Raw genomic sequence first — 288,358 nt, 5'->3', positions numbered from 1 at the left:
AAATGATCCAACAACTTTATTTAGAATCAAAAACCCACTAGTTGGATCAGAAACTTGGAATTTCATGGTAAGATATCAATCAATGCTTAGTAAATTTGTCACTTGGGATATTGGAAGAGGAGATGATGCTCTATTTTGGGAAGACTCCTAGGATGGTCAACCACCTTTGACTAACACCAATATAAATGATGAGGTAAAAAATGTGCTTATCAATCTATGGGGCACAAAGGTTTCAAACTATAAATATCTAAAAAAGGTCAATGGGGTTGACACTTGAGCCAAGAAAACCTTGGAGAATGTAGATATGTCCCTTATAGACAAATAGAATGTGGAAAGCATTCTCAAAGATTGGTAGGTGAATCATAAAAATAGGGAAGATAAACTTACATGGGGAGCTTCTAAAGATGGATTATACAAAGTTAAGCTAGGATACAATCTAATTATTAATCATAGAGATGGGAAAACATCAACTTACCTTTGAACTTATGCTGGGATGCAACATGTCTACCTAAGTCAGGCATCTTTCTATGGGTTGTAATGCAAAAAATAATCCTAATAGCAAATAGATTTACAAAAATGGGCTTTGAAGGACCATCTAGACGTTGTCTCTGTAAAGAAAATTGTGAGACATCTATGCATCTCCTCTTTAATTGCCAATTCACTCAAGAATGTTGGCATTGACTTTGACATAAAATTTCATGCTCTTCCCCTCTTCTTGAAGATTTATCAAGCCACCTAACTACTATGAACAATACTATTGTATATGAAAAGCTTTGGAATATATCCCCTACAATACTAGTGTGGGAAATTTGGAAAGAAAGAAATATGTGTATCTTTAGTACTACATAACTTAGGTTGCAACCCCTTTTAAATAGGATTGAATCAAGTATTATTGAAGTTATCAATAGCTATCTAAGGAAATCAGTTAAAATTGAAGGGGCATTCTCCCAATGGGATGGGAAAATGAAAAAGAATTGGGCTTATCTTATAAAACCCCTATTAATACATGAGAAAAAATATCAAATACATAGGAAAATTGTAAATAGGAGGCTCCACCAATAGGATGGATGAAACTTAATTTTGATATGGCATCTAAAGGTAATATAGGAAAAGCAAGAATATTATGCATTATAAGATCATAAACAAGAGAGTGGATTACCAAAAGATCTAAACCTTTGGGGATTGCCTCAAACAATAAAGAAAAAATAGAAGCCCTTCAAGAAGGAATCAAATTAAGTCTAAACAATAAGATTACTAAACTAATTATAGAAGGAGTCTCTTATATTATTATTAATGCTATTTGGAAAATGTCAAACACCAAATTGGGTGATGAATTCTAAACTCGAAGACACTCTCAGTTTAATTGACCTATTTGAAGAAATCATATTTCAACATATACCATGAAGGCAATATAGAGGTAGATAAGTTATCAAATAAAGGAGTTAAAGGTGAGGATTTTATCCTAAGATCTTCATGATTAGTTTCTAGTTTAATTGAATGACATTATCCCTTTTTATCATCTAACTCTCTATATCATAATGTAATTGCAGCCATGAGTGCTCTTTATTTATTATAGTATTATCATGTATAGGTAATCCCTAACTTCAAAGTACTTTAACCTTTAATAATCTATGATGCAATAATTATGAGTAGTTAAGCTTGTGTTTCACCAGGTTGTGATCTCATAGGAAATGTATTTTAGCCCTTTCCTTGAATGCATTTCTAGACTCTTCTTCTAACCTAGTGTTTATTTAAAAGGGCTTCTTCAGCTCTAAAGATCGTTGTATTTTTTCTTGTCTCTGCCCCCCTTTTAATTTAGATGGAGTCAACCATTTCACTATTTCATTTGCTAGAGGTCAAAATTATGTTTTTTATGGGTCCAGTGAAGTCAGAATGCTAGAATAAGATCCTTAACCTTCTTGATGATTTGTTGAGGTTTGCAATCAACTGGGCCATAGGTGCAAAGGCTTTCAACTATGATTACACTCGGCGCACCAACAGTTCTATAATCCATACCTTTATTGGTTACCTAGCTAGGGAAAACATAGGTAGTGGAGAGATCATTCAGCATTTTCATGATGTTTTTGATTCAACTTGTTTAGTAGGCCTAGAGGAAGTTGTGCTCAGTATAGACCATAAACTCAAAATCTTGCTTCTTGAAGTGTAAATGATTCATCCTCTGGATAGCCTCAGGCTTGTCATTGTGGCTAGGAGACCTTCTTTGTATATTCGGGATAACATCCAATTTTTCTCTACTTGGCCAAAAATGGAATCTAGCATTTAGTTCATGCTTTGCTGGAGGGAAATTGTAGTAGACCAAAAAAAAGAGGGGCTAACCCATTTTCTCTAGATATTTGAGGCCTACATTGAGCCTAGAGTTTCTTTTGATGATCTTGACAATCTAGAATTTATATTTCCCAATATGATAAAATCTAGCAAAGAGCAATTGGCATACGTATTTCCTCCAGGGTCTAAGGCAAATTATTTGGACAAAGTCATAGACATCATCATGGTTTGTTGGAAGAAAGAGGGGGCATAGTTCGGTTGGAGCTTACCTATTTTTTGGAATTTGTCAAATTGTCTTATTATAGCTTTAGGGTTTTATCTATATACTATAATGTTGTTTTTTTGCCTCTTCTAGGCATCTTGGTGTATCGTCCTCTTTTGTTTCCATTTATAGATAGTGGTCATCTTCCCTATCGTATAGATTCTTATGTACTAAAATTATCAGTAATATAAATAGATAATGCTTTTTTTTTTGTTCATCTATCCTTCCCTTGGGTTTTTCATTTTCTTGGAATAATGTGCTCTTAAATTTTAATTTTTAGTTCAGTTTGCAAAAACTAGAAATCTAAAATGCTTTTATCTTTAATAAAGTATCTAATACTAGCAAAATTATGATAATTGTAGCTCTAAAGATTTTATGTTGGGTAAGAATTCCGGTATGGATTCTCACTCTGTTTTAGTTTAGATCTGGTTTTGTGCTCCTTTTTCTTTTAAATCTTAGGTTAATTTAATTATGATCTTAAGGTATGATAGGCTCCATTCTTGTTCATCTTTTTTCTTTTGTTTTTCTTCTTTCATTCTTTCATCTTCCTATTTAAAGGGGTGGAAGCTCTAAGAATCATCAATGGGGGTTTTTTCTTTCTAGCTAGGTTTGGCTATTGTCCTTTTTCTTTTTTTCTTTTTCTTTTTTGCCCTTATTTTGGAGTGTCATGAGTTTTTATGTCTGTTTCTATAGGCGAGTAGATCTATATTAAAGTAAATTATCAAGTTGCATTTAGATGTCATGGGTAACCAACTTCTAGACCAGTTTTATTTATTCCAAGTAGTACACAATTTTAAATCAAACATAGTTAGAATAATATCAAACACTCTTGCCTATTAGGCATTTCTTAAGAAAAATGTACTCAAAACTAATACAACTTATACATTAAACTTCAAATAGAAGTGATTTCAATTAATATCCAAACTTATTTTAGCTTTTAAGATCTCTCTCTACACTTTTAAGATTAAGCAAGAATTGAATATTTCAGCATATGTTTCTAATTTATATATATAAGATGTTCTCTAGTTAAATTTAATAACTACTAACAGAATATTGGCCTTAAATTAATATAGTGTATAAATTTCTATACAAAAAGTAATAACTCTCAAAACAAGTATGTAATGGTTGTGATTGCAGAACTTTTGTATTTGGTATTTGATTGGAATGCCTAGATTTTCTGAAAGAAGAATGGAGGAACTATTCTTCGAAATAAGATCCCCTAAACATTAAGGACAAATGGTTCCCTAAAAACAAATGTATCAAGCTCTAAAGTATAAAAATAGTTAAAGCAGCTAAAAGCAATATAATATTTTGAAGAACTGGGATATGCCCCTTTTTATATTTGTAATATGTATAGGACAATGGTCACAGGCTAGACTAGAAGTTTTTTTTCTTTGTTCTTTCCTACTAGTACATGTTTGAACGGAGGTACTCAACTATGTAATTTATCTATTTCATTAATATTATTCTAAGGCTTTGGTTGTTTACTTATATATATATATATATATAAACATCTAAAAACTTAACTTATGACATATAAATATATTAAATATTAATAAATCACATTATTAAAAAGGTAACTCTTAAAAAGTATCATGTCTTACAATCCATGAAATCGGACCCATATAAGAGTTAAAATGATATACATAACATTATTTAACTCTTTAAAAGTATCATGTTTTACAATCCATGAAATCCAGCCCATCTCCCATCTAACTATGTGCAATGTATTGATTTTATTATTAAATTTAAAAATAAAAAATTAGAACTTTTAGAAACGAATAGGTTTTAATCACAAGTTAACACATGAAATGCAAAAATCATCACAATAGTAATTAGCCTATGGCAAGTACTAATAATAGTAATCTAAGTATAATTCTTTTTTAAATAAAGTTACTTATTTATTTATTATTTGGAAAATGAAGTTACTTATTAGTGTTCAAGTAATTATAATGAAGGATAGTTTCTTATTAATTGTCATTCATGTTTTCTATTTATTTTTTACATTGATCAATTTTAGATAGATAGATAGATTCATTATTAAAATAATAATAATTAAAATATTATTTATATTTAAGATTGTTAGATTAAAGGATTGAGGTCTTATCATCTACATATAGATAAAGAATTTCATTTTTTAAATACAATTAAAAAATAACAAGTGTCAAAACATAAAGTATCAAAGGTGTACTATAGTGATGTGACTGACTAAAAGGCATATCCCCCAAAAAAAATTATAGTAAATAACATTTATCTCTTATTTATCATAATTCACAAGTGATAAAATATTTATTGGTAGGTCATTTTTATTTTTTCTAAATTGATACAAAAGTTATATTGTGACACCATCCTTCATTTATTATATGCATTAAGTAGTATGATGTTAACTTCTAGATTCGCATGTGTTATTTTTTTGTCAAAGAATAAACCAAGTTGAATGGAGAGCCTAAAAATGTATATTAATAACTATTATCTAATATCTAAATATTTCATAATTCTTATAATATTATTTTAGTTAATGTGGATAGCCACATTCCTTGTACTATAATAATAACAAAATCATGGATGTGTAGCTTTGTTTGAAATTAAGATAATCCAAGATATAATAAGGCTCTTCTTAGCTATAAAAGACACTACCCACAAACTAGTTAACTCTTAATTTTTTTTGATCTAAGAATCTTGAAAAAAGGATCTTATTCATATATATCAAAAAAATGAAAAATGATCTTATTCTTTGTGGAGTCTTTATTCTAATTCTTCACTTATATCTATCTTGATTAAAGGAGAAAGTTTCAAATTGGAAGTAGAATCAAGATCTAGTTCTTTAGGGATCTTAAAACCTTCCCAACACATCCTTTGAAGCTAGAAACTCAACATCTCTTACCATCTAACATCCTATACTATTGATATAACTCCTAACACTTGACTTTTCTAAAAATTTCTCTTCAATCAAGATGACCTTGAGGTTCTAAAGCCGAATCAATAGCATCAACAACATTTTTCTTTATGGAGATATTTTGACCATCATTTGAAGTGAAATGTTTAGAATAATCAATCAATTACATGTAGTACCCACCCATCAATTGGCTTATGTGGGATTGGCTAAAACTTTGACTACACTATTAAAAAACAATCATCTTGGAATCCATTTTGAGGACTAGAAGGCTACGTGCTTGAAAGAGGTTTAATTTTTATTTCCTCATAATCTACCAATTATTTGTTTGTATATTCAATTGTTAAAACCCTTAGTAATATCCATCTCAATATACATGTTGAAATAATTGGAGTAGGAGTATATATAAGTAGCATTAGACATAAAACCATTTTTTTGAGGTTGTTTCAATTTAAAAATAAGAAATCAAGGTTAACGTAGATTTCCTTAGGTTTAATCTAGGTGATCCACACAATACATTAAAATTTTACCATTAGATTTCCTTTTACAATGCTCATATATAGGTCCATGCAATTTTCAGCCACATAGTTTTATCTCTTCATTTTACTTTGACACATTTGTTTTATCATACTACCCTACAATCAAATTCATTAGCAAAATTTTATTTTTCAAGATCTTTCTTAATATTATATTAATTTTTAAAAAAAATCTATAGGGGGGTGTTCAATAGTAATATATCAAATTAAATTAGTTAAAATCAACTCATCTTAAGTTTCTCTACTTGAACCAACCTTAACAATCTAAAATGTTAACATATACTCTCTGTTTTGTTGAAAGCATGTGAATATTAAGTATTGGCTTGAAACTTAAGATAGTTAGTTTTCTAATGTGCAAATTCAACCATTGGTAAGAAATGACAAGAAATCAATATTTCTATATCAACACAAGGTAACATTTTCTACCAAGAGAGATAGAAATAATCTTAAGTAGTTATTTGTTATGGATTTTGGAGAAGATGTATGCAAGGTAGGTTCAAGTAAGGGTATAAGATGAACCTAGGTTATCTTGACCAAGAAGGTGAACTTGATTACAACTCCTATGCAAGTGTAAAGATAATATTACAAAGTTTTTTTCATTAAAATTAGAAACCTAACAAGGGGGTTGAATCTTACACAACCACAAGCTGAAGGCATAAAATAGAACAAAATCACAAAAATAAGAGCGATGATATTTACAAGTGGAGGCCATCAATGTCTTATTAACAATATAGGAGCAAAAGAATTGTAGAAAAAAATATAACAAACAAACAACACACTAGCATCAAGGCTAGTATCCCTTCGCAGGTGTGAAAGAGTAGTATATCCATTACTTGTGGATAATAATATAGTTCTAGAGATATTTGTTTGGTGCCTTTGGATAACTATCCAGGCAATTTTGTCCTTAGGCTCTCTAATATAAGGGGGAATGACTTGTGAAACTCCATTTGGACAACTATCAACACAATGATCAAGGTACTAATCAAGTCATGCATTGTTAGTTGAAGATTGGAGTATATTTCAAATGAAGGTTGAGAAGGTTCACATGGACAGATGGGTCACACCAACATGCATATGAGTGGTATCAAGGGGGCATGTCACATGAATTTACAATAGGATAATCACCCATATGTGTAGCAAGAGCTCCATCCCCATTTTCATCCTATTAGTAGTCCTTAGAGGTATAATTAGAATCTTAGATCATTGATTGGTCATCATTTATATCCTCTCAACATGTAGTAGCACTTTTTTTATGCAAATGATAATAGCTTGTAGCCACATGACTAGTAGAAAATAATGGATGGCTGGAAAAGGGGAGGCCCTCATAATCTAGTGATTGAGTCCAAGACATATCCCTAATCATGAGCACCACATCACCCAATAATGGTGTGGATATATCCATGTCAACCAAAATATGAGTGAAATTATAGTGATCCAGTGAAGTCGTAGCCTCCTACACCTTCAAGAAGTAGATATTGTGTTGGAATTAGGTGCATGAATTAATGAATTTATGTGAGTCTTATTCCATATTTTGTCAATAGTATCCATTTCAAATAATTTTTTAGCCAATACATCACTGCCAAGGTGATCTCCATATACACCAAAATGTGCTTCCTACTAAATAATTATGGTTCATTCCAACTAGTTTAGAAACTATAAGGAAGACAATTGTAACTATATCAATATGGGATATTGGAGAGGAGGGGTGTACCAAGAAGCATTTTACTAAAATGAAAATGTGAATATTTTTAGAGTTAAGGTGGAGAATACCATCACAAAGATAGAAAAAGATATTTGAGTACCAATATCTCATGTATTTTGTACTTTAATTGGATATTAAAGTACATCATAAATCAAACCATCATAATAGTATATTATTAAACCATTCATTAGAAGAATTGTCACTATGTTCCTCACTAAAAATATCATCAATATATAAGAAGAAAAAATATAAAGGAGTAAAAATATCACATGATAATTTTTATTGGCAAAAGCCGATAGGATTAGTTAGTATCTAAAAGGTTGTGTGACGATTGAGTCACCCCTCCAGGATATACATGTATATCATCTGATTGAACTATGGATCAACATTATAAATGTACTCATGATTATATATTCTGCTTATATGAATAAAATACTTTCTTGTTTTGTGTCTTATTCTGATCTCTAAATGCATTAAATATTCGTTAACCCTATATAGTAAACATTTTTTGTTTTTGCCTATTGAACCTAGTATCAAAGATGTGTTTAAAGATTGATGCCAAATTTACTTAATAACGATTGAAATAAAAGATAATAAAATTATGATGTACACACAACACATGAAGCATTAATTCACACACACAATAAGAAAAACTAAGGTATAGACTTCAACAGCTCACCAACAGGTACTGAGGGATTGTCACTGAAGGTCACCATGGTGCCACATGTGCAATAACCGATGGAGTGAATTTTCCTAATCATCCACAAGAAGACCTCATAGAAGAGACAAGGGAAGAATTCCAAAGATTGAGGTTGATTAGAGAGTCAAGGGAGCAATTCCCAAAGTTATATACGCCAAGGGTGAAGAATTTGGATGGAAGCGAAGGAACTAGAATGACTTGAGGTGTCAAAGGAGCACAAATGTGGGGTGAACTCTTCATCCTTGATGCACCAAAAAAATAGATACAATTCAATAATTGAATAACTCAGTTGTTAGAACAACTCATCACACAAGCACAAACCAACATGGTTGTACATAGTAACACAGTTGTGTAAAAAAATGCAGGTACAAAAAACAACACAAGTTTGCAACAAGCATAGAAGTCAAGAACAAAGAAAAAGCTAATAATTGTAGGACCAAAAGAAACTACCTAAATTTATTAGTGACGGGATGGTTGACCTAGTTTGATACTGTAAAACATGTGAAACAATATGGACTATGAATGGTGTAACAAATGAAGATGATTGAATCTGTTAGTTCTCAACTACCCTAAGAGGCTTAGTAATCAATTGGTTTTTAGATATTGACCAAAAGAAGGTGGCCACACGGGTGAAACTCAAGAAAGAATATATAGCATAATTCTAAGTACTAAGGGATGACAATGAGATCATATCACAAATCTATAGTACAGAGAAAGGTAAGAATGAGATAGTTTGTAGATACACAAGGAGACTAAAGGAGCTGGTGGGAAAGATGGAAAGCCCACCAGCTGACAAGTTGAAGAAATGATGGTTTGTCGAAGGGCTACAACCAACACGTTAGAAAAAAGATGAAAATAGCACCTCTAACATTGTACATTAATTTATATAATTAGGTAATGGATTTAGAAAGTGAACACAAAATAGGGAAAAAGAAGAAGGGAATATCTTCTAACTCGGAAGACTCATCCTCTGAAAGAAAAAATGAAGAATCAAATAGAAAGATTCGAGCATTACAAAAAGATATGTTGCATATGATCAAAGAATTTAAAAGTAGGAAGAAAAACATAGAAGGGCAACTATTTTGTATGGACTACAAGGAAGAAGGCCATACAAGGGATGCTTGCCCCAAGAACTAGTTTCACAATAACTGCCAAATTGTCAAACATTCCACCAAAGAATGTTTGTTCAATATTAAAAAAAAAGGTCACCACTAAGTGCTACTAATGCAAGAAGTGTCCATCTTGGGAGCTATGAGAAAAAATAAAAACAATGATGTGGAAACTTTAGGAGGGCATTGAAACAACAACTGGTGTGGAAGAGGAGGAGGCAACAATAAGAGCAACAACAATAAGAGGGGCCACAACCAGATATAATATGATCCAACTGGATGACCAATGATACAATGTCGCACATGCAATCTATGGGGCCACTTCATAAGAGATTGTACCATGAAGGAAACATTGCAGCTATTGTGTAGATGGTTTTGTCCTAGGGACCACGAAGACTCAAAATACCCTAAGCCCGGGGTGAATCTATTGATGATATAAAAAAGTGAGGAAGAAGTACTAACAATAACCCGCGCACAAGTAAAAAGGGAAACATATCCATATCCTAAAGAGGATAAAAGAAGGATGCACTAGTAAAAAGTAGAAATAGAAAAGGAGATGATGGTTGCAAGAGTGCAAATGAATGAGACTATGGGTATCTCAACGAGGAACCAGGTAGAAGAGAACATTATATAGTAGGTAATGCACAATAAGGTTCCTATGAAATTAAACAAACTTCTTGCAATGACATAGTTAAGAAAAACAATCCTAAACATGACACCATCCATAAAGATAGATGAGTTAAAGAAGAACACCCGTAGTAGAAGTGAATCCCCCACAACAAACCCAATGTTACTTGCGCTAAACACAAGGAGACACTTGGTTGTAGTAGAGATGAGTATTCTTGAAACCATCATGATGAACACCATTGTGGATAAAGGATCTGATGTAAATATACTACCTAAAGAAATGTGAAAGAAGTTAGGAAAACCAACCCTATGGTATCCTACGTTCCAACTACTTAGTGTTGAACAACATGGAACCAAACCCCTCAAGACTTTAATGGCGTAGACCATAACAATTGGGACAAAACCCTTCCTACTTGACTTTGTGGTCATTCAATTAAAAAGGAAGGGTTAGGATGCCATCCTCGAAAAGGGTTGGCTAGTACAATAAAGGTGAAAAATGACTAGAAAAGGAACACTCTTTTGATGGAACGAGGGGGTCGCAGGTTTATAATTGACCTACACACCCAAATCAAGGATAACTTTAGTGGCTAATATTCACCAGTTGGCTAATCAGACTCATCAAGGACCCCAAATTTGGCTAATTATTTTTTACTTTTGGAGTGGCCATTATGCCTACACTTTACAAAATTTGGATCTCATGCTTAAGCTAATCGCCAATAATAATACATAAGTATTTGTCTTTTAGTGATGACTTCGCCAGTGCAATCTATTTTTTCCATGTAGTAAGTTATATATATTAACCTAAAATTTCCAATTGTTATCTTAATCGATGTCACATTAGCCAATATTTAGTAAAAATTGAAGTTAGGTTACACATTGAGTATGTAGATACAACATGCATCTCTATTCCAGAGATGTTCCATGAAACTTATTATCCTTTCTCACTTTGGCCCAAAATCGATTTGATTGGGAACATGTGCCTTTACTTTTGGGACTTTCTTTAAAACTTGGTATCCTTTTAAAAGTTTGGCTTGAAATATAATTTAAGCCATTGGTTTAGGATCCTCCAATGATCATAAATAATATGGATTTTGCCTGCATACCACCATTTAATAATTTGGAGGCAAACTTAATGATAAATGTGGAATAAATTTAACCTCTAAGTTTGATACTCAATTAAGATCCATATAATGATAATAGTAAAATCATGGTTTCTGTATATGTACTCTTGTCCATGATTTTAATCAATAATGAATGATTCACCGAGATTTTATAGAATTTTCATACATTTGAAAAAATTGCCAATAAAATTAATTTTTTCCTACTCAAAAAAATTAATTTGCTAATAGAAATTAATTGTTTTCCCCTAAAATATTGTTCAATTCGCTAAAATTTTACACATTTTTCCAAAGGGGAATTTCTTAATTTTATCCCTAGCCTAGATGGTGGGAGACAACATGGCATCCTCATCAAACTCTAAACGCAAAGAAGGAGACAACAAAGGAAAGAAAAGGATGGAACCCGATGAAGAAGGGATTCTGAAACTAGGAGGATTCGACGATGATGTCTTGGACTCATTGAATGAGATACTCTATTGGAAAATGGAGGATTGTGAAATCTTCCCAAGTTGTCACATGTCAGGTTTGGAAGAAGGAAATAAGGAAGATGAAAAAAATGAATTCCCAAAAAAATATAGAGAATTCAAGGAAGGACACACACCAATAGATGAAACACCTATTCACAAATTCAACAAAGAGAAACCCATTAAATATGAAGAACCTATGTTGAAGACTATAAATTTAGGGGGCAATGCTAGCCTGAAAAACATTTTTGTGGGTGATGACTGGAATCCTCTATTGAAAATGGTAGCATTAAAATATTCATGAGTACAAGGATATTTTTGCACTGACGTACAAAGACCTAAAGGGAGTGCCGCAAGAATTATGTGTCCACCAGATCCCACTGATACAAGGAGTGGTACCCATACATAAGCAATTGTACTAGATGAATGAAAACTATGGTGCACAGGTCAAGGATGAGATTAATTGAATTCTTAATGCAGGCATTATCTTTCGAGTACATACAAGTGAGTGGGTGTCTCCAATTGTAATCTCACTAAAAAAGGATACTACTCAAATAAGAATATGTGTGGATTTCTGATGTTTGAATGTACTAAAAATTAAGGATCCATTCCCAATACCATTAACTAATAGCATTTTGGAGGAAGTTTTGGGCATAAAACTTTCTCGTTCATGGATGAATTTTTTGGCTACAATCAAATATGCATCGCATAGGAAGATAAAGATGAAAAAAAAAAATTTAGTGGAAGATGGAGTTTACACCTATCACTGGATGTTCTTCGGTAACTTCAAGGCTTTCTTGGATGATTGGTCAATTTTTAGCACAGAGGACAAGCACTTGACCGCACTCAAGGAGTGTATGGAGAGATGCAAATGCACATGACTAACACTAAATCCTAAGAAGTGCAAATTCATGGTTCCCTAAGGAAAACTCTTGGGAAACATCATGTGCAAGGCAGGCTTGAAGATAGACCTAGATAAGGTTCGATTGATACTGGAAATTCCACCTTTGACACACATGGCTATAGTGAAATCATTCCTAGGACATATTGGGTACTACAGGAGGTTCATTAAAAAAAATTCAAAGTGTCTTACCCACTCGAGAGACAGACTTGCAAGGGGGAACCCTACAAGTGGGAAATAGAATAGGATGAAGATTTGTAGGAGTTGAAAATAAACTTGGTTGCAACATCTATTTTTTCTTACCCAAATTGGGACAAGGAATTCCACATACATGTTGATTCATCAAATTTTGCAATCAGAGCAGCACTTGCATAGACAAGTGATCATGGATTAGACCACCTAGTGTACTTTGCAAGAAGACTCTTGTCGAAAGTTGAAAAGAACTATAGCATGATCGAAAGGGAAACTCTCAAAATGTTGTATGTTATGCAGAAGTCTAGGCACTTCTTACTAGAAACCTTGTTCATGTTCTACATAGACCAACAGTCTTTTCTATACTTGGTGAATTCAGGGACAGATAAGTAGATGGTTACTTCTCTTATAGGAATTCACTTTTAAGATTGTAGTATATCCTAGAAAAGCTACCTGAGCGTAAATAACCTCTCTAGAATCAAGTCAGGGGATTCACCTAAGGAATTCAATGATGATTTTTCGGATGCACAATTATTCTAGATTGTTGTACTTTTATCTTGATATGCAAGTATCAGAGAGTATCTTTCAATGGGACAGTTCCATAGAGAAATGAAACCAAACGAGAGAAGGAAACTTATACTAAGAAGTCAAACATTTTAGTTGATTAGAAGGCTACTATACAAGATGGGACCTAAACCAAATCCTATGGCGATGCATTCTCAAAGAAAAAATAACTAGAGTAGTAAAAGAGGCACATGAAGGGCCAACAAGTGTACATATGGGGCCAGACATGACTATGCACAAGATACCTCTCCTAGGGCTATGGTGGCCTATTGTGCACAACGACACCAGAGAGTGGGTGGTTGGATGTGATACATGTTAGAGATTCAGGAAGCCACTAAAGAGAGATTTTATGCCCTTGAACCCTTCACAAGCATAGGAACTTTTTGAATAGTGAGATCTAGATTTTATCAAACCACTAAAGCTAAGTAGAATCTACAGATGTCAATACATCATCATAGCAACAAAGTACCTCACAAAGAGGCATGGTCCTTACCCAAAAACTTTGCACTAAGTATAGTGAAATTCATCTATGAACAATTTATTACAAGGTATGACATACCAATTTAGCTAACAAACAACTATAGAGGGCACTTTATCAACCAAGTCATCAGACTACTTACAATAGAATTTAAAATTTACCATTCCCTTTTGGGCCTATACTACTCGAGAGTGAATAGATAGGTAGAGCCAAAAAAATTGTTGATCTCATTTTAGTTTTGACAAGGCAGTGACAATACATGTAACTCATTACTTAACAAAACTCTGTATGTGACGAGTAAGTAGTGTATGATGAGAAATATACGCAGTTAGTGCTGAGCACCAGTATGTGTTGAGTAGATGTATGTGTCAAATCACTCAAGTGCCAAGAAATTCATATATGCCAAGTGATTCATATGTTGAGTAAAATAGTGGATGTCGAGTCATTCAAGAGACAAGTTACAATATTAAGGATATAGTGAATACCAAGCATCAGAGCTTTCAAGTATCAAGTAAATAGTTTTAGGCATAGTTTTTTGTAATGGCACAAACTCCTATGGAAACCATTTTTGGGCCAACTTAAGGATTTTTTTATGATTCTAAAAGATATATACAAAGGTATTTTTGAGAATCCCTATGCAATGCATGCAACCAATCATAATAAGAGATTTTCTAAGAAACAAAATGGGTGAATCACAATTGTTGATTCCTACCTAACCATAGCTCACCTAAGTATTCTTAAGGACGGAAACCCTGATGGGGTAGACTAGGATAGACTAGCTAGTCTATGCTTCTCATCCAACAATAGGATCTTGGTTTTTTCTCTACACCTATGTGGTCTATAGGATTTCTTGCAACTTAGAACATCCGCTGTCCTTCCCTTACCTTCCCTATCCTTCCCACCCGGTGAAAATGATCAAATCTTGCTCCACGAGTCACTTATCCTCCTAAGAGTGCAATTCTTCCAAAATGCATATGTAGGTCTACTAGGTTTCCACAATAATACCCAATCCAACCAAGGTTTTGATGAGTTTTAAGGTGCTATTGGAATACTTTTAGTATGCTTGAATGGATGGTAACAATGGCTTCATACCCACTTTCTTGGTTTCTTCACAAAAAGGCTACTAAAAGAGCCCCAAATTAGGCCTCCACCCAGATTTATAGGGATAATATCTTATTACCCTTAAGGATTTATCAGACCTAGCCTTAATAACATTTGTTTCATACATTACATACTCAAATATTTTTGAGGTTTTAGGCCACAAAAAAGCCGTACAACAATAATGGTAAAAATGAGGGTTTTGAAGGGTTTTGAGGGCTTCCTGTTGTCCTCAACTTTCAAACACCTTATTCAACTCATAGAAAAATATCCTCTACAAAAAAGAACCTTCTTATATCCCTCTTAAATCCCTTTGAAGGGAAAGTCTTGAATCTTTATGCTTTGCTCTTGAGAACAAATTCGTTGATGCTTGCTCCTAGTCGGGCATTGCCTAGCTCACCTAGGGGTTTGTCAAACAAATTCTTTCATGCATTTTCTAGGCCCTTGCTTGAAATATGTTACACATTAGGGTCTTTAGTATTGGAATCCAAGTGGCCATGGAAATCCCATGGTGGAAACAAGAGCTACAACCCGTTCATTGTTGACAACTCAAAACTGGACAGCAAACTCTTACTTTTAAAAAAACTTACTAAAACCTTCTCAAACGTGTTTACAAATCTAATCTAATGTATGGATAATGGATAATATACAAGATAAAAACTGGAAAATGCAAAAAAATGATAGTGAAAATGTGATTTTCTGCCAAACAACACTAAAAACCAATAAAAATGTATTAAAAACTAGTCACAGTTTGTTGTAGCAACACAATGCAATGCAAAAACATGACTTCCAACCCTTGGTTCAGGTTCTTCGAACCTTAAATCGGTTATCCCATCATGTAAAGGTTGAGTTAGGGAAATTTTAGCCACTTAAAAAAGTTAACTTTCTTTCTAATACAAGTTGCTCAACACTTTTACATAAGTGACCAGCAACTTAGCAATTTTTATTTCTTTTTTTTCTCTTTTTGCAATTCCGTCACCAAGACCATTGTTGGGTCTTCTCAAGGAACTCCTAGGCTTCAAAATTCCCCCAAAACACAATTCCAATAATTTAGGAACACCCTATGCACCTAGAAAGCAAAAAAAATCACAACATGACAAAACATTGCCAATCACCTAGACCAAGAGCCTAAACTAGAGCAAAACACACCAAATGAGTTAGAAACTCTTATTCTATCTACATACTTCTTAGAAGAAGTTCATCACGCCAAAATTTGACAAGGTGGGAGTTGTCAAAGGGTGCTCCTACACCAAACTCTAAAGAGTTTTCATGTGTAGATGAGAAGAGAAGAGTGAATGCTAAGTACAGAGAGAGCATTCATGATGGCTAAGGAGGTTGTAAGAGAGGAATGAATTACAGAATCAGTTAGAGAGAATAGAGTAGCATAGCTAAAGAAAAAAAGAGATACATTTGATGAGAAGGATCAAGTACACATTAGGAAATATGAGATCTGATGTCTAGTAGAGGGGTGCTAACTGAAGGATCAAGGCTAAAACATTCTAACAGGTGAATCAATGAAAATCTCTTAACTGAGTAGTCCTAGCAAGCTTTTACAGATCCTTTAATAGGGTGCTTACTTTATTGTAAGTTAAAATCTTTTACTAGGGTAAGAGTTAACAGTCTTTGTAAGTCTTTAATAGGGTAGACCCTTCATAGGGTAGATCATAGATTATGATCAAACAATTGTAACTTTCATTGGATACACTTTACAACTGTAGTAGTGAGGATTTGTGGGACCCATCCCCACTCTAGTTTTACCTTCTCATTGGAGGGTTTCTAGGTAACAAATGTATTGTGTTATGTGTTATTTGTTTCATGTTATGGATGAACATGTTTAGTTTTCTATTTCAACTTACATGCAAATTATGAGATGGATGTGTGGTCAATGTTTTATGGTTAAAGTTTTGAAGTATTGATTCACCCCACCCCCCCTCTCAAAGTTTAGTTTCCAATTGTTAATTCCAATAATTGGTATCAAAGCCTTATTCTCTAAAAAGGAAAGCTTTGCAACTTTGAGGAAAGATCTTGAAGATGGAAGACTACAAGTTAGGAAAGACTATTGAGAACTAGAAGATTGAAATTCAGCTTGCCCTACACCAACTCAATGAAGCAACAAATGAGTTGAAGTGCTCATTAAAGAGAAGGAAAGAGATAGCTATTGAGGAAAATGACACACATTACCAAGAGGAAGACACTACTAAATTTTTTACAGATGGAAACTCAAGCGAGTTTGATGTAGTAGTTGTAGATATGATGGAAAAGAATGGTGCCCTAAGTGAAGAAGTCAGAAATCTTAAGATAGAACAAGAAGTCCAATCAATATTTTTATGTGAGGTGACCCAATAGAAAAGGAAAGTTGAGGAAGAAAAAGTCTTGATTGAAGATGACAAAAGAACACTGACCAACATAGGAAGAGAAGACATCAGAGGTACTAAGGATTGTTAACATGAAACTAGATACAATGAATAAAGTGATGATTTCCAATCATGAATTGAATGGAAAGGACATTGAGGTCACAACCCTAAAGTTACTGAATGAACAAATGAGAAACGAACTAAGAAGAGAAAAGGAATTTTCTAAAAGTTTCAACAAACCCAGTGAAGCCATCAAATACTTGAGAAACATATGAGATCTCCTAGATCTAACAATGATACTACTAGATTAGGATATACTAGTACTAAGGAAGGAGAATCATCTAAAAGTGGTGAACAAAGAAACAACAAAGGTAAGAACTACAAACCCACTTATCATAATTGTGAAAAGTTGGGTCATACAACACATGTTTGCAGGAGAAACAATGCAAATTAGAATGATAAGAAAAAATTTAAGGGTTACTATCATAAGTCCAACAAGGAAGGACATCAGGCACACAAATGTAGGACCAAGACCTTAAGCACATACAGATTGGAAGGATATTTCCACAATTGTCAGAAGTATGGACATAAAGTATATGTGATGAAGGTATGCTCTGATACCACTTGATGAGGGCACAATTCAAGACCAAAATGTACACCATAAGAAAAGGGGAATATTATTATCTCAAGTGATATGCTATTACATTTAGTAAAATGAACACAAACTTGATGACATGCCCTAGGGGCTTATAATGTTGTCTGATTTTGGAAAAAAAACCTCCTCACAGTACCTTCTCCCAAACTCCACAAAAATTGCATTTACAATGCCAAAAGTGACCTTAAGTAACCCCAATTAGGTTTAGGGTTACGAATACATTTTATAATATGTAATTTTTCATCCACCACCAAAATAGAAGGTTCTAGAAAAGATGTTAGAAGTTGGTGTAAAATTAGAAGAATCCAGAAATGGTAGTCCAACTTTCGGGAGGCATAACTTTTGATTTGGGACTTTGATTGATAAAGTGTTTAGATTTCCAAAAAGCTCTCTAAGTGTTCTATAGCCCCATGGACCACCTTTTCTTTTCCCCCATTTCTAGGCCCGTACGAGACTTTTTATTGCCTCAAATCTGACTTTGAAGTGCTCTTAGGGGGTCTCTAAGCAACTTAAAACTACAATAACTTTCAAACCATAAATCCTTTTGACCTGATTCTTTTTCTGGAGTACTTTAAATTAAAATTATAATCATCCCTCCAACTTACACCCTCTAAATCATCATAATTATAGCTCAATTACAAAATAGCCTATTTTCTACATTGACATGTATCCCAAGGTGCTCAAAAACTCTAACCTAGAAAACCAATAGTGGAACTATGAGAGTTGGAATCTCTATTTGACCCAAAAGGGTATCTAAAAATAAAAACACATTATATAGAAACTAAAATTAAGCATATTTTTGGGTGATACAGGATAGCCCTTACACCACTGGATTGTCTTGCATCGGACACCTAGGGTAGATAGAAAAGTGACCCTGTCACTTTATAGCTAGAACCTTTGCTATGGATATACAAGTTGAATCTTCTATTGGTCATCATTGTTGGAGTTGATGAAATCCAACTCCGAAGATGCCCAAGATCACCTGCATGTGAAAACCTGTCAAAAGGAAGCCAAGGAAAGAAGAGCGTGGAGCAAGGGAAAAACCCTAAACTGACATGAGGGAGAAAATATTGCAAACACAAGAAAATATGTATTTACAATATGCAAGAAGTGATATTGGTTATGAAAATACAATGAGGGAGCCCGAATATAAAGAGCTCCAGGAATCTCCTAGAAGAAGCTAGAAGATGCTAGGAGATAAGTGTGACAACTAAGCATACATCCACATGAGGTGGAAAGTCCTCGAACAAGGTGAGAGGATAAGTATGACGTAGGAGAGAACAAACTCCCGTATTGTCAACAACTTATAACAAACTCCTAGACTACAACTAATAAATAAATGCATTTACCTAAGTAATATTAAGTAAATAGAATAAATAATTAGTAAATTAATTATTTATTCTAACAATCATTTCCACTTCACCAAGTATTCTTCATGCCACCTATTTCTGGTACTCTGGCCCACACGACTATCAAGAATTTCTTTAATCTCTTCCTTCTTAGAAGTATGAATTGGACATGACTCTAGCATCAACACCTCATTGGCACCATCATCATGATATTTTGCTAAGTTTGCAAAATTGAAAATAGGAGAAATGTGAATCTCATTTGGCAACTCCACCTCATATGCATTTCCTGAGTCATGTTTCTTCAAAATTTTGCACAGGCCAAATTTCTTCATCTTCAACTTGTTGCAAGTATGCACTAGAAATCATTCCTTCCTCAAGTATACCATAACCAAATCCCCAACTTGGAACTCCTTATGTCTCCTCTTTTGATCTTATCTAACCTTATACTATAGGTTCATCTTGGTAATATGTGTATGTACCTCATCATATAGGTTCTTGACATGTTCAAAAAAGTCTTTTACCTCAGCACTTGTCCTCTCCTCTCACTCCATCTTCTTCAGCTCTGGTGTAGTCCTTAGACTACTCCCATACACAAATTGGAAGGGTGATCTACCAGTACTTCTATTCACAGAATTATTGTAAGAAAATTTTGCTTGTGGTAGAATCAAATCCCATCCCTTGGGCTTATCTCCTACTAAACACCTCCAAAAATTGGCCAAACTTCTATTTACTACTTCTATTTGTCCATCAGTTTACAGATGATTGTTGTCTAGTGTGGAGTATGATCATTCCCCAAGTGCGAGATTGTTAGTTTGTGGTGACTAATAAGGGAAGTACTATAAATACTTCATAAATTCTTTAGGGTTTAGGGCACTGCCCCAAAATAAAATTTGGTACTATTCATCGCTTCGCCACTAAATTTTGGGCTAATATTTACCAATTTATGGACGATATGTTGTAACCCTAAAGTAGCAAAAATACTTGTATAAAAGGGCTTAGGGTTAGGGATTGTTTTATAGTGAGTGATGTGAAAATTGGTTCTTGTGGCAGTATTAAGTTGTAAGGGATTGCGGATTGTAATCAGGTTGTAATCATTAGATTGTAATAATATTGGACTTGCTATTTGATGGATGTAGCCCAGGGATTGGGTGAACCATGTTAAATCTTGATTTCTTGTATTTTTTTTCTATGTGATCTATTATTTTCTTATATTGTTTATATTTGCATGTAATTTTTATTTCTATCTGAGGTTTAATCCTACCAATGATGTGCAAAACTGAACTTCAATTTTGTCTTCAACTTCTTCCACAAAGTCCTTCAGAAATACCCAACAAATTTAGTATCTTTGTTAGAAACAATACTTTTTGGGAGACCATGTAGCCTCACCACCTTTCTGATAAACAAATCTGCAATATGTACTGCATCATGAGTCTTGTGGCATGGAATGAAATGTTCCATCTTGGAGAACCTATCAACCACCACAAATACTGAGTCATTACCCCTTTGTGTCCTTGAAAATCTAAGAACAAAATCCATACTTATGTCCTCCCAAGGCTTCGATGGAACAAGCAATGGCTGATAGAGTCTACTATTGTGACTAAATCCTTTGGCTATTTGACATAATTGACAACTCTATACAAACTTCTTCACATTTTGTGAAAATTGAGGCCAAAAATAATGTTCTCTAATATGGCAATGGTCTTATATCGACCAAAGTTTCCTACCATCCATCCATTGTGCTTCTCCTTAATCAAGTTCTCCCTCATGGAACTACATTGGAATACACAATTGACTTCCCTTGAACAACATACCATCCTGAATCATGTAATCTAGCCACTTGGTCCTATCTAGAGTAACAGGTTCTTTACAAGTCTTCCATGCCTCTGCAAAGCCAAGATACTTAGGGTATAGATTCTTGAGTTCATCAAACCCAACCACTTTAAACTGCATTATTGTCAGCAACAATTGTCTCCTACTTAATGCATTTGCAACCCTATTAGACCTGTTGCTTCTATGTTTCAATACAGATGTATACTTTTGCATGAACTGTACCCATTTCAAATTTCTCTAATTCAATTACCTTAGCTATTTAGGTATTGCAATGCCTGGTGATTAGTATACAAAACAAATTATTTTGGTAACAAATAATGCCTCCATTTCTTTAAGGCCTAATCTATTACATAGAACTCCTGATCATAAACAAAGTACTTTAGTTGCATCAATCAATTTTTCACTAAAATAGGCAATAGGCTTACCTTCTTGGCTCAACACAGCCCTAATAGCACTATCACTAGCATCACAATCCACCTGGAACACTTTGTTGAAATCAGGAAGTACCAACATAGGTTTCTCTGTCACCTTCTTCTTCAGCAATTCAAAACTCCTTGTAGCTCTTGTAGTCCACTTGAACTCTTTTCTATCTCCCCTCATTGTTTTAGTTAGGGGTGCACATACACTACTGAAATCTCTAATGAATTCCTATAAAAACTAGCCAGACCATGGATCATCTCAATGTTAGACCTTGGAATAGGCCATTCCAAGATGACCTTCACCTTCTCTAGGTCCATTTTAAGACCTTTAGCTGATAAAAAAAACCCCAAATAGAATAGCTCCCTTTTGACAAAGCTACACTTCTTCAAATTAATCAACAATTTCTCTGCCCTCAACCTTTCAAGGATACTATGAATGTGCAATAAATGTTCATCCAAAGAATTACTAAAAATCAAAATTTTATCAAAATAGATAATAACTAATTTTCTCAAAAATTTCTTTAGTACCTCATTCATAAGTCGCATGAAGGTGCTTGGCACATTGGTCAGTCCAAAGGGCATGAATAACCACTCATATAGACCCTTCTTGGTCTAGAATGTAGTCTTTCACTCATCTCCCTATTGTATCTGTATCTGGTGATAGCCACTCTTGAGATCTATCTTTGCAAAGTACTGAGCTCCACTCAAGCAGTCCATAAGATCATGTAAGAAATCAAGTAAAATAATAACTAATAAAACAATGCAAGAGAGCTTAATGTGAAGAATATTACCATAAACCAAATGAGTTTTCCAAGGGATTGACAAGAATGGAGACGAGATTTTGAAAGGGGAAAGCAAAGAAAACCTCTTGTGTAATATTAAGAATGTGGCAAAGAAGCCTAAGGAAAGATAGAGGAGGAAGAAGTATTGTGGAGCAAATTAGCTCATTACATTAACATCAAGAAGATGTGTAGAAGAAGTAGTTGTTGAAGAAATAGAGAGGCATCTCTTTTATAGAGATGAGAAAGGAGTTGCATGTGTAACTCTCATTTCTATGAATGCCACCATTCATAATAAGTGTGTGCAAAGTGTCAATATCCTCTTAAGGAGGAATAAACTATTTTCCTTAATAAAGGAATTACAAAAAAGAGTTATCCTCACATGTAGACTAGAGGATAAGAAAATAATAATATGTCCTTCACATGTGTACTAAAGGATAAAATACATAAGGGATACCTTGGTTTATCCCATTTAATAAATAAATACAACCAAAGAAAGATTACTACTTCTAACATCCCCCTTTAATCTTTACTTGGGGAGATTTTATCAAAAGGTGTCAAACCCAATTTACAATTACAACTTGATTTTTTTTTAAATATCTTTATTGTGCAAGAGGTCTCTTATTATTGTAGGTACATCGTTGCAGAGTCAAGAGAAGTGGTTTGTTACATCTTCACGTGGATTCATGTGGCATAGGATCTGTACAAAAAATAATGATGTCTTGTAATTGAATCTTGCGTGATTCAGATGGTCTGTCATATGTTTGCTTCAAAATATCCCAAGCTTCATGGGCAGCAGTGCAATGAGCAATTAGAACATATAAATCTGGGTTAAGAGATATACCAATGAGGCCAAGGGCTTCCTCATTTTTAGTATTCCATGCATTTTTTTCATCTTATGTAGCTAAGGTACTGGAAACTACAGAAGGGTCAGTAGCAACATCTAAAATATGCTTAAATCAAAAAATAAAAGAGAGATGTGTTTTCCAAGCATGATAGTTAGAGTTATTTAACTTAATTTCAAGAATGAGAGTTGACATGATTATTATAGGGGAAAAAAAACCTTCTTTACTAAATAAATTTGAAGAAAAAAAATTAAATTAAAAAAAAAATTGAGAGAGAAAAATAATAATAATAATTAAACACCTTTTTTATTTTATTTTTAAAATATTTTAATAATTCTAATTTTATATTTTAAAATTAAATCTAGATTCTATTTTCTTAAAAAAAATAACTATAATATATATTTAAAGTATTTGTTTTGTTTCTTTTTTTAAAAAACTTCCTAAAAAAAATCACGTACTTTACTTCTTTTTTTTTTTAAATCTCAAGTTTGAATTAAGATTTAATTAAAAACTTTATGAATAATAATAGTAAATAATTTTTTTTAAAAAAACACGTGAGAGGGAGAGAAAAAATATGATTGAAAATTTTTGTATATTTCGATGCAAGTTTTTTTTTATGAGAGCAATCCTTTTTTAAAAATTAATAATTGATTGAAATGGTGGAGAAAAAATTCAAGTAATTTGAAAAAAAAAAGAATCTCATAAATGATTAGACAAAAGGAACAAACCAGATGGCTAAAGTTAGAAGGAGAGAATAAGACACATAGTTATGATTGTAAAACTCACAATAAGCTAATAATAGGAAATAACTGTCATAAATAGAAAAGAAGAATACTCATAATAATAATAATCACAATAATCATAATTTTAATAATAATAATCCAAACACACATCATAATAATACTCATCCTAATCAATCTAATAAAAAATCCCACTGTACTTATTGTGGGAAAGATGGTCATGTAACTAATAATTGTTTTTAAAAAAAAGATAAGCAACCTATCAATAACAATAATCAAAATTCTCATCCATCTCGTCATGCTTTTACTGTTAGTTACAATGTTCCTAAAAATTTAGAATGGATTATTGATACTAGTGCATCTCAACATGTTACTTTTCATAAAGAAGTGTTTGATTCTTTAAAACCCGATCCTTCTAATATTCCAATTGAATTAGTTGATAATCATAGTTGCAAAGTTGAAGGATTTGGTAATGTTAGTATTCCAAATAGAAAATTACATGATGTCTTTTATGATCCTGAGTTAAAATACAATCTTCTTTCTGTTATAAAATTATGTCAAAATTACAAAGTTGAGTTTTATAGGGACATGTGCTCTATTATTGATCCTAACACTAATGAAGTTGTTGCTAATGCTAAGTTAGGCCATGATAACTTATTTAAATTTTATGGGTTCACCTCTTCCAGACATTCTTTGCACAAAGATATTGCTTTTAATATGGAGCATGAAAGGCTTGCTCATTTGAAAAATGAGCATATCTCATCTACTACAGTTGAAAATCTACCTCCTATTGCTTCATCTAAGATTGCATGTACAGGGTGCATGAGTGAAAACATGCAAAATACCAAATGTTATCAAGCTTATAATCCTATTACTAACAAAGTGCACATAGCACGAAATGTTTGTCTTGCAAGAAATGGTGTGCATGATTCTTCTAATGCTCAAAATAAATAATTTAGTGGAAGTAGAATTGTGTTAGTGGAGAACCATCCTCCTTCTCTAAACCTTACTCCTCATATATCTACCTTTATTTCTCTTATTCTTTCTTATAGTGGTAATGATAATGATGCATTTATAGATCATGGTAATAATGCTAATATTGATAATGGTAATAATCAATAACAATAATCAAAAGTTTCCTTACTCTATGAGAGTTTACTTATACATAAAAAGTTTCTAACTTGAATATAAGATGAAATTATCCTTGTGGATAGTTGCCTTTTTTATTATTTCTATGTTTCTTGTTTCTATGAATGTACCATTTGTATCAACATTAGCATTATTACCATTATCAATATTAGCATTATTACCATAATCTATAAATGCATCATTATCATTACCACTGTAAGAAAGAATAGGAGAATTAAAGGTAGATATATAAGGAGTAGGGTATAGAGAAGGAGGTTAGTCCTCCACTAACACAATTTTACTTCCACTAAATTGTTCATTTTGAGCATTAGAAGAATCATGCACACCATTTCCTACAAGACAAACATTTTGTGCTATGTGCACTTTGTTAGTAATAGGATTATAAGCTTGATAGCATTTGGTATTTTGCATGTTTTCACTCATGCACCCTATACATGCAATCTTAGATGAAGTAATAGGAGGTAAATTTTCAACTGTATTAGATAAGATATGCTCATTTTTCAAATGAGCAAGTCTTTCATGCTCCATATTAAAAGCAATATCTTTGTGCAAAGAGTGTCTAGAAGAGGTGAACCCAAAAAATTTAAATAAGTTATCATGGCCTAACTTAGCATTAGCAACAACTTCATTAGTGTTAGGATCAATAACAGAGCACATGTCCCCATGAAACTCAACTTTGTAATTTTGACATAATTTTATAACAGAAAGAAGATTGTATTTCAACTCAGGAACATAAACGACATCATGTAATTTTTCATTTGGAATATTAACATTACCAAATCCTTCAACTTTGCAACTATGATTATCAACTAATTGAATTGGAATATTAGAAGGATCGGATTTCAAAGAATTAAACACTTCTTTATGAAAAGTAACATGTTGAGACGTACTAATATCAATAATCCATTCTAAATTTTTAAGAACATTGTAACTAATAGTAAAAGCATGATGAAATGGATGAGAATTTTGATTATTGTTATTGATAGGTTGCTTATCTTTTTATTTTTTAAAATAATTATTAGTTACATGACCATCTTTTCCACAATAAGTACAGTGAGGTTTTTTATTAAATTGATTAGGATGAGTATTATTATGATATGTGTTTGGATTATTATTATTAAAATTATGATTATTGTGATTATTATTATTATGAGTATTCTTCTTTTCTATTTATAACACTTATTTCCTATTATTAGCTTATTGTGAGTTTTACAATCATAACTATGTGTCTTATTCTCTCCTTCTAACTTTAGCCATGTGGTTTGTTCCTTTTGTCTAATCATTTATGAGATTCTTTTTTTTTTCAAATTACTTGAATTTCTTCTCCACTGTTTCAATCAATTATTAATTTTTTTTAAAAGATTGCTCTCATAAAAAAAAATTGCATTGAAATATACAAAAAATTTCAATCATTTTTTTTTTTCCCCTCTCACATGTTTTTTTTTTTAAAATTATTTACTATTATTATTCATAAAGTTTTTAATTAAATCTTAATTCAAATTTGAGATTTTTTTTTAAAAATAAAGTACGTGATTTTTTTTAGGAAGGAAGTTTTTAAAAAAAAAGAAACAAAAAATATATACTTTAAATATATATTATAGTTTTTTTTTTAAAGAAAATAGAATCTAGATTTAATTTTAAAATATAAAATTAGAATTATTAAAATATATTTTTAAAAAAATAAAAAGGGGTTTAATTATTATTATTATGTTTCTCTCTCAAATATTTTTTTTTAATTTAATTTTTTTTCTTCAAATTTATTTAGTAAAGAAGGTTTTTTTTTTTTTCCCTCTAATAATCATGTCGACTCTCATTCCTGAAATTAAGTTGAATAACTTTAACTATCATGCTTGGAAAACACATATCTCCTTTATTTTTTGATTTAAGCATATTTTAGATGTTGCTACTGACCCTTCTGTAGTTCTCGGTACCTCAACTACACAAGATGAAAAAAATGCATGGAATACTAAAAATGAGGAAGCCCTTGGCCTCATTGGTATATCTCTTAACCCATATTTATATGTTCTAATTGGTCATTGCGATGCTGCCCATGAAGCTTGGGATATTTTGAAGCAAACATATGATAGACCATCTGAATCACGCAAGATTCAATTACAGGACATCATTATTTGTTGTACAAATCCTATGCCACATGAATCCACTTGAAGATGTAACGCACTTGAAGGACTATCCACTTCTCTTGGCTCTCCAACAATGTACCCACGATAATAAGAGACCTCTTGCACAATGAAAATATTTTTTAAAAAATCAAGTTGTAATATTGTAAATTGGGTTTGACACCCTTTGATAAAATCTCCCCAAGTAAAGATTAAAGGGGGATGTTAGAAGTAGTAATCTTTCCTTGGTTGTATTTATTTATTAAATGGGATAAACCAAGGTATCCCTTATATATTTTATCCTTTAGTACACATGTGAAGGACATATTATTATTTTCTTGTCCTCTAATCCACATGTGAGGATAACTCTTTTTTGTAATTCCTTTATTAAGGAAAGTAGTTTATTCCTCCTTAAGAAGATATTGACACTTTGCACACACTTATTATGAATGGTGGCATTCATAGAAATGGGAGTTACACATGCAACTCCTTTCTCATCTCTATAAAAGAGATGCCTCTCTCATTCTTCAACAACTACTTCTTCTACACATCTTCTTGATGTTAATGTAATGAGCTAATTTGCTCCACAATACTTCTTCCTCCTCTCTCTTTCCTTAGTCTTCTTTGCCACATTCTTAATATTACACAAGGGGTTTCTTTTGCTTTTCACTTTCAAAATCTATTGTCTCCATTCTTGTTGATCCATTGGGAAACTCATTTGGTTTATGGTAATATTCTTCACAATAAGCTCTCTTGGATTGTTTTATTAGTTATTATTTTACTCAATTTCTTACAGATCATCCATCCTTGGCAAAGGAAATCGGTACTTGATGATTATTTTATTTATAGCCTAAGAGTCTATACACATGCTCCACTCTTCATCCTTCTTTGGTGCCAGGACTATAGGTATGACACATGGACTCAAGCTCTCTCAAATTAAACCTTTCCTCAATAGCTCCTGAACTTGTTTGTTTAGCTCCTCAATCTCAGTAGGAGTCATCCTATGAGTAGCCTTGTTAGGAAAACTAGCTCGAGGGAATAAATCTATTTGATGACTAATTTGCCTTATTGGCGGCAACCCTTCTAGAAAATTATCTGAGACAACATCTCCATACTCACTTAATAGACCTAAAACTATAAGTGGAACTTCACTACTACCTTCCTTATCCTTTCTAGGAATTAAAGCATAACATATTTTGATGCTTCATGCCATCTAGAAATTTTCATCCATCAACAAGACATACCCTAGCACTACTACATACCTTTTCACACTCCTTTATCAAGGGCTTCAATTTGTGGAAAACTCCATCCTTTTTCAAAGAGTATGTATTTGCATGACCATCATGTATAGCATGCCTATCAAACTACCATAGCCTTCCCAATAATAAATGATAGACATCCATTGGGATGATGTCACAGAGAGCCTCATCATGGTAAGTCCCAATCCCTAACTTTACCAAACATTTCTCACTAACTAAGACCTTATGATCATCCTACACCCAAGCAATCTGATAAGGATGGGGGTATTTCTCCCTCTTGAGATTTAGCTTTGAGACCATCTCCTCTGGCACCAAGTTGTTAGTGCTTCCACCATCAACAATCACATCACAACATTTACTCTCCCACTTGCACTTGGTATAAAACAAACTCCCCCTTTGTCCAAGTTCAGTCTCACCACTCAATAATACCATTTCATTAACTAGAACCTCTGATGTAGGAGCATCTAGTGGTGTAAGGGAAATCTTGTATCACCCAAAAATATGCTTAGAAATAGTTTATGTTTAATGTGTTTTCATTTTTCGATACCCATTTGGGTCAAATAAAGGTTCCAACTCTCATAGTTCCACTGTTAGTTTTTTGGGTTAGAGTTTTATTAGTTTTTAAGCACCTTGGGATATGTGTAAATGCCAAAAAAGTAGGACTATGTAATTGAGCCATAATTATGGTGAGTTAGAGGGTGTAAATTGGAGGGAAGGTTATATTTTTAATTTAAAGCACTCCAAAAAAAAACTAGGTCAAAAGGCTTCACGGTTAGAAACTTATTGCAATTTTACAATTTTTGGAGACCTCCTAAGAGTGCTTCAAAATGAGATATGGGGCACTAAATGGCCTCATATGGAGCCAAAAAATGGGGGATAAGTGAAGCTTTTTCATAGGTTATAGAGCACTTTGAGAGGTTTTCAAAAATGTAAACAGTTTGTCAATCGGAGCTATGGTTCAAAAGTTATGCCTCCCGAAAGTTGGACTACCATTTCTAGATTCTTTTAATTTTACACCAACTTCTAATGTGATTTCTAGAGCCTTCTATTTTGGCGGTGGATTCCAACTAGCATTTTCTAGAATGTATTCCTAACCCTAAACCATTTAGCGCTTATTTAAGTGCATTTATGGCATTGTAAAAGTAGCTCTTAGTGGAGATAGAGAGAAGGTACTATGTGGAGGATTTCTTTCTCCAGAATCATACTGTTGTAAGCCCATAGGGCATTTTGCATTGATAATAATATTTCCTTTTTCCTGTGTGTTCATTATGGTCTTTGGATGTGTCTCCATCAACCTCTCATTTTTCTACATCCTCTAAATGTGATGACTATGCATCATCATCCACATGAGCAACCCTTGCTTGACTATCAGCTCTCCTGTTTGTCCTTCCTTAGCATTGAGGGCATTTGTAGGCATGATGACCTTCTTCATTGCAATGAAAATAGGTACCATAGAAGCCTCCTCTTCTTAAACCTTGTCCATGTCCTCTACCTCTTCCTCTTTGATCTCCAAAGTTTGATCACAATAGTGATTGAAACCCTCATTCCTCTAGTTTCAGCTAGTGCCCACATCTTCATTTTTCTTCTAGTTTTCATTTCGGCCTCCAAATGACGTACCACCATCCCTTCCTCCTTGACTGTGCCCTCTTTTCCTTCCATCAAACTTTTTGTTTTGCTTCTCCTCAACTCACTAGGCAAACTGGTATGCCTCTTCAATGCTAGTCATTCTAACCAAACTTAACTCCTCCTGAATGCTAGGTCTTAACCCATTAAGGTAACGGGCAACCTTCTCCTTGTTTTCTTCTGCATACCCTACCCTAATAAGGACTTGATGAAATTCCTCTATGTATTTCTGGACAAATTTTCTTACTTGCCTTATCCCTTGCATCTTCTTGAACAAATCAAGCTCATAATCAACTGGAATGAACTATTTCTTTAGTTTGTCCACCATGTGATCCCATCTTGTGATTTTCTCCTTTCCTCTTCTATTTCTTTCCAACTGAATCTCTTGCCAGCAAATTTTGGCATGGCCTTTCATTTTGGCCTTCACAAACTTAACCTATAAAGGTCTCAATATCCTCATACTCAAAATATTCCTCTAGCTCATTGATCATGTTGGTCAACTCATCCAGGCTTAGGTTTCTCGAAAACGTGTTAACGTCAATTTTAGGTCTTTTTCCAAGCTTGGCAATGGCCCTAAAAAGCTTCTCCTCTACCTAGTTTAGGACTTCTCTATCTCCTTCCCCTTACTATCTAATATTTCCTTTTTTCTCATTTTCCTCCTCACTTTCGTCACCTATAGTAACATTCATCCCTTTATAGATCTCCTCTTGCAACGCTGAACTTGTCTCTAAAGGGCTCTAACCTCAGGAGGAACAACTCTAGCCCTTCCACCATGCTCCCTTTGTGGAGGCATCTTCTCACTATATCAAAACCCATAACCACACAGTACTAGTGCAAACTACCTTATAGTCAGCACTCTATCCACACACTTAGGAAAACACGCGTTGATACCCCTGATGAAGGTACACTTTGATACCACTTGATGAGGGCACAATCCAAGACCAAAATAAACACCACAAGAAAAGGGAAATATTATTATCTGAAGTGATATGCTATTACACTTAGTACAATGAACACAGACATGATGACATGCCCTAGGGGCTTACAATGTTGTCTAATTCTGGAGAAAAACCCTCCTCACAGTACCTTCTCCCAAACTCCACAAAAACTACATTTACAATGCCAGAAGTGACCTTAAGTAACCTAAATTAAGTTTAGGGTTAGGAATACATTTTATAATATCCCATTTTAAATTCACCAAAAAAATAGAAGGTTCTAGAAAACACGTCAGAAATCAGTGTAAAATTAGAAGAATCCAAAAATGGTAGTCCAACTTCTGGGAGGCATAACTTTTGATCTGGGACTTCGATTGATGAACTGTTTACATTTCTAGAAAGCTCTCCAAGTGATCTATAGCCCTATGGACTAGATTTTCTTGTCCCCCATTTTTTGGGCTAGTACAAGGCTGTTTAGTGCCTCAAATCTGACTTTGAAGCACTCTTAGGGGGTCTCTAGGCAACTTAAAATTGCAATAACTTTTAAACTGTAAAGCCTTCTAACCTGATTCTTTTTTTGGAATGCTTTAAATTCAAAGAATAATCATCCCTCTAAATCATCATAATTAAGGCTCAATTACAAAAAAAAAATCCTATTTTCTACATTGGCACGTATCCCAAGGTTCTCAAAAACTCTAACCCAAAAAACCAATAGTGGAACTATGAGAGTTGGAATCTCTATTTGACCCACATGGATATGCACAAGTGAAAAGATATTAAACAGAAACTAATGTTAAGCATATTTTTGGGTGATGCAGGATTGTTTTTAAACCACTAGATGCTCCTGCATCAATATGAATGCGGATCTAGTGATAAGTGGACATCAAACAAGTAGACAAAGGTAAAACATAATGGAAAATATTACAACTGGAATTACAACACAAGGTACAATTATCACTATTGTCAAGAGTATGGACATATTCCTTAGAATTACATTAGAACACATTTCAGAAGTGATTAAAGTAGATGGTTGAGTCAAACTATGTGCTTTAGTTGTTTGGAGACTACTCATATCAGCAAAAACTACCCAACAAGGTCAAAGGCACCAAGCATTGAATTCAATAAAGGCAAAAAGAAGGTTGATGTTGAGAAAGTCAAAGTGCAGATTAATAAGACATGGAAGAAAAAGGAAGATTGCAACACATCAAGTTTAGATGAGGTCACTTCATCTAATGGATGAGATGATCACATCACCCCCAACTAAGAAATCAAAAGATATGTGTGGGACTAATATCTCAATGATATATTTTACATCACTTCCATGAATCCAAGTTCTAAAAATATTATATATGCATGAATTAAGATGCAATGGAATAGTTAGAACCTAGAAGAAATCTTTAGTTTTGTTAGTATTCATGTTCTTTTCAAGCATGAAAGATTTCATAGTTACTATCGAGCATGAAATTTTAGTTGATACTAAGCTATGAAGGTATGGTAGTATTGACCAAGCATGCTATGTAAACTAAGCAAAGTGGAAGTCATGTGTAAGCCGAGTGAGTTGGAAACCCTATATTGACCAAGCTTACAATTGTGTAAGCATTAAGCATTTATTGCAAAATTTTAAGAGTTATATAGTCATTTCTTGACTCATTTGCATTCATTCGAGATTGAAGAGAGAAAGAAGAGCATGAAGGCAAATTGCAACAAGAGATTCTTGCATTTTTGAAATGGATTCAACTGCAACTCGACATAATCATCAGATTGGAAAGGTGTTTTACTGGTGCCAAGTTTTGTTGTTTGAGTTTACATAAACCCTAGGTATCAAATATGGTAGAAAGCTCTTTTGCAAGTGTTAGGAAAGAGGGAAAGGAAGTGTTGAATGTGAAACTAATTAGTAATGAGGTTAGACAACCACCTTTCTAGGCAATACCTAAAAATTGCATATAAAGGAGACCCGTCTGGTGTGCCATCAATGATAACACCAAAAGTATTAATGATTTAGGATGTTAGGTTGTGTTATACATGAAAATTTTTAAGTATATGTGACATGGAGATTAGGGAATTATATAGCCAACTTTGTGATGATGGAGTTTTAAGGGAAGAGAATAAAATCATCGAAAGGAAAGGGTTGACGTGTGCCCTAGATTTCCCTAATGTATTCAAGACTGAATGGATCAAGATTGTGCTTAGTAGAATAAATGACAACTTCATTTGCCTAGAAAATGGACCCATTAAGATCACTAAAAGGATCATTAGTTGAGTGTCATGGTATCCTACCCTAGACCGACCCAAGAGTATGTGAAGTGATTCAAAAGAGATAATTAGGAAGAACATAGGTCCAGTATGGAATAAGAGGGGAATGTCTATAGATTCTATCTCAGACCCCCTAATCTCTTTTGTTGTTAGAGTGATAGCTCATAAGTTCTTTAAATCTAGTAGATTGAACAATATGTCCTACATGGCTATAGATTTTGGATACAAATTAGTAAAGAGAGACCACGCTTATGACCTTGTTGAGTTGCAACTTCAAAAACTATCTAAAAACTTGTAGACGATAAGGAAAACTAACAGTGCATCTTGCAAATCTAGCTCTTTATTAGTTTGTATATTCTTTTATGTGAAGAACATATTTCCTTCATTTGGTGAAGTTTCTTGGAAGACCAATAGGTCTATCATAGTTCAAATTGCAAAATACATAGAGAAACTTGGAGATAAATTTGAGTCAGTAATGAAAAGTAAATTTGAAGACTTTAAGAAGTCTATAAAATGAAGACTAATGATTTCAGTATCACTAGTTGAGAAACATTATGATGATGTTTTCTTTCTAGTTGACATTGATTATACATATGTGCAAGTAGTCCTACCCAAGGTTAGATGGCTTAAGCCCTTGCCATGTGAGATAAATATTGATGAGGCATTTCTAGCTATCATAGATTTATTGGAAAAGGAAACAGATAAAATTGCCACCTCATTTGGAAACTATGAGGTAGCCAAGTCTAGGATCACAATGGATTTGAAAAAAACTATTTTTATTTGGAAGAAGAAAAAAAAAGTCAAGAAATTGAAAGAAAGATTTGGCAAAGGGAAAGATGAAGATGAAGAAGAGGAAGAACAAGTCCAAGCCCTTTTCGTAATTACTCAAGGTCATGGAAAAGATGAGGGAGCTCATGAAGAAGGTGTCAAGGAAGAAGAAGTTGAGGAAGAACTTATGCCTACTAAAAAGAAAAGAAAGGCTAAGGAACCTGAAGTGGAGAAACCCAAGAAGAAGATTGTGAAATTGTCACAATAGAAGACAACAACTCTTGTTACCAGGGCTAGCACAAGGGCAGCCACTAAGAAATTCAAGGTTGTTGAGAAACCTAAAGGAAAGAAGACTATTGCTTCAACAGAGTTGAGCCAACTAGTCAAGAAGACATATGAAAGGATAAAATATGTAGCTCTAGCTAAGTCAGATGAGGAGAAGACAAAATCTGATGACATCAACCAATTCAAGGTGGTAAGCCATAATCCCTCCTCTAATTTAGATACTGTGTATGACAATATAAAATCAAATGTAGATTTTTCTAGTTTTACACATGGATTTTGATAAGATAGGAAAAGTTTAACAAAACACTATAGAGGAAGCCATATATGTGATGATGGCTATATTCCAATCAACTCCTTTAGATATTGCCAAATCATTACCTAAGAGACTTTATGACTAAGTTGGGAAGAAATGGCAATACATCCTACAAACAGAAAGACAAATCAGGGAATCAACTTTAGCCCAATTAATGCTAGAATTGGACAAAAGATAGACTATCAAGGCTATGGAAAAGCACAAAACAAAATTTTCCCCCAAATATAGAGCTTTTCATATATTGAATAAGAAAATTGAGGATGTGGTAACTAAAAGCATAGCTATTTGGAGATCCAATTTGTGGGTTACCTAATCCTGCAATAACAGAGAAAGTGAGAAAACATTACAAGACCCTAAGAAAGTAGAGTAAGAGACAAAAAAAGAAGAAGTCAAGACTACAAAAGATGAGTCAATCAAAGATGGTAGTATGGGAGGCACTGAGGAAGTAGCAGCAACATGAGAGGCCACAGCAAGAGAAAAGAAACACGATGAACATAGTGTATAAGATGTACAAGTGTAGAATGCCAATCCTCCACATGTAGACCAAGTGAGTCAATAGGACTCAATAGTTTCTTACAATTCTTCTTAGAACATCAATCCTTTGACTAAGGATGATGTAAAGAAGATATTGAAGAGTTCCACCATGGCAACATAGTTATGTAAAAATCTTGTATTGGTGAAAACTAATGAAATTTAAAACATAGATATGGCAGCAACATAGGAGAAGCAAATTGACACATCTAGTGTGTCCCCAGAGGTTAAAAAAATGTAGAAAAATAGAGTGCAAGCCCTGGAGAACAAGGTGTTATTACAACACTAGTTGCATTACCTCTATTGCCATTCATTTCTCACAAGCAAGCCTTACTAACAATTGAGAAGGATGGAATAGAAATCATATTAGGTGAGGAAGCAAGTCCTACACCTACACCATAGACACAAGGTGAAGAGAAGAAAGAGGATAGTTAGATGGACAAGCCTAAAGAATTGAAGGTGACTACTACTCTGGAGGAACAAATTTCTATCTAGACTTTGGTTATCTTACTGGTTTATGTAACTCTTACCAGTAGTCAAGTTCTTCAAAGGCTAAGCACTCAAGCCACAACATTGCAAATATCTACGCCAAGTGTAGAAACATCAAGGATCTCAAAAGGCATATCTTATGGACATGTGAGTTGTGATGAGGTGATTGAACTTCCAAAGTTTGATCTTACAACAATTACCATTGAGTAAATGAGTATTCTACATGAAGCCTTGAATAGGAAGAAACACCAAGAGTTGCTAAGAAGGGAGCATAAGCATAAGCAAGTGCTTCATGACATCAAAGGCATATTTCGTGATGCTTTCAATCTCCCAGTCCCTAATGAAGAGAAACCTATTCTTGAGAAACTAGTAAATATTGTTGAGAAGATCAGTGATGAAGACCTAGATACAAACATCAAACTATCAAAATGGTCTAAAAGAAAGTTTTACTCTAAAGTTCTTGAACAAATTTATAGTGTTATTACACTAAGACAAGTTGACTTAACAACCAAAATGGAGGATGTAAAAAAGGTGTTGGAGAATATCTTTTCTCTATACACAAAGCTTTGTGATGTGAATTTAATCATACAAGAAGTATAGAGAGTTATTGATTGGTTGCAAGACAATCTACAATTCACAAGTACAACATTGAAACTATCTCCTGGTCAAAGCTAGACTCTTTTTCAGATATTACTCTCTACTCAAGGTCACAAGATGCAAATATGAGGGCTAATTTGATTAGTATCCATTCCATGATGACCCTACATAATGAAGTATTGCACAAGAAACTAACCTTTGCTAAAACCTTGATGAAGAAATATTCTCATTTTTCCACTCATGATGGCTTAATTAACCTTTTTGATGAGCTAGATATACAACATCAGTCTCTAGAGGTAGCGTGCAACAACTTGGATGTAGCATTAAATAATTATGGAGGTCCACAAATCATTTCTAGACAAACACACTATAAGTGTACCACCCATTACATAAGTGACAAAATAAGGGGGATGGTATAGTAGCTATGAGGATGATAGTGAATAAATGGGGAACATAGTTTTGAGAGAAATAGGATACAACAACAATACAACACATTTACTCAACAGGAGTTATACATAATTTAGCAACAACAAGGAACACTCAACTTAGGGGGAGATATAAAATTTTGGAGAGGTATGACAATTAAGTCACTAGATGTACATAGTTTTGAAATTTTGTATGAGATATAGATTATCTAATTTATGCACATAAGTTAGGCTGTACATGCATGAAAAAGTGTTTTCTCCACTAATGTAAAAGGGGGAGATTGTTGATCTCGTTTTGGTTTTGACAATGCAGTGACAAAACACTTAAGTCATTACTTAACAAAACGTTTTATGTGTCAAGTAAGTAGTGTATGCTGAGAAATATATGTAGTTTGTGCTAAGCACCAACATGTGTCGAGCAGATGGTATGTGCCGAGTCACTCAAGTACCAAGCAATTAATTTATGCCAAGTGATTCATATGCTGAGTAAGATAGTAGATGTCAAGTCATTCAGGAGATGAGTTACAACATTAAGGATATAGTGAATGCTGAGTATTAGAGCTTTCAAGTGTCGAGTAAATCATTTTGGGCATAGTTGTTTGTCATGGCACAAACTACTATGTAAATCATTTTTGGGCCGATTTAAGGTTTTCTTATGATTCTAGAAGATATTTACGTAGGTATATTGAGAATCCCTATGTAGTGTATCCAACCAATTAGATTAAGGGATGTTCCAAGAAGAAAAATGGGTGAATCACAATCATTTATTCCTACCTAACTCTAGCTCACCTAAGTCTTCTTAAGGAGGGAAAACTCTAAAGAGTTTGCATGTACATATGAGAAGAGAAGGGTGAATGCTAAGTACAAAGAGAGAATTTTTGGTGACTAAGGAGGTTGTAAGGGAGGAATGAATTATAGAATCAGTTAGAGAGAACAAAGACGAGAAGGTAAAGGATAGAAGAGATGCATCTGATCAAAAGGATCAAGTACACATCAAGAAAGAGGAGATCTACTATCTAGCAGAGAGGTGCTAACTGAAGGATCAATGCTGAAACATTCTAATAAGTGAATCAGTGAAAATATCTTAACCGAGTAGTCCTAGAAGGCTTTTATAAATCCTTTACAGGGTGCTTACTTTATTGTAAGTTGAAGTCCTCTAACAAGGCACTCTTTTAGCAAGGTGTTGAAATCCTTTAATAGGGTAAGATTTAGCAGTCTTTGTAAGACTTTAATAGGGCAGACCTTTCACAAGGTAGATCATAGTTTATGATTAAACAATTGTAATCTTCATTGGATACACTTTACAACTATAGTAGTGAATATTTTTGGGTGTCATCCCCACTCTAGTTTTACCTTCTCATTGGAGAGTTTCTAGTTAACAAATTTATTGTGTTATGTGTTTTTTTTTTCATAAACAATTGTGAGATGGATGTGTGGTGAATTTTTTATGGTTAAATTTTTGAAGTACTGATTCAACCCCCTCCCCCCCCCAGAGTTTACTTTCCCATTGTTAATTCCAACAACAAAATCTTAGTTTCAGTGATTTATAAATCTTGTAGTGTTGAAGGCAAAGATTGGGAAGAGAAGTTGTCATTAGAATTATGGGCATATCTTACCTCCTACAAGGTCACCATGAGACATGTCGTTCTATTTAATGTATGGTTAGGAGGTCATGGTGCCAATAGAGTTCATCGTACCAAGCTTAGGAATAGAAATTAAGAACAAGTTGGGAGACATGGATAGTCTTGGGGAGAGCTCATACAACCTGAATAAGCTTGATGAATGGAGACTACAAGCACAATGGTTTACAAAGATTTCATAGATTGGCACAAGTTTTGGTATGACAACCATTTGAAACTAAAAAAATTCAGGCTAGGCCAACTAGTATTGAAATATAATAGCCATAATGAGATCAAACTAGGTTAATTTAAGGTGAAGTGGGCCAAACCATATAAGATCTATGAAGTTGGCAATAACGAAGTGGTTGACCTAATAAATGGTTCAAAGTTAAATATTTACAATCAAAGAAATGAAGCCCAAGAAGATGATGATACCCAGATGAATGATTCAAATAGAATGTGAATATTTAATAATAATAATAAAATATATTTAAAAAATAAGAAAGATAGACTTATAGGTAGTTAGCATATGAAGAGAAGAGAATGAGGAAAAGATGGACTGACAAAGGAGAGTAAGAAATATTTAAATTATTTTAAGGGTGAGATTACTTCATGAATAAAATTAAGTAGGCATCATACAACCCATACTAAAGAACAAACCATATGGCTTTCAAGCTACATACCATATGACCATGAAGACACCTCATATTCAAATTAAGGGACATATCTCATCTTAAGTATTTCAAACCATACAATCACCTATAAAGCATTTTTGCAAGCACCAAAGAGACATCGTATGGACATGTGATAGTCACAAGGTGAGGGGTCAAAATGTACTGCCAAAACTAGAGGGTGCATTATGCAATAGCAAGAGATAACATCATACTAAGGAATGGTAGAAGGTGGCACCATACAGACTTGGGGGAAGTTACTACATGGTTGCAACGTATAAACACTCAGAGAAGAAAACTTCCATACAACTCTGAACAACCACTACTGTTCAGCCCTGAGAAACCAACAAAGGGAGCACATATTGTATGGTCATAATGACACATGCAGATAAGGTTTCTATCCACCATATGACATAGCATTATAGGGAAAATAGTTATACGATCAATAAGGGGATGCAAATTGTACAATGGAAGGCTAAAGACTATCATAAGGTCATCCAAGGGGATAAGTAGTGGCTGATAGAATCACCATACAATATTATCCAAATTTGTAAGGAATGAAAATTAAGGATAGTGTATAGTAGCATTAGAAAATTCCAAGCGCACATGTACTACATTTGCATACATTGTACAGTCACATAGTCACTACACACAATAGCCAACAAGCACATTGTACAACCTTTATATGAAAAGCTAAGGAGAATCATTCAAGGTAGAAATCATGCAGACGTTATTATAAGCTCTTCCTGAGCATAATAGTCATACCATATCAACCATAAAGAGTTGTATAGCGGTGTGAGGAGCTATTCCGAGGTTGAAACAAAAAACCTGACCATTTTCTTGCAAACAAAAAGACAAAAGAGGAGATAGTTATGGAGTCAGTTGGGAAGAGAGCCTAGAAGAGGAAGTTGGTGTTAAAGTTGTAGCTTCAGTCAGATAAATTTGATCTGAGATACATTGTTTTTATTGGTAAATCATCATTTTCTATATATATGTATTCATGTAATAATAATATATATATATATATATATATATATATATATATATATTATTATTATTATTATTATGTATTATACATAATACATATGCATATATGCATATATATATTATTAAAAAAATTATTATTAAATATATAAATTAAATGATGATTAAACCTTATAGACATGTCTATCCTCCTTTCATATTTATATGAGATTCAAATCTGCATTTGGAACACACCTATATAAATGGCAGTGTTATTACATTTGCAAAAAGTGATCCTACAAATCTAACATGGTATCGGAGCTTAGGTTGTAGATTTAAATCAAATAGAAAATAAGGAATCATAGTAGACATTAAAAGACATGTAAAATTCTACAAATTTCATCGTTAATCAATACAAGGCAAATGGTTGATAAATTGTAAATAGTGAACCCTCACGTTTGATGTACAATTTGATTTAATACTAGGATATAACCATAGTAGGAGTAAAGAAATTATCCCATATGGGAGAAGACATATTGAGAGAATTGAGACATAAATTCTACAACGAGTGATAGTTACATCAACATCATATTTCCTCTTGAAATTGTTTTTTGTACTTCTCATTTCTATAGTAGATATCGTCATTTCAAGTTTCCATTAGGTACCCACTAGTCTTAAATTGTTTTTACTATAGTTGTAGCAGCCATTGTTTTCATGGATGACAATGGGGTACTTATATTTGGGGGCTTTGATAGCGATAGTGCATGTGTTATTGATGGGTTGTTGTAGTGAGCTTGTCGATCTGAACAATGATGTGCTAGGACTGATAGTGTTCAAAGGGGATTTACATGATCCAAAATTCATTTCTTAGGTTGTGGAATGAAGAGGAAGATAGTCCTTACAGTTGGGCAAGGATAAAATGAAATTCGAGAGTGGGGAGAGTAACAAAGTTGGTGCTGGACAATCTTTCACTCTTTGAAAAGATTGGGAGGGGTCTCACCAAGCTACAACTTTTTCACACATTGTCCCTCACAAGAAATAATTTCTCCAGTGATATCAGTCTAGATTTGGTGTAGATTGAAAACATCGGTATTCTAAGTTTAAACCACAATGCTCTCTCTAGAACAATTCCCGCCAGCCTCTTTCAACAATGTACTACATCGCTTAGAGTTCTCTCCCTCGCCTACAATGCATTACAAGAAAGAAAAATCTCACCGAAAGCATTCCTCGGGATTTATTTGAATTGGGCTTACAAAACATATGACTCTTAGGGAATAGTCTCAACAGTATTGTACCTCATGTTGCTTCTTCAAACTTGTATAAGTTTCTGGAGGTGTTGGATTTAGCACATAATCTTTTGAGTGGAGAAATTCCACTGGTGATCGATCAACAAGGATAACTTTAATGGCTAATATTCACCAATTGGCTAATCTCACTCATTAGGGAACCCAAATTTGGCTCTTTTTTTGTACTTTTAGGGTGGCCATGTTGCTTGCACTTTATGGAAATTGGGTTTCATGCTTAGGCCAATCACCAATAGTAATACAAAGTATTTATATTTTAGTGATGAATTCACCAATGGAATCTAATTTTTCCATGTGGTAAATTAAATATTTCTGCCTACAATTTCCAAGGCTTATATTGATCAATGGTCATATTTGCCAAAATTTTGTAAATTTTTTTATTAGGCTATAAATTAAATATGTAGATTTGATATGCATCTCTATTCCAGAGGCTTTCCATAAAATTTTTATCTTGTCTCACTTTGGCCCAAAATAGATTTGATTGGAAGCATGTGTCTTTATTTTTGGGACTTTCTGTAAAACTTGGTATTATTTTAAAAGTTTGGCCGGAAATAGGATTTGGTCCTTCTATTTAGGATCATCCAACAGTTATAAATAATAGGGATGTTGCCTCAAAACCACCAATCAATCATTTGGAGAGAAACAATAATGATAAAAGTGGGCTGAATTTAACCTTCAAGATTGATAATTAATTAGGATCCATATAATAATAATAAAATCATGGTTTTTAGGTATGTTTCCTTTTGTCTATTATTTTCATCAATAATGAAAGATTTTCCAAGTTTTTATAGAATTTTTATACTATTGGAAAAAATTGTGAATAAAATTAAATATCGTCCTACTCAAAAAAAAAAAAATTGTTAATAGAAATTAATTTTATTCTCATGAAATAATGTACGATTCAACAAAACATTATACTTTTTCCTAAAGGGTAGTTTCTTAAAGTTAACCATGTTAGTCAATGCACAAATTTGTAGTTGAACTTTTTGAAGAACCTTTTTTCTTCCAACATTCATTCAAAGTTTTGTAATCTTCATTCCTTGAAGATTTTCGATTTAAGTTTTAATCATCTAGATGGGGGCATTCCTAGCACACTTGGGAGTGCAACTTCCATATCTATGTTGCAACTTGATGGTAATTATTAATTAGGGCACATCCTTAGAGAGATCAAGAAGTGTTAATCTCTGCTATTGTTGTTTCTTTGGTAGCAAGACAAAAAATGAGAAGTGGAAGTGTGAGGAGAAGGACGTAGATGTCAAGCACTATAATCCCAAATGTTGGAAAAGACTTGGAATTGAAATCATCATCTCCACTAAAATCCATGTTCGAATACAATGGTAGAATCACTTGATGAGATGAAGAGGTGAAAATAAGCTTTGCTCGACAAGTTGTTGATACAACTAGGTTGGGCACCAGCGTCCGACAAGCTTTCACATGGTGGGCATGGACCAAAAAATATTATTATGGCTTGGTACATCACATCGATGAGTTCTATAAATTTGGAAGAGACTATATTATTGTCGACTTCATTTTAAAATTATAGTGTTACAAATCATCATCAAGTCCTCTAGAGAATGGTTGTAACCTCAAAATTGAAATCTTATATATAAATTCAAAGCCTGAGAAGATAGCCAATGACATGTTCCCAAGTTTTTGTTTCTTTCTTTATATATATAATAAATGGATGAAATATTATCCATCCTTTGGGGCTTGGTTATAATGTGTAGAAGAAAATTTATATTCAAGGTTGAGTTTTAAAATAGTTTGTTTATAACTCTTTACCACAAATTCAAAAACGGGGAAATTATAGTTTTCTCTACTATGCTCTATAGAGGATCTAGAAAAATCATGTAGTAGTAGAGAGGGCTCAAGAAGAGACAAATTCTTGATTAGTGGCTATAGAAGCAAGGTTAGCTACAAAGCAATTAGCTTTGGAATCAGAGTTGGCAGCACTCATTACCATGTTAGAGGTAGTTAAACAAGAAAGGGAATCAAAGAAGGCAAGATTCTTATCTCAGCTAGATGAAGCAAAGAAAGAAAATAGTCAGCTATAGATGGAGTCAAAAGAAAAAGAGGTGGAGCTCAAGAATATAGCGGAGATGATGAAGAAATATTTAGAGATTCAAATGCAGGCTGAGGCAGATCTAAACACTCAGACCCAACAGGTGCACGAGTTATGAGCACAATTGAAGGCCACTACACCCACACCACCAAGGATGCACCCTTCTTCTTAGTCTTTTTTTTATGTACTTAGTTATGTCTATGTTTTCGTTTGGAGATGACTTTTCTTTTGGGGGGGGAGGATGATGTTATTGGTAAAAGCTGACGAGATTAGTTAGTATCTGAAAGGTTGCATGATGATTGAGTCACCCCTTCAAAAAAAAAAAAATATATATATATATATATATAAGACAACGGGATTAGTTAGTATCTGAAAGGTTGCATGATGGTTGAGTCACCCCTTCAATATATGTATGTATGTATGTATGTATGTATGTATATCGTCTTATTGAACTATGGATCAACATTAGAGTTGTACTCATGATTGTATACTCTACTCATATAAATAAAATACTATATTTTTCTATGTCTTATTCTGATCTTTGAATGCAATAAATATATGTTTACCCTGTATGGTAAACAACAATGAAGCATACGTATTTGCATCACTACAATCCTCATAAGATACTCTATCGAAGAAAAATGAAGCTAACAAAATATAAATGGGTCTTTCATGAATGTACAAAGAATAGTGCTAAACCATAATGAAGAGAGAAATATGTAAACTCATCCTCTATAATAAAGGAAAAGTGTTCAAAAATAAAAGTATTACAATCATATGAGAAGCATCATTATTATTTTTGTAAAACATAAAATCAAGATGTAGTTCATGAAAAATGTGTGAATGGATCCAAATGGAAGGAAAAGAAACAACCAAAACTTTAAAGGGGTAGTTGGATAGAATCACATGCATGATGGAATGATGCTTCCATAAATAATAACTCCCCATCCATTTGGTATAAATAATGAGAGCACTCAAGATAAATGGATCAAGTAACAATAAGTATAGAAATACATCAAAATTAGTAAGAAGTGCATAAATAGAAGGTAAAAAAATGGGCATGAGAGCTCATGGAAAATTATACAAAATAATTTTTCACAATCTAGGAGTAGGTGGATAAGAATAAAATAGGTGGGAGATTTGTAAAATCAAGATGTACCTATTGTCACAAAATTTTACACCTCTATCCAAAGTTTTTACCTAAGGACAACCTTGTCAAACATGGAAACAACTTCCAAGCTGTGGGACTTGAACTATCAGGTTGAGTCTCTGGAGAAGGTCGGCTTCCTCTACTATCAAGGTGCGCCTAACTACACTTGGAAAGGAAAAGGGAGAAGGAATGCATAGAAAGAAAATCTACCTACTCTAACCTAAGGGGGTGATGCACCAAAATAGAGTGTTTAAACTAATCTCTGACCATACATGCACTTTTGAACAATCATGACACCAAAAGATATACACCTTTAGACCTTTTTTTATCTAACAATCACATACAGATCAGAAAACCCAAATAAATGACACAAGGGAGAAGATAATTCACTTATATGTCATTTATAGGCCAAAGAGAGATACAGTCATGCAAGATTGCAGATATGCACAATACACTAATGAGAGGCAAATAGGTCTTTTCACAATACATCAATGTCTAAAGAGATAAAGAAGAATGTCATATAGGTTCAGAGGCAAAGGGAATTTATAGTGAATTTGTAGAGCAATATCAAGAAAATAAAGAAAAGTCAATCTCAACAAAATTTACAAAAATTATCTTTATAGCTCAGGCATAACTAAGATATTTTCTATCCTCAGCCACTACCATTTAAGAGTGAAGAGAACAATCATGTAGATCTAGAGAAAATTTGATCTTGGCATGGATTCAAATATAAGGAAATCAAACCCTTTCCCAAAATAGAGCCTTGAGAAGATAGAACAATATCATTAAATCACTTTGACCAAGTAGATGGATAAAACCAAAGATGATGGAGTGTTTTTGTTTGTTCACTCGACATGGTATTCATTAGGAAGTGGTTGGAAATGATCATGAAGATCAGATTGTGCAAGAAAACATTTCTTCTTCATAGTTGGCTCGATCAATCAACAAAGTTAATAGGTCAATTTAATTTTGCAACCAAGATGGGCCATGTAGGCGAATAATCTTATTTCATTTTGCCACCCCAGCAAAGTCTCCACATGATTGACTACATAAGCTACTAACCGTGCCAACTTTCCAAATTAATCGTGATGTCACATAACTATCAGCCTTAACTATGACTACTTTTCCTTCAAACTAGGTCCATGAGGACATGTGTCCTTTGGGTGCTTCCCCACAATGTTTAAAGCTCTCATAATTCCATGATGCAAGGAAGTTTTGATCGTCAATCTACGAAAGATCGATAGTTGATGAAAATGTGTACTATTACTGCACTTGCCTTATTCAATATCTTAGGTCCAGGGACTACTCAACACGACTTGGCATCCAACTAGCACCACTTTTAAACCCTAGTGGCTCCACTTGTCGACATAGCAAGCAGTCATATTACCACATTCCTTAACTTTTAGACACTTTCATAATATGGTGAAGCACCATCCGTTGATCCACAGAAGATCAACGGTAAGATCTGGCACCCTTCAGAATAGCCAACCCCACATGTTTCTCAAGTGTAAGATCAAAATGAAGCAAAATTATCTTTACGACCTTATGAGATCCGACAACTTTGTAAGATCTTACATCTTTATTTTTTGGCCTTACGATCCTACAATTCTCCAATCTTACGATATCCTCTGACTTTCATAGCATCATATGACTAACATTTTCCCCTCTCAATGCTATGGTTCCCTGATCTTATGACTCCTCGATCTTATGAGTCTAGCGTAACATTGTAAACCTTATGTTTCACATCCCCAACTCTTCACCATATCATAATATCGAAGGACCTTACCATTTATTTTATAATATTATGATGATCTTTGATATCATTTCGATATTACAATCTTACGATGGATCCCTTGTCGTAGCATCTTACCTTTATATGTTGGGCTCCCTGATCTTATGACCACCATAACATTGCAACACTTCACCTTTCCTCATGCAATCTTACAAACTTTTGTAGCATCATAGGCCCTTGACTTCAGCTCCCAACCTTACGATATCTTATATCCATGGCATTGAATATAAAATACAGAGTGGTCGTTTCTCCTTTAATTTCAAATGTGGTGATTTTGACGGGAGGGAAAATTTGGCCAACAATTCTGGTGACGCGGAGGGAATGCTAGCTAGTTATGAATAGACTAGTGGCTTGAAGCATCCATTGGCCTATAGAGTCATAAAAATGTGAGAATCTATCCAAAAAAACCCTAAAAATTGCTAAAAAATATACCCAAGAAACTTCAATATTGCCTCTTTGCAACTGGAACCAAGAACCCAAAAAACCTTCTGCAACCTTTGCAAAACACATGTGCTTGTGGACTTCTTGGAAAACAAGAAATAGGAAAGGAAATTATCCTAAATTATATACATGAAGTGCTCATCCTTTGTCAGAAGTAGGACTTCAGATATATTCCATTAACTAGAATAGGTAGAATTTCACCATCGAGCCTACTTAATTGAAAAGCATTGGCCTGTTTACAACTAATAACCACATAGGGACCACTCCATAATGTATCAAATTTTGAGTGTCTCCCCTATTTTTTCCTATCTACATCCCATCTTAATACCACATCATCTTTTCTGAAGATTTTGACCCTAGCCATCCTATCAAAACTCTTTTTCACCTATTGCCAATGTGTTTCTAGGGTCTACATAGCCTATTTCCTTTTCTTCTAATTCCATCAATTTTGCTATTCTTACTTTCATGGCCTCATTTTCTATTAACTCTAGCTAATGAGCTTGTTCTAGGGATGGAAACTTTAATGAAATTGGAAGCCTTGCTTCCCTGCCATATACCAACATAAAGGGTGAATTTCCTATGGCCCTCTTAGGTGTTATTCTATCGGCCCATAGTGTTGTCCTCGACTTTTTATGCCAACATCTCTTATTGTCCTCTATAGTCCTTTTCATAATCCTAATTAGGTTTTTGTTGGATGACTTAGCCAATCCATTGCCTTGAGGGTAGTAGTTTGAGGATGTTCTCAAGTAGATATTATGATCAACAACCCATGCACAAATCTAAGCTCCTACAAAAGATTTTGCATTATCTAAAATAATGGTTGAAGGGGCACCAAACTTGGTTATGATTCCATCAAGGAATTCAATAATAGAATATTTTGTGGCATCCTTTAATTCTATTGCTTCTATCCATCTAGTAAAGTAATCTGTAGCAACTAAAATCCACTTGTGACCAGAGCTAGAAGAAGGATTGATAGGGCCTATGAAATTCAATCCCCATTGAGCAAAAGGCTAGTCCACCTGGATGGGATGAAGAGGAAGAGATGCAAGCTTTTTCTTACCAAAGAAGAAGGCACATTTTTCACACTTCCTTACATACTTATGACAATCATGGAACAAGGATGACCAGTAGTAACCAGCCCTCATGATCTTCATTGCAGTTGTCCTTGCCGAGAAGTGGCCACCATCAAGACCATCATGAAGCTCTTTGATCATTTTTTCAGCTTGGTCTATGTGAATGCATCTTAATAAGACTCCATTAAAATCCTTCCTGAATAGTATTCCATCCACCAAGACATAAGGGATAGACTGTAATCTAAATTGTCTTCCCTTAGCTCTATTCAAGCCATGTGGATGTCTTCCCTCTACCAAGAAGGTAGTCATATCATGCAACCAATCATTCTAATTTTCATTCCCTATTGGTTTCTTATTTTGTATTAAGAGGGCAGCTTCCTTGGGTGTCTCAAAAGAAGAGACCATTTTCTCACACAATCCCCTGCCTATCACAAGTTTGGTGATCCTGATATCAATGTCATATTCCATGACTTTTGTGATGCATCCAGCTCTTTTTTCATTGATATATTTGTTTAGTAGGAAATCCTCTACACTTGCATGCGGAACCAAGAGCTGAACCTTGTTATGAGACAAAAGATGTCTGAATTCTTTGAGAGCTCTTACAATAGTAAGGACTTGTTTCTCTACATAGTTATATCTTCCTTCATAATCCTTGCTCTGAATTCTCGTCATTCAGCTATGTTAGAAAAATTGATATACTTGATTCTCCTCCAAGGGAGTAAAGGACAAAGTCTTTATCAAACTTGAGATTGACAAGAATGGGAGTTGATGCAGTTGATTTCTTGATCTCTTGAAAACTAGCTTTCCCTTCCTTGGTCCAAGTAAACACCATATTCTTTTTCAAAATAGTTGTAAGAGGCTTCACCATGTAGGCAAGGTTAGGGATGAACCTTCTTACGAATTTGATCTTACCAAGAAAGCTCTGTAATCCTTTCTTATGACTGGGAAGTGGGAGAGAGAGAATTACTTCTACTCTCTCTGGATCTATTGTTAGCCCATCTCTTGATACAATATGTCCTAGGAGCTTTCCTTGGTCATTGGCAAACACACACTTCTTGGGATTCAAGGACACACCATACTCTTTGCATCTTTCAAATATTTGTCTCAAATGATCAAAATGATCTGCCACATGTTTTGAGAAAATAATTATATCATCAAGATAGACTAATACAAAATTTTCCAGCACACCCTTGAGGACCATCTCCATTGCCTTTTGAAATGTGGCACTTTCATTGGTTAGTCCAAATGGCATCTTACAATAAGCATAGGTACCCCATTTGGTAGTGAATTTTATTTTATAGCTATCTGACTCTTGGACTAGCACCTGATTATAGTCTGAAAAGTCATCTAAGAAAGAAAACCTTTCTGAGCCACTAACTTTGGATAGAATTTGTTCCATAGAAGGAAGGGGATGGTGATCTTTAAGAGAAGCCTTATTAAGATCCCTAAAATATACACACAATTCGATTTCTCCATTCTTCTTTCAAATAGGAACAAGATTGGCTACCCATGAAGAGTGCTTAATAGGAAAAATGATATTGGCTTCTAAAAGTTTGGATAGTTCCTTTTTCATTAAAGGTTTAATATTTGAGTTGACTGGCCTTTTCTTTTATCTAATAGGCTTAGCGTCATGGTTTAAATCTATGGTATGCTGAAATAAATCTGGGTCAAAACCCCTTAAGTCTTCATATGTTCAAGCAATAACATCCTTGAATTCTTGATATAAATTAATGAATACTTTTTGTTCAGCATCAGTGCATACATTTCCCAAGTTAAGAGTCTTCCCGTCAATAACAATGATAGGTGTGTAGTCATCCCTCTTTGTGGTCAAGTTTGGACCTCTACCTTTTTCTTGATCATCAAAGTTGAAAATTCCCTCTAAGGTGACTAGACCTTTAGGCAATTTGTTGGAGATTAGGTTTATAATTTGGTCCCCATACTGAATTTGTAGCTTGGACCGATTTCTAGTAGAGAACTCTACTTGATTTTGCAAGAAATGAATGATCTGTAAATCATAATCAAATACTTTCCAATTTGTGCAATTATCTGGGATGGCAAGCCTTAAAAAAATTCTAATTTGCTATTTCTTTTCATTAGTAACATGCTCTAGTATATCATAATGAGCGCCAATGGTTGCAAGTCTATCAACATGTTTTTTTTTGTTTCTTGGGACACTCTAAATATTGAAAGCCTAAAAGCCTTCAAGTAAATCCCAAACTCTATGTTTGTATGATTTGAGAAGGTTGTTCTTCATGATATTCTAATTTCTAACTTGATTAACAACCATTTCACTATCCCCAAATACCCTTAAGAGCTTGATACCCCTCCTTTGTGCCTACTGGAGACCTTGAATCAGAGCCCCATATTCTACCACATTATTACTGCAACTAAATTGGGGCCTAAAGGAGAAGTAGTACCTTACTTTTGCAAGAGAAATCAGCGTCCCACCAACCCTTGATCCATTCTTATTTCTTGATCCATCAAAATACATACTCCATATCCGACTCACATCTTCTTTGGTTTTCATAAGGTTAGGGACAAGAGCATCCTTTTCTAACACACAATATGTACCAAGACCTATCTCAAGGGTTTCTGATATGGGATCAAATTGATGTGCATTATCCCATTCATCTAAGAGAAAATTAGGTATCTCTACTAGAGAAGTGGCAGGCCCATTCACTATGTCATTCTCATCCATTTCTAGGATAGTGCAATTCATATTGATGAGATTAGGGGTGTAGGGTTCAATATGATGGAGGGCTAGAGGCTCTACTTTGATTGAAGCCTCGGTCCCATATCTTTTTCTAAAAAACATGTATGACCAATCAGAAGATATGTAACTACCCATTTGTGCAGTGAAGTCTCTTGAAAGACAAATGGAAAAGTGTGGCTTGACTTCAGCAACTAATATATCTTGAGTTACACTACAACCAGGGCATGCATGTAGGGCCATTTCCACATTCCTAAGGATCCCTACAATCTTGATAGTACTACCATCCAACTATAGTACATCCCTAACAATGGGCTCATATTTCATTTCTAAAGCAAGAACAACACACTTAGGCATCACTGAACTACTAGCCCCTAAATCAATCATGCAATTGTGGACAAGCTTATCCCCTATAATTAGAGAAACATAAAATGAAGGAGGTCTAAACTTTTTACTTGTTTATACCTCCTTTGATGGTTTTACTAGGCTTGTGGCACTTTCCATGCTAGGTGGTTGATCCTTTCGTTCAATAATTTCCAACTCCTATTGTAGTAGCAACAACATCCCACATGGAAATATTCACATTTGTCTTCTTCATCTATTCTACCACACTAAATGAGGCATTAGGTACTTTGGTAGAAGCCTTGGGAACTACATGTGTAGGAGGTTGAGATGGGACAACTTGGGGACTATTCACATCTCCTCTAGAATTAGTCTATTTTTGTTGTAGAGGAGCATTGGCTCAATCATCTGTTGCTTGTACATGAGGCATTGCATTTGACATTGAAGCTTGATTAGGAGGAGGAGGGGTAGCATCTTCAATCGCTCTTCTTTTGCTCCTAGTGTTGTGAGCAATGGAATCCTAGTTTACATTATAATGTTCCTCCACTCGATGATTCATAAAGGTGTAATAACCTTGTCCTCGCATTTATGAGGCATCTTTTGATTGATTCTCCTTGTATGATTGTCTTGCTATAGACTCTTGAATTGTAAAAGCCAAATAAGATTCAGCCTTCTAACACATGCAATAGGCATAGGAGTAATTACAAGAGGGACAAAAATCTTGATCTTGGGCCATATTGTTTTGAGGGACTATGGCCCTACTTTGGTTTTCATTTGAGGTAGAGGCATGACTGTTCTATCTATTTTGATCAAAAGAATTGTTTCCATAATTATGATTTGGAGGCCTACCATTGTTTGGAGTTTGATATTGCAATTGATGATCCTTACTATTTTGAGCTTGCTTCCTTTCCAACGTCACCACTTTGTTGCCAACTTTTTGCATCATAGAGAAGCTATCTTCCAATTTCTTCTCTTGGCCTTGCAATCTTTTATCTATGTTCAACATCATAGACTGCATCAGGGAAGAAAGGTATAGGAGGCCTTGGGGCTAACTTTCCTCCTTGTATCAATATGTTTTTTGCCCTTATTGTGATTTCATAAGCATTAGGTAAAGTGTCTCCTCCTATGGTTTGGATTATGGTGGCAATGTCACTGTTAAAAGCTTTGAGGTAATGTAAGAAGGCATTATCAGGGGTAGGCTTCACTAAAGTAGGTATTCTATCCCATGTTTTCTAAAATCTGTAATTGAAATCAGTGATACATTCATGAGGGGCTCTTTTTATAGTAATTAGTTGTTCTAAAAGTAACAAATATTCACTTTTGTCCTCAAAGTGTTTACATAATCTGCTCCTAATCCATCCCAATCTGTTATAGAACCATGTGATAGACTTATGTACCATTGTAGGGCTTTTCCTTTTAAAGATGAAGCTCAGAGTCTAATAGCCACATCATCTTCTTTAATACCATGGATATTATAGACATTTGCAACCTCTTGAATATGTTCCAAGGGAGAGATAGAAGTTTCACCAGTAAATTCAAGTATAATTTTGAGTGCATCTATTGGTATGTCATGTCTTTGGGCCAATAAAAGAGGACTTCCACCATTAAAGGTGGCAAAAGCATGAGCTCTAGCCATATAAACAAGTAGTCTATTAATATAAGCTTATGGCTTTCTAGGTTGAGATCTCACAATAGGAGGAATGAAAATCGACCTTGCAGGAGTATGTATTTCTTATGTACTCCTATCTAGTGATAGAGACAATCTAGTCTTTCTTGTTCTAGGATTTGAAAATGAGAGTTCTTGATATTGAAAATTGCCTCTAGAAGATTCCCTTGTTTCAGCTTTGGGAATGAATCACAACAACTTCAATTTGGCACCAACTATGAAGGGTGTAGAGTCACCAAGTTCTTGTGGAAATGAGCCTCTTAAGGCTTGGAATACTAAGAGAAACACTATTTCCTCAGCATCAACTTGAAATCTTCTTGAATTTAGTGCCACCAAGCGTGCCAAAAACTATTTTCACAAAAGTTTGCACCCTTGTCAAAAGTTTTTACCTAAGGAAAACCTTGTGAAACATGGAAACAACCTCCAAGTTGTGGGACTTGAACTGTGAGGTTGAGTCTCTAGAGAAGGTCGGCTTCCTTTACTATCAGGGTGCACCTAACTACACTTGGAAAGGAAAAGGGAGAAGGAATGCATAGAAAGAAAATTTACCTACTCTAACCTAAGGGGGTGATGCACCAAAATAGAGTGTTCAAACTAATCTCTATTCATACATGCACTTTTGAACCATCACAACACCAAAAGATATACACATCTAGACTTATTTTGATCTAATAATCACATACAGATCAAAAAACCCAAATAAATGACACAAGGGAGAAGAGAATTCACTTATATATCATTTATAGGCCAAAGAGAGATATAGTCATGAAAGATTGCAGAGATCCACAATACACTAATGAGAAGCAAATAGGTCTTTGCACAATGCATCAATGTCTAAAGGGATAAAGTAGAATGTCATATAGGTTTAGAGGCAAAGGGAATTTACAATGAATTTGTAGAGAAATATCAAGAAAACAGAGAAAAGTCAATCTTAACAAAATTTACAAAAACTACCTTTATAGCTTAGGCATAACTGAGATATTTTCAATCCTCAACCACTACCATTTAAGAGTGTAGAGAACAATCATGCAGATTTGGATAAAATCTGATCTTGGCATAGATTCAAATACAAGAAAATCCAACCCTTTCCCAAAATAGAGCCTCGAGAAGACAGAACGACGCCATTAAATCACTTTGACCAAGTAGATGGATAAAACTAGAGATGGTGGAGTGTTTTCCTTCATTCAATGGATGTAGCATTCATCGGGAAGTGGTTGGAAATGATCATGCAAGAAAACATTTCTTCTTCATAGTTGGCTTGACGAATCAGCAAAGTCAATAGGTCAAGTAAATTCTGCAAACAAGATGGGCCACCTAGGCCAATAATCTTATTTCATTTTGCCACCCCAACAAAGTCTTCACACAATTGACCACATAACCTACTAATTGCACCAACATTCCAACTTAACCATGATGTCACATAACTGTCAGCCTTAACTATGACTACTTTTCTTTTAAACTATGTCCACGTGGACACGTGTCTTTTGGGAACTTCCCTGAAATGTCTAAAGTTCTCGTAATTCCATGATGTGGGAAAGCACTGAATTGATCAATGGAAGATCGACGATTGATGAAAATCTATACTGTCATTGTGCCTACCTTATTCAATATCTTGGGCCCATTGACTACTCAGCACGACCTGGCATCCAACTGGCACCACTTTTAAATTTTGGTGGCTCTACTTGTCTACACGTCAAGTAGGTGTATTACTGTTTTCCTTAACTTTCAAACACTTTCACAATGCAGTGAAGCACCATCCATTGATCTATAGAAGATTGATGGTAAGATCTGACACCCTTCAGAATAGCCGATCCCACATGTTTCTCAAGCGTAAGATCGAAACCAAGAAAAATTTCCTTTACGACCTTACAAGATCTGGCAACTTCATAAGATCTTATATCTTCATTTTTTGGCCTTATGATCCTATAATTCCCCGATCTTACGATATCCTTTGACTTTCATAGCATCGTTTCACTAACATTTCTCCCTTGCAATGTTATGGTTCCCCAATCTTACGACTCCCTAATCTTACAAGTCTGGTGTAACATCATAAACCTTATGTTTCACATCCCCGACTCTATGCCATATCATAATATCAGAGGACCTTACCATTCACTTTACGATATTATGATGACCATTGATATCATTTTGATATTACAATCTTACGGTGGACCCCTTGTTGTAGCATCTTATCTTTATAATATGGGCTCCTTGATCTTACGACCACCATAACATCGAAACACTTCACCTTTCCTTGTGCGATCTTACGAACTTTCATAGCATCATAGGCCCTTGACTTTCGGCTCCCAACCTTACAATATGTTATTTCCATGGCATTGAATATAAAATGGGGAGTGGTCGTTTATCCTTTAATTTCAAATGTGGTGATTTTGGCAGGAGGGTAAATTTGGCCAACAGTACCAATAGAAGAATAAATAAGGATGGATTCAGTCCCTAATCAAATACAAGATGAATATTGAACAATTATTGTGTGTGTGGTCCCTTTGGAGTATAAGACAAGGCATGCTCATCAAAATATAAAGAAATATAATATTTATTTTTATTTAAGATCTTGTGTATAGATTAATTTAAGTACAATAACTAAATGACTTGAGGATGCAAAGATGGGATTGAGATTCACATTGGTAAATAAATAAGTAATGTCATTGAGCTAGTGGAGTAGATTCTTATCCTTTTCTAGATGTCATTCTAAAGTATAATTTGAGTTAAATATTTTGTGTTCAAATTGATGGTTAACCATGAGGTTGGAAAGGGATTGAATGGACCCAATTGAATATTTTGAAGATAAAAGTTGCATTGACTAATTTAACGTCACAAAATTAATCTACAATAGAGAAGTAGTCAAATCTAACTTTATGAGAGGTTAAAAGTTGGTATTGATCATGAACCAAAATAATTGTCAATGTTTACACAGAAATGTGTCACTTATATACCAATTATTGTACAAAAAACTAGTTGGAAGGGGATGATATGGACCCAATTATGCCACTTTAATACCATTATTGTACAAAAGAAACTAGTTGGAAGGGGATGATATGGACCCAATATCAAATTTTAAAGTTAAAAGATACATGGACTAATTTTAAACCACAAAGTTGCATTGACTATTTTATAGTACAAAATAAATCTAAGATAGTAAAAAATTATCTAGATTTTAGAGGTTGAAATTTGAGATCAATCATGATAGAAATAATTTGTTAACTCTAATAGAGATATATGTCACTAATGTATGAGATGTTGTCTTTTATTTATTATCCAGAATGTAGATTAAACATGCTAAAATGCAAGTTGAAATCTTTCATGTTCAAAAAAGTGGACATTGACATTGGAAGGGATGGTAAGGCCCTGATTTTAAAGTTTTAAATAAATCTATCTAAAGAAATGTCAATAGATATCTATTACAAAATGATTAAAATTTAATTTAAAACACCCAAAACTATTTATATTTCCATTAACTTAAGCTTTGAATTATTATTTGTAAAGAAAATTGATGATTTTTTATATCTCCAAACATTATAATCTTAACAAATATTCTATGTGGTGCTTATTAAATAATTTTTAAAAATATATCATATTTATAATTAAATTATAATTTGGACATGTAGATGATTGTCAAATTAAACCTAAAAAGATAAAAGTTAACATTAACACACTCACACAATCCCACTCCACTCATTTTGCCATTGTAGAATGCCTATCAACATTAATTAAATTGCATTAACAAACCTACTTTAAAATAAACTGTTGAGTTTGACTTTCATAAATAAACAAACAATTGAATTGAATTCTTTAGTAGGAGCTTATCCTTTACTATAACATGCTAAAATGCAAGTTGAAATCTTTCATATTCAAAAAAGTGGACAATGATATTAGAAGGGGATGGTAAGGACCTTATTTCAAAGTTTACAGTTAAGGATTATGATTGATCATGATTTTATTAAATTACAAAAGACAAGTTTGAAGGTGAGCATATGAACCTAATTTTAAATTTTAAAATAACAAGTTAAATGAACTAATTTTATGTCACAAAATTGCATTGACTAATATTATACCATAGAATCAATCCAAGGTAAAAGAGAAAATCAAAATCCAAAATCATCAAATATTAGAAATCATGATTTCTCATTATTCAAATAATTTGTATGCCACTTATATACCACTTATTGTAGAAAAGACTAGATGAATCAAAAAGTAAGAGGCATGCAATTTTCACCATGAGAGCCAATAAAGACAAATCTTGGAGGATCACTCTTGAGCAATAGGATAAGGTAGAGGAGTCAACTATGCTCACATGACCACAAAATAAGCCCACATTATCTCATGGTGCATGTGAAGGTGATGTTCGGAAGCAGCAAGGAACAAAATTTGTGAATGTTGAGATTGGTGGTGAGAAAACATAGAGAAAACGGTATGGAAAAGACACCACCTCCAATTATTCAGACCTCCATTGCTGTCAATACATATTATTAATATATTTCTGGCGAACATCTGAAATGGAGAAGGCATTAATATCTATTCCCATCATTTCCGTTGGCTTCCACCATCTTCATTGCCTTTTCCCACTCTCTTGACATATTGATTTGAGTGACCTCCATTATATGTATTTTGGTTTATCTAACTCCCACTTTGTATTGAATTTTGGGTTTTGATATGATGTGGGAAAGCGTTAATTTGGATGTTTGTGTGACTAATTTAGTGCTTTCCCCTTCTTCCTGAATGCCCACTTTGAATACATTTTCTGCAATTTGATCTATCATAAAAACTTTATGGAGATGTGACAGGGAGAGGAAAATTTAGTTATACCTTTTTATAAAAATTTGAGAAGTGGATTACAATAGAAATTATGATGTTTTTCTTTTATGGGGTTCTGAATATTAGGTTAACTTTCTATTTTTGTTTATTTGTATTTGACAATAAGTTTGTTTTTCATTATGACTTTGCTTTTTAAAGTTGATTAACTAATTTTTATATGATTTAAAGGGAAATTTATAAATTTATAAAAAAACTAAAATATATTTATAAATATAAAATCATAAATTAATCAATAGATGTATATAATTATTTATTACAATTATAATTGTACATATTTATATTTGTTAAATTTTAAATTGAATTTTGTACTTTGAAGAATGGTTTGACTATGTTAAAAAAAATATAATGTTTTCCTCCTAATTAAATAAAGCATAATTCCAAAAAAATGACATTTACATAACATTTAAATCATCCAATGATAGAACATGTTCTACTAATATAACAATTAATGGCTCTTCATATTATTTAGCAATATATCCTATTTGTGATCTCTAATTAACTAGTTATCAATCCAAATATACCTAAAGTAGAGTTTCAATTAGGGGAGACGGCCCAATACTCGTCCATGTTCCAATGACTGCCACGTCTACAATTATAGATCCCCCACAATTACCACTCATAATAAGCCCCAAAAAATAATAGTAGATGCACTAATAGTCGATCACACATGTACTAATAATTTATCATATTTTTAGCTTTCTTGGCTGTTGATTGGTCCATTTTTACAAAAAGTACTATTTTTTTGGTGAGCGGCTATTAGGGGGTGAACATAACGGGCTATGAGCGAACGTTTTAAAATGACACTTTTAAACCACCTCGCAATCTAAGTTCTACGGGGAGTTTCCTAAAGGTGGAAAAGTTGAAAGGTTAGCTTTACCTAGAATTGAAATTTGGAGTTGATGTTGTGGCATATAAAATCTTTCAATCAAGAAGACCCAATAGTGTGCCTTACATGGTAGTTGATCTAGGATACAAAATTGTGAAAAAGGGTTATAAAAATGACTCAGTCAAGTTACAGTTGAGGCAACTTGTAGAGAACATGAAGTAAATTAGAGTTTCAAGGTCTAAAACTTGCAAATTTGGCTCATTATTGGTATGCATTTTCTTTTATATGCAAAATTTATTTCCCCTCTATTGGACAAGTGAATTGGCGATCAGATACCCCCGCCATATATCAAATCAATGAGTTTATTCAGGCATTAGGAAATAACTTTGATAGTGTGATGACTGAGTATTTTGAAAACTTTAAGGAAAGGATGCATCAAAGGTATAGAATACCCCCATAGTTAGTCGAGATATATCATGATAATATTTTCTTTATGGTTGATACTGACAATACACTTGTGAAAGTAGTGATCCTCAGGTTGCATGACTTGAACCCATGGATCATGAGATCAATATAGACTAGACTGCCAAGGCTATTGAAGCTCTATTAAATGAGTCAGTTGATAAGGATGCCCAACCATTTGGTACATATGAAGAAGCTAAAGAAAAGATCAAGATGGATATTCTTTCTCCCAAGGTATTTAATAAAACTAAGAAAATGATTAACAATTTGGAAAGTGCACTTGGTGCAAGTGAAAATAATCAGCCCTTGATGATCATTGAAGGTAAGGGTGAAGATGTTGTTGTCAAAACAATGACAAGGATAAATAAATTGTTGTTGTAAAATCACAAACAAAGAAAGATAAGAAAAGACCTTTGGTCACCCCAATAAGTCCAAAGAATAGAAGGTCAAGGACCTGAGTAGCACAAACAGTTACACCACCATTGAAAAATGGTACATTGAGGATTACCAAGCCTACTCAACCAGAAGATAAGAAATATCAAAAGAGAAAGGAGGTACCCGAGTCATCAAGAAAATATGCTAAGAATCCCACACAAAGGAGAAGAACATTAATTCTCAAATATGATAATAAAGAAGGTGGGGATAGTGAAAGAACTGAGTAAGGTGAAGGAAGTCACTCTAGAGTTTATGTACATAAGAGACCCAAGACAATTGATGAAATAATTGAAAGTATTAAAAACAACAAAGGTTTTTCTACATTTAAATTCTTCAAGTGTGATTCTATGAGTGATGAGGACAAGAAAAAGGTAGAAGATGTTGTAATAGTCATGATGACTAGAATCAAATGCACACCTGTAGAAATTGGAAATCATTCTTGATGAACTATACCAATGAATTGGTAGTCGATGGAAATATGCTCTAAAGACCAAGAAGGAAATGAGAGGAAGGTCACTAGCTACTCTTATGCCAGATTTTGGACTTGAAGATATACATTAAACATTGGATCATTACAAAGATAGATTTGTTCAAAAATGAAGAGTTTTTTATGTTTTGATAGGAAATTTGCAATTAGTTTATGAAGACTATGAAATTATCTAGAAGTAAGTATACAATATCAAAGATCTAGAAGAAGTTATTCAAGTTGACAACACCGAGACTGAGAAAAACATTGAACTTGACAACAAAGACGAAGAGTGTGTTAGTATATCCCGATGGAAAATTATGTTGATGAAATGGTTGAAGACATAATTGAAAGAACTATAACCATTGAAGATGCACAAGATGAAGACCCAGCTGAAGACTTGAAGAAAGATGAAGATGTTATGACTAGAACTGAGCAGAAGGATGAAGGTCAAGTATCTAGCAAGTCGGAATTTTCTTAAATATTGGGATATGAATTTTTTATTTAAAAAATCAAACCATATCTGACATTTGAGACATAGGAGAAACCAAAAAATAAGAATGGAATGTCTATTGGATCATTATATACTCTCATTCATACTATTTCTATGATAGTCGGTGAAGAACAAAATGATGTAGACATTGAGAAATAGGCTCAAGTAACACAAGGGGTAGGAAGTACTAGGACTACAGACATCAAACAAGGAAACAAAAATGTTGATGTTGAACATGCTCAAACTAAAGGAGACTCCATAGAGCACAAAGTAGATGATTCTTCTATAGGTGAAGAAGCACCAGCCCACGGACCTCCAAGTGAGAGAATTATTGGACAATGCCAATCATTTTTTGTAATTGCAAAGAAGCTAGAAGATTTATCACTATCTTCCTATACACAAAATTATGTATTCAATCTAGTGTTGTTATATCCACTCTCTACACATCAACTAGAAGAATAGAAGAAAAAGGAGAAACAAAGTGTCACTACACCAAAATTATCTGAGAAGATGGCTCAAGTACCACCATTGCATACTCTTACTACTGCTAGTATTGCACAAGGTGAATAGGTAGAGGAGAATTAAAAAGAGGAAACAAAAAAATTTGAGGAACCCAAATGGACACATCAAGATTCCATAGCTCTAGTGTCATTACAAGTATCCCTGAACACAAGTCATATAGAATCAAAATGAAAGAATATGAAGAAAAAGAAGAAGGAAGCACAAACAATCGAGTCTAACCCTATTACATTAGATGAAGTGATTATTATATTGTCATGGGATCCCAATACTCTATATGAAGATAAAATGTCTATATATAGCAAGTTATGTGAGAGGAAAACTAAGAAATAAATGTTAAGGAAGGAACACAAGTAGAAATAAATGCTACATGATGTCAAGGATATATTGTTGGATGTTGTGCCAGATATTATATTGAATGAGAAGATATTGGTTTTGGATCAACTTGTACAAATTGTAGACAAGCTCAATGCACCATAAGTTGGTCCCCAATCAAAGCTTCTGGAGTGAGCAAAGAAGAAATTTGAATGACAAGTTTTGGCAAAAAAAATCTAGTGAAATTTGCATACAACAAGTGGCTTTGTCCACCTAAATTATTGAATTAGAGAACATTGTGAAGAATTTTTTTACTATTGTTTCAAAAATTGTGTGATATTCCTGTTAGAAAGTAAAGTCAACCAAGATAACTAGGGGGGGGGGAATGAATCAGTTATTAGATCAATATAAATTATAATTAACCTTATTAAACCTTAAACATGTGATCAATATAATCATCAACCATAAGAAGATACACATAAACAATAACACTAGATATGTTAACTAGGGAAACCCTTAATCAAAGGGATTACCTCGATGGGGATAGTACCCAAAAAATGATGTATTAATATATAAGTTCCTTCTAAGAAGATGGTGTTGAAGAAGAAGATTGTTGAGAATAGTTTGATAAAAGTATGATAAATATGTTTCAATCATTGTTTTGTCACTAATGTCAAACCTACTATTTGCTAGTCAGACAACTACTTACATGATTTAAGTACTATCACTTATTCGATTGATGAAGAGGATTTGATCAAAAGATGTAACAATAGCACCTAGAGGAAAGGTTGAGTTATGTTATTTAAAGGAGTATAAGAATCAGCTAAGTCGGTGATAACATGGTGTATTGATAATCTACTTAAGGTTGCAAAGGTTGGTTACACTAAGCAAGTTCAAAAGAACAAATTAAACAAAGTTTGTTTGCAAAGCTTGACCAAGTGGATAGTAGGTGCTGAGTAAAGTCAGTGCAAGCTAAGAAAAAAATTAGCTGGAAACGAGTAAAAGTCTATTCTAGTGTATGTCAAGAAAAATAGTGGATGTTGAGTAAAGATGAGTTCATGTTGAGCACCAGTAAACTTTAGTCTGTGCCGAGTGATTTTTTAGTGGATGTCGAGCAACGCAGTGTGTGTCGAGTATCAAAAGTAAGTTAATGCCAAGTGGCTACATTATTTGAAAGATCATGAATTCAATGGATCTTAACTGACAAGTTTGTTTTCTTGGATTGTGTGAACCAAGTCGAAGATAAGATTGATGACCTAGTGGCACAGAATTCATGGTAAATTGTTTTGAGGTGAATTCAAAGAGAATTGAAGGATAAGTTTCTGGAAGTGATATGGAATGAGGGGTAGATTCATTGTATCTTACCTAATCTATCTTGGCCCAAAATTAGATGATGGAGAATGAATGGAAAAAGATTTTAATTTCCTATTTAAACGAATGGTTGGTCAGAAGCAAGGGTTGTCATGTGTGAGAACCGAAGGAAGACAAGAAGTCAAAGGTATTGCTTCATCAAGTGACCTAAGAGAAGAGTTTAGTTAAGAAAGAATGCTTAAGGGTATGGATTCTTGAAAGGTGAACAAGCTATCAGAGCTGAAATGCGTGAAAGACAATCAAAATAGAGGACTAAAACAAAGATTTGTAATCTATAAATAGAGTTGTAAGTTGTTATCAGATCAAGCCTTACTGTTACTTTTTAATAATTGTATAAGTCTAGGGTAAATCCTTTACAATCATTTATAAATCCTTTAACTGAGTGACATTCCAAGTGAATGGTCTAAAGTCCCCTAACAAAGCTCACTCCTAACAGGGTGATTGAAATCTATTAACAGGGTCACATTTATTGTAACCTTTAATAGGGTTAGCTTTTCATAGGGCATCACTTTAGAAGAGTGAAAAAGAGTAGCATGTTACTGGTGGTTTTTCCCAAATTGGGTTTCCACATAAATCATTGTGTCAAGTGTGTTGTTGAATCTTTTATGTTTCATGTTTACATTTTTTCAAATTGATTTGACAGTAATCTACAAGTTTTTAAGTGATTGCATAATCTTATGGATGCATGCATGATGATAATGTTTTATGGGTTCACTAAGTTGTGAAAAGTTGTATTTATAGATCTAGACCTTGGATAACTAATTCACCCCCCACCCCTCATTTATTCTAAAGAATTCCAATAATTGGTATTAGAGCAATCTATTTAAGAGGACTGGTTTAAAGGTACTAGAAGCGCAAGATCAAGATGTATAAAAGAGATGTACCCAAGCTTAATAGAGATAACTTTCCTGCATAGAAAAGTTTGTTGAAGCTACACCTCGGAGGACTTGGAGATCATGCACAATCTACCATTACTACTGAGCATGTTGATTCTGTTGAATCCCTAACTGTCGAGGATATGAAAAAGAAGAAAGAACACAACCAAGCAATGCTAGAGATTGCCTCTACCCTAAGCTATGTTAAATTTGATGTTATGAAAAGTCTTGACAGTGCAAAGAAAATGTGGGATGCCTTAAGCACCATCTATGGAGGAGACACTAATGTTCTAAAAGCCAAATCTGAAAGTCCTAATGGTAAGCTTGATGATACGAGAATGTAAGAAGGCGAAAATATTGTTCATATTCCTCAAGAATAAAAGATGTTGTTAATGCAATATGAGGAGTTGTTGGCATAATAAATGATGATATTGTACTAAGAAAATTTTTAAGAACGTTTCTACCCATATATGTTATTAGACTTTTTGCAATTCAAGAACTGAGATGTATGCCAAGGAATAAGTTATCACTTGAAGGTCTAGTAGGTAGGCTCATTTCTTTTGAGCTATCAAACTTTGATAATTACAAACCTAAAAATATTGAATCTACTTTCAAAGCTAAGCTATCATTGAAGGAACCTGATGAGAAGAAGAAGAAGAAAAAGATAATGTATGTGTCTAGTGACAGTGATATAGATAAGGAGGATATAGATCAACTTGAAGCACTATTGGCAAGAAGATTCTAAAGAGGTAAAGGAAAGTTCAAAGGTAAATTACCTATCATTTGTTTCAATTGCAATGAGGTTGGTCATATTGTTACTAGATGTCCAAAGAAGAAGAATTACAATGATGGTGACAAGTACAAAAGTAGAAAAGATGAAGACAGCAAGGATTACAAAGACAAAGGCAAGAAGTCTTGCTACATTGCTATAGATGAAACAAAAGTTGAATATGATGAACATGATGATGAAGTGGTGTATGTTGCTATGAAGGATGAATCTGATGAAGATGAGGCAACTGCACTTGTGTCTTGTGTGAATAAGAATGACAAGTAGATCATTGACAGTGGGTTTTCAGATCACATGACGGGAGATAAAAGTAAGTTCGTTACCTTGAATTTCTATGATGGAAATAGTGTAAGATTTGGTAATGATGCACCATGTTTATTAAAAGGAAAAGGTTCTATCAAACTCACAAAAAAGATTTTTTGTGACAATGCATACTATGTTGAAGGACTTAACTATAATCTGTTGAGTGTGCTAGAACTGAATAATTTAGAATGTAAGGTTGAGTTTGAAAACAAAATTGCTAAGGTATATGATACTGATGGAAAACTGATTAGAAAGGGTGATCAAATTAGGAATAATCTATTCTATCTTGATATAAAGGATGCTGCTTGTCTAATTGTAAAATTTGATGATGTGTGGCTATGGCACAAAAGGTTATGCCATGTTAATTTTGATAACTTGGTTAGTATCGATAACATGGGAAAAGTTAGAGGTTTTCCTATGTTGAAGAAACCTCATAATATAATGTACAAACAATGTTAGTTAGGCAAAATGACAAAGTCAAGTTTTAAAAGTAAAACTCATACCTCTAAAGGAATACTAGAGATTGTTCATACTGACTTGTGTGGACCAATTGAAGTGCAAAGCTACAAAGGAGATAAGTACATTATGCTACTTGTTGATGATTATTCTAGAATGATGACAATTATGTTTCTAAAATAGAAATCTGATGCTTTCCAAATGTTTAAGTGGTACTTAGCAAGAATTGAGAAGGAAACAGGTAAAAGTATGAAATGTTTAAGATCTGACAGAGGAGGATAATTTACATCAAATGAGTTTGAGATGTTCTATAATGAGAGAGGAATCAAAAGAAAAACATTTGCTCCTAGAACCCCTCCACAAAATGCAATTGTTGAAAGCAGGAACAGGTCTTTAATGGACTGCGCTAGGACACTCGTGATGGAGAAAAATGTTGCTTTGAAATATTGGAGAGAAGTTGTAAGTACAACTATCCATACCTTGAACCGTGTAAAAGTCAAGAAAGGTACTCATTCAACACCTTTCGAACTATGGTATGGATCCTCACCCAATGTAAAATATTTTAAAGTATTTGGAAGCAAATGCTATATTCTCAAAGACTTCAAGAATGGTAAACTAAATGCAAAAAGTGAAGAAGGTATATTCCTAGGATATTCCACAAGAAGTAAATCTCATAAGTGTTTAAATACTAACACTAACAAAGTTGTGGAAAGTGAAAATGTAAATTTTGATGAATATACAGAAGTTCATGAGGCTGAACCTATAAAAGAACTAGAAGAATACAAATCATTTGTATACTTTTATGAAGGTATGTCTATTGAAGAAGATGTTTCAAATCAAGTTAGAAACGAACAAGAAGTTTCAATAACTGTCTAGTCACATACTATGAATGTTGAGTTGCATTCAGGAATGGAGCTACACTTAGATGCCAAGTTACAGAATGAAGTTGAAGCACATTCTGATTCTTAAATTAGTGTACATGAGATAGATGTTGAACTACCTAACAGAGATGAACATGGTGACTCAAAAGTAAATAAACCAAATGAAGAAACCAGAGCCAAACCAAGATTTTCCAAATATGTCAAGAGACATCATCCTACTGCACCAATCATTGTATATAAAGATCCTAGACCAATGACAAGGAACAAATTGAGAAAAGATACATGCTTGTTGAGCATGAAAGATCCAAAATTAGTGAAAGATTCCTTAGAAGATGTCGATTGGAGTAAAGCCATGGAAGAAGAGATTGAACAAATTGAGAAAAAGAAGACATGGACTCTAGTTCCTAGACTAGAAGACAAAAATTTGATTGGCACCAAGTGGGTATTCAAAAATAAGCTAGATGAAAATGGTGAAGTCACAAGAAACAAGGCAAGATTAGTCTACAAAGGATATGCACAAGAAGAAGGAATTGATTATGGAGAAACATATGCTCATTTTGCTAGATTAGAAGGAGTAAGAACTTTACTTTCTTATTCTGCATGCAAAGGTTTCAAAGTTTATCAAATGGATGTTAAATCTACATTTCTAAATGGCATATTAGGGGAAGAAGTTTACATAGAATAACCAAAAGGATTTTTTTGATGTTAACAATAAGAACATGGTATGTAGACTACACAAAGCTCTATGTGGTTTGAAACAAGCACCAAGAGCATGGTATGAGAGACTTCATAATTATATTGTGAAGATTGGATTTGAGAGGACTGATGATAATAGCAATTTGTACATGAAGACAGAGAAAGGCAAAGGTATTTTGTTATCTAGATTTTTTGTTGATGATATCATATTTGGAGGTCAAGATACTTTATGTAAGGCTTTTGCAAATGAAATGAAGCAAGAATTTGAGATGTCTATGTTTGAAGAGATCAAGTTCTTTGTGGTTTTGCAAGTATATCAGATGAAGTATGGTATATACATCACTTAATCAAAGTATGTCAAGAAAATATTGAAAACTTTTGGATTGGAGGATTCCAAATCAATAAGTACACCAATGGTGATAGGACATAAATTGTTAAAGAATGATGATTCAACTAAGGTGAATCAAACATTATATAGGTCTATGATTGGAAAATTACAATATGTAGTACATAGTAGACCTGATATTGCATTATCTATAGGCATAGTTGCAAGGTTCTCTGCTAATCCTAGGGAGAATCATTTGATGGTTGTAAAGAGAATAATAAGATATCTAAAAGGAACAGAGGCGTATGGTCTATACTATAAGAAAAATGAGAAATTTGAATTAAGAACCTATACTATGTTGATTGGGCTGAAAATATTGATGACAGGAAAAGCACCAGTGGAGGAGAATTTTTCTTAGGCAAGAGGTTGGTTACATGGACTAGCAAAAAACAAAACTGCACTTCACAATCTACTGCTGAAGCTGAATATGTTTCTGCTATTGTAAATTGTACAAACATTGTATGAATTAAACAGCTACTCAAAGGTCTGAAGAAAGAGATAACTAAACCAGTGACACTTTATTGTGATAATACAAGTGCTATAAATATATCAAAGAATCATATGATGCACATAAATACTAAGCACATTGCAATCAAGTATCATTACATGAAAGAATTATTTCAAGATAAAGAGGTGAGGATGGAATATGTTAACACAATAGAGAAAATTGTTGATATCTTCACAAAAGCATTACCTAAGGATGCTCATGAGTATCTAAGAGAAAAACTAGGGGTGATGCCCCTATCAAAGGCTATCTAAGTAACAAAAGGAGTGCACTCCATCAATCAAGTTGATTTTCATATGTTACAAATTGATGTAGTGGATCTTACTTTAGGAGCTGCCTAAAGTAATCAAAGAGTTGGAACTACAAATTAGTCACAAGCAAAGTAACAGAGGGAGAAACTAAAGAATTTTATATCTACATACTAAGATGTCAATTCTTTGGCATTGTTGTCAAAGAGAGAGAAATACAAGAGTTAAATCGATCCTAAAGGGAGACATACGGCTAAGAGGGAGATAGACAATACAAGTAAAGAAAACAAAAAGGGAGAAATCCTAACACACGGTATGAGGGAGAAATGTATTTGCTGATTACATCTACCTAGTAAGAGGAAGATAATGTAAAGGGAGATATAAGAAGTAATTTAGAGGGAGTTATAAGGATGACACAACAAAGTTTTGTAACCTATTCAAAAGATGGAAGTTTATGATAGAGGAAGAGATTTTAATACAAGGAATTATTTTATTTTTGGTATTTTGTTGGTCTTACTGTTTTAACTTAGTTAGCTTGGTTGATTAGTTTGGTTTTCCATCAATGCCAAAGAGGGAGATTTTTGAAGAAGAAGGTTGTTGAGAACATATTGATACAAGTATGATAAATATGTTTTAATCATTGTTTTGTCACTGATGTCAAACTTGCTATTTTTTGGTAAGGTAATTGCTTATATGATTTAAGTACTATCACTTATTTGATTGATGGAGAGGATTTGATCAAAAGATGTAACAATAGCACCTAGAGGAAAGGTTGAGTTATGTTATGTAAAGGAGTATAAGAATCAGCTAAGATGGTGATAATATGGTGTATTGATAATCTACTTAAGGCTGCAAAGGTTGGTTACACTAAGCAAGTTTAGATGAACAAGTTAAACAATTTTTGTCTACAAAGCTTGACCGAGTGGATAGTAGGTGCCAAGAAAAGTTAGTGCAAGCTGAGCAAAAAATTAGTTTGAGACGAGTAAAAGTCATAAAAGTCTATTCTAGTGTATGCTGAGAAAAACAATGGATGTGAAGTATAGTTTAGTTGATGCTAAGCACCAGTAAAATTTAGTCTGTGCTGAGTCATTTCTTAGTGGATGTCAAGCAACATAGTGTGTGTCGAGCATTAGAAGAAAGTTAATGTCGAGTGGCTACATTATTTGAAAGATCATGAATTTGATGGATCTGGGCCGACAAGTTTGTTTTCTTGAATTGTGAACTAGGTGGAAGATAAGATTGATGAGTTGGTGGCATGGAATTCATAGTAAACCATTTTGAGGTGAATTCAAAGAGAATTGAAGGGGAATTTTCTCGAAGTGATATGGAATGAGGGGTAGATTCATTGTATCTTACCTAATTTGTCCTAACCCTAAATTAGATGATGGAGAATGAATGACAAAATATCTTAATTTCCTATTTAAAGTAATGGTTGGTCAGAAGCAAGGGTTGTCATGTGCAAGAATCTAAGCAAGACAAGAAGTCAAAGGTATTGCTTCATCAAGTGACCTAAGGAAGAGTTTGCATTGGCATGTTAAGCAAGAAGGCTTAAGGGTATGGATTCTTGAAGGGTGAACAAGCTACCAGAGCTTAAATGTGTGAAAGCCAATCAAAATGGAGGACTGAAACAAAGATCTATAATCTAAAAATAGAGTTGTAAGTTGTTATTAGATCAAGCCTTACTGTTACTCTCTAATAATTGTATCAGTCTAGGGTAAATCCTTTGGATTAAGGTTGACCTAATAGTCATTTGTAAATCCTTTAACAAAGTGACATTCCAAGTGAATGGTCTAAAATCCTTTAACAATGCTCAATCCTAATAGGGTGATTGAAATCCTTCAACAGGTTCACATTTAACAGTGTGTATTGTAACCTTTAACAGGGTTGGCCTTTTACAAGGCATCACTTCAGAAGAGTGAAAAAGAGTAGCATGTTACTGGTGGTTTTTCCCAAATTGGGTTTCCACATAAATCATTGTGTCAAGTGTGTTGTTGAATCTAGTATGTTTCATGTTTACATTTCTGCAAATTGATTTGATGGTAATCTACAAGTTTTTAAGTGATTGTATAATCTTATGGATGCATGCATGATGATAGTGTTTTACAGGTTCACTAAGTTGTGAAAATATTTATTTATACATGTGGACCTTAGATAACTAATTCACCCCCCCTTTCAGTTATTCTAAAGAATTCCAACATATAGGCCATGATAGGATTCAATGAAATACATTCAGTACATATGAGTCACTATTAGGAGACTTTGAATCCCTGTGAGGAGACTCCAACCTTGTTAGGAGTTTTAGAAGGTAGAAGGATCCACTATCCAAACAACTTTAAGGACAAGATCACTGAACTCACTATCCAACTGGCCGATGTATTCTTCCTTTCAAAATAATAGAAATGTAACTAATCTCAGCAACTCAAACTCTTTCTTTGTCCTCTTATTGTGCCAATACCACACCAAAGACTTCTCATAAATTAATACTAGATCTCCAAATTCATATCCCAATTATCCCTTTGATCTCTTACTCATATTTACCAACTTCCAATATTACTACCATAATTTACACTTACATTGTTTCTATCACAAGTAAAATAACTTTCCTTTATACCATGTCCTCAAAATAATTCTTTGATTTGGCCTTGAGTCTTTCCAAATTACAATTATAATAGGACCTCAATAAGATAATAAAATTCATTACATCTTTTCACAATTACAAAATAATGTCAGCTCACAGTAATTACAACTTTTCACACATGCAACTTTAGACTTTGCACTCACTGACATCATCACGAGGTTATCTATTGTTATTATCTAACTTTTATCATCATGATTTTATCCCTATTAGGAGATACAATCCAAACACCAAAAACCTCTTCTCATGTACTCTGCCTACATGTTGTCTTCTCTCAATCACAAATAACTCTCACATGCCTTTGACTTTTTTTGCACATGCACTTAAACATAACATCATGACACACTATAAAACATATCCTCAACTACTCTTGACCTCATCATCAATACATGATTTGTAAGATCTTTTTCTCTATCTGTTACTCTATCAATCTTCATAGTATGTTGACATCAATGACAAACATATTCATGAATGCAACACATTGTCATATTAATTGTCTCTCAACAATGCTAGAATACTCCCCCATAGGAATATCATCAAAATTCATGCTAACAATATCCCCATTTTTAATTGATGCCAAAATAGATGAAAAACATCTAAGTCCGTGAATACCAAATGTATCACCACAACTATAGTTATCTTCTTTTCAAAACCTCTTCAACAATCAAATTTGAAACTTATAGGAACAAATCTTCATCAGTGTTTCCTCATGTTTTCATGGATGAACATCAATTTTTCACACTTCTCCCCCTACTCATATAACTCAATGTGATTCTCCATTCTATGTGCTCATCTTCCTTCAGTACATCTCTCATTATTACACATCTCCCCCATAATATCAGGAGATGTTCTTAATGTGAACATCTCCCTAATTGACATCAATGACAAAGGTATCATTATGGAAATCTACAAATCAAAGTCTTCAACCATCTGAAGTTCCCAAAGACATTGTTTAATACCAGCTACCAAGAGGCCTTTATGAATCTTCTCAATCATAGATACTCCCCCAAAAAGGAAGCATCAACATTTAGTCCATATAAATAATAGTGTTATGTACCACTGGACTGATGCAGTCTCTACATCTTCTACTCTGAAGTAGATAGGTGCATAGCCCCAAGCATACCTCAAAAATACTCAAATGTATCCTTAGGAAAAGGCTTCACAAAAATATCTTCAATATGCTCCTTTGTATAAATATACTCTAATCTGATCTCTTTCTCTACAACTTTCTCTCTCAGAACATGATACTTAATAGATATATGTTTTTTCTTAGAATGTAACACAAAAAATTTAGACATACTCACTATACTTGTGTTATCACAATATATGATACCAAGTTCTAAAAAACTCTATCCCAACAACCTTCAACATTTGTTTCATCCACATGATCTAATTGCAATTTTTTTTTTTTTGCTACATGCTCTTCTTCTGTTGTACTCTATGAAATACATTCTTGTTTCTTTCTTAGCCAAGAAACCAATCTTTCTCTAAGGAAAAATGGTCCACCACTTGTACTATTTATATCATCCATATTGTCTACCCATTCTGCATTAGTAAATGCACACAGAGTAAAGTTATTTGACCTATCATACCACAACCCAAAACCAGGCGTACCCTTCAAATATCTAAATATATTTTTTTACTATTGTATAGTGCGATTCCTTAGGATCAGCTTCAAATTTTTCTACCATACCAACTTCATTTTCTATATCTGGTCTCTTGTGAGTTAGATATTGTAAACCTCCAATTATGGACCTATACTTCTTTTGTTCAATTGTAGGTGTCCCATTTTTGCTAGATAACTTGTGACCATTTATCATGGGTGTACCAATAGACTTACAAATTTCCAAGCCAAATCTCTTCAACAAGTCTTTCAAATACTTAGTCTATGATAAGAAATTACCATCATTGTTTTGCACAATTTATAAACCTAAAAAATATTTCATCTCACCAATCATGCTCATCTCATATTCAGTCTTCATTTTATTAGCAAACTTGTCAATTTATTCATCATTATCTCTAAATATTATGTCATACATAAATATCACAATAATCAACAAGTCATTCTCAATTTCTTTCATAAATAAGTTACTATCTACAATACCTTTCAAAAATCCCAATTTTTCCAAATACTTGTCCAATCTCACATACTAGGTTCTAGGTGCTTACTTTAGTCAATACAATGCTTTCTTCAACTGCATACCATATCTCCTTTTGTCAAAGAAAATCCTTCGGGATGCTCAATGTAGACTTCTTCTTCAATTTCTCCTTTCATAAATGTTGACTTCACATCCATCTAATACACTTTGAATTTCTTATTTGTTGCATAAGCCAAGAACATCCTTGTGATATTGTTATTAGAATTTAACTATGTTATTTTGAGTCAAACTCATTGACCCATGTTTCATGAGTAGCTATTTAACATGAATCCATCTCTCATGAGAATAAATGGAACACTTAGCACTCATTAGATCGAGGTGATGCTCACAAGGGTGAAGTACCAGGACTTCTAGGGATGTCACCAATCCCAGTACTACTCCAGCCTAAGTGCACTTAACTATGGAGTTTCCTCCATGGTTAAACACAAAGCTTGCAACCCCATTTGAAAAACCTTCACCAAGTGGTGTGCCTTTAGAACATACTTACTACTTCAATTCTAGCAACATGTACAAATGTCTCTTCATAGTCTATACCTTCTTGCTGTGAATATCCTTTACATACCACTCTTTCTTTATTTCCCACAACCTCACCTTGTTCATTAATCATGTTTATGAAAACCCACCTAGTTCCTATAACATTATTATCTTTAGGTCTAGGGACCAATTCCCATGTCTCATTCTTCACAATCTAATCTAGTTCTTCTTTCATTGCTTGAATCCAATGATCATCCTTGCATGCTTCATCTTCACTCTTCGGTTCAACTTGAGAAATAAAACATAATTCTTCATTAACTTTGTTTCTTTCCATAACTCCTCTATCTTTTCTTCTAATAATCTGATCAATACGATGATTCTTTGTCAAATTCTTGTTTGGTGTTAGTGTCACTAACTCAATTCTTACTTTTGCTCTAGGTTTTGGTCTTGGTTCTTCTCTATGTTACACAAACTGAATGTCATTCTACAAATCATTGTTAGTCTCATAGAAAGTTTCCACATTTTTTTGGATAGGCTTAGGATTAGCTTCTTCATCATCAGAATTTAATCAAGTGTTCTTTCTTTAACTCCAAACTTCTTATCCACTTTTACATTTGTGCTCTCAACAATAATCTTATTTCTCTGATTAAAACATCTATAAGCTTTTGTTTTCAATTAATAACCAAGGAACATACCTTCATCCCTTCTTGAATCAAACTTGCCAATGTCATCACCTCTCTTGATATAGCATTTACTTCTAAAAAATCTGAAATACTTCATTGATGGTGCTTGTCCAAACCATAGTTCATAAGGTGTCTTATTTGTACCTTTTCTGATTTTCACTCTATTCATTGTATACACTATTGTATTAACTACTTCTCTACAAAATTTCTTTGATACACCATTCTCAAACATCATATCTCTTGATGCTTCTATTACAAATCTATTTCTTCTCTCATCAATTCCACTCTTCTCAAGAGTCTTAGGGGATTATAGCTACCTCTTAATGTCATTTACTTCTCAAAAGGTGTTAAACTCATTTGAGGTAAATTCTCCACCTCTATAAGATCTTAAACATTTAATCTTCAATCTAGACTGCTCTCATCTCTATTCTTAAACAGCTTAAACTTCTCAAATGCTTCAAACTCTTCTTTAAGGAAATTGGCCCACATCATCCTAGTAAAGTCATCAACAATAATCATGTAGTACCTTTCACCGTAGGAACCTTTTGTCTTAGTGGGACCACTCAAATATGTGTGAACAATCTCCAATTTTTCTATTGTAGTGAACTTCTTGCTAGGAAAAGAGCTTTCCTTTTTCTTGGCCATAACACATTCCTTGCACACAACATTAGTCGGATTCACATTTTTTGGTAAATCTCTAACAAAAAATGTACTAATTGCCTTCACAATATTATCAACATTTATATGACAAAACCTTATATGCCACAACCAATTGTTATTAACTTTAGCAACCAAATGTGTCATTTCTATGGGGTTCAACTGAAAAAAATTACCTCTAGATCTTGTACCAGTGTCAATCAACCTACCGTCTTTGTATTTAATATTGCTTGTGCTTTCTATGAACTATAATTGGTATCCCTTATCAACCAATTTTCTAATACTCAATAGATTGTGTTTTAATCCATCAACAAAGTAAAAATCATTTGTGTTAGTTTTCCCATCAAGAGTAATAGATCATATTCCCTTGATATGACAAGCCATATTGTTACCAACTCTAACCATTCCTCCATCATGGCTATTGAACTTAACAAATTTATTCATATCACCAATCATATAATGTGAAAACCCACTATCTATGATCCAATCAACTTTCTTCTCAACCTTTCACACTGTAGATTTCTCTTCTCTGACTTCTTTTTTAGGATTTTCTTCTTTTATAATGAAAATTTGATGTAGGAGCATCCTGGTGTAAGAGCAATATTGCATCACCCAAAAATGTTTCCTTTTTATTTCTTGAATAAGGGTTGTCTCAGTGTAGAGTTTTCATTTTTGGAAGCTTGCTACTTAGTAATTCTATCATACGAGCTTGGAATGTCCTAATTTCAGAGGTGGATCTTCATCTTGGATATATCAGCCTACCAATTGAGGCTCAGTGTCATATCATGAGTATTCATAGAATTATTGTGGATTTTTGGTGTGGAAATTTGGTATAAAAACTTTAGGTGCATCATTGAAGACCTTAGAGGCCCCATATGAACTTTAAAATGAGGTCAACTAGAGCTTGTATGAGTCAGGTCGTGTAGATCAGAAGTTGAGGATTTTGAAAAGTGGTTATAATAGCCAATTGGATAAATGGTTCAAAAGTTATGGTCTTCCAAAGTTGGGCAGACCAAAATTTCCAAAATAAGTGGAAAAGGTGTATCAGGGTCACTCTATATGTAATTTTAGAGTTATTCAGTCTCAAGAGTTATGGTTTAATGTCTAGAAACTTCTCGGGTGGTGTAAAAATGCCTATTTAAGGAATTCTCGTACATTGTCTAGGATAGCTCTGGGTGATAGCTCACAACTCTATGTGGAAAATTATTGTAAGGAAGGCATCCATGTAGGTTTGCATATTGTATTTCAAAATTTTGTAATTTTTCATTTGTGGTGATAATAAGAAGCCCATTATTTTTCTTGCCAATTGTTGTTATTTCTTTGTTTCTATTATGTGTGTGTAATATTAAGGGGAGCATCATTCATCAAGTGGTATCAGAGCAAGAGTTCCTAAGTGTGTTGTGCAGTTGTTGGCTATGAGGCAGTTGCACCATGACCATATTTTGGGTTGTGCATGTAGATAGATCGCCGACTATGAGACCGTTTGCACTAGGGTTTCATTGGAAGTATGAAGATGCCTCCATGAAGAGATCATGGTGGAAGATTTGTAGGTGTTACACCTGAGGGTTTTAGAGACCTCCAGAGGAAAATGCAATCATTACAAGAACAAATGTGTAGAGGAACGAATCTTTCTATAGGAGATGATGAAAGTGAGGATGAAAGAGAAGAAGGAAATGTTGATCAAGTGGTAGTAGATGAAGTTTTGAACCTAGAGGAAGAGAGGTTTTGTAAGGCTATTTCCAAGATTAGAAAAAGACCCAATTTTGATGTTCCCACATTTTCAAGAAATCTTAACCCAGAGGAATTCATCGATTGGATCAATGAATTGGAGGAATACTTTGAATATGAAGATATTAAAGATCTAGATAGGATCAAGTTTGCAAAGGCCAAACTAAAAGGTCATGCGAAGATCCAATTGGAGAAAAATAGAAGAGGCAAGGACAAAATCATTAGATGGGATCGAATGATAGCTAAAATTAAGTGATAGTTAATTGTTGTGGACTATGAGCTTGATTTGCTAAAGAAAATACAAGGGTTGAAGCAAGAGAGAAGATATGTTCAAGAGTATATTGAAGATTTCTACCAAGTTCTCATTAGAACCATCCATGTGGAAGCTAATAAGGAGAGAGTTTCATGTTATCTTAATGGGTTAAGTCCAAGCATTTAGGAGGAGCTTAATCTAGTTTGAATAACTAGTATCGAGGAGGCATACCAATTTTCCCAAAGAGTTGAGGAGAAGCTAAGAAAAAAATTTGATAACAAGAATAGTGGAAGAGATCGCGGTAGAAGATCTAGTAGATGATCTTATGGAGGCCCAAATGATGATCAAAAGATCAAGGATGAGGCAAGTAGCAAAAGTTAGAACCAAAGGGGAAACAATTCCAATCATTCTATGAATAGACAATAGAGATCAGAGAGGAAGAGGAAGAGGGCAAGGATCCGAAAGAGGAGACTTTCATGAAAACTATTTTCACTGCGAAGAGGAAAGGCGTAGAGTATTTAAATCTTCCCAATGTCAAGGAAGGACAGATCAAAGAACTAAAAGCCAGGCAAGAGATGCACATGTTGATGAAGATGCCAAATAATTATATTCTAAAGATGTTGAAAGAGAATTCCTAGTTAATAGGAGAGTCTTTCTGGGTGGTGAAAATAAACCTGATCAAAGGAGGAGTTTGTTTCGCACGAGGTGCAAATGGGAAGATAAGTGTTATGATGTAATCATTGATGGTGAAAGTACTAAAAATATGGTGTCATAAAATATGGTCATCAAGTTATATTTCAAAAGAAAGAAACACTTGCATGCATATTGTATTACCTAAGTGTAGGATAATGACAAGGTCATGGTCAATGAGTAGTGCCTAGTGAAGTTCAAGATTAGAAGTTACTAGGATGAGGTGCTTTGTGAAATCATACCTATGGACATATGTCATATTTTTTTGGTATTAGAAATTGTGAAAGCAAATATATAAACTAGAATCTATTGAAAGAGTTAGATCAAACAACAGGAAATGAAATTGAGATAATAATTATATGACACCAATTTCTGATGTAATCCCTCCTAATGTATGAGCTCACCCAAGTAAACTTAATCTAAGAGTGAAATGGAAAAACAACCGTTTACTCTAACATTTGGATAGGTCATTGTAGTTTAATAGGCATGTTGTACATGATGGGTGACCAAATACTTAAACTCTGACAAAGGATGGAGTGAAACATAAGTTGAAGTTGTTGAAGGAGAAAGTAGAAAAGGTATGTAGTGCTGCCAGAATATGTTTTTTTGATAGGAAGGATTTTCTTCAAGGTACAAAGCATGAGCATGTATGTTTTGATGTAATCCCAAAAGATGGTAAAGAAGAAGTAGAGGAGTTATCTGCAGAAGTTGCATATTTGTTGGGAGAGTTTCTTGATATTGTGTTAGATAATGTACTTGATGGATTACCCCCAATGAGGAACATTTTTCACTAGATGGATTTGATTCTAGGAGCCAGTTTTCCAAACAAGACAGCATATAGAATGTTTTCTAGTGTGGAGTTTGATTAGTCCCCAAGTGGGAGATTGTTAGTTTGTGTTGACTGATCAGGAAAGTATTGTACATACTTCATAAATTCTTTGGCTACTATTCACCAATTGGCTAATAGTAAACATGTGGGAAAAAGCTATTAATACTACTATATATTTGATTAGTAGAGGTCTCTCTACTCCTTTGGGTTGTGGTATTCAGAAGAAGCATGGACTGGTAAGAAGGTGAGTTATTCTTTTATCAAAACCTTCAGTTGTGAAGAATTTTCTCATATAGATTCTAAAAATAGAACCAAGTTGGAAGCTAAGTCAAAGAAATGTGTATTTTTTGGATATGGCATTGATGAATTTGGTTATAGGCTTTGGGATTTTGAAAATCATAAAATTGTAAGAAGCAAGGATGTCATATACAATGAGAAATTGTTGTACAACTTGATCTATTGCAACAACATGAGAAAAAAGAAGATGATTATGTAGTGCTAGAAGATACTCCAAAATATGATGTTCCAGCAATTCCTAATGATGTGCAACAATCACAAAAACATATACCACACACACTAGTGAATGATAGGCGGTCAACAAGGCTAAGTAGACCTCTAGAAATATTTTCTCCCTCTTTGTATTCTATTTTACTAATCGATGATGGTGAACCTGAATGTTGTGATGAAGTTGTTCAAGTAGATACTAAGATTCAATGGGAGTCTGCAATGAAAGATGAAATGGACTCTTTTATAAAAAATAAGACATGAGATTTATGTAAGTTGCTTGCAAATAAAAGAGCTTAACAAAATAAATGGGTTTACAGGTTGAAAGAAGAGGATGGAGGTAAGAAAATATTTAAAGCTAGGTTAGTGGTAAAAGGATTCGCACATAAAAAAGGCATGGATTTTGATGAGATATTCTCTCATATTGTTAAAATGAATTCTATTTGCATTGTTTTAAGTATTGTGGCTACTGAAGATTTGCATTTAGAGTAGCTTGATGTTAAAATAGCCTTCCTTCATGGTGATTTGGCTAAAGAGATATATATGTCTCAGCCATAGGGATTTGAGGTCAAAGGTAAGGAGAACTTAGTGTGCAAATTGAAGAAAATTTTATATGGCTTGAAGCAAGCACCTTGGCAATGGTATCTGAAATTTGACATTTTATGCATAAGCATGGATATAGTATGTATCGCTCAGATCATTATGTTTACTTTAAGAGGTTGCATTATCATAGCTACATTATTTTATGTTTATATGTTGATGATATGCTTGTAGCTAGGTCTAACATGGATCACATTAAGGGGTTGAAACACCAGTTAGCACATGCATTTGCTATGAAATATTTGGGGGTTGTAAAACAAATCCTTAGTATGATGATTTGTAGAGATAGGAAGAATAGGAAAATGGCATTATCTCAGGTCAATTATATTGTGAAGGTGTTGCAATGTTTCTCTATGGAGAATGTTAAAGCTGTCAGCACACCTTTACCTAGTCATTTGAAGTTGACTAAGGAGATATGTCCAAAGACACAAGAAGAGGAAGATAAGATGTCCAAAGTAACCTATGCTTCAGATGTCGAAACCTTGATGTATGCTATGGTATGTACAAGGCCAGATATTGCACATACAATGGGAGTCATTAGCAGGTATATGAGTCATCCAAGAATTGAGCATTAGAATGTAGTCAAATGGATTCTCTAGTATTTGAGAGGAACATCCAGTAAGTGTTTATACTTTGGGGGTTCTACTACTAACTTACAGGGTTATGTTGACTCAAATTTGGCAAGGGATATTAATACCAGACAGAGTACTACAAGTTATGTATTTACTATTGGTAGGGTAGTTGTGAGTTGGGTTTCTAGATTATAGAAGGTTAATGCTTTATCCACTATAGAGGCAGAGTATGTTGTTGCTACAGAGATAGCCAAGGAGATGATATGGCTTCAGTTCTTCTTGGAATAATTAGGACACCCTCAGAGGGATAATTATTTGTTTATAGATAGCCAGAGTGTCATTCATCTTGCAAAGAATTTGTCTCTGCATTCAAAGACAAAACATATTCAGTTGCGGTACCATTTCATTCGGTTAGTTTTGGATGATGGGAAGTTAAAGCTAGATAAGATATATATAGATGAAAATCTAGTAGATATGCTTACAAAGGTAGTGACAAGGGAGAAGTTGAATTCTTCTTCAACTTTAGTTGGTCTTCTAGACTAAACAGAATAAAATAATAGTAGAGTCTAGGGTAGTTTGATCCAGCGGGAGCCCCATGTGGTAGCGTTATTGCTATAAGATCAGTCTCCAAGTGCGAGATTGTTGTCTAGTGTGGAGTCTAATTAGTCCCCAAATGGGAGATTGTTAGTTTGTGGTGACTAATCGAGGAAGTACTATTTGGCAATTGGCTATTATTTATTCACCAATTCGCTATTATTTATTCACCAATCGGCTATTATTTATTCGCTAATCGGCTATTATTTATTCGCTAATTTATGGCCAACATGTTGTAACTAATTTTAACTCTAAAGTGGAAAAAAATCTTGTATAAAAGGGCTTAGGGTTAGGGATTGTTTCATAAGATCTGATGTGAAAATTGCTTCTCGTGGCGGTATTGAGCTGTAAGGGATTATGGATTGTAATCAGGTTGTAATCACTAGATTGTAATAATATTAGACTTGTTGTTTGGTGGACATAGCCCAAGGGTTTGGGTGAACCACATTAAATCTTGGTGTCTTGTGTTCTTTTCTATGTGATCTATTATTTTTTGATATCGTATATTTGCATGTAATTGTTATTTCTGTCTATGGTTTAATCCTAACATAGAATGACACAAGCAGAAAGTGAAGAGTTAAACAAACAAGTGTATGAGTTGTTATAGAAGGGGTTGATTCAAGAGAGTCTTAGTCCATGTGTTTTACCAACAATATTAGCACCAAAGAATAATGGATAATGGCGAATGTGCATAGATTTGTGGGTTATCAACAAGATCACAACCAAGTACAGATTTCCATTGCCAAGGATGGATGACATTATGGACTATTTGAGCAGAGTTGTGTATTTCATAAAGACAGATCTAAAGAGTGGGTACAATCAAATTCACATCAAATAATGAAATGAGTGGAAAACTACCTTCAAGATAACGGAAAGATTGTATGAGTGGTTAGTCATGCCTTTTGGGATAACCAATGCACCAAGCACTATCATGAGGCTCATGAATGAGGTACTGAAGGAGTTTCTGAGTCAATTTTGTATTGTTTACCTAGATGATATATTAATATTTAGTAAGACATTGGAGGAGCATTTGATGGACATTCATAAGGTGTTTGATAAGTTGAGGGAAGAAAAGTTGCTGATAAATTTGGAAAAGTGCAGTTTTGTGAAGAAAGAGTTGGTGTACTTGGGATTTGTAGTATCAGCAAAAGGTTTGAAAATGGACCCTAAGAAAGTGAAGGCTATCCTTTAATGGCCTACTCCAAGGAGTACACTAGAGGTAAGATCTTTTCATAGATTGATTATTTTTTACAGAAAGTTTATCAGAGGTTTTAACAGTATTTGTGGGCCTTTGACTGAAACAATGAAAGGAGATAGGAAATAATTTAAGTGGACTATAGGAGCATATAAGAGTTTTAATATGTAGAAATAGAAAGTTATAGAGCAACCTATTTTAACACTTCCAGATTTTAACAGAGTATTTTAAGTAGACTGTGGTGCTAATGGTATTGCAATAGGAGATATTTTGAGCCAAGAAGTTAGACATGTTTCTTATTTCAATGAAAAGATGAATGATTCCAAAAGAAAATATATTTTCTATGGTCAAGAATTTTATGCTATAGTTCAGGTATTGAAGAAGTGGAGACATTATCTTCTTCCTAAGGAGTTTGTTTTGTATATTGATTATCAAGCTTTGCAATATTTGAATAGCCAAGGAAAATTGAACTAAAGGCATTTGAGCTGGGTTGATTTTTTTTTTGAAACATAGGAGTGGGAAGTCTATCAGAGTCATAGATTCTCTTAGTAGAAGATAGCTTTTGTTGATAGCAATGCATATTGAGGTGATTTGGTTCAAGGAACCAATGATAACTTTACGAAACCTCTCCCAAAAAAATGCCTAAAATGCTGGCGAACCCAACATTTTGTGGGAAGGAAAATTTTAATGTCGAGGGTGGATTTTTTGTTCCATATAGGGAAATAAAATATTATATGTTGGCGATTTTTTCTTGCTCTAGCAAAAATTATTTTAAATGTGGTGAATTAATTTTTTTCTTGCTGACAGATAAATAAATGATGACTATTTTTTCCATTGCCAAAAATGAATTAATAATGTCAAAGGCGAATTACTTGTTTTGTAAGAAAATGAATAATAATGGTCTTGGCTAATCTTCAGTGGTAAATTGAAAAATTGTTTAATTTGAAAGTGAAATTTGCACATGTATTGGCTAGTGACTATACTGACTGCTAAGTAGTCACTTCAAGTTTCAACTTGTGTACTGTCTTAGGTGTATTATTATTATTATTAATGTTCTAACATCGTTATGTCAATGTCACTATTACGAAGTCGGCTACTATCACTTTCGTATTGTTAATAGTAATACAATAGTTTTATTGACCATTGATTAATTAGAGATCAACGATAGAAGATGCATCTCGGAGCCACTCGCTTGAAAAAACCTAGAGTGGCACAAAATTCTTCAGAATGGAGACACGTGGAAAGGTTTGCATGGAAATCATTACTCAATGTCAAGCACTATCGACTGTCTGACATTAATGCCAGTACATTTTGGTGTTTCACACACTTGAAAATTAATAGGAATACAAAAAAATAAGATATGAAATATCGTTAACGCCAAAGAATTAAATGAAACTACAATTAAATAGCCTCTTCAATTCATGTTTTATTATCATTTCTCATATTCTTCAATCTGAATTCAGTTTGCAGTTGCACTTTGCAAAGTTTCTTGAATCTTAGTCATGAATTCGCCAATTGGCCTGAAATGCACTACAATGGCTCTGTAAAAGTCTTTTTTGGGCAGGATTCCTGACGATGTCCTTACCATGGTTTGCAAGCTAGATGCCCGAAGTCCTTTTATCTGCCATGCTATATTCATGGTACTCAGCCACATATTCTTGAGAAACGATAAGAGGTACCATGTGTCCATGGATATTACCTCCCACTTCCTCATGTCTCTTCTCGACATTGGAGGCAATAAAATAGACATGTTGATGCTTCTGCATAACATTTTTAAAGAAATATTTTTACATGATGATGTCAAAATTCTTGTATTGGTCAAGCAAGTACTGTGGTCGAGCATTGGCATCCCTTTTGCAGACATAGCAAACAAGTGTTGGGAGGAACGCATAGGGTGCATTATACATAAACATCCTTTCTTGCTCAGCATGAAAAAATGGCAATTGAATCACCATCGAAAGTGGGCGTGCCTCAGAAGAGATTTTCTATGGAAGTGGTTGTTGTTGGATGACATCAACAAGGCCGATTTCAAATGTCTGGACGAGTTCAACAACATCATCTTCTCCAACAAATTCCTCGCAGATGGACTTGAAGACCTTTCTAATTAAAGGCTTCAAGCCCTCGGCCCCTCAGCCTACTGATGCTTCTAGCCTCCCTGGTTCCCTATTTCCTGAATATTGTTTCCTTACGTATTGCCCTTAAGGAAAAAAAATGTTTTTAAGATATCTATATTTTTCTTTGGATTGGGCCTTGCCCTTTTTTGTAAATTACGAAATAGTAAAACCAGGTTGACTTAATCAGCTATTTCAAATATCTATGCTATGAATCAATATTATGTACATTGTACAGTCTAAAATATTATCAATGAAACAATAGTTTTTGGCTTCTCAAATCATTGTTCCTATTAGTCTATGACTTTGTAAGTTTATTTTTGGCATCTTGATTCTCAGTGCACTATTGAAATGTTACCGTTAGTCTGCGACTTTGTTAAAAATAGTTAACTGTTAATAATTAACTATTTTTCTTTAATCTGATTGGTTAAAACAAATGGAGCTTTAAGGAAAACTAAAGATCAATAGATTATAACCTTGACAAAGTTAAATATAATTTTGATTATTTATATGTCAAATTTTTATTTCATACCTATCTTGTCACCTATTCCTAACATTTTTGTCATTATGAAATCTTTTAAATGATAAAGAATAGTTTATAAACAATTATCACAATTTTCAATATATGTTAATAATTTATAGATATTTTAACTATATTATATTTTAACTTTGAAACTAAATAATAAATATGAATAAAAATATAGCATTTCCAATTATATTTTTAAATTGTAATTATTTTATTGACATTAAACTATTGTCATTATTATTTTATATCTTGCACCAATTTTATTTTATACATTTTTTATATCTTCACTGAATTTTTCATATCATCTTTACAATAACAAACTTATGATAGAAAAGAAAATCATTTCTATAATAGAAAAGAAAATTCTTTATTTATATATATCAAAACTATTATAATAATTATTATAAATTATATTATATATATAATATTTTATATAAATAATTAAATTAACATCATGATTTTGACATGCTCATTGCTCAAGCTTAAAAGTAAAATAATAAAAATTAATAAAAATTTCTTTTATTTTTTTCTATATTAATTAATATGCTATGCAACTTCTTTTCAATGACCACGGCTCAATTTCGGGCCAAATTTTAAAAGATTAAAGATAAAGTCTATTTCTACCCAAAACTAGGACATGTGTACTCAAAGAGTCTACCCAAAATCCTAACCATTGCATAAAAGAAGGATTGACAGCCCGAAATGAATTTTGGGTCGATTTGGGGAATGCTTTTCTATGTGCCTAGATTCATCTAGAATCATGATGCGTGTCCGATCATTGCCAATTGGAAGACTCGGTTAATATTATTAATAATTATATTTATAAAAAATTATCACAATTATCAATATATGTTAATAATTTATAGATAATTAAACTATATTACATTTTTATTTTGAAACTAAATAATAAATATGAATAAAAATATAACATTTGTAATTGTAAGAATTTGCTTAAGGCAAAAATTCACCCAAGAACTAAGAACTCAAACACAAGCACAACTATAGACCAAAAATGGAGAGAGTATGATCAAAATAACAATGTATTCAATAACTTGATTCTAAGAGTACACTAGGAGTGCCTGAATATAAAGGCTACAAGAGAGCTTCTAGAATGCATAGAAGTTGCACCATGAAGTGTCACACAACCAAGCACATGTCCACCAGATATGGATTATCCTCCATTAAGCACGGAATTAAGTGCAGTGATGTGAGGATAAGCCTACAAGGGTGGGACACGCAAAACAGTGTTGTAGACACCATGTGCTCAAATAGAGTTGCATACTCTTGTGTTGTCAACATGACAAATCACAAAGGTGTGCAAACTCCTAAGTGTCACAAATAAAAATAATAAAGTAATGCAATATAATTAAATAATGCATTAACCTAAGTAAACTTAAGTAAGTGTAAATAGTAAAGTACTTATTTACACCAACACCCCCCCTTAAGTGCAACTTAGGGGAATGCCCTTAAGCTTACGAACTAGGATGAAGATGTATAATGGGTCCCGACTACTAGGCCATGTTAGGTACCCATGTACATAATGAAATGTAATCTCCCATAAAGCGGGAAAAGAGGGAAAACCTCATGGAAAAAACCCTCCCCCAAAAAGAGAGATGAAAGAGGATGCATCGATGGATGGAGTAATCAAGACCCCCCCATTACGACATACATCCAATATATACAAAAGAGAATGAAAGAAGGAAGAGAGACAGAATAGGCTCCCCCCTCAAAAGAAGAATGCCAACAAGTGAAAGCTCCTCCGATGAAGAAGATGGTCCATGACTGCATAAAGATGTTCCTCCCCTTAGGAAGAAACGATGCCCAAGGTATTGTCCTGAAGATGTGTGCTAGCCCTGAAACCTACTCAAGTATCCCTGTACTGATGCTGAAGTTCACCCCTTCCAACTGTGCTAAAAAGAATGAATGCAGATCTATCAAAGATGTCTGTTGAACCTATTCCACTGAACCATCTGTCTCCTCTACTGACAAAGAGACCTCCACTAATTGTTGTTCATAAGGATCCACAATCATGCCAACCTGTGCAGATTGATCATGTAGAGAATGGACATGAGGGTCAAAGTGAGCCCTCACAACAACTGTAGAAGTATCATCAACAATGAGAAGATGCGTATCCTCAAGTCTGTCTCCCAAGTCAAATGACGCTGGAGCTGGAAGATGAGATGTACCATGTTGTGTTGGACCTTTCACTATGGCAATATAAGCACATGGACTAGACTGATGTGACCTCTCACTACAACTATCGATAGAACCCCATGTGTCTGAACTTGTTGAAGCACTATCGCTGGTGTCACTATCAGTTTCCACTATGTATGAAGTGTGAAGAGGAGTAGAGGACAAGCTTGGTGAACTTTCCTCAAAGTGAACATTCTTCTCCACAAAAATATCATGTGTCTCTAGATCCATTAGTCTATAAGCCTTCATACTATCTTCATAACCAATAAAGGTACAAGGCCTAGGTGACGGTGCCTTGCAACTCCTGGAAGATAGGTTTTCCCATGTTGGACAACCGAAGACTCTAAGGTGACTCACAACTGGTTTTCTGCAGCACCATGCCTCAAAAGGAGTCTTTCCATCTAAGGCTGGATGAGGAGACTTATTAAGTATGTGAGTAGCACTGCTAATGGCTTCAACTTCTAGTGTAGGATCTAGAGACTTGGCCTTTATCATGCAACTTGCCATGGTCTTGAGAGTCCTAATCCTCAATGCTGCAACATCTGTCTTATGCAGACTGAATGCTGGTAAATTCTGAAGATCAATGCCCTCAATTTTGCAAAAGTTCTTAAGTCTCCTGTCAATATATCTATTCTCATTGTCCATTCTAAGTACCTTGATGGATTTCCTTGACTTGTGTTCAACATGAGTCTTAAAGTCTTGAGGCTTGTGAACTACTTCATTCTTATGATGAAGGAAGAAGACCCAAGTGAATCTTGAAAAGTCATCAACAAATGCAAGTATGTAGCAGCCTTGGCTGACTGAAGTCACTGCAAACAGTCCTATTAATACCATGTGAACTAGTTGAAGAACAACTAGAGCTCGAGAAGACTTCCCTTTATCATACTTCTCCTTGAGATGCATATCCACTAAACAAGATGAACACTCCCCCTTAGAAAAGCTGATGTTGGGTAGACCTTTGACCATGTGTTTTGAGCAAAGTTGTTGAAGAGAATGGAAGTCAAGGTGACCATACCGCTCATGCCATAAGTTGTTGTTTGAACTGGAGTGAGTTAACAAGGCTTAAGAAGAACTCTTAGGCACAAAATGGGAGAACAAATAAAGCCTCCTATCATCATTGACTTTCCCCACTGCTACCAATGAATCATCTTTTAGACTTCACACCATCACTGAATCGGGAAGGAACTCAACCTTATGACCATCTCCAAGGTGAGTGATTTGGTAAACTGAAAAAAGATTAGAGCATAGATTTGGAACATAGAGAACATCTTTGAATTCCCCATCTTCCATTTCTACGTGTCCTTTTCCTTCAACTTCCATCTTGGCATCATCTCCCATGAAGATGTGTGGCACCTTTGACTACTTCAATGAAGAAAAGTCTTGCCTTGAAGAACCCATGTGGTAAGAGGCACCTGAGTCAAGTATCCATTCCGAAGAAGAATTTGTGTTGGCCATAAGTGCTTGACCTTTACCCTTTGAAGAGGTAGGAGTAGAATCCTTGGAAGTACCTAGCACTTGAATCTTATTCTTCTTGAGTAGATTTTCTAACTCATCGATTCTTTTTGTCTTGCAATGATGCTCGTCATGATTTGGCTTTTTATAGTATACACAAAATAGTGTGTCCTTCTTTTCATTAGTTCCTTTCTTGTTTGAAGAAGAACCACCTCGTTGAGAGGAGTCATGTTGTGTCTCAGATTGTGTTTTTTGCTTCCACTGCTTCTTATTGTTGCTTTTTCCCCCTTGACTAGATGTATGATCATCACGAGCTACTAAGGCTTTGGTCTTAGATGACTTGAGAAGGCCAAAATCCACCAAGTGAGATTGTTCAACAATTAACATGTCTGCAAATCCATCAAAGGAAGGCTTCTGGTAAGCAGATCCCATGGTCAACTTGTGAGTATTAAAACTCGAAACAAAGTTAGCATACTCAGAAGGTAGCTTCTTCAGGATGTGATGTATCAACCTATCATCCTTAATGGGATTTCCACAATCTTTTAGAAGTGCCCTATACTCATTGACTTTAATGATATAATCTTGAATTATGTCATAATTTTTAGGATCCAAGAGAAGTAGATCATCCTCAATCTGAAATCCCTTTTCTTCATCCACTTTACCATACAACTATTCAAGTTTGTCCCAAGCTTCCTTAGATTTTGAACAATTTTTAATGTGAAAGAGAAGATCCCCATGTACACAACTCCTAATTACACCTAAAGCTTGTCGATCTTGACTTGTCCAATCAATGATTTCTTTAGCATCAATAGGTTTGGTAATTGTACCATCAACATACAAACTATATCCTTTTTCCATTAATCTACTCCATGCAATATCTTTCCAAGTAGCATAGTTGCATGAAGTTAGAGGAGGACACTTGAAACCCATGATGCAGAAATGAAAGAGCACAAAATAGAGACACAAGAACACTATACACAACCCCCTTTTCACTCAATCAAAAGACCCCCCCAAAAGAGATGCTTTGGCACTTTATAAGTAGTGCGTTTACAATGAGCCACTTGTCAAAATGAACAAAGTGGACTTGCTGATTTGGCTTTTACAATTGCCTTATGAGGCTTAAATCTTTCACTTAAGCACTGTAGCTTAGTTTTACAATAATTCTAAAAAAGAATAAAAGCATACAATGCCAAAGAAGGCCTAATTCTAAAAGTGAAAAAATTTTCCACACAACCCTAGAATCTGACTTCAGATCTGGAAAGTAGATGAAAAAATATGTACTTTGAAAAAAAATGAAACCTAAAAAGGTGACCAGATGTGCTCGTACAGAGCTTCTGAAGTTGCAAAAGGTAGGATTATGCAGGTACAGTCACCAAAAAATGCAAATTCTACAAAATTTGTGCACCAAAACCAGAAAACAACACCACCACTGGAAAATTCAGCAAATTTTACCTGATTTCAAAAAAATTGCACCTAAATCGAAGTTCGGATGTACAAGTTACAAGCTCGCAAAGTTAGGCTACCAAACTGAAAAGCAATATGGAGAGGGGTCTGGAGCAGGAACTGCGAAGTTAAATTTGACGTTCAACCAGCCATCAAAGCTATTTTAAAATGCCCTGGGATGACGTCCAGACGGGCATCAAATTTAAGGTCCTGAAATGATGACATCAACAAAAAATTTGGCCCACTGGATGATGTCAGCGCATATGTGTCATCTGTATTGTACGGATCGTACAGAATGGTACAAAAAATCCAGCTGGGCAGATGACGTGGACTACCAATTGGATGCTAACAAAGTGATGATTGGGCGCCTACGTGTCGTGTCCACGTGGGCGCCTGCTGAGCTGGCGGCGTGGCATAGGGTGTTTTCCTCCTGCGTGTCAATACGGAAGCTGACGTGTGTTGCTGACTCAAGCATGAGGTGGAGTAGACTGCTAACTATGCACCAATTATTGTATGACGCATGGCAAAAATTAAGTGGTTTGCGTGTGGGGCAGATGAGAGTGCAGGCAACTCAGAGTAAGCCACGTGGCGGAATGGGCAGTGACAGCACTGGGAGGAGCGAGCGCCAGTCTTTTTGTTTGCCGACGCTGGATTGTGCACCGTCGATGCCAGATTTTGTGTAGGGTCACTGCCGAGATGTGGGTTTTTAATCCCACATCGTCGGTGTGTGGGAGGTCTGCATAGTGTATAACAAAACTACCGCAGACATAAATGTGAAACAATCTACCCGGTTGTGGAAGGGGCCTCTGGATTGGCGGCAGGCTGGTGGAGTTGACTTAGCAACTGGTAGGTATGTTGCCCGCCGGTGTGATTTCGGACTGTGTCCTACTAGTAGGGATAAATTAGCTGCTTCACAAACTGCCGAAAGGTGGTTAGCTGCTTTGGGTTTAATTAGCCCGCTAACCAAAATTAAACCTTGCGCAATATAATAACTTCAAAATGGTAGATCCGAGGTGTCACTGCCCGGGTCTGCTAAAATATTTTCTCTGACTGTGCCCGAAGGGCAAAAAAATTCCACAAAATATATTGACAAAAATTAAACATAGAGAAATGAAATTGCAAATTAATTAAATCTACAAAAAATAACCATACCCATACCGCAAATCGGGCCTCTGAGTTCCAATTTGCAAAAAAAATTTGCCTCACAGTCGACTTTGGGCCAAAGTAGGCATGCTTATAGTCAATTTTCACCAGTTCAACGTTTCGAACGCAATGGAGAGGTCAGATATGATGCTAGACGCTCCCAATTTTGCAGCACTCCAGATTCGGGCTAAGGTGATGAAGCAAGAGTTCTCAAACGGCTTGCAATGAGAAAGTCTGCAAGCTCTGATACCATGTAAGAATTTGCCTAAGGGAAAAATTCACCCAAGAACTAAGAACTCAAACACAAGCACAACTGTAGACCAAAAATGGAGAGAGTATGATCAGAATAACAATGTATTCAATAACTTGATTCTAAGAGTACACTAGGAGTGCCTGAATATAAAGGCTACAGGAGAACTTCTAGAATGCATAGAAGTTAGCACCATGAAGTGTTACACAACCAAGCACATGTCCACCAGATATGGATTATCCTCCATTAAGCACGGAAGTAAGTGCGGTGATGTGAGGATAAGCCTACAAGGGTGGGACACGCAAAACAGTGTTGTAGACTAATTATAACCATATAATGTAATATAATTATAACCATATGATATATATATGTAATAGAACATATATATAATATCAATGATTATATAATATATTTATGAATAAAATTTAAATTTAAATTTAAATTAATATCGCTACAAAAAAATATAATTATATTACAATTTTTATTAATTAAAATATTTTATATATTATAATAAATTTATTAAATTTAAATAAGATTTATATAAAAACTAAAGGCAAGTACTGGTGGCACTTGTTTCATATCTTGCACCAATTTTATTTTATAAAATTTAATATATCTTCATTGAATTTTTCATATCATCTCTACACTAGAAATTTTATAATAGAAAAGAAAATTATTTCTATAATAGAAAAGAAAATCCTTTATTTATATTATATTATAACTATTATAATAATTATTATAAATTATTTTTTTATATAAATAATATTTTATATAAATAATTAAATTAACCCAAAATTGAGACACGTGAACTACAAGATTCTACCTAAAAATTGAAATCTCGACCGTTGACTAAAAGAAAGATCAACAGCCTGAGATGAATTTCGAGCCGATTTGGGGAATGCTTTCCCACGTGCCTAGATTCATCTGAAATTGTGACAAGTGTCATGATTGACACGTGTCATGATTCTGGATGACTCTTGACAACAGCGATATCACTCCACAAATTCACCCAAAAATCATATCGAATTGTCAATTATTAAGTTCTATTTTTATTTAGTTATTTACTTAAAATGAACAAATTTATTCAAATGTATATCAATGTAATAAATTTTTAAATTTTTTTATTATTGTTATGTATATTATTAAATTATTGATTCTTAACTCTTTATGTCGTTTACATCAACATGTACATTGTACATACTATTAGTAAAGTACCTAAAACCATTAATTACTCAATACTTTCATTTTAACCCTTAACTATTAACCCTGTATGTTTTTAGAGTATGAAGTTGAAAATTCTCCAAGTCGAGTCTGATACAATAGGGTTTTCAAATTTCAAATTTTCAAAGACTGGTAGAATTCCATTTTGTGTTATTAAGACTGGAAGTGTGAAACTTGAGTATCAGATGACAACACCAATTATCCAATTTCAATTCTAGGTATTTAATTTTTTTAAACTTTTTTCATTGCAATTTGCAGTAATAGAAATCTTGATTTTAATTGTCTTATGTTTACACTTTACAATTATTTTAAATAAGTCTTGAAGAAGAATTTTGTGTAATAACCAGTAGCAGGCATGGGCAAAACAAAGTCAAAAACCTCTCATACGAGTGCAAGCATAAAGGAAAAAAAACACATTATAGAACTTAGGCAAGTGCTACAAACCCCGGATTTCACCGATGAATGTCATGATATTTTTTATCCTATTATCCATGGAAATTTTGGAATCATGGGAATTAGATATTTATTGTTTAATAAGTGGAAAGATCCATTGAAGGGGAGAAATTATTACAAATATAACAATAGTATTCGTGCACATACAAATAAACTAGCTACTCTAGTTACTGGATTAGCAAACCTTGTTGTACCTGAAGTATTCCCTTGCCCTGAAATTGTAATGCTATATGCTCAGAATTATGATGAAAATAGAAAGGCAATTGTAAACCAAAACACTCAGGAGGAAATTTTATCCATAACTGAGAGAATTTTTCACTCTGTTAGACCTAGGGCTAGGGTTTAAACTAGAAAGCTTTAATGAGCGCATTGACTTGGATAAACTAGCATAGGCTTATGACAAATTGGAAAGAGTTTTTCAAGATTCATTTATTAAGGGTTTAATAAACTCAGAGTCCTATACTAGTGTTACATTGGACATAGACCATAAGCCTCCTTATCAGTATGATATTTTTTTGTCATGGGTTCAGAATACTATTTCTTTGTTATCATTTTGTCTAGGATTGGACAATAACAAGGAAGTGGGAGCCAGTGTTCTTGAAATCATTTATAATATCTATTGTTGAGGTCAGTCAGTTGAGAAGGTAGATGTAAGATATAATTTTGTTCAGCGCATTGTTGAATCTATGCAACAACAATTGCTAATGATTAAACAAAGTACAACTATAGGCAAGATGAAGACATTTAGGTTCATAAGTTACTTGTGCTACCTTCTTTTAGCAAAGCATCGCCCAATATTTGAGACAGAGAACAACAAGCTTGATATTGAGGTCTATAAGTTTGATGAGAAAAGCCACAAGAATCAGAGACTCCAAGTCCAGTATATGAGTGGACACATAAGATGAGGATGACTGCTACAAATAAAAACTACAACCATTTTGTAGACTTCTTTTTGGCACCCATTTACTAAAAAATCATAGGCACTTCGATGTCTAGATTGCATGTGTCTTGTAAAGATTGCATTCAACTAGGAAGTCATATTCAATTGGCTGACTGGTTCTTCATGGAAGAGTACACTATCTTAAGATTTTACAGTTCAACGGTTGAACCATGCAAACTTCCAATGCATGTTACAGAAAAGGGTTTTTGCACTAAAATATGTACGGGAGATGGAGAGTGCGAGTGAACTTTTCAGTGGACAACAAAAGAAAACGATATTTCTTTCCTTGCCTTTCACAATTGGAGACCTCACATTTGAGAGAAAAGCTTTCAAAGTGGAAAATGAATTGGTAACTTTTTTGGCTTTGATTTTGTTAGTCACTGGAATTATGATCCACTAAACATAATAAAAATGAGATTTATTGCCAATGGGAACTCTATGAGAAAATATCATCATTGAGAGATGCCATCGATAAAAAAGTTAAAAAACAAGGATTCATGCGATGAGGTTAAGAAAGAGATGGAGAAGCATGCAACAGAGAATAATATTTTAATGCAAGAATTGTCATCCCAAATTACGACATTGCACAAATCAGAGACCTCTGACATACTTAAATTTCTATAAGAAAGTATTTGAACCTTCTAAGAAGTCTATGTCGAATGTAATTAAAGAGGCATGCACATATTCTTGGTGATGTCAAACCAAAATGACTAATTTATGGAAAATGAGGCAAAATTTGGGTGAACCAAGGACATTAGCTATTTTTGATGAAATTGAGGAGGATGAAGTTTTCAGCGATCATTGGAATAAAGAACATCCAACTGTATTATATGATTTTGGCAGTGACAGTGATAATGAAAGACAGAAAGACCTGAAGTTTGATGCTGACATTTAAGGTAATTAGGATTCTAGGTCAACAAGGGGCAGAGATATTGTTAAACTTCAAATGAGTGATTCTATTAAACAAATGTATAGTAAAGGGGCTACTATGATACAAAAAATGGGTTATGCGGGTATAGGGCCCATTGGTGTAAGTGGTGAAGGGATTTGGAATCCAGTTCCAATACCAGACCCACCCAAAAGAGGATGTAATCCAATCATTGGACTCTCTAAGATTGAAGATGATTCATCTAGAAAGGGCAAAAAACATTATACTTCTGCTTCTGAAGGTCATCCCAACACATTATTTCTTAAATCTTCAAATCTAGTTATAGTTGATCCCACTAGTACTTGCACAGGCACTAGCATGGATGAACCTTGTGCAAAAAAGAAAAAAGTTATGATAATTACACCACCAGCAATATCAGTGGTTACTTCACCAATGTATGCACTAGTAGCTTTTGTACAAAACCCAAAAAACAGTCCTAAAATGCTAAGATTTGGAATGGGCCATCTTCAGTCTGTTGGAAATCCTCAAAATACAATTGTAGGTGGAGTAAGTTTAACTGGAGTTGGAGGAGCATACAACGATACAACTCATAATTCACCTTTCAAACACTGAATTGTGTCAGCTTACCCAGATTTTAGTTTGAACAAGTTTGCATCAAAGTTTGAATAGACAAGCGAAAGAAATAGGCAAATTATGAAGACTTTGAAAAGTGATGCAATTGCTGAATGTTAGGGATCTACTAACAGAATATTTCCAGCATATGATCCAAACAATGAAATGATGAACTTCATGGTTGTTATGCCCCTAGGTAGAGATAATAATCCACTAGAAAATGTAATAAATCATAACGATATATAAGTTACCAGTCTTCAAATGGATTTATCAAAAGTGAAAAATATTGACAAAATCAATATATCAAAAGAGAGCAAAAAAATGGTCTACTCTACACTTCTAAAAGCGGAGAGGGAAAACAAAAGGCTTACAAAGCAAATATAAAAGTTATAGGCAAACCTTGATAATGTGAAGGCCAAGGAGAAAGCGGCAGACAATAGGTTCAAAGAATTACAAAATAGGAAAAAGAATTCTTCTCCTACAGAGACAATTGTCCAGCAAGAAAAGATGAATGAACAAGTGCAAAATTTGACTAAAGAATTGGATGAGTGCCAAAAAAGACTTCAGCATGAACAAGCCTCTACTGTACAGTTGTTCAAGTCTGTAGAGAGTAGTGCACACATCAACAATAAATTGAAAATTGACCTTGACTCTGTTATCAAGGAAAATAATAATTTGAAGATTGAATTAGAGAATGAAAAGAAAAAAGAGGAGTCTAGGGCAAGGATGATTTCTAATTTGCAAAAGGAATTAGGGAATGAGAAGAAAAAAGAGGAGTCTAGTGCAAACACAATCCACAATTTGAATAAGGAATTGGAGAATATAAGAAAAAAAAGAGTCAACTACAAAAAAACCCTTGATTTGAAGAAGGAATTGAAGAATGTGAAGAAAACAAAATCTAGTGCTACTACAAGCACTAACACAATCCACCATATGAGGAGGGAATTAAAGAATGCAAAGAAAAAAGAGGAGTCATTTGCAAAAAAAATTCTTGATTTGAGAAAGGAATTGGAGAATGCGAAGAAAGAAGAGTCTACTCAAGGACTTCATGATTTGAAGAAAGAATTGGACAATGCAAAGAAAAAGGAGTCCACTGCAAGGATAATCCATGATTTGAAAGGGGAACTCGAGGATGAGAAGAAAAAAGAGGTAACTATTGCAAATACAATCCAAGATTTGAAGAAGAAATTAGAGGATGCGAGGAAGAGAGAAACTAATTGGCAATGGCAATTAAAGGAAATATAGAAAAAGAGTGAAAAATGGATGTCTGAAATGAAGAAAAAGATGGAGAATGTAATTGCACAAAATAGAACAACCTCTTCCAAAGACCATCATGTGAAAGATACTATAATAAACATGGTTAAGCTTATCAAACAAGAAAATTGGGACAAAATAATGAAGAACGGTGATAATTTGTTTGAATGGCTTGATTTAAATAGCAGTTTTAGACTTGTCTTTGAAAATGTAAAAAATGATGTTCAGGGTAAAAGACAAATCTTCACCAATTCCATAAAAAATCTTGTTGACCAAATTTTGAATAAAGTACGGAGATCCAATGACAAGAATTTGGCAAACCATAGAATAAACAACTACTTGGATGCCTCTGTAATGACCATCAATGTTTGTCACAATTGTGAACAAGTAATGGAAATAGCTAAAGCTCTCAAATCTGCTTCCAAAGACTTGATAAAGATGAATCACATCATACTAAACCTGCTAAATGCTGGATTACCAAATCCAGCTAACTCAGACGGCAAATTCATTGGAAAAGAAAATTACATGAAAATATTGTAGGACAGCATGAATTTTGATTTAGGCAACTTGCCTGAGGAAACCTGATGCAAGAGCATCCAGAGGTATAAGGGCAATACTGTGTCACCCAAAAAATGTACTTAGACTTAGTTTATGTTTCATGTCTTTACATTTTTGGATACCCATTTGGGTCAAATAAAGGTTCCAACTCTCACAGTTCAACTATCAGTGTGCTAGAAAATCCTGAAAAAATAAGAGCATGCAATTTGGCCATCATTTTGGTGACCTAGAAGATGTGAATTGGCCAGATGAATGTAATTGTGATTTAGAGCATTCCAGAAAAAGAATTAGGTTAAAAGGCCCCACGGTTTGAAAGTTATTAACGTTTTTCAGGTTTTGGAGACCTCCTAAGAATGCTTAAAAGTCAGGTTAGGGGCATTAAATGACCTCAAAAAGGGCCAAAAAATGGGGGATGAGAAAATTTTGTCCATAGGGATATAGAGCGCTTCAAGAGCTTTTTAGAAATGTAAACGGTTCGTCAATCGGAGCTACGGTTCAAAAGTTATGCCTCCCGAAAGTTCAGTTACCGTTTCTAGATTCTTCTAGATTTGTGCCAACTTCTACCGTAGCTTTCAGAACCTTCTATTTGGTTGGTGGATGCCTACTAGCACTTTCTAGAATGTACTCCTAGTCCTTAACCCTCCGGGGTCTATTTAAGGAGATTTCTGGCAGTTCGGAGTGGAGTTTGAGAGGAGGTACTGTAAGGAAAAATTATCTCCAGATTTATGCTATTGTAAGCCCTTAGGGCATGTTTTGAAGTTTATTTTCTCTGTACTCTTTGTACTAGCTTATTTTTCAGTTGATATAATTTCCCTTTTCTGTTGTGTCCATTTTGTTCTTGGGTTGTGTTCCCATCAAGTGGTATCGGAGCGGTTTTCCTGAGTGTGTAGACAGAGCGCCGATTGTGAGGCAGTTTGCACCAAGACTGTGTGGTTGTGGGTTCGAGTTAGAAGATGCCTCCACGAAGAGAGTGTGGAGGAAGGGCCAGAGCTGTTAATCCTGAGGAGGTTAGAGCCCTCCAAAGGTAGGTACAAGCATTGCAAGAGGAGCTCCGTAGAGGAGCAAATGTTGCCGCAGGTGACGACAGTGAGGATGACAATGAAGAAGAAGAAATGGGACCAGAAGGGGAACTTGACGGGGAAGTTCTGAATCCTGTAGAGGAAAGGCTTTGATCAGAGCTACCACTACTAGCCTACCACTTGACTCACGCAAAAGTTAGAACTTGAGGTTGAGAAGTTGCTATAGTTGCCAATCTGCCTGGACCAGCTCAGCATCACTATCATCAGAATCCTCCTTATTTATTGCATATAACATTTCATTGTTCATTGTTTTTTCTTTAGATTCACTATCAGCATCAATATGCATGCCAAAGCCAACATCATCTTCATTGCTTCCAATATTAGGACAAGAACCACTGCCACTGCCACTACAACTACCACTGCCACTGCTACTACCACTTAGGTCTGAAATGTTGGCAATCCCTCTTCTTTGAAATTGGTTTCTCCAAATGTTGAGATCCCTGTCATAAGGGAAACTATCTACCTCATACCTATAATTATAGAGCCTCAAACAATTATCCAAATTTTTTTCTAATTTGTTTCTAACCTTTGACTTCAAGAAGCCCAAAGTACTGAAAACTCTCTCATCTTCCACTGAACCCAATATCATTGTCAAACATAAATCAATAAGTTTGAAATATTCTAGTATTAACTCTCTCAACTAATTTCTCTCACCAAGGTTTTTCCAAAGCTTTTTTACCACTCCCTCTTCATTTGGGTTCTCCATAAGATCGTATTATTCCCTCATTATGTTTGCAAAAGAATATAATTGATCTCTCAGTCAAGATTCATCTAAAATTTCATTTATAGTTACTCCATTGATTACTTTAGGTTTGCAAAAATGTTAAATCAAAGTTGTCATCCTTCTTCGAAAATTAGTACATTGCTTCAAGCAGTTCCTCTGGGGGGAATTTGAATCTAATTTATGACGAAAGATTGTAGCAAAATTAGTCTTTGATCTTCTTAAAGTCTTCACTTGTAACACGTCAAAGTACCTTCTCTAGTTCTAATTCAACTTCACTTCCTGCTTTGTTGGGGTTGAAGTCGGGGTTGACGTGGGCATAGTACTGCATTGATATGTTAGCTCCACGTACCCTAGCATAAACCTCATCGTTTGCACCAATATGTAAAAAGTTTCGAGGATTGTTCAAATATATGATTTCTATCCACTTTGCAAACTTTGATTCATCTAATGGTAGTAATCAATACAGAGTATCCAGGCTATTACATGTCATTTTATACAATTTACTATATTCTGCAATGTACATAGCTCTTTGTTGAACCTTTTTTATAATATTTCTCATGTCATGTAGCATGGGGAGAATAGCTACCAAAGTTAAGAGTATCTTAACATTAGTTAGACTTGAATATAGTCGATGGAATCTATCTCAACCAGAGTGGATTAGTCCAAGAAATGAAGGATATTTTCAAAGATTACTCGATGTGTTGGTCCATCCAAAGAGATCCATCTGGTATCATTGTCTTTAAGAAGCTTCCTCCCATTAGTAAGTCCTTGAGCAAAGTGTTGAAATTCTTAGACTCATTTTGGACTTCGACAAAAGTATTGGTAAATCTCTTTAATTAGAGAGTCCACTTTACTTACACAACCAAAATTGCTGACAAATCCAAAAGCTAGATTCATTCAATGGGCTATGCAATGAATGGGAATAGCATAGGGTGTCAAATCATTCTTGATCTTTTTGCAAAGACCACCTTTATGAGCTTGCATAACTGAAGCTCCATCCGCTCCAACACACACCAAATTTTTGGCAATCTTCATTTTATCCAGACCTCCACATTCAATTAGAGTACTCTTTAATAAATCAAATAAATTTTCAGCTATCGCACTACAATTCAATTTAGCAACAGATAGTAGAAAGGGTTGACGACAAAGATTGTTTACAGTATAAACATGCATGCACATCCAGGAAGTATTATCAATTACTATAACTTCATCTAGAGATAGTGCAATGAAATTTGAGTGTTTTATTTTTTCTTTCATATCTTTTTTTTCAACCTATGCAAGACATCTAGCCCATTCCCACCCGTTGTTTGATGATCAGTGACTGTTCAAATAATTTCAAAGTTTGAAAAAGTGCAATAAGGTAGTAATTGAAGGGTAGTCTATCATAGGATGTCCTCTACTCAAAATATAAAAGACCACACTTAATTGAACTAATTTTCCCATATTTTGCACTTTCATTTCTTTCTCAATGAAATCTTCGAGGGAACCTTTTACTTCAGAATGCTTCTCCCATATTTGTTGGTATAACTCATATATTTCAACATTCCTAATATGTAGATAGTTGTCCTTTGTTTTCCAAGTTAGCACAAATTTTTCAACTCCATCTATAGTTTCCTTTTTTTAAACTTTACCAACATGTTTTTCTATGGTATCAAGTTTAAGCTACAACCTCTTCTCCTTTCTTATTTCTGTGAAAATCTTACATCTGCAGTCTACAGGAGGCTCACCATCAATTGGATTGGCCACTGGTTCAATGAACTAGTACTTTTCCACCCGTTCTAACTAAAAATTCCTTTTGGACAGATCCCAGTGAGATCGATCTTTCTTTGATTCCAATTTTGTTTTCCCCTTTTGTGCATGAACATGATTTATGGAATCATTTTTGGTTTTCTCACCCAACTAGTCTAGGATCGACTCCAACTCTATAATATCAGTTTCTAACTCCCTACTCAGGGGAAGTACCTCCAAATCATGTTCAAGTTCACTCTCGACTAAGATATCAGGTTCACCAACTTGAACTTCAATACGGTCTGAGTCTCCAACTTGTGATGAATCTCCTTTTCAATAAGCACTGGAGATCTAACTTGTGAATCTTGTAGGTTGACAACATTTCCACCACAAAAATATGCTGCTATGCTTTTTCATTTTGGTAATGGTGGCCTCTCTTGGCTTTCATGGATCCTATCAAAGCCCTTGTTAACCCCTCTTGTTTGACATTGCAAACTGATAAAGGCTACAAAAAATAAATCAACTTAGTTGTTGAACAAAAGACTCAAATAGTGACGACTCAAAGATTGTGAATAGTGACAATAGATGACTTAGACTACATATAATAACAATAATATAATTCATTCTCCGAAAAATGGTACTACTACTATGGTACTACAATCTACGACACTACCCAATATAATTTGCAAACCTATAGGCTATCTTAGCATGTGAGATGTCCAATCACCAGTGGACACTAGACAGTAAAACTAAAAAATAACCAGTACGACTATACTAGTACGATAGTACCACTATCGACATTTTAAAAAAATTAAAAATCACTTGCCTTTTACAAAAACCAGGGCCCATGATTCAATGGAAAATGCACTCGGCACACTAAAATTTTGGTGGTAATAAGAAATGCTAGTCTCCAGACTAGAAAATAGTGAATTGTGTAGAATAATAATATCTTATAGTCCAATCTAGGTTGGCAAATTATGAGGGATCAATAAGCGGGAATGTCAAACGTAGGTGAAGCGCACCTTCCTATGCAAGCCCACAGTATGAAACGGTTGGCTAAATTAGGTTGGTGGTCGACACATGTCAGGAAAATGGTAGGCAATGCCCAACATACAAAAGTTGGCAAAATGTTTAAAATAAATGTATCCAAAAGGTATATTGCATTGGCGATTGGACCAATAATGTGATAACTAATGGGCGACTACCACAGGCATTGAACCCAAATCTAATAAATATTCGGCGACGTGGTTGGCCTACATTGCATGGGTTATTCGCCAAATGACGATTGACCCATGAGATGGGATCACCAAAAGGCAAATATTCGCCACTAAAGTAATCTCTGCAAGGAACTCACAAATTTGTATCTAGAGGATCCTAATTTTGGCAAAGCTTAAAAGGCTTGTACAGAACCTATTACACTTGATCGGACAAAGTGGTTGGATTTTATTATCCAAGATGGTATGTTGTTCAAAGGAAGTTAGTTGTGTAATCCTAGAAGTTCTAAGAGAGAGAATCTCATCAAGAAGAATCATGGTAGAGTGTTGGCTAGACACTTTGGTAGAGATAAGACCATTGCTTTGGTCCCTAAGAATTATTACTGGTCATAGTTACAACAAGATGTGAAGAAGTTTGTGTAGATTTACAGAGTATGTCATATGGAAAAAGTAGTGAAGCAGAATACTAGATTGTATCAGCCATTACATGTACTAGAGAAGTCATGGGAGGATGTCAGCATGGATTTTGTTCTTGGTTAACCAAGAACATAGCAAGGGTAAGATTCCATATCTGTGGTGGTTGAAAAATTTTCAACCGTACAAGAAAATAAGTGATGTTGTTCATGTGGTAGAGTTGTGTTTCAAAGAAGTAGTGAGACTACATGGTCTACCAAAAAGTATAGTTTCTCATCAAGATACTGAGCTTATTGGGTATTTTTGACATTCATTGTGGAAGAAATTAAAGACAAATTTGAAGTTTAGTTCATCACATCATCCACAGACTGATGAAGAAACCACAGTTGTGAATCAGAGTTTGGGGAATTTGTTGAGATTCTTGGTTGGAGATAAACCAAAGAGCTCGGATCTGATTTTATCACAACTAGAATTTGCATATAATAATCCTACAAATAGAAGTACTGGAAAATCACCATACCAAATTGTATATGGCAGCAATCTCAGAAATGCTTCTGAATTGAGACCATTGGATAAAGGAGAAATAAGTAGTGCGAGAGCAGAAGAATTTGCTAAATATTTGAAGAATATCCACAAGGAGGTGAGGAAGCGCATTATTAAGATGAATACATAGTATAAAGCTAAGGTAGATGTGAAAAGGAGGTATAAGAAATTTCAAATTGGAGATGAAGTCATGGTTCATTTGAGAAAGGAGCATTTTCTAGTGGGTACATATAATAAGTTGCAAATGAAGAAGTTTGGACCGTGCAAGATAGTGAAAAGGCATGATTCTGAAAATGCCTATGAAGTGGAGTTTCCTACTGAATTGAGTATTCCACCAGTATTTAACATTTCAAATTTGATAGAGTATTATGAAGGAGGTGATGGAGATGAAGTTGTAGAAGTGTAGTGGAGTATTCTAAGAGCTAGTTTAGCTACAAAGGAGATTGAGGAGATATTAGATAGTCGTGTTGGTAAAAGTAAAAGGAAAAAAACTTATAAAGAGTGTAGACACCTAAATTTGATTACACCGCTTTGGTAATCTAATTTAGCCATCTCTAAAGGCATCATTAATTAAATTCTTATTTAATTAATCATTTGCCATCCCTAGTTGATTAATTTAATTAATCATCTATAGTCCTAATTGATAAATCAAATAATCTATTATTTATCAATTAAATCCTTTTCTCCTATCTAATTCCAAAAATCCCCATTTATTAAATAAATCTATTTGATAAATGAAATCCTCAAATTCAAAAACCCCTAACCTATCTCTAATCCTCCATTTAGCCTAATCCACCCCATCCACCCATACTAACCAAGCTTAGCCACTAACTCACCCACCCTCATTAATGCCATCCACTTGCACATCTCTAACATCCCTAATCTAATCCTAAACCCAAGCCTAATCCACCCCCTAATGTTGTCACATTCCTTAAACAAGTTTAAGACTTTCCTAATCCAAACCAAAGTCTCCCCTCAAAAAACCCAACCACTAAGTCATGAGTGCTCTTACAAAACATAAAGACTCTTACAAGCCCACTCATGACTCTTACACCCATCTTCCACACTCTTCCCTCTTCCACACTCATTCCTCTTACATCCCTCTTACATACTCAACCCCACTCATCATGCCTTTAACCAACCCTTTACCCTACCCTCTCACACTCATCCTCCTTGTGACAAGTGTCACCTTCCCATTGGTGCTAAACAAGCACAATCCATGTGCTCTCCTTTGAGTGCATCCTAGCCCTCCTTAAGCCTTCATCCATCCTTGCATCTAAGCCCTCCATCCCTCTACCCCTTAGCCTATAAATTGAATCCCATCCCAAGCCATTTCATCAACAATCTTTGAGCTAAAGCTACCATGCTATTTTGAGAACCAAAGCCATCAACCATACCCTTATAATGCCAAATTGAGAGCTCACAAAGCTACCAATTTGCCATTACCCATCTCCATTGAAGCAGCTTTTGAGCATCTTGAGCATACATCCACAGCAAAAGGACACATCTACAGAATCAAGAAAGCATTGAGTGTTTTCTCTTGTGAGTTTGCACTTCTTATTTTCTTTCTTTGTCTAAGCATATATGTGGATTTAGTTTTTGGTTTGTGAATGTTTACTTTATTTGTTAATGTTCTTTGCATACTAATTCTTGTTCTACAAAGAGTACCTAGTCAAATGGAAAGGGAGGCCAGTAGAAGATTCATCAAGGCTAGCAAGGAAGGAGGTTAACTATCTTGGTTTTCCTCTTAACACCTGAGACGTGATGGGGTCACTTCTCAATTACCCTAGGTGTCTGATGTAGGAGGATCCTAGGTGTAAGAGAAACCTTGCATCACCCAAAAATATTTCTTTTTTTATTTCTTGAATAAGGGTTGTCTTAGTTTAGATTTGTTGTTTCTAGAGGCTTGCTACTTAGTAAGTTAGTCATACAAGCTTGGAATGTCCTAATTTCAGAGGTGGATGTTCATCTTGGATATATCAGTCTACCAATTGAGGCTCGGTGTCATATCATGAGTATTCATAGATTTATTCTATAATTTTGGTGCAAAAATTTGGTATAAAAACTTTAGGCTCATTGTCTTCGAAATAGGTTTGACTAGAGCTTGCATGAGTTAGGTTGCGTAGATCAGAAGTTGAGGATTCTGAAAAGTGGCTATAATAGCATATCGGAGAAACAGTTAAAAAGTTATGGTCCTCCTAAGTTGCATTGAACAAAATTTTCAAAATAAGTGTCAAAGGTGTATCAAACTAACTCTACATGTAATTTTAGAGTTAGTCTGTCTCAAGGGTTAGGGTTTGATGTCTATAAATTTTTCGAGCAGTGTAAAAAATTATATTTAAGGAATGCATGTACATTGTCTAGGACAACTCTAGGTGATAGTTCACAGCTTTGTGTAGCAAATTATTGTAAGGAAGGTGCCCATGTGGGTTTGCATATTGTATTTCAAAGTTCTATAATTTTTCATTTGTGGCAATAATAAGAAGCCCATATTTTGTTCTTGCCAATTATTGTTATTTCTTTGTTCCTATTATGAGTTTATGGTATTAAGGGGAGCACCCTTCATAAAAAATCCTCAATCCTCATCACTTTCACTCTAAACTCTCTAATCAGACTCATCATCTTCATTTGCATGAAAAAATTCTCTAGGCCTTCTAGAATTGAAATCCATTTTGTACTTTTTTACTTTTTTAGGACATTTAGAAGCATAATGACCAAATTCATCACAAGTCCAACATTTAAATATTTTCTTACCATCTGGTTCTCTTATTACAAGAAAGGAAATTACTTCTTCAATCCTCTTGTCTTCCTCAAATCTAGATATGTTTCTACTATCGTAATCTCCACTAGTGCTTGCACTTCTTGACAAGGAAGGGTAACCACTTAATGCACTAAAAGCAGTTTCCACTCTATGCAAATCTCCAGATTGTTTCAAACTTACTTCTATTGCTTTTAATCTTCCAAGAAGAGCCTCTCTAGAAAAAAATTCAATAGAAGGTATCACTTACTCAATCATCTGCATTGTTTGCTTGAATGGTGGTGTCAAGGTTTTCAAGATCTTCCATATGATCTTATCTTCATCTTTAGCTACATTACAAGAATTGATTCTTGTAACAATTTTTGATATTTTGCCAATATAACTTCTTACAAATTCATCTTCCATCATTTTATCCTCTTGAAACAAACATGTCTAATTTTGTAATCTAATTCTCTTAGAATGCTTATCACCTTCAAAAGTAGATTCTAAAGTTGTCCAAATTGTATGAGACGTTGCTAAGGATTTTACCTAACTGTATTCATTTTTAGGAAGAGCTGACAAAAGTAGTTCTCTAAAAAGCATGTTGCACATGAATAGATCTCTTTCAGCTTCACTACATTCTTCAAGTTTTGTTTCTTCCACAATGGTCTTCTCATTCTTTGTCATCATCCAGTATCTTGGACCTATGCATAGCAGATGTGTCTTCATCTTCTCTTTCTAGTTAGGAGATTCCAACCCTATTAAGAGTTGTGCCAACCCTGTTAGGAGTTGTAGAAGGTAGAAAGACCCATTGTCCAAATAGCTTCAAGGGAAAGACCACCAAACTCACTGTCCAATTGGCCTTTGTATTATTCCTTTTAGAATAATAGAAATGTAATTGATCTCAAAAACTCAAACTCTTTCTTTGTTCTCTTATTCTGCCAATACCACACTAAATACTTCTCAGATATTAATATCAGATCTCCAACTTTGCATCACAATGATCCTTTTGATCACTTACTTGCATTTACCAACTTTGGATATTACTAGCACAATTCACACTTCATTGTTTCATCACAAGGAAAATAGCTTTCCTTTATACCATGTCCTCAAAATAATTCATTGAGTCGGCCTTGAGGCTTTCCCAATTAAAATTATAATAGGACCTCAATAAAATAATACAATTCATTACATCTTTTCATAATTACAAATTATTGTCGACTCACAATAATTGCAACTTTCCACACATGTGACTTCGGACTTCGCACACTTATCGACATCATCATCAAGATTTCTACTATTACTATCTGAATTTACTCATCACGGTTCTATCCCTATTAGGATATACAATCCAAACACTAGAAACAACTTCTCAAGTACTCTATCTGCACACTTCTTGCACACTATCTTTTGTAAAACACAAATAACTCTCGCATGTATTCGACTTTCTGCATCTGCACTTAACCATTACATTAGAAAACTCTTTAAAACATATCTTCAATTGAGCTTGACCTCATCATCAATACTTGATCTATATGATCTCATTCATTGTCAGCTACTCTATCAATCTTCACAATATGTTGACATCAATGACAAACATAGGCATGAATGCAACAAACAGTCATGTTAATTGTCTATCAACAATGCTAGAGTACTCCCCCATAGGAATATCATCAGCGTACATCCTAACAATTCCCCTTCTTACAAGTGAAGTTTTAAAAAAATTGCCAAAGGTTAGTGTTGATATGAAGGCAAGTGTTGATATATTGAAAATGGATCCAAGTACATCATCCCTACACTATTCCTGAGTGAAATTTCTCACAAGACTTCAACATGATTTGTTAGAAGAAGAAAGTAATTAGAGAGAAGAGGTCAATAAATTACAAGGATTTCTTTTACCTCATCTTGAGGTTATGCAAGATCATATTAAGATTGCTAAGGATCTCATAGCTTTCCTGAGCTTATCAAATATTAATCACATGACAAATCTTGCAACCAAACTAGGATAGAGAAGCAGATTATTGAGGTGATCAAATCGAATTGGGACAACACACTAGATATTATGTTGAAGAATCACAAAGAGTTTCTTGATCACTTTGAACAACGTCCAAAGTAAGTCTTTCTATGTTTAGATTTGTTTTGACATCACTGTCAAAATGGGGGGGAAATTATATATTTTTGTCTATATTTTTGTTTGTATTATGTTTATTTACAGAGTTATAAGGAGTTGATATAATACAACCAAAAATTAAAAAATTAAAAATAATTTATAATAATAAAAAATTATCGAGGAAGGAAATGTATAGGGGAAGTTTTATCTTTTTCTGTACATAATGTTTTTTCCACTAATGTCAAAGGGGGAGAATGTTACTCCCATATATAATCATGTTGTCAAAAAGTTAAGTGAAGGTGAGCATTCTAACTGAGACACTATATTGCTCGATCAAAGAAGGAGAAGATGAATGAGATTTACAGATATACCCGAGCTTAGTACTTCCCAAGTGTTTCTATATACACCGAGAAAAAGACATCGTCGAGATAGACAAAGGCCACCGAGAAAAGATAACACAGAATAACTATAGAAAGAATAGAGTATTTTAAAAGTGACATTAAAGCTATATAAAAGTTTGATTTGGCACAAAATCTAATGAGACGCGATCATACTAAATGGAAAAATGATTTACAAAGTTCATGGTAAATATTTTCAAAAATTTCTTCCAGAATGTGAATTGATTGTTTTATGATTTTAAGGCAAAAAAGACCAATGAAAATGAAGAAAGGGAAGGAATAGAATGATGGATTATTCTAGATCGTTGATTTCAATCAGAGAAGTATTCTAGAGAGTCCTTGAGCCCTAATTAGGTCTGAGATCAAAGAAGAAAAATGCAACTATAAAAGGACCTATATGGAACAATTTAAAAAAATTATTGAGAGAAGTATTGAAGCAAAAAATGAGAGTTGATGACAGAGTAAAGTTATTCAAGCAGAGCTGAGAGGAATTGCAAATCAATCATAGAAGGTGATATATCAGTGAGTGGAAGAGGAATATAATCAAGCAAAGTAAGTTACTATTATAAAGATCATTTTCTAATACTTTCTAATCATTCTAGTAGTTCTAAATCATTGAAAAAGGTGGACATAGCAATCTTTTATGTAAATTGCTTAACCAATTACACACTTAATAGAGTGTTATAAAATCCTTGAGAAAAGTAGATCCTAGAAGATTTGATTGTATACTCCTAATAGAGTAAGTCGCCAGAAGTGACAAAAACATTGTATCCCTAACAAGGCACCCTCTTACTGCAATAGTGGTGGATTTGTGGGTACCATCCCCACCACCATTTTCCCTCTAACCAAAGGTTTTTGCGTGACCAAATAATTATGTTATGTGTTATGATTTTATGGTTGATGCATGTTGAATTAGTTAAGTTACTTTCATTTAGAAGTAATGAGGTAAATATTATATGATTATTGAGTGATAGAGGAATCAAGGAGAATATTGAATTTGTTTTAAGTTGAAAGTTTTTGAGGATACTGATTCCCCCCCCCAACATCCGACCTTTCCTAATATTCCAACAAAACTATTGATAAGGGACAACACAACCACTACAAGACACACATCAATGATAGAATAAACAAAAATACATGAACCTTAGATTATTGACTCACCAAAAATAATGATCACATCTTTGACATTGTAATATTTCCATCTGGATTCAACTATGTAATTTTTTGAGTCAAAACTTATTGGCAGATGTTTCACAAATAGTGGTACAAAAGATCACATCTTTCATGACAATGGAAGGAACACTTAGCACTCATAGAACCTAGGCGATGCTCACAGAGGTAAACATCGAGACTTTTTGGGAGGTCAACCATCCTAGTACTACTCTAGCCCAAGTGTGCTTAACTAGGAAGTTCCCTCCATGGTTAAACTCATGTTGCTTGCAACTCCATTTACAAAGACTTTAATAAGTGGTGTTCCTTATGAACCATTCATTAGAAATCCCCCTATGCTTATCAATTGATAAGTAGAATTTATTTTCCATAACAACTAAAATTATAATATTGCTATTGGAATTCAACATTGTATTTTTTTTTAGTCAAACTCACTGACATATGTTTCATGAGTAGTGGTTCACAAGAACCCATCTCTCATGAGAATCATTGCATCTAGTCCATGCTTATAAAGGTGAAGCACTAGGACTCCTTGAGAGGTCATCCATCCTAGTACTAATCCAACTTGAGTGTGCTTAATTATAGGTTTTCCTCCATGGTTGATTCCACTCTACTTGCAACCCCATTTCCAAAAACTTTAGCAAGTGTAAACCCATTATGCTTGCAACATCTATACCCAACAAAAACAACAAACAAAATATAGCCATATGACACACTAAAAATATAAAAGGAATCACGCTCATGATTAAAAATAAATCAATAGAAATGAAATAGGGTCAAATAATACACCAACAAAAAACTTAGAAGAACTATAGATCCATGTGAAAAGTGTCCACTATAGATCCATGTGAAAGTGATGGACAAATGGGAGAGAACTAAGAACACTTATTTGGGGCGTTTTGTCAATGTTTTGAATCACATTCTATGTTCAATCATCAAGCTGATATTAAGAGCATAAGCAAATCAAAAAATAATAGGTTTTATTATCTTCTTCTATTCTCATTATCATCTTAATGATGGACCATGGAGTGTGATCCATAATGTTGATGAAAAAACTTCCAATCTACCTAGAAAAATTGTCTAAATAAATATTATCGATTGTGAAATTTTTGTTATCATTAAGAAAAACACTTGCAACGGTTAAGTTAAGATAATGATATGCTCTAAATCTAGTAGAGTATAATCATTACAAAATAATAAGCATCTAATGTTAAAAACTATATATGCTAAATATAATTATAATAAAATCTTTGACACTTTAACCACCACCTTACTTTAACCACCACCTTCATCCTCACATATGATTTTTTTTCTTTACTTTGACATTCGTTTGGACTACTATCACCACATATTTTCATTTTTAAATACTAAGAAAGACTTGATATTATGACCTATTTTAAGTGTTCAATGTTCATAAAAGGATTTTCTATATTTAATAAGTTAGATAGATCGCAACAATTTTATATTTATTTATTTATTTATTTATTTATTTATTTATTTATTTATTTATTTTTCCAAAAACTTTAGTAAGTGTAAACCCATTATGCTTGCAACATCTATACCCAACAAAAACAACAAACAAAATATAGCCATATGACACACTAAAAATATAAAAAGAATCACACTCATGATTAAAAATAAATCAATAGAAATGAAATAGAGTCAAATAATACACCAACAAAAAACTTAGAAGAACTATAGATCCATGTGAAAAGTGTCCACTATAGATCCATGTGAAAGTGATGGACAAATGGGAGAGAACTAAGAACACTTATTTGGGGGGTTTTGAATCACATTCTATGTTCAATCATCAAGCTGATATTGAGAGCATAAGCAAATCAAAAAATGAGAGGTTTCATTATCTTCTTCTATTCTCATTATCATCTTAATGATGGACCATGGAGTGTGATCCATAATGTTGATGAAAAAAATTCTAATCTACCTAGAAAATTTGTCTAAATAAATATTATCGATTGTGAAATTTTTGTTATCATTAAGAAAACCACTTGCAACGGTTAAGTTAAGATAATGATATGTTCTAAACTAGTAGAGTATAATCATTACAAAATAATAAGCATCTAATGTTAAAAACTATATATGCTAAATATAATTATAATAAAATCTTTGACACTTTAACCACCACCTTCATCCTTACATATGATATTTTTTTCTTTACTTTGACATTCGTTTGGACTACTATCACCACATATTTTCATTTTTAAATACTAAGAAAGACTTGATATTATGATCTATTTTAAGTGTTCAATGTTCATAAAAAGATTTTCTATATTTTATAAGTTAGATAGATCGCAACAATTTTATATATATATAACTAAATGTGTTTAAAATAAAAAGTTCTTTATGATGTTAAACTTAGTTTGTTGTTGTTGTTGTTGTTATTGTTGTTGTGTGTGTGTGTCTGTGTATCTGTGTGTGTCTAATGATTAAAACTATGGTTCAAACCTCTACCTTATTGTGATGGTGAGTTTTTATGCCCTCCTTAACCTTATGTGTGTGAAGGTTTAGACCATGTTGACATTCATGCTGTGTGTGTGTGTGTGTGTGTGTGTGTGTGTGTGTGTGTGTGTGTGTGTGTGTGTGTGTGTGTGTGTGTGTAATGATTAAAACTATGGTTCAAACCTCTACCTTATTGTGATGGTGAGTTTTTATGCCCTCATTAACCTTATGTGTGTGAAGGTTTAGACCATGTTGACATTCATGCTAAGTGAGTGGGCTATTCAAATTGATACTAGTGTTTTCTTGTTGAGGTTGAACAAACAATGTGGAAAAAAAAGAAAAAAAAGTTATTCATTTTAGGATGTTAGTTTCCTTAGTCAAACATTTCTAGAGACAATGGCTTCTAAGATATATAATCATAATAATTAACATAGGTGCCTCAAACATATAACTAAAAGACACCACTTGGTATTGTCTATCTATTCTTTAAAAAAATCAACTATTTATAGACTAATATTTTTTAACATTTTAAATATATATTTAAGATATTTATACTAAATATTTTTTAATTAATAGATCATTGTTGAGGTTTTTTTCTTCTCTTTTTATATGCTTTCTACACATTGATGTCAATTTGTTCTTTCCAATAAGTAATTTCATTGAAGTTTATATAAGAGAAGTAGAAAATGAAGGAAAAATATATGCTTGAATGGATTGGGAGAATTTCACTAATTGTTTTCAATAAAGAGAAATGTCAATTGATAGGTTGTTCCCCTAATATAGGCATCTAATGGGAGCAATCTTGGAGCATGTAATGATAGTGCTATTGGGATTCAACTTTGTAACTTTCTAGAAAATGGTCACCATTGATTATCAAGGACAATATAAAGAGAAATTATCTTGACAAATTGGTATGTGAATATGAAGCACATAATGAACCAAATTGAAAGAAATCAAATCAAATCACAATATCTACAATTGTTGGTGAAAAAGGTCAATATTGTAGGCTATTCCATTAGTTTTGGTAGATCTTCTCTCTACTATATATGTCAATGTCAATCAGGAGTTAACTATTATGATCCTCTTTTTACCAACTAAAAATTGTGTTGTTCATGAGATTATATCTATCAAAGAGAACTTTATTTAATGAAGACTATATTTTAGACACCTAAATGGTAATAATTTTAAATTATCTCCAATAAAAAAAAAAAAATTCTTTTTTAAATACAATCTTCCTAATAAAATATTTTGGAGAGTATAGTAATATTTTGACTACCCTTCCTTATTGTAACATTATAATACTAGATGAAAGGTTAGTCTTGTTTGAGACAACAACCAAATTAAAATGGAAGTTCTCATGACGATAAAAGGAGTTCATGACGGAAAATCTATGAAACCATCACAAAATGGAATATCCAATAAGTTCGTCCAAAATACTTGGTAAATATTATGTCTGAGTGTTTTGATCAAATTGTGTGAATGTGAATGTGAAATAGTACAGAGGAATAATCAAACGTTGAAACAATCAAAATATTAAATATGTGAAGAAGGGTAAACTTGCAAATATACTACCAAAATTGGTACCAAAAACCTTGCTTATTGCATTACAAAACATTGGCAAAGAGAGCAGAACGAAACATCCAATTCAATATTAGTTCCCAAAGGTAAGGTAGATGATTCTCACACAATAGAAAATGACTTGTCAAATACTTACAACCCTATGAAAACACCTCTGACATGGTATCCAAATATATATGTTAATGACTCGGTACTCATGAAAGAGAAGTTGTTGGCTTTAGAAGAGAGGAGTCACACGAAGGATAGTAAAGTAAAAGAGATCACCAAAAACTATCGGAAACTAACAAAAGAGAACACAAAGAAAGTACAAAAACTACAATTTAACATGGAAAAAGAGGAGCACGAGTTGATCTTGTTGAGGAAGGAGGTAGGAGAGATGAAAACAGTAGCAAGAGTCATGGTAAGAGTAAGTGAAAGGGACAAATATAATGACTCGCAGATTAAAGAAATTCAATCTGGAAATGGCCAACATGGAATTAAAAGATAACCAAGAATGAAATTTGAAGAAGTTGGGTTGTGGACTCACATAGTAAGGGGCCCAACAAACATGTCTACCGACGTCATAGAAAAGAAAGGAGACAAATTAGGGAAGAGAATGGCAAAAATGAGAAGGTAGCAAACATCATCATTAAAGGGCCAAGTGACTATGGAGAACAAGAAAATGCAAAAAAGTTAATAAAAAACTTCCTCAGAGACAAAGTAGAGCAATTCTATAAACACAAAGAATCAGAGAATGGATGAAGGATAACAAGGACATGCATATATTGATGAAGTTGAGGAATATAGAAGACAAAATAATAATTCTAAGAAACAAGAGGTTTCTTTAAAGGCACACATATTTATCTTGATGAAGACCTATAATAATGCAACAAGATGAAAGAAGGAAAGAATGGGAAAAAGTAAAAGAAGTAAGAGAAAATGGAAAATTGGGGTGTTACAAAATAGAAAAGCCCAAATCAATGACAAAATAACACATGATCAATAGGAACTCGAGCCCACCCAAGAACACCTAACAATAGTTATCAAGAATTATAGAGGCTACCCTTGGAGAAGAGGACCAAGGTTAGGACCCATAGCTAGAGATAATGACATTGTTTTTCATACAAACACACATGAACATGATAGGTGTAAAGTCTTAGAGTTGGATGGGTACAAGAAAGTATCATTGTGGAATGAAAAGACTACAAGTGAAAAGGGGCATGGAGATATTACCATTTTAATTAAGGAAACATGGGACAGATTTATAAGTGTAAAGAAAGAGGATGTAAATAAATAGTACAAATGGATGAAAATATTAGAAAATCAGTTGTCCACAAGGGTGGCACCCTGCCACTTCACTCCTAAAAGCTCAAAAGCATATAAGAAGAAGAATGTAGACTGAGAAGATCTATATACATCATTCAAAAGGACATTTTTGTCTTTAGCTCTTTAGGCAAAATTTTGATCATAGATGACTTTAATGCTAGGATGACAAACAATCAAACTCTCAACCTCAAAAGAAGTAACAAAGAAAACAGTGATCACTATGGTTAGAAAAAGAGTTGACACAATACTAGGAAAGGACATCAAGACAACAAGGGCAACGTCAATCACTATCAAAAAAAATCACTAGATTTTTTCAATCTTTACATCATGGCCATATGCAATGGTATGGAAAGATGGCCTAAATCTAGGGGCATCACTTGTAAAACCTATAACAAACAAAGTGTGGTTGACTATGTCATCCGCTCTCAAGACTATACCTCAAGGATAACTAAATTTGAGATAGGGAAATGCCCAATTGGACTGAATTCTAGCCACAATCCAATTTTATTGAAGTTGTCCACACACATAAAATGAAAACAAATGTTCAAACCCCTTCGCAGGGAAGGAGAGTACCCTCAATTTTAATGAAATAAAATAATATCAATATTCTGAAACACCACCTTTTTGACAAAGATAATCTTGTTCTTATTATCTTCAAGGTTCTTGAGGAATGTAAAGGATCAAGGCCTAAAAGGAACGCTAGAATATTTTCCCAATTAATCCTTGGTTTGATGATGGGTGCAAGATAGCAAAAGGGAGTATGAGGGAGAAAATGAATAAAGAAAACAAAAGGGAGTATGAAATTTTGGCAAAAGAAAGAGCAATATATGGACTTACGAAAGCTTCAGTTTATCAACTTGGGCAAAAAAATCCCTAAAAAGTTTTGGAAAGAGCTACAACAAAAGAAGAAGCAAATAAAGAATAACATCATTGGGGGTTAATGACTAGAGTATGCCAGCATACTCTGTGTAGAATTTGAGCAATACATATTCACAGAACCTAAAGAACACCTGCATGCAAGAACCTATCAGAGAGAGGTAAAGAAAAGAAACGACTAGTCTCTTTCTGACAATATGCAAGATTGTATTATCAGAGCAAAAGAATAAGAAAATATACAAAGGATCAATCCTTATAAAAGGAGATCAAAACGTAAAAAGAAAACTCTTAAGAGGTAAACATTTAATAATTAATATAATTATTAAATGTCACTAATGCATGAAAGGGAAATCTTAAGAAGGAATTAAAATTAATTTAATCAATATAATTGAATTAATAATTTACTCTAACACACCCCCTTAAGATGAGCATTGAGCAACAATGCAAGAAAGAAAGCAAAGGAACTATAATGCTAAATACAAATTTGGGTCCTAACGACAAGGCCTAGTGAGGTACCCAATCACAACCAAATATTTGTAGAGTGGAGAATAGAGAAAACCACATGGGAAAAACTCAACTCCAAAAAGAGATGAAAACAAAGTACAAATGATATGTCCAAGGAGACTCTCTCAAAACCATAAGTACAATGAAACCCCCCATAATAGAGGCATGAGACTCCATAGCCCCCCCAGAGTGGAAGAACTCTTGTGTCATTGATCAGACCAATGTGACTTCAATTTGGAAGAAACAAAGGCAGTGGACAAAGAAGATGAAATTGTTGTATGCAAGGGGAAGCTGGAAGTCCTAGCTTATGCTCAGAAGAGAATGCATGAGAATCATGTAATGGAATCACCAATGGAGGTGGGATAACTGTGTGTGGAGTCTGTCATCTGAGATGAGATGAATGCCCTCTTATATATCCTCAACAATTGTAATAGGTTGCTCGACGAATGGGGTTGCGATGTCAAGCAATGCTATAGAGTAATCATGTGCAACATAAGGACTCTGAACAGTCGATGGAGGTGTAGAAGTCACAACACTGGTCTCAAAAACAATACATAAGTTCAAGTGACTTGACTTCACCTTAACAGGCTCTTGTGAAGAGAGTGAGTGATTCTCTAAGAGTGGAGATGGACCAAAATGAGAGAAAGAGTACAAATGAGAAGAATGATCAATAGTCCATGTGGCAACAATATTATTTGTTTCACTATCTCTAATGTGCATTGAATCTCATGTGAACTCAATTATGTTGTTTGTCATATTGTGAGTAATCTAATAAAGAGAGAGAAGGTTAAAGGACATAGATGGAACACGTAGTACATCACAGTATGCACCATCACCAATGTCAATAGAACCTTTCCCGCATATAGTCATAATAGTGTTGTTCCCAATCAAGTGTGTGAAGTAGGAGAAGCCTCAAAAGAAGAGTCCTACACAAAACCTTGAGCAAGGTAAACTTTAAGCAACCCCCCTCGAAAAAGGGATATAAAAATATTGGCGAATCTTACATTATTTTGAAAAATAAAAATAATTTCTATTATTTAATTGGTGAATTTTACACAATTTAAATATTTTTATAACTAAATTTTATAAAAATTTGGCGATTTTAATTTTTTAAGAACTAAATTATTAGCCAAGATTTCCTAAAATTAGCCAATTAGCGAATATTAGCCACTAAAAAATACCCTGACCCTGAGACAACTCCATATAGATCTCCTCATGAAGATCCTCATGTAAGAAGGCACTCTTCACATCCATATGATATATTGCCCATCCCTGAAAAGATGCAAGAGAGAGTACAAGTCGAACAGAATTCATCTTGGCAACAAGAGGAGAGGTCCCGGAGTAATCAATATCGTCCACCAGTGAAAACCCCTGCGCAACAAGATGTGCCTTATACCTATCAATAGAACCATCTGCAACAAACTTGGTATGGTACACCCACTTGCACTTAACCAACTTTCTTCCTTGTGAAAGATGACAAAGATCCCAATTGTGATTCTTCATCAAAGAAGAGTACTCCTCATCCATAGCCCTATCCCACTCAGGGTGTCATGTTGCCTCTAAAAAATTTTGAGGATCATCTAAAATAACATGACTAAAACGCCCATTACCATATGTCTGAGCACAAGTGCAATGAGAATCTACAGGATCTCTTGCCAAAGGTCCATTTGCATCAACAATATCACGAATTGTCATTGTGATCCTACAATATAAATTCAACATCATGGGGTTGATCTTTTGATACTTGTGGTTGATGATCTCATTATTATAGGTAGATCATCCTTTGTGATTCAGAATGTTTGGCAAATTTTGATGGAGTGGTTTGAGATGATAGATCTTGGTCTACTACACTATTTTTGAGGTCTACAGGTTATTCAATCTTTAGATGGGACTTTCATACTCTAGCAAATGTGTGCTCTTGATATGCTTTAGAGACTCAAAGTGCTTGATTGCAAGCCTGCACCAACACCTTTTCAAACATGTTATTTAATCTACCACTAGCTCTACTCCTATAGTGGATTCCACATTACACAACCAACTTTTGGGTAGCTTGTTGTACCTAAAACACACTCATCTTGATCTTTCCTTTGTGATTGGACTTGTCTCTAGATTCTCACATGATCCTCATGAGAGTCATTGGCAAGCTCCAAGTGCATCTTGAGGTACATACGGAGCACTACTTTTATGGCATTCACTACACATCAGACGCTCCTCATATTGTTGGTTACACATACTCAGGTTGGGTTGGGGATATAGATGAATGGAAGTTCAATTCTAGCTTTGTCTTTTGTCTTGGTTCTGGTCCTATCACATGGCCTTGCAATAAGCAAACAACTCACTCATTGTCTACACAGGCAAAGTACTATTCAACAATGCTAGCTAGTTAAGAGGTTTTATGGCTTCAACAATTGATGACAAAGTTTGGTTTCCCTCTTGATAATCTCACTATTCTTTTGTGCGGCAATCATAATGTTGTTCACCTTCCCCGCCTCCACCAAATATTCAGCGTGTGCTCAAGTGGGCCCTGATACCATGTAGAATTTGAGCAATACAAATTTAGAGAACCCGAAGAACACCTGCAAGCAAGAACCTATCATAGAGAGGTAAAGAGAAGAAAGGACAAGGGTTTGGCTTTGATAATATGCAAGATTGTATTATCATACTAAAAGGATAAGAAAATATACAATGGATCAGTCCTTTTAAAAGAAGATCAAAACCTAATAAAGAAACCCTAAGAGGTAAACATTTAATAATTAGTATAGTTATTAAATGTCACTTATACATAAAAGGGAAATCTTAAGAAGAAAGTAAAGTTAATTTAATCAATATAATTAAATTAATGTTTTAACACTATGAACGCACAATTGGAGAGCATAAAACTCCAATAATTAAGTTCATGGTTGATCTATTCAACAATAAAGATATTATTCAAGGCATAAGGAGGTTAGCTGCAGGAAAAGCCCAAGATAATGATGGGTTGCAAGCTAAATATTTAAAATGGGGTATTGATATTCGTGTGCCTCAAATCAATCATACAACAATATCAATAAAGAAGGGTTCCCTTAAAATTGGACAACTAGTGTGGTGACACCACCTCAGAAAAGTGGAGACATAAACAACCTTCTAATCATTGAACTACCATGTTCAATCCCCTCCTAGGAAAATTATTTAGCAACATGGTAGAGCAAAAAATCAGTAGATTGGTGGAAATAGAGGGAAAAAGAGCTAAGGGGCAGGCTAGTTTTAGACCAAATTATTCCACTATCGATCACAAGGTCACTCTCAAATTCCTAGTTGAAACAATATGGAAAACCTAGGGGGTTGAGGCTTTTTGCTATTTTGGGAACTTTAAAAAAGCTTTTGACCCAGTGTCGTATGACAAACTCTAGAATAGAACGGAAGAGCTACAAGTTTCTACGAAACTTACAATTGCAATACATAGATTGTATGAGCATCTGAAGCCTAAAATCAGAACTACATATAGTATGTTTGATTGCTTTGGCAGCAACATTGAAGTCAAACAGGGATGTATGTTATCTCCAACTTTGTTTGGGTTTTAGATTGACAAGTTGGAAGAATGGTTAGACATTCAAAAATGTTGTTTGGTTTGTTGGTCACCTTAGCGGTCTTGTAAGGGTGTAAAATTTGAGGCAACAATATGTTAGATTAGAAATGGAGATAGGTTGGAAGAATACAGAAACACTTTTATCATCAACAACCTCAAAATCAATGCAATTGTGCCTTATAAGATCTTCTTGGTAGAAGTTGGTTCTTTCCCCTTATAAGTCCTGGCAATGGTTCATGTACTAACCTACCTAAAGAAAACTCGGGGTATGAAAAGCCAGTGTTGACCTAATCACGAAGGAAAGGCTAGATAGGAGAAAAGGAAAAACGACAAGGAGATGGAAAAATGGAATGTTATAATTCAAGGGTGTTTGATTAGTAATGAAGAAATTAAAAAAATTGTTCGTGAAAAAATTCAAATTATCATATGGACAAGGCACAGTGGGCAAAAAGAATCTTATTATATCAAGGAAATTAATCACACAACAAATCGCGAGGAAAAAGCATATATACGAGCAAATATTAAATAGAGAGCAAAAATGCTCATAGCCCAACTTAGAACTGGCTCTCATCAATTGAGATGAGAAATCGGTGTATAACAAGTGTCAAAGGAGGAATGGGAAAATTGGACAGGCCTATCCTATGACATGGGGGTTGTTGAGATGGAATACCATTTTTTCATGAAGTGCTCGAGATACACTAACATCATATCCAAGTATGCGAAAAATTTAGAGGAAGACAACTTGAACTACATATTTCAGGAAAAACAGTTAGGCAAAACTGCAAACCTAATTATCGAAATCAACTAGCAAAGAGATGAATTAGTGAGAGGTTAAAACTTGCTTAAGCTCTCTTCTTCCTTTCAGGATGTGTGTCCCATAGGCTGCTTTAACCTTGTGGACATTATTAAAATCTTTCATTCATTCATTCATTCACTCTTTTGAGTGGCCAAAAAGGTCTTGTATTGGACGAGATAATTTATTTATTACTCACGCATTCCATGCAAGATATGTTGTCTGCAAACTTCCCTGTGTGGTTTGTCGTAATAGGAACTCGAACAATGCTCCCCAAAAATAATCGTGTCAAGTTAAAAACCACGCCTAATTATGCATACAGAAGCTTGAATGCTACCAATTCAAGCATCACAAAGTTGAACATGAATTTTAACTTGTTAGCTATTCCCCACTAACATAATAATCACATTGCCATCAAACTCGCTGAATTTTCTTGTACAAGTGCATACTTTCTTGTCTGCAAATCTAGTTAAAATGCTTTTGTTCTTCTTTCCAACTTGACGGCATTAATAAAATCAAACAAAAAATTTGCATATTTCCATACAATTTAACTTCAATAGGGTTTCCCGGTGGACAATAATTTATAATTTTAGGGAATATAATTTGATAAGGTGTGATTCTTATATAGAGACATTTTATTATCAAAGATGCAGATCAAGTGTAGCTGTCACTGATGTGCACATACCTCTGTTTAATTGCTTTGAATGCTTAATTCATTAAATGAATAAACCAAATCTTATTTTGGCAACGAAACTTCAAATCTACATGCTATGACTCGTGAATTGGAAAATATTTTTAATTTGAAAATATGATCATTACAAACCCAGACTTAAACAACTTAAACTACATAGTATTAGCATATAAGGTAATCAATGGGCCAAAAGACACTGTTTGTCTTCTTAAAGCACCTTCCAGTTTTCACAGAATATTGGTTTCTTCCCTTGGAGAAACGTATATTGATATCTATACATTTTGCTGAAGAGGTTGGGCAAATCCTGCCAAAACTTGCTCAAATGTATGACATCTATACATGTACAATATCAGGAATTGAATCTCCATATTTCTGAAGCAATTAATATGCTTATTTCAGTCTCAACCCTCAGATGCACTCAACCAAACACCCGTTGGAGGTGTCATACCTTCACCCATACCATGAAAGAATCTTATTTTGGTAACATTGGCCATCTGCATAATGAATTGAGAAAGCATTAATTTGTTAAAATGCTTCAGAGTAGGCAGGATATGGTTCATAACTAGGCAGAATGCACATTATTGCATTGACCTAAAAAGAATGGGATGCATTATCTGACAGATCTCACAAACCTCAATTCAGAACCATCGTCATCATTTTCATTATCTTCCTTTCTTCTCTTCAATCTATCAAATATTGTATCTAAGGATTCAGTTGGAGAGATCTGTGGCCTGGGCTTCTCTCTTTCCTGAACCTGTTGTAAGGGAACAAATCTTTTGGTTCCAAGATTTGCTTTCATACTTTGTAGACTCGACTTCATCGACTCCCACTTTGTTGCTAAGCCAGAAGGAATCTCAAACTGGTTTCTTCTGTCAGGCATATTTTCAGACTTACTGGGCTGAGTAGCATTCCATATATCCTGTCTCTGTGGTTGTATTACTCCTGATTGAAGATGAGACGGTTTACTCTGATGTTCTCTAAAAGCAGCATACTTACTTGCAATAGCACCCTTGCTGCCTTGGGTATGAATCTCCTCTTTCGAAGTCTTTGACTGAATACCATTTACATCATCTTTTTTCAGTGCCACTTTCACTTCTGTGCCAGTCTTATTCCAGGCATCATCAGCACTCCATGTTGATTTCTGGATAAGATTTCAGAAAAATCAGATACATAAAAAATCTAGGACACATCGTACACACTGTAGTTGACTTGTATTAGACAGTCACACAAATTTAACTTGCCTTGGGCATACTGTCTGCTTCAATGTCCTCACTCAAATTGTTGAAGTTTCGGGCCAATGGAACTACTTGCTCTCCAACTGCATGTCCTTGTTCCAGCCAAGTTCTCTCTGAAATTGTTTTATATGTTAGTGATTGGAACAACATTAACGTCCAATGCATACACAACTCAGAATAACATTAACTAAAATCTGATGATAAGCAGCATTTCCAACCACCACTTCAAAAAATTCCATAAGTCTTCCAGGCTCAAATTAATTAGTTTAACCACAATACTGGACATTATTCAATTTTGTCAAATATATGGTAAATTTAGCAACCGTTCAGTATTTTTTTTAAAACAATAATTAGTTTTAAAATAGAAAGAATGGAACTTAACCAAAAAAGAAAATGTTATGGATTGTTTGTAACAAAATTACCACATTATACTGGCAATAAGCATAGATCCCAAGGCAATAAAGAACCTGGTGGTGGTAATTACAATATAGTTTTTGCATGTGCTCGGGGAAATGTAAAAATAAGATGAAGCAATTTTGAATCTTATGTGTCACATAATAACAAACTGCATTATGATGGACACCTGAGAGACGAACAGTTAGAAAATAACTAGCTTGCAACGTTAATTCAGGACAGCCAAAAGATAATCACAGTAGCGTTGACATGATAAATAAATGCAACTTGAGGAGACAAAAAGTCTAGAAGTACCTTTCAGGCTAACAAAAGAAATGCCTGATAAACAGGCTTAATAATTAGCTTTCGAAAACTTTAAATGTACTTAGATGCTGCCTCTTGTGCGTACTCACCACTGCTGTGCTTATGCTGCCATGCCGCATGTGAAAAACACTACAGATGCTTTGGTTGAACCCTTGTACCTTTTGCTTAACACCAGTGTCCGGAAATGGATGAGGAATATTTGCAAAATCCCCGGACACATATATGGCTATATACTACAATTAAGAAATATACGAGTACTCATTTGTTTATATTTTTAACTTTTTTAGGTGTAGAACATAAGAATACAAATGCTATTTATTATTATATATTTTCGTTTTTACCTAAGTTATCAGTGAGGGTATGGATAAGGGTATGAGAACACGGTAAGTGGGTATGTACAAAAAAATTTGGGGGGATTTGAGTATGTTTGGGTACATGTATGTGTACAAAGAATTTAAAGAAATATACAGAATTCTAAATCTAAATCACTTGATAGTATGATACTCATTGATCAATGGCAAATGCTATTGATAAATATTAAACACCAATTCAATAAACCTTAAAGACACAATAACATCATCAAATACTCAAACTGTGTATGTCTGGGGGGAGGGGATGTTTGAGTACATGTTCGTGAGTGTACAGGAAATTTAAAGAAATATACAGAATTTTGAAACTGAATCATTTGATAGTATGACACTTCTTTGTTGATCAATGCCAAATGCCATATGCCAAAGATGAATATTAAATGTCAATTCAATAACCTCAAAGATACAATAACAGCATCAAATATTCACACTGTGCAAACTCAAAGTTGTAGTGTACTTCAAAAATCAAATGGAGCCCTCCAAGGGCAACCAAAGGGCAGAGACCCTGCGACCAAGACCAAGTTATGACCTCCAAAACCACAAACAATTCCAAGGTGCACAAAAAACAAGCAAACAATTTGTCTTTTAAGTGTTTCAAGACAAATTTTAATGAGTTTTAAGTCACTTTTCAAGCCTGGCCACAGATGCGAACAGGCATGCTCCAGATGTGTCCAGGACGGAACTGGACACAACGTCCAAACAGCAAACTAAAATGCAAATCTTACCAAGGTGGACACGTAGTTTTTTTAATTTCAACCACCTCTATATACTTTACGTTTTAGTTTTTTTAATTTCAACCACATCCAAAGGGGGCATCCGGACCCAGTTTGCACCTCGAGAATGCGAATTGAGTAACTAAGGTTTTTATATTTTAGTTTACAATATTCATTTTGTTGTATTATGTTTGTGATCTTTAATGATTTATATATATGTGTAAAGTTCTTTTAACCTTTATCTGACTAGTCTTGAAAAATCAGGATAACCCTAAATTGGATACAGAACCAGATGGACTAGTGTCATATCCAATTATTGGATACAGCTCAATATAGGGTTCTTCACGAATCCATCTGGTTATTACATCCACACTGTACTTGATATGCAGATGTGTAAATAGATTGGGGATAAGAACATGCTGTACTTGATTCACGGATGTGCAGATAGATTGGGGAGAAGAACCTGCTAACTCTGCTTAACCCACATTGCAGATACATGTGGAGTATGGCTCTGTCTATCAAAGATTCAAAACAACTCTACCACAAAAATGCTTTGCAGCGCCACCAACTGGAGGACCAGTTAGACTTGGTCTGCAGCAGAGAATGGCAGAAGGTTTTCTTATACCATTTAAAGTTGTTAACTTCCAGATTAATCCCTTTACATTCCCCATTGCCCACAGTCAGCTTCATGCAAATATTAGAAAAGATGTTTATCTCTTAGGTTTTTGGTATCAATTTAACCACCGCTGCTAACCACAGTATCATTAGGACGCATCCATCCTTTATAAAGTGTCAGCATTGACTATTAACTGTAATTACCAATATTACAGTATTTTCTTTTGATCAGTAAAGGTTAGGATCCATTCACTATCTATATTTATGAAATTCAAATAACAAAAACCAGACCAATCTTTAAGTGTCTAGAAACAACAATTTATCAAATTACAGCCCCAAGGGCATTTAACCCAGATATATAAACATTAAATCTAGAGGCATGTTTTGTTTTGAAAAAGAGGCTTGATGTCAGAGACAGATGGACGTCAACCCTCAGTGTCCCCTTCAAAATCTAGCTCAGAGGGCCGACCGAAGGATGTTCCTGAGGCATTCCTCGGGAGGTCCCACTAATGGGAAGAGGTGTTTTAGGCCCTAGAGGACATGTGCCTAGGTAACACAGGTTAAAACTCCATATCCACTTAAAATTTTAGTCCCCTTGAAAGTTGTGGTTGAAAGTTCACAAGGCCAAGCGCCCAATAAAAGGGTCTCGGTCCAACCAATGCCAGCTCAAATTGCCAAATGTTATGCTAAGTGTGACCAGGTGACCCACATCAGCACCATGTTAGTAGTGCAGTTTCACCTTATTGTGTAGAAAAGGGCTCTAATAGACAGGACATGTTATCAAAACGTAATTTTTTAATTGCTCATCTTACAAGAACTGTTCTGAGGCTTTATAATTAAAAGAAAGGCAATTCGAATTATTTAAGTTGCTGATTGTCATACTGGTTTGGCTTTGAGGGTCTGGTTTGTGGATTTGGGATTTTTCTCTCTCCCTCTCTCTCCTCGGGAAGGGGGATTTGAGTTCATTCATACAAAAAAAAATGGAAAAATCACATATGTATGTATGTACATTCATACATGCATATATATAATTAAATATATGTGTGTGTGTAATATGTATGCATACATACATATCTATGTTTGTACATTGTATTTCTGTACGCAAGTATTTGTTCTATTTTATTTCACAAAAAGTTAAAAACTAGTGATCCGGTATTAATTTACCTATTGACCACCATGCATGCTTCACTTGTGTTCACATTCAAGTTTTGGATGGTTATCTCGGTTTTTAATCCTTCATATAAATAATAAATTGTATACTAATCTTTATTGGGTTTGCTGTTTGACACATTGTTGATTCAGATATATGAAATCTCTTTGTCAATTGCTTTCAGTTACTTTGAAAATTCCAATCTACTTCAGACAGTAAACCTTGTAACAAAACTTATTGTTCATAGTTAAATCAACTTGAAAATGTGATATTAATATATCATTCAAATATGCCAATAGTGGCATGTTGTGATGGTTACGTTGTTGCATTGTTATCCTTGCCATCAAGGTTCAAATCTCATGGGGATGAGGTCCCCCGTTTGTGGCCTCACTGGTTCATAGCTCCAGGTCAAAGCGTTTACCCCTCTTTAAAATATATATATATCATTCAAATATATTTTATTTCTATTTGAAACAAAATGCATTCTGAATGCCAATTAGATACTGGTTATTACAATGATGAGATTTCTATTAAATTGCAAATGAAAGTCATTCCCTAATTTACAAATAGATAACAGCAGCAGATATTGTTTAGGATGTCACTGATGAAGTACCCACAGATGTACCAAACCCGTGCCCAGATCCAATTTGAACTGAACCCGGATCCGGCCCAGAAGCCAGTGAACCTAGGTTACCTAAATAATTATGAGATAGCGGGTAAATGATCCAAATATCTAAGGCCTCTCAAGTATTTGATGCAGCTTCTGTAAGAACCACAAACAAACATAGGGAAGAACGAGTGAGAAGCATTCGTTCACTCATTTGAAGCATTTCTCTGTCTCAGAAATTAAACCTCTGTTGATATCTTAGTTACCAGATTCATACCAGCAGCCCCTGCATCATGCAGACGCACAGCCAAATATGGTCCAGATGCTATCTGGATGAACATCCACAGTCTGTGGATGTGCCCAGATGTGCATCAAGCGCAACCAGGTGCATCTGGGGCCCATAAGCACTTTTTCACTTAAAAAACAGATTGTAAAGTGTTTTTTAAATATTTGTTTTCCATAAAACCTTAAAAATGCCCTTTATAAGGATTGTGCTAGACTCACTACAGATTAGATGATGATAGCATCCCTACCCATTGTGAATCTAGTGCGAGTGGAACCACTTTGGGTTCAATTGGTCTTGAACATGCAGTAGCTGAAAATGAAGATCAAATAGATGATGATTTTTTTGATAGTCCTTTTGCTGATTGATGAATTGTAAACCATATGTTGTAATTGCTATGATTTTCGTTGCAATCATGAACATAGACATATTTGAGATAGCTTATTTGAATTTTTTGAACTATCGATTGGCATTTAATATTTATCTTTGGCATTTGGCATTGATCAATGATGAAGGATCATAGAATAAAATATTAAAATGATATAATTTTATATGTTTCTTAAACATTTTTGCATAGTTCCTAGACTCGCCGAGTCTTGGTAAGTCGCACTTGCCGAGTCAAATTGACTCTAACTCGGACTCTTACAAATCTTGCAGGTGACTCGCCGAGATGCCGAGACGTGAGTCAGCTTGTCACTCACCAAGTCCAAGTAACGTGACTCAGATGGCACCAAAGAGATGTTTGCCATTTTTTTAATTTTATTTTTAGAAACTTAAAGTTCTGTTCACGTTTTTTTGTTCTATTTCTTCCTTGCAGCCCAAAAAAGCATCTCATTTAAACTCAGCAAAACATTCAATTTGAGATGCAAAAGTCATGTCTAGAATCCAAGTGGGTTACCAAGTTTCAATAACACCATCAAATAGAAGCTGCATGAATGCCACCCTTCCCTAAGGCAGCTGCAATTCCTTGAGTTCTTGTGCTTTGTTTGACAAGTAAGAGATTTGGCAGGAAGAGATTTGGAAATTGCATTTCTGACATCTTAAAAATTCAAGAAAATAATGCATGCTATGGATTTTTAGGTGGTTCTGAAGGCGCTAAATTGGTCTTGGTGCTGCCCCTCAACCCTGCCCCCAAACCCCCATCTTATTTTTGAAGTACACAACTTTGAGTTTGTGCAATAGGAATCATTATCTACACTCTTGTCATTAATATTCTTGGATATTACCTGATGCATACTTCTTATCTGGAAGATGACTTTTTCTTTTTGGGGGAAATGATGCAGTCGGCATAAAATGCCTATTGATGTGTTTCATAATATTGGTTATTTGTCAATGTATTAATTTGGATAGTAATTATGTGTTAAATGCATATTTATGTATGGGAACAAATTAGCTTCTATTTGATGATGATGTTGTGTCTTTAAGCTTCATTCAATAATGGGTTCACGTAAAATGATGGTTCCAACAGATCAGTCCTTTGACAATACAAGTGATGCCAAGAGAAATCAATTCTTAGGCTATTGACCTTTCATCATTCCTTTATAAGGATGAAAAAAAGCTTGTCTTTACCCATTTTTAAATTAAGGTAGAGAAAACCTGTTGAAATAATATTAGCACAATGGAAGTTGGGTTGTGAGATAGATCTTCAAAAGCATTGCTTATAGACAAGCAATTTTGGGAGGTGTGGAATGTCATGCCCCGCCTAAGCAGCCACAACCTCAATCAAACCACAAACAATTATAAATGATAAAGTGGGCAATGAAATTAAATAAAGCAATAGGGCCAACTCAGGGAAAAATGAATTTGTTAATGTTATAATTCTGTCAGATAAATTATATTGTATATATGAGATATATAATATATGACAAATATTATATATGGAATAATTAACTTATTAAGAGTGATATATATATATATATATATATATATATATATATATATATATATATATATATATATATATATATATATATATATATATAAACTCAGGGAAAAATGAATTTGTTAATGTTATAATTCTGTCGGATAAATTATATTATATATATGAGATATATAATATATGACAAATATTATATATGGAATAATTAACTTATTAAGAGTGATATATATATCTTATTATATAATCATTATATTATATTGAGGGTATATTAATTGTGTTATAACTAATGTAAGTTAATATATTAAAGAGACATGTCTCTTCAAGAGACGTGCCTCTTTATATCACATATATTTTCATTCTTACAGTAACTTGGAAAACACATAAAAGATCCACAAGTGCTATTACAAGTTACAAAATAGTCAATCCTATTTCACTAACATGGTATCAGAGCAAGAACGAATGTCTCTAGGATCAGCAAGTTATGCTACAAAAATAATGTTTGGTTTGGGAATTACAGCACGCTGATAATGTCTGCAAGACAAGGAAGTCGAATTAGAAATTGATAGACCCTTGAATGTAGATCATAAAAAAACACCAGTCAGAATATATACAGATTGCTAACGGTGTTGGCAATAATAACAGGAGCTGAGAAATATGAAGTGATATGGAGGACATTAGGAGCCAGAGAAAATGTATCAAAGTTTATTTTCTTGTGGGGGAGATTCATCGAGAGAGAATAATAGATACTGGTCGCAAATGCACCTATTGTCATGAACGTCACCATGTGGATCCCAATGATCCAGTCACAAACATCCAGAGTCCAACTGAAGAACATGTCGCTTACAATGCATGTGGGTAGGTGTAGACCATCATGGAGCCGACGTAGAAGGTTCTTGAAGGGTCGTTCGAGATACTCACAGTTGTAAATTTGAAGTTTCAGGGATTATCATCAACAATTATGATGTTCTTGAGGTCTCTTCTCAACTTAGTGTGATCTTTATAAACGAGTCCTCTGCTACGACTGCATGAGTCTCTGTACAAGCGGTGTTTAATGTTGCTATGGATGTCCAGGTTGTTCAGAATGTTGTCTGCATATTCTTTTGAGGCAGAAGTGAAGATGATGATCTCGAAGTTGTGTTTTGCCAGTTGGAAAAGTAAGGTGTCCACTGCAGGTCTCTTATGGACGTAGCAGAGATTTGGGTGTTCTCGAAGTTGATTGACAACAACAGTGAAGTCGTAGTGGGGAGGTGTGGCAAAGGATGTTGCATTGATGAGGGTGTTGTCCAAGTCTAATACGATCGTTTTGGTCTTGTGACATTGTGGTAGAGGAAGTATTATGTCTGGGTTGATCTCCTCGATGCTCTTCCTTCTGGGTGGAGCAACTATTATGTCCATTTTTGCCTTTGAAATGAATACAACGAGGAATATTGATGGGAATGGGAATCCATTTTCTCCACGTCAGGAGGTAATCCTTTGATTCCCCTTGAAAGAGAAGCTCTTAGAGTTGGATATCGATGTTATGATCTTTACATGCACATGAAACCTTGGGCTGTAGGTTGAGGAGTCTCACAGCCAATCATTGACCAGAATTTGATACTCGTACTCCCAATATCATTAATGAATGTCTTCAAGACTGTAATGTGGCATTCACGTAGAGTATTAAGGGAAATGATATGAGTTTCCATTTTTTATTTCCTCATCTCATGCGAACCAACAGTTTGCTAAAGGGCTTATTAAAAGCGATGCAATGATTAGAGTTATCAACCCATATGAACAAAGGAGTTGTTTATGATGAGACTCGTCATTTCTGATGGTTATCTATGAACCTTACAAGATTAATACGCCTGGTCTATTGTAATCCTTCACGAGGATAAGAATACCTTAGAAGTGTGAGTGACATTGTCAGCACACCACAACCTCTATACATTTGTCAACATCCTCCTATTCATATAATTTATCAAAGCTTGGTCATATTTTATAATGATCTTATGGATGCTAATGGATCAAAATCGTATGTTGGAACTCGGTAGAGACGGAAAGATGGAGGCAACTCATCCAATGTTTGATTGGATTGGCAAGTCAAATCAAATTCTTGATAGAACCACGTTAAGAGATTATGTAGATAAAAGCCACATTATATTGGGCTTGATGTGAGTCTTACACATTTGATAAATATTACATTTTCCATCGTGAAATCACAAGGAATAGCCATAACTGAGAAAGGTAGAATATGAAGAGCACAAAGATTGTTATCCTAACAATAAACTCATGAAATATATGACATGGCATCCACACAATCAATAGGTTGTTCGAAAATAGTCTGAAGAGTGGGTAAACATTCATATATTAATGAATTCCATTGCCAACAAGGATCAAAATCTTCGGACATACTGCACATGAGGTCAAACCCAAGCAAAATATCATTACATTTTCAGCCACCTCTGAATTTTAACAGTTGGAAGGGTAAATCACTGCCCACGATTAAACAAACACAAAATTTACATATAAAAGTGGGAACTTTACATTGTGGGGGAAATAATAAACAATGTTCCATTCCCATTTGAACTATGCTTACAGGGGAGATATCAAAGAAGAGACACCATCAGGATGTGCAGGAATGTTCTTCCATCAAAAGAAAGAAAAAATAAATAAATGGACCCACCAGAAATAGGCAATGGTAGAATGAAGCCAAACATATACATGGAAAATAAGGCGCTCAAGGGTGATGCGACACAAAGCACCGAGCCCCATTAAAAAGGGGATTAATTATACCATTGCCGAATTCAACATCGGGAAATAATAAAGAATAAAAAGGATGTTTGGAAAAGACTAACACTCAAAGAAGAAAGAAGTAAATTGCATCTAAATGATGTTAATGAGCATATTGAGATAAGAATTTTCTTGGTTATTATATCTTAAATACTACTTTTATTTTTCTATTGTAGTCTATCTATTAATTATATCCATGCATGTAATATAAGATCTATTTTCTTTATTATGCTCTTATTCTTTTCTTGATCTTCAGGGATGATTCTTTGTAATAAAGAAAAAGAAGAACAGAAAGGAGATTGTGATTCATGATCTTATGCAAAATTGTTTGAAAATATAAGTGGGAATATTACATTGTGTGGGGGAATTTGAATCAATGTACCATTCCCATTGTTTGACAAATGCTTGTATGAAGGTGTTTTCTAATTGGAGAAATTTGTATCAAGGAAGTTGGGAAGAAGATTGGAACATTAGGTATGCTACCAAATATTGTGTAGACTCAATCTTATTATAGTAGCTTCAAAGAAACTGTGATTTACGATTCATTAATCATCTGACGATTAGGTTGGATAATTTGAGTCTCTTGAAGCGAATATCCTTGATGATTGACATTATGAGAAGGAGTATGACAATTCATCAAAGGCAACCTTGGAGAAAGAGAGGGAGCAAAAAATAAAAACAAACTTTTGATGATCTTGGTTCAGAAGGAGTAGACCTTGTTGATGGATTCTCCACTAGTCAGAAACTATAACAGCTAAAGGACTATGATTCATGAGATAAAGTCTCATGTATGTAGGCTAGAAGGCCTTATGCTATCAAAATAACCATTGAACTAAGGAAGCATGACATGACTTGCTACCAAGAGGCTAGAAGGATGATAACAGATTTAGAGGAAGTCTGATACTTCATCGGAGAGAACCTTGTGCTAAGAGGTCAAAAACAAAAAAAAAACAAAAAGTTGATATCAGACTAAGAGGGAGAAACCTTATTCTCTGATATGTTTTATGGTGAATGTTGTGACAACACCACATGACAATATTCGTGGAGACTTCATACGAACTTTTGATGTCATACATGTATAAGCTTGTCCCCTGTGTACATCATGAAGAAGTGACGACTTCTAAATGATTATCACTTGTATTAGGAGAAGTTGTTGTAAAGTGACGTCCTTACAATAACTTGTAGCATGATTCATTTTGTGAAATTGTTTCATGTAAAGGCTTTATCTTGTAAATCAACAACTAGGCGTTTGATATCATTAATTTGGTTATCTACAAGTTGCTTGTATAGATATATTTTCGGTACTCCGTGAATATCTTGCCCCAGTATTCTGATAGGCCAATACCACATTGAGTACTTGGTGATCCTCATTCAATTGATGTTTCTGATAGGCCAATGCTCATGTTACCTTATATGATATCAAATAGTAATTGGTGAATATCATATGTTGATATTCTGATAGGCCAATACTTATATGATATCATATACAGGAAATCTTCTGATCAAAGATTTCCTATATGTATTATTTTTGAAATATTACCTACGGTATAATATCTATATTCTTTTATCCTTCTTCATTAAGGAGTGTTAATGATATAATTCTATCGGATAAATTATATTATATATATGAGATATATAATATATGACAAATATTATATATGAAATAATTAAGTTATTAAGAGTGATTTATATATATAATTATATTTTAATATAATCATTATATTATATTGAGGGTATATTAATTGTGTCATAACTATAACTAATGTAAGTTAATATATTAAAGAGACATGTCTCTTCAAAGACATGCCTCTTTATATCAAATATATATTCATTCTTATAGTAACTTGGAAAACACATAAAAGATCCACAAGTGCTATTACAAGTTACAAAATAGTCAATCCTATTTCACAAACAGAATTGAATGAAGATGCCAACTCAAAGAAAAATGGCAGTGAATTTCAAAGGAAGTTGACTAGGTTAAACATAAAAAGGTGACGATTTCCAGGTGAGAATGGCCCAGAGAATATTAATTGATTGAAACATTTTCCAGGCAGCGCCTAAGAAAAGAATCTTACTCCTTACTGGTTAGCTAACTCCTGCAGGGAATATTAATTATCTTTTATTCTTAGCGGTGGTATGGATGATGCTCAGCAGTAGCCCTTGTTATCCTTAATATCTGTAATCATAAAAGGGAAGCAGTTACAAAGTGAAAGGGCAGCAATTACAAAAGTGGCATATTTTCAAGGCTAAAGGCCATGACCCTTCCCACTTTGTAAGGTATAAAAGGAGGAAGCCTCATTTGGCAAAAGTGAGGAAGAAAGGATAGGTAGTTTTGAACTGGAATGTAGAACAGTTCTGATCTACAAAAAGAAATCAATTTTGGAATAAATATTATGATTGTTTACCATTGAATTACAGAAAAAACCCTCCAAGAATGAAAACACTTAAATTCCCTTAAGCAACTTAAGAACAAGAACCCTTAGCTTTCCTATTGCTGATGAAGGGACGGAAACATCCGATTCAGGTAGATCTGGAAGAACTTTCAAAGTAGACATACAAAAAGAGATCATCACATTTGAAGAATTTAGCAGAAAATCAAAATGTGGTTTATTTTCAAAATAATGTCATAAATTAGGAATCTCATATTATGATAAATTCATAATTTTGCAATGTAACACCAAGACTGGGGTACGTCGGGACGGGGGGACGTCGGGACGAGTTCTCAGGGTGGGAGGAAAATGGGCCTCGTTTTTGGGACAACGGGGGGACGGCGAGGGGACAATACCAAGTGGAGGAAGAGGCAGGGATGGATGTTGTATAGTATACATATAGAACTTGAAATGCTTGTTATGAAATGATCTTACCAAATTAAAATACTTGAACATAGCAAAGCTGTAACATGAACTCGAACCATTGAACATTCAACAAAGTAATTTATTACATACCCAATAGTAACATTAAAAAATCAAAACTCAAATAGAAATCCAAGTCCTCATTCCAGCAGCAGCATGGTTGCGAAATGGCGGAGGTTGGGGTACTTGGGTACGTGAGTACCCAGTATGGGGACATCTCAAGGACGGGTGCTCTGAGGTTTGGGAGGGGGGTGCGAGTCCCTGCGTAACATTGTAATTTTGAGGCAAAAGCCTACAATACAACAGTAAATTGTGAGCCTCTTATTTGAGAGGTCTTGGGTCTGAGCCTACTCAAGCTTAACAAATAATAATAACAATAATTAATTTCAATAAATAATAATAATTAATCTTGGCTTTGGCCTATTACCCATCGAAAAAAAATAGATAAATAAATAAATTCATAATTTTGGACAAAGCCATTATCATTTTTATTTAGTGAAAAATTAGAAATGTTCCCAAGATGGGGGCATTACAGAAACTTTGACATTTTAAGGAGGGAACTAATTTCTCCAAAGAAATAATATATTCAATTATAAATCACAGATAAAACAAAAACTTCATCGCATAGGCAGTAACCATAGAGGCCAATTGACCATAGATGGAATGAAATACATAGAACAAGGAAAACAGTTAAACATAGGTGGAAGTGAAACATGTGAGGAATGAAATATTCCAAAAAAGATCTGATGATTTGTGTGCATTTAGAATAGTTTACGTGGTGCATCATTGTGTTGTAGCAAGTTTTGCAAATTAGTTATAAACTTGTAAGTTAATACTGAGTCGTATTTTAGGGCCCATCTTTTAAGACAAGTATTTACCATCCTACATCTCCTATGGGTTTGGATGGTCCATTTTGCAACTATTGTATCTAGGTGCTTCCACATGTTTGAACCACCATGAATTCCTAAGAGGTCAAAACTCCAAGTATTTTTTCTCCAAGGGTTCTTCATAATGGAGTTTTCTCACAATTAGACTCTTTCAGCTTGCGTCCACCCCCAAAGGGCCAAACCCCCACACACCCAGGTCAAGGTAGGGACTTAGCATTCACCACCGCCTTCATGCCATTGGGACTCGAGGATGCGGGGGACATGCAAAAGTCCAACAGTTCCAGTGATAAGGATTTTTCCTAGAGGGCTGATTAGAGGTCTACCTTCACTACATTTTGACATTGTGTACTTGTTTTGAAATCATATTGTCATGCTATGCATTGTAATCATCTTTATGATACATATTTTTTGATATAATAGAAATCTTTCATTCATCATTTTGACAAGTTTAGCATTTTAGCATTTTAATTTCTAATTTGTAATTCAATATGCAATGTTCCATTGTTCATTGTTCATTGTTCATTGTTCAAGTATGTAGTATTTAGCATTTGCAAGTTTGTTATTTAGTATTTACTATTTTACTTTTTATACTTGTAGGCTAGTAATAATGTAATTAAGGTATAGAATAGACTCATTATGAAAACTCATGTACCGAAGAGTCACGATGGTTGGTTCTCATAACCAATGGGAGTGGTATATGTAAGAATTATTGGGAACTGGAATAGTACAGTTATATTAGGAACATTTGGTAATACTGGTAATTTAATCCCTTGGTACAGCCCATAAAGTGATATTTTGCCAACTCTGTGTAATTTGCACATTCTGGTTATTGGTATGGTATTATGATTGCATTGGTATATAGTTGTTGTGCATAGCTTCCATACTTGGCATAGTAACAACTATATACCAATGCAATCATAATACCATACCAATAACCAGAACACACAAATTAGACAGAGATGGCAAAATATCACTTTATTGATTGTGTCATGCCAAGGGATTACATTACATGTATTACCAATGTTCCCAATATTACTGTACTATTCCAATTCCCAATAATCCCTACATATAGCACTCCTATTGGTTGTGAGAACCAACTGTCGCGACTCTTCGGTACATGAGTTGTCATAACGACTCTATTATATACCTTAATTACTTTATTACTGCTTTGTTACTAGCCTACAATACCATTATGATTTAAAATTAGAATCTTCTATCTGCTGATTTTAATTTTTTTTGTATAATAGTGATCGGTTATTCGATATTCAATGTTTAATATATTGTGTATGTTGCAATTTTTCTATGTTCAAGTATTTGGTATTATAATCTATTAGTTCTTATAATATTATACATCACATCATAACTAGCATTTCAAGTGCTAAATATATAACATATTACATTTAGCACTCTTGTTCCCAATACTACCATACTATTCCAATTCCCAATAATCCCTACATATAGCACTCCAGTTGGTTGTGAGAACCAAATGTCACAACTCTTCAGTACATGATTTGTCATAACGACTCTATTATATACCTTAATTACTTTATTACTGCTTCACTACTAGCCTACAATACTGTAGAATCTTCTATCTACTGATTTTAAATTTTTTGTAAATAGTGATCAGTTATTCGATATTCAATGTTTATTATATTGTGTATGTTGCAATTTTGCTATGTTCAAGTATTTGGTATTATAATCTATTAGATCTTATAATATTATACATCACATCATAACTAGCATTTCAAGTGCTAAATGTAAAACATATTACACACCATCCCGCCGCTCCCCGCCCCCCCATTGAAGCTATTTCCCATCCAGACATCCCCCTAGTGCCAGTGCTACATTGTTAGGCACTTTCAGCTTGCTAAGTCTTTTAAGGCTCTTTGAGCTAGCTAAACCTTTTGCAAACACTTCATCAAGTAACGTCCCTCTGTGTGGAGCTCCATACAAGTATAAAAATAGTCTATTACTATTCCAAGATAATTTTAATTTTTCTTTTTGGGGGTAAGGGTCAGGGGGATGGGTAATACATCATAATCAAGGGAATGACAAGTAAAATCAACAGTAAAATATTGCAACCAATTAACCATTTAACAATTTTGCAAAGCAATAAAGGCAATGCCTATTGATTGATGGCACAATATAATGTCCTTACAAGAACTAGATACACGATGAAAGATAACATGAAGAGGATTATTAATTTGTCTACCTTTTTTAAGGATTATTGAGCCAGATTGATCAAAACCACCAGCATCTTCAGCCTCAGTTTCAAATCTGAACTTCCACCAGCTCCCAAAAAAGTCAATGACTCGATCAAAAAAATTGCTGGCTATCAAAATCGTATAGATAACCATGAAAAGAGGGTATATTTTGTTGAATCTTTGTCCAAAAAATGGGACGGCATCATCAATGTTACCCATCCTCTGCAGCCAGAAGAAACATGGCAATAAAAATTTCACTTAATTAGATCTACTACTAAAAACAGACCACTCAAATAAGTAAAATAATGATTTGTGCATAAAAAATCTCACAGTTTTTACTAGAAAAAGAAAAACAGTGTTTTTGGTATCAAAGATATACAACAGGAATACAGCAATAGAACATCAATCAGCCAAAGAAAAAGGAAATAAAAAGAAGCGTGCATGTTCATAGGATGGATTGGAGGTCACTTTTGAAACAAAGTCTCATTACTCAGATTTTGTAATTCCATGTTTTTCCAAGTAGACAGTCTTGGCTTTTGCACATTTTTCCAGAAGGAAACTTTGGAATCTGAGCAAGCAATATCATTATGCAACATCACATTATTGTCAATGTTGCAATGTGCAATTGCTTGTTTAGATCCGCAAGCAATAATATTCAATAATATGATAATCAATTTCATTATTGCTTACCCAAATCCTACAGTCTCCTAGAGAAAATAGAAGAAGATGAATAGGCACCTACATCATAAAGTTTCTTTCTCCCAGATTGTACTTTCTGGGTCTCATCAACCCATCTTGGTTATTTGTTAATACTAAAATCAGTCATCTCTTATTGAAGATTCAGATTTACTAACTTGTGGGCTAGTTTTCTTGTTCATATCCTGGTCTGAACTTGAAAAAAAATTATTCAACTCTAACAGGATTTGGATGTCCTTGGAGGCCTTATCTCAAGCATGCCTAGACCTTTCCTTCTGCATCTAAGTCATTGCAATGAAATCTGAGAAACCTTTTCAGATAAAGGTGATTAATTAAACTCTTTGGTATTAGACATCCTTCCAAATATTTTGCATCCTCGTCGGTAATAAACTTAACCTGATGATGGATCACATAGTGTGATCCAAAATGTTGATGTTAAAAAAAATACACAATCGAATCCAGAAACCAATCTGTGCAATAAACTTAACCTCCAACATTTTTTTACTCTATCATCTTATGAGCATTCCACTTCTTCTGCTCAGGTAATGCATGTACCAAATGGCAATGGTCAAAGTAAATTTGGCATTTAAAAATATATTCAACAATGCATGAGATATAGAAACTGATCATGTTTTAAAGAAAAGACACTTTTTGAAAACATTGCTTGTGTAACTAAGGTATTTTACCTTGGTTTATTCACACCCAGGTACTGATTGCACTTTACTTAAGCTTACTTAGGGAATTACATAGGAGTAGTCGGAGCAATTCCACTTTATGTGGACTTAACATGCTATTATTTTAACATATTTACTTGTAGTGGATGGACTTTTCCACCTTAGGTGGGTGATCCACCTTTTGTGGTCTTATCACTTTATCACCCTCCAACTTTGTCACACAAACGTGATTACACATTGGAGGGCGATCCACCTTTGCTGGACATGCGATTCCACCTTGGGCGGGTGATGAATTGTCTCTTGATTATCATGTAACGAAATGCCATTTTTCATAATCTCATTCACTCCTTTTACTCACCTTAGCTATAAAAACCAAGGGCTTTCCTATTTATTATCATTCAATTCAAGTTGATTCCAGTTGATTATTGTCATATTCAATCTCTCCTGTTATTGTGATTTCCATTGGCTCTAGATCTTGGATGACTACCTTTGTAGTAAAATCTTTCAAACAAAATCCCATAGATCCCTCAAATTGGATGACTTAAAACTTGAAAGAACCTTAGCCGTCAAATAATATATATATGAACCTAGAGGCTGGAAAAGGTGGGAATACACAATTCTGTTTCCCATATTCAGTTACAATCAATGTTCCACAGCATTTCTGGTATGGGGACAGCATAGGACAGCAACACACAGTGTGTGTGTGTGTGTGTGTGTGTGTGTGAGAGAGAGAGAGAGAGAGAGAGAGTTTTACAAGCTAATGAACAGCACTATAAAATGACAACCACGTTCGAAAAGAAAATTGTTTGTTTTGACTTCTCACGCAATACCACAGTGTAGCAGAACATGGCAAATGTACCTTTAATCTCCTTCACCACTGACAATAATAACTGACTCTAATAACATATCAAGAGTTTAAAAGTTTGTGATCAATAAACGAAATCAGAAATCCAATATATTTCTGTTAGTGTTAACTGGTATATAACTTGTACCATTAAATTTAACAATGGATCTGAAACATGATATATTTATTGCTGTTATACTGCATTGTTGATTAATTAAATTGCCGTTGTGATGGTGTCCTGATTTATTTATGGCTGCCGTTGTGATGGTGTCCTGATATATTTATGGCTGCTGTTATCTTAAACAGCTGTTATAATGCTGTCACAATATATTTAACAGTATTTGTAAATGTTATGATTTAAAAACAATATAAAAAATGGCTTCTCTGCAATGGAAGCCTGGCTGTCCCTCAGACAATTAATGAACATCTAAGACGACCACCCTGGGGTTGGCCAGACATCCCCTATTCATGACCTTCCATCCCCAATTTTAGGGTCACATTCCGGGACACTTCTGCATTTTCCTAGTTTGGAGGCAACGGCCAAGGGGCATTTCCTAATAATCCCAACATTCCTTTCACAATTCAGGGGATGGAGATAGGGGTTTGAGGGCTGGGGATGCATCCCCGTGTAAGACAGCTTACAATGCTTAACCTCAAAGTTGACTTTATAAATGAAGCTACACACATTATACCAAAATAACTACATGATGCAATAGAACTTAGGTTGTCTTTGGCCTTTTCAACATTAAACAAACTAAGTCATTAAATGTTCAAAACACTGAAGTAGCCAGGTAATTGTCTTTTCAATAGCATTCTACATTCATATCTCAAAATAGTAGGATATCATTTATGAATATGTGCCTATGGTATGTGAGTGGTAAATGAAGCAAGAAGCCAGGGGTTTGCATACTCAAAGAAGCTAAGTTGCCGGACCCAGCTCGAATGCAGATTCGGGTTCAGGGGCTCAAACAAAAATTTTCTAGGGTAGGTTCGAGTTCACTTTGGGTTACTACAAATAATATTAAATATTTATTAACATATATTTTGTAAATATAATATATTTGTAATCAATTTATTAGTTTTAATATTAATAATTCATTTTTAATACTAATATGCAAACATAAAACATAATATTATAACATATATATCTATTACTAATTTTTAATTTTCATTTTAGAATAAACAATCATCTATATTTATTAGACTACAGCTCATACAAAATATTATAATACATCATACATTAATAACTAAGTTGCCGATAATGCAGATTCAAAATTAGTACACTTACTATCGTTAACATTAATACATTCATTTCATATGAAGTGTAGGCTGCTAATGTCTACGTACAAGGAATTGTTTGGAGCCATCTGAAGCTCTGAAAATAATGTCAAATTTGCTCAAAATTCTTCAAAATTTTCCCTAGCTACAATATGAATACAATACAAACATGAGTAGAAACTAGATGAAAACCACTTCAACCATGATGGTATACATAGAGATAAACTTGGGCCTCACAAAAGTCGTTGATGTTAACTTTAGAAAAATAAAAGATTCCTAACTAATAAGGGTTATGTGGCAAGCCCCACATGGCATATAATTTTGCTGGAAAGGGACTGAAACACCTAGAAATCCAATGTAATCAAGCTGGAAATGTCAGTAAACATGTCTGACAGAGAGATCTGAGTGGAAAGTATCTGACAGTTGTGTTTCAAACATGTTCCCTCAGAGTTTCTTGCAAAATTAGGCCTACGCTTTATTCATGCAAATTTTACTTAGTTGCCAATTCGTGAAACGAATCTGATTCGGGTACGCGAATCAGATCCGTGGATTCGGGATTTTTTTTTTTTTTCCAATAATGATCCGTGGAGGATTCGTGTCTCTCTCTCTCTCTCTATATATATATAGTATATATTTATTTATTTATTTATTTATTTATATATACTAAAAACTAAGAGAAATCATTTCATAGTATGAATCTATGATTCTAGTATGCATCTATGAATCTAGTATACTTGATAATTGATCTATTTTCATGATTATAAAGAAAATCATAACATTCACATTCGTGATTTTATGTTTTTGTGCCTTGTATTGCTACAGATTCATGCTGGATCCTTAGGATTCATGCTTGGATCCTTGAGGATCCGGGCAGGATCCTTGATTCTGCCTGTGGATCTGTCAGGATCCTTGGGTCACGGATCCACAGGCAGGATGGCGGACCCTGCCCGGATCCATGTGCGGATCCGGACCCGGATCGGACCTAAATCCGAATCCGGGGTCTGATTCACGAATCCGGTAACTAAGAAATTTTATGTTTCTTTTTATCATTTAGAATCTAGATACTTCACTCATGCAAATGCTGTCTTGTTTTATTCAGAGTTCCTTGCAATTTTTTATTTATACAAAATTTGTTTTGCTTTAGTCAGAGTTTCTTGCAAATTGTCTTTCTTTCTATCGTTTAGATACTAGTGCATTATTCTGATTCTATTGTTCTTTCAGTCCTTTATATTTTAGTTCATTATGTTTCGCTCCTCTTTGGACTGGTGGTTCTTAAATTATGTTTAATTATTTATTTTATTCATTCATTTGAATATTGGTTCATCCTTGTTTTTGGTTTCGCGTATTCATTTGTTTATATTCTCTTTGTTTTGCTTTCATTTTATTTTGCTGGTAGTTCTTATTCTTTTTAAGCTAAGTTACTGGATCCCCTATTTAGATCTCGGATCCTAGTTCTGATGCGAGTCTAATTCCAATTCATCCCAGATTCCAGCAGGTTTCCAGATGGGAATCCGAAATCCCGTCTGGAATTGAACCGAAATCCATAGGAACCCAAGGATGTGGGTGCCCAAAAACAGGCCCCACATGCCAATTTTTTTTTAAATCTAGAAAGCATAGGACACCTAATTTCAACCAATAAAGCATGCATTTTGGTCATTTGATTCATCTCTCAAGCATTTTTCAACATTTTTGCTTTGTTCTACAGCTGTAGGATTTTTCAACACTAAGGAGGACTAAGACCTGCATCAAAGACTTCGGAATCACTATGGAAGGCAGATTAAGTAGTCAAAATTAAGTGAATCTTCATTTTGTTCAAGTTTTGAATCTTACAAAAATTTTAAGAAATTTTTTTTTTTAAATGTTTTTCTTTAAAGTTTAAGAAGTTTCAAATATTTTTTATACTTTGTATGCATATTAAGGGGTCATAATGTCAATTTTTGTTTCAATTTATTATTTTTGAATAATGCGTTGAATTTTCTTCTCCATTTTAGGTTCATTAATCAAAATTAGACAGAATGTCTGTAAGTGCAAGTGGAAGCTTTAGTTCAATCACCAGGGTAAACTCCTTTTAAAATGGCAGAGGTTCACCCCTTTGGTGTTACACAACAATGATGTAGGCAATGTCTGGTGTCAAGAGTTATATTTGGCCGAGTAACCATTATAACATAGAGTATTTGATCTCATACTATCGAATGAAACCTCCCTTCATTGCCAACACTGGAAAAGGAATCAAACCTTATAAGGGGGAAGATGGGAACAACCTGCCAACTCATTTAATCTTGCAATATGCTTGATTAAAAGACTAAGCTAGTAGGAGAACCAACAGAAGAAAAACAATGACTACTGCATTCCTTGCCCAGACAGGCTCGAGGAGACCTCCTAGTGGCTTGGAAAAATCTGTTGGCCCACATCCTTTCTTGCCAACGCCACCACCTTCTAAAGCACAAAAATATTCCACAGAAAAGAGACCCATTGGACGTGGCCTTCAAAAATGAAATTAGAGATGATGTTGATCACAGTATTGTTTGTTTCTTATATGCGAATGGGCTGTTTGATCACCTTATTGGCCACAAATGGTGACTACTCTTTACATAGCACCCCCTCATTATAATAATCCTGTTAATGTTTAGCCCAAAGACAAAAATAAAAATAATAAACAAAAGCAGAACAAAAATAGGCACAAAATACACAAGAAATTATCCTAGGAAAACCCTTCAGCTTGAAGGGAAAAACCCAGCCACACCAGAAAAATTCTCTCTTTCATTAATATAATAAATGTTCAAGTATTCCACTTGATACTCACAATCACACAAGGCAATCATGTGTATATATAAAATTGAAAGACCCTCCATATCACAACCAAAGGTCTCTTCAATTTCCAAATACAAGACTCTTCATGTTTCCAAATGCATGATTCTTCGTATCATACATGTCTCTTCATTTAAGATTATCTTTACTATTGTCATAAATATCTTCTCCAACTATTGACGCAATACAAAGGTATAATCTCTATTTCAACGTATAGCAAAATCAGAGGTAAAGAACTCTATCGCAGCTACAATCTTCAACACTCCCTCTTAAGCAAGAGAGAGATCTATAGAATGGCTGGCACACATAGCTGCAACCAAAGATGTCAATGATAAATTCTCATAAACATGTTATTTCAGCATAAAATAATTCCCCGTAGTTACTTCATAAGCACATAAAATTGAAGTCATGGAGTCACACACATGATTTCAACCATGCCTACTCGCAGAGGGTGTTCCACCATATGTACATAGTACATACAAAGGGTGAAATAAGGGATTTCACCTCAAACTTCTCCCAAAGGAGAATACATTTCCACCATGCCTACTCGTAGAGGGTGGTCAACCATACCTACTCGTGGAGGGTGGAACGAGGGCTTTCACCTAAGACTTCTTCCTGAGAAGAATGCATTTTCACTATACCTACTTGCAAGGGGTGAATCCACCATGTCTACTCACAGAGGGTGGAACAAGGGATTTCACCTCGAACTTCTATCGCATAGAACTCATTAACATGAGATTCACCTCGAACTTCTCCTTCACAAAGAAGAACTCATTAACAGCATGTATAATAATAGCTAAGATTATCTCTCTACAAAGACTCCCTCTTAGAAGGGATAGCTTTGATCACCATAATAGGATAGCTGATTCCAATTTGACCAAACACTGAGCTTTAGTAATTACATTGCTACACAAGCAATGCAAAGAATTAGATACAACCTCCTTCTGAATACAAATAGCATCACTTTGAATATCATGATCTTTCTCTTTTCATGAAGATATGCATCCTCAATTCATTCTAAGACTACAAGCAACATCCCCATACAATTTGCACTATTTTGTATATGATCTCTCATCATCACATTGCTTCCCGATCTGCCCAACAACCAAGAGAGTTTAATAATCAACCGATCATAGAGATCAATGCAAAAGCACACACTATTTCCAGGTATATAACAAAAAACTCATAATCATAGAATACTTTTGGGTGGGAGGGGCAAAGGGGTTCCAGAACTTTACTAAGATAGATGAGCCTATAGACAGTGCAGTGGGGTTCAAAAATCTATTCAGAGATCTAGGTGCCCCCTATATATAGTAAAGTAGGGCACTTCGATTTGCCTGATCTACTCATGCGATAGTGAGATCTACGAAAGGAAACTATTGCCTTATATTTGAAACACATACACATAATACCGCTTCGCATATGATATGATTTTGGCAAAGCAAATCCGACATCACAATTGGGAATGCTTGCACTGCCATATCCATAAAATTCCTAGATACCATCTTCACCCTAGGCATGGTGAATAATTAAGACTGCTCTACTATTCAACTATTTTCCAATAGACTCTAGTTATTAATATAACCATAGCTAGCTGGTTGGTAATATGAATGCAAACTGAGATTCCTATCGAGCCTTTTAGATTGACACAATACTAATGGATCAAAATAAGCCAACCTCCATACCTTGTAATGCCAGACAAACTTGAAAGACATTAAGCAATATATTTAGCAGAAGACGCCAACCACATCTACAAACAAAACAATGCCTACAAATGCCCAACGTATGTTGAGAGATTTTGTCGAATTAGAATCTTATTCTTGTTGCCATGAGATCTCCTTCTCTTTACCCAAACACAGTTACTAAAAATGGTTCTAATAAGCTGAAAAATTCCCCAAATGCAACCTGAATGCAATCCTCCTAATATGCACAAACGATCCTATCATTCTTCTCGGTCCATATAAACGAACTCTGTAACCTCATCTTTGCTCAACAATAACACCCATTCAATCAAAAAAAAAGAAAAATCCCCGCAAATAATAAAAGACTTATTGAAGAGATGAAGTAGTTACAAAAGAATGAGCAACAACAAATAAAATGAACCGAGTAACGTCGAGAATTCCAAAATACGGTAGATTTAAATAAAATTGGGCATCTGAATGGTCACACACTGATACAACAATCGATATTAATCCACTGACTCTGTTTAATAAAAACACAAGCAACAAACCCGACTCTTCATCCAGGAGAGAGACTCCAATGAATAATTACAATACAAGGAATCATTATTACAAAAAGAAGAACGAATCATAAATAATCGTCTAGAATAAATAACTGCAAAAACACCTTCAAAGACAAGTAACGTGAATCAACAAGTGAGAAGAAATCAACAAATAAAATATAGACACGAAGCTGTGATATCAATACCTAAAAACAGATACAACAAGTAATAAGAAATATCAAATTGGATGTGCAAAAGAGCTCAATTAAATTCTGGATGTCACTGATGGGGGATATTACAAATGGTATAAGAGTTTTATGGGGGTTGCTATCAATGACAAAGAGGGAGATTGATGCTTTCATTTGTCACTGATGTCAAAGTTACTTATGAACCTCCTTTCAAACAAATAATACAATACATATTACAACATACACTTGCTGTTTTGGGCCGACCCCTTCATTTTCTATATTTTTTTATACATTTCCAAGAGGGACAACCCTCTAAGGCAAGTGCTCCCTTAAAGATGGATTAGATGTAATTAAAAAAAAAAATTGCTGACCTGGCCAACCTTCTGCAGTGGCAGATCAGATAGATGCTACTGGAACTAACATGGTTAAAAATGCTATAGGAAGTTATGCAGAAATTTAATGTAATGTTTTAAGTGTGTTTTCAATTTTAATGTTTTAATAAAGTCCTATATTGTGGTGGCATAAATGGAGTAGTAATTCGATGAACTCTCCAAGTATAACCACTTAGGACAATATGTGTTTTTTTTTCAGTTGAGTCAGTTTTCTTTAAGTCTGTTTTGTGTGTTTAATTATGAAGCTACAGGAAGTTGGCAGCAGTTTATGATTCCTCGTGATTTGAAAAACAGCACTCTGTTCTTGATTTTGGATGATGTTTCATCTTCCTACATCAGAGATAGGAAAGTATTGAAAAAGGCAGATTTTTCAATGTAATTGGCGATCAGATATAAAGAGGAATAAAAAGTTTCTGAGTTTTTTATGATCTGCAATTTGAATGTGTGATTTTTCCCTTTTTCTTTCCAGAATTCGTGAACCTACATTCTGATAACAGGTTGTTAACCTAATTATCGTATGTCAGGATAGTTGTTTGGTTTCTTGTAATTTTCAAGTAAGTTTTTGGATTTGAAAACTATTGCAGGACGCTTGATTGTCTGAGTTGGTGAATGTGATTATATGCTGTTTTGAGGGTCGCGATATTCCATGGGACTCTTTTAGACTCTCTGCGATCTATTTTCTGGGATCGCAAAGAGTTATGTACTATATTTGTTTCGTTTCATTTTGTTTTCTTGTTCCTTTATTCCTGCTCATAGCCGCGCGGAAGTCAATCCCTAAATCAGGTGAATATGTTCATGTATTCACCGATACGTATAATCAAATGAATAATATGTGATGTTGATAAACATCAATACGAACCATGAAAGTTGTAGTTTCGGTTCATGTTTGAAATGTCCTATTTGACTGTCGACACGGACCCAAACTTAAATCTCACATGCAGGATAGTGGTATGGATTCGAACATAGTTTATTATTGTTTGATAATCAGAGTGTAATCAGGTGGATGTTCAATTTATGTATTCGAAAATGTTCAAGCCATTTTATGTATTTCAGATCAAATAGGGAGGTGGTCGATTTATATTAAATTGATGTAGGGAACCATAGGTTGCTACATGAGGTCAAGGAAGTTCTTGTCGCATGTCATTGTATGTGTTAGTATTAAAAGAATCGGTTGGATAGCAATCTGAGATTGATTGAAAATTGATCTTGGAAGGTGTATGTGCCCCTTGAAGCAGCTTAGTTGAGTGAATGATTTCCTCCTAAATTTTCCAAGGTGAGGCTCTGCATCACAACCCAGGGAAGATGTGCACCCAGCTTTGGGCAAAACTATTAAATAAACAAAAACAAGTTGTTTATCTGGGCAACCTGATCTAATGGTTACAACTGTTACGATGCAAAGACACCTTTATGGTGTATAAATAAAGGTTGTTTTATCATTTAATCGTTGATTTATTTTACATCTTATCAGTAGTATGTGATGTATGGAACACAAAATTTACTGAAGTTTTCTGTTCCAGCTGTATTATAGTTTGTTTGCATCATTTTATATATACTATTATCATTTCCAAATTATTGTTTAATATTGCTTCCATGTGTACCACATTTAATTCTGACAATCCAGAACCCACATAACTACCAGGACTTCCACGGATCAAAATCACAGCATAAGACCATCTGCTTTTTGCTTAAACAACTATATTACTTGTTATTAATAATTCAAGGAAAGAACATGAGTTCCCTTTACAGTTCAAGATATTCCAACCTTCTGAAATACAATTTTTATAGTCCAGCACACATGACTGAGTGGTAAGGATGCTTGGATTAAATCTCGCTCTAGGAACTATTGAAGATACTCTAAGTAAATCGATACAAATATAAATAAGTGAGTGGAAAGGCATCTAGGGTATGGAGCCCAGTTCATTTTGCCATGGTTGAGAGCATTGTTTGCAAACTCTCTGAGTACTCCCTAAGTTGCCGAGTACTCTTATTTTTTTGGCTGGGCGAGTACTCACAACTCTCGCATTTTTATTGACCCAAAAATATTGGCAAAAATGTCAATGCAGGTAAAAAGCCAGTCAAAATGTGTTTTTCACATGCTATCTTTGCTATAAAACCATGCATTTTATCATTAAAGATGTTAATTTTTAATTCAATACATTTTGTATTTGAAATTCACTAAAGAAATGTGTTTCTTTAAGAGATTTTAATTTTTTGTTCTTTCTAAGTTGCCATGTTTTTGCCAAGTTCTCGTTGAGTTTTCTGAGTTTTTGCCGAGTTAAGAATTTTGGGCTTGCCAAGTACTCTCCCAGTCTATGTCTACAAACTATGGTTGAGAGATCCTACAAACCTGATTGGCAACCAAATATGTGAATTAGTGTTCATATTTCTACATGTGTGCAGGTTGTTTTGTGTCTGTGTGAGTCCATTCATATGTGTGTGTATCCACTTATTACATTTTTCTTCCACCAAATCCACTTAAACATGCACAAACTGAAAGCAATCAGCAGAGTATACTACCTTTTCAAATGTTGTTTTTGCGTTCTCATCAAGATGAATCATATTCAAAAAGTTGTATGCTATTGAAGGAGCATACCGAGCCACCATTCTGACAAGACAGTAAATTTTTATATTAGAAAACTGTTGACCTCCCTTTTAAGCTAAAAGAACTATGGAAATTTTCTCCAACCAGAACTGCCATATAACTGCCAAATAAAAATTAAAAGTGAGAGCTCTAGACACAAGTGAACTTCAGAAGCTTACGAGCATATCATAAGCAAGCTCACAGAGCTTGTCTGTTTTGGCGTCAAGGAGTAAAAAGTGAACATTCCAAGCTTGAAAAGAGAATAGTATGTGCAGATGCACATATACATCAGTGGGACGAATGCAGTAACCTGCAGGAAGACAGAACATAAAAAATTAAGAAGTAGCATACAATTAAAAATGACTATAATTTAACAATATTCTGCCACTAACATTTCATTAAAATCCAAACTTAGACCCATTTCTAAAGTTGAATAATTTGAACCCAAATTATTCTATAATGGTTCTGGCAGAAAACAGTGTAAAACCTTTTGTATCTATGTTCCAAATCACACTCTATGATCCATCATCATGAAAATAAGCAGAACAAAGTTTAATTCTAAGGAAATGCAGTCATTTTAATTTGCATATTTACATCAGGTCTGCAAGTAATTTGAACATCCAAAACAGAAAAAAATTATATATATCTTAAGGACTCCATCAAAACCCAGAAGAACCAACACTATCCAAATCTCTAAATTTTTGCATCTCCAAGGCAATGAAAGACAACAGGTTCAAATAAGAAGAACTAACAATACATGGCATAAAGTTTCATCACAATAACTCAATCATAGATTACATTGCATTAGAGATGCTTCCTATGGTTGGAGACATCATCAATGCACTACCCTGTAACCTGAACGTGTATTTCATGTAGCAAGGGATTGAGATGATGAACCTTGTGGAACACTTTCAGTTTTTCAACATTATAAAGTTAGTTGTACTGTGTTGACATATTTATTTATGACTTAAAGCTCCAATGGCCTAACTAGCAGACATACTGATTTCCACACAAAATCATATTTGTAGCTTCTACAATTTAGGTATGAGATAAACATTTAAATAAAATTATTAATGTCCAAGAAGTGACCAGAAACAACAAGAGAAAGAGAAAAGGGACAAGCCGAGGGGCTGGAAAGGGCAAGAAGGCAACCCCACCATGCCAAGCAAACCTAAGGGTTGTAGATACTGAGAAAAAACCCCGAATGGAAGGTAGTCCATAGAAGTGGTAGTGAAGTGATGTCATTGATGCTGCTGACTCTGTATCTGAAGATGTCTCATACCTGAAGAGATGGTAAAGCTGGAACTGTATCTTTATGAATAGGATCTCATGGATCTAGGCGGAGAAAGCAGATCTAAGTGCCTTTCGGTGCCACAATTGTCTCCACAATTTTCTACAATTATTGGGCTGAACTATCTATTTGATTTGTTTTCTATGTCTCTTAGACTGAGCTTAGATTTTAATACATATCCTCGAAACTCTAAGTTGATACACTTACCTTCATTTCGTTAGCCTAAGAGGTTTGTATTCCCTCTTTTTATCTTGATATGTTTTTTATTCAAGAATCGGATCATACAATTGGATTTCCGTATCCTGCCATTCTTACTATTTTAATATTTTATCCATGTTTTCCTATTCACATCTGATGTTCTCTATCAGGGATAGGCATGAGTCATTTTTGTCCGAATTTTATATCTGTAACAAAAATTGCTTTGTGAAATGATTAGTATGAATTGTCATTTTAGTCATTATTATCTTTTCGGTCCTCTAGACTTTTCTATATTCAAATCCCAATCAATTTCCTTATGACACATTTTGGATTTTTTATCCACAGGGGAACTCAAAACTAATCATCTCAATTGTTCACCATAATCTTGTTGGCAAGTTAAGATATGTTGTCATTGATAACAACATGTCCGTTAAGCAGTTTGGCCGGCGGAGCTGTATATATAGAGGCAATGTAAGGATCAGTTACTGCAGATGAGAAGTTGTGCACCTCAGAAGATGATGTTGAGGTAATTTAGTTGGTCTATAAAAAATTTTAGGGGTTGACATGAAGATTTGAGCAGGTTATGAGGTCACAGACAGAGGCTTGCTACTTTACTGTCTGTCAGTGTTGATCTGAGTTGCAAAGATCAGTATGGTGAGCACTTCCAGTGAGATCTGTTGTCATGCAGCTGGCAATATGTTAAGGGCACAGTGATGTGTCTTCAGTTCAAAGGGTATGTGATTCTAAGGGTCCGCAAGGCATTTACAAGTGTTTTAGTTGAAGGTAACAGTGTTTTTGAGGGTTGACAAGAACTGTTGGCAAATCCAATGGATGAGATGGATTTGATTGTTCATTTGGTCTTCATGATACAATACCTAAGGATGTTCTTGGATTATCTGTCTGCCGAGTTGGTAGTCTACATTGATCAAAGTGACGAGATTTGAACGATTTTCCCAGTTACAGGAGGTGTTTTTGTGTTCTCGTCCGACATGTCAAAAAGATTGGTAAAATGCTTTATGGGCAATTGGTAAAACATTTTATGGTTGTGCTACAGTCTTAAGAAGGTTATTTAAGGATAAACGATATGTTTTGGCCAACATACTAATTTTAGTGTGGAGAGTTGCAAGTTAAAAAATCAGGTCTTCTCAACCTAATTGTTGATGTAGGTTTTGAATTAGGGCAATAATTTGTGCACACGCAAGTGGAAGATTGGTTGCTAAAGCCAGAGAGTACTAGCAGATCAGTGTTGCAGATCTAACAAAGGTTGAATTGCTCATCTAAAGGTGGCAGAGAGGATGTCACAAAGATCTGATTGTCCTTCATTGGAATTGACCTAGGCATAAGGTAGATGTCATTATATAGTTCAAAAATCATCAGATTGTTGTTTGATTTGTTATTGTAAGACATGAATCTTCCTAAGGGTTGTAGCCCTAGGCATTTTGAGCAGTGAGCTGTAGCCAGTGTGCCTGAATGCATGTGCATTAGTCTTATTGTGGGTTCATGCCCCACCTTGGTTTTCACCCTAGTTTGGGTTTCCACAATAAAAATTCTTGTGCTGTAAATGATTTCTGATTTGTGCATGCTTGCTTATTTCATTTGAAATCAGACATAAGGGCTTTATGTGTAAGGGCTTCAAGGTTTAAGGGTTTTAAAGAGCTAGTGTTTTACAAAGCAACTGATACTTGTTGCATTATTTCCTACGAGTCAATGTATAGATATTTGTGTTCCCCCTTATGTCTTGGAATTTCATTCCTTGTGCTTGTGGTTTCAAACTCAGAAGAGCTTAGTTTAATTACCTGTGTCCTTGAGCAGAAACATCTTTTCCTTCACCTTTAATGTAAATGTCTTCCACTTTGAGCCACTCTGCAGAATCCGATCCCACAACTTCAAGTTTACCTCAAAACTTTGTGGCTTGTTATGTTGTTGACAGCCAAATTCACCTCCATATATATATGACAGATTGTATATTCTCCTAAATCCTCCTACAACCCCCAACTATTTCCAACATCCCCTTTAGCTTTCACTTAAGCATAGATTTTCTCATTAGGCATGGATGTGCATTTGTGAATCACTTTCTACATCTATATATTTCAAATTCCTTAATTTACAAAAGCTCAATCCAAGAGTTAACACTTCCATCCTTGCTTCATTATTGGTAGTAACTAAAAGAGTTAACACTTCCATTCCTGATAATGCACCCAGTACTGGCTTTGTCAAGGTTACCTTTTGCTGCACTACTGAAATCCAGTTTACATCTTTCCCAACTCTGGTGCTTTCTGTTTAATGTTATTCATTCTTTTGTAGCTTATCAGTTGTGAAAATGTCTGACCTTTTAAGCCTTGGCCAACTAATCTGTATCTCTTCATCCCATCTAGAAAATTTGGTTTTGGAATTGAATCTGCATTTTGCATTGGCTATTTTCATAATGCTGATTTTCATTTGCCTAATTACATCTTCAGCCTACATTTGAGATTCTGTAAAGATCCTTTCATTCCAATCTTTGCATATCTGCCAAACCAGTAAGGATGGTGCAATTAACCACAGGTTCAACCATAATGCCCAGCGTTTGACTCTCAACCAACTGGTTATAAATTCCCCAGTGACCTCCCATCGCTAATCCATTGTAATGCACTTTGTACCTAAATCTCAGCATCTATAAAGTGGGCATCTAACGGACCATAGAGATTGATTGTGCATAGCCTACCAAATGTTATAATTCATTTATGCATGACTGTCCACAGAAATGCTCCCACTTTGGGGAGAAGCACAGTTTCCCATTGTAATGTGGATGACCAACTTATGTTGGTCTGAGTAGCAGTTCAAATTGTGTATCCTATTTAAACTGTGTATTGTGTATTCCTCAGCCTTTAACCTACATCAGATGATCTCCTCACTCTAGTTTGAGATTATGATTTTCCATTTTTGGAATTCCATTTATAGCACTTGTTGCATACCAATTGGGATTGGAATCCAAACCATATCTATCCACTAGTAAGAATTTCAATACACCCCTTCAATTTTCCTCACACAGTTCACCACTTTTTCTCCCATTTGAACTTTAATATTTTTAACATACCCTTTAGTTCCTTTAATTTCCATTGATGACTTGTAGCCACTCCACAAATCAGCCAAGAAATCTGCTTTGTGACCATTATTAATTTCCCATCTTCCATAATTAGTAATCTCCCCATGCGAATTCCCAAATGTGATAATTCCCTAATGAATGAGTTGTAAAGTTTCTGTGAGTTCTGCTATAAATCAGACTGTAATAATACCTTCTTCTATGATGCTTGCTGCAGATGAGCTTCAATAACCAGACTTGAGTGAAGCGATAAATATAATTCTGGAAATGTTTTATCTCAGCAAGTATCCGTCTAGGGCAGTATTGTTCAAGGAGCAGACTATTGTTATTTGTTTGTCCTTTAACTACAACCACACCCTATATAAATGTGTCAACCAAAGGAAAAGTCCCTTAAAGGGAAATGACCCTATCTAGGTCGGCCCACAATTGCATTCTCATAATCAGCGCTCAAAGGAGGTACTGGTTTGTAATCAAACTTAATTAAAACTAGTTAAGTTAATATTTAAACACAATCATCTCAAAGGAGACGCCGATCATGCCTAGACAAGGAGCAATTTATATATAGGCCTTCATAAGGCATTTCATGCAAGAAAAGATCTGTGCCATCTACAAAATCAGATCAGTATGGTAATCAAAGTTACAGATTAAACACTCCCTCTTAACTTGATAATCATACTGAGCGATAACATATCTAGCATCATCAATTATGATGAATAAGCATAGATTGATACTCTATTTCTATCTAAATTGTCTAAGCATGCGGTATCTTTTAACACATGATACTATGTCATATTACTATACCTGTGATATGACTTATCATTGATACTAGTGATAACAGTATTTCAAAGCATACAATATATTGGATAATATCCGAAGAATAATTAAATTCTTCAAGGTACTGGCTTTCCTATATCACAACATGATCTTGAGTTAAGATCTACCAGAACACAGGATAAACTCTGGATAATAATAAAATTCTTCCTTTATCCAAGTTGTGACTCATATGCATAGAAATGTCTACATCACAATGTGATCTTGAACTCATCTAGATCTGACAGTAGATCTCTACTGTTCAGCACATTATCTAAGAGATCGTCATCTCTCATAATGTATTTTATACAAGTGTTCATTATCTCACAGATCATCACCTCTTAAATAATGAATACAAATGGTGGAGCCCATAACAGTCAATAGCCTGACAATAAAATTATTTTATTAATAATTTAAAGAATACAAATGTATTATAATTCAAACATACCAAGTCTTTTCCTGAAGTGGTCTATCTTCACTCGTGAGAGAGGTTTGGTAAGATTATCTATTGTATGATCTACAGTGCAAATGTATTCTAATTTTACAGTATTCCTATCTACCATATCTCTTACATAACGGTATGTAATTTCAATATGCTTGGACCTGTCATAGAAAACTGGATTCACAGAAAGCTTGATGGAACTCTGATTAGCACAATGAATAATCATAGGATTCATGGCTTGACCAAATAATCCCAAAAGTAACTTTCTAAGCCAAACTGCTTCCCGAGAGGCCATTATTGTTGCAATGTATTTGGCTTCTATGGAACTTCGTACTACTGATGACTGATTTCTGCATATCCGTGATATCATTGCTAAGCCTAAACTGAAACAACATCCTGAAGTGCTTTTCTTGTCAATAACACTTCCAACCCAATCTGAGTCTATGTACCCATGTAGGTCTAATTCAACTTTCTCATACTTGAGCCCAAGGTTAAGAGTGCCTTGTAAGTATCTCATGATGTGTTTGACTGCAACTAGGTGAATCTCCTTTGGCTCACACATAAACTGACTTAAGGCATTAACAGCATAGCAAATATAAGATCTTGTATTTACCAAGTACATAAGAGACCTAATCCTCTATCTGTAAAGAGTAGAATCTATGGAGGGTGATTCTGTTACTGCTTCCTTAAGTTTATGAAGATGAGTCTCCATTGGAGAAGACATAGGCCTGCAGTTCCACATTCCAAATCTCTTCAAGATGTCTAACGTATACTTTTCTTGATTAAGTATGATGCTGTCAAAATTTTGCCATACTTTCAATCCTAGGAAGTAATGAAGGAGTCTTAAATATCCATTTAGAAGAAACAATGGATTTTCCTTCAAGTCTTGGAACAATTTCCCAAACATCGTTCTTAATAATGGATTGGTATTCTTCCATCATGGCATTCTTCCAAGCTGAATGTTTAATAGCATCTGAAACATTGGTTGGTTCTGATTTAGATAAATCACTCATGTTTGCTGCACAACTAGAATGTCTTTTCGGTCTTTTGCTTTCTCTGAAGGTTCCAGATGGTGCAGCGAGTCTTGTGCTTCCTCTACTATCTTAATGGCTCACAGTGGTCTTTTTTTTGGATTTTGAGTCTCCTCAAGATTAAGATTTTGAATTTCATCTTCAATTTCTTCGATGTTCTCCCTTTGAAACTCAAATTCAATATTTTCTTCAAAACTAGGTAAGGGAGAGGATTCTCCAGAACTTAGGGCTCTTTTTAATGCTAAATCTTCTTCAAATATTACATCCCTACTAAGTTCAATGTTTTTCTAGACTAGGTATGAAAATCCTATATGCTTTAGATGTTTCACTATACCTAACAAAAATACCTTTCCTCCCGAAGGGTTCTAACTTAGTTCTCTTTTCTTTTGGAACATGTATATATACTGGGCACCCAAATATCCTAAGATGGCTTATATTAGGTTTAACCTTAGTAAAGACTTCTTTAGGAGTTTTATCTCTAAGGTAGGAGTATTTTGTATATATACAGGAGTACAAGAGGCTTCTACACAAAGATAATATTCTAAATTTTGATCAAATATCATAGCTCTTGTTGCTTCTATAATTGTTCTACTCTTCCTTTTTGCTACCCCGTTTTGTTGCGGGTTATAAGGAACAAACAGTATATTCCCTCTTAATTCCTACTTCTTTACAAAACTTTTTAAACATATCTGAAGTATATTCCCTTCCATTATTAGTCTTAGGAGTTTTAATTTTGTCAACTAATAAATTTTCAGTTAAGGTTTTGAATTCTTTAAATCTCTTAAGGATTTCTTCTGATTCTTTACACTTTAAGAAGTAAATCCAAGTTTTCCTAGAGAAGTCATCTATAAAAAGTATATAGTACCAGAATCCTCCAAGAGAAGGAATAGACATAGGTCCACATAAATCTGAGTAGATTAATTCCAAAACATTGTTAGTTTTTCTAATGCTATCATGAAATGGACTTTTGTTGTTCTTACCCAGAGCGCATCCTTTGCATATGCTTCAGTGATCTTTGTTCAACTTAGATAAACCAATTACCATCTTCTCCATAGTTGATAAGATTCTAAAATTTAGATGTCCTAACCTTCTGTGCCATATTCTGTTTATATTAGCAACTTCATGAATTAAGGTTTGAATAGGTTGACAAGGCTCTGAATTTAATTCATACAAGTATCCCTTTCTTTGACCAATCAACTTAGATTTCTTAAATTAAGAGTTTTTAGGCCATGTCATTACTTTACCATCCATGAATGCAACATAATGTCCATCATCTTCAAGTGTTGTAACCGAGATTAAATTTCTTTTTATTCCAGGTACATAGAGTACTCCTTTAAGATGTAGAGAACTACACAACTTCAGTTTCAAGGTGCAATTCCCAATTCCTTTGACTGAATGAGTGGAATTATCATCGATGGTAACTACGCCATCAACTTCTTCAGATATAGAATCCAGTGCTTCTTTGTATCATGTAATGTGTCGAGGTGATCCACTATCAATTACTCATGCTTTGCTTGATACTTCATTTGATAGTGCAAAATATAATACATGATTCTCAAGATCATACTTGTCTTCTTTCCTAGTAATGTTTGTACAGTTTACTTGTTGCTTTGTATTCTCAGGGAAATTAGATCTATGGTGTCCAAACTTTTCCAATTTGAAGCATTTTGTTTTGGATAGATCTTTCTTAGGTTTGTCATTTCTTTGATTACCCTTTTTCTTCTTGAAGTGCTTCTTCTTACCTTTATAGGAATTTGTATTGAGAACATGAAGTTCTTTATCTTCAATTTCCAATCTTCCTCCTTTCTTAAGTTTCGTAGATTCTTCTTGCAAGCAATCTCCTTTAAGTCTATTAAAGTCTGGAAGATTGTCTCTAACACTCACTCCTTGCGAGAAAGTTTCCCATGAATCAGGTAATCCATCTATAGCCATAAGTGTTAGTTCCTTGTCTTCAATTATGGTTCGTATACTTGCAAGTTTGTCTCTGACTAGCCACCCTTAGAAAGTAAGAGTTAACAGATTCTCCCTTCTTTATCTGTATATGATTTAGTTGCCTTTTTAGTGCAAGGGTTCAAGGCGCATTGTTAACCTCATATGCATTCATCATATGAAATGTTGTTTGATGTTTCATAAGCATAGGTACTAGTTCATTCTTTACTCCATCTAACATGATCTGCATGGCTTTCCTATATCCTTTATTCCAAATAGTTTTATTAGTTTCAACAGCAAGTTGCTTGGATGTTCAATCAACAAACTCATTGTCTTCAAGAATCGTCATAATTCTGAATTTCCAAGCAACGAAGTGTTCTTTCCCATCAAACCTGCCCTCAGGTCTGATTGTGCTTGCCATTGAAGATAGAAGGATTTTGCTAGATATGAAAGTCTGATTGTCAGTTTGCAAAGCCGAGGTTCGACAACTAGGCTCTAATACCATGTAAAGTTTCTGTGAGTTCTACTATAAATCAGACTTTAATAATACTACCTTCTATGATGCTTTCTACAGACGATCTTCAATAACCAGACTTGAGTGAAGTGATAAATATAATTCTGGAAATGTTTTATCTCATCATGTATTCATCTAGGGCAATATTGTTCAAGGAGCAGACTATTGTTATTTGTGTGTCCTTTAACTACAACCACACCCTATATAAATACATCAATCAAAGGGCAAGTACCTTGAAGGGACATGATCCTATCTAGGTCGGCCCACAATTGCATTCCCATAATCGGTGCTCAGTAGGTATTGGTTTGTAATCAAACTTAACTAAGATTAGTTAAGTTAATATTTAAACACAATAATCTCAAAGGAGGCGCCAATCATGCCTAGATAAGGAGCAATTTATATATAGGCCTTAATAAGGTATGTGCAAGGTAAGATCTGTGCGATCTGCACAATCAGATCAGTATGGTAATCAAAGTTACAGATTTAACATGAGTTGCAGTTTTTTTTTCCTCTGTTAAAACCTCCCATAGGAATTTCTTGAGAATGCTCTCCAAAGCTATCTTTGTTTTATTAGTTAGTTGATAGCAAGACATTAGGTGAATTGGAACAGTCGAGAATACTGATTTGATCATGATGATTCTTCCTGCTAGAGATGACCACTAACTCCTCCATGTTGCAATTTTGTTTTTGCACTTCTCTAAAACCTACACCCATTTTTATCAGTATATCCTTCAAATCTTTCAACCTAATTTCAATAGCTATCCAAGTGGCCAAATTTTCTTTAGTATTAGTGGGTCTATAAATATTTAATAATAGTGAACATTTAAATTGATATTGTAAACTTGTCCAATCATCCAATTAGGACTCAATGTTGTATGACTCAAGGAGATATTTTTATCATTTCGTGGTATTCCCAAGCCCCCAAACACTCAACTTGTTTCTTCAAATGTACCAAACCATAGTTGGAAAACTCGCCAAATCCAAAAACTCGCCGAGCCCCCCAAAAGTTTAATCGGGAAAAACTCGGCCATTTTAAAAAAAAACTCGGGAAAACTCGGGAACCTAAAAAAACCGCTAAAATTTAATTCAAAATACATTTTTTTGCAAATTTCAATGAGAAGATGCATCTAATGAGTTCAAAATCACATTCTCATGCTGAATGCTGATGGTGGGAAGCATAATAGTAAATAATTTGTGTCAAACTAGAAGTAAAAACATCATTACAATCACATTTTCCTCTTCCTAGCTCTACTAGCATATTGTAACTCTCTATCTTACATAATATATATAGGCTTTTTGCCTTTTTTTTTAACCAAAAAAAAAAAAAAAAAATTTGAAAAAAAAAAAAAAAAAAAAAAAAAATTTCTGAAAAACTCGCCGATTTTTTGCAAAAACTCGGCGATTAGTCGGCGATTTTTCACAAAAACTCGGCGATTTTTTCTGGCGATTAAATCTGAGAAAAACTCGCCAGTCCCAAAAACTCGGCGATTAGTAAAAACTCGCCGATTATTCGGCGATTATGCCAACTATGTACCAAACCATGGTTTACAGTAATTTATAACTTTAAGGACCTGTTTGGTTCGTGGAATTTGACTGAAATTGGGATTTGCCAAACCTGAATTTGTCAAATTTGACATTTGTGTCAAACATAGCCAAATGGAATTAGAATTTTGAAATTCTAAATTTGCCTCAAAATCAAGTTACTACTCTTTCATCCAGATACCTAGAATTGGGAATGGACTTCCAATTTCACTTTTTGAGGATTGGAAAAAAATTAGAAACTATTATGTTTGAAGTCTAGTGAGAACTTTTTAACCTAATTTTTTTACCATTGCAACGTTCGAAACTTCTCTACGTTTTTTTCCATTTACCATTCTACATTGTGTGTTTGGAGTTCTTAGGCATGGCTAACAGAGAGGAGCTTTAGAGCGGCACGAAGCGGCCAAAGAGGTGCATTTCCGAGGGGTCGGAGAAGGTCGTGGGGTTGGTTCGTGGCAGAGATCTAAGACCCTTTGAAAAAACTTGTGTTTGGCTGGGGACTTTCGATACGGCCAAGGAAGCTACAAAGACTTATGATAACACGGCCAGGGCTTGAGGGGAGAGAAGGTGAAGACGAGTTTCAGTGCTCCTACGAGGGATTGTAGCAGAAATAATGTTAATCAAAGTAATCGTAGTCCAAGTAGTAGTATTGATTTGTGGTTGAATCCCCGGAGTGTTGTTGTAGGTCCAACTAGCAAGCCTTCACCTTCGGACTGTCTTCTGGGAGGAGCTCCTCGACCGGGAAGTATTTGGACTCTACCACTAGGGCTAGCAGCAATAGTGCAGGTTTGGGCAGAGTTTTTGTGGCTCATGGCTAGAGGCCAATTTACATCTAATTAAAAAATAAAAAATACAAATTTAATAAATTTAAAAAAAAAAACTAATTCCAATTCCGATTTTAGAAACCAAATGCAAAAGATATATCTTCCCACTCAACTTCCTGGTGAACCAAATAGGACCAACTATTTTCCTATAACCCAATTTTGAAATACAAATCTAGATTTTGACAAATTTTGGATATGAATCAAATCCTAATTTTGGTTATTCAACAAACCAAACAGCCTCTAAGTGCTTCCTCTTTTGATAATTTAGTTTCTTGGATTAGAATTATGGTATTCAACATTTTTTGTATGTGAGGCCTCGGGAGGCATCTTTGCTTAGGGGTATTTAAGCCCTTGACACTCCACATGCTAACCTTCATTGTTCTCCAAGGGAAGCATATGCTCCCTTGGATATCATCATAAATTTCTTAATGCTAGCATACCCTCCTTTTGTCAACTCATCTTCCCTTATTAGTTTCCTTGATTTTCTGCATCTTTTCTCGCCATTTTAGAGCTTCCCAATAAACTTGAGGCTCATTTGGAAACACATCTTTGATCAATTATCCCTAAATCATCTTGATTGATCTCTTCCCAACCTTTTGGGTATATATCATTTTCAAAGATTTGATCCTTAATCTAATTCATGCGGAAATTCTCTTCCTTGGGATTGGTATTCCTACTATCCTTTGTTGGTTCTTCAAGGCATCTTTCCTCTGTGTTTTGCCTTCTGCCTCCTTGTGCTCAATTTGTTTCCTATCGCCTTTGAATTGTTGGCAGCTTTGTTTTTCTCTTGTACTTACTTACCCATCATTACCGTTTCCATTTTAGGGTCAGGGAATTTCAGTTTCAAAATAACTTTGGTTTGTTTCTTTACTTTGCAGTTTGCACAAATCGGTGATTTATGCTTTTGCGTTTCAAGCAATAGTATTTTACTTCCTCCATTTGTAAGGCAATCCCTAATTGGGATTTGTCTCATTGTTGCAATTAATAGTATTGTAAATATACATGAATCCTCTTCAATTATGTTCATATATGTGCCTCTTAACGTGCCAAGCGATCGACTAATTTTCTCCAAGCATTCTCCAACCCAATACTCCAATGGAAGGTTGTATAACTAGGTACAAACTGGTTTTTCATATGGATTTAACATGGTAGGTTTGAATATGGGGTACCATCTTTGAATGTACAAGTAATCATCACTATAAAATGTGATATTTTTCTTCTTCCATTGCAAATATGACAATAAAGCATCCTTCGAGCAGATAAATTTACGTTTTCCAACTCTATAATACATTCCCTAATAGTTCTTTCGTCGTGCCCCAACTCGATAAATTGGCAAATGATTGCCAATTCCTACGTAATCCCTATATCATCATTAACATCTTAAATTTCTATAGTTTGGACTCTTGATGAATCTTTTCCTTAGAAACTTCCAATCCTTCATTTTGTTAATCTACAATTATTTGCCCTTTGTTCTTTTCATTGTCATCTGCCTATGGTAGTTCCATAATAAATTTGATTTGTTGAGTTTTAAGCAAAAGATTAATTGAAGAAGCAAGGAAATAGAATCAAATAAATATAAACTCGTCATTCTCAAATAAGAGAAGCCGTCTCACATATTAGAGTTCCCATAATAATTTTTTATCGATAGATGCTTTAGAATAGAGTTAGAATTAGGTTGCGAAGATACAACTTTAAATTAGATTTTTTATTATAATATATTTATTATTTAATATTAAAATTTAAACATATTAAGGATTTAAATGTGAATTAAATTTCAAAACATATTTATGTTATAATGTATTTAAATCTATTACAATTTATTAAAATTTAATGTATTATTGTTTTATTTTAATGGATTTATTATTTATATATTTTTCAAATCAATTTTATATTAAACGTATTTAATCACAATTTGTTGTTGCATTTGCAATACATTGTCTCTCATTTATTTATGATTATCATGATTCATAAAAAATTCCTATGGTTTGCAATTTTAGGATGCCTTCCAATTTCTAAATTATTTAGCTTTGTGCTTTCATTATGTTTTATCCAAGTTGCATCTCTTGTTTTCTTTTGCTAATATTCTTGATCCTATTAAGGATTGCATTTTTTCCTTCATAATATGTTTACTGCAAACATATAGATTTTATGATCAATAAAAACAGCATACAAGGATGGACACCCTTGAATGTTTAAAGCAAAAAATACCACCCCTGATTTTTTGAAGGTCGAACCTATGGTACATGGGATGCGTCCCCTGTCCCAAGACCCCTCACCCCTCTCCCCACGCAATTTTTGGGTCAGGGAGATGTAAGGGAGCATCCCCCAACCGTCATTGGAAATGCCAGGAAACATCCTTACATTGTGATATTGCTATCACGATTTAACTGTGTGACTTTTAAGTCAAACTCATTAACCCATGTTTCATAGTAGTAATTCAACATGAATCCATCTCTCATGAGAATAAATGGAACACTTTGCACTCATTGGATCTAGGTGATGCTCACAGGGGTGAAGCACCGGGACTTCCCAGGAGGTCACCCATCCCAGTACTACTCCAACCTAAGCGTGCTTAACTATAGAGTTTCCTCCATTGTTAAACCCAAAGCTTGCAACCCCATTTGGAGCACCTAGGGGATGTCGAAATGTCACCTAGTTGTCCCTAAAATGGCTTAGTGTCTCTTCTGCCATTCGACCATTTTTGGCTTGAAAAACGCTTTTTTCTAAAAGACCTCTTTTGAATTCATGTTTCTAGACAATAAAATTCAAATGAGGTTCAGCATGGAGAAAAATAATGATTTAATGTTTAAATTTTAATTTAAATAATAATATATATATCAAATCTAATATAGTATTGTACATGTATTAACATTATAAATATAATATTTAATTTAATTTCTCAATGCTCATGATAATAAACATATTAAGTTTTATATATTCCATAAATATGTGTTTAAATTTTTTTTAAATTAATAATTTATAAATAAAATCTATATTATGATTATAAATTTAATAATATTATTTAAATATTTAATTAGCAGACATTGAATGAAAAACAGCTACGGTTTTGAAATTTGAGACTATTGTTATAATACTGTTATACTGCTGCTCGTGATTTATGCTGCTGCTGCTGTAACTCATGAATCCGTGATTCCCCTATTTTTGGCACTTTAGGAAATGTCCCGAAACGTGTCACCTACCATCCCCATCTCCAAAACGCCATGAAACATCATATTGAAGTAAGCAATCCAGCTCCAATCATATACAATATCCAAATTTGTGTCTGTAATGCCTAACTTTTAAGCAAACATATATTTTCTTATGACAGAACTATTAGAGTAATATTAAAATATTTCTTATTTAATGAACATTCAATGTATTTAACTTTTTAAGTTATTTTAGATAATTTATATTTCTTGCTACAGTTAGCAATTTATTTAATGGAGCTTTCGTCTCCACAGTTAATAATCAAACAATTACCATTTCATGGTATTAGAGCCATTGAAGTTTTAAAAGTTTTCAGAAGAGTTTGATGGCTTGACAAATCATCAGATTGCAAGCCACTGGCGTAGATTTTGCCTGCGTCTGTCCTGTTTCCTTTTTTTTCTGCACGAGTTTCTTCTGTGTTTATGAATTTCCACATGGGATTATTTTGCTGATCTGTGACCAGTTGTAGCTTTGTGCAGAGCCCATTGTCTTTTGAGGACCCGGGTCCACTAACTTTGTCCGACACAAAAAGTTGTGTGTCAAGGGCTCTCCTTTTTTCACACTTTTTCTGCAAATTTCCAGCACTGTGTGGTTTCTCGTATCTGCCCATTCCTTCTTCAGACCCACGATGGGAGCCTCTCACCAACTTCTACCTTCTGCAATGGAAATGATTTTCAGCCAATCATGATTTTCTCAGTGCGGCTAGGCTATCACACTAACAGGGTTTCTGCCTTTTCCAACTAGGTCTTTTATTCATACATTTCTGAATTTATTTTTAAAAAATTGACAAATATCATCTTCTATATTTGCCTGCGGTCTTTACTTATTTTTTTATGCAGATTTTTTCCTTATCCTTAAAACAAAATCACAAGTGTTTTTCTGTAGCCACTCACCCAGGATCAGTGCCAGATATCTGTAAGTTTGCTGACATCGGAATTTGTGCTACCAGCATTTTGATTTTCTATCGGCATCTGTGATTTTGTTTTACCTCATTTTTTGTGCATTGAAAAGTGGGATGGATGGTGTCTCTGACGAGTATCATGCCAGAGAGCAGTCAGAAGTTCAATGGCCATAATGACAACATGAATTACCATTTCAGGAACTATTTTCTGTAGATATGCAAAATAGTAGATTTCTATTCTGATTTATGTAATAGTTTAAATTAAGGCTCTGAAAACACCATTTATAAAAATGAGAATGCAAAGATATTTTTTAGAATGCTATGAAAATTGTCTAAATTTTTCTTTTCATCTACTGATAACAAAATTCATAAGTAAATCTGAAACTAAAATATCACTATCGACACACCTGCACTAGCATCTCTTGCTTTCCTACAGCTTTGATGAGGATAGAAAATAGGGAAAGATCAACCCCGCTTGGCAATAATGTGGCTTCTGCTAAGAGAATGGCAGCTGACATAGAACCCAGAAGAACTGCCAGAACTTTCTCAAGCTGCTGCCTGAGTACACACCGCCAAACCCACTCTGCAAACCAAAAAATCTTAGAGAGAGCCTTTTCAATAACTCTATCTAAAACAATTATGATATTCTAATGTATCAAAATGTCTTTAAATGTTTGAGCAGCTTAACAAATAAGTCATCTAATTCATTGTTCACCAAATTTTATATTCAGTCACTTCAATCAGCATAACCTTGCTATCCGCAAGAGTACTTACACCACAAAATGATTTCACAGTTAGCAAAGCTAGTAAAGATAGTCTTGCTCATTCTGATATCAGATCATATGATCCGAATAACTAAATGGCCCAAGGTAACTTGAAAATTAAAATAGACAGCAATCGGAAAACGCTTTAAAATGTAGTCAAAAGTAAAATGCAATGACAAAAAATGGGTGGGAAAATTACCCATCACATCTAGGTACTGTGCAAGAGAACCAGTGCGAGGAGGACGGAAACTTGATATGTAGCGCCTGCAATTGGAACAGAAATTTTAGAAAATCTTTAGATATCCCAATCCTTTGCTTCTATCATAGGTTCAAACAGAAAGAAAGGATAACAAGTTAACATACATAAAGTGTGGTTGACCTGGCTAACAAGTTGTCATTCACTTGCAAAGCAGCATAAACTTCAACAAAAGAAAACAGAATATAAGCTACCATATAAGATGGCAACTGGTTGAGAACTACAGACTTGAGCCTTACAATGCAGAAAAAACAAAATATAATTTCTGCTTTAATGGTCACTAAGACTTCGATTGTTGATTTATATGACCATAAAATGCCTCCCTTTATTTTTGTTGCACCCTAACGAAAGGATTTTCATGCCATGGAAGTCATGCTGCTTGTTTATATTGACACATAAGCTAGGTGAAACAGTTACCTCCACTCTTGATCACTCATTTATGCCGTAGGAACCCATAAATGTGCATACAGATGGATAATTTAGTGCAGTGCATGGGTAAGGATGACACAAAATAGGATTTGTTATTATAAAAATCAATATCTACAGTAGAGACAAAAGGCTCTATTTATAAAAGCTTACAAGATTATGTATCTAAAAGGAAACAATCATTTATAGAATGCAAAAAAGGAAACCTACTAAACCAACTAAGATGATCATTAAAGAAACATTACAAAATTCTAATACCCTACCTTAATGGCCATCGTTCTAACTACCCTAGAGAAGATAAGGTCCTTAGGTCATGAATGCATAGAAGGCTGCCCCTTCTCTTCAAAACACTTTGCACCATGAGCCTACTTTTGACCCGCCCTGATTCTGTAGAACTTCTGAATATGACCAAGATAACCACAACCCTTCCAGCCTAATGTTGGCTAACAAAGCTACCCCTCCCTACAGCCAGAGCCTAGAGACACCAAGCTCAGCTAGTCAAACTAAAACCATGATTATTTAAAAAAATCAACAAAAAACTTTTGCAAAAGAGCGGCGCTAGGTGCAACCCAAGCAACTGCAAGAAACCACGATTTTTGAGAAAAAAATCATTAAACCCTTGATGTGAAGTTGAGATCACCCACAATTTTGCAGAAAAATCAACAAACCCTTCATTTAGTGAAAAAATGGTAAAACAAAGGACCATGATTCTTTTCTAAAAATCAATCAAAAGATTCAAAACCCTTGCATGATTTTTTTGGAAAAATTTAGAAAACCCAAACACAACTTTTGGGAAGAAAATCATAAAAACCCAAACACAACTTTTGGGAAAAATATAAAAAACCCAAACACAGTTTTTAGGAAAAAAGTAAAACATAAAAACCCAAACATGATTTTTGAGAAGAAATTGTAAAAACCCAAACTTCCGGAAGAAAGTCATAAGAACCCAATAAAGATTTTTTAGGAGAAAAACAAAAAAATTCCATGATAACATTTTTTTGGGGAAAATTAAGTAAAACCCTTGACAAAGAAGCACAGAATTGGGGAAAAAATCACACAAAACATACAAAACCTAACTGCTACAAAAAGAAAAATTTGAAATTCCTAGCAGGATTGGAAACAAATGATGTTGAAGATCAAGCCCAAATTCCATCACTTAGGCTGAACCCGTTGATTGCAAAACAACCCAGAACTCTGAAAAGCTCAGACACAATTTTCTGAGAAAGTCAGAGAGAAAAAGAAAATGTAGATCACAACTGCATATGAAGTTTACAGAGGCGACGCAAAGAACAGCAAACAGGAGGAAAAGCAAAGGTGCAGCAAGAGAAAAAACAATTAAAACAGTCACATCTGTAAAATTGCAAGTTCTGAAAAAACACGAAAGCAAAATGTTGAAACGTGGACTTTAAAGGACCCAATGCAACTTGTCTGCTCTTTTCTGAAGCAAAAAACATCATGCAAAAATGATACACAGCTGCAAAACATAGCACAGTCCTAAGAAAAAATGGCGCCCAAATGCAGATCTAAAACACGTCACAAATAGGGTGCTATATTTGCTAGAAAATGGCCCTAAAGAACCTCCAAACTTACAAAAAAGAGCTTCAAAATCTTATCAAACTCTAACAATGACAACTGCAAAAAGCACAGCCAAGTAGAAAAGACGCAGATTGAGTTTGGAAGAAAAGCCTGAATTTTTTTTCAAATTCTGTTAGAAAGAAAAACAATAAAACCCTCTAAATAAACTATTCAGGATTTCCCACAATTTTTATATTAAAATAAAACTGTCAGCCAAAAATTAGCCCTCCAATACCATGTTATTATAAAATCGATATCAACAATAGAGAAAAGGCTCTATATTCAAAAGATTAGAAGATGATGGTTCTAAAAGAAACAATTGTTAACATAATGCAGAAAAGTAAACTTACTAACCCAAGATGGCCATTGTAGAAACACTGCAATGTAAAATGCATCAAGAATGAAAGTATATAGTCCATCCAGGTCATAGGCCTGAGTGTTTTTTGTTGAACTCTATATTGATTAATTATTTTTTAAATAGTCGACATTGGCATGTCGTGATGGTTACATTTTTGTGTTGTTCTTCCCATCAAGGTTCAAGTCCCATTGGAATGGGATCCCCCATTTGTGTTCCTTTTGGGTCATAGCTCCATGTCAAAAAAGCATATACCCCTCTTTTAAAAGAATATTTAATGTACAAATCTATAAAGATTTAAAAAGTACTACAATATCATCTTACTTTTGCAAAGACAACATCGCCTAAAACACAGCATTTCATATGTTTTCCATTTCCTTATAAAGAGTGTTTATTATTACATCCTCTTTTGCTTCTAACCATTTTGTACCTAACATATCAAGCTTCTCTACGTGTGCATACACATCTGTGCTAACATGCATACATACTTATTAAAGAAATAGGTATCTGAGACCTAGTTTTTATTTAAGAAGACTATAGATATTTCTTCTTGTATCTCATCAAAATTATTTTTTCTCCCTCTGCTTTACGCAATGCTTCCTTCAGCACATGGGTTTCTTCTGCATTTTCCCAACAGATTCTACTATGCATTCAAATGTGATATTAGCTGCTATGGTTCTTTCAATACTCTTGCCCTTCTTTTGAGAGGTAGCCATCTGCAATGGCAGATGGCTTGTGCCTTCCTACATCTGAAATTACCCCCTTGCTTGGGTTCCCAATGCTTGTTTTCACCATTTTGTGGTGCTTTTTAAATAGCCAAGCCACTTTTGTGCTTATACTGCCGCAACTGTTTCATTCCACATATCTCACTGTTCCAAGCATTCCCTTCGTACTACTTCCCCTGCTCTCCACACGTACGACATTGTCTACTTGTACTAACAACTTTGTATGGAGCTTTGTTTCCCCAACATCCATATGGCAAATGGAGTTGTATTCTCCCATCTCGGCTGTACGTTGCCTCTTGTTTCCGGTATGTTGTACTGCTGATGCAATCTCTCCCAGGTTTGTACGTTGTACGACTGATGCAGTCCCTCCCAAGTTCGTACCTCATATGGCTGATAGAAACAGGTTCATACATTGTCTTTCACCTCTGTGAGTTGTGCATCGTACAGTAACTTCTGCAATGTGTGTATGCTCTTCAGCCTTTGTGTCTATGCTTGGTACGGCAAATGTATTCCTCCCTCTTGCCCATACGGTGTCTTCTTCTAGTAAACAATAAATGTTGAATTTTTTAATGCTTTCATCCTTTGTAATGAATTTATAGATTTCGCTTATCCACATTTTTGTTTCTCCTTTGATTAAATTCATCACTTTTTCTTTTTGCTTGCCTCTGTTTCCCCGTTCTTTTATTTCCTTTAAATGCTTTTCTTCTTCTTTTAGTTATAATGAGTTAATATGAAAGTCTCTCTTCTTTCTTTATAAAGTTTCAACTTGGACCCATTGACCAAATCTTTCAAGGGATTGTTGTCGAAGGTTGATATAGCCTTATTGCCCCATTTGTCCCCATTTTTGTTATCATGTACAGTCCTCACCAACATACTTTGAACTTGCCTAGATTTATTTCAGTCTTGCCACTTTATTTAAGTACCAGCCGTCCTAGTTGAAATTTAATTCTTTTCAAATGTTTGTCGTGCCAAAATTTCCTTCTCTTTTGTGCTATCTCTATAGCCTATTGCATCATCATCCTTCTTTTGTCCAGTTTCATTATGGAATTGAGCCTCTCCTTTAGACTTTATGTATCTCCTAATTTGTGCTCAACTATCACTGTAACTGTCCTTTAGGCAAGCATTACGACATCTTGCACATAAATTAAGTGAAAAGGAGTTTGCCCAATGGTAGCCTTATGAGTAGTCTAGTACACCCACAAGACTACTGGAAGCCTTCCTTCCCAATCCTCTTTTTCTACTCCACATGTCTTGTACAAAATGGGGACACAATTGGTGTTTGTGGCTTTGGCTTGTCTATTTGCCCCAGGGTAGTATGGACTAGAGAGAGTATGAAAGATCATAAACTCACTTGTCATCATCCTAATTACTTGACTCACAAAGTGTACTCTATCACTTGTTATTTGCAAGGGTATGCCAAATCAAGTCACTATCTGTTCATAAAGAAATCTTGCAATACTCGATGTTGTGTTGTTAGGATGTGCCTTTCCCTCCACCCATTCTTGGAGGTACTATATCGTCGTTATTACATATTTACATCTATGCTTGTTGCTGGTGGGTACCAGCCCTACAAAATCCAATCCCCATCTTTCAAATAGCTCATGTGGTTGCAATGGTAAGATTGGCATAAAATCTCTTTTGAGGGGTTCGCTTGCTCTTTGGCATGTATCACAACTTAGAATCCATTCCCGAGAATCCACATGAAGTGTAAGCCACTGGAGTCCTACTAGTAATTCTTTGTGTAGTAGCATCCGATCCCATGTGGCCTCCTGCCAGACCTTCATGGGAATCCCTCAATACTCCTGGAATTTCTTCCAACATTACGCATCTCTATAGTACCTCATCTGGCCTCATTTTGTACAATAGTCCATTTATGAGCTGAAATGTCTTACTTTTCAATGCAATCTTCCTCCTTTCGATAACAGGCACATCCCTAGGGAAAGTAAAAGTTGATAGGTGTTGGCCAATGCCTTCATACCAATGCAGTTATACTGCAATTTGGAATAAATGAGCATCCGAAAAATCCTCATTTATTCCTTTCTCGACAAGCTCTCTTGATTTTAACCTAAACAGCTGATCTGCAATCACATGGCTTTTTCCTAGGCATAGTATGATTTTAAAAGTGAACTCCTAGAGGACGATTAGCCACCTACTTACCCTTGTATAATAGGATTGTTTACCATGTACATCAAAGCTTGATGATCAACAAAAAAATGTGAGAGGTGTGACTAATAAATAACGTCTAAATTTTTTAATATAAACCATGCATAGTGCTTTTGTCTTCGTTGTGCTATAGTTCCTCTCAGCTTTTGAAAGCAATTGGCTTGTGAAATACATTGTATGGTCCAATCCTTCCTGTCCAATTTGCGCTAGTGTGGCATCTATTGCATAGTTAGAAGTGCCCACATGGACATGGATCTCCTTATTCCAATCTAGGTATATAAGATTTGACACTCCCACCAGTCTCGACTTCAATTCTTTGAATGCCTCCTCCTATTCCTTTTGCCAGATGAACGGTTCTCCCTTCCTCTTAATTTTCCTAAGAGTAGGGATACTTCTATAAACCTCCTATAGTATACTGCATACCCTAAGAATGTTTTGACGCCAATTACATCTAAAGGCCTTTCCATATTCGAAATTGCTTTTATTTTATCCGGATTTGTTCTCAATCCTCCTTTGTACACTACGTGGCCCAAGAGTCTGCCCTGAGGGATCATAAATTGGTATTTCTTCGAATTCAACACCAACCTTAAGCTTCGACATTGTTCCATGCATTCTCTGATGGCTTTCAGGCAGTGCTCCTTCCCACCATAAATTGACCAATCATCCAAAAAAGCTTTGAATGTCCCTACAAACATTCCATCAAAGATGTGGAGTATAATTCTTTAAATGTTGCTAGTACATTACATAGTCCAAATGGCATCCTATTGTAGCCATACACCCCATCATACACTATGAACACAGTTTTCAATTTGTATTCTTCAACAATGCTAATTTGGTTGTATCCCAAAAACCCGTTCTTAAAAGAGTACATTTCATGACCAGCCACTTCTTCTAGAATGCTATCAATAAATGGAATCAGGAAGGGATCTATATTATTGTTACTACATTTAGACATCTAAAATCCACATAGATCCGAATTTGGTTCCCATTTTTTTAAGAGATATAGTTATAGGTAAAACTCACTCACTGGTCTACACCTTGAATATTATAATTGCATCGAACATCTTAGTGATCTCCTCTTGTAATTTGGCCACATAGTTCCTATTCATCCAATAGGGTTTTTTGTGTACTGGTGTTGCTCCAAGCATGAAGGGTATTTGGTGGACACATAGTTCTGGTCTCACCCCCTTTTAAGTCCTTATACATCCACGCAAATACGTCCTTATATTCCAAGAAGATTGTAAAGGTTGTTGCTTTTGATACTAGGTCGTAATCATCTCCTATGAGAATCTTCTTCGATGGTCTTCCTCCCCTAGATTCATCCTTTCCAGTTTAGCATCTTCATATTTTATTTCTTAGTCCTCGAATTTGTGAGTTGGGTTGTCATTAAGTTTGATCGTGCCCTCCTTATACTCTCCATAGCACCCTGGCTATTCTTCATAGGATTCTGCCTCTTGAATCTGCAGCATATTACAATCTGGCTGAAATACCTCAAAATCCCCCTTTTGCCAGTGGAACAAACCATTGAGGGAACTTATTTCATCATCAGAACAATCTCCAACTTGTAGTATAGCTTCTTCATCTGGCTCTACTCCTCCACCATCCTCCTCAGCTTCTAAATCGGATTCTAATTCCTATCTCTCAATTTGGTTCCACAGGTCAATTGTATACTTTTGTCCACCTACTTCAATAGAAAGAGTATTTTTCTTCATGTTGTGATTCGCCTTCATTGTTACTAGCCATCCTCTACCTAATAGTGCACCATAACCCTTCTTTTCAAGAGTAATCACTACAAAGGCTAGGAAGAATTGTTGTGTGCCCATAACTACTTTTTGTCCCATTAGCATCCCTATAGGCTTGATTTTGTGTTGGTTTGCTCCTACCAATTGAAATGTGGGTGGCCAAAGAGTTGGCTTCCCCAAGGCCTTCTATTTTTCTTTAGGGAGGATGTTGACACCTGAGCCTCCATCCACAATAGTATTTGTCAACTTACACCCCATCATCTCCCTTTCCACCACAGCAAGTGTCCTCCCCACCCCTATGGTAAGTAAAGTGTTAGTGTCCTTCCCTACCTTTGCTTTTATTTTCCCTCCTCCTCAAGTTTTTCTTCCTTCATATTTTCCCCTTGTGTTATTGCCACCTTTAGCTAAGGCAATGTTTTCAACAAATCAGCAACCTTCACTAGTACAATGGCCTCTAGTACTTGTTACATAATGTTAGTTTCAGATATTGACCTGGTGGAGGGATGTTTAGAGGTACACACTTGTCATACCTTCACCATGGTATCCCAAATCTCTCTCCTAGCCTCCTCAAAACACTCATTCTCCACGCCTATATTTGGGTATGTAAGTTTTCTAGCTTGTATTTATAGTAATGACTAAGACTCCCTTCCTAGATCTGAAATTTCTAGCATGTTCACACTTTTTTGTCTCGGACTGTTGGCGTCCTCATGGTTACCATGTCCACATCATTTACAGAATATAACTCTATTTTGTCCTCCAGTTTAACAATCACGAGTAAAATGTCCCCATTCATTGCATCTTTTGCATTGCATCATGGGACGTCCACTGGCGTCATACTGGATTCAGCTCCAAGGTGTATTGTTATTGTCATTGCTATTACTTCCCAAATTGTTCTTCTGATACCCACTTGGTGATGCTTCCATGTTTGTGTTCCATGGGGGTGTGGAAGGTGGTGTAGATTGTTCACCTTGCGTAAAAAATACCACAGTTCTTTGTGTTTTAAATTATAAGAACATTCCTTAATAGAATGTCCTAACACGTGACATATGTCACATAATGCTTTCCTTGGATAGTTGGTTGTGGTGAGTCCTTTCCTCACACTCAGTACAACATAGTTCCTTCCCCTCTTTTCATCCTTGCTGAACATCATTTCCTTCATCGTCCTCATTATGTCCTTTCGTAGTGCCTAGATTGTTTTGGATTCGTCTCAGCCTCCTTCCAAACTCTCAATCTCACTTCCATGCCTCCTGGAGCTCTTTTGAGGCTTTGCTTTCACTTTCAATATCCATGGCACGAGTACAGGCATCCATGAAGGATGAAGGTGGTATAACTTTCATCTTTCTATGTAGGGACAGAGTTAACCCTTCAATAAACCATCTTTTCTTTAACCCATTTGTCAGTTCATTTTCTAATTTGCCAATTAATTCTTTCATCCTCCTACTATAGGCTCGTACAAATTCTTCCCCTGTTTGGTATTGTTTATTTCAGTTACTATCTCATCGTTATCCCTACTGATGTTTGATAGCTTCAATCGGATAAACCTATATATAATTATATTTGAGATATAATTTATATATATGTGTGTTCGTTATATTGAGATATAAGGTCATTATTATATGAGAAAAATTTAATCATATATATATGATTAAATTTGTTAGTATTATTAATTATTTGATTAATGAATAGACATGTCCCATGAAGGGACATGTCTATTCATAGCCTATTCTCTATATATATAAATCTACGAGGATGATGCATTTGGTATACACATACCAAATAAGTCAGTGCTTAATACATTTTCAGTAAATCTGAAAAACTAACATGGTATCATAGCTAAGCTGCAAATATAAGAAGGGATTCAACAAAGACTTGTATAGGAATTGTAGAAACAAACATAATACACAGCGATCAATATATGAGGAGGATATTCTAAATAAATATAAGCTTGAAACAACACTGGTCAGTACAAGTTGTATACACACATCATTGATCATATAGAGGAAAGAGGAAAATGATCAAAACAAGGTATCACAGAAAATAATGAAAGGGACGTCAAAAGTATTTTTAATAAAATATATAGGCGTTAAGACCAAGGTGAAGACATACTACTCAAAAAAATGGACATATATGAAGTCGATCATAATGGGAAACAAAGCCATGACATCACATTGGCGATTGGGGAAGAGCGCAATATAGCCTAGCACGACCATTGAATGTAGGGAACACATCGAAAATAAACAAATAAAGGTAGCTTTAAACCCATTGATGAAAGATCAATACATGTCCCTGATTGAAACAATGCAATCGAGATGTAATACTGCCATCATGAAGGGAAATTAACCGAGCGGGATGTGGTAGAATATATCCACTTATGTAGCTTTCAATATCACTCATCTCTCGATGTATATTAGGTTTGACCAAATTCATGTAAGAAAAAGATTAAAGGCAATAAGATATAAACTAGCCCCTGCCACCTTAATCGAAGGTCTCATTTGATTGGAATAGGCATAAGATGCTTGACATAGTTGCACTCCAAGGAATTATATATGACATGGGAAGGTATATTGAATGAAGGGCATGAATGCTAAGAGAAAGGCAGATAATACTACCACCATGGAGCGTAAGGTAGGCTTGCAAAAGGCAATGTGGAAGTGAGTAAAGTCGATTACATAGTTGTGACCATTTTAAGTAAATGTCAAATGCTCCTACGTCAACAATAATGTGGAGATAAGTATTTATATATTTCATTGTATTTAAGTGAATATCGTTGAGATAGGGTAAGTAGATGTAGGAAACATCACAAACTTTAACTTTGGATGCTTGCGAAAAAGTCATTGACCCAAGACATCAATAGAAGCGTGAGTATCATTGATTTATTATTAATTTTATTTTCATATTATTATGAAGTGTATTATTTTGGGATTTTATAGTTGAAAGCATATATAATTTAGATGAGATACCAAAAGATGGAATGTATGCATATTATAAATATGTCTAAAACATATATTTAAATTAGATATTTTATATAGGAATGATCTTATATTATTATGCAAAATTATTCTGAATATTATATTAATCTCTCTCTTATAGTTTTGTAATATAAGAACTATTTGCCTAGATCTTTTCCTCTGAAAATGTTCTTGCAGGAAAAAGAGGAAGTAACATTTCATCAGAGACAACATTAGATGAGGAGCTCAGAAGATTGATGTTTAGAGAGAGTTTGACACATCCATCTGGAGCGGATAGAGGATATGTTTCAGTTGATCTTTGGTGATTTCAGTCATATTGACTCAGAGGGAGTAAACCATGTTGAGATGGATTCTCCAGTGATCAACAAATTGTAGCAGTCAAAAGGACAGAAGTTCATGAATATACCTCATAGCTATGTGATTTTAATGGGCCTACCCCCTATGTGTACATCATGAGGAAGTGACGACTTCCAAATGAGGTCACTTGTATTTGCAGAAGTTACTATAAGGTGACAATCTTACAATAACTTGTATTATGAGATCAAACAAATTGAGTATATGGTGAATGTCTTGCATCTTAACATTCTAGGTGCTCATTACTCAAAGAGTACTTGATGAATATATCGTTGATATTCTAGAAGGCCAATAGTCTTGATATCAGATGTGATATCTAAACCTTTTGAGTACTTGGTGAATATCATTGATATTCTGGGAGGCCAATACTCTTGATATCAGCTATGATATCAAAACCTTTTGAGTACTTGGTGAATATCATTGATATTCTAGGAGGCCAATACTCTTGATATCAGATGTGATATCAAACCTTATTTGGGTACTTGGTGAATATCATTTATATTCCGGGAGGCCAATACTCTTGATATCACATGTGATATCAAACCTTATTTGGGTACTTGGTGAATATCATTTATATTTTGGGAGGCTAATACTCTTGATATCACATGTGATATCAAACCTTATTTGGGTACTTGATGAATATCATATGTTGATATTCTAATAGACCCATATTCACGATATCAAATGGTGTAAATCTTCTAAGATATCAAATGAATATCCTTAAAATTGTTATTTGTAATATTATGTTGAAGTAATATTTATTCTTATGTGTTTATCCTTCTAAGCTAAGAGAGAGTTTTGATGTTTGATAGCTCCAGTCAGATAAACCTATATATAATTAAATATGAGATATAATTTATATATATGTGTGTGTATGTGTGTTCTTTATATTGAGATATAAGGTCATTGTTATATGAGAAATTTTAATTTAATATATATATGAGATTAAATTTGTTATTATTATTAATTATCTGATTAATGAATAAAGATGTCCCATGAAGGGACATGTCTATTCATGGCCTATTCTTTATATATATCTAAGAGGATGTTGCATTTGGTATACACATACCTATTAAAGTAGTGCTTAATACATTTGCAACAGATCCGAAAAACTAACAACCCCATAAGAGTCTAAACTCCTCTTCAAATGTTGCTAGGAGATCCTTCTATGTTGTTTTCTTTCTAGCCTCCAAATTGGTATACCTATCAATGGCGATCCCCCTTAGAGTAGCTAGAAATGTCTTTAACCACTTGTACTCATCATTCTCCTCTCCTCCTTGCCATATTGTTATACATGTCGTGTTGGACTGTTTGATCCTTCTCTTGTAAAGCTTCGAAGTTTGTGTTTGTCTGTCATTCCGGCCACCTTAGCTCTCCCCCTCTTAGCTTGAGCGTTTGTACCCACTTGGACTACTCCTTAGATGCCTGCCTTGTAATGTCCCCATTTGATGCCAACATCAGAATTTCCAGGATTAGCCTAATATTGGATCCTTGTAGGCTAATAAAGATGGTTAGAGGATTTTTTGAGGATTGATTCGTCTCCAACATTCAGGGATTTATGACTTTGGCCTTCGTTCGATATCTTTTGGACTCCATTTGCCATACTTACTATGTATAGTAAGTCAGGAGTAATAGATGGACCCTTTCTATTTTTAGAAAGTGTATTTGGTCACATGGGGAATTATGAGAAGAGATTCCTATTTCAAACGGCACGACAATCAAACAAGTATTTCAAGAGATATTAAAGTTCAAGTGACTTAAGTGATTTATTTAAATATTTTGATGTTATTATAAAGTTATAAAGTCACTTTATGACAAAATGACTTAAGTGACTAAAAGACGAAATAGTCTTTTATCCCACATTGCTAAGTTGTTCGTACCTCTCCTCATTTCTAAGTTATAAAGGAAGGCATTTGCATTGGGATTGGAACAACGAATATATGATATTATAAGAATCCCGAATGGTTGCTTAATGTGACTGCATTCTAAGGGATGAAAACCCTTAAGAAACTTAGAGAAGCTGGGCGTAGCCCCAGCCCTCTTGAAGATTTCAAACAGATTTTCAGTGAGAAGATTGCAGAGAAAACACGTGAGATCAGTATAACTACAATGAACATGGAGACGGCAAGATAACATAGGTATGTTTGAGTCTTGGGTTATATCAGTGGAGGAAAGCACGGGCCAGATATCTTTTACATATTAAGTGTATTGAAGAAATACGAAAGTGATAGTGATAACCTACAGCAGAAATCAAATAATCTGGAAGAAGACGTGGGAATTTGGAAGTAGCTTTCACCAGCAGTTAACGGCACTAGACCAGTCATGGTTTCCCTTGTTCTAATCGGTGTCTTATCAGCAATTACAGTCACGACTATGACTGTGGGGCCAAACTCGGGTTCACAGCTATCAGTTGGGCGGTGAGACAACGAGTATACCTGTTACAAGTGAAGGAAGAGGCGTCTCTCATACTAGTATCCACTACATTGCATGGCCATCCAGCAGTGCAGGTGTTTTACTCCTGCAGATGCCAATCATAACTGCGTTAAGACTTCACCAGTCGGATCTTATCTGCGAGTCAAGCTAGAATACGTGGGGAATACTAGACATGAAGTGATCCTAGATATGCAGTTGACAGACAGACATCCATAAGATACCAAGTTCATCATCTCCTTGTTTATGATTTAAAAACTCTATTTATCTGTTTTAATCGTGTATAGGAATTAATGAATGTATTCCACTCTCTTTACTTAGCATTCAAACAAGGTCTGGTTATGAGCTTAAATCTAATGTCATTGTCTTACGCACTATCATTGAGTGTATTTCCTTTCACATTATATGAACTCTTGAGTTGTCCTTACTGCATTGTTGAAGTTAAAGGGGTTTTCAGTGAGATTACAGTGCAATGATGGGATCATATACCAACTGTTTGACAAAATGACAGTAGTCTAAACCTGAGAATTTTGCTGGGAAAAAGCAAGGATATTACATGCCCCCGGTCCAGTATTTCTCCTCCTTGTGCTTCTCCTTTTGTTTGACTAGAGTTTCCTTCCCGGGTTGGCCAATATTCTTTGCGTCTGGTGTTTTTGGATTTGTCCATTCACGCCTCGTTTCAAGTTCTTCCAAAATTACTAAGTTTTCTATTCCTTTAATCAAGTTTTCTTCTACTTGGTTCAATACCTTTGATAGATCACCGAGACCTTTGAAACAGCAGCGCCTTTCCTCCTGCTGCCTAATCCATAAGGCCCATCATAAGGGCTGCTTCTTCCCCCTCTGTTTCTTCTCCTTGTACTCGCCTTGGGTCCTTGTTTGGAATAAGGGGCATTAATTATTTTATTGTCTAGATGTCCTTCTTGAATTTATCCTCTCCTAGAGCTCACGTCTGCTTCTTTCTATAAACTGTTGGAGCACTCGTTGCCTTTGTCGCTCTGGTTGCCTTTGCCGCTGTGGTTGCACTTTGGCTCGATCTTCCTCCACTCGTACCAAGTTCCTTGCTAGCAATTGAGGTATCTACCCAAGGAGATCATACATTGCTGGTGAAACTGAAAGTTTGCCCCATACAATGCTCTTAGGAACTACTCTCTCAGGTTTCCTTTTGCACGTACTGGTCCACAGAAACTTCCCACACCTCCACCAAATCTCATGTTACTTGATCTTCCCTTGTTATTTCTTCTTCTTCCCCGTCACTGTTTGTGACTTGTACTTGTGGTAGGAATGATCTGCCCATTACTCCATCCTGTTTGCGATAAGACCTTCAGGTTCAAACTTAGGCGACAACACCAAAAATGTAGAATGGTTATAGTGCCGGATACAAGAACATGAATTCAATATTTACCACTATCAACGTACGCAATTATTACCAATGACAATAATACCAAATATGTGCAAGGTAAATTGTATTTTGTTATTCATTACCAAAAACAACCAATACATCATTCATGTTCAAATGTCTTCAAATTAGTGCTTGGTTGGTTAGGGAGGCCAACCGACACATCCCCTTGCTACCTAACTACCCAAACCCACTACTACCTATTTCTAATTACATTTATTGTTTTAGCATGCTCTACAACGTCCTCTTTTGTTTCTAACCTTTTTCTACATAACATATCAAGCTTCTCTATGCATGCATGTGCATATACATCTGTGCTAAAATGCATACATACTTATTGAAAACCTAGTTTTTATTTAAGAAAACTACAGATGTTTATTCACGTATCTCATCAAAATTACAATCTTAAAAGTTACTTCTGTAGTTGATCTTTCAATCCATGCAGAAACAATTATAGTTGGCAAACAACCAGCAAGACAGTAAAATTTAGATCTGAAAAAATTGAACTGTTAGTACATTGACAAAACCATTCCTAGCAGTCCTATCCAGCAAACAAGTGACCTTTGGTGTGAGAAGGGGTGCCTCCAACACTCTGATAAACAAGAGTCATGGGCAATGGTCTAATTATGATACATGAACGCATTGTCTACAAATGATCTATATTGCTGAATCAGCATATTTATCTATCAGTTCCAGGTACAAAATATTCCAGAATAGAAATTGGGCTGGAGAAACCTGCAAATTCATCTAGGTTTCTGTTTTTTGCGTCGAAGGGATTCCACCAAAAAAGAGCTGTACCCATTGATACACGCATTTGTCACTGCCAATAATTAGAGAGATTGTTGTAGAATATTAATCTTCCTCTGCATTTGAGGGGCAGCTCCCTCATATGATGGGGTTTTTGATATTTTCTGTACTTTTAACATGAAAGTACAAAGGAGACGAGACAAGACAAGACTAAAGTAAAAATTAATAATAGCAACCTACTGGAAAACATATGAATACCATGTAAGACCTTGCAACTGATAATATATTACAACGAGGGGTGCCATTACTTTTCGTACTATCAAAGCAAAAAAAAAAATCACAATATAACTGTATTTCATCATTCCTGTTCCCTGCCATTGTAACCATGAGTCAACTAGTAAGAAGAGGCGGTCTTTCCAATCTGCATTGAATCTCTGTTAAGTTTGCCTACATGAAGTTATACATCATTTTCTGACAAAACAATCAAAAACTTAATCAATCCAAACCAAAAAAATTATCAGAAGCAGACTTGTAAAGAAGTGAATTGTTCACAATGGTGATATTTAACAGTTAAGTTTGTGAAAATTTCAGATGCACATGTCATGATAGATTAATGGCAGAAAATATTCCTATTCTATGTCTAATAGGTCTACCGAACTGCACAAAAGAAAACTCACACAAGTTCTACAAATATGATGCACGTGCCCAATTGCTAGCGAGTAGTATGTAGGAAAAAATTAATGAAATCGGTTGATTTTTGAAAGAAGAATTATCGTGCAGACATTAGTGTTAGTGAGCATAGTAGCAGGATGATCGATGTAGCATCTCAATCTTTCATGCCGATCTCCATGTTTCTTTCTTTTGTTACTGGAAAGTAATATTTATTGGTATTTCTTTCTTCAGTGAGTCGACAGTAAGATTCCATAAAGATGAGCATGCAAAATAGAGGTGGTAAATGCTAAACCCAGAATTGGCACCTTAGAGGACAAGACAAAAAAAAGAGCATTGTGCATTGGTGCAAAAATACTAAGATGTGGGATGCATATTGTCTTGTGCCACCAATTGCAAGGGTGTGTATAATGGGGGTAATGTTTCCTGCTGACATCTTTTGTCACCTTCTAGCCCATTAGAAATAACCGATCAGAGAATCCTTTCATGGACTAAGTTCTATTTTTTGTCAGCACAAAAAGTGTTGCACATCTTTTCGGCATATTCTCAAGCGCTCGAAAACATTTATGTTTTCAGCAGCATCAAAGAGTGGCTTATCGTAGGAAGATTTTATTGCTCCTTCCATATGCAAAGGCTGAAAATATTGTGTATTTTTGACTTTTTGCATGATCGCAGCTGATTTGAGGTGATGAAAAATTTGGTGCGATGGTGCAAAAGTCGAAATTGTTGTGTGCTTTTGACTTTTCACATGATTGCAGATCATTTGGAAAGAAAGAAATATTTGGTGCGATGGTGTGCAAGTCGAAACTATTGTGTGTTTTTGTCATGTCCCCAATTTCTGCCCTTCCTTAGTGACAACATTTCTAGCAGGGTTGGTCTATTATCTGGTTCCCATAGGCCAGCAGAGCGTAGAGGGAACTAACCCAGGGGCTTTGAGAATCATGCATGAGCTTCCCAAGTAGTTTGGAGTAGTAGACAACAATTTCCTACAATTTAGGAGGGATTCCTAATTTGTAGGGATTGACTAGGAGTGGTCTAGGAGGCATTTGGAGACCTCGGCGGACGTTTTGGAGACTTAGAGTGCATCTCCTATTTTTTAGGAGGCATCCCTATTTTTTAGGAGGAACTCCCAGTTCAGTGACAGTTCTCTCAGAGATGCACACGGTAGGGGAGAGTCCTTGAGACTCAATTTTGGTTGATTGGGGTTGTCTACTACTTTTTAGGAGCATCCCTAGATTTTAGGGATGGACTGCTAGTTGACCCATCTTGTCCGACATCAGTCACAGACAGGTGACAAGGTCAGATTCATGTTTGATTGGTCATTTTGGGCCTTTTGGGACCATTTGGGAAATATTTTAATATTTATAAAAATTTCCTAAGTTGATGATTAAATAAATTAAAATAAGGTTAATAATATAACCATTTTGGAGTAATAAGGGGATTTTGGCTTCAGTTGATCAGGTACACCTATGTGTTATAGCTCGTTGGAAAGGTCTCGAATTATTATACATGATTTTTACTATTTGTAGACTTTTTGGTGCCTTCAACTATGGAATTTTAATAAAGTAATGTTTTTCCTATAGCATGGACGACTTTAATTGGGAAAATGTTATTTTATTATATTTTATTTAAAGGGCAAAGTGTAATTTCTCTTTAGGGTTCGATTTACAGTTGGAAGGGGATATAAGGAGATGGAGACCTAATTTCTTATTATCTTTTGCATATTGAAAAACTTGTTTTTGTGAATTGGCTCTGAGAGAGCAATTCTTCATCTGGGACGCAAACCCCAGGTTCTGGATTGGCTGGGACGTAGCCCTCAGCAGTTATTGGCATTGGATTCTTCAAACAGTGTGCGTTGCTATCAGGGATAGAGTACACCATTCTTTATTGTGGATTTAGGTTGCAGATTTATGGTTTCAGCGTTATAGATTGATTCTTTCAGCTGGGACGTGATTCATTGCAGTCTTACGGCTGCCATTTGCAGCAGTTTGGCATCATTGTTGGATGTAAGCTCCTTGGAACTGCATTAGATTTATTATTTGGCTTTATAAATCACAAATCTGCCTGGTACGATTTATAGCAATTCTGATTTGGCTCTATGTTCTTATTTATTTTCAATCTCCTCTCATGTTTATTGTTCATTATTCATTACTATTGTGAAAACTATCAAAAAACACAAAACAAAAACAAAACCTTCTGCAACTTCTGTCTATTCTCAAAAACCATCAAAGAAATCACAGGAAAATATAGTTTATTAATTTAAAAATTACGACAGATCAGCAAGGGCATCTATCAGGGATATTTCAGTTTTCGTGCCTGCGTTAATTTTTTCTAGTGACTACATACAACCCAAGAGCAAGATATTTATTGCCGAACTACATTTATTGAGTTCTACATGTGACACATATGCTTTTCATTTATATGTTGCCCCTTGCAGAGGGTATGGGCATGATTTTCTTGACTGCAGGGGCATTTATTAGCCCATTTGCTATCATTTCATGGATTGGACATGCATTGAAATCAGATTTTATCTAATTTATTCTACTTGGGCTGTCTATTCCTCCTACAAAATTCCTTCATTTTTGGGTTCTTTCTTGTTGTTTCATAATCAAATGTACACACATAATCAAGTCTACTTAACTCTAGTGTGGTTGACGTACAAACTCCACTGATATAATCTAAGTTATGCTTGATCTCTTTAGAAGGCATCTTTGTACATATATTTTAGGTTCTATGCTGTGAGTTTTTCTCTAGTTGTTTGCGGTAGCATTTATTCTTTGTATATGTAATTTCCTTATGGCTTGCAATAGTAGAATTCTCTGTTTTTACCTATTCTCACCATTTTGTATCTTGTGCATGTTTATTGCTAAGTTGCACGGGTACCTCCCCCCCCCCCCCCCTCCGGACCACGTACCGGTTCGAACCGGTTCGCGGTTCTGGTCCGGTTCGACCTGGGTTCGTTTTTGGAGGCCTGGTTCGATCTGGTTCGAACCAGGGTTCGAACCCAAGAGAACCACATATAAATTTTCCACATTACAGCATGTTTTAATTTAATTTATGTTGATACATCTTGGGTCTAGGTTGGTAGGCATTACAATGCCACAGTTTTTTAGTGTTGAGTAATCCCTAGTTGTAAAACACTTTCTATTTGAATCAAAATGCTACTAAATTTGAGACACCCACAAGAGAAGATGCTCAACATGTGGCGACCACCATGACCAATTTCGAGGAATTTCAGGGCCTATTTGAGTAGCAATATGAATTTTTCAAACACTAAACAATAAACAACGTTTTATTGGGAAATGTTGCCCTGCAGAAGAAAGTTACGGTCACATGAATATGGTCAGGTGGGGCAGCTACTTACCACATTGTCTATCACTGTTTGGCTGATTATTTCTCCTCTAGGTATATTAAAAATTGTATTAAAGAATATTGAATCTGCGACGTCAGACTGTGTTATCCAAAAGGCCTCCATGAATGGTCTTTTTCCAATTTACTGTTGTTGATCAGTGCTTGGGAGATTGTGCCCAAAGAGATTGAAGAATATTCAGCTGGTCAAAGGGATTTACCTTCTGCAAGCTAGATCTAATTAGTTTTTAACCACATTCAATCGATTATGTTAATCATAATAAGAGTTTGGTAAATAAATTTATGAAAAGAAGAAATTTTTATTAAAACTTACTGTTGATCTGCATAAACTAATCAGATACAGTTATGAATTTTTTAAATGAAAGGGAAGAGATCTAGTCACTAGGGGTTCCAATGATCGCTGTGGTTTGCTACTATATTGTTTATGCTGTTTTAAAGTTTTTTGTTGTTCAAATGTGTTTATGCTACTATGCTACATTCTAATTCTAACTCATGCTTCGTATATATATATATATATATATATTTTTTTTTTTTTTTTTTTTTTTTAATTTACATGTTTTTGTACTAACGAACCCAAACGAACCCAAACCCCTTTTCAAAATTTTGTCGAACCAGAGAACCGGTTCTCGAACCCGAACCCGGAACCGAACCGCGAACCAGCAACTTAGGTTTATTGCCTTATACCAAATGTTTCTTTCTTGTTTTCTAATTTGTTGTATCTATTTTTCTTATGAATGCTATATAAGTGAATACATCTTCCTAGTAGCATCTCATTAGTTTGGATCTGCATGAGGCTTTAGGAAATAAGAATAGAGTTGAAAGTTGTGTATGTTTTGAGGGTTTTATTGATGTATGGTGCAGTCCTAGGCAGAGAAAGTAGCCGAATTTCAATTTGGGGCATCACATTTTCCTTTCAGCATTTAATTCCATGCAATTCTTCTTCCCTTTTCCTGAAAAGTTATGATTTAGGTGCATCCTGATTGTAAGGAGGTCGTGCTTCTCTGAAGATTCGGCCTCAAAGCACAAGTACCACAATTGGAGGTTGTTTCCATGTTACACAAGGTTGATTGAGGGCCATACCTCAAGCATGGGTGCAAACTTTGTGTCAATAGTTCTCATGATGAAGAGAGCTCACCTTATTTCTTGATTCAAGATTCAAGTAAGAGGTAAGAAATTAGATGCTATATCTATTTTGTGTTCAGCAGCAAAATTCATTACAAATAACCTAAATAGTGAGTTCAGATTCAGAATTGTAGTTTAAGGACGTGTTCATGATGGATGTGATTACATTAGATGTTTGACATCGTCTTTAGGTGCCCATATCTGTATGAAAGCAATACTGTTGACATTTGGAGTAAGTGTTGGTATAGGCTCAGCTTAAATGGTAAGGGATTCATGCAACATTCCTTTCTTGGGAAGTCCAAACTCACTTTGTCTGGTACTTCAAGATGGAAGAAGTTAATCAGAGGCAGTGGAAGAATTTTTTTTCAATCATTGGATGGAAAAAAACTGGCAAAAGGAGTTGCAATTGGAAATATGCGGATCCTTCAATCCAAGAAGGAGCAGAATGGAGAGAAGATGCATTGAATGCACTTTTATGGAGGTAAAGAGCATGAGGTGAGGTTTAGTTTCAGTTTCATATCAGTTTCAAAGACAATTAGGCTTAAAGAGCTTATTGTCAAGGAGGAATACATTATTAAATCCCAAGAAGATGTGGGGAAAGGAATTCCTCAATTGGTGAATCCCTTACCTTCTGGGGACCAAACAGCCTCCCTAATGGAGCAGGACGACTCGTAAATTGGATCAAATTTAGTGGACAAACAGCGTCATGTTGCCATTATCAATGATTTGGAAATTATATTATCTTCAAGAGATGTAGTGGAAACTGTAAATTTGATCAGAGACATGGGATGTTCTGAGACATCTAACATAAGAATTGAAATAATGTTGTAGATTTCCAAATGAAGCAGGAAATCATCTCTTCCTACAGGCAGTAAAAACAAAATCATCACAGCTAAAAAGAAAATACCTCTTTGTTGGAAAAGGCAAAATATATAGTAGCTGGAAACTATCCTTTCCCTCCTTGGGCACATGTATCCCCATATCCAATTTGGAAACGTATTCGATACAGTCTGGCTACACAGCAAATATTGTATCCATGTGCGGAAAATTTTTTGATTTTCCAACTGTGCCAAATACTATGTGATTTGATTTTTAAAAAATATGACATAAATCTTCCCAAATTTAATTTTATAAAACTTCATTAATGCCCTTTTTTAAAAACAAAAGCCACACCAAATGAGAAAGACAAATGAAATGTTTCTCTTTCAGTGACCCACTTTTTTGGGTTGTCTTCTAATGCAACTCTTCTATTTTTGCATATTGTAAAGTGTTAAACTTATTATTTATATGTCTATTAAAAATATCCTATAATAACTTCGAAAACTATGTTAAATATGTCTGCTTTTTATTATTGTCATCTCTAGCCATATCCATATTGGGGGTGTTAAGAAACAGCCGTATCAGTATACGATACCGTATCCATATTTGTATCCATTTCCATGTCCATACACAACTTTGGTAAAAACCTCAGTGCAAGCAGTTTGTGAAAAGTTGAAAATTTAAGGGTTTAGGCATTTCAAATCCTCTTTTGGTGTTTAATCTTCTATTTCTTGTGCATGTGTGAATATAGGAGAGCCACAGAATTCTTGTAAACAAGGGTTTATACATATATTGGAGTCTTTTCAAGATTTGAAGACTCGTTGGAGACCTTTCTGTTGTTTATTTTTCATGAGTACATTGTAGTAGAGCAGAGATTGGATACTGCTAAGGATATTAGCATGTTAGGAGCTGGTTTAAGCAATTGTTGAACTCTATATAGATCCCGGCAGTATTGTTAACATCCAAATTAAACTGCAACACTGTGGCAGGAAGAACCTGTGCTTACTTTTCTGGGCATTTCACCTGTTTGGGGCTTGTCCTGGTAGTTTTTACTTTATCAAAATGGCATGTTTGGTTGTGAGAGAATGTTCTGCAGAAACTAATTTTCCTCTGACAGCAAATATTTTGACACGGACACACCACTGTTTTGCTTTGGGTCACATTTATATTTGACAGGTCTCAGTTTGTTCTTCAGAATTTACATGGGTCAGAACTCATCCTGAAATTCATTTTAAATCCTGCCATCATAGATCCTTCTTTTATTCCCCAATACATCAAAAATGAAATCATTTTCAAGAATATTTTGTTCTAGTAAGCATTGTCATTGTAGAAGCATTGTCAAATCTACTTTCAGGCTCAAACAAGTCAAACATTTAAAACATTTTCATTACAGTTACACAGCGTGAATGAATTTTGAACAGGATGTCATCTCAGACCATTCTTGGACATAATTCCTTTCAAATTTCTACTGAATCTAAAATGGAAAGAATGCCCGAAATCCGAATGATATCTTTCAGTATAGTTTGCCAGCAAATATGGAATTGTCAAAAGTGTCCCACTCTGCTAGTTGACCATTAAGTTTCAAAGCAGAATTTAATCTTGTCCTTGATTTTTCAAGCAACAGGAACCTCATTTAACATTCTATAATGAATCGTGCCACTGCCAATCATTTTCATGCACATCAATCTTTGAATTTGAATTAAGTGCTATAGCACAATTGAGAGACTATAAACTTAGCATCATCTAAGGAGATTAGTTGTCAACTGAAGAAACATTCATTAATCTAAAAGAAGTCAATAAGCATCCTTAGCAATTACATGTTATATCGATAATTCAAATCACACATAATATATTTGATGCTATGCAAACTTACAATTTACAGTATATTCACAGATAAGAAGAAATACAACCACCATGTGATTAGTTTGAACTGGTATGAGATGGGGGGGGTGGATTGGCCCATCATCACAGTGGTCTACTAATTGTTATTTAGTCTACTAAATCATCATAAAATTTGTACTACCATGCTACTATCCCTAACATATTTAGCTATGGTAATCGAAAATGGCTTTCCGATCAAAAATAAAAACCTATGCAATATCAACCCCTTTAGCTTCTATTAAATCGTAATGTAATGGTACCACCAAGTTTCCATCCCTAATGCCATTAACTAAATAAAAAATGGGCTTTTCCATGAAAATAATAGTTTTACAAAATAATTGTATACCTATTAGAAAGTATATGCAATGCCTTCCCCTTCTCCACCTTTTGTATGCATCACAGTACCACTCAAACTTTTCAAACTGTATCTAAATCATTCTCCCAAATTCGTTTTCTTCACTCCTTGTAGAGGAGGAAAGCAAACCGCTCATGCTGCCCAGCTCTAGAGAAGGGCAGTCTACAAATATCCTAGGAGTAGGTAAGAGTAAACCTTCCCAAGAACAATTTAGTAAGGTTAACGGAGTGGGTGCTATGCTGCTAGCCTGTTGGACAAAGATCTATAACAGCATAACAGAGTAGCTTGGTTAGACTAGGAGATTGTGAGCAATATGGAGCTGTCATTGGAGAAAACGATGATATGTGATAACCCGTTTAATTATGTATAGCTAGACAAACCCAAGAGATGACTTGTATGACAAAAGTTGTTCTTGAAGGAAGAGATGACCATTAAAATGCTAGACATAGCTTAGGGATCCATACAAAGCAAGGACAAAGTACAAGGTAATTGCACTGGGTCAACCAAGAAGTGGCATACTAGGTAAAATGGCTTGGCCTCATAAAGATTAGGGGTACACAAGGCTTTGGAGGTGAGGTTCCAACACAAGGAATTCATAATGTATGTTCATGCTAGTGGATGCTCAGGTAGTATGAACTATAGAAAAACTCATAGCGCATGATGGACACAAAAGAGGATGGTTCCAAGAGGATGAAGAAGAAGTGGTATGCATCAAGAAGCTTGAACTCTTACCTAAGAGAACCGAAGGTCATATTATGTTCATCCAGCCAATCCACAAACGAAGTTCAACCAGCCTAGATAGATGGAACCTCAAGGAGCTCATTCGACTCGCATCACAATGAAGTGAATGATGAACCTAAGTGACCAACTAATAGAGAGAGATTGAGGAGCTCATTTAACTACCATTGAGAACAAAGGTCAAAGAGCTCACTAGCAGCCCAAAAAGAGAGAACTTTATAGCTTTATCTCAGCAACCCAGTCATAGAAATGGCAACATAATGACGTTAGGGTTTATTAACCCCAGCACAACCAAAAGAGTTTGTTTGCTGTCTGACCAAGCAAGGATAACTTGATATTGGTTAATGCCCATAGGGCTCGATCCCTATGCCTGAACTAATATACCTCCTCCCACCCTAGCAGCCTAACTTCTAATCCATCTCGAGGCACCTGAGGGCAAGGAAACTACTTTATCACCAAACAACTATAGTTACTCTCCAGCCAACCGGCCCCTACTATTCTACGGGCGGGGGTGAACTATCTATCCCTCTGCACCCTACCATGAGATGACTATCAAGTAGAACATAAGGAGAATTTGACCCACCAACCCTTCAAGTGAAAAGTATCAAAAATCCATGCAAGCAACCTAGAAAATAAGGCATTACAAAGAGGTGATTCAAGGGGTCTACCCGATTGGCTAGATAAGATGACACTAAGAAAAGGTTGTAATCGATGGAAAAAAGATGGAGAATGTCTTGGGGGAGAGTCAATCTAGAAAGCAACGAGAACACTAAATTATGGAAAGTTTGACTAGGAAGCAAAAGAAGTACACGAGAGTTTGTCCATCATGTCAAAAGGAAGGTCATCACACAAATAATGAAAGTTTAGGGCTCAGAATGTTGCCCTAAAAAAGAGATAGTAAGGCTTGGGAAGTTGAAAGTAACCCTAGGGAGGTGCATAAGTAGGAAGGACAAGTACCTCCACTACAACATTGGAAGTGCAAGGTTTGTAACCTCCACTAATTTGAAATTGGATCAATTCAGTTAACTCGGTCACTTATTAATTACATTAAAGTTACTTCTTTAGCTAAATAATATTCAATATTCCTTTTCCAAAATGACAAGAAAAACTAAGTTTTAAAACCTAACTAATGAGCGAAAAATGAAGAAGATGGAACTAAAGGACTTAGCTACTCAAAGTGACTGAAGCCAATAACGAATTCTTGAAGTTGTAATGGGTTCAATCGAGGTCAAACACATCACACTAGTTCAACTACAGAGACTAGACATTAAAATGTTTGACCCCATTCCATGAAAGCCTACAAAGACAAGGACTAGTGGGCCTTATGGCTTTGTGGAGTGTCACAAAGATTACATTTTATATATACTGACACTTGGGTTGCCACTTCACCACTTCTTGTTACCGAATCTTGTTGAAACCTTCAAGGCAAGTCATTGTACATATTTTATTTTCTTAGTATTTCATAGCAAGTTGGTAAGTCCTAGGAAAATGTAGCAGAGATTGGTAAGTGTACAAGCATTAGAGAGAGATTTTATTAGGTGACATTCCCAAATTATTGGGAGATTTTGTTGTTATTTACTTTTTTTACTAAATATGCTCTCTGCCCTGCAGTATTTTTCCACAAACTGCTTCTTTTATGATTCTACATAACTGTCACCAACAACAGCTGAGAACTCACGGTTCTTCTCACTTCCTTATAAGCCCGGATTAGTTTGTTTATCTATGCCAGTTTCAAACTAATTATGAATTCTTATTTTGCCTATTTGGATAGGCATCTTTGATTTAAATAGATTTTAGCTTCAATGGCACATTCAGCCAGATGGGTTGACGTGCGACCCTAAGAGCGCATGCTTAATCAGGATTTTTGTATTTTGTAACTCTTTTTATATATTGAAATTCTCTTCAAGCACAGGTTTTGATTGAATATAGCAATATGCATGATTCTCCTAAGTTATGACATGATATATTGACATTCTGTGCATCTTCACATCAAGTAGCCAACAAAACATATTCATTTAATTGAAAAATTACTATCACAAAAATGTCCTTGGAGACAAACTTTTCATTTCTGCTACGACTTTTATCCCTGTAAAGAATATTCTCATTCTCATATACAGTGGTTCTTTGCGTATGCAAGCTTCACTGTTCAAATTCATATCTTCTTTTAGTATATTTATACCATTAAAACCAAGTTTGTTTCATATGAAGGACCTCAATTAATGTCAGAGGCAAAATTCAACCTTCCTCAAAATCCCATTCTAAAATTGTACAATATAGGTTACTATTTGTCTTTTGTAATTGAATTTGAAGTTCAGCATTTGAACTTCCAACTAATGTACTATGGGTACATAGCACAATCAGCAATCTCAAAATGACAAAATCAATTATCTTTATCTTTTGGTTTGCTAAGAAATTCCGTGTAAGGATATTTTCTTTATGCATGGAACAGCAACTCTCATAATCAATCAACATTAAGTAAATGATATGTTTAATTAGATATTGGAATGTTCGCGTTAATCAGGGATAATAAGTGTTCATCACAAGGTGTCCATAAGGGTAATTCAGAGCTGGACATAAGGTGTGGGAGTGTTTTGCACAAGGAACATGCGTGAGCCTTGAGAAATTTGGCAGCCCAGAAATTCATCAATCAAGAAAATAAGTTCTGAAGCAGGGCCATGGGTTTGCAGTAAAGTACACAGCCAAAGAGTCTGTTAGTTTGTGGAAGGGAATGAGTTTCACAGGTTCAAATTGGGTACCAAAAGGACTAGATATCCGAGGCCATTAAGTCGAGGGAGAAGAGTAACCCACCTACATGGGCTACTTTCTTCAGTAACAAAAAGCCCAGGACTCCTTAAATAGTACCTTTGGATAGGCCTGGGAAGGAGAAAGATGCCAACAAAGTATGAGTAAGGGAATCAACGAATTCTTTTAAGTGTGAAATATCATGATTATAGACCTTAATAATCCCTACCGAACATCGATAATACTAATTGTAATTATCTTTCAACCAAATGAGCTGTTACAAAAAATAACTAACCAATCTGTGGAGCTGCCACGTTCATAATTCTTAATTGTATCCTCAAGTTCAAGGGCCTCGCAGACGTTGCTCATATATTCACTGCATAATACATAAAAAGCCAATGAGTAGTTGCAAGCAGATGAAAACAATCCTTCACTACAAAGAAGCAGGAAAAGAGGCTAGTAAATTTGAACTTGCAATATTTAAGTAAAAATAAATTTCATTGCGGCAATAAAGCTTCACAAACAGAAATTTTCTAGAAAACTGTTGCAAATAAGAAAACATCATGAATTTTGTGATGCCTTCTTTTTGGAATAGAATTTAACAATAATAAAATTAAAATATTAAAAAATTAATTATCAATATATTTTTTATATATTTTTTGATAGGTAATCGGTCGAAGCCTAGATTATTTATTATTCATTTGTTAATATTGCTAAGATTAATTATTATTATGTGTTAATGTCAAGTAGATTAGAACCCAAGACCTCCCCGATGATTGTAGGCTCTTGCCTAATTAATTATCAATATGTTAATATTAAACAAAACATAACTAAGATTTAGTTAAGTTAAATGAATGATCAAAAGGCATGAGATGAAAAGTTGCAACTACCTCAAACACGAGAAATAAAAGGGAGAGTGAACTTCATTTAAAAGAGGGAGAAGAAAGAAGAGCAAAGGGAAGGTGTGAATCAAGAAAGAATTAAAATAGAGGAAAATAGGGAAGTGAATCCTTCAAAAGGCAAAAGTTAAAGGCTTGTGACTCTCTAAAAAGGTTGTAACTCTTTCAAAGGACAGCAATAATGAAGCGTTGTGACTATTTCAAAGGATTTTAATTATGAAAGGTTGTGAGACTCTTGCCAAGGGGCAGAAATGATGAAGAGGTCTAACTTCTCCCTCACATTGAAATATGTATATGGGAAGAAGGTTTCATTTGAGGAGGATCCAAGGTGATCAGTTTTGGGGAATAACATATTATTCTCAAAGGCAACAATGACAAGAGGTGACTCAATCATGAAAGGTGGTGACCCTTTTACCAATAAAATATAAAGGAGAAATCATTCCAAGCATTATGAGACTTATCTAACATCATTCACCAATACATTAAATCGCCAATCACTCATTCATAACCCTTCACTCTATGAATTCCCATTTATTCAATCATCATTCACTAACTATTGATAACTAACATGGTTGCCAGCTCTAAATCAAGGCATTAATCCAAACCTCACTTAGGAATTCTAAAACAAATTAAGTCCTAGTAGGGACCATTAAAATTGGTATGAGAGCAATAATCCTGGCAGCCTGCAGTACAAAACTATATTAACTGCCATTTAATTAGGAACAACCAATGAGTCCTTAACTAAAAAATTAATCAAGTAGGTAAGCATTGCATTTCTACATGTGTGTGCCTTAACTACTTTGTGTCAAGTATAAGCATGCTTACTCCAAGTGTATTATATGTTTGCTTCATGACTGAGGAAATTCAGCATGTTTACTCCGTGAGAATATTCCTCCTATGTATGATTCATGCCTTGCATACATGTGTATAATTCACAGCTTGCCTGGACTCAGGTATATGTTTTACACCTAATGTGTATTCATGTGTATGATTAATGATGTACAAGTATTCATGTGCATGCGTCTAAAGTGTATAATCCATGGCATATGGATATTTATGTCTATGATTCATATGTATTTAAGGATATGCTTCACATCTTCTGGGAATTTATATGTTTGCTTCGTGTTTGGGATGTTTCCAGCATGGTTACTTCATGGTTGTGTGTGCTTTCCTGATATATGCCTTATGTCTGATAAGTTTTCAGCAAGTTATTGCATGTGTGAGTACTTATGAGTCTATGACTGTTTCTAGATCCATATTCTTTCTTTCCAATAAAAATGTGTTGCACATGTGCCATATTAAACAGCAGTTAAATATTTATCAAATATTGTAGTACAAAGTAGAATGCATTACAAAAAGAATTGGCTAGTTTGTTATTCGTCTGTCATTCAATAGGAAGTAGGAATGTATGCACAAATCCTACTGATTCTACTACATGGTTCATATTGAAGTAGGAATCTATGCATAATTAATGTTGATGAACATTCCTTTTAGCTTAATGCCAATCCACCATTCCATTATGGAGCAGAGAATGCAGAAACAGGAAGTGAAAGTAGCATAAAGGTTCATTAGAGTAGTGGTAAACTCGAGTGGCGCAGAGAGGTTGAATACAGGTGTCATTTCCATGCTCTTGGGTTTGATGGATAGGCTCAATGCACCTTGTAACGTTTCCCATGGTGCTTCACAACGAAGATGGATTCTTGGAAAAGCCTCAAGGAATCTCATGAACATTAAGAGTATTATAATAATGATTAGATTTCCTTTCAAGTGTATGTTTATTTATCTATTGATGACTAAAATTTTCACTTGATAGTAAACTTATATGGACTAGCTCTGGATGAGAAAAAACTCCAAATAAGTAAACATCAAAAAGGTTATTCAACACACATCAAAGGTTGGTTACAGGATGTCAAATATGAAATATGTCAAATCGTGATCTCAAATATAGGGCAGGAGGTCATTAATTAGACCCTATTTTGTTGAACACATGATTCCATGACATTTATAAGTCTTTTAGTCCAGAAAATACCTCTTATAACGATAATATTCCTCCCTAGCTCTTCTTAGTTGACGCCTAAGGGTGGCCATTGATTTTTCATCAGCATCATAATCCATGTCGTTTTCTCCCAATCTTCCTCCTGATGGTTTGAAGTTTGGATCTTCTCTACTCTGTATAAGACAAACAAACTTACGTTTTTACAGAAAATATGCCCAGTTACCAGAGCTATCATCAACAGAATATGAGACAAAGTAACTACCATCTGCACTAGCATATTGTCAATAACATCCATACAGGGACGTAGTGGATCCCGCTTGGACATTTGATTTGAAGTAGCCTGTGCAATCTGAAAACAGGAAACAGCCAGAAAAGAATAAACTATGGGATGAATAAGTGCTATCAATTTGTAGTAGAAAAGAAAGTTCAAAAAATAATCTAGAAAAGTAGAGGCACACTCACTACAATTGCATTTGAGAGTTCTTGATGAGCATCATCAAGTTTAACAGCCATTTTAGCAACTCGATGTGACAAAACTTTCTGTCGGTAGATCCAATTTGCATTCCTCCAAATGCTCCTGGGAATTTCAATCAAACCATATCCTAGAAGAAAAGCACCCGTAACAAGACCAAAAGTATTTGAGCATGCCATGGCCATACCAATTATCGAATGTCCCCTGGAAACACAAGTGTTGAGCTAAAAATGCATTAATCAAATTGTATTAAAGATAAGGAAACCAGGAGAGTGATTATTTTTCTAAAAAGAGAATAAACTATTAGCATAAATGTTTCTCAAAATATTTTAAGATATTTGTAATATTTAAAATTTAACAAATATGTGTTTGTCAGTCCCTTGCCTATTAGTTATACCAATGCACATGAGCAAACGGTCATGGAAGAAATATTTGCTTGTAAAATTGTCCATCACAAATGACCTGTTTACTACATAGCTCAAAACCAAAATGATAAAATTTATAAATATCGTTGAGTGTGGAAGCTCCAATCATCACAAATGACCTGTTTACTACATAGCTCAAAACCAAAATGATAAAATTTATAAATATCATTGAGTGTGGAAGCTCCAATTGGGGCTGGGGGCCTGGCTCAACTGGCGAAAGCTTCATGTTATCAAGCACGCGGTTACGAAGTCCAGTCTCCCCCAAGCCCATGTGGTACCGGAGGGCATGTCACGCCAACCTCACCGGTCAGATTAAAACTTTACCTGGTGAACTGCAGTTTATAGGGGAGTGCCATACCCAATTCCTACAGCCTAAAAATATAGAGAGTAGAAGCTCCAATTATTTGACGAACCCCAATATATTTATCAAGTGGAAATGGAGGGAAAAAAACAATTTCCACAAATCACTAACAGCCAATTGAATTACAGGAAATACTTCCATCGAGAAAAACTAGCACCTCTAGGTGCCAATTTATGTCACTCTTGACTTACTAAGACACTTTACTAGCATAACCAATCGTGAACTAACATTTAGCATTATCAGAATTTATTGGTATTTTCAGTAAATACTTCCCTCAAGAAAACTGGCACCTCTAGGTGCCAAGATATGTCACTCGAGATTACTAAAACACTTTACTAGCATAACCAATAGTTCCAAAGATTCATTGTTATCTAAATTTATTGGCATCTCACTTGCAATCCATATTTCTCTTCTACAGAAAGAATTCTTAACAGCATATAGTGTTAACTATCAACCACCACATACACCAAAGAAAAGTTCAATATGCATTTGAGGTTAAAAAAAACGAGTGCTAGTGGAAGCACAGATAACCAGTCTAGTGTTAGTAAAATATCTACAGATAGGCAGCCCCCAAGCAACCCAAACCATGAAATTTCACTTAAAATTAAATTTTTCTACACGATATAGTAATTCATTTTTTTCATCATTACTTCTTACACAAACATGCATATGTATCTATAAATTAATTATTAACACTATCATATCTTTATGAGAACCTGGCCAATTCATATTCACAAGGGAAACTTGAGACTACTACTCAATTGAAGTCAGAAAACAAAAGTAAACATCTGTATCATTGTTTCAGAACTAAAAATGTTTTCTGTAACTGATCAACTGAGAGAAATTTCTGGTTCAAAGGGTCGAAACAGTTCTAGATGCAAGTTTTGTTAGAAGCCCTGGGTGAAAAGGGTAACTTTTCGAAGTTTCAGTAGCAACATATTCTTGTCGAAGGATTGATAAAATATTTGCTCACTCCTGGGCAGATCAAAGAAACACCTCACAAAGCAGCATCAAACTTTGCACCAAACTTAAGGTGCCATAAACTGGATGACTGTCAAGAAACTCAATATTTTTACACACATAGAGAATCCACATTGGCTACAGAGTTATGTTTACAATTATTTCCATTTCATTTTCCAAGTGAGTATTGCATAGTTACACCACCCTGGGGGACGGGGGGACAAGTTTCCTGGACAGGGGGACAGAGGGGCCTTAATTTGGGGACGGCCGGGGAGGTAGTGGCGGGGGGGACTGCGGGGGTTGTATATATTATACATATGGTACTTAAAATGCTAGTTATGAAAATATTTATTGCAATATAAGATATAAAGATGAAAAAGAGTAAATACTTGAACATAGCATTGAATAGGAACATCGAACATCAAACATAAATAATCAAATCAACAAATAGTTAACACCGGAACGTCCCCCCAGACTTAGCAGAGGTGGTGGAATCTGGTGGCACCACTGGGGATGGGGGAACGCAATCCCCAGTGCGTCCAAGTCCCCGGTGCGTGGGGCAAAAAGGGGGGGACGCGTCCCCATGTTACTATGGAGTATTGCATATAAACCAAATAACAGCAATGGACACAACATAGAATGGCTCATTATCAAGGTTTTTTCATCACCAAACTAAGAAAAAGGAAAAATGAGCAATTGTATCAAGATTGTAATTAAACAAGAGAGTAAAAAAATATGATTATTTCAAGATTCTTTGTTGGTGTTAATGAAAAAAAATTTAAATGGGAGTAATTGTTAACAATACACTCTAAAATAGAGTTTAAAAATGCTAATATGACCATTAACTAATGTTCTAGATAAGATAAGATAAATTTATTAATATCCAACAAGAGACCACCAAAAGGGTCCAAGACACTGAAAGCTGCAAACAAGAAGCACAAGAGAAAAACGAGAGGACTATAAATCCTTCCTTGGCTGAATGAAATCCATAACCGAAGGGTATGTACTAGAGCAACCAATTTTGCGTCATCTCTGAGTATAGTTGGAGGTAGAGTTTTGTTGTCTAGTGAAACCCCTGCAGCGTCTCATGGATCTAGTTTGCCCTGGGACGAGAGTATAGAGCGATCGCTTTGTGCCTCTAATAGGGGACACAAATGAGTAGAAATCGGTGATACATTGATCCAAAACTTGACTCTGAGTGAAGAGCAGCTGCAAAGTGTGATCACGGAGTTCAGTAGTCTCGCGAAGGCAAGGCGCTTGGCAACGCTTATCGATGTATCTGAAAAAGGTCGACAGGGACCTGCACTCTCTAAAAATACAGTGAAACCTCCCTCTAATCTCGTAGTAGGTGGGACAACAGAAAATGAAGTGGGTGTCTATTTCCATCTTGGATAAAGTGCAAAGATGGCAAATCTGGTCCACACTGTCAACGTGGTGGTATGTCTGAACCCGAAGCTAGTGAGAACCCGAAAGAAACCAAGAGAGATGTTGAGGGCATCACTCCACTATCGAAATAAATAGACAAGATGCACAATAATCTCATCCCTAATCTCCAAGAAGTGCTCTGCATAAAAGGCCATCCGTGGACACAACCCTCCCAAAGGTTTACTCCAATTCGCAATAATGTATTACATGTAAATGTGAAGTCTAGCATGCTCATTAAACTCCTGACGAAAGGGGAGGAGGTGGGCGGGAGCATCTGAAGAGAACTAATAAGGAGGGAAACGGTCAATCTCAATCCCAATAGAACCCAATAAAGTAGTGGCCTAAGCGTACCAACAACGAGCCTTAGAAGCCAAATCTGAACTAGTAATCATGATAGAAGAGCAGTATGCCAAGTATGAGTACCTATTACGACCATCTGCCAAGTCAACAAACCCCCAGAGGCGGTGAATAAACCAGATCAAATCGAAGATGGCCCCGAGTTTGAAGTGATGTACGCCAAAATCAACTAAAATGACACTACGTGAAGTGAATCTATGGCATCTGATAATAAGTTTGAGCAAGAGCATCCGAACTCTCTCAATCGAGTCTCTGTCGAAAGCTAGGAGGGAGGGTCCCCACACCATAGAACCATATAAAATTGTCGGTCTAACCAAAGTGTCCAAGAGGGACAATTTGGAACTAGTATCCTAAAAGTGATGTCTGAAACATTGTCTCTCCAGCAACGCAAGGGAGTCCATCCCTTTAAAAACCCTAGGCTAAATAGTCAATCTAAAGCTGAAGCGACGGCCAAAGAACTTAACCCCGAGGTAAGTATATGAGGAGACTTTCTCGATCTCCCAACACTGAAAGTTGAAATGGAGATGTGAAGTCTTCAAACCGTTGAAGACCATAACCTAAGTCTTGCTCAAGTTCACAACTGACGTAGTGCAAAGCCGAGTGAACCCCCAATGGAGGTGACCAAGCCCCTGACAAATAACCACACAATGGAAAATTGAACAATAACACAAGTTTGATAGAAATCCAACTCTTTATTCATTAACAACTAACTACATGCAATGTGTCAAGTTGTAAGACCTTCCCAGTTATGACCAAACACATAAGCAGATATAGTAATAGTTCTGCAAGATCTCACAAGATCCAAATAATTCCTAGCTAGCCCAGATCTGTGACACCACAACACTCTGGTAGAAACCCCAAGAAAGATCTAAACTTGTGCTCGCAAGCCACCAAGCAACCTTCTTGTTTCCTAAGCCCACTCTCTACTACTATTTTTTCTCTCAATTCACAACTCCAGGTTCCTTCCATGAATCTCTACTATTACTACTGACTACTTACAACACTACCCAACCCCTCCTTTTATACTTACACAGCCACAAGTCGGCCTGTTACAAATAGAATCATATAGAACCCAAATAAACGCAATATTCCTTAGTCGGCTTACAACAATAATGCACATAGGAGAAAGAACAAAGACCAAGAATAGGTCCCACACATCCCACAATCGATCCACATCATGATCAAGTGCAACATAAATTAACTACCCAAGTCGGCTGATCAAAATCTCTCAAGAACACCCAATCAGTGCATTAAACCACCAAGTAACAGTAGCAATCACTAAGCACGTCGAGTAAGCACGTCCACTGAGCTCTCCCTATTCACTGAGCACCAGTTCCACCGAGCATCAATATGATCACTGAGTTCCTCGAGTGACACTACAATCAAAAACTACCCCAATAGTGACCGAGCATCAACACCTTTCAACCGAGTTCACCAACTCCAAGGTCAAAAGCCACTCCAACATACAGGATTGCCAACTACCCTAGGATGCTCCTGCATTAGACACCCTAGGTGCGAAAAGACGTTCTCTATTGCTGCATCTTCTGCGATTCAACACATAAACCCTGAACTAATTCTTCACATACATGTCCTCCAAGTTGTACACTCTTTCCTCTATTTCATTTCTGTAAATTCTTTCCTACAACAAACAATTGCTTCCCTTTCTCTTTTGCATCCTTCCTCGGTGTTCTAAAAGTTTGTTTTCCACGTGTTGGTTAGCAGATTGTCTCCTTTAGATATTTCTTTGTCTTCCACACTGATGCACAATTAATGGAAAAACAATTGCTCCCAACAACTAGAAGGCCTTGACTGTGCCATCAAGACATCCCTCTGAATTGCAAGGTACAACTCCCTTTTGTGTGCAATGTGCAATAATTTTTGTTTAAATTCCTACTGAACAGTGGTGTGCTCTTGACCTGAGAGCAAAAGAGGTGATATCCAAACCTTCCATATCCATAAAAGGTTCAAGCATAAAATTGGTCTGCAATTGAATTAAATCTCACCCTCAATTATGAATGGGTTTAATCTTCAAATCTTGCAAAGGTTGCCCAACTTCTTCAACTCATCCACACCCAATTTGGCCAAAGTGCCCCTCCTCTTGTAGTCTAACGATCAAAGCCTTATTCTACTCTACTGATGAATCGAAAGGCCTAGAGGCAAAGGATTCTCCTAGGAGGATTGCAAGTGGAGTGAGCAACCCCTTGAGATACTCCTAGAGCTCTTTGCTGGAGGCCTTTAGGCGGGCTTTGCATATCTTTAACTCTTCCAACTCTTCTTCCACATGTTGATTGGTGAACTTTTGCATCCTCACTGTGGTATCGCACCGAGGGGGGGCCCATATCATGTGTCAGGACGTTGAAATCTATAGGAGAGAGAGATGCTAGATCCCCTTTTCCTTGAGCATAAGCTACCTCCATGACAACAAGGCCAGAAGTGGTGTCTTTTCTAAGGATGGCTATGGTGCGTGGCTTCTTCGTCTTCTGGACAGGAGCAAATGGTTGTGTTGTCTAAGTAATCATGTCCTTACAAGGAGCACTCTCCTCTGCTCTCTTTCTCTTCCTTTCCAATGTGCTCTCCAGCCATGATTCTACCACCAAAACATTCAGCAAGGACTGGAGAGAGTTTCCATCAGAGAGCTTCCTCGCCACTGGGGGAGTAGATTTCTGCCTGGAAGAGAAAGGAAGCACAATGGTTTTAGCAGAGGCACTAGTAGTAGGAGCTTTACCTTGGTCGTCTTGGCTCCCTGTTGTCTCCAATGGTTGTGAGCCTCCATTTAATCCGTCGTCAGGGTGACTCCCATCTGAGCCATCCAGGGTAAATCACCTCAACAGTGACACCTTCCTCTATTGTGGCTCCCTATTATTTTCTTTCACTTGATCCTTCTCCACTTTTTTCATTGTTTCCACATTTGGGGCGGGACCACCTCCACAAGTAGGTTGAATGGGGAAGTGCTTCTCTAGGGATTAATCTCCTCCGCCAATGGTTTGCACAGGATCTTTCATGAGGGATGCAGTGGCCGCGGAGTGGTGGTGTTAGTAGATATCACGAGTCACTTCTACAAATGAATATCCCAGTGACTTGGCACTGAGTTTTTCCAAATATTGGAGTAATGTTTTAGCGAAATAATCGCAAAGGTGTGCTATATTCTGAGATTAAAATCAACAATTAAAAAAGGTTAAAGACTCAACACACCCTTTACTTAGGGTTTCCATTAACACTTTGTGTTTCACCGGAGGGAAAGAAGGCTGCAACTGAGAAGCCATTGCCATGAAAGCTGAAAACTACAGGTTAATCGGTTACACGCACAGGACAATAACATTATTGCTGTCACTGAAAAATTCCATACCCAGTCACCACGGAGCGATGGCGTCATGTGATACTTTAGAAAGACTGAATAAAGTGATAATTTTTTTCTAAATTAAACTAAAAAACACAAGCTACCTATTATATATATTTAACTTAAATAATTATTTATTTATTTATTTATTTATTTAAATATTAAAAAATAACATTATTATGATTTAAATAATATTCTACTAATATTATTTATTGCAATATAAAATTTTAAGAAAATTCTATGGCATTAATTTTGAATGAATGTGCATACACACACACACACACTTTCCAAACATATTGTTGTATTGACCTACCATACTCACATACCCATACTTACTTTAGAAATAATAATTTTAAAAAATCAAATATTCAATAATGCGGGAGTTATCGCCAAGTTTGTCCCCGATTTTTCACCAAGTCCCAAGTTTTTGGGCTTGCTGAGTCCAATTTTTTCAACTATGGCACAAATAACCACCTGTTTCACTGAGTTCGAAGATAAGCAGATAATCAAGTGGCAATATCTTAGGCAGAAGTAAGGCCAGAATTTACAGAACTGCACATAACGTCCCAAAAGGAAGCATTGAAATTGACAGACAGGAATGTTCCTGTCAAGTACATTTCCAGCCTACAACCAAACACTAGAAACGAATTGAGATGAGCTACTGATAAAGTGGCATGAGGTGTGAAACTATAGCAGAATGTGCACAACTGCGCTTAATGTTCTAAAAGAAAGTATTGCCATTAACAGACAAGGATGTCTCCATGACGTAAATTAGCAGCCTTCAACCATGTCAACTCAACCTTACTTAAGCAAACTTCCTTGTTTCGTGTAACCTCAACCTTGGGCACATTTAAGACAAGGACAATTTTTGGTTTATGATGAAAACCATTATTATTGGTGGATTTGTGCCCAAAGCACATTTTAGACATGGAGGATGATTTCTTGGTTGAGGAAAAACTTCTTGCACGGGGAGGATTTGCGTCCATGAGTGCATCTAGACTTGGGGACAGTTCTTATGGCAATCAAGACTCAGAAACTAACACTATTTATAACATGTCAACAAATATACATACAGAAAAGACTAAGTCTTTTGTCCCTACAGTCAATGCCCATGCGTAAACAAAACAGATACCAATACTGTAGACAACTAATGGAAAGGATAGAACTTATCACTTTCAAATGTTCCTGATATCAGTATCACTTTCAAATGATACTGATATTGAACTTAAGACCTTTTACTTAATTGATTTACAATATACCAAGCAATCTCATAAATAGATTGCATAAGACTCTTCATCTTTCACACGAAGGTCTCTTGGAATCCCAAAAATAAGACACTTCATATTTTCACATATACAACACTTCATATTTCCATATGCATGCCTCTTCGCATGACATATGACACATGTCTTTTTACATAATATTAACTTACATATAATCACAAATATCTCTTTCAGCTGAAGATGACCACAACAGTCATAACAAACATATTTGTATCTCATAAAATCAGAGATAAAGATCTCTACCGTAGCTACAATCTTCGACACTTATCACCAAGTTTTTCCCCGATTGTTTGTCAAGTCCCAAGTTTTTAAAAATTTTGGGCTTGCTGAGTCCAAGTTTTTCAACTATGGCACAAATAACCAGCTATGCCAGACTGAGAGCAGTTCAAACATTCAACTGGAGTCCCTACTGTTTCACTGAGTTTGTAGATAAGCAGATAATAAAGTGGCAATATCTTAGGCAGAAGTGAGGACAGAATGTACAGAGCTGCACATAACATCCCAAAAGGAAGCATTGAAATTGACAGACAGGGATGTCTCTGTCAAGTAAATTTGCAGCCTACAACTATACACTAGAAAGGAACTGAGATAAGCTGCCAATAAAGTGGCAATATCTTAAACAGAATATGTGAAACTACAGCAGAATGTGCACAACTACGCTTAATGTTCTAAAAGAAAGCATTGCCCTTAACAGACAAGGATTTCTCCATGACCTACATTAGCAGCATACAATCATGTAAACTCAACCTTAACCAATATTTCCTTGTTTCATGTAACCTCAACCTTGGGCGCATTTGAGACAAGGAGAATTTTTGGTTTATGATGACAACCATTGGTCTTGGTGGATTTGTGCCCATAGGACACTTTAGACATGGAGGATGACTTCTTGCTCAAGGAAAAACTCCTTGCACAGGGAGGATTTGCATCCATGAGTGCATCTAGATCTGGGGGAAGGATTTTTCCCAAACTTGGCCAATTTCTGCTCCTTCCAACTTCTTTCCATCTTGGGAGCATATCAGGGGGGTCAAGGAATTTTCACGCAGTCAAATTTTGAACATCCTGCCATCTTAAGTGCATTTGAGACCTGGAAGAGGAATTTGGAATTTGGAAGAGTTTCCTTGGACTGGTGGGTTTGCACCCATGCATGCATTTTGACCTTGGTGATGGATTTTTTGAATATAAGAAGAATTTCGAATCATGTTGGAATCCCTCCCTTGGCACTCTTTTTGTGTAGGGGAGGATTTTATGACTTGAGAAGGAATCCTTTGTTGTAGTGGGGTTGCACCCATGCATGCATTTTGACCTTGGAGATGGATTTTTTGAATAAAAGAAGAAGTTCCAATCATGTTGGAATCCCTCCCTCGGCACACTTTTTGTGTAGGGGAGAATTTTATGACTTGAGAAGGAATCCTTTGTTGTAGTGGATTTTCTCTCCTAGGCACATCTAGCTGGAAATGAAGGATTTTGTATTGTTGCCATGCCTTTGCCAGATTTCCTCATTTTAGAATTTTTATTCAATTGACCCAAATCTGTATATTCTCTGTCTCCTTCACACTCAATGGTCAACTGTTGCCACAAAAAGACTTTTTAAAAATAGTAAGCTTGTTCAAATTCAAAATTGGGCCAAATGGGAACACGGAGAAATTTACAAAAATAGCAGTCAAATTACATGTAAGAAATTCGAAATAATAAAAACTTTATGGTTGGGAAGCTCTCAAGTGCATTGGCAAGAAGTCAAAATTATATTTTGTATAAAGGATTCAACAACAGTTTAAGAATAGAGAAAGCAACAAGGATTGGGCATAATAGGAAGCAGACTGTCCTGTGATGCATAATTTCAGAATACAACTAGGCTATAGAAGGAAACTGATTTAACAGAGAGCAGTATCTGAAGGAAAGTACATATTGAAAAGAACACAACAGTTATTTTAAAGCAGACCAGATTACCACACAGATTTCCATTTTGAAAGTTAACAATTACAAAACATGAATTGTGATTAAGGATCATTTAAGTAATTTTCATAATCCGGCACATAATAGAAACAAGGAGCCCAAACTTAAATATTATCTTTATTTAAGCTTATAGTGATATTCAAAATTGCACAATACAGATATTGTTAACAATAGCACTTTGATCACAATCAATTCAATCAACTTTCAAATATAGCAACAAAATAATAAGAAATGAATGTCTTTTTATCATATCCTCCTGTCAGCTCTCTAATATTTTCTAGAGATTATGTTTTCACTCCCTGAATTGACAATATAAATGCTATTATGATGGTTACTGAATAGACCAAGCAGATTTCATAATTAGAAGACACACCAGGTTCTGTGCATGATAATAAGAATGATAATTCCAAGCAATCCAATAGAGCCCACACTTAAGTAGAAGACAAGATTTCCCTGCACGCTTGTTTTTAATCTCTCTGTGACTGTGAAATCTGCAGCATCTTCATAACCCTGAATAGTTGGCACTATAGCCCTATATAGAAACAAAAAACAAGATATAAAGTTAGCCAAACAACTAAAAGATTAGTCATTGTTATCATTCACCTTAAGTTTCTGGGAAAGAAGATTGCAGTGCAAAAACCAATCAAATTAGAAAGTTGGCAAATCAAGCCTATTTCTATGTGATATCAGATGTGTAATAGCATAATAACATAATATGCATGTGACGAACTAAAGAGATTGTCAAAACCTTTCTAGAGATTAACATCATGTTCAATGGTTCAGCTATGGTAAATTCCTTCTTTGAAGAGGCAATGATTATAGTTTGAACCAAAGAGTAACAAATATAATTATAAGCTTCCATAGCTATAAACACAACATATATCAGTTAAATTAATTACAATTGAAAGCCATGAAGCCAACCAATCATGCCTTCACCCTCTAATCTGCATTATTTGCAAGACATCTTACATTAACAGTACAGTTCATGCATTCTGTGCATCTTATTGATTACTGTTCTAAGCTTTGGACATATATCTCTATACAAATTAATTTCTGAACTTTAAGCATCTGGACACTAGATGGTCAAGTTAACATATCTTCACCATAATATATATATATATATATATATATGGGACTTTGCCTTGGAGGACACAGAAATGACTGATTGAAGATTTGCCCCCTGAATGCTATGAGCTCCTAGAGGGGCTTTCCAATAGCTGAGAAACTGCCATAATAACACATTTGATCATACTAGAATTTGTCATCATGTCATGTTCCCTTTCTTGAATTAGCTTTCTCAAGAAGACCTAGAGCCTATTCTTCTTTCACATAGGCCAAAGGTTGAGCAAGGTTAAGTATTACAATATTATTTTTAGTCAATCCCGTCAGACTTTAAATTAAGTGATAACTAATATAATAATAATAAAATAACAAAAAATGTAATTCAATATAATATTTTAAATACTTCGAGGGAATTTTGGATCGTAGGGTCCAAATTTAAAAGGTTATTTAACATGGCACCCAGCTTCATTTGGATCATCCAATTTCATTGGAGCAATTCTTCATTTTGAGTTTATTTTCAATCTGCACTCAAAGATGGGAAACCCTTGGCTGCACAAATTAATAGGTTAGGATGGAAAATCATTGTCTCTTGCACTGACAATCCCTAGATTGCATGGTTGACAGAATCAGAGTTCAATGTGAATGATTTCAGAATTGATGTTAAAATATTTAGAGCAAATAAGAAATCACTGCATTCCAAGGCCGTTATCTTACCAGTAAACCCTCGATCATCATTTTCAAGGATATTGGAGTTGGTCAACTTTAGCATTTCCAGCCACATCAAAGAAAGAGATTCTATCATCATCAAGGGACAATTTCAGAAACATCATCTAGTTTGGGAGGTTGCTCGCTTATATACAATTTTTTTAGCTTGGATTGCTGGAACACACTTCCAAGAGGAGATCATACAGTTTGAAAGTCAAATGACCCAGCTATGCTCTCATAAATTCCTCAACTCAAATAAAGCAATGAGTATTTGACAACTTCAAACCCTTTTTCCTGCCTCCATGCACCTTCCATTTTCTGTTGTGCAGGTCTGTACAGTTTGAATGTGTTTATGACAGCACAAGAATAACCATTCAAGCTGAAACCAAACATTCACAGTTACTATCTGTTCCGGGCAGTTTGTGAGTGATTTATGGCTTTTGTTTCTGGGGTGTATTCAGTTCAATATAACAGCAGTGCATTGATTTTCTTCAAAATTGCATCTGGATTTAATTGTTTATTTGCTTTTGCATCACCGTTTTGGATCACACCTTACAATCCATCATCAGGATGAATGATATAGAGCATAAGAAGAAAATTTGCTGATCGTCGACAGATTGTGGAAATCTATTTGTTCTAAATGAACTGATTGTTCATTGAATAAAATGTTATTTGTTAAGGTTACAAACTTGTCATACTGATTATCAGCAATCTGATCTGAATTTTAATATTCACTGGGAAATTCAAAAGTTTTCCATGAATCACTATTCAGAAAAATATTTTTAAAATTCATAAAAATCCAATATTACACAGGCATCCCTGTGTTTCACTGTAAAAATCTACAAATCCTGCAGGAAACATGTTCAACTGCATCAACTCATTTCCTACAGTTAGTTTTTGCCGGTACACTTGATAACAGAGAAGTAGATATTACTGAGAGCTTTTTAGAAACATCTGGTCTCTTCAAAATTCTTCTGTGACCAAATAGGGAGCTATAACAATCTTCTTCCTACTTCTAGCAGTTCCTTTCATTGTTCTGGGCTGCAACTGTGTATTTGAGGGCAATCAATGAGTTTAATCTACTCTTTGAGCTGTTGTGATATTTAAAAGTGGTGTCTTAATGGTGTTTTAGTTATCTGGATATCAAATTTTATTTCAAGATGTTCATGGAGGACTCAAGATGCAGTAAGCATTGTAATCAGCATTTGGAGATAGTGAATTGAGACAATTTGATCCTCCTCTTCTGGAGTTCATCTGTGCTTGGTTTCCCGAGATCAATCCTGTGTTCTTCATCAGTTTCATTCTATGTGTAGCCTACACTTACAGTTTAGTAGTTCCTTAGTGTTATTTTGATAAGACATTTTCCACACTAACACTCTTAGGAATTAGGACTGTCATATGCAAGTTTAAATTCTAAAACAGCAAGTTTCATTATTTTATTGACTCATTTAAGATCTATGCTTATAGTTCAAGCAGTAGAATATACACCTTGGTTATGGTCAATTTACCATTATATCATATAAGCTCAAAATTTTCCTCCAATGGATTTTAAATTTATAGCAACTGCTAATGGACCACAAAGGAAATGCTTGACTTGATTATAGGAAAAGATAGGATGCAATCCCCCATTCACCAGGATTAGAGGACTGATCCTGCTGTTCATCCAAGGAACGGGACAATTTAGAAAGAGCTAGATGAAGGAGGATGCTGATGGAAGAATTGTCATTGATGTCAAAGGGCTTCACTAGCATGGATAAGATTGTTAGTACAACCATCATCAATGTCAAAGCTAATTCAAGATGTGGTACATAAGATTGATTATAAACATGCAACAAAAGGGCATGTTATCAAAATATAAAGAGAATATGAATATATCTCTTTGTGATCACCACAAGATTTGAACAACAAATAAATTAAATAAAAATATTATATGCAGAAATAGAATTGATTGCAAGAAATTTGTATAGACAGATCTATAGAAAGATGATTTTTTTATCAGAAAATTAGCTCCACATTAACCAGCTATTACAAGAGAATAAAGGCCAGTAAATACATATTAATGAATTGCAGTAGAATATTGGAGTACAAAAGACCAAGGAGTGATATACATATATTTCAATAAATTAGATTCTCCAATGTAGTGATGATGATACTTAAATATTGAACAATTGGTTCAGGCATTAATAGAAATATACAAATATATATGGCAGATGAAAGAGCATGCACCGTCAAAATATGTTGCGAATATGGCAATGGGAGTTTAGAGTAAAATCAAGGTTCGAACATCACAGTTTTGGAGAGAATAAGTTGGCTTCGGCTGTGTATCAATACAAAACAGTGAATTAATGACAATAGCTCCCACACCAGCAATGAAGCCCACTAACAATAAGGAAATTGACGCCCAAGTTAAAAGTTGCCATCCTTAGCATTGAACGATGCAGTCCAAGCCAAAGCCACATCAAAAAAAAGTGGAAGAGACTTCAACAAATAAGTGCAGCGAGTATCGCAAGCAAGACATAACATCTGCTCAATCTTCTATGCTCATCGAATAACTCTATAAACAAACATGCAATTGTGGAAGAATTGGGTTCAACACCAAACGCAGAATATACTTCAAATCAGAAGACAGAGATATGCCACAATAACATTTAACAGTTTGAGACACGATGGAATCAAAATATTGAATCACATAATATACATCAGCCTGAAGACGAAGACTTACGGAGTTCATAGACAATGAATCATTATGGAACAGCAACTGCGATGATATTTTTTGAGGGCCCGATAAGCATGACAGGGCAGAAATATGTGATTGTTAAATTAAGGTCAGCTTGGAGTTTCAGTTGGTGTATGCATAAACAAATAAGGGGCAAATAAAGTATTACTAACAAATAGCGATAAAGTTATACAGGTGATGAATCAGCATACATATATTCACAGAGTGGCAATATCCTGACAAAAAGTTATCTTTGAAATATTTCAATATATTTAATGCAGGGATATGTTAAGCAGAGAAATGTGGCTGTGACTTGAACTAAGGAAGGACCTTAGGATACTCATAACGTATTCACATCCGCACGGCAGAGATGTTTTATTCTGGAAGACATGAGAAACATAAAATCATAGTATAAGTGAGAAATGTTTTACCCAGACCAAACACATAAGCCTTGTTTTCCAAGTCATCATTCAAGAGCTGCTGGGAACTTTGGAAGATATGGAGGAATCAACGGCAATATAACAATATGATTTAAAGTTAATCAATTAGTTTGAAAGAGAATAATTTAGTTGTTAATGGACGGTTATTTTTAAAGATCACAATCTTTCAATAAAAGGTTTCGTGAAGATATAAATACAAAGATTTAATTCATTGTTTAACATAAGGTGTGGAGAAGTCTAATGATTAAAAGAAGAATGTGGAAGCTGATGTGGAAGTAAAATGAAATAATATAGAGAGGCAGAAGAGCAGTGCGGTGGTGTGAAAATAGAAGAATAATAAGAAGAGAGAATTTGTGGTGATTGAAATATTAAAAGAAGAATAAGTATACATGAAAAGTAAATAGTGGAGAAGAATAAGAATGCAATAAGTAAGAAGAAGAAAGAGTAATAAGTGAAGGAGGAGAAGAGATTTAATAATAAAGGCATCTAATATTAGAACATTAAAAGATGAACAAATAAAGAGTAAAGAAATAGTTAATATATAGATTCATATATTCAGATTTATCAAATCTGATATATATGCATATATATATGTTAAAGTAATGGAAGATAAATTAAGGAAGATTTCTGCTCTTATAAGGAGGATATAAAGAAGGGCGTATTCAGATGTAAGTGTGGAGAATATTATAATCAGACTAGACCAAAATTGTGGAAAAATATTACAGAGTTGTGAAGACTATAAGCAGATTGTGTTTTCAGATTAGTGGAAGAATTATAGCAGATTCAGTGAAGAGACTTATAAAGGATCCACCATCAGTTGGGTAAGAAACATTAGCAATGTGGAAAAGAAGTTTGTGTGTAGTGGGTGGGTGCTCACGAAGACAAAAGCAGGAGATGATGCTTCCAGTAGGTCGGGGACTGCGAAGTGTGGGAGTTGGAACTTCCAGTGAGTTGGTTCTCATAAACAAAGGAGTTGGAGCCTCTAGTAAGTCGTAGCCTACAAAACATTGTAAAAGAACAATTTATATATAAAGCATTTGTTTACCGTGGTTTTCTCCCACATTGGGTTTCCACGTAAATCTTTGTGTATTTGTGTTCATGTGCATAACTGTTCATTTCAACATTTGAAGTTAATAGTTTCAATAAAAGTTTTCAATTGGCAAATTTGTTATTATACTGATTCACCCACCCAGTCTAATCATGTGCTCTTCAGATGCAAGGTGAGCTTTGACTTATATAGATTTGCAAAGATGTTTCTAAAAGAAACAATCGTTAACTAAAGACGAAAATAGAAAGCACATAATAAACTAAAAACTAAGATGACCATTAATAAACATTACAATTTTCTAAACCCCCCCCCACCCCCCCCACCAAAATGGTCATTGTCTAACTACCCCACAAAAGACTCTTCATGTCTTGTGGTCATGAATTCTTCAAAACATTCTGCTGCTGCTTAACCCTCCCTGGATCTGCAGAATGTTAATAACCAAGAGTAGCCAAAATCTGTCCCAAAAATACAGAAGGCTGTCCCCTTTCCAAAATACCCTGCAACAAGAGACAAGAGCATGCAACTGGCTGTAGCATTGAGATGAGTCTGCCACTAACCCTACGGGAATTTGCAAAATTTCTGACTATAAATCATCACAAAACAACCAAATCTGTTGTTGGATAACAGAACTGACCTTCTTTGTAGATGAAGACACACTCAGAACAGCTATACCGGTTTTGAGAAAATATCGACAAATGCTACAAACTATTGCAGATGAGTAGGATGCCATAAAACAAACTACGAGATACCATGATTCGAAGTTACAAAACATTGCTTTTTCGGAAAAAATTGATATAAACCCTACAATAAGAATCCCTGACAGAAAATTCCATGCGAACTTCAAGAACTATAGAAACCAAAAACAATTTCTGAGGAGAAAAAATGTAAGAAACTAGACACAATCATTTGAGGTGAAAAACTGATCAAAACCAAGAAAAAACAAAATCCAAGACAAGGATCAAGGAATACAAATATTACTTTTTGAGAGGAAAAAAAGGTAAAACCCACAAGATAATTTTGGAAGAAAATTATTAAGACTCAATAGATAATTTTAAGGGAAGATCTATTAAAATACATGAGAAGTTTTGTAAAGGAAAAAATTATTAAAAAGCACATCAAAGAAACTTCATGCGGCAAAACACAAGGCTTCACGTTGTAAAATAGCACAAGCAAACCACATGCAGCTCACGAAATATACATGCAAGCAACATACAACTCATATACAACAAACATGCACCTACATGCAACCTTCAAAAAATCAGAGATTTTTGCTCAAACTACGAAATTGCCTAATCAAAACCCTCAAACAGGCTCGCAATCTTCAAAAAACATCTTCCAAGACAAAATACAAAATTTTCATAAAATACATCCAAAAAAAATTATTTTAAAAAAATCGAAAAACAAATTTCTAGAAAAAGATCTAGACAAGAAGAGGCTCAGATTTTTCTTTAAGAAATTGCCAAGTGTTATGAAATCCCATCAACCCACTCTGAAGCTCCTTATATAGACAATGTTTCTAAAAGAAACAACCGTGAACTACCTAGTAAACTAAGATGACCATTAAAGAAACATTACAATATTCTAATAAGAAGAAGACATCATGCAAATGGCCAAGTTTAATATCAAAAAGAGTTCAAAAGGAGTTACTGTAATCCTTGTATTGACTATCAAGATTCAGACTTAGAATACCAAGCATGATTTTATATGGTCAAGAGTTAGAACAAAGTTAGTTATATACTTAGTTACCCAGTTCTCCCCTTGGCCCTTTTAACCAGGCAAATTTCGAACCGGTTCTTAGTCCTGGTCCTGGTTCTCTTTTGGGTTCCACTTGGGTTTGAACCCAAGCAGTTTGGTTCCTTCGGTTCAAACCTAGGTTGAATTAGGATAGACCCAAGTAAACCGAGTGCAAACCAAGTACAGTTCCATTGGAAACATGCTATAATTTAGTGCAGAAAACAATTATTACAGAATTTGACTAAAGATTCTTAGCATTACAAACAAAAATTTCTAATGTTCAAACATTTATTACATCAAATTAAACTAGCCCTCAAGATTTTTTCTACCGAAAAATTTATAACTAGTTGTTAATAATGGCCCCTGTCCGAATAATTGGAAGCTCTGTATAGTAATAAAAACTCTGTATAGTAATAAATCATATTTGAAATATTAAACATCTTCAATAGGTGAAGGGAGTCACAAGCTACTTATAACATTTATCAAGCAGGATGTTAATTACAAACAAACAAGCTCTTTGTACAATGAAAAAGTAATAATTATAACATTTATCAAGCAGGATGTTAATTACAAACAAACAAGCTCTTTGTACAATGAAAAAGTAATAAGCATTAGACAACTTGGAAAGCAGGAATGTTATTAGAGCAGTTGATCCCAATAACATTGACACTATTTGTGAACCAATTAATGCCTTTGATGATGAAGAAGAAGAAGAAGATGAAGATCTAGATAATCCATTCGATGATTGAAACTTGGCATAAAGTTCTAATTGATGAAAGTCTAAACAAATATACTTGAACTCGATACTATTTTAATATTTTGGTGTTTCTAATAGATATGATGCTGAGATTACAAGTTTATAGTGTTTTTTTATTACTACTATGTTGCATTCTAATCTTAATTCATTTTTCTTGGCTGAATGCGTGTGTGTGTGTGTGTATACACATGTTTTTGTACTAACGAACCCAAACCCCATTTCAAGATTTTGACATACCAGCGAACTGGTTCTACGAACCCAAACTCAAACTGGTAACTTAGGTTATATACAAAGGAGTGAACTAGCCAGTTAACCATCATCGATCGAGCTACGAATTTGTCAATCAGGGGTCATCAATTGAGGAATGATTGACTACAATCAAGGAAGCTTGTAATATAAGCAGTGCTGAGGTAGACGAGAAAACACTTGAAATTTGAAAGATAAAATCATTAATAGTTTTTGTGAAAGAAACCACCATCCTCGTGAAAATGTATTATATAAGATTTGTGTGCAGAAACCTATGTTGCCGGTTCAGATTCAGGTTCGGGTCCAGATTCAGACTCAAAATTCATTCAAATTTTTTTGGAATTGGGTTTAGATTCATTTTGGGTTTGTCCATTCAAAAGCATATGTTTTTTAAATATATATATATATATATATATATATATATATATATATATATATATATATATATATATGCAGTAGTTATTAAGTTAATACACCACTATGCTAATTTTAAAGCAACATAGAAAATAGCTCAAAACAAGCTTAGAGCATGCAACAATCACCTATCAACACTCCTTGAGCAGTTGCAACCAAACAAAAAAGTTTACCAATGGAGGCAAATAATTTTCTTTTTCATTCACAAATGCACAAATGACATATAAAACAACCTTTTTGGTCTTTTCAGTGGTCACTTATAGGGTTGGAGGGTCAAATAGACCAAATTAAGCAAAAAAAACTCTTTAAATGAGTCAAAAAAAAATGATTTTGGACCAAATTCGGCCAAGGTTTGCACACTGGAAATCAAATTTGCTGCAAATTCTTCCAAGTTCCTCCTGGGTTCTCCTCCTGTCCGAATTTGCAGCGTATTTCGGTGACTGTGGCAGAATTAGGAACGAACTTGACAGGGACCCGAATTTGTGCAGAACTGAAACTCATTTGGAGGGGTCTGGGAGTGAATCTGTTAACTTAGGCAGAAACCCTTGTGGGAAAAAAATTCCACAAAAAAGAGAGATCAAGGCTATCTTTACAGGCAACAATACAGAGCAATACACTTCCTTCACTTTCTTTGTTTTCGAACTTTAACATTGTGTGCCTATGAACTCTCAACAAAACAACCAAAACAAAATTGCATACCACCATTCAAAGGTTCCAATTTATGAGAAATTCAGAAGAATATATTAGGGATTTCAAAAGCAAGAGGTGCACAAACAGTGGTAAAAAAAATGGTACCCAAATGCAACTTGGAAAAATCAACTAAGTAGCCCGAACCACCTGAATCAACGGCCCCCCACCCCCTGTATAGTAAAGGGCCCCCGGGCAACAGCTACTGTAGGCTGTGCTGCTGGGTAGGAATGCTGCTAGTGAATCTAGCCTAAGGCTTATTATAAAATGAGGTCCGTCCAACTATAACTATGGATAGAGGGCCGTGGGTGGGGACTCTGAACAATTATATCCACCCCCTGCACCACCCTGCATCGGGGGCCCTACCCTACTATTTAGATCGATCTAATGGACGGGCTGTTCTGAATCGCCCCACCCCGGCACTCACTCCTCCTTTCCAAATATCAAGTTGTAGAAACCAATAATCTGTATGGAATATTTTTTTTTAATTCCCATTTTCCAAGCGACCAACTCAAGGAAATATTAAATTATGCCACAAGTAATTAGTTATGGATTTAGATGGAACCCTTCATTCCTTATAAATGTATTTATAAACTATCAGTGGAATTCAAGTATAAATTATTTCTCACTAAAACCTTAGATGCCTAGTGAGACCTTCACGGGGATGTTGTAACAAATTGATTAAAATAGGATTTTCCCAGTTGATGGAACCTTAGTCCTAGCAATTTTTGATGTGCTATTGGTAAAGGTCATTATAGTGGTGTTAGAACTGCCAACATGTAGAGTGTGACAAGAAACTAAAAACCAAAGATTAAGGAGGAAAAGGCAGATTTGTTTCAAGACAATATGACAGACATCTGGATGGGACAAGATCAAATGAGAGAGTTGTTGGCAACAGGACAAGAAAGAATGACCAACTTGCTGATGCAGTCGCTACAAATCCAAAACCTATTAGAACATCACAAAGGGGAATCCAATTCATCTGGAAACAATTCAAGTCATGTTAGAACAGCACAAAGATTCATCTGGAAATAACCAGCAACCAAAGGGTTCCATCCCAAACCCACTATACCCGTATTTATAGAAAGAGATGTAATGTCCCCTTCTCCACGCTAGACCTTATGGCGCTTTGTTGGTCTATCTTTCCATCCAGAGGCTAACAGCACTTATTTTGAGGATGTCAGCCACTCACAGGAATCTTTGGTTTCGACAGGGAGATATTTAAGTGGGGACTTTCTATAGTTAAGTCACGTTATTTTATAAAGTTGATTTATAAAGTATTTTATCATTTAAAGTCACTTTATGACAAAAATGACTTACATGACTAAAACACAAAATAGGCTTTTTATCCCACATCACCTAGTTGTTTGCATCTTCCCTCACATCGAGATTATAAAAGCCAGTATCTACATTGGGATTTGGACCATGAATATAATATTGTTGGAAATGACAAATGGTTTCTTAAATGTGACTGGTCACTCTTGAGGACGAAACCCCTTGGGAGAATGGAGGAGTTGGACGTAGCCCCAGCAACTCGTTGGAAATTTTTATTCAGAATCAAGTACAGAGATTGGGAGCCTCTATAATAGCTAAGAGTCAGCACTCAGAAGTAAGTATCCTACATATATACCTCAGGAGAAGACTGCTGTTGTTTTACTAGGGGATGTAGGTTAAGATATCAGACCATACATAGGACTGGAGATAGGAGGACCATACCATCCCGTGAGCCTTAGATACATCCAGGTTCAGTCAGCAAGAAGGTGGTGAATGGTACCATGAGTTCTATCTGGCCACAGGAAGGATCCAAGACGTTGAGATTACGGTGAGAAGGTAGCCCGAGCATGAGACATACACACGTCTAGTGTTGCAGAAGTGATTAGTGACAGTGGTAACTGGCAAGGTTGGCAGCAGACTGGGCGGAAATCCGAGTTCAGACTGGTGAACAGTCATACCACCCACGGCAGCATCAGAGTATCAAGCACATGGCAGGAGCAGTAGCAGCTAACCATACAGTCTTCCACGTTGCGGGCGGGTCACAGTCAAGCATCCACGGTTAAAGCAGGTGCCAGTGTTATCTGTTCTGACTTTTAATTGTTATAGACATTTACAGCTTATTGCTCATGCTAAGAATCGCTGTGTGAGGCATTCCTAAGTTTATTGATTTTGCAAACTTGTTTTGGATTAGAAACTTGAAGAAATCAATCTTTTGGCTATTTAGAGTTCTCTATAATAGTTGAGTTCCTCTTAAAGTATTTCTAGATGTTATCTTTGTGATCTCTGCCATACTGCAAAATGTTAAAGTTGAGACAAAACCAAATCATCACACTTATTTTACACATTCAGTTCAATTAGTCCAGCCCACTGCTGCACGTGTTTGGGTCTGTACAAGAGAAGAAAAGAAACTGGAGGCAAATGAGCTTGACAGACATTTTGGAGAATACAAAGGGAAATCTGAGGAGTTTAAAGTCACCGTATCTTTTGTCAATCACTTCCAGTACTAGGGAAGAGGTTCCAGCACAAAAAAGATCAGAGAAGCAAGTAGAACGGTAACTATAATAACTGAAATGAAACGTGAACAATCTAAACTCAACCACTTTTGAAGGAAATAGCAAGATATATGCTCAGAATTAGTTGCAAAGGTTGTTTACTTTCTTCCTACTAATCCTTATGATAGAAGAAGGTACAACCAGAGGTCTGTGAGCAATTGGAATGGTAACTATATAGAATTGAAGTAGAACACGAGCCAACGAAATGCACCTACATTTGTTTGCAGCCACAAGATATATGATAACACTTGATTGCAAATGCTGCAAAAATCATTTTCACTCTGCCCCATGATGATACACACAAGAAGCTCCAGAAATAGAAGGTGCAAACAACAGGAAAGCAAAGTATTGTGTTTTACAGAACTTGCCAAAACAAAATAACAGTCCATAGAAAATGCTTATGTGATAGAATTCTAGCAAGTCACGGTTAGGGTACTGCTACCCAGTTTCGAACCAGGCAGAACTTTTCAAATGACATACACAAGAGCCTATTACTGAGTCAATTTGACTAGTGTGCATCCAAAAAAAATTCCAGGTTTCTGTTTATAGGCCCTGAGCCAAAGACAAAAACCAACTGGTTGCAAGATAATGATGATGTCAAGATCTTGTGGCCATGATGAATCAATAATTTATTCTCTAATCCTAAGAGTGATGTACCATATTGATGTAAAGTGGAATAAACAATTGTATTGACTCAGTTTGTTGAACCTGTTTATGGAACTAATCTTGAAGCTATTCCAAGCAACATGGACAATTTTCGTGTTGTCCCAGTTCTCGGATTATGAGATTTTAACGATTCTATTTTTTGGGACCTAATCCTTAAAACCATTAAAATCAAGATTTTGTCAGCTCAAGACATACTCATTTTTATGGGTTTTCAATTCCAACACTTCACATGAGATATTGTATACAGAACCTTCAATAGTATCGTTCAAACAAAGTTTTGGATATGCATTCAAGACGTTTCCTACGTGTAGGTTCCAAAGTTGATATCTGACAAATTTAATTACCAACAGGTAGCTAACATATCGGAAAAGAGAATCATCATCATCATTTCAGAAAGCTAGTAAGAAGGCTTTGTCACATAAGCCATCTCTATTAAGGAGCAAATTTTCATTTCAGCCTACAGTAGGTACTACTGGATCACAAAAGGGCAACTTTTAGGAAAGTGGATTTAATTCACAGAAAGCTACACCTCAGCTCATTGAAGCAAAAAAGACTGTTAAGTGAGCTAGAAATGAGCTCAAAAGAAAAAATACCATGCTTGTATTGTGTCTGAGCCCGAAATAGAAGGTGCAAACAATAAGTCGGACTTACTTAATCATTGATCAAATCGCTAATTGTAGCTCACAGTAGCAAAGGTATGCTTGCAGCTCTCTCATAAGCAAAACAATATCATCCATTGGGTGTACATGAGGGAGCTACCTGAACAACCAGTTACAATGAATATAAATAATAAGGCTACCCACAACTTCAATGATGGTCTGGCGGTTAATAAAAGATTGAAGACAAAAGACTTAAATGGATTTGGTGTCACTCTTGCTGATGCACTCATTATTCCATGTACCAAGGTAATTCCTCAACTTTAATTACCCTTTGGTTATTCTAATGCGTGTCATAATTCCTATGTACTAGGACGGGGGTGAAGCAAATATGGTACTTGGTGTACAGTAGTTGCAGTCCTCAAAGAATTTTTCCAAAACTAACAGTCCATGGCACTAAAGTTCAAACCTCAGGGGAAGGACATAACAGTCAATACTTAAGGCATAGTTGAGTCACATTGAGTAAGCACAACTAGGAGTGTGGAAGAAATTCTTTGTAAAGAACCAACCACATGGGTAGCCAGTTGCTCTACATTGAAGGGTATGCCAACTTTATCTCCGGGCAGTTGCTACCTGTCATAGCAGTATGAAGACTATCATCGACAAGTATATAGTGGTGTTAACTGACTTGCTTCAAAGATGGTCAGTGGAGAAGGGAATCTGAACATAGACTTGGGCTCTAATTCCATCATGATCACGCCCTACCATTATCCTCAAATACATTAAGAAGAAACAAAGAGGACCAATGTTGTTTGTTAGCAATCAGAGATACTAAGCCCTTCAGAGATGCTAAGCCCTCCGGCACTGCTGAGCCAGGAACTTTACTAAGAGTGGATTTGAGATGTCGCTTTTTCAACAGCAACACTGGTTAAGTGATTTGTCTACAATTAAAACAAAAGGATTGAACCTATCAGCAGTTAAGAGTAGAGTTAGCTAGAATTACCATTGCTTCAGTTAAGATCAGTTAAGCAAAGGAAAGAACTTGCCGGTTAACTATCATTGTTTTAAGTACAAACTTGTCAGTCAGGTGCCAGATATTGAGCAACAACTGCCTATGAATAAGGAAGCATGGAAATTAAGCAGCAATAGGTGAAAAAAGAAGACACTTGAAATTTGAAAACAAGCAATTATTTCTTTTTTTGGGCTGGTCATTGCATTTCAGCAGCTCTTGGTTGGAGACAAATGCCTTTAAGTGCGGAGATTGGGTTTCTTTAGGATGGAAACCCTTAGGCATTAGGCTGGCATTCGGACTGACATCTGGAATAGCAGTAGTGCCCAGTTCTGCATGTAGGCGTGTTTAATTAGCTATATTTGTTTGATCAGCTTCAATTTGCTAGTGTTCTATTTGAAGAAATATTAAATATAAATATATATATTACTTATTAGAATACTTCTGAGGTTGCCTCTTGAATACAATTTTTTCTGGTTTATTTTCAGTATGTTATTACCTCTTACTAGATATCATGATAACATGACAGACCAAAGGTGGCACAACCAACTCCATAATTCATCACATGCTTCACATTTAGACAAAACCTCTTCAGCCAGATATATTTCATGACATTTCTAGACAAGCTTGATATAGTTTCTTGTGTGACTATTAATAGAGGCAATTTCAATATAGGCAATGGCCATATGTTGCATTATGTTAATTATGATGTTTTCTCCTGTCAGTGATATAATCTCAACTGAGTTTTTATGATGGTTGTGTTCTCTGATAAATGCCCTGATTAGTTTTGGATTTTTTATCAAGTACAGAGAGCCTGTTAATTAAAAATCTACAAATCAATATAAGGTACAGCAACCACATACATGATGCCTCTCAGTTGCTTAAAAAGAATAGATTATAAGCACTATTCTGTAATTCAAAACATATGAAGAGAAATATTCAATAAAAGAAAATGATACCATGTAAGGAGAAAAGTACTCCAGTAAGACCAACTCCAAAAGAAAGCAATTCCTCCTTTATCTTGCCCAAGAATAGTCTGCAGAACATAACACACAAGGTTTTATTTTGGCTTACAAACTAAATACTCTTTATAATATCTAAAAATCAAAAGATATACAAGTAAACCAGGTCAGAATATCCACTGATATCTCAAGATATTATAACATTAGGGGCATTTGTCAATCTGACAAAAAAATTGGTATTACCAAATTTTACCTCATGGAGTTTGTGGAGATCTTCGGTAACATACAGCATAGTGAATCGGATCCGTGGATTCGTGGAAAAAAAAATTCCTATTATGATCCGTAAGGATTCACGCACACTTGTGTTTGTGTGTGTGTGTGTGCGCACGCATTAAATATACAAAAAAAAGAAGAGAAATATACATAATTCTAAAACTAAATCATTTCATGGTAGGAATCTATGACTCTAAATCATTTCGTAGAATGAATCTATGAATCTATGAATCAAAGTCATTGCAATTAAAAAGAAAATAATTATAAAAAAAATTGGACGAGTCCGAGGCACAAATCATGTGTGTGTGTGTTTGTGCGTGCGTGTGCGCATGCAATATATATACAAAAAATAAGAGAAATATACATAATTCTAAAACTAAATCATTTCATAGTAGGAATCTATGATTCTAAATCATTTCATAGAATGAATCTATGATTCTAGTATGAATCTATGAATCAAAGTCATTGCAATTAAAAAGAAAATAATTATAAAAAAACTGGACGAATCCAAGGCATGAATCCAGTAACTAGGCATAAAACATTTAATAATAACACAAACATAAGCATACAGGTATTAGAGGAATTATAACCATCTTCATAACAGAGATATATATTTGAAGCTCCAAACATAACATTAAGGGCAAAACAGTCAAATTAGGGTATAAAAATTGTTGGTATGGACAACTTCTCAGGTAATCTTATTTTCTCTACTGCTATTAGAAAAATATGCATCATCAATATAGATATCTTTTGAAGTTATGTGGATATTGAATTACAATTCCTTGTTTTCAAAAAAGTCTGGCCCTCTTGAAATTTCAGTACAGAAAAACACAAAAAATAAAAACTTATCTTGCTATAATCACAGATTTCAGACCAGGCAGGCACAAGATGTATCAGAGAATATCATTGCCTCATAAGAAGATGGAAACAATGGCCTCGTTCTCAAGTACTCGTGTTGGATGATAAATTTAAATACCAAATTTCTTTATTAATAGAGGAAAAAAATATTAGACGTCCTGATCCAAAAAGGAACGTAAAAATACTTAGTCAAAGGAACCTTGATACAGACAAGTGTGATCTGAATTCATGAGAAAACATGGAACAGATCAAGGCAGAACAGTAATAATGCAATACAAAGCATGGCATCTTTCAAGATTTATCTGCAATGCTGAGAAATCGATTGATGAGCCCTTTGACATAAATTGAGTCAAATTATTGATGGTGAGAATTTGAGAACCATGGAAAAGAAATTGGGCATAAGGATCTTGTTAAACTAAAATAACAGCTCAATGAAATTAAACTAAAGAATGCCTTTTTAAAGGCAAAAATACAAATCTTGAAAATAGAGTTCAGAGGAGATCTATAAATAATAACCTGACAAATAAAACAATAAAATAATAAAACTGAAGCTCCAAATGACCATTAATAAATCTAAATATAGCCAATAAATTATTAATTTATTCTAATACCATCCCTTAATGGTCATTATACTAACTACCCAATGGATTACATGACAAAACTGCTCATCAAAAAGCATAGCAGGCTGTAGCCTTTGGCTTGTCAGAATGTTGGCCCTGCTCCTGCTCCTGCACCTGCTCCTGACACCCTCCCTATTTGGACTTTTGATCAGCCAACTTCTTTCTGCAAAACCTCTGGATATGACCAGGTCCTCACAATAATGGCATGAATTTCTTCTTGAACCCCTCCTCTGTTTTGCACTGTCCTTTATGCTGAGGGGACTCGCCTTTGCCATTTTCTGCAGTAAATGCATGCTCCGCAATGGCCATTTAAATGCTGCTCCCGAACTGTTGTCTCCACCTGTCTTGCTGCAGACATTTGTTTTAAAGATCAGAAGACATCAATGCAACACTTGTAGAGGTAAATTGAGTATCGCATTGATATCTAAAACGTTCTGAAAACTCTTTAGTGTGATAACCACCGTATCTTCTTCTTCCATCTTGCAACCAATAGCCTCCAACTGGTTACATATATCTGTGATCTTCATAAGATGTTTCTACAATGACTTCTTCTCATCCATCATGATAGAAAATAATGGAAAATAACATGTTCTTCAGAAAGAACACCCGACTCTTATCAAATGTCTCATGAAGATCCTTCAAATGATTCAGGATCTCTTTAGCTGTTTTCCCTGAAGGCACCTAAGAGAGTTGATCATCTATGACTGAAAGCTTTATCAACATGATAGCTCCATGATTATGTTCATCCCATCTTGATCTGACTGAGCTTGATTAGGATGAGTTTCCTTATCCAAAACTATCTTGTCAAGGCACCTGTACTCAAAAATAGAAAGCATGTGTTGTTTCCAGGTATTATAATTCTTGTCCTCAAAGCGCTTACTCCCTTCCAACATAACATGAGTCAATGACACTCCCATCCCTCCCATGCTTGAACAAGATAAAAACTGAAAAAACTTTGTACCATCAAAAAATCCACAGTGATCTACTAGCACAAATCCTGAGACACCAAAAATGCTAGCCACAAGAAGACCAAAAACCACTGAACCAAAAAAAATCTATTGTCATAGCCTCCATACAAAAAATTCAGAAAAACCCTAATTAGGGTTTTCAAAAAATATTTAAGAACCCTTCTCCAAGAAAAGGCTCACTGCTCAAATCTGAAATTTTGGATTAGGGATTCAGAAAGATGTCTCAAACCCTAAGCCACAAAAAAACCCTAAATAGACAACAAAACATTATCGTCAAAAAATGATGTAGAAAACCCAGACGCAGCTGAAAAATGGTCGCGCTTTTACCAAAGATGGTGGATGAGCAAAAGGGCAACGATTACTGGAAAATTTGCAGACAGAGAGATCTGTATGTAAATTGCAGAAAAGATGGAAATGGTCCCTGAAAACTCATAAAACAGTGCTAAATATACAACCAGTTGCAGGTAAAACAATAGTGACATCTACAACTCGCACAAGGACAGGAAGTGGCGTCCAGAAACTGATGCGAAACCCACAGACAGAAGAAAATGGTGGCCAAAAAAATCACAGAAGTTGCAGGTTGAAGCCGTTACAGGTCAAAAAACTTGATCATATTAATGTTCTGATTTTTCAGATCAGACAGATCTAATGCATGTCATTCATATATGGTCACATGATAATTACATCTCCCTTAGAACAGATTGGCGATTTGCTACACATATTTATATGCCTTCTATTGACTATTGTATTTAACTAAGTATTAACTATTAGTTAATGAACAAGGGCGCCCATTTTTGGAGGTGTAGTTTGTTTCACGGAGGGCCAACCTAGAAGGGGTTGTGTCTATTTGAGAAGGCAAGACTCTTGGGTAATATATAAGTAGGAGCAAGATTGTGGATAGAAGACACACAATACATTCTTAAGTCTGCTTTTCTAGCAATCTACTCCTTGGCTATTTAGTGCAGAAATAAAATATAATCTCCAGAATTTATTGCAGACATCCAGCACAATAACATTCAGCCCAGAATTATAGTAGATCTATTTGTAGCAAGGTAATAATACTACATCAATATTATATCTTCAGAATTTGCAGAAAACTTACAGTTTACCCAACGAAACTTGTGATTGGAAAAGCTCCAACAAGAATTATAGTTATGGCCCTACTTCATCAATGAACCTACAAATTCTACTCAAAGGAAAAATTTGGCTTGCAAAAGAATAATTAGACATTGTGCACATTGGCATTACCTAATGGAGATCAATACTCAGGAAGTTTCGAAGATTGTCACCATTGTGTGATATGGTTGCCATTGATAACAATTCATACCAATGAGATCAATACTCAGGAAGTTTCGAAGATTGTCACCATTGTGTGATATGGTTGCCATTGATAACAATTCATACCAATGATCAGTGATAAATAAGTTAATACATCACAACAGGATGATCAATAAAGGCAAAACACAAGTGACAACGTTTAGAGAATTTGCAACCACTCAAGGAAGAAGTCAAATCTAGAGATGTGATCACATTGGACAATGTGATACTACAAAGTGAAGGACAAGAGATGTTACATTGGTATTAGTTGGATCATTGGATCAGTATAAGGAAAAGGTAAGATGGTACATTGGGAAAGGTAACATGTTATGACCATTCCAAGTAATTGACAAGGAATTCATGTTGCAGGCCGATGCGATCGATGTAAACCGCATCGAAACAATGAGATGTGTGAAAGGCTTTGGGAGAATGAGTGGGAAGCTTAAGGTTTGAATGGATGGTCAGGATTAAGAGGCAAAAGAAAACAATTATTAAAGAGAGGTTTTGTAATAGAACAAGTAGAGAGAGACAGAAAGGTTATCGAGAGTTGAAGTCATAAAGAGTGATTGAACAGTTGCGATCAACACGTTGAGCAAAGAAGTGCACTGTGCAGTGGTAACAAATCAAAGAACTAATTGGATTTGATAGGCAAGGAGTGCCACAACCAGATCAGTGATTTAGTTGTTTCCTAAGAGTTACAATCCCTGAACCCTAACAGGTTCTAGTTGTAAATACCCTAACAGGGTAAGCTCTCCAAAGAGTTTTGTAAAACCTTTGACACGGTAGATTTTAGCAGATCTGTTTGTACTTCAAACAAGATACAAAGTCACTACTAACAGAGTGAACCCTCAAAAAAGGTAATTGTATGCTCCTAACAGGGCAACTCATTTATTACTGCACTAGTGAGCTTTGTGGGTATCATCCCCATTGCAGCTTTCACCCTCTAACAAGGGTTTCCACAGTACCGAAATTTTTTGTGTCATATGTGATGAATGTGTGGTGGTTTGATATTGTTATGTTTATTTACTCATACTGGTCATATGCTTTAATGTTTAGATGTTAATAATTCAGTTTTGTAGATCAGTGGTTACGATTTTAACTTTTTAAGTTACCTATATGTACTGATTCACCCCCCAACCCCCCCATACATTAGAATCCTAACAATTGGTATCAAAGGGCTGGTGCTCTTGATATTAAGCCTAATAGCTTGATGGAAAGATCCACAATCATGGAGAGTTACAGATATGAGAAGCAACACACAAAAGATAATGAGATGATTTAAGAGTTGCAGGAAAAATTGAGAAAATCCATAGCTGTGAGAAGAGAACTCATTGATAGGCTAAATGAAAGTTAGGACTATATTGAACAACTATCTGAAGGTGTTATGTCTGAAGAATCTGAAGAAGCAATTGCAGAATTGATGGAAAAGAATCAGAAGTTCAAAGACAACGTGGCCAAATTGAAAAGAGAAATGGGAAGTCAATCAGTCAGAATGTATGAAGACCTTGGCAGAAAAAGAGCAGTTGAGGAAGCTAGGAAAGTTGCAGAACATGCCAAGAAGAATGTTGAGAATGCTCTACATGAAAAGCATGAACAACTCTTCAGTATATCCCAAGAGAATGCCATCGTGCATGAACATCTTCAAACAAAGACTGGAAAATCAGGAGATTGCGACTGAGAATCGAAGGCCGAAAGAAGAAAATGAAAAATTGATGAAAGAATCACAAGTTGAAAGAGATGCAAAATGAGAAGTTTAAACAGTGTAGTGGAAGCATGCAAAAGCTTGGTGATGAATTGAAGAATCAAAAGAGACGCAATGATACAACCGCTCTTGGTTACACAAACAAAGCAGCATTCATAATTGACAAGTCATCTAAAGGTGAATCCAAGAAGCAACAACATAGCCAAAAAGGAACCACAAACAAATCAGGTATGAGGTCTGGCACGCGTACTTGTTTTAATTGTGGAAAGATTGGGCGTACTACAAATGTATGCAGAAGCAAACTAGTTAATAAGTCCAATTCATTTGAAGGTCGTTGCTATAATTGGTATAAATATGGCATGTTGCATATGAGTGTAGATCTAATGGTACACCTAAACCCAGTAATAATAGTTTCAATGGATATCAGGGAATGCAAATCCAAGACACCCAAGTCGCCTGTTCAAACAGTGAACTCCTATAGAAGGGAACGACAACTCAACCCTACATGCTTGGTATGTGGGATATCTGGGTTTTTGTCAGAGAATTGCAAGTTTACAGCACGTACAGATAATTCTGGAAATCATCTGCCAATATTGTGTTTCCAGTGCAATATAATTGGACATATTAGAAAAGATTGCAAGTTTAGGAACCAGTCACAGCAAGGAAAAATGAAGAACCCTGAGTCTTTATGACATCAAAAATGAAATGAAGAAGACTTGGATAAAGAAGGAAGAGAAATCAGATCAGGAAAATTCATCAGGACAAACATCACTGCCTTCTAGTAAGTGAATTCATCTTCAAACTAAGCACAGTATTTGCTTTTGCTTTGGCGGGGGGCATAAAGGAAACTCATCTATCGATCCCCATAGTTAAGAATGGAATGATAAAATTTACAAATATAGTGTAAAAGCATGTTGTGTTAATTTCTAGAAGGAATTTAGAAAGCCTAAACAATCATGTATTGATCACTTTGAAGATTTCATAAGTTACATTCAATTGTAACCAGTCATAATCATTGAAGAAGCACTAACCGGTAAGCATTGGTTAACTGGTGACGACACTATTCCTATTGTTGGTAAAGGTGTTGTTTAAACCGTTGGTGACTACAACATCTATTTCACGATGACAAACAGTGCAAGAGTGATTCATTTCACATCTTTGCTTTTAATTGTGCATTTGAAAGCAACATTGAGCATTATCAAGTGATTGATTGAGATAGGTATTGAGATTTGTGAAGAGAAAATTGCTATTGTGTTGTCATGAGCCCTAACAGATCTATCACAAGCTACCAGTTCTATCTGTTGATTAGCAAACCATTCCAATCAAAGGAATAATGGCAAAGAACGTAAAAAGACTTGCTTTGATTAGCAATGAGGAAGAATCTTGACTAGGATACACACCCCAAGTAGATAGAAAATTTGAAGTGGACATGTCTAGTGCTTTATCTGCTATACCATCAGGAGTATTGTTGTTGGAGGATGTTCAAGCTTACATTCAATGCAAGATTGAAGAATTGGGAGCTGAGACGATCAAGAAGGATTACAAGATGTGTTCATATGGAATGTTGGAGGATAAACACAAGCATCTGCAAACTGAAGGTTTAACCTACATGGTGGATATTCCTACAAATTTCACCCAGACTGGATAAGATGTGTACTCAGTCAACTTCATGACCAGTACATGTGGTTGGATAAACCACACAACTTGTCAAAGACAAACATTTACAAGGCAACAAGATTTTGAGTACAAGGAGGGGTGCACGAAAAGGAAAATTCCAGCAAGCTTGGTTACTGTCCTAACCAAATCAAGATACGAAGGGAGAGCCATGACTGTTGACAACATCAAAGATGCAGAAGTTTGTTTTGCTTCAATGGTGATAGGATACACAGTTTATCAGTAGAGCAGAACAAGCATCGTTCCAAGTGGTGTCATTCACGTCGCTTATCAAATTGTGAAATATAATGTGATTTATGACCTATGTGAGATGGTTAGAATGCAACTATTAGAGAACGTGAAAAGAATAAAGAGAGACAGTAAGCAATCATTAAAGTACGGAGCTTTACTGGTATGTATTCTGTTTTACTTTCAAAATTATTTTCCAAGAAAAGGAAATGTTGTTTAGTCTAAGGGCAGACCCATAGTCACTCTGATAGGTGAACTTATAAGAGAACAAGGTGAGAATTTCAATAATGTTATGTGGGATTACTTTAGAAACTTTCATTCTAACATGCATAGACAAGTAAGAATTCCCACTAGTGTAATAGAATAATATAAAAATGATACTTGTTGTGGATACAGATTCATGTATACTGCAGGCGGTAGAACCAAAAATCCATTGGCTTCCACCAATGGGCTATGAGGTTGAAGATGACTATGCCAGTAGTCATGTTGATATGTTATTGTCCAAATCAATGGACAAAAGTGAAAAAAGGTTTGAAGCCTATGAAGGGTACACTAAAAGAGATGGAGACACTAATGACAAAAAGAAAAATTAGAAGGAGATCAACAGGTCAAGCACACAAATCACTTAAGTGATGAGGCAGGAACATCAGGAACAACAACAGTTGTAATTGAAGATCCCACATGAAAACATTCCATCCACCTACAAAAGAGTGAAGAGCAAGCCTACTCAATTGATAACCAAAGAGTTGAAGACAAAACCAATGAAGAGGAAAAGTCAAGCAACCAAGGAGATCTCTAAAAAGAAGAAGTGTGACAGAAGACAAAAGGAAGAGGAAGAAGTTGAGAGCACAAAATCGTGAAAGGTATAATAGAAACTTGTGGTCTAGCAATGGTCAAGAGAAGGTATACTATTGGAAGTAAGGATGATAAGAAGATTGAAGATGCAACAGTACAATATTTTTATAAATTCAAGAGAACACCCCCAAAGTTGCACTCTATGATTCTAAATGAGTTGTAGCAATTGTTAAATGCTAGATGGCCATTTGCTTTACAAATGGACAAGGAAATTATAGAGAAAACCCTAATAGAGGTGCAACATGAATTAAGCTCTAAAGATGCAGAAATAATCTAAGCTACCAATTTGGGGTCAGGGACGGATTCGGGTTTGAATTTGGGTTTGTGGGTTCGGGCAAAACAAAATTCCCATCTGGGATCGTGGGTGGGTTTGAGTGTGTGTGTGTGTGTGTGCGCGCATTAAATATACAACAAAAAAAAAAAAGTGCATAATTGCAAAACTTAGTCATTTCATAGGATGAATACATGTCACTTGATCATTGATCAATGCCCAATACTAAAGATAGACATTAAAATACTCACTCGTTAATCTATGCTCATGATTGTAAAAGAAAATCATACATGGAATTACTAAATTGCAAAATGAAATTTCAAAACATACAGTAGTTCATCAAATAATAAAGTTTGAAACATAATGATAAATGGCAAGTGTTTAATAGTTTATCAATGATCAAAGTATCAAATGCCCTTAAGGGTCAAATGGGTCATCAAAACATGAGGGATCAATGGCTTCATCCAAGGCTGCAATTATATCTAGATCCTAATCATGTTGGTATGTTTGTCGTTGCGCCAAAAGCTTGAGCCATCAACGAATGTCACAAACACTAGACTTACCCAGATCCACAAGAGGCGGTTAAGCCATGTCGCGAACCCCAAAGGAGGTGCTGACCACCAAGTCAACAATCTCCCCCTCAGCACCAATTGAGGGTTCTGCACCGACAGAATGAAGGAGACCTCCCGAGATTTGAACCCATGACCCAAGGCTCTGATACCAATTGTTGATATGTTTGTCATTGCGCCAAACGCTCAAACCATCAAAACACTAACAGCAGGAACACCAAACACTAACCAAGGAAAGAAAAACAAAACAAGAAGCAGAGAACAATGACGGGAGGACAATAAGTCCTTCCTCGGCTGAAAGAAATCCATAACCGAAGGGTATGCACTGGGCAACCAATCTCGAGCCGTTCTTGAGTACCGTTGGAGGTAGAGTGTTGTTGTTTGGTGAACCCCCTATGAGTTCTCGTGGATCTAGTATGCCCCGGGACGAGACTACAGAGCGAACACTTCCTGCCTCTCGCTAGGCACACGGGTGAGTCGAAATCGGTGATACACTAATCCAAAACCTAGCTAGGGGAAAGAGCAGTTATAAAGTGTGATCACGGAGTTGAGTGGTCTCACAGAGGTAGAAGATTTGGGAGAGAAGGAAATTATTTCCACACCGGTAGATGTCAATAAGATGAAACCTAAAGAGTTAATGGAATATTCATAAAAGGTGAAAAGAAGGGCCATGAGAGACAAGAAGAAGAAACGGGTGTTCAAACAAGCAAGAAATATTTTCGCTAAGGTAGTATAAGAGGTAGAATGTAACAGAGAAGATTCTATAATTAATCAATTGGATACTTTAATCAAAGCCATTTATGATTATGAGACAGATTTACAGAATGGGGCAATAAGCATTGTAGAGGAGAATATGGAGAAGAGAATGATTGGTAAATTGGTAGAGAAAGTCACTGAAGTAAGAAGAAAGAAAGAACTAGTGAAGGAAGTCAAAGAAACGCTAACAAAAGCAAGAAACCTATTTACCAAGGTATCAAACTACTCAGAGTTTGTAAAGGATATGGAGGGACAGAAAGATGAAGCATAGAAGGAGTTGGAGAGTCTCAATGATTAGTTTGATCTGCTATCATGTCCAATAACTACATTCAGTGAAGAAGACATTACACAAAATGAGACAAATACATGTAGAACAAGATAGCAGAATGATGAGTAACCTTGAAGTCCAATCCTATTTATGCCCTATCTTGAAAGCCAGGCAAAAGAATTTGGAGACAACAGAGGAAACATTGGCATTACCAGATGTAGATTCGATTGATAATTTGGATGAGACATCAACCAATTTGCACAAATAGGTTATTGACTTAAGCCACTTGCAGAAGACATGGGAGACATCAATAGAAACAGCAATTAGTATCTACCAAATGTTAAAGATTATACCTTTGGCATTGTTCAAAGAAGGGGCAGATGATAGTTGAAAATGGAGAGGAAGATGAGATGGACAGTGAGATGAGAGATGAGAAGATAACAAAATGGAGAGTACAAATTCATGGGGAGCATTTGAGTTTAATGATCTCAAGTGTTTGTCATCAATGTCAAAGGGGGAGATTGTTGGCATTACTTATTGGAGCTCCATACTCAAGAAGTTTGGAAGATTATCAACATTGTGTGAAGAATTATATGGTTGTCATTGATGGCAATCCATAGCAATGATCAGTGATAACTAAGTTAGTACATCACAACAGAATGATCAATAAAGGTAAAACACAAGCGATGATTGGTGATCATAAGAGATGATCAGTGACTATAACAAAAAGGTTGACAACATTTAAAGAATTCGCAACAGGTCAAGGACGAAGTCAAATCTAGAGGAGATCACATTGGACTATGTAATACAACAGAGTGAAGGACAAGAGATGTTAGGCATTAGTTGAATCATTGTATCAGTATAAGGAAAAGATAAGATGGTACATTGGGAAAGGTAACACTTTTGACCATTCCAAGTAATAGACAGGGAAATCAATTTGAAGGCCGACATGGGCAGTATAAAACGTATTCAGACATTGAGACATGTGAAATGCTTAAAGAGAATGAACAGGAAGCTTAAGGCTCAAATAGATAGTCAAATTTAAGAGGCAAAAGTGAACAGTTATTAAAGAGAGGTTATGTGATGAAATAGGTAGAGAGAGAGAGAGGTGATCGAGAGTTTAAAGTTGATTAAGAGTGGTTGAACTGTTGTGATCAAGACATTGAGCAAAGAAGCACATTGTGTAGTGGTAGCAGAGCAGAGAACTAATTGGATATGACAGGCAAGGAGTACAACAACCAGATCAGTGATTTAGTTGTTTCCTAACAGTTATAAATGTTAAATCCCTATATCGGGTGAACCCTAACAGGTTTTAGTTGTAAATCCCCTATCGAGGTAAAGCTCTAAAAAGATTTTTGTAAATACTTTGACGAAATAGGTTCTAGCAGATCTGTTTGTACTTCAAACATCGTACAAAGTTACTCCTAACAGAGTAAAGCCTCTGAAAGGGTAATTGTATGCGCCTAACAAGGCAACTCATTTACTGTAGCAGTGAGATTTGTGGGTATCATCCCCACCGTGGTTTTCACCCTCTAACAAGGGTTTTTGCGATACCAAAATCAATGGGTCATGTGTGATGAATGCATGGTGGTTTGATATTGTTATGTTTTGCGTACTGATACCAGTCATATGCTTGTTTGTTTGGAAATCAATAATTCAGTTTTGAAGATCGGTGGTTGAAATTTTAAGTTACTTGTATGTACTAATTCACACCCCCGTACATTAGAATAGTGCATTCATTTTTTGGAGATTTTTAAGGAAATATACGCCTTTCCTTGGCTACCAACTTTGATGTATCGCCTAAAATATGGGGAATTCTACCTGAGACTGCTAACAAGTATCCCTGCTTATTCAACAATATTAACCATTTTTTATAAACCAGCATAACAAAACAGTTGCAAGAATGGATCTGAGAGGGCAAAAAAATATGGAATCAAAACAGCTTCTTTATGCTTATTGTCATTTCAATTTCTGACAATTCTACCGTGCCCATGACTCCCTGTTTATGATTCAATAAGGTGCTTCAAGATTCATGATGCTAATAATAGATATGTCCAATTAATCTTGTCTTTCGTTGTGTAGCTTGGCTTGTCGTTGCGGTCTTAAGTTGTTGTTCAATCTTTTGGAGTTCAGTAACATTAAACAGACAATGACAAACAGACAACAAATATTTGTGGATTATTCTGCCATTTTGCTTTTGCTGTGACGCTTCCTTGCTATTAAAAAACATGCCAGGTTTCAAAGGTGTTGCAGGAAACAAAACAAAGACTAAAGCAGGAATAAATATTAAAAACACTCTCTTTGCCCCACTATAATCTATCTCGTCCAACCTCTTTGCACACTAAGATCTTGTCATTTGTTTTGGCAAGATAGCAGAGGATAGAGCAGTTGATCAGAACTTTGAAAAGATAATTCTGGATCCACTACACCACCATGATCCATGTTGTACACTCAACTCAATGTAGCATTAAGTGTTGCAAATAATGTTTATTTTCGGTGCAATTTCTCAGTGTAGGAAGAACATACCATTGCTTCTTTCTGCACAATCCAAGCAGAATATAAAGCAGCAGTAAATACTAGAAATCTTGGATAAGACGACTTTCGTGTTGCTTTGCCTTTATACAGAATAAACCAACAAATAATGCTATGTAACGACCATAGTGCCAGTCAGCTTCATCAAACAATGTATTGCATGTTGGGACTAACCATATTTAGGTCAATCCCCATTTCCTTTAGAAGCAAATGCACACAAAACCAGTTTCATCAGTTAATTCTCCAATTACAGATCGAATGGACTACAATTCAAGCCAAAATTTGAAAGGACGAGACTTCTTACTATGAGAGATAATCAATTAAATATTCCATGGGGTGTTATATAGTATAACTGCAAAGTCTACAATGTTATTTTCAATCTCCTAAGGCATCCTAACCTATTATTGTTTGTCACTGTTGATATATAATAGCTTCGGTCAGATACAAGGATAACTCATTATGGTGACTGTATGCATATGTGAATGTATGTGAACTGATATACATGTACATATACACTTGCATAGTACTTGTGCTAAATTAGAATTATCATTCATATATCTTGAATTCACACAAGCAATTATCATTGCATTCAATCGAAACTATTCATACCAAACTAAGTATGCATAAATCTGCACTTACAGATTATATTATCTCTTGGTGATCGAGCAAAGATCTCTTGCATAATATCGATCGGGTAATTATCGGATGCATTCACATTAAGTCATAATAGGATTGAGATGATCCATTTATGTTTATAGAGATCAGCAACTTAATATAAATCATCTTTGGTTAAGCATTATTTAAACTGAATAGTATAAGGTTAAAAATTGTTTATATCAACAGTCATGTCATGAGACATGTCCTCTCATGAAATGCCTTTTGGCTTTGTGTCTTTCGAAACAATATTTATACCCAACTGAACAACCAAGAGAGATATCATCCTTTCTAGCATATCATCCTCTCATACCTAGCTCTAATACCATGTTGATTTTAATACCAGAATTAAGATGGACAGCAAAAATAACAAAAATGATGAACACAAAGACACTGAAGTACCCTAGGATAACCTTTCAACCTAAGGGAGAAAAACCCAAAACAAAATCTCTCTTCATTAATAATGAATCGTCAAAAGACTGAAAAACAATTGTCCAAAACTAGTACAATAAACTGAAACAATAATAAGAAGATTCTCTAAAAATTGTACCTATGCAGATAATATCCTCCCCTAACATAAACACCCAGCATAGAAACCTGAACCAGCGAACTCAAAAACACCACTTTACTAAATGACATATATATATGACTATGCAAGGAAGAGATGGACTTTTCATTGCCTGGCCAGGCAATGAAAAGTCTCCTATTTCCTTTGAAGTGCCTACAGTTGCAACAAAAGTGATTGTTGATCCAAACAGGAATGACTGTTGTTGCAGATAGATAATGACTCTTCATTGGCTTGAAATGTCTATCCATATGGCCAACTCCAAAAGGCGTACATAGAGGCCAACATTTCTTGGAGAGCTAAAACTCTTATTGCACAACTCAAAACCAACTCTCACCAGCTCCAATGTCAGACCTAACAGTAGTTGAGGCCAAAAGAGTCTTGGGAAGAGAGAGTTTGCACGTTTTGCAACTCAGGGAAGGTGGAACAACACTTTATTTTAGAATGTAATACATACAGGGACAGCATGGTCAAGTTCATGGATATTATATATGACAGCTCTTGGTACAACTTATTCAGCAAGGAAAATATTGAGAAGCTAGGCTTCCACAAAAAAAGAACCAAATTACAAAAGTTGATTTAGTGGGACAGCTGTCCTGTAGGCTATATTTAGCCTCGTGGACTTTAAAAGCTCATCTATCTATCTATCTATGAGCGTCTCTCCATTTGAAAATAAAGGTTGTCGATGAACTAGAAACATCTGGGAAAGCATTATAAAGAGAGATGAATATCTCAGAAATCAGGAGAAGGATATCTCCCAAAGCTATATGTCCAACAGTTTCAACCCGTTTTGTGGGAAATTAGTGACAATTCTTTTTCAGCTAGGGTTTGAAACAATTTTTTCCCAAAAAATTGTGTTTTATTTTGCTACCTGTGCATGCTATTCAGACTGGAAGAGTTTGTTAATTTTTTCCCATGGAAAAAAATTATAGGTGGATTTCTAATAATTTTTTGTCCTTCAAAAAAATTATGAATTTGCTTTAATAATGTTTTTCCTTAAAAAAATATAGGAGGGTTTCACAATTTTGTCCATAAAAAGTTATTGTGGGTTTTGTGCAATTGTTTGCCTCAACAATTGTTTTGCACAAAGGGTCTTACCATCTTCCCTTGAAAGCAAAGTTTTTGATTATGATCCATGTCTCTGATTGTGTTGGGTTTTAATCAATTTTTTCCTATAAAATTGTGTCTGATTTTTTTTATTTTATCTTCAAAAATCATTTATGGGTGCTGCATGATTTTGCTCTCAAAAATCATGGGTTCTTGTTTGGAGGGTTGTCTAAATTGTTCCCACAAGAATTATGTCAGGTGTTCTTGTTTTAGCGTTTTTACTCTTTTTCTGAAAATGATGCTTTGTAAATTTCACTTTCAAGGTTTCACAATTTTTTTCCACAAAAATCTTAGTTTCTTGTAGTTTGTTTTGAGTCACAACTAGATATCCTAGGGCAAACATCTACAACCATTTTTTTCCAGTTTTTGACAAAATTATGTTTAGAGGCTTCACTTATTTCCCCACAAAATCATTGTTTCAGGGCTATTATCGGTTTCATCAGTTGATCTCTGAAGAAAAGCTTTTTACCGATCATCAAGTTGGATGGATTCTAGTACTCTTGGCCATTTCTAGAAGTTTTACAGATTCACGGAGGATCTCAACAGCAGGCTCGTGTTGCAAAGTCTTCTTAAGAGAAGGGGGCAATCTTCTATACTATTTATGTAGATAGTAAAATGACCATCAAGGGAGGGTAAGAGAGTATGTAATGTTATATTAATGGTCATTTAAGTTATTGATTACATTATTAGGTCATTTATATTTTCTTAGTCTTTTAGAAAGTTTCTCTTTTGCTCTCAGTTGTTTCTATTTATAATAAGGCCACATCTCCATTTTGTAATCACTAGTTTATGAATAATGAAATATTGTAACAACATGTCATAATGTTTAATTAAAATCCATGTTGCTATTAGTAACGGCAGCACTTTATTGTTGGTATCTTCCATGCTTCTTGTATTTAAATTTTGTTGTAACATTATCAGTACAAATGCATCTTATAGTTTATCTTTATTTGAATTTTAAGACTTTGCTATTTAACTTGATTTTCTTTTATTAACAACAAATAACAAATGGTGTGTTCAAGTATACTATTTAAACTGACTCAATTTCATGAAGTTGTTAAACCTTTGCGCTGTCCATTATAGATCCTAGGTAATAGAGGAAGAAAGATGGATTCAATATAGTTAAGCCATCAACAATCTTCAAGTCATTTTCACCAATTCTATTACAGATGCATATCATCCATTTACATCTATCAACAGAAAGTCAGCTCAGACAGCAAATCATTTGCTCACACATCCTCAAAGTCATTAAATTAAGATTCAATAAAGATTAAAGTGAAGCCAAATAAGATTGCACCTAATGGGGATATAGAAACTCTCTTTCTGCTTTTGTGGATTCAGATGATGGAAGAAAGCCCAAACTACTGATTTTCATTCGTGCAAGATGTTAATTCAGCTTTTGATGCACCAACTCAAGTCAAACAAAATGTCCCCACTTGAAAGGGAATAGTTCCCTGAGATTTATATCACCTAGTCTAGGCATGTGTAGGGTAAACCAGAGGCCAGTGTTAATGATTCTGCTCAAGGAGCTATGTTGAAATTCAGGAAAATGCAGCACAATATTCGGTTTCTTAAGGGACAATATTGGGGCTATGCAAATCCCACTCAATATCTTCATGATAAGGAGTGATCAGAATATTTCCCACTATTTATCATAACATACAAGCATAAATCAATCACAAACTTATTAACTAAAGAAATTGAAACTGCTAATTTGCCCCAATCTACTTGCTCTCAAAGAAATAAAAAACATAAGAGGGAGACGAAATTCACAAACCCCACTTGCAAGCTAAGTGGATTTGATCTTGCGGGAAACTCCATACCTAAGCATGTTTGAGACAAAGTAATCCAGTCTGGTAACCTCCCAAGAAGTCCCAACACTTCACTCTTATAAATATCACCTAGATGCAATGAATGCTAAGTGGGCCTAAGTGGGCCTCTTGTAAATATCACCTAGATGCAATGAATGCTAAGTGGGCAATGGATTCTTGTAAAATATTAAGGACTAGTCAATGCATCCCACGCAATATCTCCATGATAGAGAGTTGTGATACAATATTCCACACTAATTATCATAAGATTCAAGCCTACATCAATCACAAACCTAAATAAATTCAAAACTACTAATATACTCCTAAATCTACCTTTATTCAAAGAAATTCAAAGAGAGGATACATTCAAGAACCCCATTTGCAAGTTAAGTGGGCTTGACCTTGGAAGAAACTCCATGGTTAAGGACATTTGAGTCAAAGTATGACTGATGGGTGACCTCTCCAGAAGTCTCAATGCTGCACCCCTATGAGAATCATCAAGATGCAATGAATGCTAAGTGAATCATTCATGCTTATGAAGGATGGGTTCTTATGAAACCCTCCTCATAATATATGAACAGGTAAAGATTGACATTAATTGAATCCTAATCAGGCATCATATTATTTGACACACTACCTAAAACAACACCTATTTGAAAAACAAAAAGACTTGTTGAAACTGGCAATCCCAACAACCATCCATGTCAAACATTGATTGTATTTAGATTCTACGTACTTGAAATAGGCAGTCTTCAAAAATGGGAACAAAATGCATGAGCAATCACCAACTTGAAGAACAGACAAAACTTACCCAAAGAGCTATTACATAAAAAGTGTATTTACTGTATAAAATAAATTAGTATCTCTCATCCAAAACCCTACGAAGTACTAAATATAACGCAGAAATTTCTCCCAATTGCCAGGAATTGTGATGGCCATCAACTGACACCTGCTGGATGAATTATCTGCAGGAAGGCTTTGAGTTGTGCATAACAATAAGCAAAAGAGCTAGGCACTTAACCCCTGAGCGTCACGAGCTCAAATCATAATCAAACTTCTTCATGCTGGTTAAATGTGGTAAATCCTAGTAACGGTAATGCTATCATCCATCCCAAAATCGTATTACCCTCATAAACCTGTCAGAATCCAGCTTAATGTAAACATCAACACATCCTAGAATTGAAAACCACTAATCCTAAACAGGTTTGCAAGGTCCACATAGGTTTAAACGCGCACTAGTATTAATCAAAAGTTGCTAAAATGACACACGAAAAACAGAAAACTGTTGAAAAAGGTTCAGACTTGATTGTAACATGTGTGACCTTTAGAGTGGTTACAAAATTGAATTCTTTTCTTCCAACCAAAAAATAAACATCAGAAAGGATCAAATTAACTTTACGACCCGTTCTCCCCTAGGAGCTATTTTTTTTGTTTTAATGCCAAAATAATTTGTTAATGTAAAACCTAAAATATCAAGAAAATACTCATGAGCTACATGATTCACTGTGTTCGTAAACTAATACAAGTATTTGCACTAAATCCTATACTTTTCTCCCCACATATCAACATACAATTTTTATTGCTTCTATCGGACAAAAAGATGTGTCAGCTATTGCAATTATTTGTGTATGCCATTGATTCCATGCATAAGCCAAAAAAATACAAAACAGAACAAGATTAATGCATGTTTAAAATTTGTGCAAAGACTTGCAAGCAAACAAATTAGATCCACTAAATTTTTTTAATTTTGAAGAGCAGTCATTTTTTTTATTTTCACCGTTTCTGAAACTACTGTAGCATATGAAGAACAAGAAAAATGAAAGGGAGGAATTTTAAACATTTGACGTCGTATCCAATTTAACTGATATTTTCTCGAATCGCTACAGACTGTTTATATAGAATGTGATTACTTTATCTTTAGTCTCTTTCCTAGATAACAGCTGCCTAAAGAATTTAGGACGTGATTATTCCTATTTTTGAAATATTCCAATGTAAACTTTTTGAATTTGTTCTTGTCAAGCTCATGTGAAAAGAATGGAAATATTAAAATAACAACCGGTGTCATTTTGTATTTGAACTCCTTTTAGATCTGACTTATATTTTCTGAAAACTATTTCGAAAGTTTTTATACAGAAATCCGTTTCCTTCAAACTGTTCAGAATCCAATGGCACCTATTCAAACCATACAGGGATAACTATTATGGCTAATATTTGTCAATGGGTTTAATTTTCCATATGGACACGACGATCCGTCAAAATTTGTCCGCAACACATTTTCATGTCATCAAGAATCGCACTATCATTTCGCACATAACACATAAAAGTCCTTATACAAATTGGAAAGAAAAATTCTCCAGATCAAATGATCATAAAACAGATATTCGAAATTCAATAACGGACAAAATAGGCCAGAATTCATCATCTTATAAACGTGTTCACTTCCTTAAAATTATCCCCAACCCTAATTCAGAGGACCGCATAACAAATATTAGAGGAAATATTTCAATTGTGCAAACAGGAGCTCACCATCCAAATATCTGCGGGCACGAGTATAATAATAGACAACGAACAAAACCAGGCATATCCCACGGTGAAGAGAACGTAGCGGGGAATGTCCGGGCCGGCAAAATACTTGAGCGTGGCAGCCACCATGCCCAGCGTTAGCGGCAACGAGAGCAAGTAAAACACCCACATTTTTGCCCCGTCTTGCTCAACTTCGAGGCATTAATTTCTCCTTCCCTGTAATTTACCTCGATGGAACTCCACGCTTTTCGACCACAACTGCCTTCTGAAAAATGACCACCATGCCCAGCGTTAGCGGCAACGAGAGCAGACTCAAAATGACACGATCTGGTTAAATTCTCTGTAAATTGAGTCGGGAATTGTACAAGAAAGGGTTTCCCGAAGTTATTCCTATTTTGTCCCGTCGAACGCCATCGACGGACAAATTTAAAAAGAAAATTGTGCCGAGTCAAAGGAAATATGTAGATGCGTCTAAAATCAATCAGACCTTTTAAATCGCTATGATTAATTTGTTTTGAAATATATTTGTGATTTCTTCATAATCGAAAAATCATATTTATTTATTCCCTTGGTATCTCGTTGGGAATCTTGGAACAAAGAATGAGGTGATTGACAGTATTTTTGTCAGGCCGCGGGAGTTGCGTTGAGTGGAGGGCAAGATTTAGGTAGTAGTGGATACGGAGCTGGTTTATGCACTATTTTATTATTATTTTTTCAGTGGAAATTTTAAAAAATCATATTAACTCTAATTACGTAATTAACTTATTAATGGAAAAGATGATTGAGGATCCCTAGTCTCTTTGTCTCAATTTTCATATGGGCTATAATTTAAAGAAAGTGCAATGGTTTTATATATATATATATATATATATATATATATATATATATATATATATATATATATATATATATATATATATATATATATATATATATCTTGATATTATTTCTAATTATATTTTAAATCTTAAATTACCAACTTCAATCATAATTAAATCTTATTGGTTGCCTTAATACTAATTTAATTATAACTTTGACCTCGAGCTTTATCCTAGAATGTAATCATATACTTGGTTCCCAACACTAACTCTAACCCTATTTGAACCCTTACACAAACCTTGACTCTAACCCAAGATTCATTTTAAAATGGAAATCTTACTTTAATGAATCCTAACCCCAACTACAATTTAAAAATGTTACATGTTATTTAATATTTATATTAGATTGAAGATGGTTTTCTTGATATTATAATATAATAATTAAAAATGACTTGTTAATGGGTTTTTTTAAGGTAGGAATGAAGTGGAGTAATAAAATCAAATGACAACTAGTTGTGTGGCTAGAGATGCAACAAGTAATATTTTAGCAGATGAGTCAAAAAAGCTTGCAAAGGGCACCAACAATGAGGTGGGAGCTCAAGTTACCCTTCTTGTAGTGAAGATGGATGGACAAATCAGTGTGGAATAACTCCACTTAGAAGTGAATCCCTCACTTAGCAAAGGGGTGCACCTTGTGTACTGGCTTTAATGGCATTATCATATTCATTTCTTTGTTTGCACTAGTTTGGCACACATGGCAAGAGCAAACATGCTCCTACATATCTCGGAATAGTATAGGCCAATGGTACCCTAACCTTAGTATATGATGTGGTGTAGCCTCCACTGAGTCCTATCAAGTTTCGTATCTATCATTTCTTTTTTCTAACACATCATTTGCCTCATCCCGGTTTACACATCTCAAATGTTGTTCTTCATAGTTTTATTCATGAAGATGTCCATCATTTCGCATGTACAAATCACGTTTCATTTCCAATTCTCTCTCTTGTGACTATTCATTTATTTAGGACACCTACTCTATGGCAAATAGTAGACTATGTCTTGATACCAAATATCTAAAATGACTCCTTCATTGGTGCACACATATGAGACCAATTGTTGCTATATCTGTGTATCAACAATCAACTTAGTTAAACCTAATCCTTAGACAAGTTTCATTGGTTGTATTTCCATGTCAAATTCATGTAATGTGGTCGTCCATTTTCCTCTATGTTCACCCAGCTCATTTTGCATAAGCAATGACTTGACTACATGGCCAAGGACAATAGCAACTACTTTACTCAATAAAAGGTAATGTTTGAACTTCTTAACAACCTTTACGAAATCAAAGGATTATTTATCCAAGTTTGGGTAATTGATTTCAGCACACTTTAGAGGACAGCTCATAAAGGTTATGGGTATTTTGTCCTCATCATCCTTCTTTAGAGTGAGTATCCCTCACATGAGTGCTTTGATGCAAAAGAGTAGAGTTGAAATGGCAACTGATAATTTAGACTCAACAAGTCTAGTGTTGTAGCAATTGTTGTTTTAATATCCTCAAACAATTTTTTACCTTAGCTATCCACTCAATCTCAACATCCTTCTTCACACTAGTAAATTTAGACCTATTTTTTGACGCAGTTTTGGTCAAAATTTTGATAGTTAAACATTGAAAGTCAATGTCACTAGAATTGTGTCAAAAGTTCTATGCATTTCACTGCCAACAATGTATCGACGAGAAGTTCTATCAAAAATCATCCTCATCTATGTCACATGTCAGTGTCAGAAAACTAATTCAAAATGTCAAACTATCGACGTCAGCCAGAGATGATTCGATGGGTATGTTATACCATTGACGACAAACCCCGTCGAACTATCGGTGCCAACTAGAGATGATTCGACGAGTTTGTTATACCATCGATAACAAATTGGGTTGAAATTTTGATGATAGCTAGACTTTTCAAAAAAAAAAAAAAAAATCTCATTGTATATCATGTTAACAACAGGCTAAGAAGAATGATCAAAAAAATCTCAAAATGATTGGTTTGGCTAATAGGATTAGAAAAAACTAATAACAGGCGAAGAAGAATGATTAGAAAAAATGAAACATTCTCATTGTATATTCACAGTGTATTTATCATGCATGGTTATGTTTCCATTTGGCATCATGCTTTCTTGTATTTATGGTTGTATGTCCCTAGCAGTATTATCTTTCATCGTTGCTTACTTGTTGTTTGGATATCGTGTCAAGTTGGGTTAATATATATTTATCAGCACATTTTCAATCATATTGGTACATGTTTAGTTTTGTTATGTGTCTTCATTTTATTTTTGTATTGTGGATTGTCGGTTTCCCTTCCACTCCTTTGTCATCTTCCATGCTCTATTGAGTGGAGTGCTAGAGATGTCGATTATCTTTGTCTTTCTCGTAATGGAGTTGACTCTTAGCAATTTATGTTTTCTTTCTCGTGGATGGGCTCTATATTGGAGTCATCATCTTTACTTGAGCTCATCGTATAGTCTTTAGATTCACTGGTGACTATAGTGAGAAGTAAGAACAAACTTGTTTGAGTGAGAGGGATTTTATCTAACACTCAAAGTTTCATTAGAGGGTATTTGATCTATTGATTTTTTGCTGGGGTTTTGAGAGGTGAAGCAGACATCACAGAGAAGTTTTGGAAGAAGTTGAAAATAGTGACCGCAGTGTAGCACCTGCAGGTAGCACTGGCTACCAAGATAGAAAAATACGCTGACACCAAGCGCAGGGACATCATCTAGCATGCCAACATCATCGCAAGAAGGTCGTTACAGACATAGTTTGAACCTCACTAGGTCCCAAGGGCATGGAAAAGATGCTTTGCACCTCCTTGGGCAATGTGATTATCACCAACGACAGTGCCACCATTCTTAACAAAATGGAGGTAACTCAACCAACCGCTAAAATGCTTGTAGAGCTTTCGAAATATTAGGATATTGTTGTTGGTGATGACACAAAAACAATTTTTATCGTCAGTGTGATTCTTAAACAATGCGTGAATTTTTTGTCTAAGCGTGTTCATCCTACCATTATGTCGGAAGCCTTTCACAAGGCCTCTAAGAAGGTCAACGAGATTTTAACCGCCATTGTTATTCCTATCCAATTGACGAACCGTGACTCTTTGGTGAAAATTGTGAGCACTTCTTTGAAGAGTAAGGTTGTCAGCCAATATTCTACCTTATTAGCCCTACTTGTTGTTGACATCATCCTAAATGTTGTAAACCCTGCGAAGCCTAACATTGTGGATCTCAGGGACATCAAAGTTTTGCAAAAATTGGGTGGGGTTGTTGATGATATAGATATGGTTAAGGGTTTGGTGTTTGATAAGAAGGCAAGCCATATGGCTAGAGACCCCACCAGGATTGAGAATGCGAAGATTGGCATAATATAGTTTCAAATTTTGCCTCCCAAGATGGACATTGAGCAAAATATTGTGGTCTCTAATTATACAATGATGGATAGGATTTTGAAGGAGAGGAATTATATTCTTGGTATGATAAAGAAGATCAAAGCCACCAGATGCAACGTGCTATTGATCCAGAAGAATATTCTACAAGATTTTGTCACTAATCTTTCACTACATTATATGTCCAAGGCAAAGATTTTGTTGGTCAAGGATGTGGAAAGGGATGAAATCGAGTTCATTACCAAGATGTTGAATTGTTTACCCATTGCTAATATTGAACACTTTAGGGAGGAGGAGTTGGGGCATGTTGATTTGGTTGAAGAGGTTGCGGTTGGTGATAGCAGGATTGTGAAGATTACAAGATGCAACTAGATGTATTAAGATGAGTGTGTTGCTTTGCATCCAGAAGGAAATGTTTTAGCTTGAGAGGGAGATTTCTTTTGTTGTTTTCTTATGAGCAAAATAGTCCTCAATTAATCTTTGTGATAAATTCATTTAATCTCTCTTCATTGCGGGATGCAAAAAGAAAGGCAATAGGTTGCTTTGGGAGATGTTGAACCTTAAAGGGAGATATTAGCTTTAGAATATATGTGAGCCTGCAATGCACTGCTATGCGGTGAAATATGTAGAAAAACATATAATCCTTCATCACACAAGGTCTTTTGCTTGGTGTGCTAATTCATTAAGTTTAGCACCCAATTTTGCATTTCAAATCATGATTTATTTATTTTGGGCTTAAGAACTGGTACAACAACCTAGAACATTCATCCTCTAACATTCATTAACATTAGCACATAAACACATAACATTCAATAACATATGAAATAAGGTATTTAAACATGTGCCAACCAATTATGATTTAAGTTTGGATCACCTACCTGATACATACATGGTTAAGTGCTACCTAACTATGTCCAAGGTGTCTGCACACTAGAGGCATACTCTACCTACTAGGTTGCCTACATACCCATATACATGGGATCAAGACCCTTGAACTACTCACTCTAACGAATATGTAGTTTTAGCTTCTAATTTTTTTGATGTATTTGTATTCCTATAACCACTGGTGAACTTTACTCACCTAATACAACTCTTTGCCATCATACACCCACTCAGGCCAATTAGGCAGTTTTCTAGAATTACAATCCTATAATACCCTAGTGCAACCTTTATGTTGTAGTTTACAGTTAGTTTACAGTTAATGCAAGGTCATCCTATATACATCCTAACTCACTCCTTATGTAGTTATGTTTAAAAGTTTGTGACAATAATCAATCAGTCTAAATAGACCAATCAAGTTAATGCTAGCTGGGAACAACTGATTGTTCATTTTATTGTACCTAATCTAATGACAGTTCTACAAGAATTTGTAATCAACTCAACTAATCAACAACTACACAAATTGAACTAGGTTATGGCTTGTCACTTAGCATGGGTTGAGTGAGTTTTATTGTTTTATTACTTGGATTTTGGAATATGTATGCAACTAGAACAATTTTTTCGTTGTGCTAATATATAATAAGTAACTTTAAAAAAAAAACTTTGTATATATAAATTGCATTTGCATTTGCTTTGCCATTTCTTAAATTATAAGAGTGTTTCAAGGCTGGGAATCACTTCAACATCCTTTGCATGGTTTAGCGGTAATGTCATTGTGGCAATGAGAATTACTTCAGTGAAGAGTTGAGTATAAGGAGTTACTACCTTGAACATCTGAGAAATATTCAATAACATGTGAAATAAGGTATTTAAACATGCCTCAACCAATTATAATTTAATTTTGGATCACCTACTTGATTAGTTTGGAATTTTGTTCTCACCAAAAATCATAAAATGTAAGAACAATTGTCCCAAAAAGAATGTAAAAAGATGATCATTGTGCACAATCATTTTTTTTAACTCTTTTCATACAATCGTTATTACAATTTTTCTTTTGAAAAAGATGTACATGGCTTGTCACTTAGCATGGGTTGAGTGAATTTTATTGTTTTATTATTTGGATTAGAGGTAATGTCATTGTTGTATTATTTGGAACCACTTCAAAATCCTTTGCAAGATTTAGAGGTAATGTCATTGTTTTATTATTTGAAACTAGTTCAAACACTTGTGCCAGAGTTACAACACAATGTGAAGTTGATTTTAGATATAAATAAAAGAAGAAGAAAAATATGACATAAATCATTCCCAATTTTATGTTCACGACTCAAATGCTCTCCCATGGCCCGATCTCTCTGTTGTGCCAAGATCTCTCTATTTACATACATACATACATACATACATATTTACATATATATACATATACGTATGTATATATATACATACATACATACATACACATACAACGATCACAAGGTCAAGACAACAAAATCCTAGATCTCCATTGATCTCCACAATCCACAAGATCTCTCTCTACACACACACACGCGCGCGCGCGCGCGCGCACACACACACACACACACATCTACATATGCAATTTTATCACCTTGGAAGGCATTGAAAGGCATTTGATTAGAAATATGCAAATGTTGCAAAAATTGTCATGCAACAAATATTGGGAGACATTTAAAGTCATTTTTTTTCAAATATTGTTAGGCATTTAAAGTCATTTGTTTTGAAATATTGGAAAATTGCAGAAATTGCAAAAAAAGAAGAAGATTGTCATGCAACTTTTCTTGCAAAAATGGAAGATCAACAATCAATTTATTGTTTTGATTGGACATGTAGGATTGAATTTGTAAGGTCAAGAGGTTTGACCTATAAAGTGAATATCTACAACCTAGGAAAGGGTTGGAATGTGTTGTATGAAATTCGAATCAAATAAACAAGTATTTTGGTGGGAAAGAGATGTGTAGACAACAAATACAAATCTGAGATCTTCTTGCAGTGTTCGGTATGTACCTGTGTTTATGGTGAAAAGTTGTGTTTTTTATCATTTTTCAATGTACGGATTAATTTATATAGAATAGAATTAGTTTGATTTTGATTTTCATTTATTTGGGTCTGTTAGTTAACCTAGACTACAATTAGGGTTTTAGCTAAAATGGCTCCTCCCTCCTAATTCCCATTGTGTAAAACCCTAATTGTTGGCCTATTGAAGGGTATTAGGATGGAGATGTCTATTGTGGTTCTTGTTTTACCACCACCCACCTGCTTGGGATATTCTAGCAACATTCAAGGCTAAGCAACTGGTATGCTTGGCGTGCTGACAGACTAAAATAACATTGCAGAAGATAGAGAATAGATCATGAGTGCTTAAGATTGAGTAAGTAGCAATGTGGAAGGATGTCCTTGGTGTTGGAAGAATTTTTTTTAATGTGGGTCTCAAGTTTGAAGGCTTATAATTTTAGACAATGTTATTAATACACCCATTACTTGCATCAAAAGTAGAATTCAAAACAAAAAATACAGGGGAGGGTATGATAGTAGCATTACTAATGTATTGAGTTTTATGGGTCACTCAGTGGGTACGATGTTTAATCTTTGGTCTCGTTTAATTTATTGCTAATACAAATACAAATGAGTGAGAATCATGTGTTTAAGAAACTAAGTACTTTCTTTAAACTCACTAAATATTTCTTGCAAGATGAATTATTGTTAGTGGTTGCATGGCTTCATAGAGAAACTATGGATCAGAACTACTCCAATTACTCGACAATTAAGTGAAGATTCTATGGGTGGAATGGGATGGAGCATGGTGGAGTTATCTTGGGATGTTAAATATGAAGGGGTAAAAGTGCTTACTTCCACGGTCAGTAAGGGTGCAGGACATCCAAATTGCTAATATGCGACAGTTTTTAGACAACTTTGTTTGTCATACGATTTAAATTCACTTGTTATCAAAAATATCTCCTACTAAACGATTTAAATTCTAACACCTAAAGATATTTCATATGCAGGCATAATGCTGAAGAAAAATGGTGCAGCATTGTCCCTTACTTTTTAGCAGTCAACAATACATTTATCATGCGTCCAATATCAGAAGTCAATAGTATACAACTAATGTTAGAAAAAAAATCAAAGTATCCATACCATGATTGTCAAATTTGTCTTGCCGACATTTGAAGGAAATTGCAACGTGACCCTTGTTTGTGTACACCAACATGCATTCTTTATAATTTAGGATACATTACAAGTCTTTATAAAATTAACCACACACACAGAGATTTACATATAACAATAAAATAGCTTAAATGTTTTGGGTATATTCATAGATCATCAAATAGTCTACCAACCAAATTGGCTTCAAACCTTAGAAAATTATTAGGATGGATAAGCTATAATATCTAGAGCTCTCATCTCCACTCTTGGTTTTGTTGGTAGCTTCTCTTCAATGGTCGTCTTACTAGACAGAGAAAAAATGAACTTGGTTTAAGACAAGGTAAGCCTTGCAAATTGTTTTCTGAAAACCCTTACCTTCAACGACGCTATAAAAATATTTGTGAAACCTCCCTCCCACCCACACTTTGCCGCACGAATAAATGAAGTTTCACTTTTCTTTTCTTTTGTTTATATCCTCGACAATGTTGAAATATCGACGCTAAACTTAACTTTCGCCAAAATTTCAACGTTATTAGGATCATTTTTTTAAAATGAATTTGACAAGCCAAATTGGCCTTTCATCAAAATGTCAATGTTATTGGGATCATATTTTTTCAAAAAAAAAAAAGAATTTGACAAGTCAAATTGGCCTGTCATTGAAAAGTTTGGTCGAAAATGACCCCCAAATGTACTAGTGTCAATATATAATTGAGAGGGCACACTATCTCCGCAAAGCCACTTATGGATTTATTAATAAAGTTGATCTTCTGGGAGAAAAAATTCAACTATTTTATGTTGTTAGGTGGTAACAACTTCAAAATAGCTTCCACTCATTGTGAGACAATAGAAATACCATCTCCATATAGGATATGCCCAAGGAGTTTCCCTTTGGAAACCCCGAAGGAACCTTCTCGAGGTTAAGGAAAAATCCAATATTTCTGACGGTGATTTAGTACTTGTTTAAGGTTTGCAATATGATCAACTTTTTTCATTGAAAATATTGTTAGACCATCCATATAAATTACAATGCATTTGTTTACCAACTCTGTGAACTCTCCATCCATGGTGCACTATAAGGTAGCACCAGTGTTGATCAATTTGAAAGGCAAGCATATGTACATGAATGTACCCCATTTAGTAGTGAAAGTTATTTCCAAACTATCATCTTTCTCAACCATCACTTGACCATAACCAGAGTAATCATCTAGAATAATATCATCTTAGACCCATTCACAATTTGCATCACCTCATCCCATGAGGGAAAAGGGTAGTTATCCTTTTGTGAAGATTGGTTCAAATTTCTAGAATCAATGCAATGTTTGCTTTCTCCATTTTTCTTATGCACTGACAATAAATTTGTGATCCGTGTTGAATGTCTAATCGGAAAGATGATCTTTGCATCCAGCAATTTTTGTACCTCTTTCATGATCAATAGTTCAATGACCAGATTAACTAGCCTTTTTCACTAACAAAATGGTTTTGTGTATGATTTTAGAAGTATCTTGTGCGTAATTATCTCCAAATTGCATGTTTTTAGATCTTCATAACTCCATGCTATGACATCTTTGTATTCAATTGATAGTTGTAACATTTTTTACTTTTCCTATTTACAACAGACTTTTCCTATCTTTGTCATTTTAGGGTTTACTTCACTACTCAGCTTATATGAATCATAATCACAATTGCACAAAGGGCTTTTTTTTGTTGTTGTGTAGATTCATCTATATAAAATGTCCTTTCTAGTTTGATCATTCACTTGGGAATAGTATTTATGTTCAAATTCACAACTCCATCCTCATCCTTGACTTCCTATTTTTCTCTACCCTTTGGTTCTTCATCGATCATTTGTCCCTTAAACATTTCATTACACATTATGAACTCAAAAATGCGTTGATCATCTTCAAACACCTACAAGTTTGTAATATTATTATGATCAGGGGGGTTGCAACTAGTTCTACCAAGAACCTTTTAATCCTAGTTATCTCCATAGGTTGTAATGCACTTAATGAGATGGTTAATGCATCAGTGACTGAATTCTTTCTTTTGGGGATTGACATTATATTAAGATCTTGAAAATCATCAATCAAATTCCAGAGTCTTTTCTTGTAAGGTAGTAATTTGTTATCATAGCATGAGTATATCTCTTTGATTGGTCTGATTAGTAATTATTCACCCTAAATAATAAGTGCTTTAACATATTTTTGCAGTGTCACAAGGAAACCTTGAGCAAGAGCTTTGTATTATACAATGTTATTAGTGCAAAAAAAAATGATAGACAACATAGAAAGACTTGCCTTTTGGATTGATTAGTCTTATGCCATCTCTAGCTCCTTGTTTGCACTTAGATCTATCAAATCATAGAGTCCAAAATCCATTGTCCTTAGTTCATTGCTTCTTGAATTTTGGTTTCACCTTATTGGTCAATTTATCATTAAAATATTTGTTCTTAACTCTCCATTAGGTTTTATCACACAGGGAGTTGTCCTTTTCTCGGTGTACTTTATCCTTCCCGCTACCAAATACAAGCTCCATATATTTTTTCTATTTGATATGTATCTCCTCAATTAATTCATTGAGCTTGGACACACTTGGCTTAGCTTCAATCACTATAGATACCCAACCTTGGCCTTTACAAAATGTTGTCATTTGCGTCAAGGTACAAAATTGTCAAAGGACCTTTATAGGGTGGCAGTCCTCCACCATTGGAAGATATATCACAATAATAAGCACTGGAGTCCTCTTTGGACAACAAGTCCTTCTCAATATATTGTGTAATTGCGGTGATGTTTCGTTCTCAAATTCCTTAGTTTTAAGAGGTTCAATATTTTTGGTTGCGAGTTGACTTTCCCTTATTTTAATATTTAGTACACTTTCTACAATTTCTCACTATGTGCACTCCCTATGTGTTAAATTAATATTTTTAGCAGCAAGATTGTAATAATCTGAACTTAAAATTTTTAAGCCAAATACTGAATGTATAGCTGAGAGGAAATTTTTTTCAAACAGCTGCCAATCAACCACCATATGCTTCATTACCAAATCTTTATAAGTAACCTAAACCACTATTCATTAATTAATGCACTAGGAAATGTTGAGTCTATGCAATAAATAGTTCCACATTCCAATAAGAAGTTCAGATTGAATTGTGACATTCAAAGTTTATAACAAACAATATTCAGCAAATCAATAATCCCTCAGTCGTATTCTGAACATATCAATAATAACATTGATAGGAAAGTCTAACAATATGCAAGAGGCGAGAATGAAAGACCCGAATACTATGAATATCCTCCACAAAATGTAATTGAAGTAGAAACTATTGTTTCACGAGTTTTGCTATCATAACCAAGCGATCGACCATCAATTTAAACTATGCCCTGTATGTGTGCAGAAAGGTGCATACTTTATTGGTGAAGAATCTCCTTGTATGGTGACCTAGACTATGATATACTACTTCTCTTCCTATGTGTCTGCTCAGTTGTATGAGATGAAGGCCCAAAATGCTCCTGGTCCGTTTACATGATTGCTAGCATCTATGTGAGACAAGCCCTCCATCCCGTAACTGAGACGTCCACCATCCTCTACGCGACTATTGATCTTTTCATGCTGTGGTTAGTGGTCTTTCTACTGCTAATGAATATCAACACCAACACCAAGGATATCTGTACGGGGAGCCAAGTTGACAAACTTTGCCTTGTCTTGGGAAACTCAACAGTTGATTACCAACTGATACATTTCCTTGCAATGATATTCCAACTAAAAACATGAACAATGTAAGCTATACCAACCTGAATGTATTCAAAATTGAACTATTCAATACCAACAACCCTCGAAGAAGTCTGAGCTATCCAATAATCTTCCAAGGGTCGAATATAGACTTCAACAAGAAGAGTGGGGCTACATAAAATCTTTTGTATTTTGGATTAACTCATTCACATTTAAGCAACCAATGTTTTGGATTTTGAGTTCATAAAATCTTGTGTGTAAATTCCAATGCAATCTCCTTGCTTTATAACCTTGAAGTGAGGGAAAAACAATGAAATAAGGAATGTGGGATAAAACACAATTTCATTTTGTAGTCACTTAAGTCACTTTATAAAGTAAATGACTTTATAACATAAAGTAACTTTATCCACACACACTTTAATAAAATAACTGAAGTACATAAGATAAAATCTCCGATGTGACTAGTAGGCATTCTGATAGCTAATGTCATTAATCTATCTAGATGTGGAGATAGATTAACCTAGCACCAAAACACTAGTGCAAACAAGGGGACATGACAAAGATCAATTACTTCAGCAAGTTGATGAATTTTATATTGCTATCCCATCCTTGTTAACACCCATGAAATAACACCTTGATAACACAAATATTCAAACACAAAGTGGCTCTCGCAATGAAGGCAACAAAAAATAGGTAGCAACAAGATGTTTAGATTAACATCTTCTTCTAGATATTTCAAATTATTGATCATGTTGTCCATGAATGCTTGAAAAACTTTTTCCTCAAGAGCAAACTCTTGTAGACAAACCACATGGCTATCATTTGATATCTTGGATTCTTGAACCTCAAATTATAATACTCGATATTGTCAGTAACAAATTGATCTCTTTAAATTATTCCTTAATTTGACTCACTTCAACCCAATTCCAAGAAACCAATATTACTAACAGTTGGAGAAATCATTATTAGATTATCGATTTTCCTTTGAATTTTAGAGGTTCATCTTCCTCTTAGTAGATATGCAATGAATAATATTTTAATTCCTTAAATATTGGGTGGGTAAGTGCACCAAGATGGTATGCAAAAAGGGGGGTATAAGTGGACACCTTTTTTCTGAAACCAAGTAAACCTGATCTTGGAAAACCCATTTGAGGGTCATGCACTCAAAATGAGAAAATGTGTAAAACATAAAAATTGTAGTACTCTAAATCTAGCTTCTAAACTACTAAGGTCTTTAAAAAATGGATAAGATTAAGAGGGTCAAGCCCTACGTGCACGAATTTTTTTTCCTATTTTTTGCTAAAAAACATAACATAGTTGTTTCTGTGAACTCAACAAAAAATATAGTTATGTTTAGTATTTTGAAAAGCCCTTTGGTAGGATGATAGGTAAGAGTGAGATCTAGAAGTTGTGTATTTTATCATAATTTTCCAATGAGTAGTTTTTTTCTATGATTTTTTGAAGTGGCCCCATCCTGAAATTATGGTACCTATTCATGTGATGGGCATAACTCGAATCAAAATAATCTAAAATCATCATTTTTTAAAAAGGTGTATAGAATCTACTATAGAACAATAATTTTTTCTTTTTTCCCATTTGGTTAAGTAGATCGAAAGATATTAAAAATATGGCAGACATGTGTCTAAGAGGACTGTGAAAACTTTGATATAGAAAAATTAACCTCACAATGCTAATGTTGGAAAATTTTATATGGTTGGAAAGGTAAGAATACATGTGAGATTCTAGTGGTAATTATAGAGATATGCAATTTACTATTTGCAAAATTGATGAAATCAAAGACAAGAATTTATCTTAGAAGATAAAAAAACATCTAAAGCAAAGAAAATGGAGGGAAAACATCAACCCAAGCCTTTGGGTAGGTTAAGAGGCCTATTACCAAGCCTAAAGATGATTGTGGTTTAATGTCTAAATAATGTGATCGTGTTATATGTGTATAAAATTAAAGTCAATTGTCAATTCACATTAACATTATACACACACACACACACACATACACACATATATACATACATACATATCTATAAATACATATATATATACATACATATATGTATGTATATACATATATACATATGTACATATGTATATACATACATGTATATACATATATATATATATATATATATATATATGTATATGTATATACATATATATATGTATATGTATATACATATATATATGTATATATGTATATATGTATATATATATATATATATGTATATATGTATATATGTATATATATATATATGTATATATATGTATATGTATATACATATACATATATATATGTATACATGTATGTATATATATGTATATATACATATATGTATGTGTATATACATATACACATACATATATATACATATATATGTATCTATATATATGTATATATGTATATATGTATATGTATACATATATATAGATATATATATATATATATATATATATATATATATGTATATATATAGATATGTATATGTATATGTATATATGTATACATACATATATACATATATATGTATGTATATATGTATGTATACATATATACATATATACATATATATGTATGTATATATGTATGTATACATATATACATATACATACATATATATACATACATATACATATATATATATATATATATACACATACATACATATATATGTATATGTATATATGTATGTATGTATATGTATATACATATACATACATACATATATATGTATACATACACACACACACACACACACACACACACACACACACACACACACATATGTATATATATTCAAGGGGGGTGGGTTATGACTGGAAGGGTTTCAATCGTAATCCATTCGGTCGTACAAACATGGTGCTTTCGCGCACCTATGTGGCCATTGGGGTTTTGATCGTAATCCACCCCCCCCCCCCCCCCCCCTCAGAATTATAAAAAGCAAAAATCACTTATTGAGGGTCATTTATGTACTGTTTGGATTTCAGGAGTGGTTTAGAGTGTTTCGGCTGTAACCGATAAGTGGTTTATTTTTTGTTTTGTTTTTTAGTTATTACATGTTAGCATTAGTTAAATTAATTGTCTTTTAAGTGTTTTAGTAATTAAATTAATTATATTTTAAGTATTTTATAAATTAAATTAATTATATTTAACGTGTTTTAGTAGTTGATTATTTGGACTAGTTAATTTTTTATATATAGTTAGATCAATATGTTAGATTTAAAGAATTATATAGTATTTTTAAATTAAATATCTATTTAATCATAAATGTATATTTTACATCAAACATAGAAAATTCAAGTTGAGACTTAGATAACTAAAGTAATTACATTTGAGAAAACATTAGCATAGTACAAACCTATGTAAATAGCTAACATGTAACTTGAAACATTAGGTATCTAACTAAACTATAATAAGTTCTAGTCGTTCAAACTTGAAAACTTAAAATTTAACCAATTTCAAACTTAGAAAACTTGGAAACTGTATAATAACATGCATGTAATGAAACCACGAAAACTTGTTAAAACCTCAAGATAGCTAAAAATTAGTTACATTTTAGAAAATATTAACATAGTAAACCTATGTACTATTTAATAACATGTGCATATTTTTTGTTCACATACATGAGCTAGATACATCAAGTTTCAATATATAAATTTCACATGTGTGTTAAATTAAAATGATCTATATTTTTTTAGCTACATTCAACTTTGTACATACATGTTTTAAATTAAATTAAACTTCAGTTTTATATGTACTTACATATATCTTAACTTTGTGTATATCATTAAATATATATAAATATATATGTAATAGATCTCTATATATACATATAAAAACATGTTTACATCATCTGTCTACATTTTTGCTTTCTCCTTCCTTGCCCGTATCATTCCCCCCTCCCCCAATATCTCTATCTCCATCATATCTCATTAAGCTCTCTTTCTATCCACTTCTCTCTCACTCTCTCCATCCTATCCCCGCCCCCCTCTCTCTCTCTCTCTCACACACACACACACACACACAATCTCTATCCTTTCTCATATTTCTCTCTCACTGTCCCCCCCCTCTCTCTATCTCTCTCCCTCTCCCCCATCCCACCCCTTCTCTCCATTTCACTATATCTCTATCCTTTCTCATATTTCTCTCAACTCGCTCCCCCCCCCCGCTCTCTCTCTCTCTCTCTCACTCTATCCTTTTGTAACCCAAGAGAAATTAACCTATGTTGTCACTAAGTTTGCTAAACATTTTTTTTAAAGATTAAAACAATCAAGAGATAACATAGTAGAAGCAATAACTCATCTACATACATAAGCAATAAAATAAAAATTTCATCTCTCAAGGGTTCCATAACATTGAATCACATACATAAATTTTATTAAGATTAAATCTGATAATTAAAAAAAGTCTATATCATAGAATAACCATAGGTACGAAATCACATGAAAGAATATACAAGTACATGACATGACAAATAACATTATAACTAGAATGCATACTCATCCTCTGCACACATCGCAGGGTATGAAATGCTAAAAGAATATATTGTACTATCCGTACGCGATTGTGTTATATGTGTATAAAACCCCATTAATGTTATATATATATACTGACATATTTATATTTTGTTTCTCTTTAAATATAAATGTAATATATCTCTATAATATACATATAAAAACATGTTTATGTCATCTATCTACATTTTTGCTTTCTCATTCCTTACCCGTATCATCCCCACACCACCCCCCCCCCCCCCCACCCTCCTCTCTCTCTCTCTCTCTCTCTCTCTCTCTCTCTCTCTCTCTCCCCCATCCCACCCCTTCTCTCCATTTCACTATATCTCTATCCTTTCTCATATTTCTCTTTCAACCCCCCCCCCCCACTCTATCCCTTTGTAACCCAAGAGAAATTAACCTATGTTGTCACTAAGTTTGCTAAACATTTTTTTTAAAGATTAAAACAAACAAGAGATAACATAGTAGAAGCAATAACTCATATACATACATAAGCAATACAATAACAATTTCATCTCTCAAGGGTTCCATAACGTTGAATCACATACATAAGTTTTATTAAGATTAAATCTGATAATTAAAAAAAGTCGATATCATAGAATAACCACAGGTACGAAATCACATGAAAGAATAGACAAGTACATGACATGACAAATAACATTATAACTAGAATGCATACTTATCCTCTGCACACATCGCAGGGTATGAAATGCTAAAAGAATATTTTGTACTATCCATACGCGATCGTGTTATATGTGTATAAAACTAAAGTCAATTGCCACTTTCCATTAATGTTTTGCGTGTGTGTGTGTGTGTGTACATTGACATATTTATATTTTGTTTCTCTTTAAATATAAATGTAATATACATATAAAAACATGTTTATATCATCTATCTACATTTTTTCTTTCTCATTCCTTACCCGTATCATCCCCCCCCTGCCCCCTCCCCCTCCCGCCCCTCCCCAATCCCATCACATCTCATCAAGCTCTCTTTCTATCCACACCTCTCTCTCTCTCTCTCTCTCTCTCTCTCTCTCTCTCTCTCTCTCTCTCCTTACCCGTATCATCCCCCCCCTGCCCCCTCCCCCTCCCCCCCCCCCAATCCCATCACATCTCATCAAGCTCTCTCTCTCTCTCTCTCTCTCTCTCTCTCTATCTCCCCATCATATCTCATCAAGCTCTCTTTTTATCCACCTCTCTCTCTCTCTCTCTCTCATGTATCTATCTCCCCATCATATCTCATCAAGCTCTCTTTTTATCCACCTCTCTCTCTCTCTCTCTCTCTCTCTCTCTCTCTCTCTCTCTCTCTCTCTCTCTCCTTCTCTCTCATGTATCTATCTCCCCATCATATCTCATCAAGCTCTCTTTTTATCCACTTCTCTCTCACTCTCTCCATCCCATCCTCTCTCTCTCTCTCTCTCCCCCTCCCTCCCTCTCCATTACTCCCTCTCACCTCCCTCTCTCCATATCCATTACTCCCTCTCACTCTATCCCTTTGTAACTCAAGAGAAATTAACCTATAATGTCACAAAGTTTGGTAAACATTTTTTTAAAGATTAAAACAAACAAGAGATAACATAGTGGAAGTAATAACTCATATACATACATAAGCAATGCAATAACAATTACATCTCTCAAGGATTTCATAATGTTGAATCACACACATAAGTTTTATTAAGATTAAATCTAATAAGTAAACAAAGTCCATATCATAGAATAACCATAGGTACAAAACCACATGAAAGAATATACAAGTACATTATATGCCAAATGGCATTATAGCCAGAATGCATGCTCATCTTCTACACACGTCATAGGGTATGAAATGCTAAAAGAATATTCATCATGATAAGATATAACACCTCATAGGATCTTAAATAATCAAAGTACAATGTACTAGAATATGTCCATAGAACATAATCACAAGACAAGAAGAATAGAATAGCTACACAAGGTACATCTAGCATCGACATCCAATTGTCAGATCTCAATGGCATAAGAAACACTATTACCCAACCTCATGGAACCTAAATAGCCCACTCCCATCGTGTTGAGGATATAATCCCAAGTCCCAAACATATAACAATCCAAAAGTCATAACAATAATGTAGGTCAAGGAATCTTGATAGAAATATATCTCAAAGGTACCAAGTACACAAGTAACATATAATCTCAGAGACAACAAAGACATGTAGGAAACCTAATACATGTGTGGGTAAGTATCATCACATGAGTCAACTCTAAGGTTTCCCTGGTAGCCTCTCTAGATTCTGGCTCCCTAGTGACTCTATGCAACATCAATATCATTTCTTACAGACAAGGCATACTAACAAGGCAAGGTTGCAACCAAGCATCCTCTCTACTTCCATCCTAGCCTGTACTAGCACTCAAGGCATGGGTGAGGTAATACACTGACTCTTGTTAATTTATTTTAACCCCATTAGTGAAATGTTGTCACTTATTAATAAAACTAACTATTAAGATAATATTTTTAATATCTTTATTAAGATATTATCTCCTTAGTTAAATACTTTCTATAATAGTCAACTACTTGTCTGTAGTCCGTCTTTCAGTCTAGATAGGAATGTTTCCTATCATATCTTTAGTTTTGTTTCTAATTTTGTCTTTAGTCTATGTTGTTTCTTTTAGAAACAACGTCCTTGTAATTCTTTACAAGGAACACATTTGTTCCTCTGTTAATATAAATCAATCATTTAGAAATCCATTAATATGCCAATTCTTGAATCTTGTAACATGGTATCAGAGCGAGGTTATTTTTTTGAAAATAATAATTTCTTTTTAGAAATTATCAATAGCTATTTTTGAAATTAAGTATCCATGATATTTTGCTTCAAACTGGGTATTTTCATTCGGAGAAATCTGACTGTAAATTGAGAGTAGGGTTTCTGTACATTCACATTACTCCTACGTGCATTTTTTCTACTCTATTCTTGCTGCTTCTAAACATGATTTTTAGTGATTATTGCATGAGATTTTACTGCAAAACACTTGGTTCATTTCACCTGCAAATGGTGACACAAATCCTTGGAATGCTCATGTTTTTCTTTGCAAATCATATGTCTAAAACACGTGTTTGAAGTAGCTTGCGAATGGGCATTTTTTTTTGTGTTTGGAGCAACAAACGTTTGCAATAACCCTTCTTTTTTGCCCAGATATGCCATTGTCAGAACTTGAAACAATAATCTGGAACAACGCAGATTGGGATTGGTTGTTTTTTGCAATTTTTGCCCAAATTTGCATAGTTGAAGTTTTCTTTATAGTCGAGTAGGGTTTTGCTTTAAACCCTAATTTTGGGGGTCAAAATTTGTTTTTGATTGCAGATTCTTGGTGGGTTTTTTGAGAGCTCAACTGGGTTGTCTGTTTTTTTGGGTGTCTCAATTTTTGTGCCTCAAATTTTGAGCCAGTGGATCCAAAAATTGACAACATATTCCTTCTAGGTTTTTCGAGCTCTCTTTTGGGTCACTCTCTAATTCTTCTGGGTCTTCCGTATTTTTGCCTCAAAGAATGTGCCTTCACAATTTTTCACAGTTTTTCATTGAAACACATGCCATGGCATCTCTGACAAATATTCTGCTCCAGCATAATTCCAAATTCAATGGTCACAATTATGGAACCTAGAAGCAGCGCATCATCACAATTTTTGAATATTGGAACACCGATCAACTTGTTCTGGGTGTTATGAAGCGTTTGACTTCTCTGGGTCCTAATCAAGGCAAAGCTGCATTTTTTGCCTTTTGAATCTGTTTTTGTTTTTTTGGGTTTGTTGATTTTCTCCTTAAAAATCATTTCATGTTGTCTGTAATACACAAGGTTGCGTGAGATTTTGGGTTTGTTGATTTTCTCCTCAAAAATCATTTCATATTGTCAGTAGTACGTAAGGTTGTGTGAGATTCTGGGTTTTACCATTTTTTCCACAAAAATAAAGTTTTGATATTGCAATTTGTTTTGAGTCATAACACTCTTTTGGCAAAGCTTCTTGGTTTCAACATTCTATAGATCCAGGGAGGGTCTAAGTTATCCCAGAGTGTTCTGACATCTGTATGTTGACCATTAAGGGAGGTTATTAAGATAATATATTTAATATCTTTATTAAGATATTATCTCCTTAGTTAAATACTTTCTATAATGGTCAACTACTTGTCTGTAGTCCATCTTTCAGTCTAGATAGGAATGTTTCCTATCCTGTCTTCAGTTTTGTTTCTAATTTCATCTTCAGTCTACATTGTTTCTTATAGAAACAACATCCTTGTAATTCTTTATAAGGAACACATTTGTTCCTTTGTTAATATAAATCAATCATCCAGAAATTCGTTAATCTACCAATTCTTGAATCTTGTAACACTAACAATGGGTTACCCAGACAACCTCTTCAGGGCTCTTACTTCCATTGCAAGCCACTTCCTAACATACACATAGATAACCTACCCTAAGCACATAAAGAGTATATCTCATAAAACCACAATATTCACCATAGTCCTATACAAGCAACTAAAAAACACCAATAGATAACTGATTGAAACCTCATAGGTTACACCAAGAAAATCATAATATTCACCTCAGTCCTATACAAGCAACTAGAAAGCACAAATATATAATTGATCGAAAAACTCATAGGTTACACTAAGAAAATCACAATACGTGAGCTTACAAAAAAGAACTCGATCTCTTCATAGAAACACATGAATGTAACACATTGGTTGGGAATGAAATAATCATGACAAAACAACGTCATAAAATAGTCACTTCCCAAGCCTCTAGTAAACAATCCTATTTGGCCAAACTACTAGGTTTCCACAAAAAAACCATCACAAGAATAAAATATGACATTTTAACGTATATTTAAAACAAGTGTAGTTATTTAGTAAAAAAAATTTAAATATAATTCCATAAAAAATGATTTGCATCAAAGTCAAATTTTTATTTCACAATTATTTCATAGTCGGATAAAGGTTATCAATCGAGCAATATTATCATGTTATTAATTTAAATAATCTTAAATCACGATGATTTAATTAATAACATAAATATATATTATTAGATTAAATATTAATAACAAATTCATTTCTAAAATATTAATTTGACTTCTATTTAAGTCTAATATTAATATTTACTATTCATAAGGCAACTCAAGATAACTCAAACTTGAAATTATAAATATAATTAAACTATTTACAATTTCTCTTATAACACACACACACACACACACACACACACATTTAAAACTAAAAGTGGACAAGCCACCATATATATATATATAATTCAAAGACTCTTTCGGGAAAGAATCTGAATTCCTTGTCATATACAATTGGAAATTGGTAACTAAGATTACATTTGATTTTTATGAAAAATACAATACACTCCACAAGTGAGTACAAATAAGCAAATACTAAACCATGAAGTACTAACACCATAATCTTTAAATATTCATAATTAGATGATTATATAGTTAACTCAACTATAACTCTTCTTAAAATATAGCTACGTCACAAATATATATTTATTAACTTATAACTCCACTTGCATTAATAAATATATAATAAGTTATAACTCACTCCAGAGTTTTTTAAAAGAATTAATATTAAAATCCCACTTATAAGAAAATAAGTAGTATTTACTTATATAATTTTCAAAATAAATAAATAACATTTTTTTATTTTCTTAAATTTCAAAAAATAATAATTAATCATTAAAAAGTTTTTTTAAATTAAAATTAATTAATTTTTTTATAAAATAAAAATAAACATTCAATTAGTATTTTTGCATGTCTTTGATCTCTCAAATCATGCAACCATAATATACTTAGTTTTCTATATTTAGTATTTTAGTTTTCACATGCATGTGTAAGTTTAACTACAACATCCTTTCCTCTCAATTAATCTTCTGTTTTTCCAAGAAATTTTGTAATTAAATTATTTTAGATATAAGAAGAATATTTATCTTTATTTAGAAAATTCATGACAATCACATGACACATTTAAAGTTCAAATCCTAGCTGCTCAATTTGTTGTTTTCTTCCAATTTTCTATAATCAAAATTTCTCTATATTAGAAAAGGTTTTAAAATAATACAGTCGTAATAATTTTCTATAGTTTTTCTCAGTCACATTTTCTTGATTAATAAATTTTCCTTTTAAAAATATACAACATAATTCTTTATCAAAAAATTAATAAGCATTATTGAAGCACCCAAGAAGACACGAAATAGACAGATCTTACAATTAAATTCTACAATGGGTTTTCAAACCCTACCTCAAAACAATAGCTAAAATCCGAGACAACCTATGAATGCATACAAATTCAAACCCTCTAAAACTTTGAACAATTATTTTGCTCCAATTCCAAATTTTGCTCCTCGAAACTTGTGTGCATAGGAATGAGCTTGAATCTCTTAATAAAGAGTATAACTCTACCTAGGGTTTCCAATTTTCGAACATGCAAAGGCCTCTCCTTAAAATAAAATTTTATTATTTTATTTTATTTTATTTCCTTGTGCATGTATTTTGCCTTTAATTAGAATAAACTTTATTTAAATTATACCCATTTCATTTTTTTAATAAGAAAGATATTTTTAGAAAACATATTTATTAATTTAACTAATAATAATATTTAATGTCCATTATTTAAATACAACTTCTAAATTTATTATTATCAAATTAATTAAATATAATTGTGCCAAATTTAGTCTTATAATTAAAAATTTTACATTTATTTCTTCCATTTAATTAATTAAATATAATAAATTTGATTTTTCTTTATAATTTTTTTGTTTAATTAAAGCATTTAATAATCTGTTTGGTTGATTTAATTATACTTGAAAATCACAACATACCCAAAAACTCAATAAGATAAAACTTGACTTAAAAAACAAAGTACAAATCAAACTCAAAGGTTAAAATCTTGAATTCAAGTCACTTTGACAAATTTAGAACTGTGAAGAACTTAGATACTTGTCCTTTATTCTAGGACAATTAGGCTAGGGTTTAGGATTTGGACTTGAGAACTATCTCCCCTCTTTTACCATTGAGATATTGCGATAGGGCATGCTCATCCTAGCAATTTAGGAAAGTCGATGTCTAGTACCTGCAATCTGCATAAAAGTCAAATATGCACATATGTATATATATTTAAACTAAACAGACAATGACGAGGATTGGTACATCATGCAGATCTCAACTAGTAGGTAAATATGACTCCCTTCCTCAACCACATCAGATACGTCAAACATAAAGTAAAACATACTTGTACACCATACACATGCAAGTATGAGGTAAGTAACCATAAAACCATATATAAATCATTCATATAATTGTCATCATGAAAGTAACTAAAATCATTATACAAAGTATGCAAAACATCATCATGAAAAGAATAACTATGAACACATCAAATATTTGAGTATAAAGTAGCTCATCAAATATATAATCTAAACATGTAAATAGTATCAACCAAATCAGGTAACCAAGTACCACTAAATCAAACCACGTAACCATGAAAACTGGCTTAAAAGAATTTGACAGTATAACAAAAAGCAAAGCAGGGGTAGGCACTATAAAGGGAGTGTATGAGGAGATTACGTCAGGCTAGAGGATCAAATGCACACGATGTGACTAGTGAGAATTCACCAATTGATATTGAAATGATGAATGCACTTAATGTGGCAAATGAATTTCAAGAGCACACACTAGTTGAAATTAATGCACTTAATGTAGCAAATGAGATTTAAGAGCACACACCAATTTAAAATATTGAAATGATGAATGCACTTAATGTGGCAAATGAATTTCAAGAGCACACACCAATTGGAATTAATGCACTTAATGTAGCAAATGAGATTCAAGAGCACACACCTATTTCACCTCTTGCACCTAATTTGCATAATGAATCATATTCACCTTATGCACCTAATTCATGTAATGCACATACTTCACCTAATGTTGACAATGCACCTAAATCACCTAATGTACGCAATGCACCATTGTCTACACCTCCTAGATTAATTCATAGAAAGCCAAAGTTTTGAATTGACATTGATGAAAATGTTTTGAGGCCAATGCATGATAAAATGTTAGAAAGAAATTGTAGAAGAATTATTAATAAGATATGGAATAACCATTTTGAAAAATTAAATGTAAGTGGAAGATGTCAAGTAGTTGTTGAAATGATAAAAAAAATCTGAAATTTAGAGAGATAATGAGAATCTTGGGGTTAAGAACATCTCAAAATAGCAGTGAAAGAACCATTGTGAGAAACCTTTTTGATTTATATCAAGCCATTGGTTCATAGTCACATACTAAAGATGCTAATGCTAGTCAATGTGTCCTCACATCAACCATAGTGGGAAAGGAAATGAAAAAATCTCGCATAATAAGCAAAACAAGAAAGACATTAAAGATAAGTAGAACAACATTATGAAAAGCCTAGGAGAGGCTAGATAAAATTGAGGATCCTAAGACTAATGATCATCTTTGGTCATTCTTGGGTAGACTCCCACATAAGGACAAGGTTGTTATTGATGCACTAAAAACATTAATTAAAAAGTTTTGGTTTGACGACACAAGAGTTTCACCAAACCAAAAAGATGTTGTCAAAAGTGAATAGGGAGTACAAAATGTGATCTACATCCGAAACACTTTTTAGATATGACTCAAATGCAATTTTATGAAAGTTTTCTTCATAGGTATCCTCAAATTAGAATCAGCCAAAGGTTTTTTGAGATGAAAAAACCATTTTATGTTAAGATTAATCATACATGCACCATGTGTTGTTGTAGGGTCCATGTTGAATTTTCCATGCATTATGATATGTATCATTCTATATGTTGTACTTTGCACACTAATGATGTTTTGCAGGAATGTGGCCTAAAAGAACCTCCAAAATCATCAAGAGAGTTTATTATAAGTATACTATGCACACGAGATAATGACAACATTTATTATAAGACTATGTGTTTGAAAGGTTCATGTGATAAATGTGGTGGTTTACAAAAATTGCAAACATGCTCACATGTAGACAACATGCATGAAATTGGTCAAAAAATACTTTCTCTTAGAACATACAAGTCGGTTACATATGATGTTAAATATGAAAAAGAATTAAAGAGACATGAGTTAGTGAAAAATGATATGTGTAGCTGATTTCATGAAACTATTTCAAGAGAAACTAGTATATGAGTACATAGGCCATACACATAGAGCTAGATGGCTAAATGAGCAATTTAAGATATATAGGGACACTTTTCCCTTGGGCACAATTGTCTTCATTGTTGATTTTATTGAAAATTATACACTAGAGCCTCAAAATGAAGTACAACAAATATACTACCACTCAACACAAGTCTCAATTTTTGTGCACATAGAATTCATTCATGCATATGATAGCATAGAGGAGGATAGAAAGGTTATAAGACAATATCACTTCTACATTAGTGATGATCAAACTCATTCATTAGAGTTTGTGCAAGGTTATTTTATAATATCCTAGTATAGTTTAAGAGAAAGAGATATTATCTACAATCAACACATAATATGGTCAGACAATTGCACAATACAATTCAAGAATGCAAGGATGTTCTACTGATTAACTTGGATGCATGTGACAAGTGGTGTCCAACATTTTTGGAAGTTCACCAAGGTAGGGCATGGAAAGGGAGAGCAAAATGGTGTAGGGCCATGTGTGAAAAACATTTTCCAAAGAGGAATTGAAATATCAAGGTGGTGCAGCGATAGAAGATGCAAAATTAATAGTGCAATGGTGTAACTCTGCTATGGGACTAGGTAACACAAGTAAGTCTTTGGTTTCTAGATATTTTTGGTTGAAATGTGAAGATGACATTAAAAACTTGTAGGATTGTTGTACCCTTAAAGGATCAAGTGAAATGCATTATTTTAGAAGTTCAAATGCATTATCATTAACAATTTATACTAGACAACTTGTGTGTTTTTTCTTTGTGTATGCATTTTGTATGGGACAAATGTGAATCAAGACAACGGGTTGACAATTGGTCTTGTAGAGCTTTGCAGCCTCTCGATTCATATGAAATCCCTAGAGTACTACAATTGAACTATATTGAAGTATCAATAGACTGGGCCCACATACTTAGTTGAGTAAGATAATCTGTCAATTTAATACTTCTTTAAAATTGCACTCTCCGTTATTTTTGGTATTAACATATCCTTGTACATTAAATATAGGTCATGTATACACAATTATTGCAAATGAGGATAATGAAGAAGGGACAAATTATTTTTTGCATTGTTGTATTGAGGCCAAAAATAAATTGACAACTATAGTCACTGATGGTGAGGGTATTGAGTACCCAATTGGATCTATTGTTGTTATAGGCAGTTGGCTTAGAAGGTACTATTATTTTCATCTAGTTGCATTAACACCGAGGTAAAAGTGATTTTATGATTATTGCGGCATTAACTTAGAAGGTTTAATCAAATGCAGGTACCTAATTAGGAATTATAATGCCTAGTTGTTTAAGAATTTTGAGACACATAAACATATTCTTTATTTCTCTAACCTTGTTATTGCAAAAAATATTCAGTTGATGAAATACATGGTAGACCTCTTAACAAGAATCCATGAAAAGTTCATGAGTCTAATCATGAAGTAATACTTGACACAATAAGGGTTAGAAATGATCAAGAAGGCTGTGTTGATCCAAAAGAATGATTCTACACTATTTAGTAGAATAATTTTTGAAAGTTTTGTACATATCTTATGTGAAATTTTGTAACTTCTCCATCATGTGCATATTTAGATGCCAAATTTTGTATATAGAAACTGAGAAGAAATGTAAAATGTGCATATTCAAATGCCAAATTTTGTACATAAAACTTGTAAAAATGTAACATGTGCATATTCATATGCCAAATTTTGTCTAGAAAAGTTGTAAAAATCTAACATGTGCATATTTATATTCCAAATTTTGTAGATAAAATTTGTCACTTGAATATGAACGAACTAAGCAACACTGCAAGTTTTAGCATCAAGCAAGAATATTGTGCCAAATTAAATCCATTTGGAATCTCTCGGAACTAAGATAGGTTAGTGTAGGGTTCATTAACATAGTCTTGTACCATCTAAAAATTTGTCTATAGTCCTCATAGGCTCTAAGATATGACCATTAGAAGATGACAGTTGAAAAGCTCTTAGTGCACCTTGGAGACACTTTGGTGCATGGTGGGTGTGACTGTTCTAGACACTCAGTGGCCAAACAAGGTCGTCCCTAAGATTCATCCACCCATTCGAAGCTAACAGAATAGTCAAATCAATGCCATGATGAATGTTTGGAAAGATATGCAATGTTTCTATAATTCACTAAGCAATACTGCAAGTTTTGGCATCAAGCAACAATGTTGTGCCAAATCAAATATAACTAGAATCTCTTAGAACTGAGATAGGTTACTATAGGGTTCATAAACATGGTACTATACCATCTAATAGTTTTTCTACCTTATGATCTCTAAGATACAACCATTACAAGATGGTAGCTGAAAAGCACTTAGTGCAACTTGGAGACACTTCAGTGCATGATGGGCACGACTGTTCTAGACACTTCACAGTTAAACAAGGGTGTCCCTAGGATTTACCTGCCAATTCAAAGCTAATATAATAGTCAAATTGATGTCACGATGAACAATTTGAAAGACATGCAATGTTGCTCCAATTAACTAAGTAATATTGCAAGTTTTGGCATCAAGCGAGAATGTTGTGCCAAATCAAATCCATTTGGAATCTCTTAGAACTGAGATAGATTATTGTACGGTTTGTCAACATAGTTGTGTATCATCTAATAATTTTTTTATATCTCTCTTGGGCTCCAAGATATGACCATTACGAGATGACAACTGAAAAGCACTTAGTGCACCTTGGAGATACTTTGGTGCGTGGTGATTGTGATTGTTCTAAACACTCCACAACCAAAATAAGGGTGTCCCTAGGGTTCACCCACCTATCCAGAGCTAATAGAATAGTCAAATCAATGCCACAATAAATAGTTGGAAAGATATGAAATGTTGCTCCAATTTACTGAGCAACATTACAAGTTTTGACATTAAGCAATAATGGTTTGCCAAATCAGATCCATTTGGAATCTCTCAGAACTAAGATAGGTTACTTTAGGGTTTGTCAACATTGTCTTGTACCAACTAACTATTTGTTAATAGCCCTTACGACACCAATATATGACTATTACAAGATGGTAGCCGAAAAGCACTTAGTGCACCTTGGAGACACTGTGGTGCATGAGGGCCATGATTGTTCTAGACACTTTGTGGCCAAAACAAGAGTGTCTTAAGGGTCACCTACCCATTTAGAGCTAATAGAATAGTCGAATCAATGCCACAATGAATGATTGGATAGATATGTAATGTTGCTCCAATTCACTAAGCAACACTGCAAGTTTTGGCATCAAGCGAGAATGTTGTGTCAAATTAAATCCATTTGGAATCTCTCATAATTGAGATAGGTTATTGTAGGGTTCATCAACATGGTAGTGTACCATCTAATAGTTTTTCTATAGCCCTCATGGTCTCTGAAATGTGACCATACAAGATGATAACTAAAGAGCACTTAGTGCACCTTGGAGACACTTTGGTGCATGGTGGTATCAATTGTTCTAGAAACAAGGGTGTCCCTATGGTTCACCCACCCATCCAGAGCTAACAAAATAGTCAAGGCATTTACATGTTTAAAAAATAGTCGAGCATTCTTATTACTTAATTTAGAGGTGATGTAAATGCATTTAAATATTTCTAAATATCTTATTTAGAGTCAACAATTGTTTATAGTTGACAATATAGTAGATCTAGCTTCCATAATAGAGACAGAGAGATAAGTTCTTGAGACACTCAAGAGCAATCGGGACAAAACAATGGCTATTGTCTTGAGATTACACCACCCATTTTTGAATGAATTTGGTATAATCCCTAGTCCAAAATTGAATGTCACTACTCAACATAAGTGACAAAAACAAGGGAGAAATATGTACAAGCTTTTGAAAGGGGAAATAATTATGTTATGTCTATTATGACTAAAACACAAGAGAGGGTGGATTAATAAGGAGACATAGAATATTGATTTTATTAATTTGATGTTGAACAAAATGATTTTGGAAAAGATTTTGAAAATGACTGAGCTACAGGTATGGAGCACACCCTAAGGGGGAGAATTTTTTTTGAAGATTTTGTGATGTTAGATTTTGATCATGATAGGTGTTTTTTCCACTAATACCAAATGGGAAGATTGTTGATCCTAAAGGCATTCTAGTATTTTCTATTAGTACAAAACACTTAGTCATTCACATGGCAAAGTTGGTCGATCAACATAGCGACCAGGCCATTATCAAGGCTGAACTACAAAGAGTAGAAGTGCACAAGTTCAATAGATGCTGAGAAACCAATAATAACTGAGCATACAATAGTTGTTGAGTTATCTAGAAGGCAACATATGGTACACGTTAGGTGCTATATAAGCTAATCAATTCAAAGAGAAAATAATTTAAGTTGAGCGTAGTATATGTCGAGGATCAACAAGAAGAAATAAGCACAAGCGAGCATCAAAGGCTATATGTGCCAATTTATGCAATTTGAGTATACAAGTTTGGAATGACACAAATTCTTATGTAAACCATTTTTTTGTGCATGAAACGAGTTTCTTTGATCAAGGTGAACATAAAAGAGGTGACTACGCTTATAATTCTACATCATCAATTCCTATGCAATAGGAAGAACCAATTAGAAAATTGGAAAGCTTAAGCAGTAGAAAGGTTGAATTAGGATCGTTGATTTCATTCTAGAAACTTCTTGAGATGGCTATTTAAGCAGGGTTTGAAGATAGATCCATGTAGTTAGTGAGTTATGAGATGAAGGGTTGCATGTATGTGAAACTAAAGGAGAACTAATTGTGTGTGAAAAATGTGAACAAATATGAAAACACACTTCTATGAATCCTTATACTTGAAATCCTTCAAAATAACACCATGAAATTGCATGATCTCAAGAATTGACTCAAAGCTTCCTATCATCAATGTGCAAAGACCATCAAATGTTTATAGTGGTGGCTCCAATATGGACATTAGCCTTAGTTTTCACAAGTACATCCAATGAACAAAAGATTCAAATGATCATGAACATGCAAGAATGCTCCAAGTCCTCAAGGAAATTGCATGAAAGCTCCAAATAATGGTGACAATAAAATTGCCCCCCTTAAAATGAAGGAAGGAGGTCTCCTTATATACCAAAGCCAAGAGGCATTCCCAAATTGGAGGGAAAATGAAAATCAAATGAAAAGGTGTGACCTACATAAGAGAATGTGCAATTAGCATTTAATTAAGAGATGTGGAGTGTAAAACTCTATAAAAATTATAAGATGACGGATGTTTTTATTTAATTTTTATGTAAAATAATCCATTTTCTTGTAAAATAAAGTGTGACATTCATTTAATTATTTCTTTTAAAATAATAATTGTTGCACATAAAATTAAGTCAGGAGGGGTTTTATTTAATTAAAAGGGAACAAATTCCTTTAATTAAATAATACAAAAATCAAGATGATCCAACCATTTATTTAAAATTAATTAATTAAATTAACTCCAATTTAATCAAGGAAATTGATGTAAAATAATAATGATTAATTAAATAATTCAAATAATTTAATTTGATCAAAGGAAATGGTGATGTAAATATTGATTCAAGCTTGACATAAATTATGAACCCGGGGCACATAGCCAAGGTGACCATTTTAGGGTGCATACATTTGCCCCTCTTTGACTAATGTGTGTCCATATACATGATGAGCACATCAAGTCAAAGAACTGTAAAATCAAGTGTGTATAAAGATTGATTTAAGTCAAAAATATATAAAGATTAAGCATCCAACTCTTGTTCCCTCAACATGCCATCTGGGGTCTTACAATGCCTAGAACACAATATGCCACTATGGGCCTTATAATTGTAAGTCTGCCCAAAGAGTTTTTAGCAACTATAAAATTCATGAAATATGTATAAAGGCAAAAGACAAATATCAACAACCATAAAATGAAAAATCACGCAGTGACTTGCCCCAGGTACAATAATCATCTGCCCCAAGCTAGATAGAAGAAGATGAGTAGATTTTGAATCAACTTTGCAAACAATAAAGCTCAATAGAGTGTTTTTGCCCCCTCGGGATCGAAATCAAAATGAAGGAAATGCTAAGCAAGAACAAGATATATATATGATCAAATCAGAAAAAGGTTCATGATGAAAGATAAGCAAGATATAGATCAAGAAACCAAGGTTAAATCACTAAGCATGCCCCAAATCAAAAGAAAGAAGGGGGGCGAATGAAAGACAAGAAGATGGAAAGAAGAAGAGGGAAAATGCCTCAAAAACCATCAACTATGAAAGATATGACATTTTGATTAAGATCATGAACAAGTCACGTGTACTAAAAATCACAATCATGATTGTAGTTGATAGAAAAGAAATGATGAAGGAGACCTCCAAAAGGTAAACAAACAAATCAAAACCTCCAAAAGACAAGGGGATATAATTCATGTTCATGTCCATATGATGCTTCTGTCCATTCTATGTACTTACTCATTTCGGCCAAGATTAAGATCCTAGTTTTAATCATTGAGCCAAGCTACACAACCTTCACTGGTTGGAACCATGAAGATATGAATGTAACTCTATTGAAAAGACCACACAATCATCACTAATAACCAAAGTAATTTGAAGATATGAATGTGATCAGAAGCTTCCCACAATCATCACTAGTCACCAAGGAAATTATGATGATAAGAATGGGATCCTGTAGTGTTGAGAAACACTGTGAGTCTAGATCAAAACCACACAAGCAAGAAATCAACCAAAAATGTGTCTCATGGTCCATAGTTCTCTAGCTATGCATCGAAGAGAAAACCATAGAGACATTCATCAATACTAATCAAATCACTCATAAAAAAATAGAAATAAACCACATGCCCCTAGTGCAAAAAATGACTAGGGAGGGAATATAAAAAAACATACAGATATAGTGCAGTAAACATGTATCTATAGCAATGGACAATTATCATACAAAGAAAGATCAAAGCATAGCTCAACATTAAGTATAAACTAACGCATGATAATCAAGACAAGATTCTCAGGGTAGTGTTAAGAAACATTGTTTTGGTGTTTAAGATATTTAAGGAACACCTTTGGCAATATTGAAAAATACCATTTCTTTTATAATTTTTTTGTATTTTTGGAGTATATCACTTTTTTTGTATTTTTTCAGGACCCATAAATATGTACAAATGCCCCCAGCAAGAACGGACATCAGGGATAGAACTTTTTCAAATGAAGCACATCGATAAGATTAGGGAGCTGATCTCCCCTAGGTGTAAAAAAAAAATAGGCACTCGATCCAAAAGCAGTTGTAATAATAAAAGGACCCAACTAATTAGGCTCAAATTTTCCTTTTTGAGCTCTATTTTTCTAATTCTTACTAGTCTCATGCAAAACAAGATCTCCCACTAAAAACTCTCCAGGGAAAACTTTCTTGTCATAAGTCTTAGACTATCTTTTTTGATAAAATCTCATGTGATCAAAAGCAATTTTTCTCTTCTCATCAAGTAACTCAAGTTCTTGTAATCTCATAACTCTATAATCTTCATTTGTCACTAATCCATTAAGAGTAACTCTCATTGGTGGAATCTCATCCTCTAAATTCTCAATATTGTAAATATGAATAACATCCTTATTGGGAACTGTAGAATCAAAGTCTATCAAGTTCCTCTCAATTTCTCTTGAATCGTAAAGTTGTCTAATAACTAGAGAATCTAGCTCATGAGAAATATGTGAATTTTAAATCTCATTAAGTGTACTAGGTTGAGAATCATAAGCATGAATCACATCAATACCCAAATAAATTGTAGAAGGCTCTAAAGATAAATCCAATTCATACTTATTTGAATATGCTCTTTCATCATTGTTTTGTATATCTAAATCATTTTGAATTTTTGAAGAGGAAGCTTCATTAACTGAACCATGTCCATCTCCCTAAAGAAGATTAGTAAAAGGGATCAAATCACCACATATATCTTGTTGATCAAGTATATACACTTACTCATAATCATCATCATAAACATTAAAGATGGGTCCATCATCATTTTTTTTTTGTAAATCCAATCTCTAACAACACTTCCTTCTTCCACTTCTTCCATAGGAAGTAAAGGTTCAACCAAAGAAACAACCTCACATCCCTCCATTTCACTATTAAGTATCTTAGATTCTGTCACGCATTTTATAGATTCTTCAACTATCTCATCTGAAACTCTATCCAAAGGCATATGTGATTCTGCTGAAATATTATTGATAGCCAAAGTATTAACTCCAAAAATACACATCTCAATTTCATTATGTGCAAATGTAACACATCGATGATAGGTGGAAGGAATGACTTTCATTTCATATATCCAAGGTCTACCCAATAAAATGTTATAAGAAAGGGTGCTAGTATCAACCACATCAAATAGAATATCCCTCTCAACTGACTCACTCTGAATAGGTAAAACAACCAATCCTTTAGATTATCTTTCACTACCATCATAAGCTCTAATTGTAACCTTCTATCTAGTATCAATATCTTGTTCTGAATATCCCAACTTTTCAAGTATGTTGAAAGGACAAATATTCAACCCGACACCCCCATCTATCAACACACATCTAACAAGAGTTCTGTGAATCATGACTTCAATATGTAAGGCACGATTATGTGGATGATTCAAATCCTTATCATTTTCCTTAATTGTAACCATGTTGATAACATTGTCTATATTAGAATAACCATAATTTTGATTAGAATAAGTATAATTCACTTGAGCTTTCCCATTCTTAGATGATTCACCCTTTTCATGCTTAGGCAATGGATCCTTATAAGCTTGATGATCATTATTAGTAGCACCCTTCACAGAAGGTGGTTGCCAATTCTCAATTAAAGTTAATAGCTTGCCATCAACCAAATCTTCCAAAACATCCTCATAATGTCTACCAATCTTTGTAAAAGTTCTTCTCTCTTGAGGATTTCTATAATTGTATCTAAAATTATCTCTATTATTTTGCTAAGAAGATGCTTGAAGTTTCATAGCATGAACACTATCTAATAACTTGTAAACTGCTTGGTCATTAGACTTAGGTGCATCAACTATACCATCATTAACCACACATTGATTCCCTTTATAAGAAGTACTCCTATTCTTATTTCCACTATTTTTATTATTCTTGTTACTATTATGCTTGATAATTCCTTGATTCTTCAAAACATCTTCAATATGGAAAGTTGTTTCTACCATATTATGAAAAGTCTCAAACACCCATTTGCCAATTTCATTTCTCAATTCAGGAACCAAATTACTCACAAGTATATCAATTTTCTCTTTTTCTAGAATTTCTCTAGAGTAACGAGAACATAACTTTCTCCATCTTTGCAAAAAGGTAACAAAGGGTTCTCCTTGATCTTGTTTGAGGTTGCATAAATCCAACATAAACACTGGTTTTCGAACTTTGTAAGAGAAGTGTTGAATAAATTTTTGAACAAGGTCCTCGAAATTCTTAAGTGGGGGAGTAATCTTAGTGAACCATTCCATAGCTTGACTCTTCAAACTCCTGGGGAACAATCTCATAAGATAAGCATCTTTATGTGCAAATTCCAAGCTCAAAACATTAATCTGTCTCACATGATCACTAAGGTCTCCATTCCCATCATATTTATCATAATGAGGAAATTATGTTTTCTTAGGGAATTCAACCTCTAGAATACTCCTCTATAAAGGTAGAGGACAAACACTCTGTAGAGAAAATGGATTCTTAGGTGTAATTTTATCCATTAACATCTTCATATTTTTCTCAGTTTATTCTTGAAATGAAGGATTTTGTCTCTTGATATTCTTATTCACATCAAAATCATAAGGTACTTGAACACCTATTTTGATTAAATCCATGAAGTATTTATCCTTATTAATATGAATGTATTGATCCATGTACTTGTGAAATTTTGGTTCTTACTCTAATAAATCATAATCCACACCAAAACAACATGTAGTAAATTGAGGGTGTTGTTGTGAATTCCTTAGAGAAGACATTTGCCTTTGTTGATATCTAGGAGGAGGAGATGATTGTCTCCTATTTCCTTTAGAAGATTGTGAAGGTGACATATGTTTAGTAACTCTTAGAGGAGGAGAAGTAGGTGGAGAACCATTACCACCACCAAGCAAAAGTTTCTGATGTGCTATTTCATGAGCTCTCTTTTTTGCCTCACGTTGTATGAATACATCCACGTAAGCTTGTTTTTCTTGTAGAAGATGTCTCTCCTCGTCACCTCTAGGAGATATAGGAGGTGTAGAAACATTACGTCTCTGAGAAAGAATATCATTAACCATTTTTTGAGCCATATCTTTAGCCATTTTTCTAGCTTGGGCTTCCGTATACATACCGCTTTACTAAATTGACCATTAGGGGTTCTTGGAGTTTTGTTGAGAAATTCTTGAGACCTAGCCAAACTTTCATTGATTTGTTGTGCTACTTGTTTCTCTTGCTTCTCCAAGTATGCTATCTTTTCCAATTCCTCTTGTCTAATTTTATCATCCATTGGGTGAGAAGATTTAGGTGATAATCTAGGAGGAGTAAGAAATGGAGAGTAGTGTCGATTTCCTCCAAAAAATTAATTTGCTGAGGTAGTTCCATCAATATCTTCATGAGTTATGCGAGATCCCAAAGGTTCAACCCCATGTTGCCTCAATAATCTATCATTTATCATGTTATCCATGCTTTTATCTTTGCTTCCAGTGAATAACATGTCTTGCTCAAAAAGTGAAGAGGGCCTAGGTATGTTCAATTTACTAAGATTGCTAGGCGAAGTAAACTCAATTTTTATTTTTCCCTTAGGTGTTTGATCAAAGATAGGTTCTTTTCCTTTACATTTTTTATGAGTTGGAACTGAGGGTAATTAACCAAAGTTAACTTGAGGTTGTTTACTGTGACTCACTTGAAACCTAGTCGTAATTAGCATGAGAGGGAAAACACTAGTAAATAGGAAGACTCCAAGAAGCGTTGGTATCACTCTTGGGTAGTAAAGTAATCACTTGTCCAATTAATAAGGTGTAATAATGTAATTGTCTCTCACTCTAGTTAACTTAATCAGTCAATAGAGGTCTCATGATTGATTAACACAATATGCCACTGTTGGTCTCACAATTGTGGAATTATCCAAGAATTATAATGTTCTATAATAATATGAGATAAATTGATATGTAGACAAGTGAATACCTACAATCCAAAGATGAAATCAAAGAATCCCAAAGAAAACTTTCTCCACAAGGGAAATCTCTAACTTTGCCAGTTTTGATGTTGGCAATAAGATAAGACAAGACTTACTAACTCAAAGATAGCTATGATGCAAGGATCCAAAGTGACAACAAGTTTAGACGCTCAAGATTAGGTCCACAATGGTCAAATCAACTCAGGAATGACAAAAACATCATTACCCTAGAGTCCAAATGATGAATGATGAATTGTCCTTTTTTAACCAACTAAGATCAAATTCAGATTTATAAATAATAATCAAGCACATAGAACAACAATTAGCGATTTCAAGCAAACGTCTACAAGCAATGGGAAAGGGATAAAACAACCTTGTGCATGAATAATAATAGTGTCATAGTGTGAATCTAATCCCTAGAACCACTACTATGTATGCTCTCAAAATATTTTTCAATCACACACATAGTCCTAGAAAAGAAAAATTGGCAGCACTAAGATTCTTAATAATGGTCAACTCTACAACTTTTGCAATCTAGACTGGGTGAAATCTAATCTTGGTGCACCAAGGTTTTGACATATTCCAATATTTTAATCAATCAGAGATACTGAGGAGATCCAACAACCCGACAAAAAGCTACACCCATGAGGATTTCCCCCACAAAGACATTTATATAGCAGTTGCTACTACCACATCAAAAATGGTTATTACAACTTGAGGTTCCGTCCATGTGGTTGACCCAATAAAGGGAATGTCCACTACACTTTAACCCTCTCTAATTAAAGAAGACAAGTTGTACCACATAGGGACTTGGTTTGGATTCAAGGGTTCTAAGTTTCTGATGTACCCAAAAGGGAACAGAGCATACTCCTCTAGCCTCTTCACCTTACCCACACATAGCAAACACGATTCTTTGAAATGCTAATTCGAAATCACTTCACCAAATTTTTGGAAAATCCAATAACAAACACCACCAATCTCAAAAGAGAAAGTACTAATGGATGTTGAGGACAAATCCAAGCGAAATAGTGAGACAATGACAAATATCCTTCCCTACCTTACAAGGGGATCCACCGTCAAGAGGAGCTTCGCATGTAAAGCAAGTGAATGAAGCTCAATCTTTCAAGATGTCCCAAATAGTGTTCATAGGGCCTAATTACTATATGAAACACAGATGCATGAAAGCAAATCTAGATCCAATTTTAGAGCACCAAATGAAGTGTGAATCTATGAAAGCATGTAAAAGTACTCAAGCCAAACACATGAGATGTTTGTTTTAGTTCCAAATCCAAATGTTATAGAGATTCAAAAAAATACCTAGTAATCCTTGCAATGTGTATTTTCTTTGTTGTACCTTTCATTTACGCTTGAACACTCACTCGCAACGAACAAAGCAACAAGCAAAACAAGCAAACACAAGATATGCAATGTATATCCAACTTATGCAAAAATAGGGTTAGATCTTAAAATATAATTTTTAAGAGTGATAATAATCAGAAAATAACCCAAATAAAAGCTCACATCATGCATTGATCCATTGTAAAAATTAAATGCAAGCTATTCATTAAATGCCCATTTTTATTGATTTTTGACCTAGTCATAAAGATTGGACCTATATGATATGAATTCGGATCCAAAACCCTAAATACAAAGTAGTGACCCCTATCAAAAATTAGAGAGCTTTCCAAAAATGTTAGAATTTTGAAAATATCTTTTCATTTGTTCCCTAGGGATCCATTTTGTCAAAACATACTAGTTTTTGCAAATCAAATTATTGAGCCCTAATATGACCTCTAAAATCAAAACACAAAGAACCAACCCTATTTACAATTCAGCAAGCTTTCCAAAAATGTATACTTTTCCAAAAAATTCGCTAATTTGCTCCTTAAAATGATTTTTCATAAAAAAATAAAGAAAAATTTATTAAAAAATCGAAAATACCTCATAAAAATCTAAAAATTGGATGGAAGCTTCTCTGATATGTTGTTACCTTGATTTTTTTTTTAGATCAAAATACCTAACCGTTTGGGAGATATGGTCGAATCTTTGAAAATCTAGGGTTTTCTTCCACAAGCAACTCTACACAAGGGTTTAACTCCAAAAAATCCAAAACCAGCATGAAAGAGGTGGGTTGCCCCACAGTGGGCACCAAAAATGTGAACAAATATGAAAACACACTTCTATGAATCCTTATACTTGAAATCCTTCAAAACAACACCATTAAATCGCAAGATCTCAAGAATCGACTCATAGCTTCCTATCATCAATGTGCAAAGACCTTCAAAGGTTTATAGTGGTGGCTCTCATATGAACATTAGCCTTGGTCTTCACAAGTACATCCAATGAACGAAAGATTCAAATGATCATGAACATGCAAGAATGCTCCAAGTCCTCAAGGAAATCGCATGAAAGCTCCAAATAATGGTGATAATAAAATTGCCTCCCTTAAAATGAAGGAAGGAGGTCTCCTTATATACCAAAGCCAAAAGGCATTCCCAAATTGGAGAGAAAATGAAAATCAAATGAAAAGGTGTGACCCACATAAGAGAATGTGCAATTAGCATTTAATTAAGAGATGTGGAGTGTAAAACTCTATAAAAATTATAAGATGAGGAGTGTTTTTATTTAATTTAAATGTAAAATAATCCCTTTTCTTATAAAATAAAGTGTGCGACATTTATTTAATTATTTCTTTTAAAATAATAATTGTTGCACATAAAATTAAGTGAGGAGAGGTTTAATTTAATTAAAAGGGAACAAATTCCTTTAATTAAATAATACAAAAATCAAGGTGATCCAACCATTTATTTAAAATTAATTAAATAAATTAACTCCAATTTAATCAAGGAAATCGATGTAAAATAATAATGATTAATTAAATAATTCAAATATTTTAATTTGATCAAAGGAAATGGTGATGTAAATATCGATTCAAGCTTGACATAAATTATGAAACCGGGCCACATAGTCAAGGCGACCATTTTAGGGTGCATACACTAGTGAGTTGTGAAAACTAAGGCGACCAAGCAATGTAGTGAGGAGTTATTGCAAATTAGTCACAGTGAAGTGATTTATTATTGGAAATAGGAGATCCATTATCAACAATCAATGCAAAGTAAAAGATCAAGGTATCATTACATTCTAATCAATGTCTCTGTTGAATCTCTTAATAGAGTGGTCCTAACATGCCTATTTTAAATCTCCTAAAATAATGTTTACTTAATTGTGAAGTTCAAAATCCTTTTGTAAATGTAGACTTAACAATCTTGTATGCTTTTAATAGAGTAGACCCCTCACAAGTTAGCTCATAAGAAGTGCTCAAATTAGAGCCCTAACATGCACTTTCTTACTGCAGTAGTGAAGATTTTGTGGGTGCCATCGCCACCATAGTTTTACCACCTTGGAGGGTTTCTGTTTTACCAAATCTTGTGTAAAGTGTTATTTACTTTTTAATGTGTTTTATTCATGCTAATAAATGTTAGATATGATATTACATGTTATTACACGATGTTGCATGATTAAGGTTAATAAGGAGTTGATGAATTATGTTGAGTATCGATTGTGTTTGAATTGGTAAAAATTTTAGAGATCTTGATTCACCCCCTCTCAACATCTCACTTTCCCATTAGATTTCCAACAACCCATGCTCATCACACAATGAGTGCCCATAGGCAATGGATTTTTCCAAACCAACCCTAATGAAAAATCTCTCAACCGACCTAAATCTAGGAGTTTGAGTCTCACAAGATCCTTTCAAATGCACTCGCATATGCTCATGTGTGGGCACAACCATCCATACCAAATCAATGTTAAACCATGGTTGGATGAGAAAACAAGAACCATCAAGTGTAAAAGTTTACTTAACCAAGAATTTTTCCCAAAGTACAAATTCATCACAAATCCCAATGAAGATAAAGTAAAGTCATCGTCGGATTGGAAACCTAGCATTCATTCTGAATCCATGACCAATATTAGTTCCAAGAAATAACTGAGAAAACTTGGAGGCACACAAAATGAGGTGATGTAAACATTGCTAAAAAATGAAGGTTGTCAAAAATAAAAAAATAATTAAAACTCTTTTACAAATGGGGGTAAAACATCCATAAATCCTATTAAAATCAAAACCTAAGTTTGTAGGAAAAATGACCAACATAACAGTACAAGCTTTTGAATTAAAACACATAAAAGGCCCTAATTACTCATTCCCTCCCAACTGAGCCAAATTAACTTATGAAAATGGAGGGGAACACTAGTCCTCAATCTTCGATTATAAAGCAATTGAAAACATAAACAAAAAATGAGCTAAAACTTTAAAACATGAAGACCCTACCTCACAACCAATTGGGCTACTATGAAAACATGTGCCACACTATAATGAAGGCACTAATAGCAATGAAACACTTGGAAAAGGAAAAGTTTTATGCTCTAAATCCAACGATCCTACTCTTGCATCGATCCCACAAGCGTGGCTCTCACACCAAGAAAATCTCTAAATTACTCACAAGGGGTTTGGAGAATTTGCTCCAAGATTTTTAATTCAAAATGTGAGAAGTGAGTGTTACTTTACATTTTGGGCCATATATGAACTTTTAAACAAAGTGACACATATAAAAGGAAAAGAATAACATAAATAAACTAAATCCCTTTTTACCCCAAATAAATCAAGTAATTCCAATTAAATGGAATTCAACTACGACAAATTTGTCAGTAATATAAAATAAGTTTGAATCGAATATTAAATTTCCTTTAAATAATTAAATCACAATAATTTAATAACTTCTGCCACCATTGTGGATTGCTAAATGCATAGATACATTACTGGTTTAGTCACAAATGCATAACAAATATGGATTTACTAATTAATCAAAGGGTTTATTATTTTAATTTAATAGGACATGTCAGCCATATAGGGACACCACTGACTAGGTATCAATGACCAAGTCACTAAATCCATGCACCATTGTCGTGGATATAAGTCTTGCACAATAAAAACATGATCAAGCATAGATGCACAATAATAATATAGCTGAAGCACCAATGCACAAAATTGCATAAATAATCATTTAATTAATCTCATTAAAATAATCTATTTAAATCATTCATTTGCACCATTAAATTTTTTTACAACCACATAAACTATAATCCCATTAAGTCTATTTATATATCCATAAACAAGGTTTATATTCAAATACAAAACAACTAGATATCATCATAAAGCATCATGTCACATCACTAGCATCATCATACACATATGATCAAACCGAACAATGCAACATCTAACATATATTAGCTATGATATTGACAATCAAAATAATGTCTAATCATCAAAGCATCTCAAAAGAACATAAACATGAATATCATAAAGTATCATCGAACAAAATAGGCCATGGTACATGTATACATGAAAACCTAAATTGTCGGGAGCACGCGTAAACAAGTAAACATTAGTAGCATGTGCATATATCAAGATTTAAATCAAACAAAGAACTACTAACTATCTTTGTTTTTTACTACACTAAATACAATCGAAAGAAAAGACTCCCCACGTAACCTTGGAGCAGCTCAATAAGGACACTTGTGTGAACCTTGTTGGTGTGCTCTAGTTGGAGGGACATGGATGTGCTCTCCCAAACATAACTATTTGAATCCCAAAATGAAATATGAGAAATGAAACTAAGCTAAGGTGAATGGAGAATACTTTCAAACAATGGCTACGGAAGAAACTATGTTTGAGAGCATTCAAGAATATGGAAGTGGATGTAAGAAGCAAATCTAAGAGTGTAATACTATCATGAATATGCAAAAAGATGCAAAAAGTAAACAACTACCAAAGGGTTAGTACTAAAATCTCTAAAATAACTAGAAAACTCTAAGCACAAACTAGCATGATAACAATGCAATGGAGGAGATGAGAAATGCTTGAGACAAGGGCTCTATTTATAGGCTTGAGAGAGGCCTTTGGGAAGTGGAATCTATGTGGCATCCACATAGGTGCCACAAGGGAGATGCATGGGCTAAGGAGACAAGCCATGCAAAGGTCAAAATAAGCCTTTTTGGTGAAAGGGATGGCTCAAGGTTTTTGGAGAAAGGAAAGGGGGACAAGTGTGTAAGAGTTGTAAGAGGCTTTGAATAAAATAATAAAATGGAAGCTTTCTTGGATCTTAAGTTGCTCACACAGGTGTGGGCAAATACTTAGGGACTAAGATGTGTTTAGAAAGGTGTTTAAAATTAATTAAGTGGGATTAATTAATGGGTAGGCTTAGAAGGATGAGAGTGATTGGTGTAGACTAGGTTTTAGAATGGTATTAGGATTAAATTAAATATGATTTAACTTAATCATAGGATTAAATAATTTAATAAAGTGGAGGGAATTAAATAAATTGAGATTTATTCAAAATGGGATTTTATGGAGCACTATGCATTAAATAAATATAATGCATTAGAGGGGATGTATTCAATGAAGAAATTTATTGTTGCAAGGAAGAAATTGTTTGAGGTAGGTTACTAATGTTGGGATTGTTAGAGATAAATGATAGTAAGAGATGTATTAAATGTGTTAGGAAATTTATGTGAAGTGGAGGGAATGTTGAAAGAAGCATGAGGCATGGTAGAAGTGGTAGGAAGAGGATTAGAACATGTAAATGGAAAGTTATGATAGAAAGACATAGATTAAGGTAATTTAATACACGAGACACTTGTAGGAAGAGTGAGAAGAGGAAGACTCATATTTGTAGGATTGGAAACTTGGATTGATGATGTAGGAGCATCCTTAGTTGGCTGACAATCTTGCATGTTGGGGTATTCTAGATTTGGAGTTGGAGGACTCGGTCAGTGAAGAGGTGGTACTTGACCATGGCCCATTATTGGGTAGTTGGTAGTTGTTGTGTTAACCAAAGTGACTTAGTTAAAGAAGGCATTCAATAATGCTTATGGTACTCAGCATATACTAGGAGCTTAGTTCATATGATAGGGCTTGATTATGCTTGGTTGTTGTACTGATCGAGTAGCTCAGTCAATGAAGGGGCTCAATTTCTTCTGGAGGACTCAACACATGCTAGTGCTCAATCAATGAACTCAATTATTTTTGGTGGAATGCTGACACTCAATGTAGTTTCTCTTACACTTGGTTTGGTCTTGGTCTTTGTGGTGCTTGAGTTGTCTGTGAGTCAACTTTTGGCATTTAATTTGTGTATAAGTATTTAATTTATGTTGCAGTTGACTTGTGGCTTGCATGGGCATTTAATGTAAGGGTTTATTTTAATTTGTAATGAACTAGGCCGACTTGTGGCTTAGTTGGGTATAAGTAGCGGATCTTGTGGAGTCTTTAGGGATTCGTTCATTCAGAGGAGTGATTGTAGAGAGTCATCCAGTTTGGAGCAGAGGATGAAGTGTAGGAGCGAACTTTGAAGGGTTAGTAGCCAAGGCTTGGGCAAAAAGAAGATTTATTGGTGGGCTTGTGAGCACAAGTTTAGATCTTCCTTGGAGGTTTTCTACTAGTGTGGATTTGGAATAGATGGGGATTGGGATTGAGTTGGATCTTAGGGATTTTTTTTTTTTGTAATTTCTTTTTGTATTTGGCCCTAACCGGGAAGGCCTTACAGATGGGCACAATGCATGTAAAAAGTTATTTTATGAATAAAGTGTCAAGAATTGGTATTATATTTTTCATTGTTGTTGTATTTCTGATGTGTGGTAATTTACAAGGATCTGAATTACCTCCAGTAGGGGTACCCTTGGATTCTCGCTGCATCAGGTGGTATCAGAGACAATTCTTCCCAAGTTGAAGCATAAGATGGAGATTTCTAATTTCTGAGGTACTTTGAATCCTGAAGACTGGATTGGTGAATTGGAAGACTACTTTGATCTTGAGGATATTGGATATCCACTCTAAGTAAGGTTGGCACAAACTAAGTTGAAAGGACATGTTGTTCTTTAGTGGAAAGATCTGCAAAGAGACAGAGAGGAGGAGGGTGAAATGAAGATCACTAGATAGAGGTTGATGGTAACTAAGCTGAAGGCTAAGTTCACTCCTGCCTATTATGAATTTGAGTCATTCAAGAGGTTGCATAATTTGAAGCAGAATGATATGACTATGAAAGATTATACCGAGGAGTTCTACAAGTTGAATATTCAGTCTAGGCATAGAGAATTGTCAAAGGAGAAGGTAGCTCGGTACATTAATGGTTTGAGATTCAATATGTTGAATATTTTTTTGGTTGAGATGCTTATCAGTATTCGATGAAGCAAGAAGATAAGTTGAAGAGGAAAAGTCAAGGTAATTCTAGAGGGAAGGAGAACCAAGATAGCTCGGTAAAAGCTAAATCGAGTGATGAAGATGAACCAAAACCTATTCATCAGAAGAGAAGGATAGGTAGAGGTGAGTTTAAGGGTACTTGCTATAGATGTGGTGAAGTAGGACACATATCTTATGAATATCCTAAGGCTAGTGATAGAAGAGATGCTGTTGTGAATGAGGCTGAAAACCCTACTAGTGAACCTGAGCAAGGAGAGAGTTTACTAGTTTGGCGAGAATTGATTGGTCAGAGGACATTGGAATCTTGTCAAAGGATTGGTTTGTTTAGTACTTGTTGTAAGTCTGGTGGTAAAGACTATAATGTGATTATGGATGGTGGTAGTACTTGTAACCTTGTTGCTGAGGAGATGGTTTAGAAACTTGGTTTGAAGAGAGTGAGACATTAATATCCTTATAGGATTGGCTAGTTGGAAGGTGAGCATACTTTGGAAGTAAGGGAGCAGGGCCTTGTTGATTTCTAGATTCGATAGTATAAGGATCAAGTGTTGTGTGATATTGTAGACATGAATATTCTCATATGTTGCTTGGTAGAACTTGTTAGTATGATTGCAGGGCTATGCATGATCGTGTCAAGAATGTGTTTTCAATTGTGAAAGGTAGAAGGAATCATTCCTTGATTCTTTTGCAAAATGAAGAGCTCAGTAGAAGGAACCTGAGTATTGGCAAACGAGTTGAGTTGAAGGTTTCTGGGAGGGACAGTGACTAGTGTGGAAGGAAAACTTGTGAAACATTGAGGATGGATGTGAAGAAGTAGAAGAAGGTCAAGGGAAAGAGTGTACAAGTTGAGGACTTGGAGGATATGTATGTGAAGAACCAATTTGGGATTTATGTGTTGAATCCTAGAAGATGTTCTTCCAACTGTATAGAACATCTTTTCAAACCTGGGGTTTCTTATGCAAGAGAATCTTTGGTTGGCTGGCAATCCTGCATGTTGGAGTATTCTAGCTTTGGAGTTGGAGGACTCAGTTAGTGAAGAGGTGGTACTCGATCATTACTAGGTAGTTAGTAGTACTTGTGTTAATCGAGTGACTCAGTTAAAGAAGGTGTTCGACGATGCTTATGGTACTCGACGCACACTGGGATCTCGGTTCATACTACAAGGCTCGATTATGCTTGGTTGCTATATTGATCAAGCAACTTGGTCAATGAAGGGACTCAGTTGCTTCTAGAGGACTTGACATATACTGGTGCTCAGTCAATGAAGGAACTCGGTTATTTCTAGTGGAATGCTAGCACTCGACATGGTTTCTTTAACACTCAATTTGGTCTTGGTCTTTATGGTGCCTGAGTTGTCTATGAGCTGACTTTTGGCATTTAATTTGTGCATAGGTATTTAATTTGTGTTGCAGTCAACTTGTGGCTTTCATGGGCATTTAATATAATGGTTTATTTTAATTTGTAATGGACTCGGCTGAATTGTGGATTAGTTGGGTACAAGTAGGGGTCTTGTGGAGTCTTTAGGCATTCATTCATTCATTCAGAGTGATTGTAGAGAGTCATCTAGCTTGGAGAAGAGAATGAAGTGTACGAGCAAACTTCAAAGGGTTAGTAGGTAAGGCTTGGGAAATAAGGAGATTGCTTGGTAAGCTTGCGAGCACAAGTTTAGATCTTCCTTAGAGGTTTTCTACTAGTTTGGATTTGACCTAGCTGGGATTAGGATTGAGTTGGATCTTGAGGGATCTTGCATGAGTGTATTCTGTAATTGCTTTTTGTATTTGGCCCTAACCCAGAAGGCCTTACAGTTGGGCACATTGCATGTAAATAATTCTTTTATGAATGAAGTGTTGAGAATTGTTATCAAGTCTTGCATTGTTGTTGTGTTTTCACTATGTGGTAATTTGCGGGGATCCAAATTACCTCCAATAGGGGTACCCTCAGATTCTCATCGCATCAATTGACGTGGTAATGAGTGTTGACTCATAAGTAGGAACACTAGGCGTATAAGTGGAAATGGGTAATTTTAGACACTTGAGAAGGAATAACATATCCTATCTCTTGAGCACTATCCACTAAAGGTTTAATAATGGAATCAATAAGATATGAAATTTTATGCAATGCAAGAAGGAAATAGCATGCTCATATTGTGAATGAGTTTTTTTAAATCTTCTATGACAAGAATGCTCTCAGGATTATGATTCTCTTGAGCTAACCAATTTTCCAATATCTCCAATTCATTAGTAAGCTTTTGTACTAGAGTAGGAGGAAGATGTGAAGCATCGTCATTATCATGAGAAGAATGACATAAATTATTTTCCATGGTAGGACTAGGATCATAAGGGAGCATGTTAATCTCATAAAGCATCCTGAGAAAGGAAGGATTAGAATCAAAGGAATGTTAGCATGAATGTTGACGATATTCCTTTGGGGGAGTATCCTAAGAATTGGTGAGCATGTAACATGATTGATATGTTGCATTCATGACTATGTTTGTCATTAATGACAACACAATATGGTTTCTGTAAAGATTGGCAGAGTAAAAGATAGAGATCGTGGTCGTACGGACAAAGGTTTGATGTTTAGGTGAAGTACGATTAAGGACATGTTCTACAATGTGTTTGGATGACGAGGTTAAGTGCGCATCAAGTAAGTCAAGGATGTATAGGAGATATACTTGATTTGCAGAGAGTAGTACAGAGATAGAGAACCCGATAAGAATTTTTTGATGAATTGATTGTATCTCCTAACATAGATATAATTGGGTTATGTGAAGTTATACAGTGATAGAGGATAGTTTGATGATGACGTCAATGAGTGCATAAGGTTTGGAGTCGCACATATGAAAATTTGTAAAGATTGTGAGCTGATAGTGTTGTGTGATTCCAAAATAATTAATTATCTTATTGTGGTCCTATTATAATTAGTTGGGAAAGCCTCAAGGCTGACTCGAGGAATGTTTTTGAGGACACGGTATAAAGGAAAGATATTTTCCTAGTTTGAGACATGTATTGGATGCAAATTACGAGTTAAGAAGCATGAATAAGATCAAAGTCTTTGAAGAATGCGAGTGAGCGATCCAAGGGATTATTGGATGTGAAGTTGGTGATCTCGTATCGAGATCAAAAGAAGTAGAAGTCTGGTTGATAGGACAGAGGAAGAGGAAGGAAAAGTACAATTCATTTCTATTATTTTGCAAGGAATAATACATAGATCATTTGTAAAGTGGGTTCATTGGTCTTGCCCCTGAAGTTGTTTGGATAGTGGGTCCATCTACTTTCTACAACTTTTAATAGGGTTGGCACAACTCCTATCACGGTTGGAATCTCCTAATAGGGATTCAAAGTCTCCTAATAGGGATTGATATGTACTGAATGTTGTTATTGACTCCTAACAAAGTCCATCCTCTAATGAGGAATATTTATATTAGTACATCATTTTGTGGGTACCATCCCCACCGGGGTTTTCTCTCTGATCAAGGGTTTCCCTAGTTAACATATCTGGTGTTATTGTGCATGA

At 34.7% G+C, this 288,358-nt stretch overlaps 1 protein-coding gene and 1 pseudogene across 1 annotated transcript; one reads left to right on the top strand and one right to left on the bottom strand.

The window, feature by feature from the left end:
* Positions 1-119,889: 119,889 nt before the first annotated feature.
* On the bottom strand, positions 119,890-240,159 carry LOC149532340 (LMBR1-like membrane protein). Its single transcript, XM_089806913.1, has 15 exons — positions 239,735-240,159; positions 220,178-220,254; positions 204,966-205,124; positions 194,482-194,695; positions 194,282-194,368; positions 194,053-194,192; positions 191,420-191,500; positions 164,491-164,555; positions 163,935-164,110; positions 147,939-148,069; positions 147,696-147,783; positions 136,086-136,299; positions 121,040-121,146; positions 120,431-120,939; positions 119,890-120,292 (listed from the first exon to the last, which is right to left on the bottom strand). The coding sequence occupies exons 1-15, from the start codon at positions 239,900-239,902 to the stop codon at positions 120,271-120,273; spliced, it is 2,238 nt and encodes a 745-aa protein (XP_089663039.1). The 5' UTR covers positions 239,903-240,159; the 3' UTR covers positions 119,890-120,270.
* A 2,187-nt stretch (positions 240,160-242,346) lies between these two features.
* LOC149532339 (T-complex protein 1 subunit delta pseudogene) lies at positions 242,347-244,361 on the top strand (annotated as a pseudogene).
* The last annotated feature ends 43,997 nt before the right edge of the window (positions 244,362-288,358 follow it).

Source organism: Cupressus sempervirens, chromosome 10 (assembly GCF_028749045.1).
Source record: "Cupressus sempervirens isolate cs-2001-9-10 chromosome 10, ASM2874904v1, whole genome shotgun sequence".
Taxonomy (NCBI): Eukaryota; Viridiplantae; Streptophyta; class Pinopsida; order Cupressales; family Cupressaceae; genus Cupressus; species Cupressus sempervirens.
The sequence above is the reverse complement of the archived record's forward strand: the minus strand, read 5'-3'. Positions and strand labels throughout refer to the sequence as shown.

Excerpts from the sequence above, each read along its gene's own strand:
- LOC149532340 (XM_089806913.1), bottom strand. The coding sequence starts at position 239,902 with ATGTGGGTGTTTTACTTGCTCTCGTTGCCGCTAACGCTGGGCATGGTG. Across the intron at positions 205,125-220,177 it reads AGTACTTTTCTCCTTACATG|GGCTATAGTGCCAACTATTC; the intron begins GTATCATTTTCT and ends GTTTCTATATAG. Across the intron at positions 120,293-120,430 it reads GACGATGGTTCTGAATTGAG|ATGGCCAATGTTACCAAAAT; the intron begins GTTTGTGAGATC and ends TTCATTATGCAG.